Here is a 260254-nt window from a genome sequence, read left to right as displayed (position 1 = left end):
AAGGTGCCTCATTCCTGTGCTGCATGGAAATGTATTCTGGCTGATTTCACTACTTGTATCTGCCTTCTATAAACTAAGGCTGCACCATGTTGCAAAACTGGACACACTAAAGCTGCAAATTATATATATATATATATATATATATATATATATATATATATATATATATATATATATATATATATATAGTGTGTGTGAGTGGCTGTGTTTTGCAGCATACATAAATATTCAATTACTTTTAACCACACTAAGAACATTTAAATGCACTGAAACATTTGTTATAATAGCTATAGCTTTAAAGTTTTCAGAAGAAAACGTGAAAATTAGTTCAATAATCAGCGAGTATAGCTGACTAAAATTGATTCTGCACCTGGTTAACACATTACACTGAGCGGAGTTGTCGACCGCCCCAAGATGGCGCCCCTAAATCTCGTCAGCGCCTATAGGCGAGAGCTGTCGTCTACTCTTTATATACGTCTATGATCAGGCTGGTCCACATGGAGGTCCAGTGGGTCCTGGGCTCCTCCTGGTACCGCTGACGGGCCCAAATCCACCAGAACATCTCTGGGAGCCGGTGTTTTGGTCCGGCACCAGGCTGGTCCACATGGAGGTCCAGCAGGACTTGTTCTGCTGCGCCTCTGAGCAGCGAGTGGCGCCCCCTGCTGTCCACCAGCTGAGTCAACAACACTTAGATAAAACATTTTTATTGAATTCAAGTCATAACAGGCTTCATAGACAGTGCTTCCAAACAGCACACCTGCAGACAGGTGAGTCATGTGAGCAGAGAAGAAGAAGAAGAAGAAACCATGCAGGTGATGAAGATGAACCAGCTGATCAGCAACCAAAAAACCCAGTTAAAATATGTCCTTGGCATGGCGCCTCTTCATGGGACTCAGGTGAGCCGTGACGTCAGGCGGGGGGGAATGCTAACAAAGGAATGTTCTGTTCAGTCCGTGAAAACGCCTCGTTTGTGTCAGGAGTAAACGGCGTGTCCACCTGGCCGTCCTCACGCCGCCACGGGGTGAGCTGCTCCGAGGAAGTCGCTGGAAATAAAACAACAGTCAGAGCGATGCTCCCAGGATCCGATCAGAGCGGCGGCCCAGCAGAGGACGCACCTGAGGATGTTTGGCAGCTCCGGGCTCCTGTAGATGAACTTGTGTTTGTAGCCGAGAGACGCAGGGAACGCCACGAACTGAACCTTGTGACCGCTGAGGCTCTTCGACTGCGACGCCATATTGTAGAGCTGCAGGACGGCAGGACAGTTCAGTCACTGAACGGTTCTTCAGTCACTGCACAGTTCTTCAGTCACTGAACAGTTCTTCAGTCACTGCACAGTTCTTCAGTCACTGCACAGTTCTTCAGTCACTGCACAGTTCTTCAGTCACTCAACAGTTCTTCAGTCACTCAACACTTCTTCAGTCACTCAACAGTTCTTCAGTCACTGCACAGTTCTTCAGTCACTGCACAGTTCTTCAGTCACTGCACAGTTCTTCAGTCACTGCACAGTTCTTCAGTCACTGCACAGTTCTTCAGTCACTGCACAGTTCTTCAGTCACTGCACAGTTCTTCAGTCAGACTGAACAGTTCAGTCACTGAACAGTTCTTCAGTCAGACTGAACTGTTCTTCAGTCACTGCACTGTTCTTCAGTCACTGCACTGTTCTTCAGTCACTCAACAGTTCTTCAGTCACTCAACAGTTCTTCAGTCACTCAACAGTTCTTCAGTCACTCAACAGTTCTTCAGTCACTCAACAGTTCTTCAGTCACTCAACAGTTCTTCGGTCAGACTGAACAGTTCTTCGGTCAGACTGAACAGTTCTTCGGTCAGACTGAACAGTTCTTCGGTCAGACTGAACAGTTCTTCGGTCACTGCACAGTTCTTCAGTCACTCAACAGTTCTTCAGTCACTCAACAGTTCTTCAGTCACTGCACAGTTCTTCAGTCACTGCACAGTTCTTCAGTCACTGCACAGTTCTTCAGTCACTGCACAGTTCTTCAGTCACTGCACAGTTCTTCAGTCAGACTGAACAGTTCAGTCACTGAACAGTTCTTCAGTCAGACTGAACTGTTCTTCAGTCACTGCACTGTTCTTCAGTCACTCAACAGTTCTTCGGTCAGACTGAACAGTTCTTCGGTCAGACTGAACAGTTCTTCGGTCAGACTGAACAGTTCTTCGGTCAGACTGAACAGTTCTTCGGTCAGACTGAACAGTTCTTCGGTCAGACTGAACAGTTCTTCGGTCAGACTGAACAGTTCTTCGGTCAGACTGAACAGTTCTTCGGTCACTGCACAGTTCTTCAGTCACTCAACAGTTCTTCAGTCACTCAACAGTTCTTCAGTCACTGCACAGTTCTTCAGTCACTGCACAGTTCTTCAGTCAGACTGAACAGTTCAGTCACTGAACAGTTCTTCAGTCAGACTGAACAGTTCAGTCACTGAACAGTTCTTCAGTCAGACTGAACAGTTCAGTCACTGAACAGTTCTTCAGTCAGACTGAACTGTTCTTCAGTCACTCAACAGTTCTTCAGTCACTCAACAGTTCTTCAGTCACTCAACAGTTCTTCAGTCACTCAACAGTTCTTCAGTCACTCAACAGTTCTTCAGTCACTCAACAGTTCTTCAGTCACTCAACAGTTCTTCAGTCACTCAACAGTTCTTCAGTCACTCAACAGTTCTTCAGTCACTCAACAGTTCTTCAGTCACTCAACAGTTCTTCAGTCAGACTGAACAGTTCTTCAGTCAGACTGAACTGTTCTTCAGTCACTGCACTGTTCTTCAGTCACTGAACAGTTCTTCAGTCACTCAACAGTTCTTCAGTCACTGCACAGTTCTTCAGTCACTGCACAGTTCTTCAGTCACTGAACAGTTCTTCAGTCACTAAACAGTTCAGTCACTGAACAGTTCTTCAGTCAGACTGAACTGTTCTTCAGTCACTGCACTGTTCTTCAGTCACTCAACAGTTCTTCAGTCACTCAACAGTTCTTCAGTCACTCAACAGTTCTTCAGTCACTCAACAGTTCTTCAGTCACTCAACAGTTCTTCAGTCACTCAACAGTTCTTCAGTCACTCAACAGTTCTTCAGTCACTCAACAGTTCTTCAGTCACTCAACAGTTCTTCAGTCACTCAACAGTTCTTCAGTCACTAAACAGTTCTTCAGTCACTAAACAGTTCTTCAGTCAGACTGAACAGTTCTTCAGTCAGACTGAACTGTTCTTCAGTCAGACTGAACAGTTCTTCAGTCAGACTGAACAGTTCTTCGGTCAGACTGAACAGTTCTTCGGTCACTGCACAGTTCTTCAGTCACTCAACAGTTCTTCAGTCACTCAACAGTTCTTCAGTCACTCAACAGTTCTTCAGTCAGGCTGAACAGTTCTTCAGTCAGACTGAACAGTTCTTCAGTCACTGCACAGTTCTTCGGTCACTCAACAGTTCTTCAGTCAGACTGAACAGTTCTTCGGTCAGACTGAACAGTTCTTCGGTCACTGCACAGTTCTTCAGTCACTCAACAGTTCTTCAGTCACTCAACAGTTCTTCAGTCACTCAACAGTTCTTCAGTCACTCAACAGTTCTTCAGTCAGGCTGAACAGTTCTTCAGTCAGACTGAACAGTTCTTCAGTCACTGCACAGTTCTTCGGTCACTCAACAGTTCTTCAGTCAGACTGAACGATTCTTTAGTCACTAAACAGTTCTTCAGTCACTCAACAGTTCTTCAGTCACTCAACAGTTCTTCAGTCACTCAACAGTTCTTCAGTCAGGCTGAACAGTTCTTCAGTCAGGCTGAACAGTTCAGTCACTAAAAAGTTTTTCCAGTCACAGTTCTTTAGTCACTAAACAGTTCTTTAGAAACTAAACAGTTCTTTAAAAACTACAAAACACAAGTTTTTGGAAAACGGTCCAGAGTTCTAGAAAATTTACATTTTCATTTAAACTAAATAATTTTAGATCATATTAGAGCCTAAGTAGTTCAAGGTTTATCAGATCTCGCTGTTTCCTAAAGTTCTGACCCGTTAAGCCTGGTACCTTTTTCCCGAGCTGGAACGGAACCACGCTGTCGTCCTCGGCGTGCAGGATCAGAACCGGACAGGAGATGTGGTGAACGCTGGAAACGACAGAGAGCGTTAAGACCTGCAGCTCCTCTGACAACCACAGAGATTACACTCACAAAGGTTCTGAACCCTCAGAACCAGTAAACTGGATCAGAACCAGCCACGCTACAGAAAACTCTAACCTGTTCTGGAACAGGAACAAAAGTTCCTGATTAAAACCCAAACTTAATCCCTGAACCTGTAAAGTTCTGGGAAATTCTGCTCTCCTGATCACCGTCCTTCGATTCCTTTAGCTGAAACGGGTCAAAGGTTCTGCTGTAACAGAACCTGAAGTGGTTCTGAAGCAGGTAGTGAATGAAAGTTTTAGATAAAGTTCCGGATTCTGGGGATCCAACCCAGATTCTGGAGCTAAACAGGCCACAGTCAGGCGGTTCTGGAGGTTCTGACCCATCCTGACCCGGTTCTGAACGTACTTCTCATCGCTGGCGAAGCGGATGTTGTTGGCAGAGATGGAGTCCAGGAAGAACCAGTCGAAGCCGGGCAGGAGGCGGTACACCTGGAACACAGAGACCACTGAGGAACACCTGAGTGGGCGGGGTCAGAAAGTGGGCAGGGCCTGTGGTTACCATGGAGAAGGGGTGACTCCTGGCCTCCTCCCGGATGTTGGTGAAGGGCGACTCCAGGATGAGGGCGTGAGGAGGCGTTCCTGGCCAGAAGCAGAGAACATGGAGACACGGTGAGGTTCTGAGGCTTCAGCCTGAGGCTGCGTCTCTGTGTGAGTCTCACCTCGCTCACAAAGCCGCCGCACCAGGTTGGTGGCCACTCTGCAACAGAAACATTATTTACCACAGAGGTCCGTGAAACCAGGGGGTTACCTGTCCTGTCAGCGTGAGGACTTACTGGCATCATAACCACATTTCTATAATGTCCACAAAGCTCTGCAATAATTTAGAATAAATAATTAAATCTCATCAGACCAGAACCAGTGGAACCAGCAGCAGGTTGGTAAATGTACCAGACATGAACTGGGCTGCTGTACCACTGGCTCCCAGCAGGGGGCGACAGCTTTGGGAAGAAGCTGTTTTTAAGTCTGTTAGCTTATAATGAGGGGGGGGGGGCAGATCTGGTAGATGGTATCCCACAATCCCCTGTGCTGACATCACCACCTGCTACGTCCTTTGAAGCCAAGGGTTGGACGTGATGCAAGGTCCTCAGTAAGTATGTAAAACCAGCATGTGTGTGTACCCGGTCCCCAGAGAGTGGCCCCAGATGTAAAGCGGCACAGACTCCGCCCTTCTCTGCCTCAGCCAATCATAGATGAAGAGCGCGTCTGATGTCATCCCTCGCTCTGATGGCGATCCGTCTGAATCCCCCCAGCCTGCACACACACACACACACACACACACACACACACACACACACACACACACACACACACACACACAGGTCAGACGCTGCAGCCTCTCTGGGTCATGGCGGTCCTCATAGATGACATCAGACCTCTGTAATCAAACGTCACCACGTGGTTTCCCAACAGACTGAGGACCTGCAGGAGGACAGAGACAGGACAAAAGTCAGGTGGTGCTGACAGCCAATCAGAAGACGGGAACGTACAGCCGGGCCAATACACCTGACCCAGGTAAATGATGGCGTTCACCTTGTAAAGCTGCACCCGGTGGTCGCCGCCTCTGGTCCCTGCGTTTCCATGGAGATAGAGGACGATGGGGTGGGCGGAGTTAAGCGTGGATTCGTACCAGCGGCCATCTTTCCCCTGAGCTTCCCTCCACATGCGGGCCGGCACCGTGTGCCTGAGAACACGGACAGGACAGGTGAGCGCTGAGGGTCAGGTAACGTCTCCACAGGTAGCGAGGGTCCGACGGGCTCGGTACCAGACGCCGATCTTCAGGCCCGCCTCCGGCTCCAGGTAGAAGTTGTGTGTGTGGTTCAGGCCCTGATCCAGCGGCCGCTTCAGGTCGATGAAGTACGGCATCCTCACTGGGACAGAAAGCACACGGGTCACATGACCTACCAGCCAGACTGCTATTGGTCCGTCAGTTTCTGTCAAACTCTGAACGCGTTTCACACGACCCAGTAATGGTTCTGTCAGAGGTTCTGATCCGTTCTGTGAGGATTAAAGGAACGGTGGAACAGGAGGTTTAAACATAAAGAGGTTCTGCTCAGTCAGAGCTCTAAAGTCCCATTTCTGAGCGGCACACTGAACGCAGCACAGGAAGCAGAGCTGCAGGTTCTGAACCGAGTCACCGTTAGCTCTGTTTTCATCAGTCCGTTCCCCTAAACCCGGTCAGAACCGCCACACAGAACCAGGACTGGAGAACCGGATCAGACAGAGACTCACCAAAGTTGAGGAAGACGAGTTTGGCCTGGATGGAGGGGAAGAGTTTGATGATGATGGGGATGGTGATGTAGACCACGAGCAGCACCATCATGATCCGCTTCATCTTCCCCAGCAGGCCCAGTCTGAGGAGAACCAACAGGCCGGGTCAGAACATCGTTCACCTTAAAACCCGCTGCAGTCAGAGTGAAGCATCTTCACTCAGAGACAATCTCTGCCTCAGCCGTAAACCCAGCAGACAGCGAAGGAGCTCTGTCTGTTCATTCCTCCATCAGAACCGCCTGCCATGGTTCTGATGGACCTGGGTCCCGCCGGTCTGAGCGCGCTCAGTCCGCAGCTCAATAATTCATGCAGGAGGAGAGAATCTGCAGGGATCAGTTCCTGAGTGGATCCGGACGGCACCAGGAAGTGCTCAGTTAACCTCTGACCCAGGAACCTAATGCGTAACCACGGTAACGTGCTTCAGCACATTACCGTGGTTAATTCAGTAACGACGTATAACCATCCTGAGACGTGCCTTAGAAAATAAGGGTCAACAAAAGTTCAATAGAACAGTTTTCCTTCCTTTAGCATTTTAGCCAATCATGTAGGTTAATGTTCATTAATCCTCCCAGCCAATCACAACGCAGACCCAGGAGCGCTGCGTCACTAAGCTCCGCCCCCTTCACACAGAGCACCTTTTCTTTTTAATCTTTTAAAACTTTTGTTGAATAAAGGATTGAGTTTGAATTCAGTGTTTGTTCTTTATCTAGAAATAGGTCACTAAGCAACAGTAAAACAGTTTTGAATTTCTTGATAATTATTGCTAATCAATATGATTTCTATTTTATCAATATGCTTTTTTTCTATAACATTCAGCCCTGATTAGACAAGATTTAAAAAGAAGAAACTGAAACTGGACCTGAGTTCACTGCAAAAACGGACCTAAAAATAAGTCATATTTTCTATTTGTAATTGATTTGAGCAGGTAAATAAGATTATCTGCCAATGGAATGAGTATGTTGACCCCTAAAATAAGATATTTAGATATTCTGCCCTCTAGATAAGATGATGGAGATGAGTTGTTCCTATTTGAAGTGCAACAATCGTATTCCATTGGCAGATCATCTTATTTAGCTGCTCAAATCAATTACAAATAGAAAATATGACTTATTTGTAGTTCCGTTTTTGCAGTGTTGTACAGGTGAGAGTTGTGTGGGTTTTACAGTACAGTGTGAGACATGGACCGCGGAACGCATTTCACATTGGTCGGGCCGAGCGGGGGGGGGGGGGGGGGGGGGTGGTTGTAGGACAATCGCGGCCGAGCGGGGGGGGGGGGGGGGGGGGGGGGCGCTGCGGGGAGAGACACGCTTTTCGCGGAGTGGGGGGTGAAGAGACAAGCGCGGCCGACAAGCGCGGGGGAAGACTTGATCATCAAAATTAGGTAGGGCCGCGGCCCTAACGGTTCCGCGGTCCATGGTGTGAGAAACAGGAGGCTTCAGGGTTTATTTTAGGAAAGAGCAGAAGACAAATTAATGACATGGAGACAGAGAGCAGCTGGAAATGTGCTGAAACTGGAGAACTTCCTGCAGAACATCAGGAGAGTCTGAACATCCAGGGTCTGAGCAGAACCTGCTCCATCCTTCAGCTGCTCGGCCACTCATGGTCCAGTTTTCAGCTCTGAGGAACCACGCTGTAGGAGATAAAACCCACTTTTCTGTCTGGAAAACACGTTTACAGATCAGAATAAGTCGTAGGATCTCGCCACACATTCACTGTCAGTTTACTTTGGTGTCCATTGTTAAAACCGGTAGTTATTTATTGTTGTATGAATAGTTTATTAATATAATTAACAATAATATCCACAGTAAAATTAATTTGTTGCACCTTAGCCTAAAGTTTTTGGGCTCTACAAGTCAAAGATCGCAAAGTAGAACTGCCTAAGCTAATGCTAACAGAGCAACATTAGCCCACCAGAAGTCTGAAACGGGACCAGACATTAACGTCACACCTACGTACCATACAGGAGAAACCTCCTCAGATCACTGAACGAAAAACCAGCTAAATTAAACCCAACCGCCTATAATCAGATCTCAGAATAACTCCAGCTAAATTAAACCCAACCGCCTATAATCAGATCTCAGAATAACTCCAGATAAATTAAACCCAACCACCTATTATCAGATCTCAGAATAACTCCAGCTAAATTAAACCCAACCGCCTATAATCAGATCTCAGAATAACTCCAGCTAAATTAAACCCAACCGCCTGTAATCAGATCTCAGAATAACTCCAGCTAAATTAAACCCAACCGCCTGTAATCAGATCTCAGAATAAGTCCAGCTAAATTAAACCCAACCGCCTATAATCAGATCTCAGAATAACTCCAGCTAAATTAAACCCAACCACCCATAATCAGATCTCAGAATAATTCCAGCTAAATTAAACCCAACCGCCTATAATCAGATCTCAGAATAACTCCAGCTAAATTAAACCCAACCACCTATAATCAGATCTCAGAATAACTCCAGCTAAATTAAACCCAACCGCCTATAATCAGATCTCAGAATAACTCCAGCTAAATTAAACCCAATCGCCTGTAATCAGATCTCAGAATAAGTCCAGCTAAATTAAACCCAACCGCCTATAATCAGATCTCAGAATAACTCCAGCTAAATTAAACCCAACCGCCTGTAATCAGATCTCAGAATAAGTCCAGCTAAATTAAACCCAACCGCCTATAATCAGATCTCAGAATAACTCCAGCTAAATTAAACCCAACCGCCTATAATCAGATCTCAGAATAACTCCAGCTAAATTAAACCCAACCACCTATAATCAGATCTCAGAATAACTCCAGATAAATTAAACCCAACCGCCTATAATCAGATCTCAGAATAACTCCAGCTAAATTAAACCCAACCGCCTATAATCAGATCTCAGAATAACTCCAGCTAAATTAAACCCAACCGCCTATAATCAGATCTCAGAATAACTCCAGCTAAATTAAACCCAACCACCTATAATCAGATCTCAGAATAACTCCAGCTAAATTAAACCCAACCACCTATAATCAGATCTCAGAATAACTCCAGCTAAATTAAACCCAACCACCCATAATCAGATCTCAGAATAACTCCAGCTAAATTAAACCCAACCACCCATAATCAGATCTCAGAATAACTCCAGCTAAATTAAACCCAACCACCCATAATCAGATCTCAGAATAACTCCAGATAAATTAAACCCAACCGCCTATAATCAGATCTCAGAATAACTCCAGCTAAATTAAACCCAACCACCCATAATCAGATCTCAGAATAACTCCAGCTAAATTAAACCCAACCGCCTATAATCAGATCTCAGAATAACTCCAGCTAAATTACACCCAACCACCCATAATCAGATCTCAGAATAACTCCAGCTAAATTACACCCAACCACCTATAATCAGATCTCAGAATAACTCCAGCTAAATTAAACCCAACCACCTATAATCAGATCTCAGAATAACTCCAGCTAAATTAAACCCAACCGCCTATAATCAGATCTCAGAATAACTCCAGCTAAATTAAACCCAACCGCCTATAATCAGATCTCAGAATAACTCCAGCTAAATTAAACCCAACCGCCTATAATCAGATCTCAGAATAACTCCAGCTAAATTAAACCCAACCACCCATAATCAGATCTCAGAATAACTCCAGCTAAATTAAACCCAACCGCCTATAATCAGATCTCAGAATAAGTCCAGCTAAATTAAACCCAACCACCTATAATCAGATCTCAGAATAACTCCAGCTAAATTAAACCCAACCACCCATAATCAGATCTCAGAATAACTCCAGTCTAAAGCAACCTGAGACTGAAGAACCGTCTACCACCCAATTAGAAGGTCATCATCAGCTAAAATCACCTGGTTCATCACTGAGCATAATATGGATGTTATGTTTCTAATTAGAACACGGTTGGATTACAAGAACCAATAACCTGGATTGAATTACTTCAAGTTTAGAAGTTAAAATAGAAAAGATAATAAAGGCAGAGGATAACACACATCCAGTCTGGACTTGATTAGATTTCCACTGTCTCTGTACCTGATACCGTCCTGCTGGATCATTCCTGTTATCTTTAAAAGTACGATCTGCGTCGGCTCACTTAGTAAAACAGATATTAGAACAAGACGTTACTTTACAGACAGCAGAGCTGAAACCTTTAATCAGATCTACTCCTCATTTTGATGAGTCAGGAGATAATTTCCTTTCAAAGATTTCAGACATTATTGATTCCTCTGCTCCTGTTAAAGTTGTTAAAGTGAAGGTCGTCTCTGGGAGGAAGTCTCCATGGAGAACGCCTCACTAATGAGACGTTCTCCATGGAGAACGCCTCATTAGTGAGGCGTGGAAGAAAACTGCTGTAGGGCGGAACGTAAGACCAGAACCAATACGTTAGAAAGACTAAGAACGTAGAGAACATGGACCCGGTTCTGAAGTCCTTCCACTAAGACTAAGAACGTAGAGAACATGGACCCGGTTCTGAAGTCCTTCCACTAAGACTAAGAACGTAGAGAACATGGACCCGGTTCTGAAGTCCTCACTAAGACTAAGAACGTAGAGAACATGGACCCGGTTCTGAAGTCCTTCCACTAAGACTAAGAACGTAGAGAACATGGACCCGGTTCTGAAGTCCTCACTAAGACTAAGAACGTAGAGAACATGGACCCGGTTCTGAAGTCCTCACTAAGACTAAGAACGTAGAGAACATGGACCCGGTTCTGAAGTCCTTCCACTAAGACTAAGAACGTAGAGAACATGGACCCGGTTCTGAAGTCCTTCCACTAAGACTAAGAACGTAGAGAACATGGACCCGGTTCTGAAGTCCTTCCACTAAGACTAAGAACGTAGAGAACATGGACCCGGTTCTGAAGTCCTCACTAAGACTAAGAACGTAGAGAACATGGACCCGGTTCTGAAGTCCTTCCACTAAGACTAAGAACGTAGAGAACATGGACCCGGTTCTGAAGTCCTTCCACTAAGACTAAGAACGTAGAGAACATGGACCCGGTTCTGAAGTCCTCACTAAGACTAAGAACGTAGAGAACATGGACCCGGTTCTGAAGTCCTTCCACTAACACTAAGAACGTAGAGAACATGGACCCGGTTCTGAAGTCCTCATTAAGACTAAGAACGTAGAGAACATGGACCCGGTTCTGAAGTCCTCACTAAGACTAAGAACATAAAGAACATGGACCCGGTTCTGAAGTCCTCACTAAGACTAAGAACGTAGAGAACATGGACCCGGTTCTGAAGTCCTCACTAAGACTAAGAACATAAAGAACATGGACCCGGTTCTGAAGTCCTCACTAAGACTAAGAACGTAGAGAACATGGACCCGGTTCTGAAGTCCTCACTAAGACTAAGAACGTAGAGAACATGGACCCGGTTCTGAAGTCCTCACTAAGACTAAGAACGTAGAGAACATGGACCCGGTTCTGAAGTCCTCACTAAGACTAAGAACGTAGAGAACATGGACCCGGTTCTGAAGTCCTCACTAAGACTAAGAACGTAGAGAACATGGACCCGGTTCTGAAGTCCTTCCACTAAGACTAAGAACGTAGAGAACATGGACCCGGTTCTGAAGTCCTCACTAAGACTAAGAACGTAGAGAACATGGACCCGGTTCTGAAGTCCTTCCACTAAGACTAAGAACGTAGAGAACATGGACCCGGTTCTGAAGTCCTCATTAAGACTAAGAACGTAGAGAACATGGACCCGGTTCTGAAGTCCTCACTAAGACTAAGAACATAAAGAACATGGACCCGGTTCTGAAGTCCTCACTAAGACTAAGAACGTAGAGAACATGGACCCGGTTCTGAAGTCCTCACTAAGACTAAGAACATAAAGAACATGGACCCGGTTCTGAAGTCCTCACTAAGACTAAGAACGTAGAGAACATGGACCCGGTTCTGAAGTCCTCACTAAGACTAAGAACGTAGAGAACATGGACCCGGTTCTGAAGTCCTCACTAAGACTAAGAACGTAGAGAACATGGACCCGGTTCTGAAGTCCTCACTAAGACTAAGAACGTAGAGAACATGGACCCGGTTCTGAAGTCCTCACTAAGACTAAGAACGTAGAGAACATGGACCCGGTTCTGAAGTCCTCACTAAGACTAAGAACGTAGAGAACATGGACCCGGTTCTGAAGTCCTCACTAAGACTAAGAATGTAGAGAACATGGACCCGGTTCTGAAGTCCTTCCACTAAGACTAAGAACGTAGAGAACATGGACCCGGTTCTGAAGTCATCACTAAGACTAAGAACGTAGAGAACATGGACCCGGTTCTGAAGTCCTTCCTCTAAGACTAAGAACGTAGAGAACATGGACCCGGTTCTGAAGTCCTTCCTCTAAGACTAAGAACGTAGAGAACATGGACCCGGTTCTGAAGTCCTTCCTCTAAGACTAAGAACGTAGAGAACATGGACCCGGTTCTGAAGTCCTCACTAAGACTAAGAACGTAGAGAACATGGACCCGGTTCTGAAGTCCTCACTAAGACTAAGAACGTAGAGAACATGGACCCGGTTCTGAAGTCCTTCCACTAAGACTAAGAACGTAGAGAACATGGACCCGGTTCTGAAGTCCTTCCACTAAGACTAAGAACGTAGAGAACATGGACCCGGTTCTGAAGTCATCACTAAGACTAAGAACGTAGAGAACATGGACCCGGTTCTGAAGTCCTTCCTCTAAGACTAAGAACGTAGAGAACATGGACCCGGTTCTGAAGTCCTTCCTCTAAGACTAAGAACGTAGAGAACATGGACCCGGTTCTGAAGTCCTTCCTCTAAGACTAAGAACGTAGAGAACATGGACCCGGTTCTGAAGTCCTTCCACTAAGACTAAGAACGTAGAGAACATGGACCCGGTTCTGAAGTCCTTCCACTAAGACTAAGAACGTAGAGAACATGGACCCGGTTCTGAAGTCCTCACTAAGACTAAGAACGTAGAGAACATGGACCCGGTTCTGAAGTCCTTCCACTAAGACTAAGAACGTAGAGAACATGGACCCGGTTCTGAAGTCCTTCCACTAAGACTAAGAACGTAGAGAACATGGACCCGGTTCTGAAGTCCTCACTAAGACTAAGAACGTAGAGAACATGGACCCGGTTCTGAAGTCCTCACTAAGACTAAGAACGTAGAGAACATGGACCCGGTTCTGAAGTCCTTCCACTAAGACTAAGAACGTAGAGAACATGGACCCGGTTCTGAAGTCCTTCCACTAAGACTAAGAACGTAGAGAACATGGACCCGGTTCTGAAGTCCTCACTAAGACTAAGAACGTAGAGAACATGGACCCGGTTCTGAAGTCCTCACTAAGACTAAGAACGTAGAGAACATGGACCCGGTTCTGAAGTCCTTCCACTAAGACTAAGAACGTAGAGAACATGGACCCGGTTCTGAAGTCCTTCCACTAAGACTAAGAACGTAGAGAACATGGACCCGGTTCTGAAGTCCTTCCACTAAGACTAAGAACGTAGAGAACATGGACCCGGTTCTGAAGTCCTCACTAAGACTAAGAACGTAGAGAACATGGACCCGGTTCTGAAGTCCTTCCACTAAGACTAAGAACGTAGAGAACATGGACCCGGTTCTGAAGTCCTTCCACTAAGACTAAGAACGTAGAGAACATGGACCCGGTTCTGAAGTCCTCACTAAGACTAAGAACGTAGAGAACATGGACCCGGTTCTGAAGTCCTTCCACTAACACTAAGAACGTAGAGAACATGGACCCGGTTCTGAAGTCCTCATTAAGACTAAGAACGTAGAGAACATGGACCCGGTTCTGAAGTCCTCACTAAGACTAAGAACATAAAGAACATGGACCCGGTTCTGAAGTCCTCACTAAGACTAAGAACGTAGAGAACATGGACCCGGTTCTGAAGTCCTCACTAAGACTAAGAACATAAAGAACATGGACCCGGTTCTGAAGTCCTCACTAAGACTAAGAACGTAGAGAACATGGACCCGGTTCTGAAGTCCTCACTAAGACTAAGAACGTAGAGAACATGGACCCGGTTCTGAAGTCCTCACTAAGACTAAGAACGTAGAGAACATGGACCCGGTTCTGAAGTCCTCACTAAGACTAAGAACGTAGAGAACATGGACCCGGTTCTGAAGTCCTCACTAAGACTAAGAACGTAGAGAACATGGACCCGGTTCTGAAGTCCTTCCACTAAGACTAAGAACGTAGAGAACATGGACCCGGTTCTGAAGTCCTCACTAAGACTAAGAACGTAGAGAACATGGACCCGGTTCTGAAGTCCTTCCACTAACACTAAGAACGTAGAGAACATGGACCCGGTTCTGAAGTCCTCATTAAGACTAAGAACGTAGAGAACATGGACCCGGTTCTGAAGTCCTCACTAAGACTAAGAACATAAAGAACATGGACCCGGTTCTGAAGTCCTCACTAAGACTAAGAACGTAGAGAACATGGACCCGGTTCTGAAGTCCTCACTAAGACTAAGAACATAAAGAACATGGACCCGGTTCTGAAGTCCTCACTAAGACTAAGAACGTAGAGAACATGGACCCGGTTCTGAAGTCCTCACTAAGACTAAGAACGTAGAGAACATGGACCCGGTTCTGAAGTCCTCACTAAGACTAAGAACGTAGAGAACATGGACCCGGTTCTGAAGTCCTCACTAAGACTAAGAACGTAGAGAACATGGACCCGGTTCTGAAGTCCTCACTAAGACTAAGAACGTAGAGAACATGGACCCGGTTCTGAAGTCCTCACTAAGACTAAGAACGTAGAGAACATGGACCCGGTTCTGAAGTCCTCACTAAGACTAAGAATGTAGAGAACATGGACCCGGTTCTGAAGTCCTTCCACTAAGACTAAGAACGTAGAGAACATGGACCCGGTTCTGAAGTCATCACTAAGACTAAGAACGTAGAGAACATGGACCCGGTTCTGAAGTCCTTCCTCTAAGACTAAGAACGTAGAGAACATGGACCCGGTTCTGAAGTCCTTCCTCTAAGACTAAGAACGTAGAGAACATGGACCCGGTTCTGAAGTCCTTCCTCTAAGACTAAGAACGTAGAGAACATGGACCCGGTTCTGAAGTCCTCACTAAGACTAAGAACGTAGAGAACATGGACCCGGTTCTGAAGTCCTCACTAAGACTAAGAACGTAGAGAACATGGACCCGGTTCTGAAGTCCTTCCACTAAGACTAAGAACGTAGAGAACATGGACCCGGTTCTGAAGTCCTTCCACTAAGACTAAGAACGTAGAGAACATGGACCCGGTTCTGAAGTCATCACTAAGACTAAGAACGTAGAGAACATGGACCCGGTTCTGAAGTCCTTCCTCTAAGACTAAGAACGTAGAGAACATGGACCCGGTTCTGAAGTCCTTCCTCTAAGACTAAGAACGTAGAGAACATGGACCCGGTTCTGAAGTCCTTCCTCTAAGACTAAGAACGTAGAGAACATGGACCCGGTTCTGAAGTCCTTCCACTAAGACTAAGAACGTAGAGAACATGGACCCGGTTCTGAAGTCCTTCCACTAAGACTAAGAACGTAGAGAACATGGACCCGGTTCTGAAGTCCTCACTAAGACTAAGAACGTAGAGAACATGGACCCGGTTCTGAAGTCCTTCCACTAAGACTAAGAACGTAGAGAACATGGACCCGGTTCTGAAGTCCTTCCACTAAGACTAAGAACGTAGAGAACATGGACCCGGTTCTGAAGTCCTCACTAAGACTAAGAACGTAGAGAACATGGACCCGGTTCTGAAGTCCTCACTAAGACTAAGAACGTAGAGAACATGGACCCGGTTCTGAAGTCCTTCCACTAAGACTAAGAACGTAGAGAACATGGACCCGGTTCTGAAGTCCTTCCACTAAGACTAAGAACGTAGAGAACATGGACCCGGTTCTGAAGTCCTTCCACTAAGACTAAGAACGTAGAGAACATGGACCCGGTTCTGAAGTCCTCACTAAGACTAAGAACGTAGAGAACATGGACCCGGTTCTGAAGTCCTTCCACTAAGACTAAGAACCTAGAGAACATGGACCCGGTTCTGAAGTCCTTCCACTAAGACTAAGAACGTAGAGAACATGGACCCGGTTCTGAAGTCCTCACTAAGACTAAGAACGTAGAGAACATGGACCCGGTTCTGAAGTCCTCACTAAGACTAAGAACGTAGAGAACATGGACCCGGTTCTGAAGTCCTTCCACTAAGACTAAGAACGTAGAGAACATGGACCCGGTTCTGAAGTCCTTCCACTAAGACTAAGAACGTAGAGAACATGGACCCGGTTCTGAAGTCCTTCCACTAAGACTAAGAACGTAGAGAACATGGACCCGGTTCTGAAGTCCTCACTAAGACTAAGAACGTAGAGAACATGGACCAGGTTCTGAAGTCCTTCCATGGCTCCCTGGATCTCAGAGAATAGATGTTAAAATCCTTCTGTTAGTCTATAAATCCCTGAATTAGCACCTAAATCCATCACAGACTTGTTATCAGGGCATCAACCCTCCAGACCACTCAGGTCTTCTGGCTCCAGCCTGCTCTGCAGAACCAGAACCAGAACCAGAACCAGAACCAGAACCAGACATGGAGATCCAGCATTTAGTTCCTATGCTCCACTGATCTGGAACAAACACCCAGAAAACTGTAAAAGTGCTGAAAGCCTGAGTTCCTTTAGATCAGACTGAGAACCTGTTCAGAGCAGCTTTCAGCCTTAATAACAGCAACACTGACCAGCATGTTGATGTTCATTGATGTTTTCACCTGATATCATTTAATGTTTGTTATGGGTCCCGTTCTTCATACGTCGCTTAAAACATCCAAGATGATTTCATCCGGCTAATCATGATCTGGCTAATTGGGTTCTTCCAACACACCTGTTGTTTATGATTAGTATGGCTGGATTGAGTTATCTGAGACAACTGCGCGTTCATGCCTTTGTTTAAAAGGGGAAATGTATCGATAGTAGAAACAATGATCAGCAGCGCTGCTATTGGCTGTTCAGCATGGCCAAAGAACGCCCACAGTTTTTCTCCCAGCAGAACACGAGCTTTTAATGGAAGGTTATGCTGAATTTAAGTCATTAATTAAAACAACAGGGAACACCTCAAAGTCTGCTAAAGCCAGGAGAGAGGGCTGGCAAAAAGCAGCAGACAAATTAATGTGTAAATACTGTCCATGGTAGATGTTTCTATCACTTTCTACAGTATGTATTTTTGCATTTTAATAATTTCATATTTACTTTGTTCTTTTGTCAGAGAATAATATTTGTTGTAGTGGCTCCACGGGACCCACTACAACATGGGAACAAGTAAAAGTGAAATACAAGAATATTCTACAAAATGGTAGCCTTTAATTATTGTACTGTATTTTAAAAAGCAACTTCTTCCTCTTTTTTAAAAGCCACTGTTGAATGATGTGTTTGTTTATAACAGCCACCAATAATAAGGCTGGAAAAATAACGGGTTATTTTTACTTTTGTTGCATGAGGCATGTTTCACCCTTTCTTTTTTTTTTTTTTTTTTTTTTACAAAATGACACATAGTGCCATCCGTTCCCTATATAAACAGCTTCTTCAACAAAAAAATTAGTATTTTGACCTGAAAAAACACAAATTAAGAGGAGAAATTGAACTATTCAACTTGAAAAAGAGAAACATTGCACTAGAGATGGAGTTGCTTCAAAAGGACGTTCACAGTAAGTTCTAATACACCATCTGACAGTAGTATTGTTGACTTTACATAACTATCTCTTATTGCAGGCAAAAGATGACTTGCTGGCTTTTCTTTATAAATAATTGTTTCAATAAAATGACAGGAACTAAGCATTATTTGTTTCGTCTTTTATTAAACATTAAAAAATGTTGTTCCACAATTCTGTCCCGTTCTCTGCCACTAGGTGGTGCAAGTGCGCTGGCTGGACAGACTTCACTATCACCTCCGCTTATAAAGCTGCGATCTAATCCTGTTTACATGAAATAAGCCTGAGAGCGAGCAGGTTTAAGCTGGAGCACATGTTGCTATGACAACAAGTCCAGGATGAGTTTTGAAGAACCAAGATCATGCCAAACCGTCAACAATCAAATCCAGCTAACTGAGTTAGCGACGTATGAAGAACGGACCCCTGGTCTAAGCCTAATGTTTGTTCTGGTCTCACAACCAGAGGCTGATGTGTTTATGATGGTTTTATGTTTTCATGATGTAAAGCTCTTTAAACAGCCCTGCTGTTTAAATGTGCTAAGAAACTCGACTTAATGGTAACGTTGGATTACGTTAAGGTTTTAATCTTTGACTCAACAAAAACAAAGTGTTAATGTGGTGTTAGCATCAGAGTCTATTGCTCATGTTAACTACTGCTAACCTTTAGCATCAATGAAATAACTTTATATAAAAAAAAATTTAATTTTACTTTGTAAAATATCATCTTCCTAATCAGTGTTTGGGTTTGGGTTTGCTACATCTAACACTCACACTGTAAATACTAGTGAGCTAAACTTAACTTTAGAGTTGTATTATAGGAGTTAATTCTCCAACTTTGATTATCCCCAAACTTCAATCTGCTACTTCTTTAAATTAGCTCTATAACTGATTGCTACTACCCATTAGCTCATGTAAACAGCAGAGTTAAAGCTAGCTGGCTAATATTACAGTGGCAATGTTAGCCCGCTAATGTTAGCATTAGCGCTATGAGGTCGGAGCCTTTTGTTAGCATTAAAAAACTTATTCACCACAGCTATAACATTAGCATGCTAATGCGGTTCTGTTCTGTTCTGTGTGCACATAAACCCGCCTACAGACCCAGAACGGTTCTGTTCTGTGTGCACATAAACCCGACCCAGAACGGTTCTGTTCTGTTCTGTGTGCACATAAACCCGCCTACAGACCCAGAACGGTTCTGTTCTGTGTGCACATAAACCCGAACCAGAACGGTTCTGTTCTGTGTGCACATAAACCCGACACAGAACGGTTCTGTTCTGCGTGCACATAAACCCGACCCAGAACGGTTCTGTTCTGTTCTGCGTGCACATAAACCCACCTACAGACCCAGAACGGTTCTGTTCTGTTCTGTGTGCACATAAACCCGCCTACAGACCCAGAACGGTTCTGTTCTGCGTGCATCCCTCCGGTTTAGAAGTCTTTTGTACGTGAATGATTTATGGGTCAGCGTACAGTTTCCTGATCTGGTGTCAGCCAGAGCTGAGCAGGAATGGGTCTCCATCAGAACTCGGGTCGGACCCGACCCGTCGGCTACAGCGGTTCTGATCTCTGGGCGCAGAAGCAGAAACTGGATCTGCAGAGAAAAGGTAAGCCGACACACTGAGATCCTGAATAAGTCATGTTTATGGGCTGCAGACACGGAGCCAGTGCTCTAATGTGCTGCAGAACCGGGTCTGCTGCTGTCAGAACCGGGTCTGCTGCTGCAGAACCGGGTCTGCTGCTGACAGAACCGCTGACAGAACAGAACAATGACGAGGATTTATGGGCTAATCCCTGACTGGAGCCCAGAGGGACCATTCCGGTTCTGGTTGGATGGAAACTGCTGGATCACTGGAACCCAGATGTAGTTCACTGAGGTTAAAGGAAAACTGGGCCCGCCTCATGAGCCCGGCAAACAGAACCACCAACAGAACCACCAACAGAACCGGCCCGCTTCATGAGCCCGGCAAACAGAACCACCAACAGAACCGGCCCGCCTCATGAGCCCGGCAAACAGAACCACCAACAGAACCACCAACAGAACCGGCCCGCTTCATGAGCCCGGCAAACAGAACCACCAACAGAACCACCAACAGAACCGGCCCGCTTCATGAGCCCGGCAAACAGAACCACCAACAGAACCGGCCCGCCTCATGAGCCCGGCAAACAGAACCACCAACAGAACCACCAACAGAACCGGCCCGCTTCATGAGCCCGGCAAACAGAACCACCAACAGAACCACCAACAGAACCACCAACAGAACCACCAACAGAACCGGCGCGCTTCATGAGCCCGGCAAACAGAACCACCAACAAGAATTTAAGCCCAAAATAAACAAGGCTTTGTAAAAACTAGATTATAGAAAATATTCTGAAGCGTGAGAATCAGAACCTTGTGGTGGACTCACGAGGTTCTGGGTCTACAATGTTTCCTGTAGCAGATCTGACGGGTTAAACAGAACCTTCAGGTCCAGTTTCTACAGAACCATTCAGAAGTAAAATCAGAATGGTAACTGGGTCAGGTAAGGTTTCTGTGACCCAGTTAAGCTTTAAGGAATGGTTCTGATTCTATGGAGGTCCAAACAGGACTGGGTTTACCACCAGAATCCTGTGAAGTTCTTCAATAACAACATGTGGGTCAGTGATGTTCTGGTACCTTTAATAGAGCAATCTGAAGCTCCTGCTGAGCTGAGCTGGGTCTTTGCAGGTTCTGAAAGGGTTCTGGTCACATGTTAAACCTGCAGGTTCTGCTGAGGAAGCAGAACTGATGATCATTCCTGACAGAAACGAGTCTTCATGAGCGGCGCTGAAGTGGTACTGTACTGTCTGCATGGACCAGAACCGGACCCACAGCTGGACCAGAACCCGAGAGTCAGCTGGACCAAAACCGGACCCACAGCTGGACCAGAACCTGAGAGTCAGCTGGACCAAAACCGGACCCACAGCTGGACCAGAACCTGAGAGTCAGCTGGACCAGAACCGGACCCACAGCTGGACCCTCAGTGTGTCACCTGGAGTCCGGCTCAGGTAATGAAACGGAACTTTAACCCCAGAACATCAGTGGATCTCTGGAGCAGGTGGTGGTTCAGAGGAGCAGGTAAAGTTGCTGCCGCTGTCAGATTGACAGGAAGTCATGTGACAGTAACAGGAAGTCATGTGACAGTAACAGGAAGTCATGTGACAGTAACAGGAAGAGAGAGATGGGGTTAAATGGGAGCAGCGGGGTTAAATGGGAGAGATGGGGTTAAGTGGGAGCGGTGGGGTTAAGTGGGAGGAGTGGGGTTAAGTGGGAGGAGTGGGGTTAAATGGGAGAGGCGGGGTTAAGTGGGAGGAGTGGGGTTAAGTGGGAGGAGTGGGGTTATGATGAGCGCCTCCACATGTTGAATCAGTGACCGGCACATGACCAGCTGCATTCTCTGTCACATGATGTGATCCCAGACGCTGAGTCTATACTATTAGATCTGGTTCAGGAATCAAACCCGTGACCTCCTGCTCTGCTCTGAGGTCACTTCCTGCCACAGTGATGCTGGAAACCATCTGCTCTCAGTTTCACTTCCTCTGCTGGGTCAGTAAATTTAGACCTGAGGTGTCAGTGAAGAACCAGAAGTACGTCACCCACAGAGTAAAGCTCTACAGAACCCACAGAACTCCTGACCAGCATCACTGATCCGGATCACGAAAGAAGAACTGGATCAGCTGGTTCCCTGGCATAGTGCAGCATCTGATCTGAGGTCAGGCTGACCTCCGGTCAAACCTCTCTGAGACATTAATGAGGATCAGAGGAGGCGCTGAGCAGGAAGCTGCAGATTATCTGATCTCCTGAGCTGGTTACCTCACGCACATGGGTCAGAACCACCCTGCTCACACCTGGTCCGGTTCTGCTCTCTAAACATGTCCCTCTCCAGATGTTCTGACCCAGAACCAGAGTCTGAGCTGCTGCTGGGCCTCCTCAGCACCAGAACCGAGACGTTTCAAGCAATCAGAACCAACTTTTCTCCTTCAGACACACAGGAAGAGTCACGGTGCGTTCACGGAACCTCAGAGATCAGAGCCGCTGGTTTTATCAGCAGTAATAAATCCTGCAGCTGTGAAGGCGTCTTGGTCCATTAGCCCTCATTAAGGAGCAGCAGAACATCTGCTTCAACTGGACCCGACTCCTCCAGAATCAGCAGCTGGACTCTTCAGGTGTTACTGAGCATGCGCAGAGCAGCAGACCCGTCAGTCCTCCCTGAAGCTCCAGGTCCGACCAGCCCCGCGTCTCCCCGGAACCAGTCCGACCCGCTGGGCCGGACACGCCGCTTCCTGCGGGTCACACCTGGAGACACACCTGTCCCTGTCCCCAGCTACCTGTCCCCACAGGTCCTCACCTTCTGAACGGTTTCTTCCCCATGCTCGGCTCCTCCGCCGGGCCCTGCCGGCCGCCAGACGCCGCCCTGCCGGGTCGCTGCTTCAGCTCCGGGTCGCTGTCCTTCTCGGCGGTCAGGGAGCTCCGCCTTCGCATCACTGAAGCGTCCGAACACGCCGCTCGTTAGCCGGAGGTGGGGCCGAGACACGGGGCCTGTCCGCCGGGAGGAGGCCGCCGTCAGGCCGGGGCCGGAGCGCTGAGAGGCGGCGAGGCTGAGCGCGAGTCCCCGCTGAAGCGGCACTGACATCCGCAGAGAACAGCTGATCGCTACTAGGCCGCCGCAGCCAATCACGGCGCGGGGCCGGACCACGTGGTCACAGCCGCGCCGCTTCACGGTCTCAGGGGAGCGTGGGAGCAACGAGTTCCACAACAAAACAGGCGCTGCGTTCACGAGCAGCCCGGAAACTTCAGCGGTAACCATTAAAAGACATTAATACAGAACTATAGGTGTAATTTAACATGATTAAAACTAACTTTAAAGTTGTCCATGCAGTTTATCCACAGTGAGAAAGTTTAATGTTCCTGAAAGAGTGAAAGGTCACACAAGAACAAATAAAGCTCAGACTGGTTCTGATCCGTGATTTTACTCTGAAACAACTAAAAGCCCAACAACAGTCTGCAAAATATATCCGTTAGTTTTTATTAGAAACAGGAGAACTCAGCAGAAACAGGAGAATAAACGCTGGAACCAGACAACCAGAAACAACCAGAAACAACAGGAACCAAACGCAGCAGCTGAATGAGATCAGCCAGGAGGTCACCAGGAGGTCACCAGGAGGTCAGCCACGCTTCCTGGGCACAGCCTGGGTGGAGCAGGACTCACCTGTCCACAGGACTCACCTGTCCACAGGACTCATGTCCACAGGACTCACCTGTCCACAGGACTCACCTGTCCACAGGACTCATGTCCACAGGACTCACCTGTCCACAGGACTCATGTCCACAGGACTCACCTGTCCACAGGACTCACCTGTCCACAGGACTCACCTGTCCACTGAGACCTGCTGAAGCTGAGGACAGACGTAGCAGCAGCGTCTCCTTCCTGGTTCTGCAGCTCCTACAGCAGCTTCTCCCTGGGATGAAGAAGCTGAAACATCCTCATCCTCTCATGAAGCTCACCTTCACCTGACAGATTGCACCAATCAGAGCGCAGATCAGACGGCAGGTGTTCTGGTGTCACCTGCACGGCCGACAGGCTGCTTCTTTTTCACATTAAACTGACGCGTTCACAGATTTTATCCTCCAGCTCCAACACTGCCTTGCAGCAAGAAGGTCCTGGGTTCTATTCCCGGCCCGGGGTCTTTCTGCATGTTCTGCCTGTTCTCCGTGTGGGTTCTCTCTGGGTACTCCAGCTTCCTGTCACAGACTGAAGCGTGTCCGTCAGGTCGGCTGGTGTCAGGAGGACCTGACCCGCTGGGTCCTGCTCCCTCTAAAACACCTGGATCAGGAGATCCGGTCCCTCAGAACCACTGAGAGCGGTGCTGGACCCAACGACCCAGGTCCAGACGGGTTCATGTGGAGATCAGAACCTCTGAGGAGGCTGAGAACCAGGCGGCTCCCTGAGGGACGCTCAGCGCAGAGGACATTTCACTGGAATTACAATTCAATTCACTTTTCAATTCAGTTTTATTCGAATAGCACTAATTCACATCACATCATCTCAAGGCTCTTTCCAAAGTCAGCTTCCATCAGATCCTCCAGGTTGGTGAGAAAGTTTCCTCTCTAAGGAAACCCAGCAGGTTGCATCAAGTCTCTCCAAGCAGCATTCACTCCTCCTGAAAGAGCGTAGAGCCACAGTGGACAGTCGTCTGCATTGTTGATGGCTTTGCAGCAATCCCTCATACTGAGCATGCATGAAGCGACAGTGGAGAGGAAAACTCCCCTTTAACAGGGAGGAGAACCTCCAGCAGAACCACAACCAGGCTCAGTGTGAACGCTCATCTGCCTCCACCCACTGGGGCTTAGAGAAGACAGAGCAGAGACACAGAAAGCTCAGAAGCTCACATTGACCCAGGAGTACTTTCTATGTTAGAGAAGACAGAGCAGAGACACAGAAAGCTCAGAAGCTCACATTGACCCAGGAGTACTTTCTATGTTAGAGAAGACAGAGCAGAGACACAGAAAGCTCAGAAGCTCACATTGACCCAGGAGTACTTTCTATGTTAGAGAAGACAGAGCAGAGACACAGAAAGCTCAGAAGCTCACATTGACCCAGGAGTACTTTCTATGTTAGAGAAGACAGAGCAGAGACACAGAAAGCTCAGAAGCTCACATTGACCCAGGAGTACTTTCTATGTTAGAGAAGACAGAGCAGAGACACAGAAAGCACAGAAGCTCACATTGACCCAGGAGTACTTTCTATGTTAGAGAAGACAGAGCAGAGACACAGAAAGCACAGAAGCTCACATTGACCCAGGAGTACTTTCTATGTTAGAGAAGACAGAGCAGAGACACAGAAAGCTCAGAAGCTCACATTGACCCAGGAGTACTTTCTATGTTAGAGAAGACAGAGCAGAGACACAGAAAGCACAGAAGCTCACATTGACCTAGGAGTACTTTCTATGTTACAGAAGACAGAGCAGAGACACAGAAAGCACAGAAGCTCACATTGACCCAGGAGTACTTTCTATGTTAGAGAAGACAGAGCAGAGACACAGAAAGCTCAGAAGCTCACATTGACCCAGGAGTACTTTCTATGTTACAGAAGACAGAGCAGAGACACAGAAAGCACAGAAGCTCACATTGACCCAGGAGTACTTTCTATGTTAGAGAAGACAGAGCAGAGACACAGAAAGCTCAGAAGCTCACATTGACCCAGGAGTACTTTCTATGTTAGATGGTAATAGAGGATGATCTGCCTCCCCTGATGATGTCACAGCTAACAGAACACCAGACCAGGTGTACCTTCTATGAACAGAACAATGACAGAGAACAAAAAGTTAAAAGCTGAAATAACAACAAACAATGTAGATTGGAGAGCAGTAGGAGAACTCAGCAGAGAGAGAGAAATAGACCCTGATGTCCTCCAGCAGCCTAAGCCTATAGCAGCATAACTATAGAGGTAGCTCAGGGTAACATGAGCCACTCTGACTAGAAGCTTTGTCACAAAGGAAAGTTTTAAGATTAGTCTTAAAAGTAGACGGGGTGTCTGCCTCACGGACCAAAACTGGGAGTTGGTTCCACAGGAGAGGAGCCTGATAGCTAAAGGATCTGCCTCCCATTCAGATAAACATTCTTCTTCTTCTTCTTTTTTTACCAAACATCGAACCGAAAAAGAATTGATGTAATTTATGTACAAGAAGCTCATAGTGATGATGTAACTGAAGCAGACTGGGGTAGAGAGTGGGGGGGGGGGGGTATTTTCTTTTTAAGCCGCAGAACCTCCCAGAGTGCAGGGGTGGGCTTCCTGTTCTCTAAAGCTTTCACCCCAAACTCTACAGAAGAACACGTTATTCAGGGGAGGTGTCAAAGCAAAGTTTGATCATTTTAGCATAGTTTTTATTAATATTTATGCTCCCATCACCAATGCAGAGAAAAGGTGTTTTTTAACAAATTGGGTAAAGGTTGGGTGATTGTGGGTCTGATGATTGTTTTTATAGGGGGGGATTTTAATTGTTTTTAGATGTAATGATGCAGAGCCACACCAGCGGCCCAACATGCTCTGCAGCAGCTGGTCTCTCACGGCCTGCAGGACGTATGGAGGAGGATTCATGCTGCAGGCAGTACACGGTCCCACTTTAAGGAAAACACAATCTCTTTAGCTCATCGTTTTTATTGTTTTAAACACCATTTTAACATGTTTAAAACCTGCCAGATTCTACAGATCACTCGTTGCTTTTAGGGAATGTTTTTATTAGAAACATTTTAACTAGAAGCGCTTACTGGCATTTTAACTCAGCTTTAACTTATGATCAGGGTTTTAGAAAAGTTTTAAGTTATTTTTAAACTGTTTTTAGACAGAGAAAGTCTGATTTTACCTGTCTGAGACAGTGGTGGGACCATGGAAAAGTTCAAATAAACCTGCTGAGTCAGCAGCACACTCTCAATGTTACTCATGACATTACTGGGTCTATCAGAGATCTGGAGATGAATATCGTGGAATTAGAACAACGTAGTGAATCCACAGGAAATCGAGCACATTGAAGCTCTAAGATCTAAAAGGCTAATTTTAGTCTAAAGGAGTCTAAAGTCCAAGGCGTGTGGTCAGGTCCCGGATCCAGAACATCACGGAGAAGGATGCTCCTCTGGCTTCTTCTTCAGCTTGGAGAGGAAGCACGGGCAGAGGAAGGTGATCCATTCCTTACTATCTGACACAGGGCAGATCAGGAGGAGGGCGGTGGAGTTTTACCGTTCTCTGTTCCACAGCGAATATAAAGAGAACGAGGAACTGTTTAGAAGGTTCTGTAATGAACTACCTCAGGTCTCTGAGGAGATAAATACTGAGCTGGAGCTTCAGGAGCTCAGCCCTCCTCAGCATGCAGGGCCAGAGGTCCCCGGGTCACAGTAGAGTTCTACAAGGCCTACTGGGACCTTCTGGCCCAAGACCTGCTAGATGTCTACAACGAGAGTCTGCTCACTGGTTCACTCCCCTTGTCCTGCTGCAGGGCGGTCCTCACCCTGCTGCCAAACAAGGGGAACCTGCAGGACATCAAGAACTGGCGCCCTGTGTCCCTCCTCTGCACCGACTACAAGATCCTCTCCAAGGTCCTGGCTACTCTGCTGGGAAGGGCTATGGAGCAGGTCATCCACCGGGACCAGACCTACTGCGTCCCCAGCAGGTCCATGGTAGATAAAAAAGCCATGTTATCTACCATGGCTTTTAGTCCATGGTAGATAACATCTACCATGGACCTGCTGCGTCTGGACCTGCTGCGTCCCCAGCAGGTCTGGGGACGCAGCAGGTCCAGACGCAGCAGGTCCATGGTAGATGTTATCTACCTAATTCTGGATGTTTTGGAGGTCTCGGGTTCATTGGGTTTACAGACTGGATTGATCTCATTAGATCAAGAAAAGCCGTTTGACCGCGTTGAACACGGCTTCCTCTGGGAAACCTGGAGAAGGTTTGGGTTCAGCGATCCAGGTGCTGTATGGTGGCGTTGTCCTGAAGATCAACGGTAGCCTGTGTGCTCCTTTAGGGTGTAGAGGCGTCCAGCAGGGCTGCGTCTCTCCCTGGATCCTCTCCTTCAGAAACTACGCTCTGGTTTTACCTGGTTTTAGGAACAATATGGTTTTATCTGCCTACGCTGACGATGTTGTTGGTTTTATAAAAGATCAGCATGATGTCACTGTTTTAACTAAGATCACAGAAAAGTTTTCTGTATTGTCTGCTGTGAGGGTGAACTGGGAAAAAGTGAAGCCCTGCTGCGGTGAGTGGTCTGCTGGTTAGGGTTAGGTCCATTAAAGACCTGGAGGGTCTTTAATGGAAGAAAGATAGTTTTAAATATCTTGGTGTGTTTTTAGGCAGTAAAGATATTGTGAGCAAGAACTGGGAGAACATTGAGGAAAAAATGAAAAACAAGTTGTCAAAATGTAATTGGCTTCACTCCCAGATGTCCTATAGGGGCAGAGTGCTGGTTTAAATAATCTTATCGCCTCACAGCTGTGGCACAAGTTGTCAGTTTTAGATCCACCATCTGGTTTATTAGTGAGAATATAATCAGAGATGGTCAACTTTTTCTGGAACGGTCGACATTGGGTGCCCCAGTCTGTCTTGTTTTTATCTAGAGAGGAGGGGGGCAGGGCCTTGTCCACCTGGCCAGGTGATATATTAAAGAATTATTGTTGCTCTTTGACAATGTCATTTGGAAAAAACTGCTCAGTTATATAACTTGATTAGCTTGTTTTTGCCACTTATATAACTTATATTATGGGAAGAACTGGTACTTGTTTTTTGAGTTCACATAAACTAAGAGCAACATATATGCATATATGAGTTTTGCCTGTTATTTTGTTTCTTACATAAAACTAAGAACTTGTATAATTTTGTTAAAACTTGTTTTAACGTGTGGTGGGAACTTATGACAATGTGTTGTGGAAAGGACCGATTTCATGTGAAACTAGAGTTATATTGTGCTTCACACACTGATTTGTGCTCTGAGTTCATGATGTTATTTTATTTCTCACATCGATTGCGCTCATGTTGTTTTGCTTCACACACTGCTGAGATGCTGGGAACGGTTTCTGTTTTGGAAAAATTTTTTGGGAAATGGATCGGCTGAGAAAATGGCCATTATTTCTCCACACCTGGCCCTTTGTTTATAAGTATATAAAGAGGAGACCGCCCTCAGCGCGGTGAAGTCTGCTGTGGGAGGACGCCCGGCCGCGTTGATGTCGCTCTAACCGGACTGACTGACTTCCCAGCTCTGTGCCATAGTGAGAGACCTGTTGAACATCATGCCTGTTTGAAAGCTTGTCGGCTTTGATGCTCGCTACTTTGCTATATTCTGTGGGGAATAATGAAGAACATAGTTATTCTAGCAGAAACAGTGCTTGCTGTTTGTGTTGCTGTATTCTGTGGGGAATAATAAATATGGGCACTATTATCCTAACAGAAACAGTGTTTGTGTTTTCATTTGTGTTTTTGCCGATCTCTTCCGAACCTGAATAAAGATTTCATAAAACACCAGTAGAACAACAACATTTCGTTTACAGTTTATTCAGAGTTCCTAACAGGATCACCTGTATGGAGGGACGTGGCCAGCTAATTTTCTGGGCCTGGATCTGTTTTTAACTGATTTTAGTCGTTTAAAGTTAAAAGGGTTGCCTCAGTTTTATCAAAGCGTTTTTAAATCCTGTGCTTTTTTTAAACAGCGCAGATCAAGAACGCATAATTCTCTGCATTGGCTTTTAGAAGAACCGCTAGTGTGTGGAGCGAGACTGGACATCAGTGACGGCACCGTGCCGGGCCTTTCTGAGGACTTGTCCAGGTCCGGTACGGTGAACCTGCTGCGGCTGGTGGAGGTGGCTGGACCAGGTTTTTGTAGCGTCCAGGAGGTCCATCAGACTGGACCGGGTTTTTGTAGCGTCCAGGAGGTCCGGTCCATCAGGCTGGACCAGGTTTTTGTAGCGTCCAGGAGGTCCGGTCCATCAGACTGGACCGGGTTTTTGTAGCGTCCAGGAGGTCCGGTCCATCAGACTGGACCAGGTTTTTGTAGCATCCAGGAGGTCCGGTCCATCAGACTGGACCGGGTTTTTGTAGCATCCAGGAGGTCCAGTCCATCAGACTGGACCAGGTTTTTGTAGCGTCCAGGAGGTCCGGTCCATCAGACTGGACCGGGTTTTTGTAGCGTCCAGGAGGTCCGGTCCATCAGACTGGACCGGGTTTTTGTAGCGTCCAGGAGGTCCGGTCCATCAGACTGGACCAGGTTTTTGTAGCGTCCAGGAGGTCCGGTCCATCAGACTGGACCGGGTTTTTGTAGCGTCCAGGAGGTCCGGTCCATCAGACTGGACCAGGTTTTTGTAGCATCCAGGAGGTCCGGTCCATCAGACTGGACCGGGTTTTTGTAGCATCCAGGAGGTCCGGTCCATCAGACTGGACCGGGTTTTTGTAGCGTCCAGGAGGTCCGGTCCATCAGACTGGACCGGGTTTTTGTAGCGTCCAGGAGGTCCGGTCCATCAGACTGGACCGGGTTTTTGTAGCGTCCAGGAGGTCCGGTCCATCAGACTGGACCGGGTTTTTGTAGCGTCCAGGAGGTCCGGTCCATCAGACTGGACCGGGTTTTTGTAGCGTCCAGGAGGTCCGGTCCATCAGACTGGACCGGGTTTTTGTAGCGTCCAGGAGGTCCGGTCCATCAGACTGGACCGGGTTTTTGTAGCGTCCAGGAGGTCCGGTCCATCAGACTGGACCAGGTTTTTGTAGCGTCCAGGAGGTCCGGTCCATCAGACTGGACCAGGTTTTTGTAACGTCCAGGAGGTCCATCAGACTGGACCGGGTTTTTGTAGCGTCCAGGAGGTCCGGTCCATCAGACTGGTGGAGCGATTCCTGGAGCGGGTGAAGGAGCAGATGACAGCTGGGGAGAGGCGGCTCCAGCAGCTGAGTGCCAGCCTGACCCAAACGACCCGTTCCCAGACGTGTTCCTGGACCCGGATGTGGAGGAGGACAGTGGACTGTCCACTGTGGACTGTCCACAGTGGACTGTCCACTGTGGACTGTCCACTGTGGACCCCTGCTGCAGAGTCCAGACTCAGAGATGGAATTAAATAAAACAAACCCAAAGGTGCTGTACAAATATGGCATAAAAGTCCTAAACAAGAGAACTCAGTGTGTGGAGTGACAGACTCTGAGAACAAAAACCTCAATGGAGAACTTTATATAAATAAAAGGACTGGAGAACTTTATATAAATAAAAGGACTGGAGAACTTTATATAAATAAAAGGACTGGAGAACTTTATATAAATAAAAGGACTGGAGAACTTTATATAAATAAAAGGACTGGAGAACTTTATGTAAATAAAAGGACTGGAGAACTTTATGTAAATAAAAGGACTGGAGAACTTTATATAAATAAAAGGACTGGAGAACTTTATATAAATAAAAGGACTGGAGAACTTTATGTAAATAAAAGGACTGGAGAACTTTATATAAATAAAAGGACTGGAGAACTTTATATAAATAAAAGGACTGGAGAACTTTATGTAAATAAAAGGACTGGAGAACTTTATGTAAATAAAAGGACTGGAGAACTTTATATAAATAAAAGGACTGGAGAACTTTATATAAATAAAAGGACTGGAGAACTTTATGTAAATAAAAGGACTGGAGAACTTTATGTAAATAAAAGGACTGGAGAACTTTATATAAATAAAAGGACTGGAGAACTTTATATAAATAAAAGGACTGGAGAACTTTATATAAATAAAAGGACTGGAGAACTTTATGTAAATAAAAGGACTGGAGAACTTTATATAAATAAAAGGACTGGAGAACTTTATATAAATAAAAGGACTGGAGAACTTTATGTAAATAAAAGGACTGGAGAACTTTATGTAAATAAAAGGACTGGAGAACTTTATGTAAATAAAAGGACTGGAGAACTTTATGTAAATAAAAGGACTGGAGAACTTTATATAAATAAAAGGACTGGAGAACTTTATGTAAATAAAAGGACTGGAGAACTTTATATAAATAAAAGGACTGGAGAACTTTATGTAAATAAAAGGACTGGAGAACTTTATATAAATAAAAGGACTGGAGAACTTTATGTAAATAAAAGGACTGGAGAACTTTATATAAATAAAAGGACTGGAGAACTTTATGTAAATAAAAGGACTGGAGAACTTTATATAAATAAAAGGACTGGAGAACTTTATATAAATAAAAGGATTGGAGAACTTTATATAAGCCTCCAATAAATAAAAAGACTGGAGAACTTTATATAAGCCTCCAATAAATAAAAAGACTGGAGAACTTTATATAAATAAAAGGACTGGAGAACTGCAGTGGAGGATTCTGCCATCGCCACAAACTCGTTTTTATCCGTCATCAGTCCTGGGGTTTTAAACCTTTTTCTAGTTTGTCTGAGAATGTTTTTCATGTTTTTATGGATTGTGTACGGTTAACTAGTTTCTTTAATTTTTAACAGGCATTTTCAGCCTCTTTGCCGTGGTTTTTAGTAATTGTGTTTTTATTTATGGTGTACATCACAGACGAACCAGTAGTGTTAAAACCCAGATTTTAAACGTTTTTAATAGCGGAAGCTAAAATGGCTGTTTATGTAACACGACGGGACAAAATGCAGGCTGGACCTCAGCTTGATGCCGTGACTCTGGAGAAGCTTGGAGGTTTGTTTCCACAGAAACACCGGGGATTTAAAGGGTTTTAATAATGTGTGATGGATCATCTCTGATCAGGGAGCACTAACTTATAACAAGCTGGTGTTGTAAATATTTATTGTGTTTTTTAGTATCCTTGATCTGATTCTGTAACGGATTTATGTTAAATTATTGTATAATAAATGTTTTGTTAAAAATCATCATCATCATCTTCATCTTCATCATCCAGCTGTGGGATCGATTCCCTCAGAGACAGCAGGTCAGAGCTGATGGAGCTGAACCAGAACCATCCAGCAGGAGAACCTCCCTGAACATCAAGCCTGAGATATTATGGGATGGTGCAGATCAGATTCATGGGTTAAACGGCCTAGTCAAAGTCCAGACCTGGTCAAATTAGTAAAGAAGAAAACATCTCCAGAACTGTGGAATATAATCTTCTCTAAGGCCCTCAGCTGTAGAACCACAGGAGGTTCTACAGAGTATTCACTCTGAGGCCTGAACACTGGAGCACGCCACACTTTTAAGATTTATATTAGTCAACCTGTTGAAGCTGCTCACCATGAATCAGTTTCCTCTCTCTCACACAAACCGGTTCTGGACTGGACCGGACCAGAACAGGCCCAAATGAAAGGGGCGTGGCCACACAAGCCTGTAAGCCTGGACTCTGGGCAAAGTTTGACCAGAACACCTTCCAGGTGATGACAGGAACCCGCAGAACCAGAACAACCAGCGTTCCTCGTGCTTTCTGAGAAACTTCATCACTGCTCTGGATCTGGTTCCCATACGGTTCTGATCCGGTTCTGTCTGGATCCGGTTCTGTCTGGAGCTGGTTCTGTCTGGATCAGGTTCCCATACGGTTCTGATCTGGTTCTGTCTGGATCCGGTTCTGTCTGAATACAGTTCCCATACTGTTCTGATCCGGTTCTTTCTGAATCCGGTTCTGTCTGGATCCAGTTCTGTCTGGATCAGGTTCCCATACGGTTCTGATCTGGTTCTGTCTGGATCCGGTTCTGTCTGGATCTGGTTATCATACGGTTCTGATCCGGTTCCTGTTGGTTCCGTTCAGGATGACGTCAGGCTGAAGGTTTAACTAAGAAACTTTCTCTCATCATCATCATCATCATCATCATCATCATCATCATCATCATCATCATCACTAAGCCTCTATGGCAAGCCGTTTTAACATAAATTCGGTTTTACCGCCCTTACGTTCGAGATATCTCAAATTGTTTTATGACTAGACGTTTTAGCAATTTAAGATATCTCTAATTGTATTTTGACTAGTCAAAATACAATTTAAGATATCTCTAATTGTATTTTGACTAGTCAAAATACCTATTCGAGATATCTCTAATTACATTCTGACTAGTCGAAATGACATCAGATTTTCCATTGAGTTGTATGGAGACGTCAATTCAAGATATCTCGAATGAATTACTGACTATCTGAAATACCCATTTCAGATATCTACAATTAAATTACGACTAGTCAAAATTACAATTCAAGATATCTTAAATTGAGTTTTGACTAGTCATAATTCTAATTAAAGATATCTCAAATGCTACCATAATTCAAGATATCTTAAATGTATTTTTGGATAGGCGAAATGCAGTTTTGACTAGTAAAAAATAAATTTAAGATATCTTGAATTGTAATTTTGACTAGTCAAAATTCCTTTTAAGATATCTTGAATTATAATTTTGACTAGTCAAAATTCCTTTTAAGATATCTTGAATTGTAATTTTGACTAGTCAAAATTCCTTTTAAGATATCTCTAAATGAATTAGAGATATCTTGAATTATTCAGCTTTTCCATTTAAGATATCTTAAATTGACATTCTGACTAGTCAAAATGACGTTACTGATATCTTGAATTACGAAACGGCTTGCCATATCTCATCACACAGGAACCGGAGGCGTGCGCTTTTGTTTTCAGAGAAGCTAAAGGAGGGTGCTGTAATGCTTTGTGCCGTCTCGCATGTGAAAATCAAGAGCTAGCTGGCTTTACCATAATTCCCAAGAGGCAGATGCTTTACCACAGTATAAAAACTGCATCTGGTTATTAACAGAACTGGCCCGAGCTGAAGAATATTCCTTATTTCCAGCTTGGACATGAGTCGACAGTAGCGCTTTCAGCTAGCCGTTTTTCAGTGCATTGTGTGCGTCGGCAGCAAGTAAATCCGAAATTCTTTGCAAATTTCTTAAGCATTCTTCAAGTATACTATTTTCGCCCTCTCTGCATATCCCATACTGAAATAGCTCTTTCTATATTGTGGCATTTTCTTACAATTTTGTCGAAAACAGCCAGCGCCATTGAATGTTCAGGCAGCTTTGGGCAGCTTACAGCCAATAAGGGGCTTACACGCAATGTCTTATTTCAGATATCTTAAATTGTAATTCTGACTAGTCATAATTACGTTCGAGATATCTTAAATTACATCTACGGATGTGTGACGCTTTCAATGACGAATCCGGTGACGTAATTTGAGATATCTTGAAAGGAATTTTGACTAGTCAAAATGTAATTGAAGATATCTTGAATTATTATTCTTCCTAGTCAGAATGTAAATAAAGATATCTTAAATTACCATTCCGGATAGTCAAAATGTAGTTTTGTCTAGTCAAAATGCATTTTAAGATATCTGGAATGTAATTACGGATAGTCAGACGAAACCGAATTTATGTTAAAACGGCTTGCCATAAAGCCTCCACCCTGATCCGGTTCACCGCGTCACTGCTGCTGTTTGTCCCTCCGCGGCTTCCAAAGTGACGTCACAGAGTCACATGATCACAACACAGGATTTTACCGCGAAACCGTTCCCTGGCTCAGCGGATTTATTGCCGGTGGTTTAGCGGTTCCGTTGGGTTCTGTTGGGTTCTGTTGGGCGTGTCGGTGGACCTCGGCTCCAGGATGTTCTGTGAGAAAGCCGTGGAACTCATCCGGGAGCTGCACCGGATGACCGACGGCCAGCTGCCCGCCTTTAACGTGAGTAACCGGGAGGCCAGAGTCCGGGCGGAAACCTGCCGGTTTACGGTTGATCCGCTGTTTCCTGCCGGTAACGGAGAATCCCGGACACCGACTTCACGGTTTCCGTTAAAGTCACGTGTGTTAAACATGTCGGCTCAGATCAAAGTGTTTAAATCTGTTTAATGTCAATGTTTGATCAAAGGGTTCCGCGGCTTTGTTGGCCGGAAGCTGTAAGCCGGTTTGTTAACTACCGGAAAGTTAACGGAACCGCTTTGGGTTCGGTCCAGAACCCGCTCATGGTCCGGTTCCGGTTCTGTGTGTTTCAGGAGGACGGTGTGAGGCAGGTTCTGCAGGAAATGGAGGCTCTGTACGAACAGAACCAGGCTGACGTGTGAGTACTGACTCCGTTCTGCAGCTTCCAGGAGGTTCTGGTTCCTGTTGGACCCAGCTGGGCCCAGATGGGTTCAGAACAAACCCATTAGAAGCTGATCCGTTTGTTATCTAATCCATTCTAGAACAATTAGTTCTAGAATTGATGATTCCTAAACGGCAGAAACTGAAATCTGTATCAGGCTCCGCCGTCTAACCCCGTCCCCCCAGAACCGGACCAGAACTGGACCAGAACCTGCCCAGAACCGAGAGGAGCAGAGACCTGCTCACCTTGGAGAAGGAGAACCTGGATGTGTAGCAGAGGTTCTGCTGATGGAGCAGAACTTCAGGCTGTGGATGTGGTGTCGTCCGGTTCTGGTTCTGGTTGGATCGCTGAAGTCCTTCACATGTTCTGATTTAGTTATTAATATTTATTTATTTATTAATATTTATTTTTATTTATTAATTAAAATGTATTCATTAATATTTATTTATTTAGTTATTAACATTTTATTCATATTTAATCTGTGGATCCAAACACTGTCTGGTTCTATAAACTGTGACCCGGTTCTCCAGCTGAATGCAGCCTTTCTAAGACGTTCTCCACTGATACTGAAGCTCTTATTGGGAAGTTAAAATCACTCCTTTGAAAACTTATAAAGTTTTAAATGGCTTAGCTCTGCTGATCTTTTATAATTCAGTCTGAGTCCAGAACCTTTCCATCAAACAATCAGCTGCTGCAGACTTCAGAGGAAAGGAGATCAGGTTTTTTTCTGTTGTTGCTCCTGTTCTATGGAACAGTTTACCGTTCTACATTAGATAATTTTAAATCGCTTCTTAAAACTCATTTTTATTCTTTGGCATTTATGTGAAGTGTTTTGATTCTCTGTTTTTATCTATTTGTGTTATTGTTGTTAGGGTTATTGTTAGTTAGCACTTTGGTCTCTGTCCTGCAGGAACGAAGCGAAGAGCGTCGGCCGCGCTGACCTCATCCCCTCCATCAAGCTGCGCCACTGCTGCCTGCTGAGGAACCAGCGCTGCGTCGTGGCCTACCTGTAACTCCGCCCACAGTCATGTGACGGCCTGGCCTGCGGTCAGGTGACCTGTGATGCTCACCTGTCGCCCTCTGTCTCCAGGTACGACCGGCTGCTGAGGATCCGAGCGCTGCGCTGGGAGTACGGCAGCGTGCTGCCCGCCAACATCCGCTTCCACATGTCTGCAGAGGAGGTGAGTGACATCACTTCCTGTGGAGGGGCTTGTGCTGGGTGAGCTGAACAGGAGTTCTCACCTGAGCGTGTTTTGTTCAGGTGCAGTGGTTCGGTCAGTATAAAAAGTCTCTGGCCTCCTTCATGCGCTCCATCGGGGGAGAAGAAGGCCTGGACATCACGCAGGACATGAAGCCTCCTAAGAGCCTGTACATCCAGGTGAGCCACACCTGTCTGACCTTTGACCTGCACCTGCCTCTGGCCTGCACCGCTGACCTCACTGTGTGCTTCCAGGTGAGGTGCCTGAAGGACCACGGAGAGTTCGAGATTGACGACGGGACGGTGATCCTGCTGAAGAAGAACAGCCAGGTGAGACCAGGAAGTTCTCACTGTCATCTGATTGGCTCAGGAACCAGGAAGTTCTCATTCTCATCTGATTGGCTCAGGAACCAGGAAGTTCTCAGTCTCATCTGATTGGCTCAGGAACCAGGAAGTAAACACGGGCTGCACTCTGAACACAGTCGTTCTGTTAGCCGCCGCTAAAGCTATGCTAGCACGAGAACCGCGACTTCCTGCCGCCAGAGATCAGCCCACCAAGGCACCTGTCCTCCCGGCCTCCCAGCATGCATTGCAGCCGTTGTTCCTCTGCAGGTGGGGGGTCCTCATGGCGGGGCCATCCTGTAGCTTTGTGGGGCTCAGAGCCAGGCGACTGAATTGAGCTCCTTCTGTGAAACCGGTTATTTTCTATGGCCGCTGTCAAAGCTCAGCGTGTGGCCAGTAGGCGCTGGGTCAGCCAGACAGACCAGGACAATAGAGAATTGCCTGAACTGTATAATTTAATGGAGCAATAAGTGAGACATTTACCTAAATCATTCTCATTTCTCCCCCAGGATATTAGAAATGTTCCTTAGAAACAATCATCTCCATCAACAACGTCACGTTTTCCTCCTTTCAGACCTGCAGCTACGGTCCAGAACTACTGCAGTTCAGTGTAGTCTGTCTTTACTTCCTGGTTCCTGAGCCAATCAGATGAGAGGTCCCAGCACACAGCGCAGCATTTGGTGTTTAATGTTAGTTAAAGCAGCCTGCAGACATGGAAGCCAGTAAGAGAAGCGGAACCAGAACCAGAATAAAACATAGACCTGTCCTGAGGAGGTAAAGATTCCCAACAGCAACAGTCCGTTTGAAGACGGCAGATTAGATTGTTGTCAGTGGCAGGCTGTTGTACCGCTTTCAGCGCCTTTAAGATTTTATCGCCATGAAAACGGAGCTCTTCAACGAGCTGATCCCTGGACCTGAAGGATTCATGACCCACAGCCTCCTCTTCCCTGCTGCTTCCTAACTAGCAACGCTAGCGCTAGCTCCTTAGTGCTAGCTCCTTAGCAGCACTTGCTCCTTAGTGCTAGCTCCTTAGCAGCACTTGCTCCTTAGTGCTAGCTCCTTAGTGCTAGCTCCCTAGTGCTAGCTCCTTAGCAGTGCTAGCTCCTTAGTGCTAGCTCCTTAGTAGGGCTAGCTCCTTAGTAGCGCTAGCTCCTTAGTGCTAGCTCCTTAGTGCTAGCTCCTTAGCAGCGCTAGCTCCTTAGCACTAGCTCCTTAGCAGCGGTAGCTCCTTAGTGCTAGCTCCATAGCAGCGCTAGCTCCTTAGTGCTAGCTCCATAGCAGCGCTAGGTCTTTAGCACTAGCTCCTTAGCAGTGCTAGCTCCCTAGTTCTAGCTCCTTAGCAGCGCTAGCTCCTTAGTGTCCAGGTTGTCCCAGGTTCTTGCAGCTGTTGTGCATGAATGATGACGCTGATGCAGGAAGTGAGGAGATCGTGAGCGTATGGTCTGGACTGTAGCGGGCTAGCAGCCATGTCTCATGTAGCGAAACTGACCGGTACCTGTTAGCGCTCAGCGTCCTGACAGGAAGTTGTTTGTGTCCCCAGCACTTCCTGCCGCGGTGGAAATGTGAGCAGCTGATTCGCCAGGGCGTTCTGGAGCATGTGATGTCCTGATGTCCAGCAGAGAAGTTGTCCCTGAACGCCTCGTGGCCTTGTTGTCCACCTTTGTACAAATAAAGTTTGCTTTTTCTAACCTCTGAGTCGTCACTGAGTGGGTGAGCATCGAGCAGCCGTTACAGTGAGCTGCTGCGGCGCCATCGCTGCTTCTGTGTGTGTGTGTGGGGGGGGGGGGGGGGTTAAATGGGTCAAATGAGCAGAACTGGAAAGCATCAAGCAGGTGAGAACAGGTCTTAATGAGGGACCAGAGAGAACGGCCGGTCTACCCTCAGTGGTTCTAGCTCACTGTCAGACTCAGTTTATGGGTCAGGACAGGTGAGATCAGCCAGGTAACTAAACGCAGCGTCTGATCCAGCCTGGTCTGGTCTGATCAGTAGTAGATTGATCTACCAAGATTCAACACGGTAACTGCAGGAAATAAGCAGCTGGAAGTGCCGTTGAGAGAAATTAGGAATCTTTAATGAAGGCAGAGGAAGAATATTAAACCATTAATTAACAAAAAGTGAGTTAGAGGCAGAGAATTACTGAAACACTGAATGCATGAGTGATATAAGAGTTATTTGATAGACAATTAAATCTCACACTTCACTCATTCAACACAAAGGAGGGGGGGGGGCATTGATTAGGAGTGTTTAATTAGCTAAACCAGGGAGTCAAACTCATTATTATACAGTTTCACTTTGGCATCAAGAAGTCATTTAAAGGCCGGTTGAACATTTATAGATTATACTTTTATTTCACATAAATAATAAATGTACAGTAACAAAAGTAGTACTGTAGGTCCAGTTTATACAGTTTAACTGAAAAAAAACTTTTGGTATTGGGTGAGTTACAGTTTAAACTCATTCTGCATCTCTTCTCTTTCTGGACATTTCTGGGTTGTTTTAATGTGTTGTGGAAAGACTGACACCTAGTGGCAGGATGTTGTTACTACACCGTTTTAGCCACTTTAAAAGGATTTATGCCTCTACTTTATGACATGTCTCTTTAGCTCTGGAGGGCCGGATAAACTGCCTTGAGGGGCCAGTTTTGGCCCGCGGGCCTTGAGTTTGACATGGAGTAAAGCTTTAATTGGCTATAATCTACATATGTAATTAATGATGGGATGGTAGTTAGTTTATGGCGATTGTACTGAAACAACAATTTCCCTCTGGGATTATTAAAGTAGTTCTGATCCTGATTATTGAAATGACTGATATGTTCATCTTTTGCCAGCATTGTTCACCCATCCTTCTAAGAAATTAGTTACACTGATTGTCTTATAGGTGTTTAATTTGTGCCAACCTCACTTTATATTAACATTACAGGCTATATTTAGATTTTCAGCTGAAGTAAAGGTGCGTTATTTTAGTGAAGATATTTGCTGTAGCTCTAACAGTGTTGGGGGGAAAATATCTGAATGGAAACTAAAATATCTGAATGGAAAATCAGAGTGAAACACTTAATCTATAACAGCAGCAGTAACATTCCTGACATCCAGCTGCCTCTGAAAGACTTTCTGTCTCCTCCGTTAATAAAAAGCTGTTGCTGGCATAAAGACAAAGAGTAGCACAGAGTTAGTTTAGAGCTGAGCGTCTCCTTATTGTGTTAGAAAAGCGACGTGCTGCTGAGAATATAGAGATCAATCATTGACTGGTGGAAAACTGTAATGCTTTAAAATATAGTAACCCAGAAATCAGACATGTAATCGTGATCAGCCTCATGACAGATCCTCTGCAGCATCTCCAGGTTCCTCCAGAGACAGACATGCCTGTCCTGATGCTTCCTTAGCAGATCTCAGCTAAAGATCTAAGCTAAATGCTCAGCATTTAGCTTAGATCTGAGCTACGTCTGAACAGCAGCAGCGCTAACGTCTGAGCAGCAGCAGCGCTAACGTCTGAGCAGCAGCTCTAACGTCTGAGCAGCAGCAGCGCTAACATCTGAGCCGCAGCAGCGCTAACGTCTGAGCCGCAGCAGCGCTAACGTCTGAGCTGCAGCAGCGCTAACGTCTGAGCAGCAGCAGCGCTAACGTCTGAACAGCAGCGCTAACATCTGAGCCGCAGCAGCGCTAACGTCTGAGCCGCAGCAGCGCTAACGTCTGAGCTGCAGCAGCGCTAACGTCTGAGCAGCAGCAGCGCTAACGTCTGAACAGCAGCGCTAACGTCTCAGCAGCAGCGCTAACGTCTGAACAGCAGCACTAACGTCTCAGCAGCAGCGCTAACGTCTGAACAGCAGCGCTAACGTCTCAGCAGCAGCGCTAACGTCTGAACAGCAGCGCTAACGTCTGAACAGCAGCACTAACGTCTCAGCAGCAGCGCTAACGTCTGAACAGCAGCGCTAACGTCTCAGCAGCAGCGCTAACGTCTGAACAGCAGCGCTAACGTCTGAACAGCAGCGCTAACGTCTGAACAGCAGCGCTAACGTCTCAGCAGCAGCGCTAACGTCTGAGCAGCAGCAGCGCTAACGTCTGAACAGCAGCGCTAACGTCTCAGCAGCAGCAGCGCTAACGTCTGAGCAGCAGCGCTAACGTCTGAGCAGCAGCGCTAACGTCTCAGCAGCAGCGCTAACGTCTCAGCAGCAGCGCTAACGTCTGAACAGCGCTAACGTCTCAGCAGCGCTAACGTCTCAGCAGCGCTAACGTCTCAGCAGCACTAACGTCTCAGCAGCAGCAGCGCTAACGTCTGAACAGCAGCGCTAACGTCTGAACAGCAGCGCTAACGTCTGAACAGCAGCACTAACGTCTCAGCAGCAGCGCTAACGTCTGAACAGCAGCGCTAACGTCTCAGCAGCAGCACTAACATCTCAGCAGCAGCGCTAACGTCTGAACAGCAGCGCTAACGTCTGAACAGCAGCACTAACGTCTCAGCAGCAGCGCTAACGTCTGAACAGCAGCGCTAACGTCTCAGCAGCAGCGCTAACGTCTGAACAGCAGCGCTAACGTCTGAACAGCAGCGCTAACGTCTGAACAGCAGCGCTAACGTCTCAGCAGCAGCAGCGCTAACGTCTGAGCAGCAGCGCTAACGTCTGAGCAGCAGCGCTAACGTCTCAGCAGCAGCAGCGCTAACGTCTGAGCAGCGCTAACGTCTCAGCAGCGCTAACGTCTCAGCAGCGCTAACGTCTCAGCAGCACTAACGTCTCAGCAGCAGCAGCGCTTCAGAGAAGTCTGTCAGAATTTAACTCCTGAGCTTTCTGAGGCAGAAAAGTCTGGATTTGCAGGAATTTACCCAGAAACCACTGAAAGCCAAGGACCAGGAGGTCTCACTCTGAGGTGAAAGCAGCCTGTCCAGGTGAGGAGGCCACGCCCACGGGCTGCTGCTCACCTGGGAGCGTCACGGTGATGGATCTTTTAAGGATATTCTGACTTTACACCTGAAGGACTTCAATGTTTCTGTTTCTAACATCTCAGACGGCAACGTTTATTTTCCTGAGAACTAAAAACAGTTTCAGCTGCAGCTCTGTGACAGAGACTCTGCAGGGAACCAGTTCCTGAACCGGTTCCTGAACCAGTTCCACCAGCAGCGTGTTCAGGTATGAATCTGGTTTCAGGTCTTAGAAGAATCACGCGAGTCTGAAACACGTAGAAAACTTTTATTAGAAACATTTCTCTGTAAAATGGGCCGACCCAGTGAAGGTTCTGGTAGAACGTTCCGCTCTGAGGCTCAGACGTCACCACCTCCTCCTCAGGTGGCGAGCACGGTGGCCACCACCTGCCTCAGCAGCTCGTTCAGAGCGCCGACCTTCTCCTCCAGCTGGAGGTTCTTGTTCTCGGCCCGTTTCTGGCGCTGCTCGGTGACCTGCAGCGCCGCCAGCAGCTGCCCGTTCTCCAGGTACAGCTCCTTCAGCGCGCCGCTCGTCTGCACGCCGCGCTCCATCTGCGGGACGCCACACGTCACAGGAGGCCCGGAGGGAGGCGGCGGCCATGTTGGCGCCGGCCGACCCAAACTCACCTGCTGCTTCAGCTGCTGGACCCGATCCTGCAGAACCGAGCGCAGAGCCTTCAGCTGGACCTCCAGCTCCTCCACCCGCCGCTGCAGCGCCGCCGCCTGCTGCTCCCACTGCTCCTGGAACAGAGCGGGGCGGGTCAGAACCAGAACCTGGAGGCTGGACAGGTGAGTGGTTCTGAACCCACCTGCTTGATGCGCAGCAGAGATCTGCTCTGCTGCTCCTGCTGCTGGCTCCTCCTCACCTCCTCCTGGCTCCTCCTCACCTCCTCCTGCCGCTCCTTCAGCACGCCGAGGGCGCCGTCAGACCGCAGCGCCTGGAACAGGAGCGGGTTCTGATCAGTTCTGAGCCGGCCCAGAGCACACTGGACTCTGGATCACGGTTCTGATCCGGTTCCTGACCTGGTCCTGAGCCTGCGTCCGGGCCCTCTGCTCCTCCTCCAACCTGGACCTCAGGTTCTGCAGCTGCTGCCTCAGGTTCTGGACCTGAACATCCTGGACCTGCAGCTCAGACAGCTGACCCAAACACCAGCGGTTAAGTTCTGGTTACCTGAAGCCCCGCCCACCCAGCCATCACCTGTCCATGGTACCTGCTGAAGCCCCGCCCACCCAGCCATCACCTGTCCATGGTACCTGCTGAAGCCCCACCCACCCACCTACCACCTGTCCATGGTACCTGCTGAAGCCCCGCCCACCCAGCCATCACCTGTCCATGGTACCTGCTGAAGCCCCGCCCACCCAGCCATCACCTGTCCATGGTACCTGCTGAAGCCCCGCCCACCCAGCCAACACCTGTCCATGGTACCTGCTAAAGCCCCGCCCACCCAGCCATCACCTGTCCATGGTACCTGCTGAAGCCCCGCCCACCCAGCCAACACCTGTCCATGGTACCTGCTAAAGCCCCGCCCACCCACCCATCACCTGTCCATGGTACCTGCTGAAGCCCCGCCCACCCAGCCATCACCTGTCCATGGTACCTGCTGCTGCAGCTCCTGGTTCTGGTCCCTCAGGCGGCGGTTCTCCTGCTGCAGGTTCTGCTGAAGCTGCTCCTGCTCCTCCACCTGCAGCGCAGGCAGAACCCATCAGAACCGGGTCACAGACAGGAAGTGTGTGGCGGGCGGTGGCGGCCTCACCTTGCTGAGCGCCTCCTGCAGCTTCCTGCGGAGCTCCGCCCCTTCCTGGGCGTGGCCCAGACGCTCCTGCGTGGCGGCGAGCAGCTGAGCGCGCAGCAGCTCGGCCTCCGCCTGCAGGGCGCCGTTCTGTTGCTGCAGCCGCTCCACCTGACGGAGAACCAGCAGAGGGCGGTGAGTACGCGCTTCACCTGGTTCTGGTTCTGACCCGGCTCTGGGTCTGCTCAGGAGACACACCTGGTGGCGCCGGCTCTCTGCGTCTCTCTGCAGCTCCTCCTTCTGCTCCTCCACCTCCTGCAGCTTCCTGCTCAGCCCGCTAAGCTCCGCCTCCAGCCGTGATTGGCTGCCCAGCTGAGGAAGAGCCAGCGTCAGTCATCAGAATGCAGCAGCTCACCTGTGCAGCAGCACACCTGTGTGACGGCGCCTTTACCTGTGAGGCGCGCAGCTCCTCCTGCAGCCGCCGCACCTGAAACGACACACCTGTCAGCTCTGACCTCTGACCCCTGACCTCTGACCAAATCAGCCCGACTCACAGCAGCGGCGTCCTCCTCTCGTTGCCTGGCGACCGTTGCTAGGCGATCCCGCAGCGTGGCCACAGACGCCTCCTCGCCACGGAGACGGCTGCTGAGGTCACCGTTGGCGCCGCTGAGCTGCAGGTTCCTGCTGCTCAGGTCCAGAACCTCCTCACGGTACCTGCAGTTCTGAGGGCACAAACAAAGACCCGGAGCCTGGAGGACGCTTCTGGACCGCCAGAACCAGAACCACCTGAAGCCTCCTGGGAGCTACACGGGGGGCGCCACACTGAGGGACCAACCTGGGCTCCATCACCCAGAGTGACTGACAGTTTTGAACCAGCAACCTCTGAGGCCTCCACCCTGTATGTTCCTAACAGAGCACTTTGCTCATGGTCTGCAGGTCTGCTGGTGGTTCCTAGAGTCTCTAAAAGTAGAATGGGAGGCAGATCCTTTCCAGTCTGACTTTGGAAAGAGGCTTAAGATGACATGATGTTAATTGGTGCTATAGAAATAAATTAAAACTTAATTGTTCATTACTTCATCTTGATTGTGTTTAGTAGTTCTAGCGTCTCTAACCTAGTAAAGAGTTGATTAAAGCGTTTGAAGCATTATATGACAGTAGACCCCACACTGACTGTAGCGCCGCAGGAATTACGGCGGCCATCTTGGGGCGGTCAACCTGCTACCCTAACCTGCTGGTTCCAGCTGAACACACTAATGATACCTCAGCACTGTTGACATCAGGGCTCGAAGGATAACTTTTCACAATTAAGATTTATATAAACAGATATTGTTTGTATTTTTGATTGGAATGTAATATTTCTGTGTTTCTTTTCACCAACAAAATTAAAGCTTGCTGTAGGAGCTATTTCTCTATTTTGGATACGTTTTAGAATTTTGATTATTTAGTTCATTTTCATTTATTTGCTTATTTGTTGTATAAATATTTTTGTTTAAATTTTGTTGTTTAGAATACAAGTATTTGTTAGTAACTTGTGTAATTAATTAATTGATTTTGTTTGAGTCTTGGGTGTGTTACATATATACATAGACTTTAGGGATGAACGTGGGGGGGGGGGGGGGGGGTTTACCAGTCCTTCAGTCCTCAGGAACCAGCAGTCAGTCACCATTAGTCAATCAGTGAGTGAATGTAGGAACCAGAGCAGGATGAGGTTTATACCACGTTGTTTGCCTGCAGAGACCTGCAGTAAACCAACACAGAACTGCATTTTGACCTGTTTCTGGATTTGTTGTACTGCCTAAACCAGAAGTCCACACTTCATCAACTGATTATTAGAGTTACATTCACTTTTATATGTATATATATATATATATATCTATACAAATGTGTTTGTGTATATAGTAATAAAAAAAATATATAAAAATGTATCGGTGGCTGTGTTTTGCAACATACATACATCCTGTCAGAATATTCTATTAATTTTAACCACACTTACATTATTTAAATGCACTGAACCATTTGTTATAATAGCTATAGTCTTAACGTTTTCAGCAAAAAAACGTGGAAATTAGTTCAATATTCAGCGAGTTATAGTTGATTAAAATTGATAATGCGCCTGGTCAACACATTACACTGAGCTGAGCTGTCGACCTCCCCAAGATGGCGCCCCTAAATCCCGTCAGCGCCCCTAGGTGGTCGATGTGGGGTCTGCTCTGTCTACGGTCTGACCTGCAGCTGGATTATTGCTGTCAACCTTCACCTGCCGTCACGCCACAGGCTGGATTAAACAGGCAGCGATTTAAAGGCACCTGATTGGTTAATTGGTTAACGAGGTTCTTCATGTGGCCATGGTTGGGTGATGAAGATTCAGACCTCTGTGTGCAGCCGCTCCTCCTCCTCCCTGCTCCTCTGGTGCTCCCTCTCCACCTCCTGCAGCCTCCTCCTGCCGGGGGAACACCAAAGGCCCGGTTCAGCCGGCTCCACAGAACCGGCGGTCCGGACCTGCTGACCAGAACCCACCTTCTCTTCTGGGCCTCGTCCTCCAGGTTCTGGACCTGCTGCTGCAGAACCTTCAGCCGCTCCTGTAGAGCCGCGTTCTCCGACCGGACCTCCTCCAGCTGCGTCCTGCGGGACAGAACCCACACAGAACCCATTGAGGCCCAGAACCGCGGTTCTAAGGAACAGAGCAGGGTTAGCGGTCGGCATGCAGAGGTTCTGACGGAGCTACGCTGGTTCTGGTTCTGCGTCATGCGGTTAGCTCGTTAGGCGGCGGGTTAGAGGTGCAGCCGTGCGTTCTGATTGGTTCCGCTTCCGGGTCGGACTCTGGATCACAAACCTGGGAGGACCGGCCGCCTCCAGAACCAGAACCAGGTTCTCCAGCTCCATCAGCTGCTGGGCCAGCCTCCTCTTCTCCTCCTCAAAGTCCTCCTGGGAGCGGGTCAGCCGGTTCTGGGAGTCCAGCAGGGCCCGCTGCAGGAGGCCCTCCCGCTCCGAGGGCCCGTCCGGCGCCTCCTGCCGGGTTCTGGCGTTGAGCTGGCGCCGCAGGTCCAGAACCAGGTCTGCGGTTCCGTTGAGCTGGGAGCTGAGGCCTCGGAGGTGCTCCCTCAGGGAGGAGATCTCCTCCTCCATCTCCACGATCTGGGAGGAGAGCTGCTCCACCAGCCGCATGTAGGTTCTGTTCTCCTGGCCCAGACGGCTCGCCTCCTGCTGCGCCTCCTGCAGCGCCTCCTGCAGCGCCTCCTGCAGCGCCTCCTGCTGCGCCTCCTGCAGCGCCTCCTGCAGCGCCTCCTCCTGCAGCGCCTCCTCCTGCTGCGCCGCCTCCCTGCTCCTCCTCTGGCCCAGACGGCTCGCCTCCTGCTGCGCCTCCTGCAGCGCCGCCTCCTGCAGCGCCGCCTCCCTGCTCCTCCTCTGGCCCAGACGGCTCGCCTCCTGCTGCGCCTCCTGCTGCGCCTCCTGCAGCGCCTCCTGCAGCGCCTCCTCCCTGCTCCTCCTCTGGCCCAGACGGCTCGCCTCCTGCAGCGCCTCCGCCAGCGCCTCCTGCAGCGCCGCCTCCCTGCTCCTCCTCTGGTCCAAACGGTTCCCCTCCGTATTCAGGGGGTCCAGTTCCTCTCCGGTTCTGCTCCGGAGCACCTCCTGCGGCGTGGGGGAGGAGCTACAAGCGCTAAGCTCCGCCTCCTTCCTCCTCACCTGCTGGCAGCTCCTCTCTGGTACCAGCCGTGTGATCAGAACCTCCTGCGCCTCCAGCCGGGCCTCTGATTGGCCGCGCCTCCAAGCCGCCTCCTGCAGGTTCTGCTGCTCCTCCTCCTCCTGCAGGAGGCGGCGCCCAGCCTCTGTGTGCCGGGCCTGGGTCTCCAGGAGACACAGAGCTGGTTCTGGTTCTGGTTCTGACGCCACCCACCTGACCCGGGCCACCTCCTGGTCCATCTGCAGCTTCAGCTCCGCCTCCTGCTGCTCCTTCTCGGCGCTCAGCCTCCGCACCAGGTTCCCCATCTCTCTGGCGTAGTTCTGCTCCAGCTCCGCCTGCTCCCGCTGCATCCTGGGAGCAGAACACACGTCAGAACCCGCAGGGAGAACGGCGCCGCCTCCGCTCGGGCCGGTCCGGACCTGCGCTCCTCCTCGGCGCTCCTCGCTCCTCCGCCCTGCTGGACCTGGTTCTGCAGCCTGAGCACCGCCTCCTTCAGCTGCTTCACCTGCTGCTCCGCCTCAGCCTTCTGCTCCTCCAGCTCGCTGATCTCCAGCTGAGGAGGAACCACACGCAGAACCGGGTCAGTAGAACCCACAGGGCAGGAGAACCACACGCAGAACCGGGTCAGGAGAACCCACAGGGCAGAAGAACCACACGCAGAACCGGGTCAGGAGAACCCACAGGGCAGGAGAACCATGTCGATAGAACCTGTATGTCACTAGAACCGCACATTGGTAGAACCGCATGTCACAAGAACTATCTAAGTAGAACCCACATGTCAGAACCAGGTCAGGAGAACCTCACGTCGGTAGAAGACTCTCAGTCTTCACTACATCTTCTTCCCTGGATTCCTCGATGAGGAGGGGGAGGGGGGGGGGGGGGGGGCACCAGCCAGCCCAGGGGAGAGAACCCTGTTCTCCTGGAGAACCTGACCGGGTAATCAGAGCTAAGGAACCGCTCAGTTTATTTCTCCTCGGCTGTTAGAGGATCGCCTCCTTCACCCACTCCCCCCGCTGACAGAGGGAGGAGCTGGAACCCCCCCCCCCACGTTTTAGCTAGCTCATAGCCGCAGAGCTGCACGTCTGCTGCTGACATGACGTTCTCCCTTTTCTTTCCCCTGGATGGCCAAAGTGGAACGCTCCACGCTGAGAACGTTGGTAAAGGGAAATGTTTGTGTAACGCTCACACACGAGCTAACGGTCGTAGCTCCTGCTAGCATTGTGATATCAGGTCACCGGCGATATCATTAAAGTGTTTAATGGTTATAACAAACGTTATCTCCACAGTTTCATACGGTTTCATACGCTGATGGTATCAATAAACGGCTAAAAATAAAGCTGAAGTATTTAAAGTTAGCACTTAAAGTCCGCTAGCCAAAATGCTAGTTAGCTTCTGGTAACTTCCGTCGTTTTAAAGCATAAAGCTTGTTTGTTTCACTCCACCATCATTCTATAGAGCTATGAGCCTTATTACTGCATTAATATGAAATATTGTCGATTTAAAGGCGTTTTGGTAACTTTAGGAGTAAAGCCTTAGCGTCCGGAGGTAGAATCGCATGGATAAAATTGAGCGTTTATAAACTTTCGAGGTTCTTACCAAGATTCTTTAAAATGTTATTTCATCAAATAATGTTTTGTTTAACTCAGGATTTGCATTGTGAATAGACTGAAAACATGCCAAATGTTCTAAATTAGTTAAGCTAATTTAACTCCTTTCCATGCTTTTTCAATTCAAAAGTTTATTTCAAACCTGCACACATTTTACAATACATATACTGATAAACAATACAGATGCATGGCTTGAAAGGGGGATGGAAGAAGCAAAAGCTTATACATGTCCAATCCCCTCCCGCTCATCCCAGGGACACTCCCAAGACCTGCAAACGACAAGACAAAGACAAGACAAACGACACATCCACACTCATGCATACAAGACAACACACTGGCCCAACGCTCCCCTCCCTACACCACACCACCCTCATAGAACATCACTCACTCTCTTCCAGATATATTCTCAGGACATCCCGCTTAAATATTTTTTTAAAAAGATTTATGTTTTCACAACACTTTTGTTCCTCCGCTAAACTATTCCAGAGGGTGACACCACGACTTGAGATGCACATTGATTTCAATGTAGTTCTTACTTTTGGTTGGTATAATCGATTTTCGCCTCTAAGATTATAAGTGCGAAGTGCCTCCCGCTCCTGAAAGAGTTTTAAGACATTATCTGAAAGAGAGCCAGTTGACGCTCTAAACATTATTTGCGCAGTCCTTAAATTTACAAGATCAAACAATTTTAAATTGGAAGATTTTAGGAACAATAAATTAGTGGGATGTAAATAATTTACTTTATGAACGATTCGAATAGCTCTTTTTTGTAGTGTAACCAGGGGCTGAAGATTGGTCTTAAAGTTGTTTCCCCAAACTTCAATACAATAATTCAGATATGACATAACAAGTGAATGATACACGAGGAACAATGCATTTTGACTGAGGAAGTAACGTACTCTGTTCATCACTCCCACACATTTTGCAACTTTTGTGCGCAAATAATTAATGTGATCTTTCCAGGACAATGTCTCATCTATAATCTTTATAGCCTTTAAAACTATCCTAGATTCAATTGGTTTTGCTCAAAATGTGCATGAACCGACGCACTCTCGGCTCCATACTTTAGATCTTGTGCTGACATATGGCATTGATTGTGAAGAATTAACAGTGTTTACTCACAACCCTGTCCTGTCTGATCATTTTTTAATAACATTTGAGTTTAATCTAACTGAGTTCTCCACCCACAAAAGAGGGTTCCATTATAGTAGATCTTTATCAGATAATGCTGTATCAAAACTTAAAGAGTCTGTCCCCTTTTTAATATCCTCAGTATCACAGAAATCCCCTGCAGATAGCAGCAACGTTGTTTCTTCCAATTCACAAATAGATGTCTTTGTTAACGGTGTGACTTCCTCATTGCGTTCTGCATTAGACAATGTAGCTCCCTTGAAAAAGAAGGTGATTATTCACAGGAAGCTGGCTCCTTGGTTTAATTCAGAGCTGCGTTCCTTGAAGCACAATGTTAGGAAATTGGAGAGAAAACGGCGCTCTACACACCAAGAGGAATCCTACTTAATCTGGAGGGACAGTCTATTGTTGTATAACAAGACCCTTCGCAGAGTTAGAGCAGCATATTTTTCATCATTAATTGAAGAGAATAAAAATAATCCTAGATTTCTCTTTAGTACAGTTGCCAAACTTACTCAGAGCCACAGCTCTGTTGATCCATCCATTCCCTTAGCTCTTAGCAGTAATGATTTTATGGGATTCTTCATAAATAAAATTGATGCCATTAAAAATAAAATAATTGGCATCCTCCCAAACATGATTACCTCGTCCTCAGTAAGTGAGGCAGCATTGGAGGAATCTTTAGAATCTGCGCAGTGTTTGAACTGTTTAAAAGCAGTAGAGCTTTCTGAGCTATCTAAAATTTTAGCTTCATCTAAACCTTCTACCTGTATGTTAGACCCAATCCCAACCAAGTTGTTTAAGGAGATATTCCCTTTGATCAGTGGCACTATTTTAGACATGATTAATCTATCCTTAGTAAATGGATATGTACCACAGGCTTTTAAAGTAGCTGTTATTAAACCTTTACTTAAGAAACCTTCTCTTGATCAAGATGAGTTAGTAAATTACAGACCTATATCTAATCTTCTTTTCTTATCTAAAATTCTTGAGAGAGTAGTTGCTAATCAACTTTGTGAACATTTACAAAGTAATGACCTACTTGAGGAGTTTCAGTCAGGCTTCAGAGCTCATCATAGCACTGAAACAGCTCTGGTGAAGGTCACTAATGATATTCTCATGGCCTCAGATAATGGACTTGTGTCTATACTTGTCCTGTTAGATCTCAGTGCTGCGTTTGATACAGTTGATCACAATATTCTCCTACAAAGACTTGAACATACTGTAGGGATTAAGGGGAAAGCATTAGGCTGGTTTAAATCTTATCTGTCGGACAGATTCCAGTTTGTTCATGTTAATAATAAATCTTCCTCAAACTCTAGGGTCACTTGTGGAGTACCACAGGGTTCAGTCCTTGGACCAATTCTATTTACTATATATATGCTTCCGATAGGCAAAATTATCAGACAGCATGGGATTAATTTCCACTGTTATGCTGATGATACTCAGCTATATTTATCCATAAATCCTGATGAATCCAATCAATTACTTCGACTGCAGTCATGTCTTGATGACATCAAAAGCTGGATGACTTTAAATTTCCTGCTTCTAAATTCTGACAAGACCGAAGTTTTAATCTTTGGGCCAGAGTCCTCAAAAAATAAACTTCTTAACCAATCACTTAATCTGGGTGGCATTAACCTGGCCTCTGGTAATAAAGTAAAAAATCTTGGTGTTATTTTTGACCAAGACATGTCATTTAAATCCCATATTAAACAGGTTTCCAGAGTTTCCTTTTTTCACCTCAGGAATATCGCCAAAATTAGAAACATTCTGTCCAGGAGTGATGCTGAAAAACTGGTCCATGCATTTGTTACTTCAAGGCTGGACTATTGTAATTCTTTACTATCAGGAAGTCCACAAAATGCAGTTCAAAGCCTTCAGCTGATCCAAAATGCTGCAGCAAGAGTTCTGATGAAAATCAACAAGAGGGATCATATTTCTCCAATTTTAGCTTCCCTTCATCGGCTTCCTGTTAAATCAAGAATAGAATTTAAAATTCTCCTTCTAACGTATAAAGCCCTTAATAATCAAGCTCCATCATATATCAGAGCTCTGATTACCCCGTATGTTCCTAACAGAGCACTTCGCTCTCAGACTGCAGGTCTGCTGGTGGTTCCTAGAGTCTCTAAAAGTAGAATGGGAGGCAGATCCTTTAGCTATCAGGCTCCTCTCCTGTGGAACCAACTCCCAGTTTTGGTCCGTGAGGCAGACACCCCGTCTACTTTTAAGACTAGGCTTAAAACTTTTCTTTTTGACAAAAATTATAACTAGTGGCTCATGTTACTCTCAGCTACCTTTATAGTTTTACTGCTATAGGCTTAGGTTACTGGAGTATATCAGGATCTAATTTTCTCACTCTATTGAGTTCTACTGTTCTTCAATTATGCATTATGTGTTGTCATTTCTGCTTTAACTTTCTGTTCTCTCTCTTTTCTCTTCATAGTAGGTACACCTGGTCTGGCGTTCTGTTAACTGTGACATCATCCAGAGAAGACGGCTCACCCGCTACTACCATCTAATGTAGAACAGATTACTAGATCAATGTGTGCTTCTGTGCTTTTTTGTTTCTCTTGTTGTGTCTCTGTTCTGTCTTCTGTAACCCCAGTCGGTCGAGGCAGATGACCGTTCATACTGAGCCCGGTTCTGCTGGAGGTTTTTCCTTCCCGCTAATGGGTGGTTTTTCTTCCCACCATCGCTTCATGCTTGCTCAGTATGAGGGATTGCAGCAAAGCCATGTACAATGCAGACGACTCTTCCTGTGGCTCTACGCTTCCCCAGGAGTGAATGCTGCTTGTCGGGACTTTGATGCAATCAACTGGTTTCCTTATATAGGACATTTTTGACCAATCTGTATAATCTGACCCAATCTGTATAATATGATTGAACTTGACTTTGTAAAGTGCCTTGAGATGACATGTTTCATGATTTGGCGCTATATAAATAAAATTGAATTGAATTGAATTGAATTAATCACACCCAAAAAAGTATTTTTTTAACCCTCTCTATGCTTACATTATCAATAATAATTTCAATTGGTACATTAGTTTTCCGTTTGCCAAATAACATTAGTTTAGTCTTTTTCAAATTTAGTGATAATTTATTGTTGTTGAACCATTTCTTTAACTTGTTCATTTCGATTGTTGCTTGCGCCAAAAGTTGCTCCAAGTTGTCTCCAGTGCATACAATACTAGTATCATCCGCAAAAAGTACAAACTTCATAACGGAAGACACATTGCAAATATCGTTTATATACATAATAAATAAAGTTGGACCCAAAATGGAGCCCTGTAGTACTCCACATGTTATGCCCCTGAGCCCAGATTTATGTTTTCCAAACTGTAAAATTTGCTTTCTATCCTCCAAATAGCTCTGCAACCACTTGTTAGGTAACCCTCTGATGCCATACCTTTCCAGCTTTTTTAATAGTAAACTGTGATCAATAGTGTCAAATGCCTTCTGTAAATCAATAAAAATTCCCAAAACAAATTTACGTTTATCAATGCCATCTGTAATGCTTTCAATTAAATCAATTAATGCAAGTGATGTGGACCTATTTTGTCTGAACCCATACTGGCTTTCGGTTAACAATTTATTTTGTTCTATGAAACTGCGAAGCCGACAATCAAATAATTTTTCTAAGATTTTAGAAAACTGTGGCAAGAGTGAAACCGGACGAAAGTTGGTGAAAGTATTCTTATTTCCAGATTTGAAGAGTGGGATTACTTTAGCAGTTTTCATTCTATTGGGAAAGAGTCCATTTTGGAAGGATAGATTGCAAATGTGTGTAAATGGTTTGATGATTTCTTCCGCCACCCCTCGAACCAATCTCATGTCTAAGTCATCTATGTCACGTGACTTTTTGTTTTTACATTTTTAAAATACACTCAAAACCTCTTGTTCATTTGTAGGGGCCAAAAACATTGAATTGAAATTGTTATTTATTAATTTACTACAGCAATCGTCTTCAATTGGAATTTTCCTAGCAAGCTCTGGTCCTACATTAAGAAAAAAATCATTAAACCCATTTGCAATTTCTTCTTTGTTTATTATAACTGTATTGTTCTCCACAATATATTCCGGGTGATATGGTCCACTAGATCCACGTCCAATGACAGTGTTAATAACATTCCAAATTCCCTTTATATCATTTTTTTTCCTATTAAGTTGATCAGAATAATATTGTTTCCTACATTCTCTTTTTATACATGTTAACTTATTCTTATATCTTTTATATTTAAAGTCCGCTTCTATTGTTCTTCTTTTCAGGAACTGTTTGTATAAATAGTTTTTCTTTTTACATGCATTTAATAGCCCCTTAGTCATCCATGGTGTTTTTGTATCACATTTAATCCTAATACTTCTAAAGGGACAGTTTTTTTCGTAAATTGAAAGAAACGTATTAAGAAAATAATCATAAGCTGCATTTACATCAGTCTCCTCATAAATAGATTCCCAGTTGTGACAGGCAAGATCATTTTTTAAAGAAACTATAGATTGCTCCTTTACAGTTCTTTTATAAGAAACATAATCCAGTTCTTTGTTTTTATTATACTCAATATCATATGCCATAAAGACTGGTAAATGATCGCTAATGTCATTAACTAATATTCCTCCAATTACTTTGGTTCTCAGAATATTACAAAAAATATTGTCGATTAATGTTGCACTATAAGTTGTAATTCTGGTAGGTTTGGTGATCAGCGGATGCAAACCCAGAGTAAACATTGTGTTAATAAATTCATCTGTCAAGCCATGTTTTGTGGGATTTAAAATATTAATATTTAGTCACCGCAAAGTATCAGATCTTTTGTGTCTTTATTGCTAAATAATTTATCCATCCACTCCGTAAATAGTTTCATATCAGATCCAGGGACTCTATACATACAGCTTATGATAAGGTTTTTACTTTTTGGATGTGAAATTTTTACTGTTACACATTCAAAAAGTTCCTCAACTGACATTGACATATCTTCTATAATACTGCAGTTCATATTTTTGTCGATATATAAAGCTACTCCTCCTCCTCTCTTATGTTTTCGGTTCATACAAAACATTTCATAACCATCTAAGTGAAACTGAAACTCTTCATCTCCCCTTAACCAGGTCTCTGAGATGGCCACCATGCTGAATGGTGTTTCAAATTGATTTAAATAATCTTTAATGTTTTCAAAATTTGAGTGTAGACTCCTACTATTAAAGTGCACCAAAGACATTTTTTGATTGAGTGTATCTTTAAGAGTATTTTCTGTGTAGTATAAACAATTGTCACCTTCCTTTTGGTAAACGTACATATCAGGATCAAGGCTGTTCATATAATTTTGGAACTTGTAATCAATACTATCGGAAAAGTTTTTCTGTGTATTTAAACCATGGCAGATCACACTCAAATCTTCAGAACTTGAGGAGTCATCACTATCATCACTCAGCATGATTCTTGTAAAAAAAATGGAAGGAAGTGTATAGTTTCAGAGACACTGGGCCACATTCACATACAAAAACACATAAACCTTCCATACAAACATAAAAGCACCTTTCACTCTTCACACCAGTCCCCATTTTTAAACATCTACACCAGTGGCAATTCACCCACCCCCACTCATACCCAATCATATGCAGAAATACACACACACAAAAGTACACACACACATTTTACACACTTATTGCAGGCAAGCACAACAACATCAGAAAATAGTAAGGTAAAGAAATTAAAGAGGATGCCAAAGGCACTGACTAGTATTTATTTATTTATTTGTTATTATAATTATTATTTTTTTTACTTTATTTTTCTTTTATATATATATATATATATATATATATATATATATATATATATATATATATATATATATATATATACATACATACATACATACACACACATATATATACACACACATTTATTTTTTAATTGCTGCATGTGCACTATATTCCACACTCTAAGTGAAAAGGCCGAAAGTATATTTTTCTTTTTAAGGAAAAAAGAAAGAGATGAAGGTAGGAAAGTAAAGAAAAACGATAAACGAAAGAAAGTAAGAACGAATGAAGATACACGTTTACATGTTGCGCCGAATGATCGACCTTTGCGACAGTTTTCAGCAGTCCAATAATTTATAATTTTTATAAATTATTGGACTTGAAAAGAATTTGTCTCTCCTTTATTCTATGTGTGTGCAGGTTCTGCTGTTAAAGATCGCTAGAACTGGAATTATTCCTTTCAGCCGTTGATATCAGCTGTTAGGCTGATATTCACCAGGTAATACCTGACAGAGAGTTATTAATTAACATTAAATAACCCTAAACAGTGAATAACTGCACAACACACGTCAGTAGAACCCATGTGTCAGTAGAACCCACACGTCAGTAGAACCACGCGTCAGTAGAACCCTAACCCTAGAACCCCGGTCCTCACCTTGAAGGCCTGGCAGATGTCCTTGCGCTCCACCTCCATGTTGCTCCTCATCAGCTCCAGCTGCCGCTCGTAGTAGTTGGTCTGAGGAAGAGGAGGAGGTCAGCGCTGTGATGAAGCAGCGGCTCAGAACCACAGGACGACTCAGCCGACTCACCTGGCCGCCTCACCTGGACGACTCACCTGGACGACTCAGCCGCCTCACCTGGACGACTCACCTGTGTCTCCAGCTGCACCTGAAGCTGCTGCAGCTCCATCTCCTGGTTCTGCTTCAGCTGCTGCAGCGCCAGCTCCGTCTGGATGCTGACGGAGGGACCGGACACGTCCAGCGAGGACAGAGCTGGGGACACAGGTGGACAGGTCACCTGACAACACCTGGACTCACCTTTGACCTCTGGACCACACCTCTGGGTGTCTCACCTGCCCCATCGGCCGGCTGCAGCCGCTTCCTCACCGCTGGAGACGAGCTGCTCCTCATGTCTGGATCATCTGAAGGAGACAGGAGGTCAGCAGGTGGACTTACAGGTGAACTTACAGGTGGACTTACAGGTGAACACATACAGGTGTCACCTGTATGTGTTCACCTGCAGGTGTTTAGAGGAGAACACGCAGGAACTCACGCAGAGACATGTCCAGAACCAGGCACGCCGACACTGACCTGCCACAGGTGTGTGTGGGCGGGGCCTGGCTCACCTGTACTGCTCACACCTGAAGGTCCGGTTCCAGCAGGCTCTGACTCAGCCGCTCCGTTTAACCCGTTCTGCCGGTTCCAGACGCTCCCTTAAGGTTCCCCGTCACCCTCAGCTGCAGGTTCTGGAGAACCAGGCCTGTGGCGCCCCCTCCTGTCAGAACCAGGCTGCTGCAGCACCAGAACCCAGGCCCGTTTTCACCCAGACCAGGAGTTCTGGAGCAGAGGGAACCGGAGCAGCAGAACCTCCAGGTCAGAGTCAGAACCGGAGAAACGCTAAACAGCAGCTCCTGCCTGGAGGTCCAGCAGCAGGAGGTTCTGATTCTGCAGCGACCCAAAGCTGCTGGGCTCAGAGTGTGGGTGTGGCTCTGCAGTCTGGGCTCTGATTGGACAGAAAACAGGAAGTCCTCCAGCTGCAAGGAGCCAGAAGAACCTACTGGACCTGTGGAACAGAACCAGGGGGTGGGTTCTCCAGCCAGAACCCCATGACTGTAAAACTGATCCGGACCTTCAGGTGGTTCTGTAGATCAGGGAGGAGCATCGGACCTACAGGCCCAGCAGAACCTGAGAAGTTCTGCACGTGGAGAAGCAACAGGTCCAACCCAGCAGCTGCAGGTGAGACACCTGGAGAAGCAGCCAATCAGAGAGCAGAAGAGGTTCTGCAGTTCCTGTTCTGAACCTGAGCTTCTTTGGTCCATCAGAACCGGTGATGTTCCACAGCCAGAGTTAAACAGAACTTGCTGGTTCTGACCCAGATCGGCGGTCCGGTCTTACCAGAGTCTGGCTGCTGCTGACTCCAGCTCAGCTCGGCGCCTCCTGCTGGCCGGGGGGACCTCCTGCAGCTCCTGCAGCTCCTCAGCAGCTCCAGCTCATCGTTCCTGTCCTGCAGCTCCTGAACGCAGCACACACACAGGATGACATCACCATGACATCACGCTGCCATCAGCCAATCACAGGCCTCCTCTGAGAGGAGCAGCTCCTGCAGCAGAACCTCCAGCAGAGCCTCAGGTCCACACAGAGGTTCTGGTTCTGGAGGATTACGGTCAGATCTGATTACTAGCCTTAGAACGGAACGGGTTCTGCTCCAGGTTCTGGATCAGGGTCTGAACTGGATCAGAACCGGAGCAGAACCAAACTTACCCGGCGCTGCCGCTCGTACTCTGCTAGGAGCTCCGAGAAGCGTTCCTCGTGGCTCAGGGCGGCGCCGGACGGGTCCAAACTGCCAAGCTGTCAGAGCACAGAGCATCTGGGTCAGCGGTTCTGATGGGGTTCTGGTGGGGTTCTGGTGGGGTTCTGGTGGGGTTCTGGTGGGGTTCTGGTGGAGTTGTGAGCGGAGCGAGCCGGCAGTCACAGCGTTCATCAAACATTCATCAGCAACACGAGTCCCTGAACAACCGGACCCGGCTGGCTCAGGTATCAGCGCCCCAGCGGATCAGAACCGGGTCAGGTATCAGCGCCACAGCGGATCAGAACCGGGTCAGCTCACCTTGTGCAGCAGCAGCTGGTCCAGGTCCGCCTGCAGTCTGCGACCAGAACTCTGCGCCTCCTTCAGCTCCTCCTGCAGGCCCTCCAGCTCCTCCTCCACGCGCCGCCTCTCCTGAGAACACAGCAGAACCTGAGTCCAGAACCCGTCTGGGCCCGACGCGCCCCGCCGGCCCGGACTCACCTGCACGGCGCCGGCCAGCTCCTCCTGCAGCCGGGCCTCCCGGGCCCGGACCTGCTGCAGCTCCTCCTGCAGGGCCAGGCGCTCCTGCTCCGCCTGCTGCAGCAGCGCCTCGCCGTCCTGCTCCGCCCGGCAGCGCAGAGACGCCAGCCGCTCCCTGAAGTCCTGCTCCAGCTCCCTGCGGGTCAGAACCACCGCGGGTCAGAACCACCGCGGGTCAGAACCTCCCACAGGTATTCACACCAGAGGCTCCTCCACAGCTCACAACCACAAGAAGGAGGCCAGGGAGGCCCGTCTGGGTTCTACAGACAGTGCGGCGTGCCCCTGGGCCAGAACCCTGCAGAACCAGCCCTCTCTGCAGGTCCAGTTGCTTCTGGGCTTCTCTTCACCAGAACCGGCTGGATGGAGAACACCTGAGAACATCAGTTTTCCTGGATCCTAGGGTCTGGACTTTGACTAGGCCGATTGTAGGCAGTGTAACTTCCTGATTGGTTGATGTAAAAATCAATCGGCCAAAATATTAATCCTCACCAGAACTCAACCTTTACCAAAAATTAAGAGTGAGATTATGTTAATTTTGGGGGGCGTGGCTAACTGGACCCTGGAGGAGAAATCTTTGTTTCCTGACTTTGATAAGAAAATATTAAGTTTATTATAAAGGCCACAATATGAATGATCAGATTCCCATCCAGGCAATAAAACACTGCAGATTATCGTTATTTTATCCATGTGGGTCTCATTAGTGAATGATTTTCATCAAGCGGTCCAACATTTCCCCTCAGCTGCAACATTTACAGCACGCAGGTAAACGGCTCCTTTAGAGGAGAGAGGAGGAATAATGGGTCTGAGCTGAAGCCCCTGATGTTACAAGTTCCTCAAAATCACCCTTAAAAGTCCACACCTAAATTACCTGTAAGGTAATGTTGTGCACCTGAAGGCAGCGGCCCACTGAGGCACCGCTGGTTCTGTGTCGTTAAAAACTAAAGATCATTAAACAGCTACTGACTCTACTACTGACTTTAACTGGGACATTTTGGTACCAGTGGAAGGACTTTAAACGCAGTGATTCACGCTTTGAAGGCTGGCTGCTGATAAAAGCAGCTCGCTCTGGGGGGGGGGGGACACAGAGACACAGCACATGTAGTTAAAACATGCAGAATAAATAAGAATAAAACTTATAAACAGACTAATGAGCCTTTTAGACTGAATCTGGTTAGCAGAACTGTTTCTGATCCAGTAGGCAGCCATTCTGGTTCTGATTGGCTGGTTCTGATTGGCTGGTTCTGAATGAAGGCTTTATCTGGGAGCCCCCCCCCCCCCTGCCTCCTGCTCTGCACTTTAACCTCTGCAGCAGAAACAAAGCAGCTGAAGCAGCTCAGCAGAAGGTCCAGACTGAGCTGTGAACGGATCATCTGCTGCCCAGATGGGCTTCATTATTTTATTTATTTATTTTATTTCATTATTTTATTTATTTTATTATTTATTTCATTATTTTATTTATTTTTACTCTCCATGTGGCAGCTAACCCTCTGAGATTCACTCTCATTTGGCCACTGGTGAGTGTTAATTCCGGCCCCTGGTTGCAGGTGTGGCTGTGGAGCAAAGCATTGTGGGAAACGCGGTCCCTACCTGACGCGGCTCTCGCTGAGCGTCTCCATGCAGGCGTGACGCTCGTCGGCCTCCCGCACCAGCTGCAGGTTCCTCTGCTCGGCCCGGTCCAGGTCCGCCCGCAGCTTGTCCCGCTCCCTGCCGGCCTGCTCCGCCTGCTCCCTGGAAGAAAGCCGGGTCAGAACCCTCCGGACCGGACCGGGCCGGGCCGCGGCGCCGCTCAACCTACTGCAGGTGCTGGATCTGGTTCCTGTAGGACACCAGCGCCGCCTGGTGGATGCCGTTCCCCCCCGCCAGCAGCTCGTTGTCCAGCGCCAGCGTCAGCTCGGCCAGGCCCAGACGCTCCTCCGGCCCGAAGTCCAGGGTCTGGGTCAGGAGACAAGAGGTGAGCCGGGCCCGTCCAGAACCAGAACCCTGCAGCAGCAGCAGCAGCAGCAGCAGCAGCAGCAGCAGCAGCGCCCCCTGCTGACGGGACACTGCTGCCGTGCTCCACGTCAGGTGCACCGCTTCAAAGGTTCTGACCCGGCCGGGCCCGGTTCTGAACCCACCTGCAGAATCTCCCAGCTGTTGCCGATGCCCTCCTCGGTCCACAGCGCCACCACCCGCTCCGGGCTGGTGAAGCCGGACCCGTCGTCCAGCCGGCCCAGGAGGCGCTGACCCACGGTGGCCGTCAGCAGGGAGGGCGGCGCCGAGCGGGCCGGGCCCTCCTCCTTCAGCTGCTGGTTCTGGTGGAGGAGCGGGTCGGGTCAGAGCCGGAGGATTAATCAGGATTATACCAGAACCGCCTGCAGTCACTGTGTGAAACCCAGCGGGCTGATGTGGACATTCTGGTGCCGTGGTTCTGCTTCAGGCCCGGTTCTGTTAACGCTACATTTTAGAACCTGCTTGTTATTTTAAACGTCAGAGTCACAGCGCCTTAGGGCCGGGAATAAAAGAGAGTTTAATTTAGAACCTTTAAAGTTCTGTAGAGCTGCAGACGGGCCAGAGAGGTCCGGTTAACGGCTCTATAGAGAACAACAGCGACGAAGAAAGGCTGAGGAAGAGGAGTTAAACCGGCGCTGAGGAAGAGGAGTTAAACCGGCTCTGAGGAAGAGGAGTTAAACCAGCACAGAGGAAGAGGAGATAAACCAACGCTGAGGAAGAGGAGTTAAACCAGCGCTGAGGAAGAGGAGTTAAACCAGCACAGAGGAAGAGGAGTTAAACCGGCACAGAGGAAGAGGAGATAAACCAACGCTGAGGAAGAGGAGTTAAACCAGCGCTGAGGAAGAGGAGTTAAACCAGCAAAGAGGAAGAGGAGTTAAACCGGCACTGAGGAAGAGGAGTTAAACCAGCGCTGAGGAAGAGGAGTTAAACCAGCGCTGAGGAAGAGGAGTTAAACCAACGCTGAGGAAGAGGAGTTAAACCAGCGCTGAGGAAGAGGAGTTAAACCAGCACCGAGGAAGAGGAGTTAAACCAGCGCTGAGGAAGAGGAGTTAAACCAGCACCGAGGAAGAGGAGTTAAACCGGCGCTGAGGAAGAAGAGTTAAACCGGCGCTGAGGAAGAGGAGTTAAACCGGCGCTGAGGAAGAGGAGTTAAACCGGCGCTGAGGAAGAGGAGTTAAACCAGCGCTGAGGAATAGGAGATAAACCAATGCTGAGGAAGAGGAGTTAAACCGGCGCTGAGGAAGAGGAGTTAAACCGGCGCTGAGGAAGAGGAGTTAAACCAATGCTGAGGAAGAGGAGTTAAACCGGCGCTGAGGAAGAGGAGTTAAACCGGCGCTGAGGAAGAGGAGTTAAACCGGCGCTGAGGAAGAGGAGTTAAACCGGCGCTGAGGAAGAGGAGTTAAACCAATGCTGAGGAAGAGGAGTTAAACCGGCGCTGAGGAAGAGGAGTTAAACCAATGCTGAGGAAGAGGAGTTAAACCGGCGCCGAGGAAGAGGAGTTAAACCGGCGCTGAGGAAGAGGCGTTAAACAGTTAAACAGGACCAGCGTGGCCTGAGTCCATGAGGAGAACCAGGAGAACCAGTAGAACCAGAAGGTCCAGTAGAACCTGTAGGTCCAGTAGAACCAGGAGGTCCAGTAGAACCAGGAGGTCCAATAGAACCTGTAGGTCCAGGAGGTCCAGTAGAACCAGGAGGTCCAGTAGAACCTGTAGGTCCAGTAGAACCAGTAGAACCAGAAGGTCCAGTAGAACCTGTAGGTCCAGTAGGTCCAGTAGAACCAGGAGATCCAGTAGAACCAGGAGGTCCAATAGAACCTGTAGGTCCAGGAGGTCCAGTAGAACCAGGAGGTCCAGGAGAACCAGTAGGTCCAATAGAACCTGTAGGTCCAGGAGGTCCAGTAGAACCAGGAGGTCCAGTAGAACCAGTAGAACCAGTAGAACCAGGAGGTCCAGTAGAACCTGTAGGTCCAGTAGGTCCAGTAGAACCAGGAGATCCAGTAGAACCAGGAGGTCCAGGAGAACCAGTAGGTCCAATAGAACCTGTAGGTCCAGGAGGTCCAGTAAACCCTGTAGGTCCAGGAGGTCCAGTAGAACCTGTAGGTCCAGTAGAACCAGTAGAACCAGTAGAACCAGGAGGTCCAGTAGAACCAGTAGAACCAGTAGAACCAGGAGGTCCAGTAGAACCAGTAGAACCAGACACAGGCTGCACTGAGTTTAAACATCTAGTCAATAACGTCTGAAAGCTCCTGGCGGCTCCTCTGGACCACAGGTGTGAACATTAAGATCAGAGACTAATCCATCATATTGAGGCAGGTAAACCAGCAGCAGACAGGCTGACTCAGCAGTATTCAGCTGGTTAAGAGGCTGACTCAGTAGTATTCAGCTGGTTAAGAGGCTGACTCAGCAGTATTCAGCTGGTTAAGAGGCTGACTCAGCAGTATTCAGCTGGTTAAGAGGCTGACTCAGCAGTATTCAGCTGGTTAAGAGGCTGACTCAGCAGTATTCAGCTGGTTAAGAGGCTGAATCAGCAGTATTCAGCTGGTTAAGAGACTGACTCAGCAGTATTCAGCTGGTTATGAGGCTGACTCAGCAGTATTCAGCTGGTTATGAGGCTGACTCAGCAGTATTCAGCTGGTTATGAGGCTGACTCAGCAGTATTCAGCCCGTTAAGAGGCTGACTCAGCAGAATTCAGCTGGTTAAGAGGCTGACTCAGCAGTATTCAGCTGGTTAAGAGGCTGACTCAGCAGTATTCAGCTGGTTATGAGGCTGACTCAGCAGTATTCAGCATTTTGAGGGGCTGACTCAGCAGAATTCAGCTGGTTAAGAGGCTGACTCAGCAGTATTCAGCTGGTTAAGAGGCTGACTCAGCAGTATTCAGCTGGTTATGAGGCTGACTCAGCAGTATTCAGCTGGTTAAAAGGCTGACTCAGCAGTATTCAGCTGGTTAAGAGGCTGACTCAGCAGTATTCAGCTGGTTATGAGGCTGACTCAGCAGTATTCAGCTGGTTATGAGGCTGACTCAGCAGTATTCAGCTGGTTAAAAGGCTGACTCAGCAGTATTCAGCTCGTTAAGAGGCTGACTCAGCAGTATTCAGCTGGTTATGAGGCTGACTCAGCAGTATTCAGTCGCGTCTCCGTCACACAGAGGAAACCAGAAGTTTATCTGCTAGCAATCTGAGGGAGGAGGAACCTGCTGAGGTTCTGCAGGTTCCTCCTGACAGCAGTTACCTGATGGCTGTGTGTGAACGATGGAACCGCTTCCATCTGAGGTCCCATGGTGAGGATCACCTGAGTCTGGCAGGAAGTGACCGAGCTGCAGCTCACCTGCTCCATCCTGACACCAGCTCTGGTCTGCAGAAGGTCCCAGCCTCCACCTGCCTGAGGGAGCACACACCTGGTGCACCTGGGCTGGCCCCGCCCACCTGGCCCCGCCCACCCGATCCTCACACCTGGCCCCGCCCACCTGGGCTGACCCCGCCCACCTGGGCTGACCCCGCCCACCTGGCCCCGCCCCACCCACCCGATCACACTGACAGCTGCTGATTGGTCAGCTCAGACCCAGCAGGTTGACCTCTGGAGGTGGTCTGAATAAACTGATCAGGAAACATCTGCAGGTCCTGATCCAGACCAGAGAGGTTCTGTCATCAGAGTTTAGGTCCGATGTCGGTTCTGATCTCTGGTTCCAGAAAATTAACCAGCTGAGGAGCTTCTACATCTTCAGGTCCACAGGGAACAAGGAACCTGGTTCTGATCCGTTTTAATTTCCATTTATGGAAACAGGAAAAGAGCATAAATCAGATAAATTAATAAATCTGATAAATCAGATAAATTAATAAATTAATAAATCAGATAAATTAATAAATGAATAAATCAGATAAATTAAATCAGTTAAATGAATAAATCAAATAAATTAATAAATCAGATAAATGAATAAATCAGTTAAATTAATAAATCAAATAAATGAATAAATCAGATAAATGAATAAATCAGTTAAATTAATAAATCAAATAAATGAATAAATCAATTAAATCTGATAAATGAATAAATCAGTTAAATCAGATAAATTAATAAATCAAATAAATAAATAAATCAAATAAATTAATAAATCAGATAAATTAATAAATGAATAAATCAGTCAGATCTGCTCATAGAAGAAAACAAGACGTTTCATCATCTAGAGAAAAAAGCTGCAACAGAATTAATAAATAAGAATACATTTATTATACATGTTCTGGGGTTTAAATTATAAATGGACCATGACAGATGTTCTGGGTCGGGTCGCTACAGAAAACCTTCAGCGCCACAGGGTCATCGTTTCCAGGCCCTGGTGACAGCTGCCCGACCAGAACCAGAACAGAACCCAAGAAGATCTGCAGGAACCAGCGAGGTTTACAATCAGTTCTGTGGAGCAGAAACGGATCCCACTGAAATACGTTCTCCATCTGAGACCTTCTGCTTCCCTGGGTTCTGCTGTGGTTCTGATATCAGACTGAACTGGTTCTGAACTGGTTCTGAACTGGTTCTGAACTGGTTCTGAACGTTAAAGGTACAGTGGACGGTTAGAATAAGCGCGTTACAGCGTTCTACTGCTCCTCAGGGGAGCCGCGTGGAAAACAAAAGAATGTCTTTATTGTTATTCAGACACAGTTACACACAATTATTAGCGATGAAAGAGAAGAAGAGAAAGAACAAACTGGTCTGATCTAAAGTTAGTTCTAAAGAAATAGAAGAATAAAAGATAGAAAAGTAAAGTAAATCACTCTGGGCTCACTTCTTCCTTCTCAGAAACATGAACGCGGTTCCCTTCTTGCGACTCTCAGCAGAGCTACAATGAACGGCTAAAGCCAGAACTAACCGCTAAGCTAACCGCTAAGCTAACCGCTAAGCTAACTGCTAAGCTAACTACTAAGCTAACTGCTAAGCTAACTGCTAAGCCAGGTCACCAACCTTTTTTAAAGAGCTACTGGCGTGTCAGATCTACCAGTACTGACCTCTGAGCTGGAAGAGTCAGAGTTCACCTTCATCTTTTGTAAAATGAACACGTTTTCATGCTTTCTCATAGATGTTGTTATTTATAAATCCATTTTAAAGCAAATGTGAATAAACAGGAAGAGTAACGGAATAAAATAGTTTTAGGTGCAGCTCACTGGTGGGTTGTGCTGTTTTTTAGAACCTCAGAGGAAAGTGAAACCACACACTGGCGTTAGGTTTCTGGTGTGGGACGAGAAAGAAGATCGTCTGCTGCAGCTTTAATAAACTGATTTAATTGGTGGATCAGATCGAGGTCGCCTGCTGCTATTGGCTCAATCATCAGGAGGCGGGGCTTTGCTTGGCCAATGAAGTGGCTGCATTTAACACGTTCTATCTGCATTAATGTGATGTTAGTAGCTAAGGAGAAATGGGGCTTACCCTGAGTGGCGCCCTCTGCAGGTCAGCTGGCCGCACAGGGGTGGAGCTTAGCATGGGGGCGGAGCTCCACAGGGCCTTCCTGAACTCCCTGACTGTGACGCCGGGCTCCAGGTCCACTTCCTGCTCCCTGAACAGCTCGTCCCCGTCCTGCAGACAGAGCGAGATCATCAGAACCCCCCAGCATCAGAACCGGGTCCCATGGTTCTGAAGGCTTACCTGCACAACCAGGTGATCACACCTTGCTGCCAGAACTCCAGGGCCTCCTCCGTCCTCCTGCTGCTGATCTGCAGAAACACCACAGAGTCACATGTCTCTGCAGCCCGGATCAGAACCGGGCCTCCGTCTCACTGAACCGCCAGCGGACGCCAGCTCTGATCTGGAACGTCCTGGAGAACCAAGCAGAGGAACCCTGAGGTTCTCAGCGTTGGTGCTGAACCGGTACCTTTATTCTGAAGGAGCGGTGGGTCCATCTTGGCACTTCCTGCTTCTTCATCAGACTTCAGGCTCTGCAGAGAAAACCAGAGGAACAAATCTGAAACGGTGAAAGGAACCGGTACCGGTACCGCCAAAATTAGAAACATTCTGTCCAGGAGTGATGCTGAAAAACTAGTCCATGCATTTGTTACTTCAAGGCTGGACTATTGTAATTCTTTACTATCAGGAATTCCACAAAATGCAGTTCAAAGCCTTCAGCTGATCCAAAATGCTGCAGCAAGAGTTCTGATGAAAATCAACCAGAGGGATCATATTTCTCCAATTTTAGCTTCCCTTCATTGGCTTCCTGTTAAATCAAGAATAGAATTTAAAATTCTCCTTCTAACGTATAAAGCCCTTAATAATCAAGCTCCATCATATATCAGAGCTCTGATTACCCCGTATGTTCCTAACAGAGCACTTTGCTCTCAGACTGCAGGTCTGCTGGTGGTTCCTAGAGTCTCTAAAAGTAGAATGGGAGGCAGATCCTTTAGCTATCAGGCTCCTCTCCTGTGGAACCAACTCCCAGTTTTGGTCCGTGAGGCAGACACCCCGTCTACTTTTAAGACTAATCTTAAAACTTTCCTTTGTGACAAAGCTTCTAGTCAGAGTGTCTCATGTTACCCTGAGCTACCTCTATAGTTATGCTGCTATAGGCTTAGGCTACTGGAGTATATCAGGATCTATTTCTCTCACTCTGCTGAGTTCTCCTACTGCTCTCCAATCTGCATTGTTTGTTGTTATTTCAACTTTTAACTTTTTATTCTCTGTCATTTTTCTCTTCATAGAAGGTACACCTGGTCTGGTGTTCTGTTAGCTGTGACATCATCAGGGGAGGCAGATCATCCTCTATTACCATCTAACATAGAAAGTACTCCTGGGTCAATGTGAGCAGGTGACATGTTTCATTCATTGGCGCTTTATAAATAAAATTTTATTTAATTTAATTAAAGGAGGATTCTGAGGACTAAAACCCAGTGAACCAGAACCGCATAGTTCTGGTTCCTTCAGCTCCACCTGGACCACCCAGATTTCTCAGCAGCAGGAAGCAGAGGAACACGTCCAGGAGCCAGAACCCTCAGAACCACCAGAACCCTCAGAACCACCAGAACCACCAGAACCACAGGCTGGCAGACCTGCTCCCAGGAGGCCCTCCTCAGATCCACTTCCCAACCAGCCTCTCCTACATTCTGCTTCCAGCCGGTTCTGATCCGATCTATCTGCTGGGTTCTAACTCCGGCCCGGTCCAGAGGTTCTGTCTTACCTCCACGCTCTCCAGAGAAGTGGACCGTCTCAGCTTGGCCCTGCGGACGCCGGGCGGCGACGGGTCCGCGGCGCCGGTTCTGTTAGCGGCGTCTTCCGGGTCGCAGGTGGGGCCGGTGTGGGTCGGCGGTTCTGGTCGGGACCGGCGGCCGTAGCGCTTGGCTCCCCTCACCAGCTTGGGCTGCACCTCCTGGGGGACGGCTGCAGGGAGACGTGGGTCAGTGCGGTCTGGACCGGAACCAGAACCGGAACCAGAACCGAGCGGACCCTGCGGCGCCTCACCTGGCTGCAGGTAGCTGCTGTCGTCCTCTGAGGCGCCGAGGTCCAAAGAACCGGACAGAACCGCCACCAGCCCGTCCTTGAAGTCCTCAAAGTTCACCTGGAACCAGACACAGAACCCACCTGAAGCCGCCGGTTCTGCCGGCCCACCAGAACCGGGCGGCGGGCCTCACCTTGGCGGACGGCGCCGCCCCCAGCAGCGTGTCCAGCAGCAGCGGCAGGTGGTGGTCCAGCTGCAGGGTCCCGCTCAGCGCCGTCAGTCCGGCCCGGTCCAGTTGGCCCGTGGCGCCGGCGCCGCAGCACCGCTCGAACTCAGCCTTCAGCTGGGCCAGGTAGCCGCTAGGCTCCGCCCCCTCCATCAGGACGCCGTGATGTCACACCTGAGGGAGGAGCAGCGCGTCATCACGACCCACAGAACCAAAGAACCAGAACCACAGACCCACAGAACCACTGACCCACTGAACCACAGAACCACTGACCCAAAGAACCACAGACCCACTGAACCACAGAACCACTGACCCACAGACCCACAGAACCACTGAACCACTGACCCAAAGAACCACAGACCCACTGACCCACAGAACCACAGAACCACTGACCCACAGACCCACAGACCCACTGAACCACAGAACCACTGACCCACAGAACCACTGAACCACTGACCCACAGACCCACAGAACCACAGAACCACAGACCCACTGAACCACAGAACCACTGACCCACAGAACCACCGACCCACAGAACCACTGAACCACTGACCCACAGAACCAGAACCACAGACCCACAGAACCACAGACCCAAAGAACCACAGACCCACTGAACCACAGAACCACTGACCCAAAGAACCACAGACCCACTGAACCACAGAACCACTGACCCACTGACCCACAGAACCACTGACCCAAAGAACCACAGACCCACTGACCCAAAGAACCACAGAACCACAGACCCACAGAACCACTGAACCACAGACCCAGACCCACAGAACCACTGAACCACTGACCCACAGACCCACTGACCCACAGAACCACTGACCCACAGAACCACCGACCCACAGAACCACTGACCCACTGACCCAAAGAACCACAGACCCACTGAACCACAGAACCACTGACCCAAAGAACCACAGACCCACAGACCCACTGAACCACTGACCCACAGAACTACTGACCCACTGACCCACAGAACCACAGAACCACTGACCCACAGACCCAGTGACCCACTGACCCAAAGAACCACAGAACCACTGAACCACAGAACCACTGAACCACAGACCCAAAGACCCACTGACCCACAGAACCACAGACCCACTGACCCACTGACGCACAGAACCACAGAACCACTGACCCAAAGAACCACCGACCCACAGACCCACTGACCCACTGACGCACAGAACCACTGACCCACAGAACCACAGAACCACTGACCCACAGACCCACAGAACCACAGAACCACTGAACCACTGACCCACAGAACCACAGAACCACTGACCCACAGACCCACTGACCCAAAGAACCACAGACCCACAGAACCACTGACCCACAGAACCACAGACCCACTGACCCACAGAACCACCGACCCACAGAACCACTGAACCACTGACCCACTGAACCACTGACCCACAGAACCACTGACCCACAGAACCACAGACCCACTGAACCACTGACCCACAGAACCACTGACCCACAGAACCACTGAACCACAGACCCAAAGACCCACTGACCCACTGACGCACAGAACCACAGAACCACTGACCCAAAGAACCACGGACCCACTGAACCACAGAACCACTGACCCACAGAACCACAGACCCACAGAACCACCGACCCACAGACCCACTGACCCACTGACGCACAGAACCACTGACCCACAGAACCACTGACCCACAGAACCACAGACCCACTGAACCACAGAAACACTGACACACAGAACCACAGAACCACTGACCCACAGAACCACAGAACCACTGACCCAAAGAACCACTGACCCACAGAACCACTGACCCACAGAACCACCGACCCACAGAACCACTGACCCACTGAACCACAGACCCACAGAACCACTGACCCACAGAACCAAAGAACCACTGACCCAAAGACCCAAAGACCCACAGAACCACTGACCCACAGAACCACAGACCCACAGAACCACTGACCCACAGAACCACTGACCCAAAGAACCACTGACCCACAGAACCACAGAACTACTGACCCACAGACCCACTGACCCACAGAACCACAGACCCACTGAACCACAGAACCACTGACCCACAGAACCACAGAACCACTGACCCACAGAACCACAGACCCACTGAACCACAGAACCACTGACCCACAGAACCACAGACCCACTGACCCACAGAACCACAGAACCACTGACCCAAAGAACCACTGACCCAAAGAACCACTGAACCACAGAACAACTGACCCACAGAACCACTGACCCACAGAACCACAGAACCACTGACCCACAGAACCACTGACCCACTGACGCACAGAACCACTGACCCACAGAACCACTGACCCACAGAACCACAGAACCACAGAACCACTGACCCACAGAACCACAGAACCACAGACCCACTGACCCAAAGAACCACTGACCCAAAGAACCACTGAACCACAGAACCACTGACCCACAGAACCACTGACCCACAGAACCACTGACCCACAGAACCAAAGAACCACTGACCCAAAGACCCACAGGACCACTGACCCACAGAACCACTGAACCACTGACCCACAGACCCACTGACCCACAGAACCACAGACCCACAGAACCACAGAACCACTGACCCACAGACCCACAGAACCACAGAACCACAGAACCACTGACCCACAGAACCACCGACCCACAGAACCACCGACCCACAGAACCACTGACCCACAGACCCACAGAACCACAGAACCACAGAACCACCGACCCACAGAACCACTGACCCACAGAACCACCGACCCACAGAACCACTGACCCACAGACCCACAGAACCACTGACCCACAGAACCACTGACCCACAGACCCACAGAACCACAGAACCACAGAACCACTGACCCACAGAACCACAGAACCACAGAACCACAGAACCACTGACCCACAGAACCACCGACCCACAGAACCACCGACCCACAGAACCACTGACCCACAGACCCACAGAACCACAGAACCACAGAACCACCGACCCACAGAACCACTGACCCACAGAACCACCGACCCACAGAACCACTGACCCACAGACCCACAGAACCACTGACCCACAGAACCACCGACCCACAGAACCACTGAACCACAGAACCACAGAACCACAGAACCACTGACCCACAGAACCACTGACCCACAGAACCCGACCGTGAAGCCGGCTGGTCGTTACGGAACCGGACTGGCGCCACCAGAAGTCCATTAAACAGACTTTAGAACCTGGACATCAGAACCGGGTCCGACCCAACAGGTTCTGATCATGAAGGTTCTCCACAAACCGTCCTGACCAAGAGATGAAGAGGAGGAAGAGGAACGTTCTTCCTCCTCTTCATCTTCCTCTGTCTGCAATGTTACATGAGTAACCTGACCCTCCTCTTCCTCACCTCCCTCCTCTTTCTCACCTCCCTTCTCTTTCTCACCCCCCTCCTCTTCCTCACCTCCATCCTCTTCCTCACCCCCCTCCTCTTTCTCCTCATCCTCACTTTCCTCCTCATCCTCACCTCCCTCCTCTTTCTCACCCCCCTCCTCTTCCTCACCTCCATCCTCTTCCTCACCTCCCTCCTCTTTCTCCTCATCCTCACTTTCCTCCTCTTCCTCACCTCCATCCTCTTCCTCACCTCCATCCTCTTCCTCACCCCCCTCCTCTTTCTCCTCATCCTCACTTTCCTCCTCTTCCTCACCTCCCTCCTCTTCCTCCATCCTCTTCCTCACCTCCCTCCTCTTCCTCACCTCCATCCTCTTCCTCACCTTCTTCCTCTTAAACTCCATCAGAACCACCCCTCTCTGGGTTGGATCCTGCTGCAGAACCTCTCCTGAACCGGGTCACACCTGGTGGTTCCGGCTGCAGGTCAGAGGTTTCAGAGGTTCTGCTGGATCAGAACCACGTTCTGCACAGAACAGTAAAGCTTCTGGGTTTCCGGTTCGGTCCAAAGGTGGTGGTGGTTCTGTGGACCGCTACTCAGAACAGTTCTGGCGGTTCTGACGTCTACAGTCGGAACTTAAACCCGTTTCGGACCTCGTTTCTCTGGAGTCAGCGGTCCAGGACGCTCGTGTGTTTCCGGAAGCTCTCGGCTCTGCTCGGAGGCCTCGCGGGCCGGAGAAGCTTCACCATGGGAACGGAGGCGCGAGCCGCAGGAACAAAGGCTCGCGGCCACAAAACCACGCAGAAAGTTTCAAAGTTTGCGGCATTAGCTGCGCCGGTCCAGCACCGGAGCCGGTCCGCTAACTGCGGCTCCGACTGGGAGCACACTCACCGACACAAGTTCTGGTCCGGTCCGGTCCAGACCTCACGGTTCCTCCATGAAACGGCGCTGAAACGGCGGCCAGAACCGAGCCCTGGGCAGAGTCACCGGAGCTGCTGACCCACGAGAACCGAGACCCGAACTGACCGGAGGAAAGGCAAGCGCCGGCATTACGCACACACTGACTTCCGGTCTGATTTCAAAATAAAGCCCGTAGCTGCGCTGCTGTTCAGCTGCGTTCACGTTTTCATGGCGTTCAACTTTTCTTCCAAAGACTTTTTTATTTTTTGCATAATTATTGAGCAGAAAATATTGTATATATAGTATTTTATTGACATAAAATATTATATTTAATGTTTGTACTGATATCACTTTATAACCATATTACATACACTTACATCTTTTACTTATCCAAGCAGGGTTACAGCCAGGGGGACATTCACATTTCATTAAGTCAGAAGTATAATAATGTTTGATTTATGGTATGTTGCCTTTAAAAGCCACAAAAAACAAGTATTGGTTAGTATTAGTACTGTGATGGTTTTTAAGAGAACCTGATTACCCCGTATGTTCCTAACAGAGCACTTCGCTCTCAGACTGCAGGTCTGCTGGTGGTTCCTAGAGTCTCTAAAAGTAGAATGGGAGGCAGATCCTTTAGCTATCAGGCTCCTCTCCTGTGGAACCAACTCCCAGTTTTGGTCCGTGAGGCCGACACCCCGTCTACTTTTCAGACTAGGTTTACTAATATAATCCCTGCTGCTCCCATCAGACTCAGTAACTGTTTACATCATGATGACGGTGGCTCAGGTTCTGATCCGATCAGGAATGGGTCACACCGTCGGCCAGTGCTGATGTCCATTAAACACGTTTTAGCTCCTCTGGTGGTTCTACAGTAATGCATATTACAGCATTCTGTAGATGATGCTCTTCTGCTGATTTTCCAACTTGAACATTTCATATTTTACCAGCATTATATCCTATTATATACTGACTCTTCTGCTTTACATTTAAACCTTAAAATGTTCTTCTTGCATTATTCAGCCTGATCTGTAAAGCTGGTGTTTATATTTATTCTGCCATGGCTGAATTTCCCCCTGTGGGACAATAAAGGGATGACTGATCACCCGGATCTGTTGTTCCTGCCCGGAACGACGGAACCACTGCGAGGCTTTGATTTTGTGTGAAGCAGCCGGTTCCGGTGCCGGTACCGTTTGGTCGCCACCGTGGATGCAGAGCGCGGTTCTGCCGCTGGGAGGCGCTGAAACACAGCAGCTTCTACCTGCAGGAGAACAGGGAACCATAGACCACGCATCGACGCTTTCGCCTATTGGCGCTGACGGGATTTAGGGGCGCCATCTTGGGGAGGTCAACAGCTCAGCTCAGTGTAATGCGTTGACCAGGCGCAGAATCAATTTTAATAAACTATAACTCGCTGAATATTGAACTAATGTTCACGTTTTTTTTTTGCTTAAAACTTTAGCTATTGTAACAAATGGTCCAATGCATTTAAATAATCTTAGTGGGGTTAAAAGTAATAGAATATTCTGACAGGATGTATGTATGTTGCAAAACACAATCACTCATACATTTTTATAATTCCTTTATTACTATATAGACAAACACATTTGTATATATATATATATATATATATATATATAGATATGCAATTTTGGACAGACTAAGTCACAAAGAGTTCGGACGTGTAGACCCGTATCTCTCTACCTAATATTAGAAAAATCGCATCCTAATCAATAATATAGACAATATCTGTTCATCTTAATTGTGAAAAATTATCCCTCGAGCCCTGACTTAAATACTCTTTCGATTTAAACTAAAATACGCCGCACACTGCTGAGGCATCATTAGTGTGTTCAGCTGGAATCAGCAGGTTAGGTTAGCAGGTCGACCGCCCCAAGATGGCCGCCGTAATTCCTGCGCTGCAACAGTCAATGCGGGGTCTACTCTTATATTATGTCTATGCAGGGAACAGGCCAGGTACCGGAACCAGAGATCCAGAGCGGGATGCTGCTTCTGGACCCATCCCTGCTCTGGGTCCTGGTACCACTCCAGTCTGGGCCACCTAGTCACCGCTTAACCATGAAGCCAGAGAACCGCAGAGTACCCAGCATGCACAGGGAGAACATGCAGACAGAACCCAGCCTGGTTCTGAACCCAGGTCCGTTTGTGGTTCTGATCCCAAGTCCATCTGTGGTTCTGAACCAGGACCGTCTGCTTCTGAACCCAGGTCCATTTGTGGTTCTGAACCAGGACCGTCTGTGGTTCTGGTTCCTGGCAGCATTCTTCTCCTGCAGAGATTGAAGCTGAGCCAGCGAGGAAGCAGCCAGTCATTCCTCTGTCCTTGTTTCAACCCGTCTGATTAGAACATGCAGCAGAACCGGTCCAGCGGGTCCGGTCAGGTTCTGCTGCTCAAGCTGCAGAGGTCTGTGAGACAGAGGGAGGAACAGAGGATGAGGATTGTTACCGTGGATGAAGATTAGTTCTGCTTTTAAACAAGCCGGGTTCAGACGGGTCTTCAGGTGGGTGAAGTGAGAGCAGAACCGTTCTGGGTTCTGCTACCCAGAATGCACCAGCTGTAACAGCAGCATGGGCCTCGGCCTAAGAGCTGACGGCCTGTTCCCACAACCTCCTGCAGCAGAACCTCCCGCAGTAGAACCTCCTGCAGCAGAACTTCCCACAGTAGAACCTCCCGCAGCAGAACCTCTCGCAGTAGAACCTCCCGCAGCAGAACCTCCTGCAGCAGAACTTCCCGCAGTAGAACCCCCTGCAGCAGAACCTCATGCAGCAGAACCCCCTGCAGCAGAACCTCATGCAACAGAACTTCCCGCAGTAGAACCTCCCACAACAGAACCTCCCGCAGCAGAACCTCCTGCAGCAGAACCTCCTGCAGCAGAACCTCCTGCAGCTTTCCTGGACCCTCCTCTGCGGTCCTGATAATAATCCCTTATTGTTCTCCAGAGGTAAAGTGGGACGTGGAACATGGTCCAGAGGATGGCGGCTGGCTGCAGAACCGGTGCTGGAACCATGTTCTCCTGGTTATGGAGCAACGCTCTGGATTTACAGCCTGGGAGAGTTTAGAGATGAAACGTTTCTGTGAGTCAGGCGTGTCTGTAGCTCATTTCAGCAGTAAGGCGCTTTAAAGTGCTTTACATCTAGTTTTAGTTTTCAGTTCTCAGGAAAACGCTGTTAGAGAACAGGAACATGATGGAGAAGAACCTCCTGATTCCAGCTGATCAGCAGAAGCTACCTTCACCACAGAGGACTTCTACAGAGGATAGATGTTATGGAACAGAAAATATGTCGACTGGAAGTAAATTATGATATAAAAGAACCCTGCCTGTGATTCTGAATGGGGACCACCAGCCCAGGAACCCAGAGAACAAACAGATCCCTGAGGAAAATGAGAATCCCTGGATCACTCTGGGTGCTAGACCAAAGGATCAACGAACCCCACGCCTAGACAAAGAAAACTGGCCCAGACTACAGAGAGATGTCCCAGGACAAGTGAAACAACAGCGGGCTGTTCTCACAACAAATGATAGGAGTAAACCTGCTGGAAATGCTGGAATTCCTTTACGAAACAGATTTGCTCCGCTCCAAAATGTGACCCAGGAGAATCATGACAACACTCAGAGGTACGTCAACGACTTTCGCTCTAAAACATCAGAGAAAAGACATGCCACGGGGCCAAGGACCCTGATTTTATGCAATGGGTCTGTATGTGGGATTAAACATTTCTGTAACAAGAAAAACACAGAGGTGTTAATTTATAACAATTCGAACTATGGCCTGGTGTCTGATTTATTAGACATCCTTCCAAGGATCTTGAAAGAACGCCCGACCTTGGAAAAACTCATAATACAAGCTGAAGCCCTGGGCGACGTCACCCGGATAAGAAAATCAGAAGTATTGAAAGAGGATTACATTCGTCTGTTGAACCTAGTTCATGGCCTTAATGTCAAGGTGTTTCTCAGCGGCCCTCATGCGCCCGTTACTTGTGAAGACGAGATTTTTTCCAGAATTCTGATGCTAAACAAATGGCTGAAAAAACATGCAAAGAAACAACTGTAACCTTCATAGACAACTTTAACATCTTCTGGGAAAGAAGACATCTGTTCAACAGAGATGGTTTCTCTCTAAATAGGTCAGGTGCAAAACGATTTCAAACATCTTCTATTCTGTGAACCATTTGTCATCAGCTTTGTCCCAAAACAAAGAACATCCAGTGCCAAAACAAATGATAAGCCCAGTGCAGCCCGAACAAGCCAAGATAAAGATGGCCAGAAAGATGACACAGAAAGAGGCTACATCAGAGCTACAGGAGGATTCATCCCAGATCTCAGCAGGACAACGAGAGGACCAAGAACCTCCATCGTCACGAACACCGGTCCAGACTGGACCCTCTCCACATTCTGCTGTGACTAAAGCAGGATCTTCTGAAGGCCTCAGAGATCCTCCTCTCTGTGAGACACACCACTTCTCCATGTCTGGTTCTGGTTCTGGTTCTGGTTCTGCATAGCAGGCTGGAGCCAGAAGACCTGAGTGGTCTGGAGGGTTGATGCCCTGATAACAAGTCTGTGATGGATTTAGGTGCTAATTCAGAACCGGGTCCATGTTCTCTACGTTCTTAGTCTTAGTGAGGACTTCAGAACCGTGTCCTTGTTCTCTACGTTCTTAGTCTTAGTGGAAGAACTTCAGAACCGGGTCCATGTTCTCTACGTTCTTAGTCTTAGTGAGGACTTCAGAACCGGGTCCATGTTCTCTACGTTCTTAGTCTTAGTGGAAGGACTTCAGAACCGGGTCCATGTTCTCTACGTTCTTAGTCTTAGTGAGGACTTCAGAACCGGGTCCATGTTCTCTACGTTCTTAGTCTTAGTGGAAGGACTTCAGAACCGGGTCCATGTTCTCTACGTTCTTAGTCTTAGTGAGGACTTCAGAACCGGGTCCATGTTCTCTACGTTCTTAGTCTTAGTGAGGACTTCAGAACCGGGTCCATGTTCTCTACGTTCTTAGTCTTAGTGGAAGGACTTCAGAACCGGGTCCATGTTCTCTACGTTCTTAGTCTTAGTGAGGACTTCAGAACCGGGTCCATGTTCTCTACGTTCTTAGTCTTAGTGGAAGGACTTCAGAACCGGGTCCATGTTCTCTACGTTCTTAGTCTTAGTGGAAGGATTTCAGAACCGGGTCCATGTTCTCTACGTTCTTAGTCTTAGTAAGGACTTCAGAACCGGGTCCATGTTCTCTGCGTTCTTAGTCTTAGTGAGGACTTCAGAACCGGGTCCATGTTCTCTACGTTCTTAGTCTTAGTGAGGACTTCAGAACCGGGTCCATGTTCTCTACGTTCTTAGTCTTAGTGAGGACTTCAGAACCGGGTCCATGTTCTCTACGTTCTTAGTCTTAGTGAGGACTTCAGAACCGTGTCCTTGTTCTCTACGTTCTTAGTCTTAGTGGAAGAACTTCAGAACCGGGTCCATGTTCTCTACGTTCTTAGTCTTAGTGAGGACTTCAGAACCGGGTCCATGTTCTCTACGTTCTTAGTCTTAGTGGAAGGACTTCAGAACCGGGTCCATGTTCTCTACGTTCTTAGTCTTAGTGAGGACTTCAGAACCGGGTCCATGTTCTCTACGTTCTTAGTCTTAGTGGAAGGACTTCAGAACCGGGTCCATGTTCTCTACGTTCTTAGTCTTAGTGAGGACTTCAGAACCGGGTCCATGTTCTCTACGTTCTTAGTCTTAGTGAGGACTTCAGAACCGGGTCCATGTTCTCTACGTTCTTAGTCTTAGTGAGGACTTCAGAACCGGGTCCATGTTCTCTACGTTCTTAGTCTTAGTGGAAGGACTTCAGAACCGGGTCCATGTTCTCTACGTTCTTAGTCTTAGTGGAAGGATTTCAGAACCGGGTCCATGTTCTCTACGTTCTTAGTCTTAGTAAGGACTTCAGAACCGGGTCCATGTTCTCTGCGTTCTTAGTCTTAGTGAGGACTTCAGAACCGGGTCCATGTTCTCTACGTTCTTAGTCTTAGTGAGGACTTCAGAACCGGGTCCATGTTCTCTACGTTCTTAGTCTTAGTGGAAGGAGTTCAGAACCGGGTCCATGTTCTCTACGTTCTTATTCTTAGTGGAAGGACTTCAGAACCGGGTCCATGTTCTCTACGTTCTTAGTCTTAGTAAGGACTTCAGAACCGGGTCCTTGTTCTCTACGTTCTTAGTCTTAGTGGAAGGACTTCAGAACCGGGTCCATGTTCTCTACGTTCTTAGTCTTAGTGGAAGGACTTCAGAACCGGGTCCATGTTCTCTACGTTCTTAGTCTTAGTGAGGACTCCAGAACCGGGTCCATGTTCTCTACGTTCTTAGTCTCAGTGAGGACTTCAGAACCGGGTCCATGTTCTCTACGTTCTTAGTCTTAGTGAGGACTTCAGAACCGGGTCCATGTTCTCTACGTTCTTAGTCTTAGTGAGGACTTCAGAACCGGGTCCATGTTTTCTACGTTCTTAGTCTTAGTGAGGACTTCAGAACCGGGTCCATGTTCTCTACGTTCTTAGTCTTAGTAAGGACTTCAGAACCGGGTCCATGTTCTCTACGTTCTTAGTCTTAGTGAGGACTTCAGAACCGGGTCCATGTTCTCTACGTTCTTAGTCTTAGTGAGGACTTCAGAACCGGGGTCCATGTTCTCTACGTTCTTAGTCTTAGTGGAAGGAGTTCAGAACCGGGTCCATGTTCTCTACGTTCTTAGTCTTAGTGAGGACTTCAGAACCGGGTCCATGTTCTCTACGTTCTTAGTCTTAGTGAGGACTTCAGAACCGGGTCCATGTTCTCTACGTTCTTAGTCTTAGTGAGGACTTCAGAACCGGGTCCATGTTCTCTACGTTCTTAGTCTTAGTGAGGACTTCAGAACCGGGTCCATGTTCTCTACGTTCTTAGTCTTAGTGAGGACTTCAGAACCGGGTCCATGTTCTCTACGTTCTTAGTCTTAGTGGAAGGACTTCAGAACCGGGTCCATGTTCTCTACGTTCTTAGTCTCAGTGAGGACTTCAGAACCGGGTCCATGTTCTCTACGTTCTTATTCTTAGTGGAAGGACTTCAGAACCGGGTCCATGTTCTCTACGTTCTTAGTCTTAGTAAGGACTTCAGAACCGGGTCCATGTTCTCTACGTTCTTAGTCTCAGTGAGGACTTCAGAACCGGGTCCATGTTCTCTACGTTCTTAGTCTTATTGAGGACTTCAGAACCGGGTCCATGTTCTCTACGTTCTTAGTCTCAGTGAGGACTTCAGAACCGGGTCCATGTTCTCTACGTTCTTAGTCTTATTGAGGACTTCAGAACCGGGTCCATGTTCTCTAGGTTCTTAGTCTTATTGAGGACTTCAGAACCGGGTCCATGTTCTCTAGGTTCTTAGTCTTAGTGAGGACGCAGGCAGCAGCGTTCTGGATCAGGTCGTTGTCAGATGAGCATCATGTTGATCTCAGACGTTCTCGGCTCAGACTGCGGTGGTTCTGGGCCGGTTCTGCGGTTCTGTCCAGACTGGACCTGAACCGTCCTGTTGGGTTCTAGGTTAGCAGAATTTAAACAGATTTTAATCGGCTTTCATTCCAGCGCCGTTCTGCTCAGATTCTGATCTCAGGTTTAGCTGCATGGTCCGGTTTGGCAGGTTCCTCTCAGCGATGCAGAACCTTTTGTTTGCACGGGTTCTAGATGCAGAAGATACAGAACTGTTTTCAGCCTGACTGAAAGCTCAGCTCTGCTGACCCGATTCACGGTCCTGCTGCTGGTCCATAAAGTCAGGTCCACTGGATCAGAACCAGAACCAGAACCAGTACAGGTCAGGGTGCTGGTCCTGGATCAGATTCTGAAATCTTTCAACATTTGGACCGGCACCAACCTGTCGGAGCTACGGTGTAAACAGAACCAGTCACAATGGACCAGAACCCTCTGCAGCTGGAAAGGCTCAGGTTTCCGGTTCTGGACTGTGGTTCTGGACTGTTCTGGACTGTGGTTCTGGGCTGTTCTGGCCCGTGGTTCTGATCCGTGGTTCTCCGTGTCTCTGCGTATAAAGACATTATGGGATGTTTGATCTTTACCCTGCCAGCCTGGAGCAGCAGACGCTCTGATGAAACTCCTTTACTGGGTCAGAACCTGCCCTCTTGCTCCAGTTAAGCCAGTGGACCAGAACCACACCAGCACCGTGAGCTCGGTTCTTGGACCTGGTCAGAACCCACAGCGGCGCTCTGATGGGTCAAAGGGGCTACAAGCTTCATTATGACACAGAACTGCTGTGTGATAACAGCGACTCAGCGGAAATTAATGCTGAGTCAGCAGGAGACCCAGCAGCTGGGCTGATCAGAACCAAGCAGAACTGACCCAGAACCAAGCAGAACTGACCCAGAACCAAGCAGAACTGAATGCTGTGAGATCTGCTGCACTCACAGCATTCAGAAACTTTCCTGCAGAACATCTGGGTTCTGATCCAGAAATCTGACCCGGTTCTAACCGATACATTCTGCTGCAGACTGCCGGCCCGGATTGGTCCCTGAGGGACGGGTTCGGTTCGGGAGACCCATCAGTGGGAATTACAGATTTCCTTCCTGAAATCCAGCGTTTCCTGCGAAGGTTGGTTTCCCTACAGTCCCTGAAGGCACCACGGGCTGCGCTCTGATTGGTGCAGAGCTGCCTCCTCCTCGGAAGGAGGGCGGGGCTAAAGTAGGAAAACGCCGCCGCGGACCCGCTGGGTGGAAACTGGACCCGAACTTCCAACCTGCACCAGGTGAGTTCACGACAAGTCCATCCTGCGTGACGTCAGAAGGTGAGTTCTCTGTCAGTGCTGTGTGACGTCACGGGCGTGTAAAATCACCGGACGGGGTTCTCCGGTCTCCCCGGAGATGGTTTCATAACGCGCTGGGTGGGACGGCGGTTCTGAGCTGTTACTGGGTCAGAACCGAACTCTTCTCCTTCTTTGTTCAGAGCGAGGAGCCCGTCCTGGTCCAGCAGAACCAGCAGAACCGGCAGAACCAGCAGCAGTGCCGGATTAAACCTGTGTGGGTCCAAACCGAATAGCACACCGTCTATTTCCCTGCATTGTTTACATTGTTTACATTGTTTTTCATCTCAGCTGTTTACATAAATAACTGCTGCATCTTTATCCTGAAGATTACTGCAGTTTACTGGGATTTATAGACTGATTCTTTTCAAGCTGTATGCAAACGACATTTAGTTCTTTACGCACTGATAATAAAGATATCTATCTATCCTCCGTTGTTCTGCAGAACTCGCCAACAGAACCGGTCCAGGCAGGAACTTCTCTCGGCTCCAGGTAGAACCACTGCAGCAGAACCTCCACAGTGACTGTGTGTGTGTGTGTGCAGGAGTCCAGATGGGGGGCCAGGTGTCGGTACCGGACGGGGTCCATGTGGTGGTGGTGGGCGGAGGCTTCGGGGGCATCGGCGCCGCCCAGCAGCTGCGGTCCGCGGGCCTCAGCTTCACCCTACTGGACCAGCGGGACGCCTTCCACCACAACGTGGCGGCGCTGAGAGCCTCGGTTCAGCCCGGTACCAAACGCCCAGCAGCTGTCTCCATGACGCTGACCTCTGACCTCTGACCCTGACCTCTGACCCTGACCTCTGTCCAGGCTTCGCCAGGAGGACCTTCATCCCGTACGCCGACACGTTCGGAACCAGCTTCGTCCAGGGCCGGGTGGAGCGAGTGGACCCGGACAGGCAGGTGGTGGTTCTGCAGGGAGGCAGGGTGAGGATTCTGGTTCTTCTTCTGCTGTCCGCATGGACCGGAACCCGGTTCTGCTGCCTCCTGCTGTCCAGGTGCTGTACTTCAGGTGTTGTGTTGCGCTGCAGGAAGTCCAGTACTCCCACCTGATCCTGTGTACCGGTACCGACGGGCCGTTCCCGGGGAAGTTCACCAGGGAGGCGTCGCTGCAGGCCGCCGTCCAGATGTACGAGGACTTCATCCAACAGGTGGGACACCTGCAACACCTGCAACACCTGGAACACCTGCCAGGTGCGCTCAGCGTGCTGACGGTTCTGCTCATTCTGTGTGCTCAGGTCCAGCTGGCCGACTCGGTTCTGGTGGTCGGCGGCGGGGGAACGGGTGTAGAGATGGCTGCTGAGATCAAGACCGAGTATCCAGACAAGAAGGTGACTCCAGGTCCGGTTCAGCTGGTCCGGTCCAGTAGGTCCAGTCCAGCCGGTCCGGTTCAGCTGGTCCAGTCGATCCGGTCCAGATGGGTCCAGATGGTCCGGTCCAGATGGTCCGGTCCAGCTGGGTCCGGTCCAGCTGGGTCCGGTCCAGCCGGCTCCGGTCCAGCCGGGTCCGGTTCAGCTGCTCCAGGAACTGTCGGTTCTGCTCTGTGGTTCGTCTGAGGTCCGGTGTGGGTCAGTGCCGCCTTTCTGAGCTGCAGAACCGCAGCAAGTTCCTGCAGAACCCGGTTATTCCCTTCTGAACCCAAACTGGACCTTTCTGGACCCGAGTAAAAGCAGGAAGCAGAATTTAATGGTTCCTTCCCTCAGTGCTTCTCATTGCTGTGCAGGAACTGCAGGTACAGGAGCAGCCAGCAGCGCCCCCTGCTGGCTGCTCCTGTACCTGCAGTTCTATAATAATAACTCCTAAAATAGGCCAAACCTAATGGAACTGAAGTTTATCTTTAACATATTATTAATATTATTATATATATCATATGAGGTTCATAGGGAGATTAAAGTTGACGGCAGGTACAGTTTATATTGTTAATATAGTTAAAAAGTGCTGAATCATTCTAGTTCTAGACTCCAAAGGGATTCTGGGTAATCTTCAGAACGATTAAATAAGTTTTGATCCATTTTGTTGGGATTCTCCAGACCACCGTGGACCCAACCGGTACCGTCAGGGTCAAAGGTCACGATTCAACAATAAGAGCCAGAACCTGACTGTAGAGCTTTGGTTCTGGGTTCTCCTGGGTTCTCCTGGGTTCTCCAGGGCGGCTCTTCCAGAACCTGGACCCGTTTGTGGCCAGTAACACTGGGTTCCGGTGAGTTCCTGGCTTAACGAGCTGATGTGGCCTTCCCAGCCACCGTACCCGCTGTGTTCTGCCGGTTCTCGGCTCCATCTGGAACGTGGACCACCAGAACATTCCAGCTCACCAAGCTCGGCGCCGCTGGACCACGTTTCTGTTCTACACGCTTTAAAAAGCACCATGAATGCTGACATGGAGCCCTGGTAGAACCGCCCTGTTCTTAGTTTGGTTCCTCTGACAGAGCCCAGAACCTCCGGGTTCCACAGACGGGTCTGTGGAACCCGGAGGTTCTGGGCTCTAACCCGCAGCACAGCCGTTATGCTGAAGAACTGCAGGATGGTCCCGACCCGAAGGATCGCTGTGGTTCTGGTGAGAACGTGGAGCGGACTGCTTTGGGTTCCTTCCAGCATTCAGGGAGGTTCTGTCAGAGCTCCAGAACCTGTGGAACATCCAGAAATAGATGAAAGCAACAGATTCTACTTCACGGTTAAACATAAAGAACGTTTCCAGCGTTTTTCTTCTTCACGCAGAACCCTGGTTCTGATCCACTGTTGGATCCTCTGCACGTCCTCAGAGAACCTGCAGCACCACGGTTCTGGATGGTTTCTCACTGATGTTCTGCTTCCACCCAGGTGGTTCTGATCCACTCTAAAGTGGGCCTGGCCGACCCGCAGCTGGTCCACAGCGTCAGGCAGCAGGCCAAGGAGGTTCTGCTGGAGAAAGGAGTGGAGCTGCTGCTGGGTACGGAGCGCTGCTGTGTGCCGGTTCTGTCCGGTTCTGTCCGGTTCTGTCCGGTTCTGAAGAACCCGCCGCTGTGTTTCAGGCCAGAAGGTGTCCAACCTGTCGGACCTGCAGCTCAACGTGACCCAGAAGAACTTGGAGGTCAGAACCGATAAAGGAGAAACTCTGACCACCGACCTGATCGTCTGCTGCACCGGCCTCAGAGTCAACGCTGCCGCCTACCGAGACGCCTTCTGTGAGCGCACCCCTCCTCCCTCACCCCTCCTCCTTCATCCCTTCATCCTTCATCCCTTCATCCCTTCATCCCTCATCCCTTCATACGTTCATACGTTCATCCCTTCATACGTTCACTCATCTGTCTGTTCATCCATCCATCCATACATTCATCTGTTCATCCATCTACGGAGACGCCTTCTGTGAGCGCACACCTCCTCCCTTCATCCCTTCATCCCTTCATCCTTCATCCCTTCATCCCTTCATACGTTCATACGTTCATCCCTTCATACGTTCACTCATCTGTCTGTTCATCCATCCATCCATACATTCATCTGTTCATCCATCTACGGAGACGCCTTCTGTGAGCGCACACCTCCACCCCTCCTCCTTCATCCCTTCATCCTTCATCCTTCATCCCTTCATCCCTTCATCCCTTCATCCTTCATCCCTTCATATGTTCATACGTTCATCCCTTCATCCTTCATCCCTTCATCCTTCATCCCTTCATCCTTTCATCCTTCATCCCTTCATCCTTTCATCCTTCATCCCTTCATCCTTCATCCCTTCATCCCTTCATCCTTCATCCCTTCATCCCTTCATCCCTTCATCCCTTCATACGTTCATCCCTTCATCCCTTCATACGTTCATCCCTTCATCCCTTCATACGTTCATCCATTCATCCCTTCATACGTTCATCCATTCATCCCTTCATCCCTTCATACGTTCATCCCTTCATCCGTTCATCCTTCATCCCTTCACCCCTTCATCCGTTCATCCTTCATCCCTTCATACGTTCATCCCTTCATCCGTTCATCCTTCATACGTTCATTCATCCATCCATCCATACATCCATACATCTGTTCATCCATCTACAGAGACGCCTTCTGTGAGCGCACACCTCCACCCCTCATCCCTTCATCCCTTCACCCCTTCATCCGTTCATCCTTCATCCCTTCATACGTTCATCCCTTCATCCGTTCATCCTTCATACGTTCATTCATCCATCCATCCATACATCCATACATCTGTTCATCCATCTACAGAGACGCCTTCTGTGAGCGCACACCTCCTCCCTTCATCCCTTCATCCTTCATCCCTTCATCCCTTCATACGTTCATACGTTCATCCCTTCATACGTTCACTCATCTGTCTGTTCATCCATCCATCCATACATACATCTGTTCATCCATCTACGGAGACGCCTTCTGTGAGCGCACACCTCCTCCCTTCATCCCTTCATACTTCATCCTTCATCCTTCATACGTTCACTCATCTGTCTGTTCATCCATCCATCCTCCGTTTATCCATCCATCCATACATCTCTTCCTCCATCTACGGAGACGCCTTCTGTGAGCGCACACCTCCCTTCATCCGTTTATCCATCTGCTCATCCTTCTGTTCATCCACCCTTCCTCCCTTCATACGTTCATTCATCTGTTCATCCATCCACCCTTCCTCCCTTCATCCATCCATCCATCTTTACATCCATCTTTACATCCATCCTCCCTTCATACATCCATCTGTTCATCCTTCTATCTGTTCATCCATCTGTTCATCCACCCTTCCTCCCTTCATCCGTTCATTCATATATCCATACACCTTCCTCCCTTCATACATTTATCCATCTGTTCATCCATCCATCCTCCGTTCATCCTTCTGTACATCCACCCTTCCTCCCTTCATACATTTATCTATCTGTTCATCCATCCATCTGTTCATCCATCCATCCTCCGTTCATCCTTCTGTACATCCACCCTTCCTCCCTTCATACATTTATCCATCTGTTCATCCATCCATCCTCCGTTCATCCATCTTTCCATCCACCCTTACATCCATCCACCCATCTTTACATCCATCCATCCAGCAAGCCTTAGAGCCAGCCGCGGACAGACGGACAGCAGCGGGCCAGCCAGGGGGCCAGCCACCCAGCGGGCAAGCCGGACAGCGAGCCAGCAGGCCAGGGGCAGCAGCCAGCGGGCCAGCCAGACGGCCAGCCAGCGGGCCAGCCGGACAGCCAGCGGGCCACCCATCCATCGGGCCACCCCAGCCACCGGGAAGCAGCCATCAGCAGCCAGCGGGACAGCCAGCCAGACATCCGAGAGCCAGCCAGCGGCCATCCACCCAGCGGGCCAGCCGGAAAGCAGCCAGCAGGCCAGCGGGACAGCAGCCAGCCGACAGCCAGCCGCCAGAAGCCAGCCAGCTTTCCATCCAGCCGGAGAGCCAGCCAGCCAGCCAACCATCGGGAACATCCACCCAGCGGGCCAGCAGGACAGCCAGCCAGCAGGCCAGCGGACAGCAGCCAGCGGGACAGCCACCGGGCCAGCCAGCCGGAAGCCAGCCAGCCAGCAAGCCACCCAGCGGGACAGCCAGCGGGACAGCCATCCAGCCACAGCAAGCCACCCAGCGGACAGCCAGCGGGACAGCCAGCCAGCAGCCATCCATCCACCCACCCATCGGACACCATCCATCATCCATCCAGCCTTACATCCAGCCACCATGGTGCCATCCAGCGGGCCATCCAGCAGGCCAGCCAGCCACCCTTACAGCCACCCGGACATCCACCCATCGGGCCAGCCATCTTTCCAGCCAGCGGGCCAGCCAGCGGGCCAGCCGGACAGCCAGCCAGCCGGGAGAGCCAGCCACCAGCCAGAGGGACAGCCAGCCACCAGCCATCGGGACAGCCAGCCAGCCAGCCGGAGAGCCAGCCACCCACCCAGCGGCCATCCGGACATCCACCCAGCGGGCCAGCCAGCGGGCCCCAGCGGGCCAGCGGGACAGCCAGCCACCAGCCAGCGGGACAGCCAGCAAGCTGAGAGCCACCACCCACCCATCTTTCCATCCAGCGGGACATCCACCCATCTTTCCATCCTTACATCCATCCATCAGTCCATCTTTCCATCCATCCATCTTTCCATCCACCCATCTTTCCATCCTTACATCTATCCACCAGTCCATCTTTCCATCCTTACATCCATCTTTACACCCATCCATCTTTACATCCATCCAGACAGCCGGAGATCCAGCCATCGGGCCATCCAGCGGGCCAGCCACCCAGCGGGCCAGCATGACAGCAGCCAGCAGCAGGCGGGACAGCAGCCAGCGGGACAGCAGCGGGACAGCCGGACAGCCAGCCAGTCAGGCCAGCGGGACAGCAGCCAGCGGGACAGCCACCGGGCAGCCAGCCGACAAGCCAGCCAGCAAGCCACCCAGCGGGACAGCCAGCCAGCAGCCAGCCACCCACCCAGCGCGACAGCCAGCCGCCAGCCAGCGGGCCAGCCACCCGGACAGCCACCCAGCGGGCCAGCCGGACAGCCAGCCAGCCGGAGAGCCAGCCACCCAGCCAGCGGGCCAGCCAGCCACCAGCCAGCGGGACAGCCAGCCGGAGAGCCAGCAGCGGGACAGCCAGCCAAGCCGGAGAGCCAGACACCCACCCAGCGGGCCAGCCAGCGGGACAGCCACCCAGCGGGGCCAGCCGGACAGCCAGCCAGCAGGCCAGCGGGCCAGCCAGCGGGCCAGCATGGCAGCGGGCCAGCCGGACAGCGAGCCACCAGGCCAGACGGGCCCAGCCGGACAGCCAGCGTGACACCCAGCCAGCGGACAGCCAGCCAACAGCCGGAGAGCCAGCCAGGGGCCAGCCAGCGGGCCAGCCACCCAGCGGGCCAGCAGGACAGCCAGCCAGCAGGCCAGCGGGACAGCAGCCAGCGGGACAGCCAGCGGGACAGCCGGACAGCCAGCCAGCAGGCCAGCTGGACAGCAGCCAGCGGGACAGCCACCGGGCCAGCCAGGCGGACAGCAGCCAGCAAGCCACCCAGCGGGACAGCAAGCCAGCAGCCGCCACCCACCCAGCGCGACAGCCGCCGCCAGCCAGCGGGCCAGCCACCCGGACAGCCACCCAGCGGCCAGCTCGACAGTCCAGCCAGCCGGAGAGCCAGCCAGCCACCCAGCCAGCCAGCCAGCCACCAGCCAGCGGGACAGCCCAGCGGGACAGCCAGCCGTGAGAGCCAGCCAGGTGGACAAGCCATCCACCCACCCAGCGGGACATCCAGCTTTACAGCGGACATCCATCCAGCAGGCCATCTTTCCAGCCACCCAGCGGCCATCAGGCATCTTTCCAGCCATATTCCATCCAGCCAGCCTGACCGCCAGCGGGACAACCAGCCATACAGCCTTATATCCATCCAGCGTTCCAGCCACCATAGGTCCATCATAACCTCAGCCATCAGTCCAGTCCATCGTTACATCATCTTGACATCCTGACATCGAGCCATCAGGCCAGCGTTCCATCCACCGTTCCAGCCAGCCGGCCAGCCAGCAGCAAGCCACCCAGCGGGCCAGCCATCCGGACAGCCAGCCAGCCACCCAGCGGGACAGCCACCCAGCGGGACAGCAGGACAGCCAGCCAGCAGGCCAGCGGGACAGCAGCCAGCGGGACAGCAGCCAGCGGGACAGCCACCGGGCCAGCCAGCCGGACACCCACCCAGCAATCCACCCAGCGGGACGGCCAGGGGACAGCCATCGAGCAGCCAGCCAGCAACCCACCCAGCGGTACAGCCACCCAGCGGGCCAGCCACCCAGCGGGCCAGCCGGACATGCCAGCCAGCCGGAGAGCCAGCCAACCCATCCAGCGGGCCAGCCAGCCAACCAAGCCAGCGGGCCAGCCAGCCACCCCAGCCAGCGGTCCCAGTCCACACAGCCAGCGGGCCAGCCAGCCACCAGCCAGCGGGACAGCAGCCACCCAACCCCACCCATCTTTCCATCCATCTTTACATCCACCCATCTTTCCATCATTACATCCATCCATCAGTCCATCCATCTTTCCATCCATACTTCCACCCATCCATCCACCAATCTTTACATCCTTACAGCCATCCATCCTTACATCCATCCATCCTTACATCCATCCACCCATCCATCCATCCATCCATCCATCCATCAGGTGGAACCTCACTGTTCTGCCTGGTTCTGCAGCCAGCATGGTGACAGGCTGCTGATCAGCCTCCATCCACCCATCTTTCCATCCATCTTTACATCCATCCATCCATCCTTACATCCATCCATCTTTACATCCATCCATCCATCCATCCATCCATCCATCCACCCATCTTTCCATCCATCCTTACATCCACCCATCTCATGTATCGGTTGCTGTGTTTGTGCTTCCAGCTGCCAGCATGGCTGAGAACGGCGCTCTGAAGGTCAACGACCACCTGCAGGTCCAAGGTTTCTCCAACGTCTTCGCTGTGGGGGACTGTGCCGACCTGCAGGAACCCAAGCTGGCGTACCACGCCGGCCTCCACGCCTCCGTCGCCGTCACCAACATCATCAACAGCGTGAGCGGGAAGCAGCTGACCACGTACCAACCAGGTACGGCCTCACCTGCGCGTGTCAGGCAGCGGGTTCCCTGAGCGTTCCCTGGCTGAGCGCCTCCTGTCTGCAGGTAGCGTCACCATGCTGCTGGCCATGGGCCGGGACGACGGCGTGGGCCAGTTCAACGGCTTCAGGCTTCCTCGCTGGCTGGTGGCTCTGGGGAAGAGCCGCGACCTGCTGCTGTGGAAGAGCTGGAGGGAGATGCAGCAGACGCAGCCGCTGTGATGAACACCGGCCGCAGTGATCATCATCAGCAGCCGCAGTGATCATCATCATCTCCAGCCGCAGTGATCTCTGATGCTGGAGCTCCACATCATCACCAAGCGCCTCGCTCCATCACTAAGCCAACTCTGACTATTAAACCTCCACATAGAAACTGACTAAAACAAGAACATGAAACTATTTGCACAGAACTAAATGCCAGCTGTAGTTTTACTGTTACCTTTGAGACCAGTTTGATCCAGCTGGGAGGTTCTGCATGTTCTAGATGAACGTCTTCTAGAACATGCAGAACCTCATAAACGTTGGTAAAGCTGCTGAGAGCGCCCCCTGTCTGTTTGGGAGACACCTGAAGGAGAACCAGGTTCCCTCCACAGATCAGGAAGCTCTGAGTTTTATCTTTGTCTCTGGTGAACAGAACCTCCAGAACCTGCAGGTTCCACGTGAACCTCTGATGCATTTAACTCCTGCGTTTGTATTCTGCTGCCATAATGAGCTCTGAACATAGAAAGTGCTTTGTAAGATTTCTTATGAATAAATTGAACATATAAAAGGTGAAATGTTTTTCCATTATGAAACAAGGATGATTATTAACTTTTGAGTCCTTCTTATTCAAAGTGTTAAAAAACATTCTAATTAAGTGACCTTATAATAAATAATGTTAAGGCCTTTTATAACAATCCAGCTTCCAGAATAAGGCTAAAGGGTCACCTGACAGACTTTCTACCAGAGAGGAACGTACCTGGAACCTTTGGACCTGCAACCATTGGTGCAACATAAAGACTATTAGAGGAACTACAATGAATGAAATGGAACACAACTGACATTATTTTATATTTAAAAGAACCGGAAACGTCAATTCCAGAACTGATGCATCATTTAGAAAATATTGACTTGATATCTGGCAACAAATTAAATATTAGTAAAACATAATCTACTGGAACCCATCCAAAAGCTTTTGAAATCTTTAAAATACTTCGGAGTAATACTCAGAGGCGTGTCTGGCATCATGAGTTAAGTGGGACACAAAAACTCAAGACCTATTATCAGCAAATTATTTTTAACCTGACTTTGATTAAAGGTAAATTAACAGATACATTAGCATAAACCAACGAACTAGAAAATCATTTTTATAGAAGCTAAATGTAATTTGATTTTATACATGAAATTATAAATAAATACTAGTTCATAATGTTGATTTATTGACCAGAAAAGATTCACATCAATCCTTCAATGATCCATCAAGGACAACCATCACTAGATTACACACTGTATATACCTGATGCACCTTGTTCTACTTTAGAACCTTCTTCTTCTGATTACTGGGCCGATGCGACATGTGAATTTAAACAGATGTTGGTGGACCAACATCCAGGCTCCTCAGGAGGATTTATCTGCTGAGCTGTTAGTTTCCTGGAAGCCTCACATATAAAGACACGATCTTTATAGAGAACTTTATTGGTAAATTAATCTGTGTTTACAGGATTATTCTATAAAGAACAGAGATGCCAGAGGAACATATTTAGAAAGTGGATCACACAGAAGGCTCCGACTGACTTTGCTCAGATAGTTGCTGACGTTCACAAGAAGGAACAAGGAACCTTCACAGTTCATTTAGAGAAACATGTCCCACGGTCCCACGGTCCGGGTGGGTCCTCTGAGGACCCACCCGGACCGTGGGACGACCAAACCCAGATGGACACTAGATCTAAAGGATCCAGAGGACACATCAGCTGCCCTGGGAAAAGAGTTCAGATCTTAGAACCGGCAGCAGGACTGACCAGCTGAACGTTCATTTGATGCAGTTAAGCATAATAAAGATAAATGACGCAGTAAAAACATCAGTTTCTCTGGCAGAACCCCACAGGGTCCAAACGCCACACTGAGACCGTTCCTGCAGCATTTAGACCTGGATCAGTTCTGCAGCTGCACCCGATGGCCACCAGGGGGCACTCAGCTCCTTCAGAGTCACTAAAACTGGATTTTTACACTTTAGAAAACTGCTAAAATGTTCTAAACAAGTCAAAGATTAGTAGAATTTATGAGAATAAAGCAGTTTTACAGGAATCAAATCAATTCAATTTTATTTATATAGCGCCAATTCATGAAACATGTCATCTCGAGGCACTTTACAAAGTCAAAATCAATCATATTATACAGATTGGTCAAAATATTTCCTATATAAGGAAACCAGTTGATTGCTTCAAAGTCCCGACAAGCAGCATTCACTCCTGGGGAACCGTAGAGCCACAGGAAGAGTCATCTGCATTGTACATGGCTTTGCTGCAATCCCTCATACTGAGCAAGCATGAAGCGACAGTGGGAAGAAAAACCACCCATTAACGGGAAAAAAAACCTCCGGCAGAACCGGGCTCAGTATGAACGGTCATCTGCCTCGACCGACTGGGGGTTACAGAAGACAGAACAGAGACACAACAAGAGAAACAAAAAAGCACAGAAGCACACATTGATCTAGTAATCTGTTCTACATTAGATGGTAGTAGCGGGTGAGCCGTCTTCTCTGGATGATGTCACAGTTAACAGAACGCCAGACCAGGTGTACCTACTATGAAGAGAAAAGAGAGAGCAAAAAGTTAAAAGCTGAAATGACGACAGTCATTTCAATGTAATACAATGCAAAACTGGAGAACAGTAGAACTCAGCAGAGAGAGAGAAATAGACCCTGATGTCCTCCAGCAGCCTAGGCCTATAGCAGCACAACTATAGAGATAGCTCAGGGTAACATGAGCCACTCTAACTATAAGCTTTGTCAAAAAGGAAAGTTTTAAGATTAGTCTTAAAAGTAGACGGGGTGTCTGCCTCACGGACCAAAACTGGGAGTTGGTTCCACAGGAGAGGAGCCTGATAGCTAAAGGATCTGCCTCCCATTCTACTTTTAGAGACTCTAGGAACCACCAGCAGACCTGCAGTCTGAGAGCGAAGTGCTCTGTTAGGAACATACGGGGTAATCAGAGCTCTGATATATGATGGAGTTTGATTATTAAGGGCTTTATACGTTAGAAGGAGAATTTTAAATTCTATTCTTGATTTAACAGGAAGCCAATGAAGGGAAGCTAAAATTGGAGAAATATGATCCCTCTTGTTGATTTTCATCAGAACTCTTGCTGCAGCATTTTGGATCAGCTGAAGGCTTTGAACTGCATTTTGTGGACTTCCTGATAGTAAAGAATTACAATAGTCCAGCCTTGAAGTAACAAATGCATGGACCAGTTTTTCAGCATCACTCCTGGACAGAATGTTTCTAATTTTGGCGATATTCCGGAGGTGAAAAAAGGAAACTCTGGAATTTAAATTACATGTCTTGGTCGAAAACAACACCAAGATTTTTTACTTTATTACCAGAGGCCAAGTTAATGCCACCCAGATTAAGTGATTGGTTAAGAACTTTATTTTTTGAAGACTCTGGCCCAAAGATTACAACTTCTGTCTTGTCAGAATTTAAATGCAGGAAATTTAAAGTCATCCAGCTTTTGATGTCATCAAGACATGACTGCAGTCGAAGTAACTGATTGGATTCATCAGGATTTATGGATAAATATAGCGGAGTGTCATCAGCATAACAGTGGAAATTAATCCCATGCTGTCTGATAATTTTGCCTATCGGAAGCATATATATAGTAAATAGAATTGGTCCAAGGACTGAACCCTGTGGTACTCCACAGGTGACCCTAGAGTTTGAGGAAGATTTATTATTAACATGAACATATTGGAATCTGTCTGACAGATCAGATTTAAACCAGCCTAATGCTTTCCCCTTAATCCCTACAGTATGCTTCAAGTCTTTGTAGGAGAATATTGTGATCAACTGTATCAAACGCAGCACTGAGATCTAACAGGACAAGTATAGACACAAGTCCATTATCTGAGGCCATGAGAATATCATTAGTGACCTTCACCAGAGCTGTTTCAGTGCTATGATGAGCTCTGAAGCCTGACTGAAACTCCTCAAGTAGGTCATTACTTTGTAAATGTTCACATAGTTGATTAGCAACTACTTTCTCAAGAATTTTAGATAAGAAAAGAAGATTAGATATAGGTCTGTAATTTACTAACTCATCTTGATCAAGAGATGGTTTCTTAAGTAAATGTTTAATAACAGCTACTTTCAAAAGCCTGTGGTACATATCCATTTACTAAGGATAGATTAATCATGTCTAAAATAGTGACCACTGATCAAAGGGAATATGTCCTTAAACAACTTGGTTGGGATTGGGTCTAACATACAGGTAGAAGGTTTAGATGAAGCTAAAATTTTAGATAGCTCAGAAAGCTCTACTGCTTTTAAACAGTTCAGACACTGCGCAGGTTCTAAAGATTCCTCCAATGCTGCCTCACTTACTGAGGACGAGGTAATCATGTTTGGGAGGATGCCAATTATTTTATTTTTAATGGAATCAATTTTATTTATGAAGAATCCCATAAAATCATTACTGCTAAGAGCTAAGGGAATGGATGGATCAACGGAGCTGTGGCTCTGGGTAAGTTTGGCAACTGTACTAAAGAGAAATCTAGGATTATTTTTATTCTCTTCAATTAATGATGAAAAATATGCTGCTCTAACTCTGCGGAGGGTCTTGTTATACAACAATAGTCTGTCCCTCCAGATTAAATAGGATTCCTCTTGGTGTGTAGAGAGCCATTTTCTCTCCAATTTCCTAACATTGTGCTTCAAGGAACGCAGCTCTGAATTAAACCAGGGAGCCAGCTTCCTGTGAATAATCACCTTCTTTTTCAAGGGAGCTACATTGTCTAATGCAGAACGCAATGAGGAAGTCACGTCGTTAGCAAAGACATCTATTTGTGAATGGGAAGAAACAGCAATGCTGCCATCTACAGGGCATTTCTGCAATACGGAGGATATTAAAAAGGGGGACAGACTCTTTAAGTTTGATACAGCATTATCCGATAAAGATCCACTATAATGGAACCCTCTTTTGGGGGTGGAACCGTTAAAGTTTAGAAGCAAAAAGTCTTTGAAGCGAGTTAAAACTACTTAAATGAAGGAAACTAATTTTAATCTGCTGCTTCTTAGAATCTGCTCTAATGTTTGACATCTGAAGCTGTTTCTACAGATAAAACCCACCTGACCCGGTTCTGGTGACCCACAGCACCAGAACACACCTGTCTGACTATCTGGACCTCCTGACACAGCAAAGACGATCTTCAGAACCGGTTTGGCTTTAGATGAATCTTCATCCCAGGGAACAGAACAGGTTCTGCTCAGCTCGGATCCATCCAGACAGTTTTAGCCCAAGGTTTGGACCTGCAGTTCTTTGAACTATCAGAACCTGATCCGGTTCTGAAGGAAAAGATCATTTCCAGAACAGAACTGTGCTGATTTAAAACCCATTTCAATAATTTGGACCCATAACTTATAAATAAAAAGTGTTTTATTACATATTTATACAATAAATAACCAGAACTCTGTTTTCCTAACGGGTCGGGTCCAACAGAACCGCCAGTGTGATCCTACAGTGGAGGTAGTCTTCATCTTCATCACGGCACCAGCTGATCACTGCTGGCCTCCTTCAGAACCTCAGACTCATCCCCACAATCGCACACTGGGCCAGACAGAACCACACAGCCAGAACAGAAGGTTCTGAAGACGCCTCCAGAACCAGGAGGTCCAAACGGTGAGTTTAAGGAATGGTGAAGTGGAACAAGAGAGCTTCAGCAACCAGGTGCCTTCATGGCTCAGAACATGAGAACCAGGCGGACCGGGCCGGTTCCGAGTGGGACAGTGACAACATTTACAGAAATAAAAGCTTTAAAGCCGAACTTTCTCCATGTGACCCAGGTTCTAAAAGCCAGAACCTTCAGAACTTCATCCAGCGATACGGACCCATCATGTGAAGGAACTTCTGAGCTCAGCAGAACCACCGGCTGAAGGTTCTGGTTCTGTAGCACATCAGCGGGCAGACTTTATATCTGGACCTCCAGTCCTGTTGGACCCGACCTCCAGTCGGTTCTGCAGGAACCGGACCTCCACCGGCTGAGGGGTTCCTGCTTCAGTTCTGAGACATAAAAACACGTAAAGTCCATTTCCCGGGTTCTGCTGCGGCCCGGGTTCTGCTGCGGCCCGGTTCCCTTCTTCTTCTTTTAGCGGCAGCAGCGTCAGGCCGGGCCGGGCCTCCGGTTCCGGTCCTACTGGGCCTTGAGCTTGTCGGGGCGGCGCAGGTAGGTGCGGTAGAAGAAGCGGGAGAAGAGCAGCAGGTAGCTGAGGTACATGAGCGTGGCCCAGGTGACGTTGTCCAGGCGGGACGGACAGTCGCCCTGCGGCAGCCAGCGGTACACCAGAGCGCTCACCGTCAGCCCCATGGCCATCTGCAGGATCTGAGCGCTGGTCACCAGAACCGCCAGCGGGCGCGGAACCCGCAGCCCGGCGGCGCGCGCCGCGTAGTAGCTGTACATGAGCGCGTGCACGCCGTAGTTCATGGTCATGAACCAGCCGCCGCCCGCCACCATGTCCTTGTAGGAGTACCAGGAGTACAGCAGAACCGTGATGTGGTGGTACCAGTGGAGGAAGATGAGCTTCTGCTTCCTCAGAACCACGAAGGCCGTGTCTCCTGGGGGGGGACAGAACCGTTAGAACCGGGACAGAGCAGTTAGAACCGGGACAGAGCCGTTAGAACCGGGACAGAGCCGTTAGAACCGGGACAGAGCAGTTAGAACCGGGACACAACGGGGACAGAGCAGTTAGAACCGGGTTAGAACCGGGACAGAACCGTTAGAACCGGGACAGAGCCGTTAGAACCAGGACAGAGCTGGGACAGAGCCGTTAGAACCGGGACAGAGCTGGGACAGAACAGTTAGAACCGGGACAGAGCCGTTAGAACCGGGACAGAGCCGGGACAGAGCAGTTAGAACCGGGACAGAGCAGTTAGAACCGGGACACAACGGGGACAGAGCAGTTAGAACCGGGACACAACGGGGACAGAGCAGTTAGAACCGGGACACAACGGGGACAGAGCAGTTAGAACCGGGTTAGAACCGGGTTAGAACCGGGACAGAACCGTTAGAACCGGGACAGAGCCGTTAGAACCGGGACAGAGCAGTTAGAACCGGGACAGAGCCGTTAGAACCGGGACAGAACCGTTAGAACCGGGACAGAACTGGGACAGAACCGGGACAGAGCCAGGACAGAGCAGTTAGAACCGGGACAGAACCGGGACAGAGCAGTTAGAACCGGGACACAGCCGTTAGAACCGGGACACAGCCGTTAGAACCGGGACACAGCCGTTAGAACCGGGACACAGCCGTTAGAACCGGGACACAGCCGTTAGAACCGGGACACAACCGGGACAGAGCAGTTAGAACCGGGACAGAGCAGTTAGAACCGGGACAGAGCAGTTAGAACCGGGACAGAGCCGGGACAGAGCAGTTAGAACCGGGACAGAGCCGGGACAGAGCAGTTAGAACCGGGACAGAGCAGTTAGAACCGGGACAGAGCAGTTAGAACCGGGACAGAGCAGTTAGAACCGGGACAGAGCAGTTAGAACCGGGACAGAGCAGTTAGAACCGGGACAGAGCCGGGACAGAGCAGTTAGAACCGGGACAGAGCAGTTAGAACCGGGACAGAGCAGTTAGAACCGGGACAGAGCCGTTAGAACCGGGACAGAACAGGTTCTGAAAGAGAGAGCGACTGACCGAGTTCTGGAGCCTTGCTGAGGACGAAGGCGTAGGCCCAGAACTTGCTGACGGGTCCGTTGTAGAAGCTCTGGTCACAGATGGAACACCTGAAGCCGCTGGACCTTAGGATGTGGAGCATGTAGGACCCGGTCCGGACCGCTCCGATGATGCTGCAAACAGAACCACAACTGGGTCAGAACCTGAGCAGAACCCGGTGTGAGCATCCACAGACACCAGAGTCAAAGGGTTCAGAGAAACCTGTTGCTTCTCTGGACTCCATCCAAGACCAGAACCAGTTAGACAGCCGGTCCGGGCCCGCCCACCGGATCCTGGAACCGGTTTACCTGCAACCGTGGTGCGGACGAGGCGGTTCCAGTTCTGTGAGCAACAGAACTCTGAATCACTCTGGGAGGAACCCGTCCAGACTCAGGAGCCGGCCGTGGGTCAACAGAACCAGCAGAACTCAGGAGGTTCTGAAGGAGATGGAAGCAGGTTCTGTCTGCGTGGTTCTGTCCGACCCAGCAGAACCTGCTTCCTCACAGGTTCTCATTGTTCCTCCACAGGTGAGCCGACACACCTGAGCTGCGGGTGAGGCCGGTTGCCATGGACACAGGAATCTGGGCGGGGCCGGAAATGGGCACGGCGTCACCACGGAGACGGGCGTAGACCGGGGTTCTGCCGGTTCTGGCCAGATGGACTCTATGCTTTCCGGGCCGGAGCGGACCTGGCGGTACCGGGCTTACCTGAAGACGGCCAGGCTGAGCGACCAGAGGACCAGCGGCAGCCGCAGGTTGAGTCTGGGCCGCGGCTTCATGTAGTGCTGGCCTCCGAACACCAGGGCGGCGTAGAGCGCGCAGAACATGAACGACTTGCTCCTGTGGACACAAAGACACGCGTTCAGAGACCCAGACGACCCGTTCACAGGCGACCCGTTCACAGACACAGACGACCCGTTCACAGACACAGACGACCCGTTCAGAGACACAGACGACCCGTTCAGAGAGTCAGAGACACAGACGACCCGTTCAGAGAGACAGATGATCCGTTCAGAGAGTCACAGACACAGACGATCCGCTCACAGACACAGGCGACCCGTTCAGAGACCCAGACGACCCGTTCAGAGACACAGGCGACCCGTTCAGAGACACAGGCGACCCGTTCAGAGACACAGGCGACCCGTTCAGAGAGTCAGAGACACAGACGATCCGTTCAGAGACACAGACGATCCGTTCAGAGACACAGACGATCCGTTCAGAGAGTCAGAGACCCAGGCGACCCGTTCACAGGCGACCCGTTCACAGGCACAGATGATCCGTTCAGAGAGTCAGACGACCCGTTCACAGACACAGACGACCCGTTCACAGACACAGATGATCCGTTCAGAGAGTCAGAGACCCAGACGACCCGTTCACAGACACAGATGATCCGTTCAGAGAGTCAGAGACCCAGACGACCCGTTCACAGACACAGACGAACCGTTCACAGAGTCAGAGACCCAGGCGACCCGTTTACAGAGTCAGAGACCCAGGCGTTCCGGAGACCCAGGCGCTCCAGAGACCCAGGCGCTCCAGAGACCCAGGTGCTCCAGAGACCCAGGTGTTCCAGAGACCCAGGTGTTCCAGAGACCCAGGTGTTCCAGAGACCCAGGTGTTCCAGAGACCCAGGTGTTCCAGAGACCCAGGTGTTCCAGAGACCCAGGTGTTCAGAGATGTTTTTGTGGATCATCACCAACACTGGAAACGCTTCATGGGTTCTGAGAAGGTCCACCTGGGGTACCTGAACCCTGACGTTGACTTGGTTCTGATCAGTACACGTTACATAACATCTGATCCACCCTGTAACCGCATGACGTCACTGGCCACGCCTTGATGACGTCAGACGCAGAATTAAAGTCTCATTAAGGCATTTTTGTTGTATAGACCTCAGAGCTGGGTGGGACCTCCAGAACATTTCCTCCAGGTTTCATCACTCCGGGCAGGAACCGGACTGACCGGATCCACGAATCCGCACATACCTGTCTGTGACGTCACCGCGCCTCACCTGCACTCCACCTGCAGCCTAAGACTACACGTGTTTACATAAACCCTCAGGCTGACTCAGTCCCAATCTCAGCGGGTTAATCCGCGCCACACCAAAGTCCCTTCACGATTCGGTACATTTCCAGATACCCAGCGGCTCCGCGTTCAGACTTAAGTTTAACTAAAAGTTTTCATCTGTGTCTGAATGAGTGACGTCAGCGCCTCTACTCGGCGTCACCAACCCGCGTCTAAAGAGTCCTGTACGTCCGGAACCAGTAAAAGATGTGACTGGACCGGAGGATCTGTGCTGCCGCAGCGGCTGCCTCCCCGGGGCCGTTCCTACTGAAACAGGCCGGTTTCAGCGAAACTGTGCCTTAAACGGGACTCCGTGGTGCTGGGTGTGTCCGCCGAAACCAAGACCGGACCGGGTGGTTCCGAGAAATACCAGAATCACGTTAGACAGGTGGACCTTTCTAAGTCACGTCGGTATAATCTTTAAATTCCGGGTTTTCTATACGGAGTCTGGGAAGCTGTTCAGCGCTTCGTCGGTAGAACGAGCGGGGTTGGGTTTGCTGCGTTCCGGAGCGTTTTACACCCTGACTGTCGGTACCGGAGACGGTTCTGCTGAGTGGGTAGAAGGTGGGCAGCTCACCAGTTCTCCTGCATCCACTGGATCGCTCCGCGCTCATCGAAGCGCCGCTCGAAGCTGAAGGCAGACAGCCGCAGGTCCGACTCGTTCATCTCCAGCATCTTCTTCTCACAGCCTCTGCAGAAACACCAATGTGGCGCCTCACCTGTCCGCCTGATTATAAAGCCTGGGGGCGGGGCCTGCAGGTGAGCTCTGCAGCGGCTCGGCCATTCTTACCTGATGAGGTCACGGCTCTGTTTCAGCTCCCACTGGATAAATAAACACAGGAGAGTTTCATCAAACTTCTCCTAAGTTTTAAATTAAAACATTTCTGCTGGTTCTTCTGCTCCACGGTGGGTTCTGGTTCTAACGGGAACCTGAAGGAACCCAGAGAACCTGAAGGGTTTTAATCTTTTTCATCCAGGGGGAAAATGTTCAGATTTTTACTAATTAAACGGAGATTCCCTGGCTCCAGGTATTTACCTGTAGAAGGTGACAAGGTGGAGACTGGGTCTGGAACAGAACCGGATCTGTTCTCCATGGATCCTGTCAGTGTTTTAAAAGGTTAAACTGTGATGTCTGATGTTCCTCTGGTGTCCAACATGGGGGGCCGGGGCCTGGGAGGGTCCACAGGACAAAACAAGGGGTCTTCAGGTAATCCCAGGGAGATCTGCTGACTGTGCAACATTTCCCTCAGCTAAACATTTATTATCAGAAATGTTGCAACAAAACAGCAGTTAATGCAGTTGTTGCTGTCTAGTTGTGCTGAAACGTGCCAAAAGCTGCTTTAGAAGTAGGTCAGAGCTGTTTGACAGAATGTGCAGAATGTTGGACAGGTATGCCCACCACACCTGCAGGGGGGAACCAGGCAGGTGGAACCAGTCAGAACCAAACAGGAAGCAGCCCAGAGCTGTTCAGGGAAACTGTGACATCATCAGCTGCTAGGAGACAAACCGGAGGAGCAGGCTGAGGAACCTGGAGCAGCATGTCCAGACCCAGGGAGGAGCTCAGAACCGCATTCCCACCTGGAACGCTGCGTTCTCCACAGCGTCTCTGAGGGCCTCGAGCATCCGACACGTTCTCCTCGTTCCTCCCTGAAGAACAACAGCTGCCCAGGTGAGGAGGAGCTGCCCAGGTGAGCGGGAGCTGCCCAGGTGAGCAGGAGCTGCCCAGGTGAGGAGGAGCTGCCCAGGTGAGGAGGAGCTGCCCAGGTGAGCAGGAGCTGCCCAGGTGAGGAGGAGCTGCCCAGGTGAGGAGGAGCTGCCCAGGTGAGGAGGGGCTGGCCAGGTGAGGAGGGGCTGGCCAGGTAAGGAGGAGCTGCGCAGGTGAGCGGGAGCTGCCCAGGTGAGCGGGAGCTGGTCAAGAGAGGAGGAGCTGCTGGGAGCTGTGGTCACCACGGGCCCTGTGAACTGGGCTCTCAGAACCGGACCTCTCAGAACCGGACCTGTCAGAACCGGACCTGTCAGAACCAGGCTCTCAGAACCGGGCTCTCAGAACCGGACCTCTCAGAACCGGACCTGTCAGAACCAGGCACTGGGCGGTTCTGTCCAGCAGGACGACACGTTTTGGGTCATCTGTGGATCCTGAGTGGAATCAGCAGAGAAGCTTCAGCAGAACAATCCACAGCTGGACCTGCTCAGCCAGAGAGAAACACCTGGAAGGAGGTTTAACGGTTAAACTGAGCAAAAATAAAAATGTAAACACAATATATGAATAATTTGTCTGTAGAATCTATATTCTTTCTAACTGATGACGACGCTTTAAAGACACAAAAGGAACGTTTCTGGGTTTGATGTCCAGGCTTGGCTCTTCAGGTCCAGAGAGAAGAACTCTGAACGCTTCAGCTGGGAATGTGATTCTTTTTACTGACCCGAGTCTTTATCAGTCATTCACCAATGTGAGTCTTTGACTCACTGAGTCAGTTACCCACCATTTAATGTCGTCCTAGGAGATTAAAAAAGAAATCACTCCAGTCAGTTTTAAAAGGTTTCACATTTTAAGAGTCACTGTTTTTAATTATTTCCTGCAATAATCACATAACATAAATAAAGGTTTTAGTTTGGAAAATCCTTCTTTATTTCCCTACCTAGTGTTTTGTCTAACTCTGTTTTATGGACTATATAAATGAATCAGTTACATCATGCTCAACATCTGCTGATCTAAAGGAGTCATTCCAGATACCCTCCATAGGGTAACAGTTTAACTTTGCTGGGTGTGGATATCAGTCTCTGACACTCAACCACAGCTGGAAAGACTCAGGCAGCCAACAGTTAGCAGGATGCTAATTTGCATTGAAATTCCCATAGGGACGCTAGTGTAGTTCTGGCATGTTTATGTCCCTCTGGGGCTGCCGTAGTGAGGAAGGCAGCAGCTGCTGTGGTTGGTGAGGAGTGTGATTATAGACATAAAACATTTATGTCTTTATTTATATGTATATATTTATGTCTTTATTTATGTTTATATGTTTATATTTATGTCTTTATTTATATGTTTATATTTATGTCTTTATTTATGTTTATATGTTTATATTTATGTCTTTATTTATGTTTATGAGTGTGATAACATGATGACGGCTGCTCAGCTCAGATCTGACTCCAGTCTCCTTTTATTAGCGTCTTATTTTTTACTCTTCTGACCTAAAACAACCAAAATGCCCCCAAATAGAAGTTTCTGACACTTTATAAAGTATAACACTCACAGGCAGATGTTTCCAGGCAGTTGACAAGACAGGATAGTTTAACACTGCAGAAACTTGGCCTGTTTCATTAAAAATTAAATAAATAAGTAACCTACGGTCATTAATAATGTATCAATAAATATTACATGAAATAAAACATAATCTAGATTTAAATAATCTATTTGTTGCAGATTTTGTCATTTTTTTACTTTAAGGTTTATTCATCTATTCAAGATGCATTTATTTTTATATTTATTTTATTAATTTAATTTGAGATTTATTGATTTTAAAATGTATTTATCTAAAGAAAAAAGTGAAAATATAATGTCCTGTTATGTCTGTGTGTTTTATCCATTTAGATCCTGAGTCGGTGTCTCAGAAAAGTTTAACTATGGTAACACAGGGTGACAATGAAGATTGTTGATTTATTTATTTCATAATGAATTTTGTTTTGTTACTCTTTTATTTAAAGCTACTTTATGTATTTCAGGCTCTTTTTATTTCATGTTGTTATATTCAAATGACGGGGGGGGGGGGGGGGGGGGGGTGTTCTGGTCTGGTCACAGCGTTGTGGAGGAGTCTGAAGGAACGGTAGCCTAGCCGCTAACTAGCGCCAGCTAACACGCTACATACGGCTAAGAGGCACACTTTTCTAATACGACTGTTAAATATTTAGATTTATTTAGCTACGCTGCTCACGTTTACCCTGCCGCTGTCACACAGCATGGCCATAACGCTTCAGACCAAACAGCAGCGTCTGGTAGTCATGCAAAGTCTGCGCTGGACCTGCGTCTCCAGGTGTGGAAACTCGTCTGTTGCACCGCGTTTTGATGCTTTTTCTGCGTCGCAACGGGTTTTGACACATGAAGCATCTGACATAACTTTGTGACACAGTGACGTATTTAATTCACCGATCCCTGAAGGCCTCTGACATAAAGTAGCTTTGCTAAACAAAAGTGTCACAAAACAAAATTCCATTGTGAAATAAGTCAATAAATCTTAAAAATCTTAAATGAAGAAATCTCAAATAAATGACAAAAGTAAAGAGTAATTTAAATATTTTGTTTTGTTTTAGTGGGACATTAATTTCATGGAATATTGATGAATAATTAACTGATAACAGTTTTTATTAATTTATCTAATTTTGAATGTAACGACTCTCCATAGATTGAGCGTAGCTCTGGAACTACGGCAGCCCTGCGGGGACAAGCGGCAGACTTTCCATCCAGGAATAGATGCTGGTGGTGCAGGAGGCTCCACTTGCTCTGCTTCTGGACCTGACTCGGGTCAGAGGTGTTCTCATGTACCATTCTGCGTCTGTTTATGAATGCAGTGGGAGCGTAAACTTTGAGTCACCGCATAAACAGCTTATTTGCATAAAAGTGACATAAAAGCAGCTCGCTCTGAAAGGAGCTCAAAACGGGTGAACTGGGGATTTGAAATCTTATAACCTGAGAAAGGTTCAGTGCAAAGAATTTAATGAACATATTTTGCATATCGTCTGTTTAAAGGGAAGCATAATGAGTCACCTTTAACTTCATCTGCTACTTCTTTCCAAGTCTAACAGTTAAACTCTTTTACATTAAAAGTTCATAAATCTGTTAAATCTAAATTATTTCATTATTAGGAATCCAAGCAGGTTGGTGGAAATATTAAATAAATCAATAAAAGGTTTCTCTCGCTTTGATCCCATTTATCACAGCTTTAATAAACCAAATTCGTTCTCTTTTCGAAACATTTTGCTGCTGTCTGATTGGTAGCTCCAGCCTGACGTGGGGTGACGTCATGCTCACGATGCGGAAATGGAAGTCACCGTGGAGAAGGTAAACTAAAGTGCAGCAGCTGCCTGGAAAATATTCACTAAATTGAATTAAACATTAAATTCCGTGGAGCGAAGAAGCAGCGGAGCAGCGACCGGAACCAGCGGCCCGCCGGTCCGGACCCAGCCGGGTTTCTGCGCTTTCTGCCCGCGGCGTAACGCAGACTAGCCTCAGTGGTCCAACTGTTCCCTGTGCGCGGTACCGGGACCAGAACCGTGGATGGACCGGCAGGGCGAGTCCACGTCTCTTCCTCTGCGGGCTTCCAGGGGCCGCTGAGAGCCGCCGAGAGCCGCCGAGAGCCGCCGAGCCCTGCTTCAGCCCGCTGCTATAGGTAAGAGACAGCTGCGCGGAACTCGCTTTAAAAACAGCAGGATTTCTGCTTATTCTCATTTTTACACAATAAAACCTGGTGCCGGACCCCAGTTAGAGTCTGGGCCGGCATAAGAGAGGTTCCGGAGGGATTCGGCCCTGATTTGGCTGCAGTAAAGAGCTTTGTGTTGCAGTAATGTTCCCACTTTCTCTTAAAGTGGCGTTGTTTATGAGGCGGTCCACCCTGCTGAGCGCCTCCTGCAGCGAGCGCAGGATCCTGGACCAATCTCCCTCTAAGCCGCATATTTCCACCTCATATAGCAGCCGAACCATAAAACTCTGGTATAGAACCCGGATTGCTGCTACATTGGCTGCAGAGCGCAGCTCCGGCCTGAATAATCTAGAAAACATTAAAATAAGAAGTTTCTTAATTAAGATCTTTAGTCCAGAATCCAGCCGAAAGGCGACAGAAACGGCTGTTTTATGGAGCAAACAGATTAATTCTAGTTTTAATAATGAATATAGACATGCTAGAGATGGGAGGAACCAGAACATGCCGAACTGGGCCGGCTCCATCCGTGGGGATGCAGAAGTGACCTTTAGAGGACAGGACCAGTAGGAGTCAGCACGGCTCAGCCAATCACAGACAGGCTGCTCATGAAAACAGGAAGTGCATTGAAGAGGGTATTAATAATAATGGAGCTAATGATGCTGGAGCCGCTGGTTTACTGGGTCTGGTTCGGGTTTCAGTAGACGGGTCAGAACCTCATGACCCGGTTGATGAGTCTGACCCAGAATTCCTGAATTTGGTATTCACTAACGGTTCATAATGACGTCATTTCCTCCTGACATGCCGCGCCTCTGGTGAACAGTTCTAAACCCGGTGCTGTCTGGACCCGTTCCTGTTGCCGTCTGTTCCACCAGAACCGTCATCTGAGGTTTAAACGGGTCACAGCCAGTTGGACCCAGTTACGGTTCTGATCATTTTCCAGTTTTTCTGCCATCACAGTTCAGCTTTGAGGATTTCCTCCCCAGAATGTTCATCTTAGAGTGTGCTGGTTCTGACCCGGTGAAATATGCAGAACCTGCAGCTCCTAGGCGCATCCCTGATCCGCCCGACCCGGATCAAACGACTGACCCGTTACCGGGCCTCTACAGAACCTCATGAGTCTCTGAGGAGGAGGTTCAGACAGAGGGTCACATCTAGATCTCGTAGAGCGTGGTTCTGGAGGACTGGACCCGGACACCCTGGGTCAGCGTGACCCGTAGAGCCACAGCTGGGTTCTGGTGGCCCGTTTCCTAATGGAGAGTGACTCTGGGTGGAGTGAGACGCGGAGGAGTGAGGGTTCTGGAAGCAGAACCGGCACCAGCTGGCTGGAGAGACGAGGAGAACCGGACCAAGGCGTGAGAACCGGAGCTCTGGGCCGGGTGAGTAGAACGTTTCGGTTGTTCCGTCGTGTCTGGATGTCAGCAGCTCTCTGGGTCACCACCATGATGTTTGCTTTCACTTCCAGGTCAGCTGGAGGCCCTGTGTGACCTTTGACCTCAGGTGTCTCAGGTAAGCGTGATGCTGCTGGGTCTCTCCTGCTGTCCTGTGTGTTTGTGGTTCTATGAGATGGGCCAGAGAAGGTTTCTGGTACCATCAGAACCAGCAGAGCCTGTCATGTGGTCACGTTACCTGGGAGACGCCGTCAGCCAATCAGACGGCAGCTCGGTGACATCACAGGCCTCATTCATTGATCACACTCTAACCTCTGCTTCCTGATCAGGTCTGGAGCCCCGCCCCCTCGGCGCTGTCCTCCCTGCCGTCTCGTCAGCGATTGGCTGCAGGAGCCGGCCCCTGATTGGCCGGAGGGGAGGAGGGAGGAGCTATGCAGCGATTGATCAGGATCAGGACAGAGAGGAGGAGCCGAGTGCGTAAATCCACGATGAGCCGGTTCTGCTGCAGACAACAAGTGTTCAGAGAGGAAGAGGAGGACAAACAGGACGAGGAAGACGAGGAAGACGAGTGACACGCAGAGGAAAGAGGAAGGGGTTACCACGGCAACACAGGAGCCGCCGCAGCGGCAGGACAGAGGACACTCAGGTAAGGTTACAGCTGCACGTGTCTGCATGTGTAGGTGTGTGTTGGAGAGCTGAGTGATGCATGCTGGGAGATGGGGGGGGGGGGGAATCCTATTAGCAGAGTCCAAGAAAAGTAGGGCTGAGTGCTTATCAGTCCACAGACACGTACACACAGGGACGTTAAGTTTGTTTTTAGTTTTAATCTCAGAGGATCAGACCCTTACACTGGGAAATCACCCCCCCCCCCATCCTCCTCCTGGTCATAATGGGTTAAAATGGTCTGGATCAGCGGTTCTCCTGGATCTCTGAAGCTCCTTTTAGTGGCTACAGTCCGGTTCTGTACCAGAACATTTCCAGAGGAACCCGACTCTGACCCCTGAATGATTCTGGATCCAGACTCAGCGTGCAGTGGAAGGATAACGTGTCACTCAGATCCTTCCTGGAAGCTTTTCCTGGTTCTTCAAGACATGAATCTAAACTCTAATAAGATTCCGAATCAATTCCCAACCCTGAACAGATTCTTAACCCTGAACAGATTCCTCACTCTGAACACATTCACAACTCTGAACAGATTCTTAACCCTGAACAGGTTTCTAACTCTGATTCCGAACTGATTCCTAACTGAACAGATTCCCGACTGAACAGAATCCTGAATATGAACAAATTCTTAACTCCAAACTGGTTCCTGACTGAACAGATTCCTCACTCTGAACACATTCACAACTCTGAACAGATTCCTCACTCTGAACACATTCACAACTCTGAACAGATTCTTAACTCTGAACAGAATCATCACTCTGAACAGAATCATAACTCTGAACTTAATCCTGACTCTGAACTGATTCCTGACTGAACTGATTCCTAAATTTGAACAGATTCTTAACTCTGAACTGAATCCTGACCCTGAACTGGTTTCCGACTCTGAACTGAATCCTGACTCTGACCTGATTCCTAACTCTGAACAGATTCTTAACCCTGAACTGGTTCCTGACTCTGAACAGATACCTAACTTTGAATAGATTCTTAACTCTGAACTTAATCCTGACTCTGAACTGATTCCTGACTGAACTGATTCCTAAATTTGAACAGATTCTTAACTCTGAACTGAATCCTGACCCTGAACTGGTTTCCGACTCTGAACTGAATCCTGACTCTGACCTGATTCCTAACTCTGAACAGATTCTTAACCCTGAACTGGTTCCTGACTCTGAACAGATACCTAACTTTGAATAGATTCTTAACTCTGAACTTAATCCTGACTCTGAACTGATTCCTGACTGAACTGATTCCTAAATTTGAACAGATTCTTAACTCTGAACTGAATCCTGACCCTGAACTGGTTTCCGACTCTGAACTGAATCCTGACTCTGACCTGATTCCTAACTCTGAACAGATTCTTAACCCTGAACTGGTTCCTGACTCTGAACAGATACCTAACTTTGAATAGATTCTTAACTCTGAACTTAATCCTGACTCTGAACTGTTTCCTGACTCTGAACGGATTCCTAACTCTGTACTGGTTCCTGTTCCTGATTCTGATTCTGAACAGAATCTGACTGAACAGATTCCTGACTCTGAACAGAATCATAACTCTGAACAGAATCATAACTCTGAACAGGTTTCTAACTCTGATTCTGAACTGTTTCCTGACTCTGAACGGATTCCTAACTCTGAACTGGTTCCTGATTCTGATTCTGAACAGAATCTGACTGAACAGATTCCTGACTCTGAACACATTCTTAACTCTGAACAAATTCCTAACTCCGAACTGGTTCCTGACTCTGAACAGATACCTAAATTTGAACAGATTCTTAACTCTGAACTGAATCCTGACCCCGAACTGGGTTCCGACTCTGAACTGAATCCTGACTCTGAACTGATTCCTAACTCTGAACAGATTCCTAAATTTGAACAGATTCTTAACTATGAACTGAATCCTGACTCTGAACTGATTCCTAACTCTGAACAGATTCCTAAATTTGAACAGATTCTTGACTCTAAACTGAATCCTGACCCTGAACTGGTTCCTGACCCTGAACTGGTTCCTGACTCTGAACTGAATCCTGACTCTGAACTGATTCCTAACTCTGAACGGATTCCTACATTTGAACAGATTCTTAACTGTAAACTGGTTCCTGACTCTGAACTGAATCCTGACTCTGAACTGAATCCTGACTCTGAACTGATTCCTAACTCTGAACAGATTCTTGAATCTAAACTGAATCCTGACCCTGAACTGGTTCCTGACTCTGAACTGGTTCCTGACTCTGAACTGAATCCTGACTCTGAACTGAATCCTGACTCTGAACTGAATCCTGACTCTGAACTGAATCCTGACTCTGAACTGATTCCTAACTCTGAACAGATTCTTAACTCCACTGATCTGGATCATCATGATGATGAGGTTCCTGCAGCTCCTCTGGAGCTAAAACCGGCCGCTGCTCTGAACCAGGAAGGAGCTTCATGGCGCGTCTGTCTGCCTTAGACATCTGCTTTGTTCCTTTTCAATCTGGACCTTAAGGTTCTGAATTTAGTTTAGTAATTACCACCTTTACAACACAACTGTCCAGAACCGGGACGGTAAAGCGGGCCGCTTCAGAACCAGCAGCCTCGCTGGTCCATGATTCTGAGTCGGTCTGACTCTCCAGAGGTTCTGCAGTCGCTGAATCGGGTCTCATGAATGAACCATGAGGTTCTTTGGGTTCTGACCCAGTTAGTCTGAGCACCTCACTGAATCTGGAGAACCAGAGGAAGCAGCCTGGGGGGTTCTGTTTAGTTGGGTAGAAAACCCGTATTAGCCCACACTTTAACGACTCAAGGTTCTTCCTCTGCTTTGTTTCTGGCTGCAGGTCTCAGAACCGTAGAACCCATGGAGGACCGACCCGGCGCTCTAACCGACAACCTCCAGAAAGCTCAGAGTTCTGCTGGTGAGACGGAGGCCCGGCGGACCTCTGCGTGCTGCACATAAGCTCAGGTTCTGAAAGGGGCGGCCATGTCTCAGCCAGGTAAAGTTCTGCACCTCATCGTGGAGGTCCGGTCTGTTTCCGAGGAGGACGAGAAGGTTCTGGGCGGAGGGACCGGCCCGTTGATGCTGCAGTGTCCAGAGACGGCCTCCCACAGGAGCTCCGCCCAGTCCAGTCCGACCCGGAGTCCAGAACTGTCCCCGGTACCGCCTCGCTCAGCCGGCGGAAGCCACGGCTCGCTCTCCTCCAGGTCTCCTTCCCGGCATTCAGTCAGCTTCCAGCTCCAACACCCTCAGTCCTCCCGGCCCGCGACCCGGTTCCAGCACCAGGAGGCCCGGTTCCAGCAGCAGGAGGCCCGGTTCCAGCAGCAGGAGGCCCGGTTCCAGCAGCCGGAGGCCCGGTTCCAGCAGCAGGAGGCCCGGTTCCAGCAGCAGGAGGCCCGGTTCCAGCAGCAGGAGGCCCGGTTCCAGCACCCGGAGGCCCGGTTCCAGCAGCAGGAGACTTCAGAGGACGGCTTTGGCCACCTGCTGGCGCTGCTAGCACCCCCCAAAGCCAGCACCGGCCCCCCCGGCCCCCCTGGCTGCAGCCCTGACCCGGGTCCCTGCTGGGGGAAGGGGGCCCCCCGGTCGCCTCCGTCCCCCCACTGGCTGACGGTGCCCCCCCCCTGCAGCAGCCACCCCAGGTCCTGGGAGGTCCCAGAGACGGTGGAGGACGACGGACGGACGTCTCTGGTGTCCTTCGGGTTCATAGAGAAAGGCAGCGTGGCACTGCCGGCCGGCGGCGTCCACCGCCCTGACGGCTACCTCGGCGGGGCGGGGAGAAGGATGAGCGATGCGGCGTGGTGCGGCGCCAGCACCCCAGGCCCCCCCCGGTCCTCGTGGGGGGGGCCGTACTTGTCCAAGGCAGCCACGGACACGGTTGCCAGGCACGCCACCCACAGGGCTTTGGAGGAGTTTGGATCTCCAGAACTGAGGCGCCGGTTTGCAGGTCCGTCAGAGAACCACAGTCCGTCTCTGCCGCGGGGTTCTCCGGCTCCTCGCTGCCGGTCCTGGGGCGGCTCGCCCGTCCTGCCCCGCAGTACTCGCACCCTGCCGTCCAGAACCGAGCTCCTGGACCTGGACAGGAGGTGTTGCCACGGATCAGTGAACGGATTACCCAGAAGCCCTGCATCAAACCGCCTGTGTGCCGCTGACCCGTTCTCCTCGGCGGCGCCGGCCTCGGCACCCGGACCCCCCCGTCCTGCTCAAAGCCCCCCGAGGGCCTGGGCCCCCGACGGTCACCAGGGGTCCAGTCCGTTTCAGCCGCCTCTCCCTGCAGGAAGACCCACAGACATTCAGCACGACGTCCCAAAGACCGGGCCCCCGACCGGCACCGCCCTCCATGGCGTTAATACCAGGTGGTCCGGTAAGACCCCCGGCGCCGGGCACCGTGCAACAGAACCCGGGAGCTTCAGTGAGTTCTCAGACAGCCGGAGTCCGTACCATGCGGGCCGCTGCGGCAGCAGAACCAGTGAGGCCAACAGTCCCCTGAGCGACCGGAGGAGCATCTCCCCGTACTCCATCGCTGATCTGGACTCTAAGGCAGAATCTGACAGAACCTCAGCCGGTTCTGCTGACAGACGGTACAAGTGGACTCCGTCTCCAACTCCCTCTGAAGTCGACTCGCTGAGGTCCGAGAGTCCCAAATATTCAGGGACCAAAGAGTCTGTCTGGCGCCCCATGTGTGAGGCGGAGAACCAGAACCAGAACCGGAGAACAGAACCCCTGGGCCCGCAGACTAAACCAGGACGCATTTCTCCTGCGGGGACTTCTGCCTCCGGGTCACCGGTGCTGGATCCCAGACTGAACCGGACCTCCTCACCGTCTGGAGACGGGTCCAGTTTCCACGGCTCCCAGCCGGCCCGGCGCCACCAGGCGGCGGTTCTGGACCAGAGGCAGAGGCGCTCCCCCCCTGTGGACGGACAGGAACCCGTCCTCCAGGCACCTGCTGGAGGTCCGGGTCAGAACCGCCGGCGCTGCAGCAGGAAGGAGGTCCAAGGAGTCCAGAAGCAGCTGGCCCAGGAGTGCCAGTCGCTGGTTCTGGGGCGGTCCAGGTCTCCCACAGGGGCCCGGGGCCCCAGCGGGGGGGCAGGGTCCTCCAGCTCCAGCGGGGTCACAGGCAGCCTGGGGGACGGCTGGTCCCCCGAGGCCTCGACCCGGTCCAGCCACGGCGCCGGTTCTGGGACGCAGGTGGGCTGGACGGGGCGGGCCTTAATAAACCTTATTAGGAAGCAGGCGTACGTAGATCCGTCATGGACCACGGTTCTGCTCGGTTCTGACCCGTAGGCCAGGAGGGAAGCTCAGGCCTTCCTGTTCCTGCTTCATTCAGAACCAGAACCATCGGACCCGAGAAGAACAGGAACCAGCAGGTTCTGAAGCTCTCAGGTTCCAGAGCACAGAAACTGCTGGTTGGTTCTGGTTCTGAGACACTGGGTCAGCACTGAGACCCGGCGGTTCTACATGGTTCCTACCTGACCCGGAACTCAGAACTAGATTTGGACCAGAATTTTTAATATATCAACAAACTGGAAATCTGTAATTTAGGAGCTGGTTCTGATCTGGTCCGTGTTCCTGGTGTGGGTCAGAACCCTGGCAGTACTTTGATTGGGCTTTAATCGGAAAGGAAGTCCATAGTAAGACTTTATGTGGTTCTGAACATTTGGATCCGGGTCCAAACCTGCCGGCCCGGTTCCTCCCGTGTTCTGTGGTGTTCTGGCCCGTTGGGTCCAGCGATGGGTTCTGTTGTTTCTGCTCCTTCAGAACTGGAGGAAGTTCTGACCCGGCTACCGATAAAAGAACCGGTTTGTTTCAAAGCTGGAGAACCCAACAGAACCACGTGGTTCTGGTTTTTAACGGATCAGTGCCTCAGTACCACCCATCAACGTTCAGAACCAGAATCTACTTAAAGTTTATGTCAGAGACCAGAGATGTTCTGTTTTCTGTGGTTCTTTTGGGTCTACCAGAACCCCTGAAACCTGATTCTGGTTCCGTTCCTCTTTGGGTCCCTGGTTCTGGTGCCAGCATGACCCGGTTTATCTAACCACATACGACCCAAAACCGTTTCAGAACGTAAGTTCTGCGTGAACCGGGCTTTGTTCCAGCACCAACAGCTGTCTTCTCTCCTCCTGCAGCCGGACCGGGCCTCACCGGACCGGGCCTCACCAGACCGGGCCTCACCGGACCGGGCCTCTCTGGACCGGGCCTCACCGTCCGACCCGTCTTCTCGCTCGCAGAAGATCGCCCGAGCAAAGTGGGAGTTCCTGTTCGGAGGCCCGGCGGACCCGGGTCATCGCAGCGCAGGTAGACGTTCCTGTTCAGAACCGCAGACCCACAGGTCCAAACGCTGAGCTGCCGGCGCCGTAAACAGGCGGCTTCCAGTAAACCAATTAGCAGCAGCTTAGCCGCTGTAGGAGCCCCCCCCCCCTCGCATCACTTCCTGTTCTGCCTCCATCAGCTGACCCGGTCCGCTTCAGGGTTCTAACCAACGGCCTTTGGACCCACTGAACCTTGACCCGTAGCTCAGAGGTCCGGTTCTATCAGAACCAGCTGGTTTAATGCTGCTTCATTCTTTGGAGCAGGGACTGGGTTTTATAACGGAGCTGCAGAAGGTTCTGGTGAAGGTTCTGGTGGAGGTTCTGGTGGAGGTTCTGGTGGAGGTTTACAACATAAGTGAAGTGATAAAAGTTCACCTCAGTGTTTGGGTCGGGCCTCAGGGGTTCTGCAGGCCGCCTTTATTGGACCTTGGTCACCGTTTCCCTCAGCTTGGACCACATGTCAGAACCCGACCAGAACAGCACGCAGCGATGTCTAAGGAGACGGTACCGGACCTGAGAACAGCGGGTCTTTAGGAACCGGGAAGGTTCTGGTCAAAGTTCTGAATGCTGTTCAGTCCAGAGATGTCGGACCCATTAGGCCCGCAGAACAGACTACATGTCCCATGATGCACTGCTACGTGGCTCAGGGCAGAGCTTATAGAACCCCTAAGAACCAGCAGAATCAGGCTCGGTTCTGTGCTGTTCTGCCTCTAGACGGGCCGGGCTGCCTGGTTCTGGTTGGGTTCTGGTTGGGTTCTGTGTGGGTCAGGTTGGGTCAGTTTTCTCTGTTTGGAACAATTATGTCCGGATTTGCTGCGGAGTTGCAGAACGGGTCCTGAAAGGTTCTGGACTTTTTCTGCAGGAGAACCGTGGGGCTCGGACCAAAGGTTCTGATCCAGTTTAGACGGACCAGAACTGGAGGATTTCAGTGTGGAAAGGGTTCAAATACAGGATCTGTGCCCTTTAGCAAACCTATAAGAGCGTTAACGGCACCGTTCCTCCGGGTTCAGCTGCTGTCCCCTGGCCCGGGTCAGAACCCGGCCCAGAACCCGGGTCAGAACCCAGCGCCTCCTGCCGGGCCCGGGTCAGAACCGCGGGGCTCCCGCTGTCGTCTCCGGGTCTCACGGTGTCCTCTGTCTTCACGCAGACGCCTCGTCCACAACGCCGCCGACCAGCTGCTCGCCCAGCCCCACCCCTCCCCCTTCCCTGCGCCTGCAGCCGTCCAATCAGAGGAGGGGGCGGGGCCACCGGGACCAGAGGCTCTCGCATCACGAGGTGCGGCAGGTGGAGGTGGAGCTGGTCGCCCCGCGCCCCAGAGGCCCCGCCCCCAGCACTGGTGTCATCCGGCGCTCCATCAAGTACTCTGAGACGGACCTGGACGCCGTGCCGCTGCGCTGCTACAGGGAGACGGACCTGGACGAGGTGAGCCGCTCCTGACGGTTCTGATGGTTCTGATGGTTCTGCCGGGCTGAAGGTGCGCGGCGCCGACCCGATGGCTGACGGTGTTGCTGTCGTCCAGGTGATGCGAGCGGAGGCGGAGGCCGGCGAGGAGGACTCAGCCTTCAGCAGCCAGCGCAGCGCTCTGGGGAAGTCCTGCTTCAGCCCCGAGGACGTCTGCAGGCCCGGTTCTGGAGGACGGAGAGAGGAGAATGGACGGGAGGAGGAAGAGGAGGAGGAGGAAGAGGAGGAGGAGCAGGAGGAGGTGGCCAGCTGGGCCAGCGTCAGGATGCAGGGGGACCGGCAGAGACAGAGAGCCGCCAAGGAGGAAGAGGAGGTGTTCAGTCTGCTGCTGAAGGGGTGAGACCCGGTTCTGTTCCTCTGACCCGGTTCTGCTCCACATAAACCCGCAGGTTCCGCCTTTTGGTTCTGGTGGAGCAGAACTTTATTCAGAACAAACCTCTCTGGTCCAGTTAGGAGACAGAACCTGATGGACCAGAACCCGACTCACCCGGCTCTCTGCCGGTTCTCCTGGATCAGGTCGGGTCCGTCGGGTTCTGGTGGGTTAGTGTTGCAGTCACAGGAGGAGAACCGGACCTCAGAGCGGCAGGTCCAGTGTTCTGTTTCCTCCTCCAACCTGAGCTGCTCATGAGCTTCCTGGTCCGGTTGGTTCTGGTCGGGCCGGCCCATCAACCCAGAACCTGTTGGTTCTGACCAAGGGGACGGGTCAGGAGTGGACCTCTCTAGTCTCCACCAGGTGTTCTGAAGCGCTGATTGTGTTTTAGCTGCAGTAAAGAGCAGATAAAGTTAAAGGAATAATAATAATAATGATAATAATAATAATAATAATAATAATAATAACAATGATAATAATAATGATAATAATAATAATAATAGTGATAATAATGATAATAATAGTAATAAGAATAATAATATAATGTGATCAACAGTATCATATAACCATCCTGCTGATTCTGCTGATCCTGCTCCTAATATGATGATGCTAATCATCATACAGTCCCCTCGTGACTATCATGCTCCCCTAGCTCCTCCTCCTGCTAATCCTCGTGCTCTCTCCGTGCTCATCCTCCTCGTCCTCCTCCTCCTCCCTGCTACTCATGCTGCTGCTGCTCCTCGTCCTCCTCGTGCTACTACTGCTCCTCCTCCTCGTGCTCCTCCTGCTCCTCCCCGTCCTCCTCGTCCTCCTCCTCCTCCTGCTCCTCCTCCTCCTCGTGCTCCTCTGCTCCTCGTCCTCCTCCTCCTGCTGCTGCTGCTCCTCCTCCTGCTCCTCCTGCTGCTGCTGCTCCTCCTCCTCGTGCTCCTCTGCTCCTCCTTCTGCTGCTGCTGCTCCTCCTACTCGTGCTCCTCCTGCTCCTCCTCGTCCTCCTCCTCCTCCTCGTCCTGCTGCTGCTGCTCCTCCTGCTCTTCCTCCTGCTGCTCCTCCTCCTCCTCCTCGTGCTCCTCCTCGTCCTGCTCCTTCTTCTTCTCCTCCTCGTGCTCTTCCTGCTCCTCCTCGTCCTCCTCCTCCTCCTCGTGCTCCTCCTGCTCCTACCCGTCCTCCTCCTCCTGCTCACTCCTCGTCCTGCTCCTCCTCCTCCTGCTCCTCGTGCTCCTCCTGCTCCTCCTCGTCCTCCTCCTCCTCCTCCTTTTCTCCTCGTGCTCCTCCTGCTCCTCCTCGTCCTCCTCCTCCTGCTGCTCCTCCTCCTCCTGCTCCTCCTGCTGCTGCTCCTCCTGCTCCTCCTCGTCCTCCTCCTCGTCCTCCTGCTGCTGCTGCTGCTGCTCCTGCCGCTGCTCCTCCTCCTGCTGCTGCTCCTGCTCCTCCTCCTCCTCGTGCTCCTCCTCCTCCTCGTCCTCCTCCTCCTCCTCCTCCTCCTGCTCCTCCTCCTGCTCCTCCTCCTCGTGCTCCTGCTGCTGCTGCTGCTGCTGCTCCTCCTCGTGCTCCTCCTGCTCCTCCTCGTCCTCCTCCTCGTCCTGCTGCTGCTCCTCCTGCTCTTCCTCCTGCTGCTCCTCCTCCTCCTCGTGCTCCTCCTCGTCCTCCTCCTTCTTCTTCTCCTCCTCGTGCTCTTCCTGCTCCTCCTCGTCCTCCTCCTCCCTCCTCCTCGTGCTCCTCCTGCTCCTCGTGCTCCTCCTGCTCCTCCTCGTCCTCCTCCTCCTCCTCCTTTTTCTCCTCGTGCTCCTCCTGCTCCTCGTCCTCCTCCTCCTGCTGCTCCTCCTCCTCCTCCTCCTCCTGCTCCTCCTGCTGCTGCTCCTCCTGCTCCTCCTCGTCCTCCTGCTGCTGCTGCTCCTGCTGCCGCTGCTCCTCCTCCTGCTGCTGCTCATGCTCCCTCCTCTCTCGTGCTCCTCCTCCTCCTCGTCCCCCTCCTCCTCCTCCTCCTGCTCCTCCTCCTCGTGCTCCTCCTCCTCCTCCTCGTCCTCCTCCTCCTCCTCCTCCTGCTCCTCCTGCTCCTCGTGCTCCTCCTGCTCCTCCTCCTGCTGCTCTCCTCCTCCTGCTGCTGCTCCTCGTGCTCCTCCTGCTCCTCCTCGTCCTCCTCCTGCTGCTGCTCCTCGTGCTCCTCCTCGTGCTGCTCCTGCTGCTCCTCCTGCTGCTGCTGCTGCTGCTGCTCCTGCTGCTCCTCCTCCTCCTCGTGCTCCTCCTGCTCCTCCTCGTCCTCTCCTCCTCCTCCTGCTCCTCCTCCTCGTGCTCCTGCTCTCCCCCTCGTGCTCCTCCTGCTCCTCCCCGTCCTCCTCCTCCTCCTCCTCTCCTCTCCTCTGCTGCTGCTGCTGCTCCTCCTCCTCGTGCTCCTCCTGCTCCTCCTGTCCTCCTCCTTCTCCTCCTGCTCCTGCTGCTGCTGCTCCTGCTCCTGCTCCTCCTCGTCCTCCTGCTCCTCGTGCTCCTCCTGCTCCTCCTGCTGCTGCTGCTGCTGCTCCTCCTCCTCCTGCTCCTCCTCCTGCTGCTGCTGCTCCTCCTCCTGCTGCTGCTGCTGCCTCCTCCTCCTGCTGCTGCTGCTGCTGCTGCTCCTCCTCGTGCTCCTCCTGCTCCTCCTGTCCTCCTCCTTCTCCTCCTGCTCCTGCTGCTGCTGCTCCTGCTCCTGCTCCTCTCGTCCTCCTGCTTCTGCTCACTCCTGCTCCGCCTTGCTGCTGCTGCTGCTGCTCCTCCTCCGGCTCTCCTCCTCCTCTGCTGCTGCTGCCTCCTCTGCTGCTGCTGCTGCTGCTCCTGCTCTGCGTGACGCTGCTGCTGCTGCTCCTCCTGTCCTACACTGCTAGCTGCTGCTCTGCTGCGCCTCCTGCCTCCTACTTCTGCTGCTGCTGCATGCTCCTCCTGCTCCTCCTCCACCTCTGCTCCCCTCCTCCTCTCCTCCTCCTCTCTCCTGTCCCTCCTCTTGCTTTTCCCCCTTGCTCTGATCCACCCTTTCAATTTTTATACCCGTACTGATGCGATCCGTCATCTTCACTAACGCTGACTCCCATCCCGTGGGATTCCTGAAAAAAAGCTTGTGTTTCTGACCCGTATAGCCTGATACTGTCGGCTCTGGACCATAAAGCCTGTCAGTTCCAGCCTGTAAAGTCGGAACCCGTTGGGTCGTAAAACTTGGTCTGGTCCGACCCATCGAACCAGAACCTGTCTGTTCTGACCCATAAAGTGTGGCGTGTTCTCCTCCACCAGAACCTTGGACCCGGCCCACGGCGGGCTGAAGTCTCCGGTACCGGTGGGCGGGCCGCGGCGGCCGTCTGAGAGCCAGCTGGACTCGTTCAGCCGGCACTTTGAGAGCATCATGGAGTCTCACCGGGCCAAGGGGACGTCCTACAGCAGCCTGGACAGCGTGGACCTGCTCACCTCCGGCTCCACCTCCGTCTTCACCTTTGATCTGCCCACCCTCACCCCGGAGATCCAGGTAGGGCCCGACCCGCCGGTGCCGCCCGCCCCCCGGACCCGGCGCTGACCCGGCGCTGACCCGGCGCTGACCCGGCGCTGACCCGGCGCTGACCGTGACCGTCTCTCTCCTCAGAGCCAGATCTGCGAGAGCGCCAAGCAGATCCTGGAGCTCAGCTTCGCGCCGCTGGCCCGGTCCGACTCCTGCGGCCGGCCCGAGACGACCCGGTCCGAGACGGCCCTCGGCGCCGCGGGGGCCGGGCCCCGCCAGGGGTCCCGGGACGACTGCGGGCCCCCGGGCCGGTCCCGGTCCGAGAAGGAGTCGTGGCGGCGCCCCGTCGTCACGGACGGTTTCCGAAAGGCGAGCTCGGTGCCGGCGCTGCACAGCAGGTGAGTCGGACCCGAAGGTTCTGATCCAGACACGAGGAGAAACTGAGAAACTGACCCGATGGTTCTGTGAGGTTCCACTGGGTTCTGTTTGAGACCCGGATCCGACTAACGTCCACCTGCTTCCTGCTCTCATTCAGACCGGACCTGCTGGTTCTGAGGGCCTGCAGGCTTGTCTTCTCTGCTGGGTTATGTTCTGGGCTGGGCTGGGTTCTGTTTCTGTTCTGCTCTGGGCTGGGTTCTGTTTCGGTTCTGGGCTGGGCTCGGTTCTGTTTCTGTTCTCTGCTGGGCTCGGCTCTGTTTCGGTTCTGGGCTCGGCTCGGCTCTGTTTCGGTTCTGGGCTGGGCTCGGTTCTGTTTCTGTTCTGGGCTGGGCTCGGTTCTGTTTCTGTTCTGGGCTGGGCTCGGTTCTGTTTGTCCTCAGCAACAGGACCTGTGAGCATTGTCTGAACGTTTCTGGACCCTAAACCAGAACCTGCTGCAGTATCACTGGTGGCCACAGGGTGGCAGCACAGTCCTGTTGGTTCTGTTTGGGCTCAGCTTTAGAAAATTCTGAGCCCAAACAGAACGTTCTGTTCTGACAGTATTTCTGCTGTGGACTGAACCAGAACCTGCAGAACCCCATAAAAGTTCTGCTGCCTTTTATCAGAACCGACCATGAAAAACAGTAATTCAGACAAACAGCAACTTTATTATTATTATTATTATTATTATTATTATTATTATTATTATTATTATTATTATTATTATCATCACAGTATAGAAGCTAATAAATAAAGATGTAAAGGTTTAGAGTTCTGCTGTCAGACACACCTGGAGTCTGTTACCATGGCGATCACAGGCATCTCTGAAGGATCAAAGGAAAATATGCTGATTCATCCTTTCATCCATCATCCATCCATCCTTCATCCACCCATTCATTCATCCATTCATCCGTCCATTCGTCCATTCATGCATCCATTTATCATCCAACCTCCATCCATCTTTCATCCATCCATCATCCTTACATCCATCCATCATCCTTACATCCATCATCCATCCATCCTTCATCCACCCATTCATCCATTCATCCGTCCATTCGTCCATTCATCCATCCATTTATCATCCAACCTCCGTCCATTTATCCATCCATTTATCATCCAACCGCCATCCATCCTTCATCCATCCATCATCCTTCCATCATCCATCCATCCATCCTTCATCCACCCATTCATCCATTTATCCACCCATTCATCCATTTATCCATCCATTCATCCATCCATCCATTGATCATCCAACCTCCATCCATCCTTCATCCATCCATCATCCTTCCATCCTTCATCCACCCATTCATCCATTCATCCATCCATCCTTCATCCACCCATTCATCCATTCATCCATCCTTCATCCACCCATCCATCCATTCATCCATCCATTCATTGATCATCCAACCTCCATCCATCCTTTATCCATTCATCCATCCATTCATCCATCCATTGATCATCCAACCTACATCCATCCTTCATCCATTCATCCATCCATTCATCCATCCTTTGATCATCCAGCCTCTATCCATTCATCCATCCATCGATCATCTAACCTCATCCACCCTTCATTCATTCATCCATCCATTCATCCAACCTCCATCCACCCTTCATTCATCCATTCATCCACCCTTCATCCATTCATCCATCCATCATCCAACCTTCATCCGTCATCCATCCATTCATCCAACCTCCATCCACCCTTCATTCATCCATTCATCCACCCTTCATCCATTCATCCATCCATCATCCAACCATTCATCCATCCTTCATCCATCCACCCATCATCCATTCATTCATCATCCATCCATCCTTCATCCACCCATCATCCATCCATTCATCCATCCTTCATCCATCCATTAATCCTGTCATTCATCCATCCTTCATCCATCTATCCATCCTTCATCCATCCATCCTTCATCCATCCATCCATCCTTCATCCATCCATCCATCCTTCATCCATCCATTCATCCATCCATCCTTCATCCATCCATCCATCCTTCATCCACCATCCATCCATCCATCCTTCATCCACCATCCATCCATCCTTCATCCATCCATCCTTCATCCATCCATTCATCCATCCATCCTTCATCCATCCATCCATCCTTCATCCACCATCCATCCATCCATCCTTCATCCACCATCCATCCATCCTTCATCCACCCATACTTCATCAATCTATCCATCATTCATCCATCCACCCATCCATCCTTCATCCATCCATCCTTCATCCATCCATCCATCCTTCATCCATCCATCCATCCACCATCCATCCATCCTTCATCCATCCATCCATTCATCCATCCACCATCCATCCTTCATCCATCCATCCATTCATCCATCCATTCAGCATCCATCCATCCTTCATCCATCCATCCATTTTTAGTCTTTCTTCATTATCTTGTGATTAGATCTAATATATTTATTCAGTTTATGGCTAAATATTAATGAATGATGCTGACAGAAGCTTCTTGTTATAATTGGTTATAACTCGTTAGAACTCGTTAGTCTCCCTAAATGTTCTCATGGATCTCATGGACTGTGTGGTTCTGCACTCTCCATGAAAGTCAGTGATGAGGTTCTGCAGGAACTTCTCAGGAACCCAGCGATCGTTTCCAGCTGCGTGTTGAGGCTTCCTCCTTCCTCCTTCCTGCTTCCTGCTTCCTGCTTCCTGCTTCCTCCTTCCTCCTTCCTGCTTCCTGCTTCCTGCTTCCTCCTTCCTGCGGCTCTTCACCACATTCAGGCCGTCGAGGAACCAGAGCTGCAGGGAGGGTTCAGGTTCTCCGCCTTCCTCCTGGCCTGGTTCCGCTGCTCCGCTGGGCGTGGACCCACAGAACTCCGGTCCAAACACCGCCGAGCTTTATTGTCTGCAGAAGGAAACGGGTCGGAGCCGCAGCGCAGGAATTCAGGCCTGGAAATGAAAAACAGGATCCCACCCAAACAACAACAGCTGCTGCTGCTGCAGGCTGAGCCTTACGTCACTTTAAAGTTTATATTTATACATTTATAAACAGCATAAATATGTTTATATTTATACATTTATAAACAGCATAAATATGTTTATATTTATACATTTATAAACAGCATAAATATGTTTATATTTATACATTTATAAACGGCCCTGACCTAAAGTCCTGAAGCTAGGCCTAGCCCAGAATAACAGTGAGGAGCACAGAAAGTCCTTCAGCAGTAGAACCAGCCAGGAAGGTTCTCCCTCAGCTGCTAGTACAGCAACACACCCAGCTCTGGTTTCCTGGGAATGTGAATAAATTCAATCCAGATTTAGTCTTTGAAGCTCTTAAAAACGTCTGAAACTGCAGCTCAGTCCCTGCAGACACACACACACACACTCACACACACACACACACACACACACACACACACACACACACACACACACACACACACACACACACACTCACACACACACACACACACACACACACACACACACACACACACTCACACACACACACACACACATGCAGGTCCTCAGCGTCTGGAGGGAAATTCCTCATGGCTTCATCCAGACAGCGCCTCGCAGAGGAAGACCTCCTCCTCCTCTTCCTCCTCCTCCTCCTCATTCATGTGGATCTCCACCATCTGCTCTGCGGCTCCGCTGACCTCTGACCCCTTTCTCTGTTTAGGCGTGGAGCTTCTAGATTTATAAACGTCATGATTTCACCATGTGAGCTTCTCCAGCCGCTCGGCTCTGAGGTCTGAACGTCACAAACGGACCAATCAGAACCAGACTAAACATCCTCAGAGGAGAGGATCTGTGCAGCACAGCTGGGTTCTGGTTCTGGTTCTGGTTCTGGTTCTGGTTTCCCTCCTGGCCTCAGGGCCCGGTCCGCTCTGGGATCTATTTTTAGCAAACTGAAGGAGACGCAGTGAAGTCCAGTGAGCTGCAGATAGAAACTTCCAGGAAGGTAAGATGAGACAAAGAGAGGAAGAGGGAAAGGAGAGGACAGAGGGGGCAGGGAGGAGGAGGAGGAGGAGGAGGAGGAGGAGGAGGAGCGTCCCGGGTCAGCCGGGGGAGGAAGCACATACCTCCGTCCCCTCAGAGGAGGGAAACCAGACCAGAGGCTCCGACTGGGAGACGGCCGAGGCTCCACGGCGCTTTGGAGGCTTTTAGGCCGGGAGCAGCGAAGGAGACGAAGAGGAGACGAAGAGGAGATGAAGAGGAGATGATGTCATCATGCTAACACCAGGACCTTCTCCGCTCAGCCACGCCTCCCGCCTCAGAGGCGTCGATGTCGTTTGATTGGCCGCCGCGTTCAGCCCCTGACATCAAGCGGCGGGCTGGGATTGTGGGCGGGGCCTGGTCGTCATGGCGAGCTACCTGCTGTGCTGGGGGGGCGGGGCTCTGGAGGACAGGTACCAGTACGCCTCCCCCTACCCAGCCGTGTACAGGTGAGTGGTCCGCCTCACCGTCAGCCAATGGGAGCTCTGATGCTCCACAGAACATTGACCGGGTCGGTGAGGAGGTTCTGGTGCGGTGGATCAGAACCAGGGTTTGGGTTTCATCTACTCTGGTTCCGGCCAGGTGTCTGAACCACGCCTCAGAGGTTCTGGTCCAAAATGTGATGGCAGCTGCTGCAGATCATCAGCTGAACATCCACGAGGAGATCTTCCTCTTCCTCACATCCCTAAGATGTTCTGTTGGACCGGGACCGAGGGGCCTGTTGGAGTCTGATGGTCCAGAACCCAGTTAGAGAGGTTCTGGAGGACAGGTTCCTCCAGGATGTTCTGAAGAACATTTTCTAGGTGGATCAGACAGGAGGAGAGTGGAGCTGCCCAACATCTCCAGCCCAGATCTTCATCATCAGAACCTGGTGGTTCTGTCTCACGGTCCACACAGGACCGCTGGGACGCCATGTTGGGTCCAAAGTCCTCCTCCATGGTTCCTGCAGACCACACCAGGGTCTCCAGAGCTTTGGGACGATGGTTGGAGGAGCAGAACTGGAAGAAGGATTCCTGTGGTCTCCTGGTCTCCTGGTCACCTTCAGCTGCTCCTCTCTCAGGTCTCCAGAGCAGACCTCCTCCTGCCTCCATCTCACCCAGTTCTCCTCCTCCTCCTCCTCCTCCTCCTCCTCCTGCCTCCTCCTCCTGCCTCCTCCTCCTCCTGCCTCCATCTCACCCAGTTCTCCTCCTCCTCCTCCTCCTCCTCCTGCCTCCTCCTCCTGCCTCCTCCTCCTCCTGCCTCCATCACACCATGTCCTCCTCCTCCTCCTCCTCCTCCTCCTCCTCCTCCTCCTCCTCCTCTTCCTCCTCCTCCTCTTCCTCCTCCTCTTCCTCCTCCTCCTCCTCCCTCCACAGATGTCCTCAGCAGACCTCCTGTGGTCCACACCGTCCAGCGGTCTCTGGTCCAGCTGCTGGATGTTCTCCAGAACCTGAGGAGCGTGTGAGGAGAACGTGGGAGTCTGGAATGTTCTGGTTGCTGCAGTGAGTCAGCGCGAGGCGGCGGTTCTGTTGTGGTCCAGTTGGACCGGCACGCCCTGGAGAAGAACCGCTGACTGCTTCATCTCCACTTCCTGTGCTCTCTGGCGTCTCAGCCTGCCGGTCTGCTTCATCTGCAGATGGTTGTCCTGCTGCTGGCAGCGTGGGCTCCCCCTGCTGGTGGCACTGATGTGGTGCAGCTCTGCTCTCCATGTCCTGTTAGAACTTCTGGACCTGCAGACGGACTTCCTGCTGCTGGAGCTTCAGCTCCTTTAGTCAGCGCTGGTTCTGGTTCTGGCCGGGATCTGAGGTTCTGGTTCTGGTTTCCCTCCTGGCCTCAGGGCCCGGTCCACTCTGGGATCTATTTAGTAAACTGAAGGAGAAGCTCAGATGGGTTCACCTCTGGCTCGCTACGTCTGACATCTGCAAGCGGGCCGGGTCGCCCCCAAACCGGGTCGCCCCCAAACCGGGTCACCCCCAAACCGGGTCACCCCCAGACCGGGTCGCCCCCAAACCGGGTCGCCCCCAAAACCGGGTCACCCCCAAACCGGGTCGCCCCCAAACCGGGTCGCCCCCAAACCGGGTCGCCCCCAAACCGGGTCGCCCCCAAACCGGGTCACACACAAACCGGATCACCCCAGAATCCTGCAGCTCGGTGGCTGGAAGCCGGCTCTGCAGAAAGAAGCCGACTGTAAATAAGCAGCGGAGCTTCCTGCCGCCGTTATTACAGCGTTTCTGGTTCTGTTGGTTATTTCTGGTAACCTGACGCCGCCAGATAGATTTGCTCCGCATATCCATCTGGAAACCTTCCGTTGAAGTAATTTTGGGAAGGGGCAAAAATACTGGTTAGCTGATTGGCCTATGTTGGTGATAGACGGGCCAAATGAACCAATCAGATTCGTCCTCGCTCTGTTACGAGCGACGACGAAAACACAACCACAAGCCAAGCTACTCTTGCTGCTGCAGGTAAAGGCTCGTTAGCTCAGCAAAGAAATACTCTCTAATTCTGATAAAACTTGCTCGATAGCCACGCTAATGCTAGTTTCATCGGCTGAAGCCGCCATGTTGTTTAGACTGAACTGACGCGCTTCTCGTTGCGTCACACCTCAACCCGCCTCAAAGCCAACGCTGATTGGACGTTCGTTTGGTGAACGGCTCCAAATTTTCTTCAACGGAGAGTAGCCAGACTGATCTGCGGGTGAAACCTTGAAAGCTCGCGAGATCAGGATGGTCTCACGAGGCTATATTTCTGGTTCTGTTGGTTATTTCTTGTTCCGCTGGTTATTTCTGGTTCTGTTGGTTATTTCTGGTTCTGTTGGTTATTTTTGGTTCTGTTGGTTATTTATGGTTCTGCTGGTTATTTATGGTTCTGTTGGTTATTTATGGTTCTGCTGGTTATTTATGGTTCTGCTGGTTATTTCTGGTTCTGTTGGTTATTTCTGGTTCTGTTGGTTATTTCTGGTTCTGTTGGTTATTTATGGTTCTGCTGGTTATTTATGGTTCCGCTGGTTATTTCTGGTTCCGCTGGTTATTTCTTGTTCCGCTGGTTATTTCTGGTTCTGTTGGTTATTTCTGGTTCTGTTGGTTATTTTTGGTTCTGTTGGTTATTTATGGTTCTGCTGGTTATTTATGGTTCTGTTGGTTATTTATGGTTCTGCTGGTTATTTATGGTTCTGCTGGTTATTTTTGGTTCCGCTGGTTATTTCTTGTTCCGCTGGTTATTTCTGGTTCTGTTGGTTATTTCTGGTTCTGTTGGTTATTTCTTGTTCTGCTGGTTATTTATGGTTCTGTTGGTTATTTCTGGTTCTGCTGGTTATTTATGGTTCTGTTGGTTTTTTCTGGTTCTGTTGGTTATTTCTGGTTCCGCTGGTTATTTATGGTTCTGTTGTTTTTTTCTGGTTCTGTTGGTTATTTCTGGTTCTGTTGGTTATTTCTTGTTCTGCTGGTTATTTCTGGTTCTGTTGGTTATTTCTGGTTCCGCTGGTTATTTATGGTTCTGTTGTTTTTTTCTGGTTCTGTTGGTTATTTATGGTTCTGCTGGTTATTTCTGGTTCCGCTGGTTATTTCTTGTTCCGCTGGTTATTTCTGGTTCTGTTGGTTATTTCTGGTTCTGTTGGTTATTTCTTGTTCTGCTGGTTATTTCTGGTTCTGTTGGTTATTTCTGGTTCTGTTGGTTATTTATGGTTTTGCTGGTTATTTATGGTTCCGTTGGTTATTTATGGTTCTGCTGGTTATTTCTGGTTCTGTTGGTTATTTCTGGTTCTGTTGGTCATTTATGGTTTTGCTGGTTATTTATGGTTCCGTTGGTTATTTCTGGTTCTGCTGGTTATTTATGGTTCTGTTGGTTATTTATGGTTCTGCTGGTTATTTCTGGTTCTGTTGGTTATTTCTGGTTCTGCTGGTTATTTATGGTTCTGTTGGTTATTTCTGGTTCTGTTGGTTATTTCTGGTTCTGTTGGTTATTTATTGTTCCGCTGGTTATTTATTGTTCCGCTGGTTATTTCTGGTTCCGCCGGTTATTTCTGGTTCCGTTGGTTATTTCTGGTTCTGTTGGTTATTTCTGGTTCCGCTGGCCGACCCGCAGACAGAAACATCCGGGTTTACGTTCCTCCTGTTCCCCTCCAGGAAACGCGTCTGCTGAGAGTGAAGGTCCGTTTTCCCCTGATGCAGCCGTGTTCTGCAGAACCTCCTCCGGGTCGGGTCGGGTCGGGCCGGGTCGGGTCGGGTCGGGCCGTCTCAGTAAATCGTGTTTCTGAGGAGAAGTGACATATTCCAGGAGACGTTTGGTGTTCAGAGAGCGGTTGCCATGGTGACGCAGCGGTTCTGCTGACCGCAGCGACCCAGTGAGGGGAAGCTGGACTTCAGTACAGGAAGTGGGTCCGGTCCACGCTGTGGCAGAACCACTTCCCACTTTCTGACTTTGATTCAGCGCCGCAGCAGGAAGTTCTGCTCACAGCCCGGGAGGAGCGGCCCATGGAGGCAGCAGATCGCTGCGCTGAGCCCGGTTCTGATCAAGCCCGGTTCTGGTTACCGGTCCTGAAATGTCAGGAAGAAGGTCCGGCACCTGATGAAGTTCTGAGGAGGTTTGCAACGCTGCAGGGATGGACTCTTTAGGAACCGGGTGTGTTCTGGAAGGCTGAGCTCAGTATACTCCGTCATAACGCTGGTTTCTGTTTGCTGCTGCAGGTTCTGGGAGCAGGTTCTGGGAGCAGGTTCTGGTTCTGGGAGCAGGTTCTGGGAGCAGGTTCTGGTTCTGGGAGCAGGTTGTGGTTCTGGGTGCAGGTTCTGGGAGCAGGTTCTGGTTCTGGGAGCAGGTTCTGGGGACAGGTTCTGGTTCTGGGAGCAGGTTCTGGGAGCAGGTTCTGGTTCTGGGAGCAGGTTCTGGGAGCAGGTTCTGGTTCTGGGAGCAGGTTGTGGTTCTGGGTGCAGGTTCTGGGAGCAGGTTCTGGTTCTGGGAGCAGGTTCTGGGGACAGGTTCTGGTTCTGGGAGCAGGTTCTGGTTCTGGGAACAGGTTCTGGTTCTGGGGATAGAAACAGTCAGAATGGGAACTGAAACTTTTATTATATTTAAATGTTAGAAGTTTTCAGACTGATGTTACCGTGGTGATGTGGGCCGGTTCTGATTGGGCCGGTTCTGCCTGATTGATCCGCAGAGGTTCTGATAAACCAATCTGGGCTGATCCTGTTCACCACAAACCCAAACATGGTTCTGACTGCACTGCAGAACTAGATGCATTTTACCAATAAAAGCAGCAGAACCATTTTGGGTCGGATCAGAACCTTCTCCATCTGGCATGATGGGCTTTCCTTCCCTCTGTGGTCCGACCCAAACCATCAGAACCGGGTTTGGGTCGGTGAATGCAGCCCTCCATCACAGTGTTTGTCCAGTTAGGTTCTGACCCGGTTGGACCTCTTTTACAGTAAATTACAGCTTTTGTCGTTGAATGGTTTCATCTTTTTAAAACAGCTGCATGTGGACCTGCTAACGGACCCGTTTGGACAGAACCACAGGATGTTTAACGGGTCACAGAGAACCTCTGTTCTAGCTCAACATCTGACCCGGTTCTAGAGAGGTCCCGCTGGTCCGGTTCCTAAACAGAACCGGATTAGATTCAGATGTGTGACGTGCTGAATGGGTCGGGTCGGCCTTTCAGAACCCAGAACCCGTTAAACGTCGTCCGTCTGCTGCAGAGGAAACTGGGTCGGCACCAGATGACGGGTCAGAAACACCCTGAGGTTCTGTTCAGGGACCAGAACAGGACCAGAACTCTGTCAGATAAAGACTCAGCGGGTCTGTGTGTTCTCAGGGAGCGTCCTGGGAACCGGCCTCCTGACCCGCAGCCCGACGTCGCAGAACGTCTGGCGCCGGCCGGCAGCGCCGAGGTTCTGACCAACGGCCTGAAACCGGACCTGCAGGCCGCCAAGCGCCTCGCCAAGCGCCTCTACAACCTGGACGGCTTCAGGAAGTCAGACGTGGCTCGGCACCTGAGCAAGAAGTCAGTTTGTGGCGTCCAGAACTCACCTGGGTCACCTGCCTTCACACGTTCTCCGCGTTTATCGTCGGAGAACGTCTGTGAGGAAATAACTGCTCTGTTTTTATTCTGCAGTAACGACTTCAGCCAGATGGTGGCGCAGGAATATCTCGACTGTTTTAACTTCAGCGGTATGAACCTCGACCAGGCACTAAGGTCAGTTCTGACTCAGGTACCGGACCCGGTGGCTGATCACACAGGTTCTACAGCAGGGTTTTAGGTTCTACAGCAGGGTTTTAGGTTCTACAGCAGAGGTCTTCAGGTCCAGCACACCTGAGTCAAACGGCTGAATGATCTCAGCATGCTGTCAGGTTCTCCAGAGTCCTGCTGATCACCGGATCATTTGACTCAGGTGTGCTGGACCAGAGACAAGTCTGTAGGACAACGGACCTCCAGGACCAGAATTGATCCCTGCTCTAGAGTTTATTAATGAACAGTTCATCTTCCGTCTCTGTATCTCTCCTCATCTTTAGTTTGTAAATTAGAACTTACCCTGAAACTGATTATCTCAGAAATCCTACCTTTTATGTTGACGAGGCTAGCTGCTGTGAACCAGTGAACCACTGGCTCAGTGAACCAGTTAGCCATTGACTCACTGAACCAGTTAACCATTGACTCACTGAACCATTGAAGCAGTGAACATTGAAGCTCTGAACAAATAAACTGACTCACTGAACAGTGAACCTGTGAACAACTGACTCACTGAACCACAGGACACTAACCCATTGAACTACTGTAGCGATGAATCACTGAACAACTGAATTATTAAACAAGTGACTACTGAATCAGTATTATTGAACCAGTACTACTGAATCAGTATTATTGAACCAGTATTATTGAACTAGTGACTACTGAACCAGTATTATTGAACCAGTACTATTGAACTAGTGACTACTGAATCAGTATTATTGAACCAGTACTACTGAACCAGTACTACTGAATCAGTATTATTGAACCAGTACTATTGAACTAGTGACTACTGAATCAGTATTATTGAACCAGTACTATTGAACTAGTGACTACTGAATCAGTATTATTGAACCAGTATTATTGAACTAGTGACTACTGAATCAGTATTATTGAACCAGTACTATTGAACTAGTGACTACTGAATCAGTATTATTGAACCAGTACTATTAAACTAGTGACTACTGAATCATTATTATTGAACCAGTACTATTGAACTAGTGACTACTGAACCAGTATTATTGAACCAGTACTACTGAACCAGTACTACTGAATCAGTATTATTGAACCAGTACTATTGAACTAGTGACTACTGAATCAGTATTATTGAACCAGTACTATTGAACTAGTGACTACTGAATCAGTATTATTGAACCAGTACTACTGAACCAGTACTACTGAATCAGTATTATTGAACCAGTACTATTGAACTAGTGACTACTGAACCAGTATTATTGAACCAGTACTATTGAACTAGTGACTACTGAATCAGTATTATTGAACCAGTATTATTGAACTAGTGACTACTGAATCAGTATTATTGAACCAGTACTATTGAACTAGTGACTACTGAATCAGTACGATTGAACCAGTACTATTGAACTAGTGACTACTGAATCAGTATTATTGAACCAGTACTATTGAACTAGTAACTACTGAATCAGTATTATTGAACCAGTGCATGGTTTGCATTCACCCCCAGTGTCTAACATCCCAAACAAAGGTTTTTAGGCTCTGATCCGGTGTCTGTGATTGATCTGTGGTGTTAAATTATGATTCTTCTTCAGGATGTTTCTGACCCAGTTTGCTCTGATGGGAGAAACTCAAGAGAGAGAGAGAGTCCTCGCTCATTTCTCCAGGAGATACCGACAGTGTAATCCTGAGAGTCTGTCTACTGAAGGTAGTTTACCTGTCTGTCGCTTACCTGTCTATTCTCACCTGTGTTTTGCCTAGATGTAGCTCACCTGTCTCTTCCTGTCTCTCAGACAGCGTCCACACCCTGACCTGCGCCGTCATGCTGCTCAACACAGACCTTCATGGAAATGTGAGTCTTAGTTCTTATTCACTCCTTGAGTTTAGTGATGTGGTCACATGACTTCCTTCTTAACAGGAACTCCATATTTGGCCAAATGAAGTCAGTTGGATCATTTTGTCTTGTTCCGCATCAGGTTCCTTTAAATTGGTAGAAGCTCCATTAATGTTTCCTCAAAACAATCTGTTAAAAATCTTTAAAGGCAGACTAAATTGTTAAATGTTTTATAAATGTTTGTTTAATTAATAACCATTTCTACATTATTCCATACAAACATTATTAAATATTTCAGGAATATTACAAGTTCTGACAAATTCTATCAGCATTTATGGAAAGGCACTTGTAATATTTCTCATATGAGACGTTTTAGGAAGAACAAACTGAAAACATGATTGTGATGAAGCCAGCGTCTGTAGCAAAGCTTCGCCTCAGATAATTCATGTTGTTTAAGGAAGTGAGTCACATCGCCATGGCAGCGGCCACAGGCGCCACAGAGAGCAGCTGGTCTGAGCGTTTTTCTCTGAGCGAGAGCAGAGGTGCTGTTCCTGTAAACCAGCGGTTCTCACATGCTTTCTGTTGGCTCCTCTTTTAAGAACCAAACATTTCAGGCCCAACAAAATGGCTAAAAAATTTAACTTTTAGTGTTTTCGCTCTTAATGCATTGAAGCCATCTGTCTGAAGATTACCCAGAATCCCTTTGCTTTGTATAACAGTTAAATACATACTGCAAATTTTCAACATTGCCACATTTTATAAACTAATATTAATATTATAAAATGTTTTTAGCCTGACACATCGCTAAAGGTAAAACAAAAGATGTTTAGCTAGTCATCACATTCATCAACAATAAAATACAGACGAGCTAAAATAGACGAGCTGAAAATAATATTAACCCATTAATGCTAAAGAAAACATCAGTTACATTAAGCTTTATAGTTTTTCGGGAGTTAATTAATATTTGTCCATAGACGAATAATATCATAGCTATCTTCCCTCAGTGCAGTGAAGCCATTGCTCTGAGGATTACCCAGAATCCCTTGGTACTCATACTACTGACTGCAGTTCCAGACCAAACAGCAGATGGTGCTGTTGCCCCATTTAGCATCATTTATCTATAAGGTCTCCTCAAACCTTTTAAACTACAACATCTGATTGAATTTGACTTTGGAAAGTGCATTGAGATGACATGTTTCATGAATTGGTGCTATATAAATAAAATTGAATTGAACAGCTGCACCTGATTTCCTGGACAAAAAAGGCGAGGCTGCTCTTGACCCCCATCACCACCACCTTCATTCTTTCACGCATTTAACATCCCCACCCCCAGCTGGTGCATCTCACTATTAGAGAACCACTGCAGTAAACCCTGACATTTCACTGTGAATGCTGAATACTCAGAGAGGTCTGCAAGAAATTAACCACAATCTGGCGACTGCTGAAGTGATGCAAACACAACTTTCTCTGTGCAGAATGTGGGGAAGAGGATGTCCTGCAGTCAGTTCATCTCCAACCTGGAGGGACTCAATGATGGAAAAGACTTCCCTAAAGATCTGCTCAAGGTAGGACTCTGTCACAGAAACAAACCTACAAACGTCTTCATAATCCAGAAATGTCCTCATAATCCAGAAATGTCCTCATAATCCAGAAATGTCCCCACCAAACTGAAGGAATCCCACAGCCCAAGTCCCTGGAAGAGCTTCTCAGTCATTTTAACTTCATCTCTGGGGCTTTTAACAGTACCTCGGAGGGAAATGTGTGTTCATCATGCAAAGTTTCCATATTTTACTCTTGTTCTATTTGATCTGTATAGTTAATTTTAAACCCTACTGAGAAAACGTTGATCACAGCAGTTTCCAAATTCAAAAACATAACAGGAAAGTTTTCATAGTGCCGAAATTTCCTCATAATCTATAAATTATTTCATGTTAAATTTCACATAAAACTATAAAATGTCTCTAAAATTAAAAATTCATCATTATTCGGAATTATTTTTCCAAAAAGGTTAAAATATAACTACAAGATATCCTCAGAATTTGAAAAATCCTCCTGATTAAAAATGTTTATTCTGAAATATTACCATAACGTTTGTTTTTATTAAAATCCAGAAAACATAATTTTAAAGATTCTCCTCCATAATACCAGAATACTAAGATAATACAGAGAATTTATAGCTAAATTCCTTCACAATTCATGTTTTAATATCATCATTGTTCTAAAAGAAACTCTATAGTAGAAATTGCTCTCATTTTCAATAAATGTCATTAAAATGCGTCCTAATAGATGGTTTGTCTTAGAATTAAGACAAATGTCCAGAATTGGACAGCAATCTAAAAAATGTCATTAAAATGCTGTCAGATGCTTAAAAATGTCCTTATTATGGAAATGTCAACAAATTACTAATCATTTTATTTAAGAAAATCCTTGAAATTTCAAAATCCTAAAAAGTTATAATGACAGAAAATTGTAATACTTTAGAAATGTCTTCTTAATCTACAAATGTAACCATAATGATGAAAGGGTTGGAGCATTTGGAAATGTTCTCATAATACAGAAATGCCTAAAATGTCCTCCTAATGCGGAAATGTCACCAAAATCTGGAAGGTTTCTCTTAGTCCCAAATTGTCCTCATAAACTTGAATCATCCTAAAATGTCCATCTATATTATTGCTATTAAAATTGTTTCCACAGCATAGAAGTATCTTAATAATTTTGACATTTTATTAGTTTTCAAAACTGTCCAAATAATATGTATTCTGTACCATAATGGAGATGAAAAACAGTATTAAGAATTTGGAAATGCCAATATAATACAAAATTTTCTTCACAATCCATAAATTACATTATAAAGGTAAAGTTTTCTGAGCACCATAAGATCATTTTTATGTTTAGAAGTGTCCTGCTAATCTGGAAATGTCCTCAAGATACACTAATGTTTAAATGTCCCCATAGTACATGTAAATAACTTATAAATGTCTGATAATTTATAAATGTGCTGATAATTTATAAATGTGCTGATAATTCACAAATAGCATCATGGTCCTAAAGAGTGTCCTCAGATATTTGGGTGGTTCAGGTTCTGATGACCCAGAAACATCACACACACACACACACACACACACACACACACACACACACACACACACACACACACACACACACACACACACACACACACACACACACACACAGACCCGTCTTCAGCGCTCTACGGACCGTCAGATCCACTCTGGCCATTTTTCCGGGGACACAAACTTTTAGCGGGTCCCATCCTTGGATCTAATGGACGGGGACGTTTGGTCCTCAGCGCGTTGCACACAGTGATGCTGTCGTGTCCTCGCAGCACAGTTGACACACAGACCACGGCTGTTGATGCATGACTGTCGGACCGGCATTAATTTCACTTCTCATGGCTGCTGTGGGTAGCTGTGTCTGTCTGAGTGTCTGAGTGGGTCGGCGTCCATCGCAGCCTTCCCACCTCAGCCTCGGAGCGATCAACATGAATGTGCGTCACCTCTTCACCTCCATCACGCTCATCCCCATGGCTGCTGGTGAATGTGTGCGGCGCGTTTGTTGCCTGGAGCTTGGCGCTGGTTGGACGGCCGCGGGTTGATGCAGCAGAGAGTGTGTGGGCAGCAGCTCAGACAGACTGAGAGGCAGAAAAACAGAACAAATCTGAAGGTTTACACCAGAAAAACAGGAATAATTTGCTCTCATCAGTGTTTGCATGAGGAAAGCAGGAGTTTGTTCTCCTGGCTGTAAATGGGTTTATGTTGTGGGGAATTTGGTGAAAATGGAGATCAGATGAATTAAGATTACCTTTAAAATCCTTTTACAGTTCCACAGGAACATTTAGACCTTCAATGCAGGATGGAGACACAAGGTGGATGGTCTTCATGAGGCTATTTCAGGACTTTAAAGGCAGCAGACTCTATTATTCTTGATTCATGAATGGCATCAAAGAGGCCAGAGGATCTTCCCAACCAGAGCACCAGCCTGCCTACAGACACATGTTTGGTTTATTTGTTGTTCTCTCTGAGCTGGTTGGCTGTTCCAAAGCTGAGAAGATCCCGTCCCCTCAGCCTTTCAGCTTGGACCCATGAGTCTGCAGAAGTACCTGATGTCATGACCTCCAGAGGACGGCTTTGAAGGCTTTTGTTGGTGGAAACGATGGTTTTGGTTTGGATGTGAGTGGTTGAAGGTTGGCCTGGAATCATTGGGGTCAGACGACCGGAGCTGCTCAGAGGAGTTGTTTGGATGAAGAGGAGCAGATTTCTTGTCTCTGACTGCAGCGATGCAGAAGGAAGATTTTATGCTTTAATATTCAATAATCAGCTCATTTAATTCAACCGAACTGCTGACTCTGCACTTTTTGGTCAACTCTTGCTTTAATTACTGTAATGGACCCCAGCATCAGTCAGTCTCCCTGGTTTTTATCGAGTCATTTCAAAAGGCTGCAGCTAAATTCATTACTGGGATTAAAACTCACAGAAGCATTTTCTCTGGGCCGCCTTCCTTCTGTCTAAAGCTCAAAAGAACGAGATGAAACGAGCGGAGAGCCGTAGGTCTGGTTTCATCCAGAAAAACAACCTGATGGTGTTGATGGAGACACTGGACACTGCCTCTCTCCCCCGTTCAGGACCTACAAGCTTCTGCGTTACTTAAACGCACAGTTTACTGACTGTATACAGCAGGTGATTGGCTGCAGAGGGAGGAAATGTGGGGCTGTGTGTGGAGGTCAGGGGCAGAACCAGGTGAGGTAGGAGCAACAGGTGAGCAAAGGTTTTAAACCAGACTCTGTTGGACTGTGTGCTCGACATAATTAGCAGTGCATGCTACTTGGTTTACCGTCCGACTTTAAAAAGCCTCCACACGTCTGAACCGTTCGGCTTTTCTTGTTGTTCGCTGTGTTTTCCGTCTTTCGTCTTTTGGGACACATTTTTTCCCCTGATGTCCAACATGTTAGCTGAAGCAACAGGCTGCAGCTGCACAAACGTTAGCGTAACCTGACTCTATCCCAGCCACGTGATTGGTCCAGCACGGAGCAACTCTTACTCTCATTGGCTGTTCAGCTCATCTGGATAAGGAAGGTCTATACGGACCCTTTCTCATAAATACATAGAGGAACAATTATTACAACATGTTGCTTTTGTTTTATTCATAGCTTTACATTTAAATACTTTAGTTTAAAACAAATTATTAAAGCTGGAACAAAGACAAAATATTTAAAATGTTCAAATTAGGTACAAAACACAAAAATGAAATGCTAGAAAGGTTTAAAAATGAAAAGAATAAAGCAGACATGGTGTCATCTTCAGTCATGAAATATAAACAATGCAGGATTTGTCATCTCCTGATTAGTCAGAGAATAAATGTGATCACAGGTGTTGTTTCTGCTGCCCTTCGTCGCTCATCTTCATCTACATTCAGCTCATGACTGACAGCCCCCAGGAAGGCCGGGGGCGGGCCTTAGCACCCGTCGCTGCGCTCTGATTGGCTGCTGCAGCTCAGAGAAATGCGCATTGCGAGTGAGAGAGAAGAGAGGGAGGAGGAGGAGGAGGAGGAGGAGGAGGATGATGAACAGACCTCAACAGTCTGAGGAAGAGGAGGAGGGGAGGACTGAGCTCACCTGGTCCAGACGGATCTCCTGCAGGAGGAAGAGGAGATCAGTCAGAGGAGATCAACAGCTGAGGAAGAGGAGGGAGGGGTTCTGTGTGATTTAGGGCGGATCAGGAGAAACTTTCCTCCTCTGCCCCCCCCCCCCCCTCTCTCTCTCTCTGTCTGTGTGGGTGTGCTCGCTCGCCCCAGCCTCCTGCTCGCCTCTTCTTCTTCTCCTCCTTGTGGAGGCTGCTGATGCGTCTCCTTCGTCACAGATTTATTTGCGGTCCAGGGATCCTCGGCGCTGCGTCAGGAGCAGCGGCGGCCCACAGCGGTCCGTTTGGGACGGTTCTGTCTGGAAGCATCGGGGGAACCGACTGAACCGCAGCGCCGCGACCGTTTGGACCCTGGGTTTGTTTAATGAGACGTGAGGAAGAGGAGGAAGAGGAGGAGGCGACGTCGATCGGTCTCCTTCAGAAAGTCTGATCAAAGCTTCGATACGTCACCGATCAGAAAAGATCCTGGAATCAGACGTCTTCATCTTCAGTCGTTTCTGCAGGAATTAATCATTTAATCCATATTTCTGCTGCTAAATTAAATTATTCAAATCTATTTATTACAAAACCTTTGATGGATGGTTCAAAGTTTAATTTAGTACATTAATCAAAGATGTTGCTGTAAATTCTTTTAAACGTTTAGAGTTTTTATTTGATTTAATGTCGTCCTGGACGGATCTCCTCCAGAACCCAACAGAACTTTAGGAACGTTTCTCTGCTGAAGGATGCCGGGTTCTCTGCTGGGATCTAAGCCGTACTAAAGCCAAGTGGACCGGGCCCAGATCCTCTCAGGACATCAGGAACCGGTTCTGTCGCCGTTCGGATCAGAACCGCTCTTCCTCCGTCACATCGGACCTTCAGCCTCGGACCTTCAGCCGGACTCCTGGAGAACCACAGTCGCCATGATCGGCGTCAACAGCATCAACTCGTCGGGTCGGAACCGCTCGCGCTCGCTCTGCTCGGTCCGCAGCGGCCGGGACTCCAGGGAGTCGGACTTCCGGTACCCCCGCGCTCCCAGATCCCGCTCCCTGAAGCCGCTCGCCTTCCCCGACCTCCTGGGCAAGAGCCAGGACCGGCAGCAGCCGCCGCACGGCCGCAAGAAGAAGGTAGCACTGGTGGCCGGTTCCTCAGGTTCCTCAGGGTTCCTCAGGTTCCTCAGGGTTCCTCAGGGTTCATCAGGTTCCTTCAGGGTTCCTCACTGGTTCATCAGACCAGTAGCACTGGTGGCCGGTTCCTCAGGGTTCCTCACTGGTTCCTCACCGGTTCCTCAGGGTTCCTCAGGGTTCCTCACCGGTTCGTCAGGGTTCCTCACCGGTTCATCAATCCACGGTTCCTCACCAGTTCCTCACCGGTTCCTCACCGGTTCCTCACTGGTTCCTCACCGGTTCCTCACCGGTTCCTCACTGGTTCCTCAGGGTTCTCCAGTTTACTGCTGGAGAACCTCAGGCAGTCCAGCTAGAGGAATCGCTCAGATTTAACGTAAATCTCGTAGTGATGTGACTGAAAATGTCTGGAAAGGGAAAATGTTTAAAATCAACGAGCGTCTGGCAGTAATCAGTTAAACTTTAAACTTTAGGGAATCTGCTGCTGGAATCGGTTCCTGATCATTTTAAGGCTCGGTGTGAGTTTCCAGCAGCCAGCAGGGGGCGCTGTCCCGCCTTCCTGCTCCTGACCAGCAGGCGCTCACCTGTCCTCACCTGTGGAGCAGAACCTCTCAGTCTCTGACTCCCGTCTCTCTGGGTTCTTCTGAGCTTTGACCTCCAGATGATTCTGGGTGTTTCCTCCTGGGCTGGAGAGGAGCGGACCTCCAGAATCTGGCCGGTACCGAAGCCTGTGAGCCGTCAGAACCGGCCCAGTTGATCCCGGACCGGCGCTGGTCTCAGTCGGCTGCGTTCCTGCTGATGGGTGGTTGTAGTGGAGATGGTGGAGGTGGAGGTGGAGGTGGAGGTGGTGGAGGTCCAGCTGTGGTCCACAGACCAGCAGCTCCTCCACCCAGGCTCCCTGCTGCGTGGTGCAGGTTCTAATCAGAACGTTCTGGGATTGGCTGATCAAACAGGTGGAGGTAGCATTAAAGGTCCACGTCTGTCCTGAAGCTGCTGGTCTTCATCAGACTCTTAACCTCCATCTGTGGTGGCAGCAGAGAACCTGGACGTCTGTTCCTGACCCTCAGGTGATGCTGTCCTCCTAGCTTCTCCTCACCAGGTGCTCTAAGTGCTCCTGCTGGATCCTCCTCTAACTCTGCGCCTCAGTTCACCTGTTCCTCACCTGTTCCTCACCTGTTCCTCACCTGACTCACCAGGTCATCTTCTCAGCCCTGGAGACTTTAACCTTCTCAGGGAGTTACCTTCTCACTCACTTTGTCACCATGTCCTGGAAACGGCCAATCAGAGCAGCTCCTGGTTGTCCTGGGCGTGGAGGAGGTGGAGAGGAGGTGGAGAGGAGGAGGAGTAAAGCAGGAGTTGTTGTCAGAGCGTAGAGTTAGAGCAGTTAGAGCTGCTGACAGTAATTATCTTCTGAGATTATTACTGCTGCCATCTTCTACGACCATCAAACTACGCAGACTGCTTCTAATGAGCCGTTAATAACCAGACCAACTAACCTAACTAACCCTCACTAGTCTAGAGACCTTTGGGTTTAACTACCAGACCACATGGTTCCACATGGTTCCACATGGTTCCTCCTTTTCCACTCTGGTCCTTTTATTTTTAATTAATAGCAGTCTGACATCAGAGGTGGTACCAAAGGACTGAAACATGCGGATCTTCATCCTCTGCTGAGAAACCTGATTTAGACCAAGATGCCTTCTCTCATCCAGCTGGTCTAGTGGTCTAGTGTTTCTAGTGTTTCTAGTGTTCTAGTGGTTCTAGTGGTTCTAGTGTTCTAGTGGTTCTAACGGCACTGCTTAGCCACGGACTGGAGACGAGGTACCGTTGGTACCGTTGGTACCGTTGGTACCGCTGGTACTGATGGTACTGAAGGATCTCAGCCCTGCCTTTGACACCGTAGACCAAGGCACTTTCTCTGATGCAGCTGTTCTAGTGTTCTAGTGTTCTAGTGGTTCTAGTGTTCTAGTGGTTCTAGTGTTCTAGTGGTTCTAGTGCTCTAGTGGTTCTAACGCCACTGCTTGCTCTGCCAGGACTGGTCTCTGGGGACTCCTCCTGGTCCTGGGCCGGCCTGCCATGGGGTACCACAAGGCTCTGTTCTTGGCCCATTAGTTCCTGGTACCTTTTCCCACCAGGAACTATTTGCCAGGATTGTAGGACTCTTTAAATCTCTCCCTCTCAGTAGCCTGATGCTCCCTGTGGTCAGCCTGAGTCAGGGACGGCCCTTCAGCTGTTGAACATTAATGAAGATTGATGGTGGTGCAGGGATGGAGCACGCACCCTCAGGCCTGGATGCTTCTGTCCCGGGTACAACCCCCCCCCCCCCCCCCCCCCCCCCGTTTCCTGCTGTCAAATAAGGCAGGTTCTCCATGCAGCAGGTTCTCCATGCAGACCAGGTTCTCCGTGCAGCAGGTTCTCCTTTCAGCAGGTTCTCCATGCAGCAGGTTCTCCCCGCAGCAGGTTCTCCATGCAGCAGGTTCTCCCTGCAGCAGGTTCTCCATGCAGCAGGTTCTCCATGCAGCAGGTTCTCCCTGCAGCAGGTTCTCCATGCAGCAGGTTCTCCCTGCAGCAGGTTCTCCTTTCAGCAGGTTCTCCCTGCAGCAGGTTCTCCTTTCAGCAGGTTCTCCCTGCAGCAGGTTCTCCCTGCAGCAGGTTCTCCTTTCAGCAGGTTCTCCTTTCAGCAGGTTCTCCATGCAGCAGGTTCTCCCCGCAGCAGGTTCTCCCCGCAGCAGGTTCTCCCCGCAGCAGGTTCTCCCTGCAGCAGGTTCTCCGTGCAGCAGGTTCTCCATGCAGCAGGTTCTCCATGCAGCAGGTTCTCCATGCAGCAGGTTCTCCATGCAGCAGGTTCTCCCTGCAGCAGGTTCTCCTTTCAGCAGGTTCTCCCTGCAGCAGGTTCTCCTTTCAGCAGGTTCTCCCTGCAGCAGGTTCTCCATGCAGCCGGTTTTCCCTGCAGCAGGTTCTCCATGCAGCAGGTTCTCCCTGCAGCAGGTTCTCCTTTCAGCAGGTTCTCCCTGCAGCAGGTTCTCCATGCAGCAGGTTCTCTCTGCAGCAGGTTCTCCGTGCAGCAGGTTCTCCCTGCAGCAGGTTCTCCCTGCAGCAGGTTCTCCATGCAGCAGGTTCTCCCTGCAGCAGGTTCTCCCTGCAGCAGGTTCTCCCTGCAGCAGGTTCTCCTGTTTCCTCTGAAGGTGTTGATGTTCCCTCTGCTGTTTCTCTGCAGACCCTGTACAGCTCCATCAAGAACGAGAAGCTGCAGTGGACCATGTGAGTGTTGAACACGCGTGTAACATGTCAGCTGTGTGTCCTCGTTATCCCCTCCCTGTTATTAAGCCTCTGTTGCCGTGGTAACGTCCTGCTCTGCTGGCTGAAATTATGGGTCAGCATCCCAGCGTGTGCAGCCTAGTCGTTCCTCTCCTAATAACAGCTTAACCAGCTTCAAGAGCTGCAGGAGCTCCCAGAGAACCGAGAACTTCATCAGGAGAACCAAGAACCGGTTCATGGATGATGGATGATGGATGATGGATGGAGGGATGGATGGATGATGGATGATGGATGGATGGATGGATCTGGTTCCTAGTTCCAGGTTCTGGTTCCTGATCTAACCGTAGAACATGCAGGAACACAGTTCTGCTGAGTCATGATGATATTAGCTGAGGCGGCAGAACGTCTCAGAGGATCATTAGAACTTCTGCTGACTCCTCCTGTTCCTCCTCCTGTTCCTCCTCCTGTTCCTCCACCTGTTCCTCACCTGTTCCTCACCTGTTCCTCCTCCTGTTCCTCCTCCTGTTCCTCCTCCTGTTCCTCACCTGTTCCTCACCTGTTCCTCACCTGTTCCTCACCTGTTCCTCCTCCTGTTCCTCCTCCTGTTCCTCCTCCTGTTCCTCACCTGTTCCTCCACCTGTTCCTCACCTGTTCCTCCACCTGTTCCTCACCTGTTCCTCACCTGTTCCTCCTCCTGTTCCTCACCTGTTCCTCCTCCTGTTCCTCACCTGTTCCTCCTCCTGTTCCTCACCTGTTCCTCCTCCTGTTCCTCACCTGTTCCTCCTCCTGTTCCTCACCTGTTCCTCCACCTGTTCCTCACCTGTTCCTCACCTGTTCCTCACCTGTTCCTCCTCCTGTTCCTCACCTGTTCCTCCTCCTGTTCCTCACCTGTTCCTCCTCCTGTTCCTCACCTGTTCCTCCTCCTGTTCCTCCACCTGTTCCTCACCTGTTCCTCACCTGTTCCTCACCTGTTCCTCCTCCTGTTCCTCACCTGTTCCTCCTCCTGTTCCTCACCTGTTCCTCCTCCTGTTCCTCACCTGTTCCTCCTCCTGTTCCTCCACCTGTTCCTCACCTGTTCCTCACCTGTTCCTCACCTGTTCCTCCTCCTGTTCCTCACCTGTTCCTCCTCCTGTTCCTCACCTGTTCCTCCTCCTGTTCCTCACCTGTTCCTCCACCTGTTCCTCCTCCTGTTCCTCACCTGTTCCTCCTCCTGTTCCTCCTCCTGTTCCTCCTCCTGTTCCTCCTCCTGTTCCTCCACCTGTTCCTCACCTGTTCCTCCACCTGTTCCTCACCTGTTCCTCACCTGTTCCTCACCTGTTCCTCCTCCTGTTCCTCCCCTGTTCCTCCTCCTGTTCCTCACCTGTTCCTCCTTCCATTTCCTGCAACCCTGTTCCTCCTCCTTTTCCTCCACCTTTTCCTCACCTGTTCCTCCTCCTGTTCCTCACCTGTTCCTCCTCCTGTTCCTCCTCCTGTTCCTCCACCTGTTCCTCCTCCTGTTCCTCACCTGTTCCTCCACCTGTTCCTCCTCCCTGTTCCTCAACCTGTTTCCTCCTCCTGTTCCTCCTACCTGTTCCTCCTCCTGTTCCTCACCTGTTCCTCACCTGTTCCTCCACCTGTTCCTCACCTGTTCCTCCACCTGTTCCTCCTCCTGTTCCTCACCTGTTCCTCACCTGTTCCTCCACCTGTTCCTCACCTGTTCCTCCACCTGTTCCTCCTCCTGTTCCTCACCTGTTCCTCACCTGTTCCTCACCTGTTCTCCGCAGTGATGAAGAGGAGCTGAGGAAGTCGGTGTCGGAGCTGGCCGACGTGCGCACAGACTCCGCCTCCCACACCATGCGGCGCGTCGCCAGTGGTCAGAACCCGCTGGTGGGCGTGGCCCAGCAGGCCGACGGCGAGCCGTATAAGAGCGGCTTCCTGGTGCGGAAGGTCCACGCCGACCCCGACGGGAAGAGAAGTACGGCCTCCTCCTCCTCCTCCTCCTCCTCCTCCTCCTCCTCCTCCTCGCTGCATGGTTTAAGCGACGTAGAGAAGAAGAACTGACGCCTGCTTCTGTTTCAGCTCCACGGGGGAAGAGGGGCTGGAAGACCTTCTACGCCCTGCTGAAGGGCCTGGTCCTCTACCTGCAGAAGGTAAAGCTGCTGCACTACATTTCCCATCAGCCCCTGGGAGGCACACTCTGGAACTGTCCTCTTTAAACCTACTCATCCACTCGGGTTCTGCTCCGGTTCTCCAGGTTCTCTGAAGGTCCTCCTCAGTTCTCCGGCTGCTGTTTGTGGCGCAGCGCTGCCTCTAGTGGTGAAACTGCAGATTACAAGCAGCTGAACCTGTTTTATTTTAACCCAGAGAGATAAATGGGTTCTGCATATATTTCCTCACTGGTGGTGCTGATGATCCAAACAGTCACCGCAGTTCTCCAGAACCACATGCTGGTTCTGATGTTCCGTGTCCTAACATGATGGGGTGAGGAGGTCTCACCCTTAGCAGCAAACGTTAGATGAGCCTCAGCAGGATTGTTCCTCAGCAGTGGACTGCGGTGCTGGAGGAACCAGGTCCGGTTGGTGGGGGGGGGGGGGGGGCATTAGGTCCGCAGGTCTTTCTGGACTAGGAGCTCCTGGTTCTGGCTTGTTCATCTTGGAATGATCTTATGGTCCCAACAGTTCTCTGTGGAACATCCAGAACGTCTCAAATGTTCTGCATCAGTGAGGCCGAGGAGGTCCTTTACCCATGATGCAGTGCTTCCGGTGCCACACCTTGGTAACGGGACTAAAGCAGCAGATACCAGCTGCCACAGCTAGGGGGCAGTAGCTGTGTTCTTGGCTTCCTGCTTCAGCGTCAGGAGACTTTAGGGCCGTCTGGGTTCTCACTGGGGAACCTCCTGACAAACAGACGTAGTTAGTGTGTTCTGGTTCTGCTGGGTCGGCGTCAGCAGAACCAGAACCTGATCTGTGGTGCTCCTGACTGAAAGCTGCGTTTGGCCCACAGGACGAGTACCGGGCGGAGCGGGAGCTGACGGAGGAGGACGTGAAGAACGCCGTGTCCATCCATCACTCCCTGGCCATGAGGGCGGCGGACTACAGCAAGAGGCCCAACGTGTTCTACCTGAGGACGGCCGACTGGAGGGTCTTCCTCTTCCAGGCGCAGTAAGAACCCTCTGCTGCTTAGCGCCCCCTGTGGCTCTGCAGAGTAACTGCATCAGGTGCTGGAGAACATGGCTCCATCCCTGCACCCTCATGGGGTCAGGACTGGAGGAAGAGCGTCAGCGGGCGACATGGTCAGAGCGTCTGAATAGTTCTGAATCTTTAGTTCAGTTCAGTTTTATTTATGTATCAGCAGTTCATGATTCATCTCAAGGCTGAAAGTCAGATTAACTCTGTTAACTGAGTTAAAGTCTGGAATCAGCTCAGCAGCTGAAGCTCCTTTCCTCCCTGATGGAGTTCTGCTGACCCAGGAAAGGTCAGGGAGCAGGAGATAGGAGGTAGGAGCTAGGACCTAGGAGATAGGAGCTAGGAGCAGGAGATAGGAGCTATATGCTAGGAACAGGAGCTAGAAGCAGGAGCTACGAGGTTCCAAGCTAGGGACCTCCTAGCTCCTACCTCCTAGCTTCTAGCTCTGAGCTAGGAGCTAGGAACAGGAGCTAGAAGCTAGGAACAGGAGCTAGAAGTTAGGAGCTAGGAACAGGAGCTATTAGCTAGGAGCAGGAGCTAGAAGCTAGGAACAGGAGCTAGAAGTTAGGAGCTAGGAACAGGAGCTATTGGCTAGGAGCTAGGAGGAGGAGCTAGAAGCTAGGAGCAAGAAGCTAGGAACAGGAGCTATTAGCTAGAGGCTAGGAGCAGGAGCTAGGAGAAAGGAGCTAGGATAAGGAGCTATTAGCTAGAAGCTAGGAGGAGGAGCTAGAAGCTAGGAGCAAGAAGCTAGGAACAGGAGCTATTAGCTAGAGGCTAGAAGCAGGAGCTAAGAGCTCCTGCTTCTAGGCTAGGAGAAAGGCTAGGAGAAAGGAGCTAGGATAAGGAGCTATTAGCTAGAGGCTAGGAGCAGGGGCTAAGAGCTAGGAGCAGGAGCTTGGAGAAAGGAGCCAGGATAAGGAGCTATTAGCTAGAGGCTAGGAGCAGGGGCTAAGAGCTAGGAGCAGGAGCTTGGAGAAAGGAGCCAGGATAAGGAGCTATTAGCTAGAAGCTAGGAGCAGGAGCTAGAAGCTAGGAGCTAATAGCAAGGAGCAGGAGAAAGAAGCTAGGAACAGGACCTAGAAGTTAGGAGCAAGGAGCTAAGAGCAGGAGCTAGAAGCTAGGAGTTAGGAACAGGAGCTATTAGCTAAAAGCTAGGAGTTAGGAGTTAGAAGCTAGGAGTTAGGAGTTAGAAGCTAGGAACAGGAGCTATTAGCTAGGAGCAGGAGCTAGAAGCTAGGAACAGGAGCTAGAAGTTAGGAGCTAGAAGTTAGGAGCTAGGAACAGGAGCTATTGGCTAGGAGCTAGGAGGAGGAGCTAGAAGCTAGGAGCAAGAAGCTAGGAACAGGAGCTATTAGCTAGAGGCTAGGAGCAGGAGCTAGGAGAAAGGAGCTAGGATAAGGAGCTATTAGCTAGAAGCTAGGAGGAGGAGCTAGAAGCTAGGAGCAAGAAGCTAGGAACAGGAGCTATTAGCTAGAGGCTAGAAGCAGGAGCTAAGAGCTCCTGCTTCTAGGCTAGGAGAAAGGCTAGGAGAAAGGAGCTAGGATAAGGAGCTATTAGCTAGAGGCTAGGAGCAGGGGCTAAGAGCTAGGAGCAGGAGCTTGGAGAAAGGAGCCAGGATAAGGAGCTATTAGCTAGAAGCTAGGAGCAGGAGCTAGAAGCTAGGAGCTAATAGCAAGGAGCAGGAGCAAGAAGCTAGGAACAGGACCTAGAAGTTAGGAGCAAGGAGCTAAGAGCAGGAGCTAGAAGCTAGGAGTTAGGAACAGGAGCTATTAGCTAAAAGCTAGGAGTTAGGAGTTAGAAGCTAGGAGTTAGGAGTTAGAAGCTAGTAGCAAGGAACAGGAGTTATTAGCTAGAAGCTAGGAGCAGAAGCTAAGAACTAGAAGCTAGGAGCAAGAAGCTGGGAGCAGGAGCTATTAGCTAGAAGCTAGGAGCAGGAGCTAGGAGAAAAGAGCTAGGATAAGGAGCTATTAGCTAGAAGCTAGGAGCAGGAGTTAGAAGCTAGGAGCTAAAAGCAAGGAGCAGGAGCAAGAAGCTAGGAATAGGACCTAGAAGTTAGGAGCAAGGAGCTAAGAGCAGGAGCTAGAAGCTAGGAGTTAGGAACAGGAGCTATTAGCTAAAAGCTAGGAGCTATTAGCTAAAAGCAAGGAGTTAGGAGTTAGAAGCTAGGAGTTAGGAGTTAGAAGCTAGGAGTTAGGAGTTAGAAGCTAGGAGCAAGGAACAGGAGTTATTAGCTAGAAGCTAGGAGCAGAAGCTAAGAACTAGAAGCTAGGAGCAAGAAGCTGGGAGCAGGAGCTATTAGCTAGAAGCTAGGAGCAGGAGCTAGGAGAAAAGAGCTAGGATAAGGAGCTATTAGCTAGAAGCTAGGAGCAGGAGCTAAAAGCAAGGAGCAGGAGCAAGAAGCTAGGAACAGGACCTAGAAGTTAGGAGCAAGGAGCTAAGAGCAGGAGCTAGAAGCTAGGAGTTAGGAACAGGAGCTATTAGCTAAAAGCTAGGAGTTAGGAGTTAGAAGCTAGGAGTTAGAAGCTAGGAGTTAGGAGTTAGAAGCTAGGAGCAAGGAACAGGAGTTATTAGCTAGAAGCTAGGAGCAGAAGCTAAGAACTAGAAGCTAGGAGCAAGAAACTGGGAGCAGGAGCTATTAGCTAGAAGCTAGGAGCAGGAGCTAGGAGAAAAGAGCTAGGATAAGGAGCTATTAGCTAGAAGCTAGGAGCAGGAGCTAGAAGCTAGGAGCTAAAAGCAAGGAGCAGGAGCAAGAAGCTAGGAACAGGACCTAGAAGTTAGGAGCAAGGAGCTAAGAGCAGGAGCTAGAAGCTAGGAGCAAGGAACAGGAGCTATTAGCTAGAAGCTAGGAGCAGGAGCTAGGAACAGGAGTTAGGTGCTCTGATTAAGGGTATTCTGGTGGAGCCCGGTTCTGTGTTGGTTCTGCAGCCTCCGGTTCTGTCCTGCAGGAACAGCGAGCAGATGCAGTCCTGGATCACTCGCATCAACGTGGTGGCGGCCATGTTGTCGGCGCCTCCGTTCCCAGCGGCCATCGGCTCCCAGAAGCGCTTCAGTCGGCCTCTGCTGCCGGGTTCCGGGACCAAGCTGACTCAGGTAGGAGCTCAGAGCGCCGTGTTCCACCGCGGCCCGTCAGAACCGGGCCTGACCCGTCTCTCCCGTCCGTCTCAACAGGAGGAGCAGCTCAAATCCCACGAGAACCGCTTCCGGGCGGTTTCCTCCGAGCTGGCCGAGCTCACGGCCGCCACGCCCGACCGGAAGGTCAAAGGTCGCGAGCTGGAGGAGCAGAAGCTGCGCAAAGAGTACCTGGAGTTTGAGGTAAGCGGGACCGCACCGGGGGTTGTTTAGGTCCAGAACCCTCCACACCAGTGGCCTGATGGGCCGTCGTCGCTAAGGTCCGTCTCTGCTGCAACCAACCGGACCCTCCATGAGCAGCGCCGCGTGACGTGAGCTAGTTTAGCCAGGGCAGGGAACACCGGACCTCTGTGGTTTGAGTCAGAACCACCTCCCCACACGGTAGGGGCAGTGGTTCTGACTCAACTCCTCCGGGTTGGGGAGGATGTCCTGCCCCTAGTGGAGGAGTTCAGGTATCTTGGGGTCTTGTTCAGGAATGAGGGGAGGATGGAGCGGGAGATGGACAGGCGGATTGGTGCAGCGTCTGCTGTGAAGCGGGCGCTGTACCGATCCGTTGTGGTGAAGAGAGAGCTGAGCCAAAAGGCCAAGCTCTAGATTTACCGGTCGATCTACGTTCCTACCCTCATCTATGGAAAAGTATTCACATCCATTCAGATTTCTGCTCCTCGTCCTTTGAGGATCCAGATCAGTGCAGAACTCAGCAGAACTCCAGAACCGCTGCTGGGTCAGCTGGAGGCTGGTAACCAACCTGGAGCCGGAACCATACGGTTATGAAACCCGTAGAATCAGGATCTTATCTAGAACCAGACAGCAGAACATCGTTCTCAGACTTCAAGAACCGAAGACAAACCAAGTCCCTGACGTCCATCAGTCTGGAAAAGGTTACAGAACTTTGTGTGTCCACAGAACCTCAGTCAGAACCTTTATCCACACGTAGAACGCTTGGAACAGTGGAGAACCCAACAAAGAGCTCATCCTGGAGGTCTAAGAAGAACCAGAACATCTGAAGCTCTGCAGGAAGGTGGGCGACCCGTTACATCTGGACTAGAACCGTATTTCAGAACCAGAACATCATTCCTGCCGTCACACATGGTGGTGGTGATCTGCATGGCCGCTGCAGAACCTTCAGAACCTGCAGAACCTGCTGGAACCTAAAGCTCAGATGGGTTCTGCAGCGGGACGCTGATCTAGAACGCAGCAGCGCCTAGACAAGGAACGGCCTAGTCAAAGTCTGGAGCTGATTGATGCTGCGCTCACACCTCAGAGCCGCCGTTCCGTCGAGGAAGAGGAGGAAATCACCTCCTTCCTCTTCCTCCTCTCTCCTTCCTCTTTCTCCTCCTCCTCCTCTCTCCTTCCTCTTCCTCCTATTCCTCTTCCTCCTCCTCCTCCTCCTCCCTCCTTCCTCTTCCTCCTCTTCCTCTTCCTCCTCCTCCTCCCTCCTTCCTCTTCCTCATCCCCCCCTCTCTCCTCCTCCTCACTAACCGCCTCCTCTCTCCTCCTCCTCCTCCCCCCCCTCTCTCCTCCTCCTCACTAACCGCCTCCTCTCTCCTCCCTCCTTCCTCTTCCTCCTCCACTCTCTCCTCCTCACTAACCGCCTCCTCCCTCCCCCCCTCTCTCCTCCCCCTCTCTCCTCTCTTCCTCCCCTCGCTCCACATCTCTCCCTCCTCCTCACTAACCGCCTCCTCTCTCCTCCCTCCTTCCTCTTCCTCCTCCTCCTCCTTCCTCCCCCCCCCCCTCTCTCTTCCTCCTCACTAACCGCCTCCTCTCTCCTCTCCCCTGCAGAAGACGCGCTACGGGACCTACGCCATGCTGCTTCGGGCCAAGATGGCGGACGGAGACGAGGACCTGGCGGCCTTCGAGGCGCGGCTGTACAGCGACGGCGGCCTGCAGAGGGCGCACTCCAGCCCCTCGCTGCCTCTGGACGCCGCCGGCAAGGAGAAGAGCCGCGGCGCCAAGACCTCCAAGAGCCTGAAGGTCACGTCCTCCTCTTCCTCTGCGCCGAAGAGCGGCGTGAAGGAGGCGGCGGGGAGCAGGAGCGGCGGCGGGAACGGCCAGAGGGCGGAGCTTCAGAAGCAGAGCAGCCGGCAGGAGGAGGCGGCGTAACGTTCAAACGCCATCAGAGAAAACGCCGAGGCGCTTTCCCTGCAGATGAGGCGTTCAAGGTCAGCGGGAAAGGAGACGCTCAGCCGGGAGCCGTCACCATCAAAGCTTCATTTCCTGTTTCAGGGCCAGACGTGCAACGTTCAGGGTCCCAAACGCATCGTAGGAATTTTCATTTCCATCCTCTGAGACGCACAAAGTGAGACAAACAGGAAGCAAAGCTCCCCGGCGCCGCCTGGCGGTTCTGATGGAACCTGATGGAGGTACGGAGGCCCGCTGGGGACAAAAAGCATTCTTAGGTTCTGCAGGTCAGTCAAACTGCTGCAGAACCACAGACTCCTTGGTTCTGGATCAGATCCGGACTCTTCAGTTTGGACCAAATAACAGAACCTGGTTCTGCATCTCCAGGTTCCACATTTCCTCTAAATCCATTCAGGAGAGAATCTGGAGTTCTGACGGACCCTCAAAGATCCTCTCTGCTGCCAGACGTGTCACTCTGTCCTTTTTTCCTGTAGACTTTGTGTAACGTGTTTGATCGGATCGGGTCGCAGGCGGTTCTGGAAACCAGAATCTTTACTCCCGTCTGGGTTCCTCCTGCTGCCGCTGGGGCCCCTCGGGTCGTCTGACTGAACCAGAACCAGAACCAGAACTCTTTTGAACCGGATCAGCTGCAGATCCACTCAGATGAAGCGGATCCCACATTCTTAATGAAAGAACCAGAACCGTTCACAGATCTGGTTCTGTTCTGGTTCCAGACAAAAAAACCAAACCTGAAGGAAGATGTTCTGACCCGGTTCCTCGCTTCATATGCTGGACAGAACCCAGAATCTGAGGAACCATCAGAGGAACTCATCGCCTGCTCCTCCTGGACACCAGAACCCTGATTTTACGGAGCTGGCGGTTTGGACCTGGGTTCTGTGGTTCTGACACCATCATCAGAACACCTTTAAACAGAACAATCGGTCCAATCAAACGGACGAGCAGGACCCGGGCCTCAGCGCCACCAGGTGGCAGCAGAGACCCGGTCCAGTTTGTGTTTACAGCCCAGCGGGACCAGAACCAGGCTCCTCGTCAGTGGACTGGGTTCTGCTGGTACCTCTGTCTGATGGGTCACAGAGGTACCAGCAGAACCGAACTGGGTCGGTCACCATAAAGTCCGAAGAGTCACTCCAGCAGCCTTCATCCTGGCCAGCTCGTCTTCATCAGGACACTACAGAACCTCCACAGAACTCTGCAGGTTCTGGTTCCCTGTAAATTGTAAATAAGCGGGTCAGAACCCCTCATATTGGACCTCAGTACTGTCTGTGTGCTGTTTGTGTTGTAAATAAAGTTGGACCTGCAGAACCAGAAGCCATACAGCCGCACTTTGCTTTCAGACGGAACCAGAACCCCGGTTCTGGTCGTGTGTTCGGGTTCGTGGCGGCCCGATGTCCGTCCGGCGCTGTACATACGTCACGTTCTGTGAGGATCCGATTTGTGACTCGGAACCGGGTTTTGTTGCTGAAGCTTAGAGGCAAAAATAAAAATCTGAACCTGAAGCAAACATCTGGGTCGGTTCTGTTCTTTCTGGGTTCTGGACAGAACCCATCAGTTCTGTTCAGGTGGGTCCAAACTCTGCTAGAACTTCTTCAGGAGAAGAACCGGTCCATCCACAGGGATATGCAGGATGTGCATATATATCTATATCTATACATCTATATCTATAGATATATCTATATATATATCTATAGATATATCTATAGATATATCTATATATATATATCTATATATATCTCTCTCTCTCTCTCTCTCTCTCTGTGTGTGTGTGTATATATATATATCTATATATATATCTATATATATATATCTATATCTATATATATATCTATATCTATATATATATCTATATCTATATATATACACACACAGAGAGAGAGAGAGAGAGAGAGAGAGAGAAGAGAGAGAGAGAGAGAGAGAGAGAGAGAGAGAGAGGAGAGAGAGAGAGAGAGAGAGAGAGAGAGAGAGAGAGAGAGAGAGAGAGAGAGACACATAATTGGTGTTGGCATGCCGGTTTATTAGAATCGTCTGGTCGGGACCGCCGGGTTTCTGTTCTCCTCAGAACCCGTCTGGCGCCTTCGGACCTCCAACATCAGCACCAGTGACCCGGACCATGTTTTACAGCTGCGGTACCACCGCCTTCTCGTCCCTCTGATGGGATCTGATCCCAGTACCATCCGGGTCAGAACCGCATACCATCCGGGTCAGAACCAGGCAGGACTGGACCCTGGTTCAAGAAATCCTTATTATCGCAGTAGCTGTCTGTTAGTCCTGCATTCAGGCAGGAAGCTACCATCCAGGGGGTGGTTCTGGTCCCGTAGGCCCGTTTGTTGAGGTTCTGGTCCCGTAGGCCCGTTTGTTGAGGTTCTGGTCCAGCAGGCCTGTTTGCTGAGGTTCTGGTCCCGTAGGCCCGTTAAGGTTCTCATACGTGTGGCCCTGGCATTCAGAGGTGGAAGAACGCAGCTCTGAGGTGTTCCAGAGGAGATGAACCCAGTAACCCTCACAGGTTCTGGTCCGGTCCGGCTGGTAGAACCTGATGGCCTCCTGGACGCGGATCGGTTTGATGTTCCGCCATCCCGGACCGTCTCACCGCCGGCCCGGTAAGACGCTGACGGCTCAGAACTTCTCCACATCACCAAAGCGGTTTAACAGCATTTATTCTGCTTTAAGGAAACATTTTATTCGTTTTTACAACATTTAACAATATTTTGGGCTTCGCTACTCTTCCTCGCCTCACAGGTGAGGAAGAGCAGCGCTGCATTCAAACACCTGACAGAAAGCAGGAAATTCCAGTTTAGTCTCTCAGATCATTGGTGTGAAGATGGCTGAGTCCAACAGGCAATAAAATATAAATAAAAGTCAAAGTTTATTATGGCTGGTTCATCATCACGATGAAGACGATGATGATGATGATGATGAAGATGGGTCCAAAGAGCTGCAGGCTCGGCGCTCCGACCCGTTTTCTCCTGCAGCAGAACAATCCCATCAGATGATCACATGACACCTCCTGCTCCTCACTGATTGGCCATCTCCTCCTCCTGCTGCTCCTCCATTGGCTGGCTGCTGAAGCCACTGTCCACCGTGGCATCTGATTGGACAGAAAGCAGGAAAAGTTTAGAAACAGGTTTGGACCACAGACACGTTTGCTGCTGTTCTTCGAGTTTTTTTATTATTATTATTAATATTATTATTATTATTATTATTATTATTATTATTATTTATAATATAATTTATTATCGTCTCAAGGAGAAAAACACAAAATCCGTTTATTTCCAGAAAAATTACAGAAATGCGTTTAGAGCTGGGCGGCCAGCAGGTGGCGTGAGGTTCTACGGATGACTGTGAGGTTCTACGGATGACTGTGAGGTTCTACGGCTGACTGTGAGGTTCTATAGATGACTGTGAGGTTCTATAGCTGACTGAGGTTCTACAGATGACTGTGAGGTTCTACAGATGACTGAGGTTCTATAGATGACTGAGGTTCTACAGATGACTGTGAGGTTCTATAGCTGACTGTGAGGTTCTACAGCTGACTGTGATGTTCTATAGCTGACTGTGAGGTTCTACGGATGACTGTGAGGTTCTACGGATGACTGTGAGGTTCTATAGCTGACTGAGGTTCTACAGATGACTGTGAGGTTCTACAGATGACTGAGGTTCTATAGATGACTGAGGTTCTACAGATGACTGTGAGGTTCTATAGCTGACTGTGAGGTTCTATAGCTGACTGAGGTTCTATAGCTGACTGTGAGGTTCTACAGCTGACTGAGGTTCTATAGCTGACCGTGAGGTTCTATAGCTGACTGTGAGGTTATACAGCTGACCAAAGGGCCGCCGGATCAGAACATTTCCAGGCAGAACCCTGACCAGAACCAGGCAGACGAGGAACCAGCAGCTCAGGCCGGAGCCACAGGGAGGCGATCTCTGAGCGACCAATCAGAGACGCTGAATCGTTTTAAGGCTCTTAGTCAGAAGTGGAGGAAAAACGGGTTCTGTAACGTTTTTAACCGCTTTTCATTCTCAGCTTGTTCTGTCTTGTTCTGCAGGAGGCAGGAACGTCTGAGGCGGCTCCACCTGGACATAATCTCAGCTAAAGCTTCTTAGTGTGGACCTTTGCTGCCTCTGCAGGACGCTGCTGCAGCTTTCTACTTGATCACAAAATGTAAACAACTGATCCTTAAAGGTGAATTCTTCATTAAATCTAGCATGCTAATGCTAACATCATACAGTCATACATCAGGTATTACCAGGTAGTAAACATAACTCATTAAACCCACATTCCAAATGTTTTCTATTGGTCTGATGTAATAATCTGAGTTTAAATGTTTCCATTCACTGTTACCAGAAGTAACAGAAATGTCAGAACAGCTTTTATGTGTTTATCAAAGTGATGGAGTCACTGTGATAAATTAACTTTTCATTAACATTCCCATTTATTGAACATATAGTCATTTTATATAATCAGAGCTTGCTAATATTAATATGCTAACAGCAGTAACATTAGCTTGCTAACCCTAAACAGTCTTGGATTCCAATGCTTATCATGCTAACATTAGCATGTTTATGCTAACGCCCGTGCATCGTTAATATTAATATGCTAACAGTAGTAACATTAGCATGTTTATGCTAACGCCCGTGCATTGTTAATATTAATGAGCTAACAGTAGTAACATTAGCATGTTTATGCTAACGTCCATGCATTGTTAATATTAATGAGCTAACAGTAGTAACATTAGCATGTTTATGCTAACGTCCATGCATCGTTAAAATTAATATGCTAACAGTAGTAACATTAGCATGTTTATGCTAACGTCCGTGCATCGTTAATATTAATATGCTAACAGCAGTAACATTAGCATGTTTATGCTAACGCCTGTGCATCGTTAATATTAATATGCTAACAGCAGTAACATTAGCTTGCTAACACTACACAGTCTTGGATTCTAATGCTTATCATGCTAACATTAGCGCAGTCAGCTCAGGATGCAGGTATTTAAGGTGTAATCTGAACGCTGTAGTGTGACTAATGTATCACACGATGATGGGATTTGTAGTTCTCCAAACAGGGGAGCAAAACTACAGATCCCAGCACACTGTTGGTGACTAGTGTTAACACAAGGTGTTGTTTTGGTGAGTTCTGTTTGGTACCGGCTGAGTCTGAGCTAATGTGGTTCTCCTGCTCCTTACTGGGAACTGGATCAGGTGTTTAACAGGAACCAGGAGTTTATAGCCGAGAACATGGAGCTGCACTGGTGTATGGATACCCAGAACATTGTTCTGGACCTTCTGGACCTTCAGGTCTACCGTTCAGGTAGCTCTACCCACCTGAGCTGTGTTTGTCGTCTTGTAGCTCGCTGTTCCTCAGCAGTCGCACTCCTTCTGTCAGACCCAGAGCCTGCAGAGCTTCCACCAAACCTTCAACAGGACCTCCGCCCAGCTGGAAGCACAGAGACAGGTGAGTGGGATCACAGGTGCGGGCAGGAACTCACCCAGGTGTGGGCCGGTGAGCATGCCGTTACCTTGTAGTGCTGCAGCAGGTGCTGGCAGGGCGTGGGGCTGTCCAGGTACAGGTGGGTCAGGGTCATCATTCCCAGCTTCTCCGCCAGCTTTATCCAGGGAATGTCTCCCACGGTCAGAACCTCCACCAGCCGGGTCAGCGTGTCCTCGTCCAGCCCAGAACGCTCAGCGTCTGCAGCAGCGTCACGTTAGACCGGATCATGCACCACAAACTACCTGAACAGGTAGGAGGGGAACGCACCTTCACTGCTGCTCGTCCTGATCTTCTTATCCACGTGCCGGCTCACCTTTGGACTCTGTCTGGAGTTCAGCAGGTTCTTCACCTGGTTGGACCATGAGAACAGGTGAGAACAGGTAAGGACAGGTGAGGACAGGTGAGAACGGGTGAAGACATATGAGAACAGGTGAGGACAGGTGAGAACAGGTGAGAACAGGTGAGAACGGGTGAAGACAGGTGAGAACGGGTGAAGACATATGAGAACAGGTGAGGACAGGTGAAGACATATGAGAACAGGTAAGAACAGGTGAGGACAAGAGAAGACAGGTGAGGGCAGGTGAAGACAGATGAGAACAGGAGAAGACAGGTGAGGACAGGTGAAGACATATGAGAACAGGTAAGAACAGGTGAGGACAAGAGAAGACAGGTGAGGGCAGGTGAGGACAGTTGAGAACAGGTGGGGACAGGTAAGGATAGGAGAAGACAGATGAGAACAGGTAAAAACAGGTGAGAACGGGTGAAGACAGGTGAGGACAGGTGAGAACAGGTGAGAACAGGTGAGAACGGGTGAAGACAGGTGAGAACGGGTGAAGACATATGAGAACAGGTGAGAACAGGTGAAGACATATGAGAACAGGTAAGAACAGGTGAGGACAAGAGAAGACAGGTAAGGGCAGGTAAGGACAGGTGAGAACAGGTGAAGACAGATGAGAAAAGGAGAAGACAGGTGAGGACAGTTGAGAACAGGTGAGGACAAGAGAAGACAGGTGAGAACAGGAGAAGATAGATGAGAACAGGAGAAGACAGGTGAGGACAGTTGAGAACAGGTGAGGACAAGAGAAGACAGGTGAGAACAGGAGAAGACAGGTGAGAACAGGAGAAGACAGGTGAGAACAGGTAAGGACAGGTGAGGACAGATGAGAACAGGTGGGGAGAACACGTCGAGACCCAGAAATGCTTCGGTGGTTCCTGTTGCTACTGCTTTTACCTTCTGACTGGTAGCCAGGTCCAGAGGGGTGTGGCCTCCTGCTGGTCTCTTGCGATTGCTGATTGGCTGCGTGTTGTCTCCTCGCTCCCTGATTGGTTCGTCTTGTTCCTCGTCTGAGGAGGAGCTGAAGAAGAGCGGCTCATCGTTTTCCATTTTCTTATCAGCACCTGAGGAGCGGAGCACGGTTAGCAGCAGCCAACGGGACATGGTTCCGCTCACCTGTCGGCCAGGTGTGCCTCTCACCTGCAGCGATCAGCATGGAGCAGAGCGTGGGCGAGCCCAGGCTGGCCGCCAGGTGGAGCGGCGTGTTTCCTCCGAACGTGCAGGCGTTGACGTCGGCCTTCAGCTGCAGGTGACACGTCGCGTTAGGAGGTGGATCCCAGGTGACAACAAGCCCCGCCCCCTCCGTGTGCCATTTACCTCTGTGATGAGCGTGCACGCCACCTTGAACAGGTTCTCTCTGACGGCCAGGTGCAGCGCCGTGTTCCCGCTCTTCTGCTCGGGGGCGTTTATCTTGGCCCCGCCCTCCACCAGCAGGCGGAGGCAGCGCTCGCCGTCCCTCCTGACGGCCAGGTGCAGCGGCTGCAGGCCTGAGGAGCACAAACAGGTGAGCGACTTCACCTCCACGCCTCAGGGTCAGCGTCAGGCTCCGCCCCTCACCGTGGTAGTCGGACATGTTCACCAGGTGGGCGTGGCGTTCTCCCAGGTGAGTGAGCAGTAGGCGGAGCGCGGCGGTGTCCCCGGTCAGCGCCGCCAGGTGAAGCGGGCTGCGGCCATCTTTGTCCACCAGGCTGGGGTCGGCTCCCGCCCTCAGCAGCGCCTCCGTCACCTTCAGCTGCCGCGTGATGACGGCCAGGTGTAGCGGGGTCTGGGGAGTGGGCGGAGTTAGAACCCGGGGTCACCTGACCGTGGGTTTGAAGCGGGCGCGCCACGGCGGCCTACCTGCTGCAGGTGGTTGGCGGTGTTGAGGACGGCGTGCTGCTGGCTGCTCAGCAGCGTCTGGACCAGCTGCTGGATGACCGACGTCTGCTGGTGGATGATGGCCAGGTGCAGCGGCCTGCGGGCGACACACCTGTTAACACCTGCGCCTCAGCACAGGTGGAGCGGCGCGGGGCGACTGGACTCACGTGTCTCCGTTGGCGTCCTGGATGCCACACAGGTGTCTCTGCAGGGCGAGGAGGACGCGGGGGTCCCCGGTGCTGCAGTACTGCAGCAGGGCGGCGGCGGTCTGCCGGGCGCTCTGACCGACCCGGTTACTGAGGGAGGCGGCTGGGGAGACACGGAGCGGGTCAGAACCGGGCCTGGAAGGCCAGCGACGCGGCCGGTGCTGCACAGACTCACCGATCCGAAGCAGCTGCTGCTGCAGAACCGAGCCGGACTGGGCCTCGCCCTGCTGGGGGGCGGAGCCTGACATCTGAGCCCCGCCCCCTGAGGCAAAGCCTGTAAAGCCTCCTGTGAAGAAAGCTCCGCCTCCACCGCCACCGTTCATCTGCTGGAACTGGAAACCTGCAGGGAGAGCAGGTGGTGAGCGGAACCAGAACCAGAACCAGAACAGAAACAGAACAGAAACAGAACAGAAACAGAACCAGAACAGAACCAGAACTAGACCAGAACAGAACAGAAACAGAACCAGAACAGAACCAGAACTAGAAACAGAACCAGAACAGAAACAGAACCAGAATAGAAACAGAACCAGAAACAGAACTAGAACCAGAACCAAACCAGAACCAGAACTAGACCAGAACAGAAACAGAACCAGAACCAGAACAGAACCAGAACTAGAATAGAACCAGAAACAGAACCAGAACCAGAAACAGAACAGAGCAGAACCAGAACAGAACCAGAACAGAAACGGAACCAGAAACAGAAGAGAAGCAGAACGGAAACAGCACCAGAACCGAAACAGAACCAGAACAGAACCAGAACTAGAATAGAACCAGAAACAGAACCAGAACCAGAAACAGAACAGAGCAGAACCAGAACAGAACCAGAACAGAAACAGAACCAGAAACAGAAGAGAACCAGAACGGAAACAGCACCAGAACCGAAACAGAACCAGAACAGAACCAGAAACAGAGCAGAACTAGAACCAGAACCAAAACAATACCAGAACAGAAACAGAACCAGAACCAAAACAGAACAGAACCAGAACAGAACTAGAACCAGAACCAAAACAATACCAGAACAGAACCAAAACAGAACAGAACCAGAACCAAAACAGAACCAGAACTAGAACCAGATCAGAACCAGAAACTAGAACAGAAACAGAACCAGAACAGAACCAGAAACAGAACAGAACTAGAACCAGATCAGAACCAGAAACTAGAACAGAAACAGAACCAGAACAGAAACAAAACAGACCCAGAACAGAACCACAACAGAACCAGAACCGAAACAGAACCAGAACAGAACCAGAATAGAAACAGAACCAGAACAGAAAAGAAACAGAACCGAACCAGAACCAGAAACAGAACCAGAACCAGAACCGAACCAGAACCAGAAACAGAACCAGAACCAGGTGGCGTCGGGTCACACCGCCCGACACCTTCATCAGCAGGACGTGAACGGATCTCTGGATCCTGGAGGTTCTGGACCCGCTTCAGAACCATCTAAGGCAAGTAGCTCCGCCTCTCTGATGACCAGAACCACTTCAAACAGAACCTGAACTGTTCCAGGCTAACCGGGTCTGGTCCATACCTGCTCCTCCTGCAGCTCCTCCTGCAGCTCCTCCAAAGCCACCGGTTCCTGCTCCTCCGTCTCTTCCTCTTCCTCCTCCTCCTCCTCCTCGCCAGTCGTAGTGAGGAAGAGGCTTCTGCTTCTTCCTCAGAACCTCTTCTTTGTCTGAAAGAGAGCAGAGGCTGTAGAACTGCCGTGTGGGGAACCCTGCGGTGGCGGGGAACCCTGTGGTGGGGAACCCTGCGGCGGCGGGGGAACCCTGCGGCGGCGGGGAACCCTGCGGTGTCGGGGAACCCTGCGGTGTCGGGGAACCCTGCGGTGGGGAACCCTGCGGTGGGGAACCCTGCGGTGGTGGTGGGGAACCCTGCAGTGGGGAACCCTGCGGTGGGGAACCCTGCGGCGGCGGGGGAAGCCTGCAGCGGTGGGGAACCCTGCGGTGGTGGTGGGGAACCCTGCGGTGGTGGTGGGGAACCCTGCGGTGGGGAACCCTGCGGTGGGGAACCCTGCAGTGGGGAACCCTGCAGTGGGGAACCCTGCGGTGGTGGGGAACCCTGCAGTGGTGTGGAACCCTGCAGTGGTGTGGAACCCTGCGGTGGCGGTGGGGAACCCTGCGTGGCGGGGACCCTGCGGTGGGGAACCCTGCGGTGGGGAACCCTGCGGTGGGGGACCCTGCGGTGGCGGGGACCCTGTGGTGGGGAACCCTGCGGTGGTGAACCCTGCGGTGGTGAACCCTGCGGGGGGGAACCCTGCGGGGGGGAACCCTGCGGTGGCGGGGACCCTGCGGTGGGGGACCCTGCGGTGGGGGACCCTGCGGTGGCGGGGACCCTGTGGTGGGGAACCCTGCGGTGGTGGTGGGGAACCCTGCGGTGGTGAACCCTGCGGGGGGGAACCCTGCGGGGGGGAACCCTGCGGTGGGGAACCCTGCGGCGGACTCACCTTGCACCTGGGGGATGTAGGTGAACTGCTTGGGGTCGCTGCTGTCGCCGGCCTTCTTCCTCCTCAGCTGCAGGAAGACGGTGACGGGCCGGTCGATCTCGGCGCTGTGGTAGGGCGGCGTTTTGAACACGATGGCGTACTGAGGAGAGACGAGAACGTGAGGAGGTGGAACCCACATCCTTCCTCCTCCCTGCTTCGGTTCTGAACCGCCACAAACTTCTGGTTTGGACTTTTCCTCCTCCGCCTTTCATCAGCGGCTCGTCCCACAGAGAGAAAACCCGCAGAACTCCATCAGAGCAGCGTGTTAGAGCTGCCCCACAGACAGTGAGGCATTCTGGGAAAACCCAGTTCTGCTCAAACGGGTCACAGGAAGTTGGACTTTACCTGACGAGTTTAACTTTCTACCAGAACTTACAGCTTAGGGAGCTGGTGGCTCTGACCCGGTAAAATAATCAGAACCGTTTGGGTTTGAATTGTGTGTTCTTCCAGCCAGTGTGCCCCCACTGAGCTATATTATACACTGGGTTGCTAATAGCCGCTGTTAGAACGAGTCGCTTTGAAGCCACCAGCCGCCATATTGGTACTCCCTATTTCCCTCCAGTAACTAGGGAATATGTGCGCTACAGCATCGAATAACGAGGATTTTCCCATGTTCAGGGGGCTTAAAACTTTTAAAATGTCAAATGCCATATACTTTATGTTATGTTCTAAAAATATCAAGTAATGAGAAAGTCATGTGCTGAAATATTTAGCATTTTATTTAATTAAATATATATATATATATATATATATATATATATATATATCTCCACTAACTGTAGAATTACCTGTGAAACGTTTTCACACAGCCAGAAAACTGCTTGTTGTTGCAGCCAAATCCTGTGGGATTCTGGGAGAGTAGGGAGGAGCAAGATGGCCGCCAGTGACTTCAGTTTTTCGGCTAAATCAGCACTCCAGTGAATAAATAGAGATCAGTGGAGAGACCCCACTGCTGGAGGACTTCCTGTTTTCTGTCCAATCAGAGCGCAGCATGCAGAAAGACACGCCCACACTCATCCAGTCCCTGTGGGTGGTTCTGGAGAAACTGGACCTGTGGGTGCTGCTTATAAGCAGCAAGGTTCTGGTGTCAATGGACTGAAACGCCTACGGGGCAAACAGGAAGTGGATCCAGCTTGGATTTTCAAAATAAAGGTAGGTTATTACCACTGTCTGTCGGCATAGAAGTAGAGGGTTTGTGAAGATTGGGCTAAATGAACGGAAATCTCTCAGAGTGAGAGGTCGCGTGACGCAGAGGATCTCCGGCTGCTCCGGCACCGACCTGTTTGTGAACGTCGGTGGGAGAGAAGTCCCCGAACGCCTCCCAGCAGCCCTCCTCGTCCTCCTCGTAGAAGCGGATCTCGATGTCGTCTGAGGAGGAGGTGTGACGGACAGGTGAGGCGTGACGGACAGGTGAGACACAGAGAGACGGTGACGGACAGGTGAGACACAGAGAGACGGGGACGGACGTCCCAAAGGGACACCTGCTCACCTTTCTGCACCTTGTCACACAGCAGGAAGATCTCGTCGCCGCCGAGCACAGAACCGCACGTCCTGTCCATGCGGGAGATCTTCAGGTTGGAGGCGTTGGGCGACTCTGCAGGTGAGACGGTTTGATCAGAAGCAGCAGACAGAGCAGGTGAGACGTTCAGGAGGACAGAACGAGGCCTTCAGGCGTCCTGCTGATGGCAGGAAACCACCCCTTTACCGCCCAGCCGCAGCTTCCTACTGTTCCTGAACGCAACACCAGGCGATCCAACTTCCCTGGCATCAGAGCGGTCTGTGAGGCGTTCACTGAAGCTCAGAAATTATGCTTTCAGAGCAAAAGTCCTGACTTTCTGAAGGTCAGTGAATGCAGCAGCAAAGATTTAGCATAAAAAACCAAAACAACAGCAGCAGTTTTAATTTCCTCCTCTAAACTAAACAATAGATTTAGTCTAATTTTCAGGTATAAATGAGACTAAAAGTCAATTAAAAGGAGATTAAAATCCAGCTTTAGTCGTGTATAGCAGCTGAACAGGTGTTCCTCCCTAAAATCAGGTTAATGGGTAGTCAGTGCTGGCTGTGCTCTAATTGGCTCGTTAGAGTCAGGACCTCCTCCTGCAGTAACCTGAGTCTGTCTCTGGAACACCTGCCAGCTTCTGCTACTACTAAACTTCATTAAATTATTTAGTTAATGAGACATTATTAAGTTAATGAAACATTATTTAGTTAATGAGACATTATTAAGTCAATGAGACATTATTAAGTCAATGAGACATTATTTAGTTAATGAAACATCATTTAGTTAATGAAACATCATTTAGTTAATGAGACATTATTTAGTTAATGAGACATTATTTAGTTAATGAGACATCATTTAGTTAATGAAACATCATTTAGTTAATGAGACATTATTTAGTTAATGAGACATTATTAAGTTAATGAGACATTATTTAGTTAATGAAACATTATTTAGTTAATGAAACATTATTTAGTTAATGAAACATCATTTAGTTAATGAATCATCATTTAGTTAATGAGACATTATTTAGTTAATGAGACATTATTTAGTTAATGAGACATTATTTAGTTAATGAGACATCATTTAGTTAATGAAACATCATTTAGTTAATGAGACATTATTTAGTTAATGAGACATTATTAAGTTAATGAGACATTATTTAGTTAATGAAACATTATTTAGTTAATGAAACATTATTTAGTTAATGAAACATCATTTAGTTAATGAAACATCATTTAGTTAATGAATCATCATTTAGTTAATGAGACATTATTTAGTTAATGAAACATTATTAAGTTAATGAGACATTATTTAGTTAATGAAACATTATTTAGTTAATGAAACATCATTTAGTTAATGAATCATCATTTAGTTAATGAGACATTATTTAGTTAATGAAACATTTAGTTAATGAGACATCATTTAGTTAATGAGACATTATTTAGTTAATGAAACATTATTTAGTTAATGAGACATTATTTAGTTAATGAGACATTATTTAGTTAATGAAACATTATTTAGTTAATGAGACATTACTTAGTTAATGAGACATTATTTAGTTAATGAACCATTATTTAGTTAATGAAACATTATTTAGTTAATGAGACATCATTTAGTTAAGCCATTATTTAGTTAATGAAACATTATTTAGTTAATGAAACATTATTTAGTTAATGAGACATTATTTAGTTAATGAAACATTATTTAGTTAATGAGACATTATTTAGTTAATGAAACATTACTTAGTTAATGAGACATTATTTAGTTAATGAACCATTATTTAGTTAATGAAACATTATTTAGTTAATGAAACATTATTTAGTTAATGAGACATCATTTAGTTAAGCCATTATTTAGCTAATGAAACATTATTTAGTTAATGAGACATTATTTAGTTAATGAGACATTATTTAGTTAATGAGACATTATTTAGTTAATGAAACATTATTTAGTTAATGTGACATCATTTAGTTAATGAAACATTATTAAGTTAATGAAACATTATTTAGTTAATGAGACATTATTTAGTTAATGTGACATCATTTAGTTAATGAAACATTATTAAGTTAATGAAACATTATTTAGTTAATGAGACATTTAGTTAATGAGACATTATTAAGTTAATGAAACATTATTTAGTTAATGAAACATTATTTAGTTAATGAGACATTATTTAGTTAATGAGACATTATTTATTTAATGAGACATTCAGCCAGTCTGAGGCTTATTTCTCAGAAAGTGGTGGTCTATCCCCTGGTTGTGCAGCAGGTGGCGCTGCCACCGTGTCTGTGTTCAGACTCACTGCTGTCATAGATGGGGTTGGACACGACGGGCTTGAGCGCTCGGGTGAAGCCTCCGTTGCTGTCCTGCAGGTAGGCGGTGAAGCGCAGACGCACGATGTTCAGGTCCATGACCTTCCCCAGCTCCTTGGCCTCCTTCAGGATGGACGACTCCTCCGAGTCTGCAGGGACACAGGCTGGGTTCAACGAGCTGCGCGTCCTTAACGAGCTCAGGGTCGTTAATGAAGCTGGGGGTCGTTAAGAAGCTGAGGGTCATTAACGAGCTGAGGGTTGTTAATGAAGCTGAGGGTCATTAACGAGCTCAGGATTGTTAATGAAGCTGGGGGTCGTTAAGATGCTGAGCGTCGTTAACAAAGTTCAGGGTCGTTAATGAAGCTGAGCGTCGTTAACAAAGCTCAGGGTCGTTAATGAAGCTCAGGGTAGCAGGGTCGTTAAGAAGCTGAGTGTCGTTAAGAAGCTGAGGGTCGTTAACGAGCTGAGTGTCGTTAACAAAGTTCAGGGTCGTTAATGAAGCTCAGGGTCGTTAACGAGCTCAGGGTAGCAGGGTCGTTAATGAAGCTCAGGGTAGCAGGGTCGTTAAGAAGCTGAGTGTCGTTAAGAAGCTGAGGGTCGTTAATAAGCTCAGGGTTGTTAATGAAGCTGGGGGTCGTTAACGAGCTCAGGGTTGTTAATGAAGCTCAGGGTCGTTAATGAAGCTCAGGGTCGTTAATGAAGCTCAGGGTAGCAGGGTCATTAACGAGTTGACCTCAGAGGCCACACGCTGAGCCAGGTGTGTTTACCTGTCAGAGGACAGTGGGCTCCTTTCTGTCTCCTCCTCTCCTCCCTCAGCCTTCTGGCCAACACCTCCACCACGCCCTTCTTGGTCACATGGAGGATGCCCAGGTTACTGAACCTACAGGAAGTGACATCAGAGGGCGCCATTACTACAGCCATCACACAGTTCTCCAGATACATCATCATCATCATCATCATCATCAGAGCTGAATCTTCCTCACTTCCTGGTCTTAAAGGCACAGGTCATGCTAATTGCACCTCTTTAGCCCTAAAATCCAGCTACGCGTCTTTGGAGCAGAAAGGAGCTTAGCTTTAGGTTCAAAGGTCACATCTTCAACTCGTTCAGTTTTCTCTCTTTCTCAGTGTTATAAAGTTCATCAATCCGCCATTTTTATTTCCTGCAGCTACTCTGTAGTCCAAGCTGATAGAAGCTGAAGCTACAAGGGGATCCGTGAAAATGGAAACTACAAAAATGGCTGATTGGGGCCTGGAGGGGGGGGGTGAGAAGGGCCTCCTTTAGATTTAAAGCGATGGCGCCAAAACGAGTCGTTCTCAGACTCAGATCGGGGGGGGGGGTGTGTGTAAAATAACGAGGAACTCAGACTGTTCTACGTTAGATCGACCAGAACTGGAGAACTTCAGTGAGAACAGGGAGAACCTAAAAGCAGGACGTGTCCCCTTTAAATGTCTCATCGTGTCCATCCAGACATCCTGAGCTGAGACACCTGCCAGTAACCCAACAATCGGTCCTGTTTGGACCAGCAGTCAGAACCTTTGAGTAGAACATTAACTTTCTGGTTCTGACTGGGTTTAAGGAGAACTTTCTGGTTCTGACTGGGTTTAAGGAGAACATTGTGGTTCTGACTGGGTTTAAGGAGAACTTTCTGGTTCTGGTCGGGTTCTGAGGCGTGTGTACTGACGAGGCGGTGAGGTCGTTGGGTCCGATGTCCAGCATGCAGGTGCCGTTCTCGTTGCAGTGGCGTCCCACCAGGCTGTGCGCGTGGACCCGGGCCGGGTCGGTGTGGGTCACCAGCTGGACCTCCACCCGGGCGTGGCCCACGTAGTTGTTGATCTGAGGACCGAGACGGAACGTCGTCAGAACATAAAGAACACCAGCACCACTGGATCAGTGGTTCTGATGGGCTGCTCACCTTCACGGTGGGATACGTTCTCCGGTTCTTCTCGCTGGAGGCCCCTGGGAGCCCGCCATGGGATGGACCCTCACACTCGTAACGGAACCGGAACCCCCTCTGGAACAAGAAGCACAGCGAGGCTTAGGTCTCAGAACCTTTGTGAACAGGTCCGGTTCCACCAGGTGAGATCCAGGCGGACTGAGCACGCTCAGTAGCCACTCAGGTGCTGCTGACTATGAGCAGGCTGAGTCATGTGACTTCCTGTCAGCGAATGACTGTCAGGAAACTCCTGGATAACAGGAAGTGACACGTGAACGTCTCAGGGGGAATCCCCCCCCCCCAGGAGTCATCTCGTGTTTACGCTTCATCAGAACCGGTTTTCCCAGGCTGTGACTCACCGGCCTTCACTGTTAAATATATATAAATATATATATATATATATTTTTTTTTTATATATATATATATATATATATATATATATATATATATATATATATATATATATATATATATATATATATATATATATATATATATATATATATATATATATATATATAAACATGTTTCTGCTATATGAAGTCTAACACCTTTATCGTCTTAGTGGCCAAATAAACATGATCCTGATCTGTTTATAATTAACTTAAAGCTGCTGTTGGACCACGTTCTGTAAGGAAGGCTGTAGTTTTATCTCATTTAAATCATTTATTTTGTGATTTTGTAGATTATCATAAAACATAAACTGACTGAGTCTAAAGTCTGTGAGCTCAGACAGAAATAGCAGCAGGCTGAGGTGAGGAGCAGGTGACATTGGTCCCTGCAGGACACCGTACCAACCACCACAGCTGAGCCAATGACGGCATTCTATTATAATTATTCATAAAAGTTCATAATTAACTTTATTATCACTTTAATTATAATTATTCATAAAAGTTCATAATTAACTTTATTATCGCTTTAATTATAATTATTCATAAAAGTTCATAATTAACTTTATTATCGCTTTAATTATAATTATTCATAAAAGTTCATTATTAACTTTATTATCACTTTAATTATAATTATTCATAAAAGTTCATAATTAACTTTATTATCACTTTAATTATTGGTTAACAAACGTTTTTGGTTTCTAGACTTTTGATGCTGTCAGGCTGCTGAAGGTTCAGAGGTCAAAGGTCAGACGAACAGTTTATTCTCTGTTTTTCATGACCCAAAGCTCACGTTAAAGTTCTGAAACTGGACCCGGGTTCTGATCACTGGAAGACATTTTCAGTTGTCCAACAGTAAAGCCTCCTGTCAGAACCAGCCAGGCCCGGTTATATCTGAGGTTCTGAAGGTTAACGGGTCGGGCTCACCTGTTTGGGCTCCTCAATGATCTGGATATACGGACCATGAGCTGCAACACAAACACAGAACCGGGTCAGAAACATGGACTCGGACCAGAACAGCTGAAAGTCAACATTGACTAATCGGGTTTTCCTCTGAGTAAAGCCCAGAAAGTTCTGGACTCCCCGGCGCCGCTACCATCATCGGACCCCTGAGCTTTCTGGTAAGAGGGACGGGTTCTGGTTTTGGACAGACCAGGTAGAGACACGGCGAGTACCGGGGCGTCCCCGTGGAGGCAGCGGTTCTGACCCGGTAGAACCTATCACACAGGGCGGGAACTGGCCAAAAGAACCAGAACTCTATGAGACCGGGTTCTACAGGGAGTCAAAGGATCCAGACAAAGCCCAACCAGTTTTATCTCAGAACGTGTGGAACCAGTTCCAGAACCTTCTGGTTCTGATCTGACTTTTAGACTGAGCAGAATCCATTTAACACACGTGATGTTCTGCTCCTCAGGGTTCTATCAGAACCACAAAATGTCCTCCTTCTGCTTAAAACATGACTGTTCTGGACCTCTGGGTTGGCCCATCGGACCTGCAGCTGAAGATCGGTTCTGTGGCTGAACACCAGAACCCGTGTCCAGAACCCGTCTCCGTGGAACACCAGAACCCGTCCCTCTAAAACACCAGAACCCGTCACTCTAGAACACCAGAACCGGTCTTGAGGAGGTGAATGGGATTCGGCTCAGTCTAATTTAAGCTGCTGCGTTCTGATTGGACAGCAGGAAGCAGGGGCTTCAGTGGGCGGGGCTTAAAGCAGCAGGCGGCGGCTCACCTGTCTCAGGTATGTAGAGCTCGGTCTTTATCTCCATCGGAGGAATGAAGTCATAGTGCAGGAAGTTTGGTAACGGCTGGAGAAGAGAGAGAGACATCAGAACCAGGCTGTGGGTCAGAACCGGACCGTCAGTAACAGGCGGTACCAGACTGTGTGTAAGCCGGGCCCTGTCAGAACATCTGAGGGGTTCTGGTCCCCTCAGGACGGACCTGTTCTAGAAACCTGGATGAGCTTCATGTGGAAACGAGAACAAAGATCAGCCTGAATATCTGAACCTGACCCACAAGTTCTGGTTCTGACCCGCTTTGTTGTCATTCAGCCCAACACTGTGGAGCTGCTCCATCTTTAATGTAGCCTGAAGCAATTAATCAATTATGGAAAAACTCGTTAACTAATCAGACAGTCCGTACCTGGAGAGTCCAGAACCGGACAGGAGAACCCGCTCAGAACAGGAACTCAACAATTTAACATAAAGCTTTAGTCTGTAAATCGTTTAACCTTAAGGTCCAGAACCAGGTCCAGAACCAGGTGCAGAACCATTCAGGTCCAGAACCAGGTCCAGAACCCTTCAGGTCCAGAACCAGGTCCAGAACCAGGTCCAGAACCCTTCAGGTCCAGAACCAGGTGCAGAACCATTCAGGTCCAGAACCAGGTGCAGAACCCTTCAGGTCCAGAACCAGGTGCAGAACCAGGTCCAGAACCCTTCAGGTCCAGAACCAGGTCCAGGGTCAACATGTTGTGGCGCTGATTAAAGCAGTAAACCGTGTGATGAACTCTGGTTAATTGAGGTTCTTCCTCAGATCGTCTCTCTTTAATGGATTAAGGCATGACTAATCGATAACTGCATCCCTGATCCTACGGCTGACCCACCTGCCACCTGCGGCCGGTTCTGCCAGCAGGTAAGCGGTTCTGTGACGGAACGCGTTCTTCTCAGAGCAGAAAACATTAAAACCTGCCAGCAGGAACCATCTCTGCTTAAAAGGCCTGAACTGCCTGAAGGTTCTGATCCAGAACCTGAAGTTTCTCCTGAGGAACATCTGGACCCGCTGTGGGTCCATTAGGCCGGTTCTGAAGCGTGAGACTAAAGCAGATGTGCTGTGGAGAGACTCACCACGTCGTTCTCGTAGTTCATGAACTGAGGCTCCGTCATCCTGCAGCAGAAACAGAACAGACACGGGTCAGAACCTGCACTGCCGGGTCAGAACCTGCACTGCCGGGTCAGAACCTGCACTGCCGGGTCAGAACCTGCCCTGCCGGGTCGGCTCAGAACTTTAACTGTGCCGGGCCGTGTGAGGTCCGGATAAAAACCAGCACGCAGCACCAGCAGTCCCCCTCCCCCTCCTGCTCTCAGTCACTTCCTGGAAGCAGCCGCTGCAGGAAAACCCCCAGAATCCCGAGCAGCGCAGGGGGCGGAGCCTCCAGCTGATGATGTCATCGCCCGCTGCTGTGGCAACCGGAGTGGTGGAGTGGAAACAGGAAGATAGCAGAACGCTGCAGAGGAGTCCGGGTCTGCAGAACCGGTCCTGCTGGAGGTTCTGCAGGTCTAGATGTTCTGCAGCGAGATCCTAACGTGGTTCTGACCCGACCCGGCTGTATCGGGTCGGTTCTGTGGGGCATTTCCACAAGGTTCTGATCCAGAACATCAATGTTCTTCATCTCCGGTTCTGTTCAGCTCCTCGGTCCAGAACCCCCTCAGTTCTAACATGATGGGAAACATTTCCAGAATAAAGTCTCCAGACTCTTCCCCACAGAACGGACCCCGAGCAGAACCAGAACCAGAACCAGAACCAGAACCAGCAGCTGAACTCGCTCAAAGTGAAACAATCTAAACAAAACCAAGAAGCTCCACATGTTCAGAAAACCCAGAAAAGAACCAACCTGTCAGAACCAGAACCTCCTGTGGCAGCTCTCCCTCAGACAGAACCAGAACCTCCTGTGGCAGCTCTCCCTCAGACAGAACCAGAACCAGAACCAGAACCTCCTGTGGCAGCTCTCCCTCAGACAGAACCAGAACCAGAACCAGAACCCGGCGCGCTGCGCTCAGCCTCTGCACTTCCTCTCAGTCTCTGGTGGTTTCTGGGCTTCCTGTCTGCCGGCGCTGACAGAAAAACCCGCCTCGACCCGCTCGCTCTGACTCAGAACCGTCCCGGCCCGTTTCCCCGCGGCGCCGGGACGGCCCCCTCAGCACGGCGGCCAATGGGAGCGCGGCGGCGCCGGCACAGAAAGCCCGGCGGGGAAGTCAGCAGGAATCCACGGCGGTGATTTTACTTCTTGGTTTCTGTGAATCGGACCGGCGTCACGCCACAGAACACGACCCGCCGACCCGGTTCTGAGAACCCAAACTGCTCCACCACTCGCCATCATGGGGCCCAGCAGGCGGGTCAGCCAGAACCACACCTGGACCTCTGAGGTTCTGGTAACCTGGACTGAGCTGAGACAGAGGTCCGCTGGTTCTGGTTCTGCTGTCCCTCCCGGGTCAGAACCTTTCCAGGTGTTAGGGACTAAAAGTCCAAACGGGGCTCGGATCAGCAGAGGTTCTGAGGTTCTGCAGCGGATCGGATCAGACGGTCCATGTTCCTGATCCATGGAGGCTCCACGGAGAACCTGCTGGTTAGAATCAGCACCAGAACCTGCTGAGGTTCTGGTGTCAGTCAGGTGTCGGTTCTGTTGGTTGGATGGAGAAGGTTCTGCAGCCTGGTGCTGCTGTGGAGAACGTAGTGAAGATGTTCTGAAGGTCCGACAGTAGAACCTCATGATTCTGAGCCCTCAGACGGAACCAGCTGGTTCTCCGGGGCTCAGATTCGGACCATCAGGAACCATCAGGAACCATCAGGAACCATCCTGGGACCGGTCCAAAGCGGTTCTGCCCCCCCGGCCCGGCCCGGCCCGTTGGTGACGTACCTCAGAGCTCCAGCCATCTCTGGACGATGATGAGGAGGACGATGAAGAGGACTCTGGTCCTGCCGGTTCTCCTGCAGAACACAAACACACGGAACATCAGGGTCCGATCGGACCGGACCTCAGAGACTGACTGCAGCTTCAGAACCGCTCCAGGGTTAATGAAGAACCAGCAGAACCTAGAGGGTCCAGGTCAGAACCAGCCTGGAGGTTCTGAAACGCCTCCATCTATCTGGTCAGGGTTCTGGTTCTCCTGGGAAGAGACTAGAACTCTCTGGAGGGACCGGATGTTCTCTGACCCGTTAACGCTGGAGAACCTCCTGGAGAACATCCTGGAGAACATCCTGGAGAACATCCTGGAGAACCTGGACCTCTAGTCCGCTGGTCGGGTTTAACTGGACAGCTGAAATCAGTAAATAGGATCCAGAACCCGTCCCTGTGGAACACCAGAACCCTAGAACACCAGAACCCGTCCCTGTGGAACACCAGAACCCTGGAACACCAGAACCCGTCCCCCTGGAACATCAGAACCTGGCTGAGCTGCTAGAGGAACATATAGAACATCAAACTAAACACAAAGAACGCTGATTCTAAAAGTGTTTACTTGGTTCTTCTGGGCCTGAACAGAACTTTGTTCCGGCCGCGATCAGCTGACCTGGCGACCCAGATTGATCTGTGTAGAACTCTACGTTCTGCACACCCATTCGGTTCTGCTCCCATAGAGTCCATTGGGGGAACGGAGGGACGTTCAGCTCTCTGAGCTGATTGGACGAAGGGGAACCTAGGGCCCGCCCACCAAAGGTTTTAGCCAATCAGGGCATCAGTGAGAATCAACAAGCTAAGCTGGTCAAAGCTCTTCCTGATGCTCTGCTATCAAAAGTCGTGATTCTGACCAATCAGAGAGCAGCTGCGTCCTCGTTGGCCCGGCTGCTTTCATCACAGCCGTATGTCCCGCCTTAAACCTCAATACTGCCACGTGATTGGCCAGAACCGTTCTGGGTCGGGCTCCAACAGTTGAGACTATAGACATAATGTAAGAGTAGACCCCGCATCCACGCTGTCGCCTATGGGCGCTGATGAGATTTAGGGGCGCCATCTTGGGGAGGTCGACAGCTCAGCTCAGTGTCATGTTGACCAGGCGCAGAATCACAAATATATAATTATAATAATTTAACTTTATTGATCTCACAATAGAGAAATTCTCTTCTGCTTTTAACCATCCCCTTGGGGAGCAGTGGGCTGCCATGTGCGGCGTCCGGGGAGCAATCTGGGGTTAAGGGTCTTGCTCAGGGACCCAGAATGGCAGCTTGTGGAAGTTGAACTCAGAACCTCTGGGACCGAAGCTCTGTGCTCTAACCACTAGGCCACCTCCATATATATATAAATATATGGAGGTGGCCGTATAGACTAAGTCACAGACCCGTGGACTCTGTTTATAGCATCCAGGTGTAGACCTCTGTCTCTCTACCTAATGTGTAGCAGGTCCACCTGGTTCTGGTTCTGGTTCTCCTGGAACCGGACCGAAGCTTGGAGGAGATCCAGCTTCTTCAGATCTGTCTCCCTCCAACGATGGACGGGATTCTGGACTTCCCTGAGTTCTGCTGGCGGTCTGACCCGGTCCGACTCGGTTCAGGGTGTTATTGTTCTGTGACCCGGTCCGACTCGTCTCTGTGACACCAAGCCCAGCGCTGAAGTCTCCAGGAGGTTCTGACTCCACGTCTCCACACCGGGCCGGATCAGAACCGGGCTGGAGCTGCTGGACTGGACCTTCTACTAGAACTCTGGATGTTCTGCTGCTCTAACCCGACTTCAGCTGTCAGGAGTACCAGAACCAACGGTACCAACACCGGGTCGCTAGAGTTACCCAGGTGACCCAGGTGTGACGCAGGTGTGACCGGGTCACCTGGGTCACCTGGAAACACCTGGAAGGTGAACAAAGCAGGAGATTCTGAGTCCGGGTCGGAACAGCGGACAGCAGGGAGAGAACCTGTGACCCAAACGGTGGAACCGGGCCGCAGAAAACCATCGGAACCACCTGGTGGTGAAAATCTCTGCAACGAGGCTCCAGGATTTGGACCCTTAGACTAATTTCCCCTTAAAGTACCGAGTTCTGTTGGGTTCAATGACACTTTAAATGGGTTTAGTTTCCTACCGGTTCTGTTGGTTCCGACAGGAGAACCCAGATGAAAACAGTTTCTTGCGAACCCTTTGGGTTAATTCTGATTTTTCCAGAACAAAGAGAAAAACTACAAGAACCAGGATGAGCGGCACCGAACCCAGCTGCCTCAGCTCCTCACAGTAAACTATCAGTTCTTCGGAACCAGCGGTACCTTCAGCCCAGCTAAAGGTACCGCAGCCCAGAACTTTAAAGCTTAACGTTCCGGGCTGACCCAGTCTCCTGGCAGCCGGTTCCGATGGCACCATTTAACAATAAAAAGAGTTTTTACCTGTTTTCTTCCTCGGCTCTGACTCTGTCCGCCTCTGGTTCCGACAAAAACTCCCTAACTGGACCCAGAAGCGTCAAACCCCCACAGACCTAAGGCAGGGGACTTCCGGTTCCGGATTTTCAAAATCAAGCCTGGGTTCTTTTTCTGGTGTCGCTCCCACCAGTGGACGTGGGCTCCTGAAGGGTGGGTGTCGTCCGGCACCGGACTGGGTCACCTCCTCAGCAGGTGGTCGAGTTCTGCAAAGTTCTGCTGAAGAACTCAGGGGAGTTGGACCGGGGCGACATTACAGCACGTCCCGGTCCGGTTCTGGAGAACCCCGGACTCCGGCCTGTTGTGGTTCTGGTTCTGCTCCAGATCGAGGTCCAGCTGAGTTCATTCAGAACACCACCTGGTTCTGGACTCCGCCGCCTTCATGGGAACCAAACGGTCCATTTCGTCTTCCTGACGTTCGGCAGGTTCTGCTGCTTTTATTTTGAAGCGTCCCCGGAAACGCTTCCCGCGCTCCCGCCTCAGCTTGACGCAGATCGGGGCTGTTGTCATGGAGATCTCGGGCTGCCAGCAGAGTCGGAAAGCCCCGAAGCTGCGGGGGAATTCCGGAGCCCGACGGGAACACGGCCAGCTGATTGGTGGACGCGGCGGCCGAGGACACGCCCACCGGCAGGAACAACAACACAGCAGTTTGTTCTTTTTAGCCGTTTTTATTCATGAGTTCTGGCTCCAGAACACAAAATGTTGATTAGGGAGTGAATACATATAACTTAAAACAGCATTTATGTTACATTACTATTAAATTAGTTGATTTATAGTAAATCATCCAGACTTAAATACTTTAAATACTTCAAGTATTGGGTCAAAATGAGCCTAAGATGAAAAGCACAGCTGATGCATTTAAACCATTTATCTCGTCCTGATGAGAATCCAGGATTTTACAGCAATAAAAGCTGCAGCAACAGCTTTTACTGACGCAACAAAACGACACAAAACAACAGGAGAGGCTTTATTTGTGCTTTATTTCACTTAAACTTCCTCTAAAAAACAAAGACAGATCAAAGCAGCTTCAACCAAAGCAGACAGATAATAAACGTAAAAAATAGCCCCCACCCTGAGAGGAGGCCCTGCTTCAGCAGACTGGCTCCATGAAGCGCTGCAGTCTGCAGGCCGCAGACAGGGGGCGCTGTGACGGCCGGCCGCAGCACGACCTCCTGGGTTTGCATAGATTATCAGAGAAACTGTTCAGAATCAGAACAACTACAGGTCCAGATCCCGGAAATAATAAACTGGAGGATTTTATACTTTAAACGACAAATTAATTATTCCGTCTCTAGGAGGAAAATCACAATATAAACGTTTGAAAAGTTCGGTTTATTAAAGCTTCTTATTTAATAACAATGTTGGGATGTTTACTGGCCTCCATTATTAACCCAAATAAAACTAAATACTTTATTATAATGAGATTATTCTGAACATTTAATCTAGAACTGATTAACAGAAATTTGTGTTTTATTCCTACATTCATTCACTTTGGGGTTTATTTATTTACAATAAACATTTTATAAATAGATTTATAATAAGAGTGCAAGTTCCCGTTGGTGTTTTAGACGTTTACAGGTTTTATGTAGGCGGTGAAACTAAAAAGTTTAAATCAGAAACATTTTAATGGAGGAAAACCTGAAAGTTTTCATATTTTGGTTTTCTGGGCGGTTCTCTTTGGTTTCAGAGACGATCCAGTTCAGAGCTCGGTTCTGGTTCTGGGTCGTGTTCTGGTGGGGTTTTAGGTCTTCTCCTCCTGTACTGGTAACAGAACCGTTAAGACTTTTTGGACTTCCAGTCTCAGAGGAGTCAGACTTAAATGTGTAACAGAACCGGTCCTCGGGTCTTGAATTGGATCTGAACAGCAGAACTTAAAGCAGAGAAAGGAACAAAGGAACCCAGTCTTTGCTCCAACATCAGAACCAGAACCAGCTGCTTTGACCGGGTCTCTGTGGATCAGGCACATGGTACCATGTGGCCAGAACCACGTGGAGACCCAGAAGGACCGGTCGTTAATTCTGTGCCGGAGAACTTCAGTAGGTTCCACCCTGGGTTTAAGGTTCTGATCCACATTGGGTTCATCACCATCAGAATAAATGGAAACATGGACAAACCGGACCGTCAGAACCAGAACCCAACGGTGTGGTGCTGGAGTTCTGATCTGAGCAGCTGGACCTGGTCCACCTGGTTCTGGCCCGGTTTCATTCTAAGGCCTCTGAGTGCAGAAAGCAGCAGCAGCAGTGGTGAGGAAGAGGAGCAGCGAAGGAGCGGCGCCGCCGATGAAGGCAGGACCGGCGGGCCCAGACGGGTCGCCTCAGGCGGGAGAACCAGAACTTTATGTAAAGATGAGACCCGAGTCGCTGTAGACCTTGAAGATCTTCTCGATGGCGTTGACGTAGGCGGCGGTGCGCAGGTCCAGGCCCAGCTGGTACTTGTTGGCCGTCCGCATGATTTGCTGCAGTGACAGGAAGAGGAAACGCTGACTGTCAAAATAAAAGCCCCACAGATCACAGTACAGGAAACCAGAACATGTTCAGGATCAGAACGACCAGAACCGTCTGTAGAGCTTCCACTGGATGTGGAGGGAGAACCAAACTGCAGTTCTGGTCCAGAACCACCAAACGTGTGGAGGCATCAGAACCGACCCAGTAACGACCCGCTTTCCCTGACACCTACAACAGCTTCTTCAGGGAGTCTGAACATCTCCTCCACCAGAGGAGAACCACCAGCCTCTCCTCCTGCAGCTCCACCAGGTGACCTCCTCCCTGAAGGTCACCACCAACCAGGCTGCAGGTCCAGACATGGAGTCAGTCTTAGATCATCAGCTAGCAGGACATCTGGACATCTTCATCCTGCAGCTCCACCAGGTGACCTCCTCCCTGAAGGTCACCACCAACCAGGCTGCAGGTCCAGACATGGAGTCGGTCTTAGATCACCAGCTAGCAGCTAGCAGGACATCTGGACATCTTCATCCTGCAGCTCCACCAGGTGACCTCCTCCCAGAAGGTCACCACCAACCAGGCTGCAGGTCCAGACATGGAGTCAGTCTTAGATCACCAGCTAGCAGGACATCTGGACATCTTCAGCCTCTCCACGCCTACTGCCTGTCTGAAATCCTCCGTTATCCTTCCTGTTCCCCATAAACCATCCTGTCCATCGCTCTGACCCCCGTCACCATGAAGAACTTCTAGAGGATCCTCATGAAGTCCATCAAGGACGCCGTTCCTTCCCAGACATGCTGGCTCTGAAGCTCCACAGCATGGATTCTCCTCTCTGCTCCTGGATCAGTGACCTCCTCACCATCAGACCCAGGAGGTGAGGATGGAGAACATCTGCTCCACTGATCCTCAGGAACACCACAGGGCTGTGTCCTCAGCCCAGATCTCTATTCACCCAGGACTGTCCTGCTGCCCCCCCACAGACACAGTGGAGAAGTTTGTGGATTGGTGGAGATCAGACCCACTGTAGTGGGTCTGATCTCCACCAATGATGAGTCCCTCTACAGGGAGGAGGTCAGCAGTCTGACACAGTGGAGCTCCAGGAACAACCTGATCCTGAACACCAGTCAGACCAAGGAGGTGATGATGGACTACAGCAGGTCCAGGAGAACTGAACACCTCCTCTCTACATACAGGAGGAGGTGGTGGAGGTTCCTGGACATCCACATCTCCACTGACCTCTCCTGGACTGAGAACACCTACCACCTGGTGATGAAGGCCCAACAACGGCTCCTCTTCCTCAGGAACCTGAGAAGGTCTGGACTTCCCTCTGAGCTGCTAAAGAACTTCTACAGAGCTACAATAGAAAGCATTTCTGTCTCAGCATCACTGTGTGGTCTGGGAGCTGCTCAGTCCAGGAGAGGACAGAGCAGGGGATTGTGGGATGTCCTCTGCAGGATCTAGACTTAGTTTAAGCAGAACAAGTCCAAAGGTGGTCCAGACTCATCTCCACTGAACATGGTGCTGGTTCCACTGGTTCCACTGGTTCTGATCCGATGAGGTTTATCTACACCGTCTCTCACCTCCTGATGACCATCTGCACACTTCAGCTTCTCAGGGACACTTTGATTCAGCTCCATAAGAAGGATAAACTGTGAAAAGATTCTGGAAGGCTACCCAACACCTGAACAACCACCAGAACCTGAAATCAGCGGCGGGGAGAAGAGCTCAAAGGTTCTGGTTCTCTTTCCAGAACCGCCTCAGAGGTTCTGCAGGGTTGGTGAGGCTGTGTGTGCGTTACCCTGGCAGAGCGCTCCATGGTGTAGGCCAGACCCGAGTGGACGATGTCCTTCTCAGACGCTCCCTGCAGGGACAGAACCGTTAGAGGAGGAGGAGGAGGAGCAGAGGAAGAGGAGGAGGAAGAGGAGGGACACTCACGGCGATGCGGGCCTGGAACTCAGAGGTGGGAACCACAGGAATGGCGCCGCCGTGTTTTCCAAACTTCCTCTCCAGACTCTCCTGGACGGACACTGAGGAGGAAGCGTGTGGTTAGAACCAGAACGGGCAGCAGGAGGTTCTGCTGGAGGTTCTGGTGGGGGTTCTGCTGGAGGTTCTGCTGGAAGTTCTGCTGGAGGTTCTGCTGGAGGTTCTGGCGGCCCGACTCACTCAGCAGGTGGTAGTTGGAGTCCCGCTCGTACTTGAAGGTGAGGCGGCCGTAGCTGACGTGGTTCAGGTTCTTCAGCCACTCGAAGAAGGACACGGTGACGCCGCCGGCGTTCAGGTACATGTCCTGCAGCGGGAGAGGAGACCTTTACAGAACCGACCGGACCGGCGCCGGCCCGCAGAACTCACGGTAGCGCCCACTGACCGGGATCACCAGGACGTTCCTCTCCAGGAAGATGCGGTCGGCCTCGGGCGTGGTCGGACCGTTGGCGCCTTCTGCAATGATCTGACAGGACCACAGAGTTCTGGTCAGGTTAACGGCTCTGGGCCCGGTGCCGGTCCGCTAGCCGGTCAGAACCGGTACCTTGGCTTTGATCCGGTGAGCGTTGCTCTTGGTCAGCTGCTTCTCGCTGGCGGCGGGGATCAGGATGTCACAGTCGGCCTCCAGGAGGCTCCCTTCGTAGGGCGAGGAGTCCGGGAAGCCCACGATGCTGCCGTTGGCCTGCAGACAGGAAGTGAAGAGGTCGGTACCGGCGCCGCTAACGCCAGAAACCCACGAAGAAGAGCAGAGCCAATTAGAGCTGCAGTGTTCCAGTGGTCGTTAACAGACCAGCTTGTATTCCTCCAGCTCCTTGGGGTCCATCCCTTTAGGGTTCCAGATGCTGCCGTCCATCTCGGCCACGCCCACACACCTGGCTCCGTAGCGGTGCAGGTAGCGCATGGTGTGGAGACCCACGTTCCCGAAGCCCTGCAGACACAGCGGAGGAGCGCTGACCATCAGCTGACCATCAGCTGACAGAGGGGGGGGGGGGGGGGACTAAAGGTGGCTACAGAGGAGCTGATCAGGAGGAGATTCAGAGTAAAACAGAGAATCATCAGCATATAGAGTGACTGGAAGGATCCCGACGGCTGATCTACACAACAGGACTAACACTGGTTCCACCAATGGTTCCTTAAATGTTTCCCCCTTTGAAGAACAACATAAGTGTCTGACCCAACATAACATAACCCCCCCCCCCCCCCCCCAACATAATGGGTCAGAAACTTTTATGGTTTTCACTCTTAATGGACTGAAAAAGTCGCTCTGAAAATGACCCAGACTCCCTTTTACATTTTATAACAGCTACATACGTTCTATAACAACCATTTCTAACAACTAGAACTTTTTTATAGACCTTCTAGTTGTTTTATAAACTACATGATATTAACAATCTAAGATTTTTAGCCTGACGTCCCAGCAGTCAGAACTAATGACACTAAACAGGAGAGTCCTGTTAGTTTTAGCTAAGCATGAACTTTATCAATAAAACACAGAAAACGGCTGAAAATCTTAATATTAAAGACAAATTACTATTACAGGAAGTTTTATGCTCTCAGCAGTTTATTAATATTATTCATCACCATATTTTCACAGCTACATTAATGCAGTGAAGCTGTTCTGTGAATAATATAAACCAGTTCTGGTTGTTCTCACGGTTTATCGCCCAGTGATGTCACACGTCTTCAATCGATTTAATAAACCGCAATAAACCTTCACAGTAAATCATATAAACACATAATCACAGTTATACTGGATTTAAATCAGACATTTTAACCACAAATGCTTTATTTCTTAAAAAACAGCCCTTAGTAAAACGTACTTTATTAAAGTGTACTGCGAGTAAACTTGTTGTATACTTAAAATGAGGCAGAGTACTTGAAGTTTACTCTTTATAAACTATATTTCATATAATTAATTTTACTCTTTATAAACTATATTTCATATAATTAATTTTACTCTTTATAAACTATATCTATGTCTGGGGAACCCTGAGGAACCCTGAGGAACCCCATGAGAAGCAGGAGGCTGAGAAGCTGCTGGAGACTCCAGGACCTTCAAAGGTATGAAGCTCTCAGCTGATCCACGGTGGGTGGTGAGGAAGAGGAGGACCTACCTGGATGACGAAGGTCTTGTCCTTGAAGCCGGGACACATCCCGATCTGGCTCATGAAGGACGCATCGTTGATGAAGTTCTCGATGCCGTGGAAGACGCCGCGGCCGGTGGCGGAGATCCGGCCGTGGATCCCTCCCTGGCTGATGGGCTTCCCGGTGACACAGGCGTGAGCGTTGATGTCCTGACGAAGAAGAGGAGGAAGAGGAGACGTTCAGACCGTCTAGTGTGGAAATATGTACCCATAAATAGACCTTTAGTTATAGTCAGTTTTTATTTATTCACACGTTCCTTTCCCCTGTAGATGGTTCCCTGTTTGCTTCCACAAACTCCTTCAGTCCACGTTTAGCTGCACTCAGGTTTAATCCCTCTGCAGTGCAACAGCGCCCCCTGGTGACCAGACCAGCCTACACGCATTTCCTTTGTTTGCATGTAAAGCTGCTCATGTTCTGGTGCTGATCCAGAACAATCTGCTATAAAGGTTCTGGTCTCTGTGGACCAAAGGTTTCTGGACTGATTTCAGAAGTTCTACCTCTTCTGGAAACTCCTGCCTGGAGATAAAAGCACCAATCAGACCGCAGCCTGATGTCTGACCCAATCCCTCATACTGAGCATGCATGAGGCGACAGTGGAGAGGAAAACCACAGAGGTAGCCACTCTGACTAGAAGCTTTGTCACAAAGGAAAGTTTTAAGATTAGTCTTAAAAGTAGACGGGGTGTCTGCCTCACGGACCAAAACTGGGAGGAGCCTGATAGCTAAAGGATCTGCCTCCCATTCTACTTTCAGAGACTGAATTCTGGTCCAGAACATCTTTTCCTGAGGTTCTAAGCCCGGCAGGAACGTGAGGAACATGTTCTGGATCAGGGTTCCTGAGGGTGCGGAGGTCCGACTCACGTTGTGTCCCATGGTGGTGGCGAAGGTGTCGGCGATCCACGACATCTCCCGTTCTCCGGTGCCCATGTCGGGTGCAGGAACGTCGATGCCGGGTCCTGGAGGACAGAACAAACATTACAGAACCATAAGGAGGAGCTGAGACGGGTCCACAAGAACCAAAGTCATAATCATGAGGTTCTGCTCCAGCAGCAGGACGATGGAGGTCCTGATGCTGCTCCATGTTCACCAGCAGATTCACAGCCAATTCTGGACGGAACGCTAAACGAGGTTCTGCTGGGTGGACAGAACCAGGTATAACCGGGCCAGAGTTCTGAGTTCTGATGGTCTAGGGTTCATGAAGCAACGACCCAGCCTGAACGTTCGGGTTCCGTCTGTGTTACTGGACCTGAGTTCTGACCCGACTGGAATAATGCTGCTCAGGGGGACTAAAGGACACACAGCACCAAGGAACCAGAAGTTCTGGTACCAGAACCACAAGTCCAGTTACTGGATCAGCTTCAAAACTATCAGAATAAAAGCCGTTTCCTGTCCAGACAGGAAACAGAACAACTACTTCCTGTCTTTCCTAGTCCCCAGCCTCCTAGTCTCCTAGTCCACAGACTCATACTCCCTAGTTTCCTAGTCCCCTAGTACCTGGCCTTCTAGTCCCCTAGCCTCCAAGTACCCTAGTTGCTTGACTCCTAATCCCTTGACTCCTAGCCTCCTAGCCTTCTAGTCCTGATCCGGTTCCTTCCTTCAGCTCAGGATCTCCAGCTGCTCTCTACTGGGTGAGAAGCGGGTTTGTGTCATTTCTGGGTTCTGGTTCCTGTGGACCTCTCCTCTGACCAGCCGGGTTCTGTGAAGCCAGAACCGACCCGGCCCGGGTTCTGTGAAGCCAGAACCGACCCGGCCCGGGTTCTGTGAAGCCAGAACCGACACGGCCCGGGTTCTGTGAAGCCAGAACCGACCCGGTTCTCTCACCGATGAATCCTTTCTTGGCGAGCTCGATGGTGAACCTCCGGGTGATTTTCTCCAGCTCGGCGTCCTGGAAACACAAACACGGGTCAGAGGACGGTTCTGATCCGACTTCAACCCGACCTGAACAGAACTTACACGCAGCCGCCTGCTGTTTGGGTCAAACCCGTTTATCTACAGAATAACCCAGGGAACCCGGGTTAACAGAACCAGAACCACGGCAGACACTAAAGGTGCTGGCACTGACTGAACCAAGCGACCCGCCGGGTTCAGAACCAGCCGGATCCGACTGTGTTCCTCAGAGAATCAGATGGTTTCAACTGGACCGGGACCGTCGGGTCAGAGTGAGCAGAACCACTGAGCAGAACCACTCCGGTACCACTGACCAAAAGACCAGAACCCCTTAAGAAGCTCAGGTCCAGTTCCTCCTCCTCAGGAGGTCCAGTAGATCTTCCCTGTGGAGCTGCTGCAGAGGAGACTTCAGAACCAGAAAGTGGGTTTATGGCTGGTTCTGGTTCTGACCCAGATCAGTCGGTCCCATCAGGTGTTCTTGGTAAGCTGTGATCAGCTGGTTCCTCTGCAGTTCTGTTCTGACCCGTTTCCCTCACAGCCGCCTCTATGACCTGATGGTTCCGGTCCAGTTTCTGGCCTGGTCGCTGTTCCAGAACCGACCCAACATTCTGCTGATCATCCTGTTGTGGGTTTAGTAACATCCCTATGACCCGGTACCGGTACCGGCGTGGTTCTGTTCAGTCCGGGTTAATGTGAAGCAGCTTACCGTGTAGTTCTTGGTGTTGATCTTCACTCCAGCTTTGGCTCCACCGAACGGTACATCTGGAACGGCAGGTTCTGGTTAGTCTGGGTTCTGATTAGTCTGGGTTCTGGTTAGTCTGGGTTCTGATTAGTCTGGGTTCTGGTTAGTCTGGGTTCTGGTTAGTCTGGGTTCTGATTAGTCTGGGTTCTGGTTAGTCTGGGTTCTGGTTAGTCTGGGTTCTGATTAGTCTGGGTTCTGGTTAGTCTGGGTTCTGGTTAGTCTGGGTTCTGGTCAGTCTGGGTTCTGGTCAGTCTGGGTTCTGGTTATGACTACGGTTCTGGTTATGAATACGGTTCTGGTTAGTCTGGGTTCCCGTTGGTCAGAGTTCTGGTCGGTCTGGGTTCTGGTCGGTTCTGGTTCCGGTGCTGGTTCTGGTGGGCGGGTCACTGACCTACGATGGCGCACTTGTAGGTCATCAGGGAGGCGAGCGCCTTCACTTCGTCCATCGACACGTCGGTGCTGAACCGGATCCCTGAAACACACACATCAGTGAACAGAGGTCCAGAACCGGTTCTGGTCCCTCTGGACCGGACCTCTACAGAACCAAAGTCTTTCAGCTGATCCTCCAGTGGAGGTTTTAGCCGGGCTCTGGACCCAGAACCAACCACTGGATCAAAGCAAAAATCAACAGCTATTAACAGAACCAGGCCCGATCCGACTTCAGAACCGGTACTGGACCTCCTGGTCAGTCAAAGTTCTGGTTAAGGACCGGTTCACTCCGACCCATGAAGATTTTCTGGAACAGAACCTTTTCTGGACCGGGCTTCCCGCGCCGGTTCTGAGCTAAAGGCCGAACATTTAACCAGGAAAAAATTTAAACTCATTAGAACCAACAGAACCGGGCCTTCATCAGAACCAGCCTGTGCCGGGGAAAACAAACAGAACCGAAAATAAAATAAAATAAAAACAGCAAAATCAATTTAAAGAATAAAAGACCAGAACCAGAACCACTACCGGTTCTGCTGTAATGGGCCGCCTCACTGCTGGTGAGACAGAACCAGAACGATCAGAACCTGCAGGTCCGAATTCTGCTCCAATCAGAACCTGCAGGACTGAATTCTACTGCAATCAGAACCTGCAGGTCCGTATTCTGCTGCAATCAGAACCTGCAGGTCCGAATTCTGCTGCAATCAGAACCTGCAGGTCCGAATTCTGCTGCAATCAGAACCTGCAGAACTGAATTCTGCTCCAATCAGAACCTGCAGGTCCGAATTCTGCTGCAATCAGAACCTGCAGGACTGAATTCTACTGCAATCAGAACCTGCAGGTCCGTATTCTGCTGCAATCAGAACCTGCAGGTCCAAATCCTGCTGCAATCAGAACCTGCAGGTCCGTATTCTGCTGTAATCAGAACCTGCAGGTCCGTATTCTGCTGTAATCAGAACCTGCAGGTCCGTATTCTGCTGCAATCAGAACCTGCAGGTCCAAATCCTGCTGCAATCAGAACCTGCAGGTCCGTATTCTGCTGCAATCAGAACCTGCAGGTCCGTATTCTGCTGTAATCAGAACCTGCAGGTCCGTATTCTGCTGTAATCAGAACCTGCAGGTCCGTATTCTGCTGCAATCAGAACCTGCAGGTCCGTATTCTGCTGCAATCAGAACCTGCAGGTCCGAATTCTGCTCCAATCAGAACCTGCAGGTCCGAATTCTGCTCCAATCAGAACCTGCAGGACCGAATTCTGCTGCAATCAGAACCTGCAGGTCCGTATTCTGCTCCAATCAGAACCTGGAGACAAAGACTCTACAGGAAGGCGGGTGTGCCGACCCAAACGGGCCCGTTTAAAGGAACAGTACACCGGGCTGACTCAGAACAAACACCTCTGACCCGTTCTGCCTGTCGGCCCGGTTGGACCGACTGGAAAAGTACTGAGAGGTGGAACCAGCCGGGCCGGTTCCAGCCGACCCGGCCCGCTTCAGATCCGGTCCCAGAATCAATAGAGGTTCAGGTCCAAACACGTGTGCAGCCGGGATCAAACCGGGTCGCCAAACAAAGCAGTAAAAACCGGTTCTGATGGTTCTGACACCTCAGCTTCTGCTCAGAACCAGGATTTCTGCATGTTCCGGTTCTGCAGAACTTCCGGAACACGCCAGGACCGACCCAAACCAGAACCGTCCCGGGTCGCAGCAGGAAGCGGTTCTGCCGACTGAACCGGACTTTGTCCTCACAAACACAGCAGAGGGAAACGGGTCAGAACACCTCAGCTGGACCTTTGAGCTCTACCTTCAGAACCCAAACCCGGCCCAGATCACCGGCACCACACCCTGTTCCCCCGTGGATCAGAACCGGGCCTCTTCCTGCTGGGAGCGCCGCAGGCTGAGGGATTCAACCCGGGCCCAGAAGCAGAACCGAGCCAGAGGTTCTAACAAAACCTCAGACAGACAGAACTAAAACATGTAGGAGTCGGTTCTGGTCCTGGTTCTGCTCCCGGGTTTGGACCAGAAGGAACCAGCGAACCCAAGACCCGTTCAAGACCAGAACAACTAGGATGTTGTGGTTGAATTTACATCTGAGTGGACCAGAACTGGTTCTGGTTCCTGAGTTTAGGTCCACTTCAGGACCATCTGGATCTTTTCAGAACCGTTCTGCAGAATACAGAACTCAGTGAGGCGCTGGTGCTGCAGAGGTTCTGCAGAGGAACATGCGCCGACCCGAATGCCAGCATTCCTGACAGGGGAGGGAACCGGCGCCGACGGACCGCCCAGAACACGCCTGCAGCGGCAGGCCGACCCGGACATGAAGCAACAGAACCGGGCCTCAGAACAACCAGATCACCGCTCCAGGCAGAACCGCTCCAGGTTCTGCTAAGCATGAAGAGAAGTTCTGCTCCATCAGAACTTCAGAGGTAGAACCAGCTGCTGGTTCCCCAGCTTCATTTAGAACAGCAAAGATTAACAGTGGTTCCCAGAGCAAAGCGCCGCTGCTGCAGAACCAGAACCAACGACCCGGAACCGGCCCAGAACCGGGCTCTCTGTTAAACCTCACTGTGAGAAAGTTTGCTGCGGTTCTGTTGATGCTGAAAAGTCTCTGCAGGAACTTCTCTGCTGTTCCACTATCGCTGCCAGGTTCTAAAGGTTCTAATGGTTACAATGATTCTAGAGGTTCTAACAGTTCTAATGGTTCTAACAGTTACAAAGGTTCCCATGGTTCTATAGGTTCCAATTGTTCTAAAGGTTCTAATTGCTCCAATGTTCTAGAGGTTCTAATTGTTCCAATGGTTCTAGAGGTTCTAACAGTTACAAAAGTTCCAATGTTTCTAGAGGTTCTAAGAGTTCTAGGTTCTAACAGTTCTAATGGTTCTAGAGGTTGTAATAGTTCTAATGGTTCTAACAGTTACAAAGGTTCCAATGGTCATAGAGGTTCTAACGGTTTAAATTGTTCCAAAGATTCTAGAGGTTCTAACAGTTCCAATGGTTCTAGAGGTTCTAACAGTTCTAATGGTTCCAATGGTTCTAGATGTTGTAATGGTTACAAAGGTTCTAAGAGTTCAAACGGGTGTAGAGGTTCTAATGTTCCACCGGTTCTAGAAGTCCTAACAGTCATAATGGTTCCAGAGGTTCCAATGGTTCTAATAGTTCTAATGGCTCCACCAGGCTCCACCAGGGTGTGTGTGTGTGTGGGGGGGGGGGGGGGTTCTCCTGGAGTCTAGAACCGGGTCCTTTGTTTTTCCTCTTCATGTGTTGTTCATCACAGAACTTCTCAGAGCAGGTCCAGGTTGACTAGAACCGGGTCACCTGAAACCCGATGGTGTTCCTGTTCTAATCCGCAGTGAGAAGTAGAACCAAATATTTTATACTGCAGTCTGCAAAGCGAGAGAACCATGAGGGGAACCAGGAGAACCCTGTCACCCGCAGGTAAGATGGGAACCGGTGCCGCTCAGAACAGACCTGGCTGCGGTTCTCCAGGAGAACCAAATGAAAGGTAAACCTGGAGGAGGAGGAACTAGAGAACCTGGATAAACATGGAGGTCAAAATAAAATCATTTAACTTTTTATAATAAACAGACGCATGGTTCTATGATTTATCAGCGATAATCCTGGTTCCTCCGTAGCTTCACCTGGACGAGCTGATCTCCTCCCACTCAGGTGAAATCACAGGTGAGACTACAGGTGAGACCACAGGTGAAGCTACAGGTGAGACCACAGGTGAAGCTACAGGTGAGACTACAGGTGAAGCTACAGGTGAGACCACAGGTGAGACCACAGGTGAAGCTACAGGTGAGACCACAGGTGAAGCTACAAGTGAGGCTACAGCTGAAGCTACAGGTGAGACCACAGGTGAGACCACAGGTGAAGCTACAGGTGAGACCACAGGTGAAGCTACAAGTGAGGCTACAGCTGAAGCTACAGGTGAGACCACAGCTGAAGCTACAGGTGAGACCACAGCTGAAGCTACAGGTGAGACCACAGGTGAGACCACAGGTGAAGCTACAGGTGAGACCACATGTGAAGCTACAGGTGAGACCACAGGTGAAGCTACAGGTGAGACCACAGGTGAAGCTACAGGTGAGACCACAGGTGAGACCACAGGTGAGACCACAGGTGAGACCACAGGTGAAGCTACAGGTGAGACCACAGGTGAAGCTACAAGTGAGGCTACAGGTGAAGCTACAAGTGAGACCACAGGTTAAGCTACAGGTGAGACCACAGGTGAGACCACAGGTGAAGCTACAGGTGAAGCTACAGGTGAGACCACAGGTGAAGCTACAGGTGAGACCACAGGTGAAGCTACAGGTGAGACCACAGGTGAAGCTACAGGTGAGACCACAGGTGAAGCTACAGGTGAGACCACAGGTAAGACCACAGGTGAGACCACAGGTGAAGCTACAGGTGAAGCTACAGGTGAGACTACAGGTGAAGCTACAGGTGAGACTACAGGTGAAGCTACAGGTGAGACCACAGGTGAAGCTACAGGTGAGACCACAGGTGAGACCACAGGTGAGACCACAGGTGAGACCACAGGTGAAGCTACAGGTGAGACCACAGGTGAAGCTACAGGTGAGACCACAGGTAAGACCACAGGTGAGACCACAGGTGAAGCTACAGGTGAAGCTACAGGTGAGACTACAGGTGAAGCTACAGGTGAGACTACAGGTGAAGCTACAGGTGAGACTACAGGTGAAGCTACAGGTGAGACCACAGGTGAAGCTACAGGTGAGACCACAGGTGAGACCACAGGTGAAGCTACAGGTGAGACCACAGGTGAAGCTACAGGTGAGACCACAGGTGAGACCACAGGTGAGACCACAGGTGAAGCTACAGGTGAGACTACAGGTGAGACCACAGGTGAGACCACAGGTGAGACCACAGGTGAAGCTACAGGTGAGACTACAGGTGAGACTACAGGTGAGACTACAGGTGAGACCACAGGTGAAGCTACAGGTGAGACTACAGGTGAGACCACAGGTGAAGCTACAGGTGAGACTACAGGTGAAGCTACAGGTGAGACCACAGGTGAGACCACAGGTGAGACCACAGGTGAGACCACAGGTGAGACCAGGGGCTCTCACCTCCCTTGCAGGGCGTCCGGTGCTGGCTGTGCTGCGCGCGGTACGCCTCGATCACCTCCCACTCGCCGCTGTCCCTGCGGATCGGGAAGCTGAGGCTCAGGACGTGGTTGCAGGGCTTGATGATCCGCAGGATGCCGCGGACCCGCTTCCTCTTCTGCTCCAGCGTCTCCCGGGTCTTCAGGTCCTCCACCAGCTGCTCCTCCACGATGGCGGCTCCGCGGTCGAAGAAGCCCTCCACCATGGAGAAAAAGTTCGGGTCGTCGTCCCGGTCCGCGGCCTGGCTGTAGCCGCGGCGCCGCAGCAGGGAGGCGGACACGGGGAGCGCCGACTCGGCGGTGGGGGCCAGGAGCCCGCTCGCTCCCCGGGCCACTAGTCCTCCGAGGTACCGGTACATTCTGCGGGTGTTCGGGCGGGGAGCTGCTGGACGGAGGACCAGGAAATGAGCGGCTGAGCCCGGAGTCTGAAGCCGCCGCCGCTGCGGCTCCTCCTCCCTCCTCCCTCCTCCCTCCTCCTCCTTCTGCTCCTCCTCCTCCTCCTCCTCCTCCTGCCTGCAGCCGCTGCGTGCCACAGCAGGTAGGTCACGTGCCCATGCCGAGCCCCTTTATTCAAACCGGAGCTGGCACGAGGCCGTTTAGGGAGCGGCGCGCGGTGGCTGCTACGGTTAGCCGTTAGCTTAGCTCAACACAAACAGCAGAAACACAGGAGAAAACGAGTAATAACGCTTTAAATAGAGGCGCTGCTTCACGGGTAGAGCGAACACGAGTCTGACAAGAAGGGTTTAATTATCTTTGGCTACTTTACGTTCTTCTAACAGCGTAAAATAGCGTTAAAACAAGCTAGCTAGCATATACCGGGCATACCTTCAAAATAAGTGTCCATGAAATGTATTCAGATGCTTTTAAACTGCTGTATATTTGAGCATTTAACATGATAAACTGTTGTTTTCTGTCCTTTGACCAGTGGTGGGATTTAACAGGAAAGTGGCTCATTGCTCAGGGCGGCACTGCCTTAGGGTCAACCCAGGTTTTTATAAAAAAGTAGGCCTTACTATGGAGGAAGTGCCTTAAAAGGTATATAGCCACATTATATGCCTATAAAAAAAAGACCAAAAACTGTTTGGTCATGATAAGGTTATATAGACCAAGTGTCCACCCTGACAGTGTATCGATAATCCTTTTTGAGCCTAAGCATAACCCCATCACCAGGAGAGATGATCAGATATAAACAGACGTGGCCCCGTCTACCGGCAGTACCTGAGAACTATCAGAAAGCATAATAATAACATAAAAAATTATAAATCACTATTAATAATAAAGCCAAACCAAACCTGACCCTCTGAATAGCTTGTGGCAAAGCAACCGCTAGACCAGCCGTTATTAATTAAAGTAAATAAATAAAAAATAAATTGAACTTTATTGATCTCACAATGGAGAAATTCACTTCTGCATCTTAACCCATCCCCTTGGGGAGCAGTGGGCTGCCATGTGCGGCGCCTGGGGAGCAATCTGGGGTTAAGGGTCTTGCTCAGGGACCCAGAGTGCAGGCAGTGGGGATAGAACCGGGAACTTGCATCCTTCTCTGAGTGCAAGCACGCTACTCTAACCACTAGGCCACCATCCCCCAATAAACCGACGTACAGCAACTATAAGAGCCTCATATCAGAACATCATGGAGAAATTAATTTCCTGTTCATAAACGGAAACAAGGACACAGCTCCAAGGTAAGAACCAATCAATCAATTGATCTATTTATAATGTTATTACTTCAGACTGTAGAGGCCAATAAGAGCGTTATTACTAAAATCACAGTATAAATCATTTATTCACGTCAATCAACTCTGCAGTCACATCCCAGCAGATTAGTATCGGCTTCAGTGAACAATGAATATATATATATATATATATATATATATATATATATATATATATATATATATATATATATATATATATTAGCTTTTTTCCCTCAGGATCATGGACTATTATTTCCATGTCTTTGCTGGGAGATGCTAATAGCCGTTAGCTGCTTCCTGGTTTATCCCCTCCTCTGCACGCGCAAAGTCATGCTTCCATTGCTATTATAAAAAAACACGAATGGCTTTATTTACTAACAAATTGAGCAAAAACAAAGCGTAAAACGGCCAAAATAATAACTAATACGCCAGCAGGATGTGAAAATCAGAAACGTTGAAACTGAACTGGGATTAATTTAATTTAAAATACTTTATTACTCAAAGGGAAATTAAATGTAACTTGTATTGTCTTTTATATTACAGTACGCATAATTAAAGGAAAATCTACTTTAAATATAAGTAGTCTAGTCTGGGATGTCTTTATCATTATGCAGCCATAATGACATTTTAGTGAGACGTCGGCTCTGAATCAGAGACAAAAACTTCCATAGAAAAACAAAGTGACCATTTCTAGATATTCCTAAATTCAGTCCAGATTCTGCTTCCTGTCGACCATCTAACATGCGCTGCATTTTACCATACGAGTACCCAGAATGCACTGCGGTGTGACACTCTTGATCTCCCAGTTCTTATTTGCATGTCGCGTCATTAAGGAGTAGCTAAACTGGTCAAACCTTTATAAAACCTTTCATCCGTATGCAAAAATACCCAAAAGGTTCTTCACGTATGCAAACCTTTAGAAAGAACCCGTCCAGAGCAGCGTTCAGGCAGGAACCTCCAGTTTAAGGAACCTTTAACTGTGGAGTTTCACTGGCTCTTTCAAATTAAATCTAAAAATAAATCCAGATAAAAACCCAGCAGTGTAATGGCAGAGACTAAATGTCTCCTTCACTAAATTTAGAGCCGATGTCTCCTGCAAGTGATATTCCACATGTTGGTCCACCTAAATATTCCCTCTGGCTCTGGGCTGCGGTACGATGTTAGAGGCTGAAATTATAACCTGTTCATGACCTCTGACCTCATGCTACCGTTGTTGGAAACACACCAAACTGAGCTGCTGGTAATTGGTTCAGAGTCCATATGTTTAATTTATGTATTTTTATATCGGTGGATATGAAGTGGACCTGTTTGTCTTTTAAAGTGTCTTGAGATAAAAAGTGAATATAGAATCCATAAACTAAATAATTATTATTATCCTTGTTACAAATTCATTATTGTGATTTTCTGTATTATTCACAATTATTACTCCTATAAAGCAATAAAATAAGAACTGATTCTGCAGCTCTGGTCGTCTTTCTGAATCCTGAACTGCCTCTACTGCCTTGCTCATGGGTTGCAGTGATCATTCAGCACTGCCCCCATCAGGCAGAGATGTGAATTACAGCCATCCCAGTTACAGAGTGCATGGATGGATTTGTTCTCACTTAGACTTAGACAACTTTATTTTCATTTTTATGCACAGAGTGCGTACAGAACGACATTTTGTTTGCATACAGCTTGAAAATTACAGTAAATTACAGGATAAAAGATAAAGTGCAGCAGTGATTTAACAGTAAACAATTGAAATGTAAACAATGCAGAGACAGTGGGCAATCACAGTGTACAGAAAATATACAAAAAGAACCCCCTGCCTCGAAAAAATACAAAAGAATAAAAAACTAAATATTGCCTACCGAAGGTTATTCTGTTCGTGAAAATCAGCTGATGGTACGGATCAGGTAGTGACAGGCCCGTCCCACCCATAGACATCATATACGTAGACGCCTCATTGGTCGCTGCCGGCCGCTAGGCTGACGTGCCTACAGGGCGGCCATCTTGGGTCAGACCACAGATCAGACATCTGCTGTCAAAATGAATAGGAGGCAGCTCAGATCTCATTTAATCATATGATCACAGTGATCGTGACCTTTCAGACAGATTACACATATTTATTCAGAACTAAAACTATTTAAACTGAAGTCAAACTGGATGAAAAATGTACATGCACTTACATATTTTACAGTTACATATTAATCTAATATACACACACATTATACACACATAAATCTCTCTCTCTCATATATATATATATATATATATATATATACCCATAAAATCTTCCTTATGGAAGGTAATTCCCCACCATCTGGTTCCTAGTGTTCTTTTATTTGCACCAATAAGCGGAGTTAAAGTCGGGCTTCCTGGGACGGAGCTCTGGAAGTTTGCTTACTTTCAATACAAAATCGAAATTATTTATTAAGTTAGACATCATTTAATTCAATCAGTTGGTCCCATGTAGCCCCTAAAGGGTGACGTTTTCAGTCAGTTGATTTATCTGGAAATCAGGTGAGAATTCACCGGATTCAGAGTGTCTGACCAGATGATGTCACTGATGTTTGTCTCACTGCAGTAAACTGGGTGTAACTCTGTCTGCTGCTGTCTCACCTGAACCTCTCCACCGTGGGACTATAAAGAATTTACCTTCAGAAAACCAGACCTCAGCTTTCCTCTGAGGAAACGCCACCTCCCCCAGCATCCGGCCTCTGATTGGTTAAGCTCATGAAGGCGTGTTAATGGCCTCTGTTATTGCTGCCTTATGTGGAAGCGGTCAGAGTCTGCAGCTGGGTCCAGGTTCTGCTTTCTGCTCAGTCATGGTTGTTTAACAGAAGAGGTAGAAACACCTCAGTCACACATCTCCATGAGTTCCAGGCACAACCGTCTGGGTTCTGGACCGTCTGGGTTCTGGACCGTCTGGGTTCTAAACCGTCTGGGTTCTGAACCGTCTGGGTCAGTGTTACTGATGTTTTACCTGACGAGTTACTTGTTTTCTGTTTGACAGTTATGTGAATGAAATCATGTGCCAGTTCAGATAAAACGGCTCTGATTGGACCGGTTCTGTTCAGTTCAGTTTTATTCATATAGCACCAATTCATGAATCATCTCATCAAGGCTCTTTCCAAAGTCAGACTCCATCAGATCCTCCAGGTTGGTGAGAAAGTTTCCTCTCTAAGGAAACCCAGCAGGTTGCATCAAGTCTCTCCAAGCAGCATTCACTCCTCCTGAAAGAGCGTAGAGCCACAGTGGACAGTCGTCTGCATTGTTGATGGCTTTGCAGCAATCCCTCATACTGAGCATGCATGAAGCGACAGTGGAGAGGAAAACTCCCCTTTGACAGGGAGGAGAACCTCCAGCAGAACCAGAACCAGGCTCAGTGGATATGACACCTATTTTACTTTATTACCAGAGGAAGAGTTAATGCCATCCAGATTAAGACGTTTATATTTCAGGTTCTGAGCTCTAACAGGTCGATACGTTCTGTTGTGTTCGTCTGCAGACATCATGGATCAGCGGCCAAAGATCCACGTCTTCCTGGGGGCGCCTCCTCCGGCCTCCGTCTGTGGATCAGAACCTGGAGCCGGACTGGAGGAGCGTCCCTCTGCAGGGTGGAGACACCTGGAGCTCACCTGGAGGGAGGGCCGCCTCACACCTGCAGCAGGTGAGACATCAGTTCAGGTTCTGTTCAGCAGGTAGAACTCTCTGATGCTGTGTGCAGGTAAGACCGTCTAAACCCTCAGAGATCCAGACAGAACCAGAACAACGTGGCTGGTTCTGCAGCAGAACCTGCTTTTAGATCTATGCTGTCTAAATGTTTTCTGCTCTTTATGCTCAGGTTTTGTTTTATTAGTAGTTTTATTCAGATTTATTTCAGATTTTCTTCTTTAGCTTTTTGTTTTCTCTCCCTGATTTCTTGTTTTTTTCTGTCCTGTGACATATTTAACGGCTCTGCCAGTTTTTCTGTTTACTGATAATATTTAACCTCTTTAGTTTAGATCTTGTCAGCATTTTTATCTGTTATATTTAATTTTTCAAAGGTGCTATATCATGATTTTTAAGCCTTCCAATATCAACTATTGAAATATTGTGTTTGGCCCAACAGAACATTCATTTCTTGGTATTATATCAGTTTTCTGGAGCTATTTTTGTGATGCGGGGCGCCTTAGAGCCGCAGCAGCTTCCATCCCTAACCTGCTAATCCCTCGTCCTGCGGTTCTGGACGGGTTCTGGACGGGTCCAGGATCCCTTTGGACCTGGTTCTGATGAAGGAACAGAGTCAGAGCTTAAAGTTGTTTTGTTAGTTTTCCTGCACCGTTTGCTGTTTCTGTCTGAATCAAAGGGTTCCTCTGACGCTGGTTCTGGTCCGTCGGGTCGACCCGGTCCTGGTTCCCCTCAGACGGACCGGCTGCTGGTTCCTCCATGTTCTGTAGCGTTAACCGTTTCTCTTCCCGTCCTCTCAGGGATCCCTGGGAACGGAGCCAGAACCTCTAGGATGGACTCTGTGGGTGACGGGCCAGAACCATCCAGTCAGGGCTTAGAAAGCAGCGGGAACCCAACAGAACCAGAATCTGACCGGACCACAGAGGCAGCGAGAGGCCGACCCGACAGAACCGGACCAGCAGCTCTGGGGACCCAGAGAGACTCAGACGGCGCTGAAGAAGATCCGTGTTCTGCTTCAGTGCTGGAGTACCTGGACAGCTGCTTCCCTGCAGCCCAACCAGACCCAGAACCAGACCCAGAACCAGAACCAGGACCAGAACCAGACCCAGAACCAGACCCAGAACCAGAACCAGGACCAGAACCAGGACCAGAACCCATCCCTGGTCCTTCCACCAGCACCCAGTACCTCAGCACCTGGACTCTGAGTCAGGCCCTCATCATGAGAGGCAGACGCAGCGTCCAATCAGCTTCCAGCCCTCAGAAACCCCCCCACACCCCCACCTCCTCCTCCTCCACCCCGGAGCTCCTCAGCCCCGCTGCTTCGCCTCCTGCAGCCTCCCTGGAGCTCTTCAGTCACACCTGTCCCAGTCCCAGGGCGGAGCAGGGCGGCGTCGTCATGGAGACCACCGAGGACGGCGTCCTCTGCTCTCAGGGCTCAGACCCCCAGGACCCCCCCACTAAGCCCCCCTGCAGCAAGAAACCCAGAACCTGTGAAGGAGCAGAGGCTGCAGGAAGCTCCTCCACCTCCACCACCACCACCACCACCCTGGACAGGTGTGACCAGGTGGGACACAGGTACTCCATCCTGGTGGTGGTGGTCCACCCATGCCACCTGAAGGAGGTCCAGGTAGGTCCACATGTCTCCTTAACACCAGACTGAGAAGCATCAGCAGATTAATAATAAACTAATATAATATAATTAATAATAAACTAATATAATATAATTAATAATAAACTAATATAATATAATTAATAATAAACTAATATATTATAATTAATAATAAACGAATATATTATAATTAATAATAAACTAATATAATATAATTAATAATAAACTAATATAATATAATTAATAATAAACAAATATATTATAATTAATAATAAATGAATATATTATAATTAATAATAAACGAATATATTATAATTAATAATAAACTAATATAATATAATTAATAATAAACGAATATATTACAATTAATAATAAACAAATATAATATAATTAATAATAAACTAATATCATATAATTAATAATAAACTAATATAATTAATTAATAATAAACGAATATAATTAATTAATAATAAACGAATATATTATAATTAATAATAAACAAATATATTATAATTAATAATAAACTAATATAATATAATTAATAATAAACTAATATAATATAATTAATAATAAACGAATATATTATAATTAATAATAAACGAATATATTATAATTAATAATAAACTAATATAATATAATTAATAATAAACTAATATAATGTAATTAATAATAAACGAATATATTATAATTAATAATAAATGAATATATTATAATTAATAATAAACTAATATAATATAATTAATAATAAACGAATATATTATAATTAATAATAAACGAATATATTATAATTAATAATAAACGAATATATTATAATTAATAATAAACTAATATAATATAATTAATAATAAACGAATATATTACAATTAATAATAAACGAATATATTATAATTAATAATAAACGAATATAATATAATTAATAATAAACTAATATAATATAATTAATAATAAACTAATATCATATAATTAATAATAAACTAATATCATATAATGAATAATAAACTAATATAATATAATTAATAATAAACTAATATAATGAATAATAAACTAATATAATATAATTAATAATAAACTATTATAATTAGTAATAAACTTTTAGCTCGATGTGGTCAGAGGAGCCCAGCTGGGCGCTTGTTTGATAGTTTTTAGATTATTGTCATAATTATTTATGTCAGCGCTGTAGGAGTGGTCACAGTTCAGCCTGAAGCACAGAACGTGGTTTTAGAACCCCCCCCCCCCCCCCTTAACTCCTTTCTGCAGCAGCAGAACCGCCTGCTGACCCGATCACAGGACATGACACCAGATCTGATCTGAGGAGCTCAGAGAACCTAAGACTGTCCCTGAGGTTCTGATCCGTTTACTCAAAGGTCAAGTCGGGCCCGTCGGCAGGAGCGGCGGTTCCTCTGGCGTCCGTGGTGGTGACGGACCAATCAGGAGCTGAGATGAAGGTGGTGCTGTGGAGGAGAGCGGCGTTCTGGGTCCTGACGGTGAACCCAGGAGACGTTCTGCTCATCTCAGGTGCACACAGCGCTGTTGGACCTTACAGAACCGGGTTCTGCTGAGGTCCTGCTGAGGTTCTGCTGAGGTTGTGTAAGGTCTGTGTTCTAAGGTTCTGTGTGTGTTCAGGGCTGCAGGTGAGGGAGGACAGGTGGAGAGGAGAGACGGTGCTGCAGTCCACCTTTTCCAGCAAGCTGCTGAACCTGGGCCACGCCTCCTCCTCACAGCCAGGTAAGCAGCAGCCAATCAGCAGCCTGCTCCGCTCAGGTGTGTCTGCCTCACCCAGCCTGTGTCTCCAGGTAGCGGGCTCGTTAGCCCCGCCTCCCTGGGCGCTCTGCGGAGCTTCATTGTGGAGCGGCGCCCCCTGCTGGTGTCGGTGGCCCGGCGGGCCCAGCAGGACCTGCGGCGCCTGCCGTACGTCACCCTGACGACGCTGCGGGTCAACACCCTGGTCCACGCCCTGCTGCGCGTCACACACTCACACGTCAGCTCAGGTGAGCCGGTCAGGGTGGGCGGGGCCAGGCAGGTGGGCTCACTCTTCAGGGCTTCTCATAGCACCATGTAACGTTATTTATTTGCTTTGTGTGATCTAACAAACATTTTAAATAACGCTGCGTTGTAATTTCTGACCTCCACACTGCAAAAACTGAACGAAAAATAAATAATATAAACGAGTGTATCTGTCCTAGATTTGAGCAGGTAAATAAAATGATCTGCCAATGGACTTAAAATAGGAACAACTCATCTCCATCGTCTGGTTTCAAGTGCAGCATGTCTAATTATCTTATTTTAGGGGTCAGAATACTCGTTCCGTTAGCAGATAATATTATTTACCTGCTCGAATCTCGGACAAAAACACTAATTCTAAGAACATTTTACTTATTTTTAGATCCGTTTTTTGCAGTGAAGTCGTAACTTTCCACAGGATGACCCCTGACCTCTGATGGCTGCTACTGACGTCATATTTGACTCTTTTCAGCGGCTCTCTGTTATTTCTGTAACGTTTAGTCGGTCAGGTTCCACCGTTTAGGGTTCATCAGCGGGACGTTTCAGATCTTTATCTGCCCAGAGCAGCGTTAATGTTCCTGTTTTACCAGCAGTCTCCATAGAGGCTGAACCAGCAGCGAAGAGTCGCCTCCTGCTGGTAAACTCTCCATGTTCAGTCCAGCAGCTCAGCGCGGCTTAAATAACACACTGATTTTAAAATAAACGTGATTTTAAAACACGTTCTGAGGTTTGCTGTAATAGTCATTTTAATAAAGGCTTTAAAGCCAGCGTCCATGTTTTTTCCATCAAGAGGGAAACTGGAACGCCTAAAGGCGGACATGATGTCATAATTAGATCTTAATCATACGATGTGTAAGCGCTCCCAAAGGTTTTTTGTCTGCTTCAGATTAAAGCCACGCTCCAACTGATGTTTGACCAGCTTTTATTTTCTTAGTCACACAGCAAATCTTCTTTTTTGCCAGCAAACACAGTGAAAAACTATAATGAATGAATATTATAACACAGATGTTAGCTTAAAAGCATTTACAACAAAACAAACCTTACAGAATAAAATACATAAACATACTGTGTGCGCCTTCTAACCAAACATTTAGAAGTTTTCCAACCATATGTCCGTGTTTTGAATCAAAAATGTCCAGCTACCCGTCTCTGTCTTCTGTCTGTATGCAGGAAGCCTCTTAATGGAACATGTTCTCCAGAGCTGAACTGACGTTCTCCGTACCAGTTCAGCTCTGCCCGCAGTACTCAAATTCACCAGTAGGTGTCAGTAACATGACAAACCTTAGTCTTAGTAAACACACACAAAAAATAATAAAATAAAACGCCCTTTTTCTGCGTCAGCCACACAATGAATTTACAGACAGAACTCAGATGTTTTTAATATTAAGTTTGTTAAATCAGCTGTAAGTGATACTGACACCTAGTGGCTCAGATCGGAACAACAGGCTGCCACTGACTGCTGCTGTTGGGAATGTTTACCTCCACAGGACGGGTCCATGAGGATGTGATCTGGTCTGTTCTGGTTCTGGTTCTGGTTCTGGTTCTGGTCCGCTTCTCTTCCTGGCTTCCATGTCTGCAGCAAAACAGCTAAACTGTTTAGTGAGATTTTTACAGTGAATATCTTACTTATCGCTCCTTTAATATGTCAGAAAACAGATGCAGGGTTTCACAGCTGAAGGTCCTCAGACCTGCAGAAGCAGATGAACAGTTTTCAGCCTCCATGTTCTGAGTTGATGGAGACTAACGTCTCCACCAGGGTCTGTGATGAAGACGTGGATGAAGACGTTGACTTACCTGCAGCAGGTGGTGACGCTCACCTGTCTCTCTGTGTCAGAGTGGAGGAACGAGGCGGAGGCCGGCAGCCGCTCTGCCCTTCAGCAGCAGGCGGTTCTGACCGTGGAGCAGCCGGGCGGCCAGCGGGGGGCGCTGCTGCTGTGGGGGGGGGCCATGGCCTGGCAGCCGCGCTTCAGCAAACACAGAGGTATGAGAACGCTTCCTGTAGTCCTGTTTCTGCCTGAAGGGGTCAAAGGTCAATGTTAACGCAGTGGAGTCAGGAGGAGAACCGCTGAGCCGGACCAGGAGGAACCGGATCAGGACTTTTAGTTCCTCTGTCTGTGTCCTCAGATGCTGTTTGGGACTTCAGAGTCCTCCTGGTGAGGGAAGGGTTGACCTCTGACCTCCTGGAGCTGCACTCGACCCCATGGAGCTCAGTCGGACCTCTGGACCCCACGGACCGGCGGGCGCTGGACTTCCAGCGGGCGTGGCGCCGCCAGAGGGGACGCAGCGCTCCTCTGGAGCTGGACGTGGACACGCTGCTGTCCCAGAAGTACAGCGGTGAGTGGGTGACCAGAACCAGAACCAGAACCAGAACCTGCATGTAGAGCTGGATCAGAACCTGCAGGTAGAGCTGGGTCAGAACCTGCAGGTAGAGCTGAACCAGAACCTGCATGTAGAGCTGGATCAGAACCTGCAGGTAGAGCTGGACCAGAACCTGCAGGTAGAGCTGAACCAGAACCTGCAGGTAGAGCTGGATCAGAACCTGCAGGTAGAGCTGGGTCAGAACCTGCAGGTAGAGCTGGATCAGAACCTGCAGGTAGAGCTGGATCAGAACCTGCATGTAGAGCTGGACCAGAACCTGCAGGTAGAGCTGGACCAGAACCTGCATGTAGAGCTGGACCAGAACCTGCAGGTAGAGCTGGATCAGAACCTGCAGCATGTAGAGCTGGATCAGAACCTGCAGCATGTAGAGCTGGATCAGAACCTGCAGGTAGAGCTGGATCAGAACCTGCAGCATGTAGAGCTGGACCAGAACCTGCAGGTAGAGCTGGACCAGAACCTGCATGTAGAGCTGGACCAGAACCTGCAGGTAGAGCTGGGTCAGAACCTGCAGGTAGAGCTGAACCAGAACCTGCAGGTAGAGCTGGATCAGAACCTGCAGGTAGAGCTGGATCAGAACCTGCAGGTAGAGCTGAACCAGAACCTGCAGGTAGAGCTGGATCAGAACCTGCAGGTAGAGCTGAACCAGAACCTGCAGGTAGAGCTGGACCAGAACCTGCATGTAGAGCTGGACCAGAACCTGCAGGTAGAGCTGGATCAGAACCTGCAGCATGTAGAGCTGGATCAGAACCTGCAGCATGTAGAGCTGGATCAGAACCTGCAGGTAGAGCTGGATCAGAACCTGCAGCATGTAGAGCTGGACCAGAACCTGCAGGTAGAGCTGGACCAGAACCTGCATGTAGAGCTGGACCAGAACCTGCAGGTAGAGCTGGGTCAGAACCTGCAGGTAGAGCTGAACCAGAACCTGCAGGTAGAGCTGGATCAGAACCTGCAGGTAGAGCTGGATCAGAACCTGCAGGTAGAGCTGAACCAGAACCTGCAGGTAGAGCTGGATCAGAACCTGCAGGTAGAGCTGAACCAGAACCTGCAGGTAGAGCTGAACCAGAACCTGCAGGTAGAGCTGGATCAGAACCTGCAGGTAGAGCTGGATCAGAACCTGCAGGTAGAGCTGGACCAGAACCTGCAGGTAGAGCTGGACCAGAACCTGCAGGTAGAGCTGGATCAGAACCTGCAGGTAGAGCTGGATCAGAACCTGCTGCATGTAGAGCTGGATCAGAACCTGCATGTAGAGCTGAACCAGAACCTGCAGGTAGAGCTGAACCAGAACCTGCAGGTAGAGCTGGATCAGAACCTGCAGGTAGAGCTGGATCAGAACCACTAAGCAGGGTAAAGCAGAGCTGAGCAGATCCTAACAGGACATGAAGGCGTTCCTCTCTGCTCCAGGTGAGGTGGAGCTCAGAGTCCAGGTCCTCACCTTCCAGTTCCAGGAGGCTCCGCCCTCCCAGAACCCGCCCCAGCCGGTCCTGGGCGCCTCCACGCCATTGGACGGCATCGTGGCGGCGCTGAGCGGTGATGTCACCTACACGGGCTGCGCTCGCTGCTCCGTGGAGCTGGACACGGACCAGAACGGGATCTACGGGCCCTGCTACCCCTGCCTGCCCCACACCGCCGTGCGCCGCTTCTACAGGTGCTGCCCACGTCACCGATGACATCACCACCGAGAATTACAGGTGTTCTGATCATGTCATGGCTGGGTTTCAGGCCAGGTGTGCTGACGGTCGGTGGGCGGGGCTGCAATCACCTGTGTGTCCAGGTTCCTCCGGTTCCTCTGCAGAAGATCCTGGAAGCTCCACCGGACCGACTCCAGCGCAGCTCAGGTGAGATGGTCAGGTGAGGTGGTCAGGTGAGATGCTCAGGTGAGAAGGTCAGGTGAGATGGTCAGGTGAGATGGTCAGGTGACTGCGGGTCTCAGGTCAGGTGAGATGGTCAGGTCAGGTAAGGTGGTCAGGTGAGATGGTCAGGTGAGATGCTCAGGTGAGATGGTCAGGTGAGATGGTCAGGTGACTGCGGGTCTCAGGTCAGGTGAGATGGTCAGGTCAGGTAAGGTGGTCAGGTGAGATGGTCAGGTGAGATGGTCAGGTGAGATGCTCAGGTGAGATGCTCAGGTGAGATGGTCAGGTGACTGCGGGTCTCAGGTCAGGTGAGATGGTCAGGTCAGGTAAGGTGGTCAGGTGAGATGGTCAGGTGAGAAGGTCAGGTGACTGCGGGTCTCAGGTCAGGTGAGGTGGTCAGGTGAGGTGGTCAGGTGAGGTGGTCAGGTGACCTCAGGTCAGGTGACCAGATGTTCTGATCCCTCTGCTGTCGCTCCGTCAGCTCCAGGTTCCCAGGTGAGACACATCCAGGTGGTGGCGGAGAAGATCCAGAGCCTGCTGTCTCTGCCCAGGAAGACCTTCGTCATCACGGTGCGGAGCCACTTCCTGGTTGATGAGAACAGCGTTCCCATTGGTCAGGACTTCACTCTGCTGGACCTTCAGGTCCCAGGTCCATGAAGGCTCCAACAGGACCAGAACCCACCTGGTGGGCGGAGCCTAGCTTGATTCTCCATGGAGGATGGAGGCCTACAGCCTTCTGGGCATCAGCTACAAAGCTAGCAGTTAGCTGGATGTGGATGGAAAGCTAACAATAAATAATTAGTTTAATTTCCAAGGTTACTGTATGTACACATTATGTTTTATTGCTCCATCTGAGTTAAAACTGGTGTTCTGACGGTTCACCATCACCATCAGGCTCAGGTTTTAAATGATCACCTCCATGATGTGACCACAGCATTAATGCTGGGAGATGGGCTAACGAGGAGCCTAACAAGGAGCCTAACGAGGAGGCTAACGAGGAGCCTAACGAGGAGCCTAACGAGGAGCCTAACGAGGAGCCTAACGAGGAGGCTAACGAGGAGCCTAACGAGGAGGCTAACGAGGAGTCTACCGACTCTCCATTGATGGGGCGACCAGTTGCAGGTGAATCTCCAGGTGAATCTTAGGAGGCCTGCTGGTCCATAAAGCTGGAACTCCTCACTACTGCAGACATTTAGAACTGAGAAAACTTCCTGGATGGAAGAGAAACGTCTTCAGCTTCAGAATAAAAGTCCAGTTGTTTTATTTTTAACCTGTTGTGGATTCATCAGAACGGCGTTGACTGTGGTTTGTTGCTCAGCCACTAGATGGCAGCACATGACCAGTGCTGCTCAGTGTTGTGCAGCTGATAAGTTAAATTCTCCAAAACAATAAATTTAGTTCCACAGTAGAACAGTGACACTGTGGCCCTAAAACATACATATGTTCTCTATGAATTTGGCCTTTAGTCTGTAATATATTGCTACCGTAGAAACCGTGTCCATATTTAGATTATACCAGCGGTTCTCAAATATTTCTGTTGCCTTTTCTCTCTGAATGCGCTGAAAAAGTCGCTCTGAAGGTGACCCAGAATTTACATTTTATAACAGCTACATACGTTCTATAACAACGATTTCAGACAAATTCAGACAAATACAACGATTTCTATCCAAACAAATAGAACTTTTTTATAGACCTTCTAGTTGTTTAATAAACTACATGATATTAACAGTCTAAAGTATTTGTAGCCTGACGTCCCAGCAGTCAGAACTAATGATGAAACTAAACAGGAGAGACGTGTTAGTTTTAGCTAAGCTATCACCCCCCATGTGCTGATGGTAAAGGGTTTGGATCATTTTCTATGGGTTTGTACCGTCCTCAGAGGACTAGCCATGAGATGAGACCATTCACTGGACACATGGTTAATAGTAACTTTCTACATATTGGACAAAAACCTTTATATTTCAAACATATAACGTCCTTCCTTAGATGTTACTGTAAATCATATTTTTTTAACCTGTTGGCTCTTCCACCATAAAAGGACTGAGAGGAAATGCCAGCAGTGGTCGACAGGGGGGGCTGTTTGTTGGCCATCTTGGATTCAGAAGAAATTTACCTGCAGTTCCAATGACTGACCACTGAACCGACCCACTGAGCTATATGATACACTGGAGTGCTGATTTGCTGAAAAACTGATGTCACTGGCCGCCATCTTGCTACTCCCTACTCTCCCAGAATTCCACAGGATTTGGTTGCAACAACAAGCAGTTTTCTGGCTGAGTGAAAACGTTTCACAGGTAATTCTACAGTCAGTGGATGTACTAAAACTATCAACTACTAGGAAATTAGGTGCTGAAATATTTTACATTATTCATATTAAATATATATGTATATATAAATATGTGTAAATATATATATATATGTATACATATATGTAAATACTGTATATGTTTTTGTATTTTATGTATATATTTCTTTAAATGTTTATATATATATATAAATAAATAAAATGCTAAATATTTCAGCACATGACTTTCTCAGTACTTGATAGTTTTAGAACATAACATAAAAGTATATGGCATTTGACATTTTAAAAGTCTTAAGCCCCCCCTGAACATGAGAAAATCCTCGTTATTCGATGCTGTAGCGCACATATTCCCTAGTTACTGGGGGGAAATAGGGAGTACCAATATGGCGGCTGGTGGCTTCACAGCGACTCGTTCTAACAGCGGCTATTAGCAACCCAGTGGATATTATAGATCAGTGAACCGACCTCGATGGTGTGTGGCAGCAGAGAGCATTTAGACACCAATATGAAACCATAGAATTAAAGAGTTATTTACTTTTTAGTAGCTGGCCACTGCTACTGCTATGCACCATCTATCAGGTCTGTTCTCTCTGCAGTGAAGCTGTTCTGTGAATAATATAAACCAGTTCTGGTTGTTCTCATGGTTTATCGCCCAGTGATGTCACACGTCTTCAATCGATTTAATAAACCGCAATAAACCTTCACAGTAAATCATATAAACACATAATCACAGTTATACTGGATTTAAATCAGACATTTTAACCACAAATGCTTTATTTCTTGAATACAGCCCTTAGTAAAAAGTACTTTATTAAAGTGTACTGCGAGTAAACTTGTATACTTAAAATGAGGCAGAGTACTTGAAGTTTATTTTTTATAAACTATATTTTATATAAAGTATAGTGGAGTAAACCTAACTTACGCTGAAAAGTATAAACAGAAGTCTAAGACTAAGTACATTAATACTAAGACTTAAGCTTGTACTTAATAAAATTAACTTCCGGTATTCTACATTTTGCAAAGCGTAGACTATAACAGTTTCACAGTGTTAAACCCAGCTAGCATAATGCTAACTAGCTGCTAATGTACAGAATAACCAGGAAACCACAGAATGTTTCTAAGCTGTTAACAATGTACAAAATCACCTCATCATGTTGGGCAATGTGTCAAAATGTCAGTAAGAAGTAATCTGATGGATTTAGATTTAGTTACAAAGGTCACGTCTGTTTCTGCCGATACGCCTGAATAAATATGATGTAACAAATATAATTATATTATTTAATAATAAATGTTAAGAATTTAACATATCGTAAAGCCCCTTAGTGTTGGGAAAGGAGGGAATCCTGCAGGCTGCTCTGAGGATGACTGCAGGTCCAGACCAAAGAGCAGGGCTATTGTTGCCCCCCCCCCCATCATTAACCCTACCAGGTGAGGGCAGCTATGGATGAAATGATCTGTGGGGAAACTGATCCTCAGAGCTTAACGAGGATTATTGGGTCATTGGTTTATGAAAGCAGGCCGGTTAATTTGACTAATATGTAAAAAAAAAATGCTAAAATTAAAGATTGGACTTGATTCAGAGTTAATTTTATTACACTAAAACATTATTTCTTTATTATAAATAAATTTCCAAGCCTTTGACACAGATTCAGGAAGAACGACAGAAAAACATGAAGTTCTGACAGATTTCATCCGGATGAAGGTTCCAGGTCCAGGAGGCCTCAGTTCTTAGATGTTTCTTCAGCCACGTCCATCAGATCATCAAACAGGTCTGGGAATAAGAAGAAGTGTTATTTCTGATGGTGAGAAGAACGCAGAGTAAAGTTATTTATCATTTATTGTTTATCAGCTAAAACTGGGTTTAACAGCCAGAAAAGGTTTTATTGGTTCTACATGTTCAGAGCTGCCCTCAGTTCACACGGCTGGTAGAGTCAGACAACATCGGGTCACTAAGAGGGTTCTGAGTCACTAAGAGGGTTCTGGTTCACTAAGATGGTTCTGGTTCACTAAGATGGTTCTGAGTCACTAAGATGGTTCTGGGTCACTGAGAGGGTTCTGGGTCACTAAGAGGGTTCTGGGTCACTAAGATCGTTCTGAATCACTAAGAGGGTTCTGGGTCACTAAGAGGGTTCTGGGTCACTAAGAGGGTTCTGAGTCACAAAGATGGTTCTGAGTCACTAAGATGGTTCTGAGTCACTAAGATGGTTCTGGGTCACTAAGAGGGTTCTGGGTCACTAAGAGGGTTCTGAGTCACTAAGAGGGTTCTGAGTCACTAAGATCGTTCTGGGTCACTAAGAGGGTTCTGAGTCACTAAGAGGGTTCTGGGTCACTAAGATGGTTCTGAGTCACTAAGATGGTTCTGGGTCACTAAGAGGGTTCTGGGTCACAAAGATGGTTCTGAGTCACTAAGATGGTTCTGAGTCACTAAGATGGTTCTGGGTCACTAAGAGGGTTCTGAATCACTAAGAGGGTTCTGGGTCACTAAGATGGTTCTGAGTCACTAAGAGGGTTCTGGGTCACTGAGAGGGTTCTGGGTCACTAAGAGGGTTCTGGGTCACTAAGATCGTTCTGAATCACTAAGAGGGTTCTGGGTCACTAAGAGGGTTCTGAGTCACAAAGATGGTTCTGAGTCACTAAGATGGTTCTGAGTCACTAAGATGGTTCTGGGTCACTAAGAGGGTTCTGAGTCACTAAGAGGGTTCTGAGTCACTAAGATCGTTCTGGGTCACTAAGAGGGTTCTGAGTCACTAAGAGGGTTCTGGGTCACTAAGATGGTTCTGAGTCACTAAGATGGTTCTGGGTCACTAAGAGGGTTCTGGGTCACAAAGATGGTTCTGAGTCACTAAGATGGTTCTGAGTCACTAAGATGGTTCTGGGTCACTAAGAGGGTTCTGAGTCACTAAGAGGGTTCTGAATCACTAAGAGGGTTCTGGGTCACAAAGAGGGTTCTGGGTCACAAAGAGGGTTCTGGGTCACAAAGATGGTTCTGAGTCACTAAAAGGGTTCTGGGTCGCTAAGATGGTTCTGAGTCACAAAGATGGTTCTGGGTCACAAAGATGGTTCTGAGTCACAAAGAGGGTTCTGAGTCACTAAGATGGTTCTGAGTCACTAAGAGGGTTCTGAGTCACTAAGATGGTTCTGAGTCACAAAGAGGGTTCTGGGTCACAAAGATGGTTCTGAGTCACTAAAAGGGTTCTGGGTCGCTAAGATGGTTCTGAGTCACAAAGATGGTTCTAGGTCACAAAGATGGTTCTGAGTCGCTAAGATGGTTCTGAGTCGCTAAGATGGTTCCGAGTCACAAAGATGGTTCTGAGTCACAAAGATGGTTCTGGGTCACAAAGATGGTTCTGAGTCGCTAAGATGGTTCCGAGTCGCTAAGATGGTTCCGAGTCGCTAAGATGGTTCCGAGTCACAAAGATGGTTCTGAGTCACAAAGATGGTTCTGAGTCACTAAGAGGGTTCTGAGTCACTAAGAGGGTTCTGGGTCGCTAAGATGGTTCTGGGCCAAGAAAATCCAGACTGAGCCCGGTCCTCCAAAACTCCCCCCCCCCCCAAGCTAATGGGAGAAGACATGGAGAACGTTCTCAGAGATGTTCCTCATACATACCTCTGTCAGACACAGCGACGGTCCGGTCTGGGAGTCCTCCTGCCTCCTCACCACCTCCTGCCTCCTCACCACCTCCTGGTCCTCCCATCCCTCCTGGTCCTTCCATGCCTCCTGGTCCCTCAGCAAAGAGGCCATCAAACCCTTTTTTCTGCTGCGTCCCCTTATCTTCATCATCATCTTTGTGAAAGATCTTGGAGAAGAACCCTTTATCTTCCTCTTTGTCTTTCTTCTTCTTATCATCGTGTCCGAATGAGAAGAACCCTCCCTTCTCCTCCTTTTTCTCGTCTTTGTCCCCTTTAAATTTTGACCTGAAGCCTCCTTTCTTCTCCTCCTTCTTGTCCTTCACGCCCAGAGCGTTCTTCACCGCTCCCTCCACCATGTCTCCTGCAAAACAGACAGAAACCAGAAATCTTTTATTGTCACTATAGTAACATTTTCCAGGACACGAACACCGTCTTAAGCCCAATAAACATGAAGCAATGAACAACGGCAACAGGACAGCCGGTTGAGACCGGTTCTGGTTCTGATGGAGGTTTTCCTTCCCGTTAATGGGGAGTTTTCCTCTCCACTGTCGCTTCATGCTTGCTCAGTATGAGGGATTGCTGCAAAGCCATCAACAATGCAGACGACATGTTTCATGAATTGGCGCTATATAAATAAAATTAAATTGACAGCTTAGCATGTGTAGAGATTAAAGGATGCAAAACAAACAACATGAACAGAGCAGTCTATGCGGTCTGTTAGGACTCACACCGACTTCTGAAAGTGCAATTTAACCAATGTAGATATTTAAATAAGAACATTTCCTGATAGTTAGGAGTGGGTAAAAAATCTGCGTACACATGGATGTGGTAGCATGAACAGTCGATCTCTATCAGGGGGCGATTGCCCTCACAGCTCTGGGGAAGAAGCTGATTTTGAGTTTATTAGTTCTGGATTTGAGTGTGAGGGTGATATCATGGCGTCTTCGTGATATCACCACATTTGTTTTTCTCAATACGAGTCAAACCACTCACACGGTCACCTTATATCTTTTTTATCAAACTGTTTAAAAAACTTTTTCTAAGTGCCAACCTAATTGCCACTACTGGCTGCCGCTGCCACAAACCGAACCTGCTGTCTCTCTAAACTGAGTCCAGATCCTGCAGACGGCATCCCACAATCCCCTGCTCTGTCCTCACCAACTTCTAAGTCCTTCCTCTCCTGGACTGAGCAGCTCCCAGACCACATAGTAATGCTGAGACATAAACGCTTTCTACTGTAGCTCTGTAGAAATTCTTTAGCAGCTTAGTGGCAAGTCCAGACTTTCTCAGGTTCCTGAGGAAGAGGAGCCATTGTTGGGCCTTCTTCACCAGGTGGGAGGTGTTCTCAGTCCAGGAGGTCAGAGGAGATGTGGATGTCTAGGAACCTGATGCTGTCCACACCTCCACCACCTCCTGCTGTATGTAGAGAGGACGTGTTCAGTCAGGGCCAGCCCAAGCCTCTTGGCAGAATTTGATTAGGGGGCCCCCCTCCCACCATGCAGAATCACCTATGCTAGAAGATGATTGATACAAATGTCACGCTATAATGTTATAGGGAATATTATAATAATGATCAATTTGTTTTTATTGATTTTTCATATTGAAACAAAAGACATCCCATTCAAAACATACAGAACAAAAGAGTAGGACTCAGAATTTACATCACAAAACAGCTCAAAAAACACAGACAAACTAACGACAAGACAGATCCTACTACCATACACACCACCCGTGTTCCAGTTAAAACTAGATACATATAATTATTATCATTGTGGTTGTTACTGCCATTCAAACCTGAGGGAAAAGGGGGGGGGGTGAGGCTGCTAGTTATGCTGAAGCAGATGAAAATTCAGATTCAAAATAGGAAATAAAAGGTTGCCAGATCTTGAAATATCTCTTAGTGTTGCCCTGTAAAGTTATTCTAAGAGTTGGCGGTGCTGCTTTTATCCAATTAAATAAAATCAATCTCCTGGCCAACTTTGCTTTCCTTTGACAGTCGCTAATTCTGTTTCCCCCGGTGCCACACCAAAAATGGCTACCAGAGGATCGGGTTCAATAATTTTCTTGTAAATGGATGAAAAGGTTTTGAAGATTCTGATCCAGAATTCTTTGACCCTGGGGAGAGACCAGAACATCTGAGATGTGTTGGCTGGAACATGTTTACATGTTGGGCAGGTCTCATCAGCTCCCTGGTAAATTCTTGCCAGTTTGTCCCTCGTGAAATGAAGTCTATGTTCCACTTTAAACTGTGTTAGTCCATGTCTAACACATACAGACAAAGAATGTGTTCTACTGCCCACCTCCATTCATTATTTGATATGTCCAGCTCTAATTCTTCCTCCTGTTTCCTTTTTATGTGGTCAAGGGATGGGGAAGCCACCCTCTGGATATTTACATAGAGCATAGAAACCGACCCCTTAGTAGTCAGACTCATATCCAATAGCCGTCTATCCACCCACTCTGCGGTGATTAAAGTGATGAGAATGTCTTTTCACAAAGTCACGCATCTGAAAGTATCTGAAGTAATTAGTTTTTAAGGGGATTCCATATCCCTTTTCCAGCTGAGCAGCAGACATAAGTACACCATCTTTAACCAGATTTTTAACAGATTCCACCCCAGCTCTATACCATTCCTTAAACGCTGTTCCCCCCAGAGCCGGAGAGAACAAGAAGAACAAAAGAAAAGGTGAAAGAAAGAGGAGATAAAAAGGAAGAGAATGATAAAACTATTATTGGAAAAAACATGTACTCCATCAAGGACCTTTCATCTCAGCGCTGTGTGTCCCGTAACATCATCAGAGACCCCTCACACCCCCACCAAGAACTGTTCTCCCTGCTGCCTTCTGGGAAGAGGTTCCACAGCATCCGCTGCAGGTCCTCCAGGTTCTGTAAAAACTTTATTCCTGCTGCCATGAGACTGTTGAACTGCTAGTGACTCTGAACTGCTGAAGCCACAAATGGACTCTGTACCACATTCGTAAATTACACAGTTTTAATAATACTCTCCTGGATACCGTAAATAGCACACTGTCCATTTCCCCTGCACTGTTTACATTGTTTTACATCGTTTACATTTCAATTGTTTACATAAATTGCTGCTGCATCTTTATCCTGAAATTTACTGCAATTTACTGTGATTTTTCAAGCTGTATGCAAACGAAATGTCGATCTGTACGCACTTTGTGCATACAAAGTGACAATAGGGTAGTTCACACGTGACGTCCCGCGTGACGTCAGCGCTACATCCGGGTCCGGCGTGTAGGCAAAAAACAGTACTGTTCTCGTCTACTACATGACAAAACGGGTGATTTAGAGCGTACTTTTAGTTAGTTTATTTTTGGAATCTAAACAATGTCTACGACTTGTTGTGCTCCCGGTTGCACAGAGAGGCATTCCAAATTGTTGGCTGTACGTTTCTGTCGTTTTCCAAAGGAGGAAGAAAGAAGAAAGAAATGGATAATTTCAATGAAAAGAGCGCAGGCAGACACTCCCAATGGACTGGGGGGGCGATCATACTACGAGAGAATTTGCAGTCTACACTTCATCTCCGGTAAATACAACTTAATTCTGCACTAGTCATTGTTCTACTTAAATAGCGGCGGAGGGGAGGTAGCGATCGCTACACGGCCCGGAGTAGCGGTAGCGGCAGCAGCAGCAGCTGCCATTACGCCCCGGTTCACGGGCGCTAGTACTTCTGTGTTTACGCTGCAATGTCGCCGACACCGCCACCCATTTTAACAAGACAAAAACACCAAAATAATCCGTAGTAAACAATGTTTTTTTTTAACCTACCGGGCGGGTCTTCCTCTCTGCTGAGACGCAGCCTGTGTCCGACGCCGCTTTGTGCTGTTGCACAAACATGTGTGAACAACATCCATCCATCCATCCATTTTCTGACCGCTTAATCCCTCATGGCGTTGCTGGAGCCTTTTTCCGATATAAAATAATTGTAGCCGTCCAGTGGTTTCATGGCTTTCATGCTCTCTGTCTGTACTGGCCTGCGTGTTTATAAAGCAGCTGTATATGTTGCCATAAGGAACACTTGGCCAGCATTTCACAGACTCGCTCCGTCCCTTAAGGCTTTTGCTGTGTGGATCTGGCAATCGGATACCATCAACCATCAACTTACTCTTAAAACGATCTTGTAGTACGTTATCTAAAGAAGAAAAATATGTGGAGAACTCGTCAGTTTCTCTGTTTGCGTTCGCCATTGTGTCCGCCTTTTGCCTACCAGTCCGGCGCGCATGCGCGAAAAACCCGCATCAAAACAATAACAATGAACTACCCTATAAAGTTGTCTAAAGTCTAATTGAAACTCTGCAGTTCCTATATTGATTGCGCTGTGTTTTAATCAGTAGATGGTAGCACTGAGCTTCAGATGTGGAAAATTGATTTTAAATAATTTCTTAAATCTGTTTGTATTTTGTCATGCAGGACAGTGTTTTTAAGTTCCAAAAAATGTGAATAAATGTTTTTCAACATTGTACAATCACTGTGATCAGTTCCAAAAAAAGTAAAAAACAAAAGCAACTGGACTTGTTTTCCGTAGTTGAAATAGTTCCGTAGTTGGATAAAGCTCGGTACTGCCACTGATCTCTATTATACACTGGAGTGCTAATAGCCGCTGTTAGAACGAGTCGCTGTGAAGCCACCAGCCGCCATATTGGTACTCCCTATTTTCCTCCAGTAACTAGGGAATATGTGCGCTACAGCATCGAATAACGAGGATCTCTCATGTTCAGGGGGGGCTTAAGACTTTTAAAATGTCAAATGCCATATAGTTTTATGTTATGTCCTAAAACTATCAAGTACTGAGAAAGTCATGTGCTGAAATATTTTGCGTTTTATTAATTCAAATATACATATATAACATTTATAAATATATAAATATACAAAAACATATATTTACATATATGTATACATATACACATACTTATATATACATATATATACATTTAATATGAGTAACATGTAAAATATTTCAGCACCTAATTTCCTAGTAGTTGATAGTGTTAGTACATCCACTGACTGTAGAATTACCTGTGAAACGTTTTCACTCAGCCAGAAAACTGCTTGTTGTTGCAACCAAATCCGGGTAGGGAGTAGCAAGATGGCGGCCAGTGACTTCAGTTTTTTGCCAAAATCAGCACTCCAGTGTATTATATAGCTCAGTGGGTACTCATCATTACTTCAGACTTTTTTAATTGAGAAAGCTTCCTGGAGAGGAAGCGAAACGTCTTCAACTACGGAAAACAAGTCCAGTTGCTTTGTTTTTTTTTTTTTTACTTTTTTTGGAATATCCATGACCTGATGACTGAGAATCTTCACCAGCACTGTGATCAGTTCTTATGCATAATGCACAAGTAAATGTTTAACTGAGTAAAAGTATTGTTGAAATTGCACATACTTTTCTTAAAAACGCTGAGGTTATTTATAATATATTGTGTAAACGTGAAATTCATTTAATATAAAAATCAACAAGTCCACTTTTATTAGTTCTATTTAATCTTGCAATGAGTTTCCTCCTGTGGCCCTCTTGAGATCAGATTAAGCTGAATGCGGCCCCTAAACCAAAATGAGTTTGACACCCCTGGTCTAACTGAACCTGCTGCAGTACAAACGCCTCGCTGAGATCAGGGTTGGAGCTAGCCTTATAGGGCCCTGAGCACAAATACTGCATGGTGCCCCCATGTGGAAATTAACATAAATACAGAATTTATCAGTGTGTTTCTCTTTTTTACCAAAATAACTGTCAAATATTAAGCTTTTGAGAACAATTGCAACAAGAGAAGAAATTAAAATCCTGAAAAAACATTAAGATTACCTAAAAACGACCATTGACACCCTGACAAGGAGGACAAGGTGTGTGTCTGTTCACAGGGCTGTCATCATGAATTATACCAAATGGAAAAGATAACATACATGTTAAGATTTCAAAAAGACACTTTCAGCCAACTCTGGGGTCCTGTGGAAGATTTATTCAAGTAAACAGGTCTTACAACTTAATTTATTTTTTCTGGACAAGGTCTCATAGACCTACCATTCACGGTGAATTCTTGTGCTAGGTTGTGTTTGGTGAAGCTGAGGCCGCAAATATGATGCTGAAACTGTAAAATGTCATGCTGGGACGGTTAATCTATGGGAAAATTTCACACTGTAAAAAACTTAATTGTCATTGTATGCTGTGTATTTGCTGTTTTAAAAATCAATAAAATGTAACTTCTAAAAAGAAAAAAAGAGCTGTCATCATGAAGAAGTGCCGTAAAACTGCAGAACTTGGTCCATTTTCTCAGAGCTGCAGCTTAGAGCAGCTTTCAGATCAATCATCGGCTCAAAAAGGAGCATAAAGCAGCTGAAACATCCGTTAGTTCCATTTAAAGGCTGTGATTGATTACCTGCTGTTGACTCCGCCCCTTTTACCTGAAAAATTCAGATCCTGAGATTTTAAAATCCAGACTGTCACTGAAGCGTGTTGAAGCACAAAGCCTGAGACGTCTGTTCATGCAGCATCTGGACCCAATTTGGTTCTGGTTTGAATAAACACAGAACCACCTGTTCCAGGTGTGTAAACCTGTCCAGGGCTAGAAGTCACCTCCTCAGACCAGATTCCAGTGAACACAGAGCTGGACTGGTTTCAGCTACACCTGGACTCTACCTGCCAACAGGTGAGTCCTCCAGAACCAGAACTCACCCACTTTGCCTGCGATGATGCCACCAAACTTGTCCATCTCTGTGTCTTCAGCGGCTGATCTGATTGACTGAGGGTGAGGACTCAGGTGGCTCACCTGTCAGCTGTCGAGGAATCAGGTGTGTCTCCAGACCAGCCCGACCTGTTCCACCTGCTGCTGCAGTCTGAGCATGCTCAGTGGAGTCAAACCTGACAGGTGAGGGTTCTGGCTGCAGGTGAACGTCAGACCACTAACCTGATGAGTGGCGTTCCTCAGAGAGAACGCTGAACGTTGGTCCTACAGGCCCTGGGAGGACTTTGCATTGACTGCCATTCATTTCTATGGTCTAAAGCAGAGTTTTGGGCACAAGGGCCAAAACTGCAGAGTCAAAAGAACTCAGGGGCTAAAAAAATAACTTTTTTTTTATAACTAAAACAATAATGTTCATTTTTTTGAGTCCTCTACAACACATGCTCATTTTAAATAAGTCAGATTTTTTTGTAGGAAATGAATGTGTAAATCAATGTAGATCCAAAGTTTAAAAAAGGGTTTTGACTCTTTAACAATAATAAACTTTCCCCCTTTTGGTTTAGCAATATAAGAAAAGTATTTGGGTGAGTTATTTAAAAACACTTTCTGCATTCAGCCAATTTTAGTAATTTTATTCAAAGCAGATGCACCAAAGTCTGCTTTTTAGTAATTAAATATCACTGGATAGACATTACTATGAAATTAAAGAGAATGTCCAAAGTGTGTTTATTAAAAGATAAATGCTTTGTGTTGAACTTAACATTTTCAATTGTGAGATTTAAACTTTTCTGTAATAATTTTGCCCAAAGTGAAAACTAAAATCTTCCATCAGCCACCTGTGCTGGCGGACCAGATCTTTCCTGAGATACATTTGGGGGGCCACCCAGAATCAGCCCAGGGGCCACAAATGGCCCCCGGGCCGCGCTTCGGACACACCTGGTCTAAATCAAAGCAGTAGTGGGTCATCACACAGAGAGAGAGAAAAAAGGCTGCAGAGATTACAGGAAACAGCTGAAAATCACTTTTTAAATCAGAAATCTGAGTCTGGTGCTGATCATAACTTCTGAGATGTTTTCATTTATTGTTTACGGTAGACAACCTAAAATTCAAACATTTTGTTCCAGTTAAGCCTCCCAGGTGGAAAAATGTAGCAGCTCCACCCTCTTCTTCAGGTTGCTTTTCTTTCTTCTCCACCTGTCAGGAAACGCCCAGAAACACAAAAGACTTTTCGTGGAATCAAAGTCCGATTTTAGGGTTCTGATCGTTTCCTGGAACCAAGGCGCTGCTTTAAACGTACGTTTAATGAGATAAAACCTTCCTGTAACCTGTTAAAGTGGTCTGGACCAGCAGTTCACAGGATCGACCGGTTACACTCCGTCATGGATTAATGTACTATGGACTGCTAATGTCGATGTTTGACTTTAAAAGGAATAAGGTCCTAGTGTGTGGCAGATAAAGAGATGCATCCTTACGGAGCTGAAGCATAAGGCCTGTTTGTCTCAATGTCATCGTTTGTATGTGACTCGTCTGTGTGAAGTAATTTGGTTTAAATTATAAATATCATGGTTTCAAAAATGGTTATTTGTGTTGGGAGACTGCAGCTCCAAACACAACATTAAGCCATTAGCATGGCTTGACTGAAAATATTTCAGCTTTGGAAAAGTTGGAAGTGACAATAAGCCGTACATAAAGCTCGTTTGTAATGTTCTACAAATTTAGGCAGAGATCCTGTCACTTGTTTTTTAGCCCTAAGTAATATAACAATTACTGACATTATTATATTGCTTATAACAATAATGATTCATCACAAACCAGTCTATTTGGAAGAAGGTTTTAAATATACATGATCTTTGATTTTGTGGTAGATATACCGACATGTGTTAACATTTATGGTTAACGCCTCTAGGGGGAGCTACCTACCTATTATAATGCTACACTTATGGGCATAGACATCATATACGTAGACGCGTCATAGGGCGCAGGTCCGTACGTCAACGTCACCGCCATATTGTATGTGGCAGAAAAAAGTTGAGTTCTGTTGTAGTGAACGTGGATCAGAGAATATTCCTCATTCCTGTGCTGCATGGAAATGTATTCTGGCTGATTTCACTACTTGTATCTGCCTTCTATAAACTAAGGCTGCACCATGTTGCAAAACTGGACACACTAAAGCTGCAGAGTGGCAACACAGGCAGGCTATATATATATATATATATAGAGAGAGATAGATAGATAGATCTATCTAGATCTATCTAGATATATATATATATATATATATATATATATATATATATATATATATATATATATATATATATATATATATATATATATATATATGTGTTATGAATATAAGGATCAATTTACTAAATCTAAACATTGTGGTCTTCATTATTTCATAAAACCGTGTCACATGTGAACCTTTAGGAACAGACTTGTTGGGTGAGTATTAAAGAGGTAAAATTAATAATATGAGAAAAAAAAGTCTTAGGTCAATAAAGTAAAAATAAACAAACAAACACAAAAGTGATAATGTTATGAGAAAAACGTCATATTATGAGAATTAAGGGGGAATATTTCCAGAATAATCACAGTTTGCAGAATTATTTCACTCCTGGAGGCCAGGTTAGATTATTTTAAATATTTTTATTCTTTAGGAGAATAAATTCAGGAGAATGAAGCTAAAGGGATACAAAAATAAACTTGTAATATTACAAAAAAATAAAAAATACTAAGAATACAAAGTATATTCAGAGATTAAAGTCCCTCTGATACTGTTTAAGTGACTGAGTAACTGCAGATTTGCCACATTTAAGATGGCGGACGCTCTGACGCATCGCAGCATAGGCAGAACCCGCGCAATGACGCGTCTACTCTTATATTATGTCTATGGGTGGAACGACATACGTCTGGCAAGGGTCAGGTTAGCAGCTTTTGGCAGAAATTACTAAACATAATGGTGGGATTGAAGAAAAAAAGAAAAACAAATTAACAGTTTAATATTTTAGGCTAAAATATTTAGGCTAAAATATTTAAATATTTGAGTTACTAAGAGTTACTAAGTGATGTGTGAAAATACTGTTGTCTCTTTTCCTTCCAGCTTCTGGGCTGTGATGCAATAGTTTCTTCTGATCATGTTCATCATCATTATTTAAAAAGCCCTTTAGATAAGAGATACATCAGATAAGAGATAACATCTAATAAAATGACTTGGCTAAACACTCACAATTTAAAACACCACCTCACCGCCTGGGGAGCAATCGGGGTTAAGGGTCTTGCTCTGGGAACCAGAATGGCAGCTTGTGGGAGTTGAACTCAGAACCTCTGGGACCAAAGCTCTGTGCTCTAACCACTAGGCCACCACTCCCCCTAATAATTATAGTATTTAATAATAATAACACGTCTTCCATTGAGGAAGCAGAGCCTGAGGACTCTGGGTCGGGTTCTCCCATCTCTGGTGCTGAGGTTGCCGAGGTTGTTAAAAAGCTCCTCGGTGGCAAGGCCCCGGGGGTGGATGAGATTCGCCCTGAGTACCTTAAGGCTCTGGATGTTGTGGGGCTGTGTTGGTTAACGCGGCTCTGCAACATTGCGTGGACATCGGGGGCAGTTCCCCTGGATTGGCAGACTGGGGTGGTGGTCCCCCTATTTAAAAAGGGGGGCCGGAGGGTGTGTTCCAACTACAGAGGAATCACACTCTTAAGCCTCCCTGGTAAGGTCTATTCAGGGGTTCTGGAAAGGAGGGTCCGTCGGATAGTCGAATCTCAGATTCAGGAAGAGCAGTGTGGTTTTCGTCCTGGCCGTGGAACACTGGACCAGCTCTATACCCTCAGCAGGATTCTGGAGGGGGCATGGGAGTTTGCCCAACCAGTCTACATGTGCTTTGTGGATCTGGAGAAGGCATTCGACCGTGTCCCCCGGGGGATCCTGTGGGGGGTACTCCGGGAGTATGGAGTACCGGACCCTTTAATAAGGGCTGTCAGGTCTCTGTACGACCGGTGTCAGAGTCTGGTCCGCATTGCCGGCAGTAAGTCGGACTCGTTTCCGGTGAGAGTTGGACTCCGCCAAGGCTGCCCTTAGTCACCGATTCTGTTCATAACTTTTATGGACAGAATTTCTAGGCGCAGCCAAGGTGTTGAGGGGATCCGTTTTGGTGGCCTTAGGATTGCGTCTCTGCTATTCGCGGATGACGTGGTCCTATTGGCTTCATCAGGACGTGATCTACAGCTCTCACTGGAGCGGTTCACAGCCGAGTGCGAAGCGGCCGGGATGAAGATCAGTGCCTCCAAATCCGAGACCATGGTCTTGAACCGGAAAAGGGTAGAGTGCCTTCTCCGGGTTGGGGAGGATGTCCTGCCCCTAGTGGAGGAGTTTAAGTATCTTGGGGTCTTGTTCAGGAATGAGGGGAGGATGGAGCGGGAGATGGACAGGCGGATTGGTGCGGCGTCTGCTGTGAAGCGGGCGCTGTACCGATCCGTTGTGGTGAAGAGAGAGCTGAGCCAAAAGGCGAAGCTCTCGATTTACCGGCCGATCTACGTTCCTACCCTCATCTATAGTCACGAGCTTTGGGTCGTGACCGAAAGAACGAGATCCCGGATACAAGTGGCTGAAATGAGTTTTCTCCGTAGTGTGTCTGGGCTCTCCCTTAGAGATAGGGTGAGGAGCTCAGTCATCCGGGGAGGACTCAGAGTAGAGCCGCTGCTCCTCCACGTCCAGAGGAGCCAGTTGAGGTGGCTCGGGCATCTGGTCAGGATGCCTCCTGGACGCCTCCCTGGTGAGGTGTTCCGGGCACGTCCCACCGGGAGGAGGCCCAGGGGAAGACCCAGAACACGCTGGAGGGACTATGTCTCCCGGCTGGCCTGGGAACGCCTTGGGATTCCTCCTGAGGAGCTGGCCCAGGTGGCTGGAGAGAGGGACGTCTGGGCCTCCCTACTGAAGCTGCTACCCCCGCGACCCGACCCCGGATAAGGAGAAGACAATGGATGGATGGATATTTAATAATAATAATAAATGTTAAGAAATTTAACAAATATCGTAAACCCCCTTAGTGTCATGAAAGGAGAGAATCCTGCAGGCTGCTTTGAGGATTACTGAGGATCTGCTGCTCTTCTCACTGACTGCAGGTCCAGACCAAACAGCAGGGCTATTGTTGCCCCCCCCCCCGTCATTACGTCACGGCCCCTCTTGGGCCCGCGCCCCACAGTTTGAGAACTACTGGATTATACTGACTTGTGCGCACATTTTACCATGATTGTGTATGGGAGCATCTGGGGCGATTTTCAACTGGACTGAGATCACCCAAGGGGGTGGGGCTTCAGGTTGGAAGTGGCTGCTGATTGGACAAAATTATTAAGACTTAGATCTGCAAAATAAAATCCTTGTCTCTGTTTTTTTCATGTGTTTTAGGGAGGGTGGCCCTGTGGGCCGGCTTGGTTTCTCTATCAGGTTTCTTCCCTCTGATATTTTTGTTAATTTCCGTGAGGTGGAAGAGCTTAACAAGGATTATTGGGTCATTGGTTTCTAATAAGAAGACGGATTATTTTTAAAGCTTCCCGATCACAGAAAAATTTACTTCCATTTAAACTCTATTTGACTAATATGTAAAAAAATGCTAAAATGAAACTTTGACTTGATTCAGTTAATTTTATTATACCAAAACATTATTTCTTTAATATAAATACATTTCCAAGCCTTTGACACAGATTCAGGAAGAAGGACAGAAAAACATCAAGTTCTGAGAGTTTTCATCCGGATGAAGGTTCCAGGTCCAGGAGGCCTCAGTTATTAGATGTTTCTTCAGCCACGTCCATCAGATCATCAAACAGGTCTGGGAATAAGAAGAAGTGTTATTTCTGATGGTGAGAAGAACGCAGAGTAAAGTTATTTATCATTTATTGTTTATCAGCTAAAACTGGGTTTACGGCCAGAATAGGTTTTATTGGTTCTACATGTTCAGAGCTGCCCTCAGTTCACACGGCTGGTAGAGTCAGACAACATCGGGTCACTAAGAGGGTTCTGAGTCACTAAGAGGGTTCTGGTTCACTAAGATGGTTCTGAGTCACTAAGATGGTTCTGAGTCACTAAGAGGGTTCTGAATCACTAAGAGGGTTCTGAATCACTAAGAGGGTTCTGAGTCACTAAGATGGTTTTGAGTCACAAAGATGGTTCTGAGTCACTAAGATGGTTTTGAGTCACTAAGATGGTTTTGAGTCACAAAGATGGTTCTGAGTCACAAAGATGGTTCTGAGTCACTAAGAGGGTTCTGAGTCACTAAGAGGGTTCTGAGTCACTAAGATGGTTTTGAGTCACAAAGATGGTTCTGGGTCACTAAGAGGGTTCTGGGTCACTATGATGGTTCTGAGTCACTAAGATGGTTCTGGGTCACAAAGAGGGTTCTGAGTCACTTAGAGCAGCTGTTGGACCTGCCGGTCCTGACCCGTCCCTAAGAACACTGGAGACAACGTCACACATGGACACCTGAAGACATGTTTGCAGGAAGAACACCTGGAAGTCTGAGTGGGTTGGGATCCTCAGTACCAGAACCTCAGTACCAGAACCGAAGGTACTAATGGGAGAAGGCACGGAGAACGTTCTCAGAGATGTTCCTCATACGTACCTCTGTCAGACACAGCAACAGTCCGGTCTGGGAGTCCTCCTGCCTCCTCACCACCTCCTGGTCCTCCCATGCCTCCTGGTCCCTCAGCAAAGAGGCCATGAAAGCCTTTTTTCTTCTGCGTCCCCTTATCTTCATCATCGTCTTTATGAAAGATCTTGGAGAAGAACCCTTTATCTTCCTCCTCATCTTTCTTCTTCTTATCATCGTGTCCGAATGAGAAGAATCCTCCCTTCTCCTCCTTTTCCTCGTCGTTGTCCCCTTTAAATATCGACCTGAAGCCTCCTTTCTTCTCCTCCTTCTTGTCGTCCACGCCCAGAGCGTTCTTCACCGCTCCCTCCACCATGTCTCCTGCAACACAGACAGAAACCTTCTTCTTAACCTTCAGAGACACAGACAGAAACCAGGAATCTTTTATTGTTACTATGGTGACATTTTCCAGGACGTTGTCAGATCTTCGGCTTTGAACTAAAACCCCACTTCCTTCCTATTTTGGGTTAAAGCTCAAACTAGCTGGGGTTCTAAGGACCTCTGAATCTAACGAGTATTACCCTGTTTAGAATTCCTGTGAGACCTTTTCAGCTAGATGAGTAGGATACGACTGACCAGCTAACCACCTTCGTCCTAGGGCCACACCCTTCTGCAGTGGACAGGTCAGGCAACCTAGTAGCCCGAGGCCACCTGTACCCCGACCACCGCCCTAGTTAACGGTGGCTCCTACTCCTATAAATCAGCACTTGTTACACGATCAGTATTTTTTAAAGACTCAAAAGTCCCTAAGGGTGTTGTTTTATAGTTTGGGCTAAAGGCAACCTTTTAAGACCTCCAAAATATTTCTAGAATCATGCACCATGACTATTTTACAATCATAGAAGAACTCGGAAAAATGTTGACTCACAAATTGAATGTCCACAACTTCTAATAAAATTTTATATGCTTCTTTAATTAGTATGCTTTTGCAGGGGATTAGAAACAGCATTAAGCAATTTAACAGATTACAATTTAATATTTAATCAACTTCCTATCTCTTATCTAAGGCTGCTTACTAATACGTTCAGGAGAGGAGTTTGACTTTAGAGGAGCAACTGACCCGAACCTATGATGGAAACTCATAGTGGCTTTGATTGCTGGATGAAGAGCTGTTCGACCGAACAACGCGCCTTCTCTTGATGGCACACCTGACGTCCCGTTGATGCCCCACTCACAAAGACTCACACCACGAGTCTCTGCCTTGATGTCCGTGCCTGAGGTGCTTCTCCTTGGCTCGAGAGGGTGGTTTAACTGCAGAACTGACATCTAGCAGGTGCAACTCGCATCTTCTGGGCATCTAGGTTCAGCTCATCGACCAGGTCAAACCACAGCAGTTCTTCTTGACAGGATTTGCAGATCGTTGGCCCCGATTTGTGGAAAAACACGAAAAATAGATAATCTGACTCAGTCTGGGCGGTTCTCAGAGACACGGGCGCCGTGTTCTTCCTTTGGCTCCACGATCGTCCTTCCGTCTTGGGTCTTCTTCTCTTCTGCTCCGCGCTGCATGTCTTCTGAGATGAGAATCTGAGCCACGAGTACCCAAATCACCCTTCTTTTATGTGCTGAGAGAGCCGTTGGGAGGTTGCAAACCTCAACCCCCCCCCTGTCTCCACCGAACACTTGCACCCAGTACCTTATCACCTCATAAACTTTTCACCCTATGCAGATCTCTGGCCGAGTCAAAAGTTTTCGCTCCTCTTTCTCCGACCCCAGGCAGCAGGTCATTGAACCAAAGCATCTGATTCCACTTCCTCTTTTCTTCTCGGCAGATTTCCTGTAGCCAGCAGCTGCAGTCTCCTTCCAAGCGCTACTTCCTTTTTCCACAAACTATTTTCTCCTTAGCCTGTCTGACACTTGGACTGCACTAAAATAATCATCATTTCAATCATTTAATACATGAATGCTTGATCTTTGTAAGAAAGAAAAACAATCAGTCAAACATGCAGTTTAATAAAAAGAAAACAATTAATTTAAATACACAATTAAAGAGCTCTTTATGTTATCTTTTTTATGTAATACCTTTAATTTCCAAATTATCTCTTAATTTGTGAATGGTAGAGAATATGGTTGAGCTCACCACACCACCGATTTTAGAGGTATTTTGACAACGTACACCGACTTACGCACAATAAACAAGAAGCAATGAACTAGTACAGGACAGGTTTTTCTGTATATAAAGAGATTAAAGGGCGACTGTGCCTTGATGGGTTGAGTAGTCGTCTGGCAATCAGAAGGTTGTGGGTTTGATTCCAGCTTCCCCTTGCCACATGTCGATGTGCCCCTGGGCAAGGCACTTAACCCCAAGTTGCCTACCGAGCTGCGTCTTGGTGTATGAATGCATTAGTGAGCGGGACTGGGTGAATGTGGCTATAGCGTGCAGCGCTTTGGGCGGTCAGTATGACTGGAAATATAAGTTCAGTCCATTTATCATTTTTTATCAAAGGATGTGGAAAAAACATGAACAGAACAGTCTATACGGTCTGCTGGGACTCGCACCGACTTCTGAAAGTCCTATTTAAATATGTAGATATTGAGATATAAAACAGTCCTGATAGTTTAGAGTGTTTAAAAAAAATCAGTGGAGATGGATCTGGACCTTCTTTGGACTCATAAATTGTCTAGATCCTGCAGACGGCATCCCCTGCTCTGTCCTCACTACCTTCTAGGTCCTGCCTCTCCTGGACTGTGCAGCTCCCAGACCTCACAGTGATGCTGAGACATAAACGCTTTCTATTGTAGCTCTGTAGAAGTTCTTTAGCAGCTTAGAGGGAAGTCCAGACCTTTTCAGCTTCCTGAAGAGGAAGAGCTGTTGTTGCCTTCTTCACTGGGTGGAGGTGTTCTCAGTCCAGGAGAGGTCAGTGGAGATGTGATTGTCCAGGAACCTCCACCACCTCCCCCTGTAGAGAGGAGGCATTCAGTCCTCCTGGACCTCCTGTAGTCTATCATTACCTCCTTAGTCTGACTGGTGTTTAGGATCAGGTTGTTCCTGGAGTTCCACTGGGTCAGATTGCTGACTCCTCCCTGTAGTGGGACTCACTTAGTGGGAGATCAGACCCACTACAGTGGAGTCGTCCACAAACTTCTCCACTGTGTCTGTGGGTTATGGTTAGAGAGGAGTGGAGAATCCATGCTGTGGAGCTTCAGAGCCAGCATGTCTGGGAGCACCGTGCTGATGCTGAAGTCCATGAAGAGCATCCTGACAGGTGATGTTCTGCTGCAGGTGAGTCAGAGCTGAGTGCTAACGAGACAGCGTCCTCTGTGGAGACGTTCTAATGAGACAGTGTCCTCTGTGGAGACGTTCTAATGAGACAGCGTCCTCTGTGGAGACGTTCTAATGAGACAGCGTCCTCTGTGGAGACGTTCTGACCAGAGGGCGTCCTCTGTTGAGACGTTCTAACCAGACAGTGTCCTCTGTGGAGACGTTCTAACCAGACAGTGTCCTCTGTGGAGACGTTCTAACCAGACAGTGTCCTCTGTGGAGACGTTCTAACCAGACAGTGTCCTCTGTGGAGACGTTCTAACCAGACAGCGTCCTCTGAGGAGACGTTCTAATGAGACAGTGTCCTCTGAGGAGACGTTCTAACCAGACAGCGTCCTCTGAGGAGACGTTCTAACCAGACGGCGTCCGCTCTGGAGACGTTCTAACCAGACGGCATCCTCTGTGGAGACGTTCTAACCAGACAGCGTCCATTTTGGAGACGTTCTAACCAGACAGCGTCCTCTGTGGAGACGTTCTAACCAGACAGCGTCCGCTGTGGAGACGTTCTAACCAGACAGCGTCCTCTGAGGAGACGTTCTAACCAGACAGCGTCCTCTGAGGAGACGTTCTAATCAGACAGCGTCCATTTTGGAGACGTTCTAACCAGACAGCGTCCGCTGTGGAGACGTTCTAACCAGACAGCGTCCGCTGTGGAGACGTTCTAACCAGACAGCGTCCATTTTGGAGACGTTCTAACCAGACAGCGTCCTCTGTGGAGACGTTCTAACCAGACAGCGTCCTCTGTGGAGACGTTCTAACCAGACAGCGTCCTCTGAGGAGACGTTCTAACCAGACAGCGTCCGCTGTGGAGACGTTCTAACCAGACAGCGTCCATTTTGGAGACGTTCTAACCAGACAGCGTCCTCTGTGGAGACGTTCTAACCAGACAGCGTCCTCTGTGGAGACGTTCTAACTGAACCTGCTGCAGCACAAACACCTCGTTGAGATCAGGGTTGGAGCTAGCCTTATAGGGCCCTGAGCACAAATACTGCATGGTGACCCCATGTGGAAATTAACATAAATACAGAATTTATCAGTGTGTTTCTTTTTAGTTTCAAAATAACTCCTAAATATTAAACTTTTGAGAACAGTTCCAACAAGACAAGACATTAAAATCCTGAAAAAACATTATACTAATTTTGTATCAACAACGGTGCACATACTTCCACACAAGATAATGTTGTTTTACCTATTAATGAGGATTACTAATAAGTACTATTATGATTACTGTGATTATTATTATTATTATTATTAATATTATGAAAAGGTCCAATATTGAAGACACCTGGTGCCAGATTCTAATTAACTAATTAACTCAGAACACCTGTAAAGGCTTTTAAATGGTCTCAGTCTGGTTCTGTAGGCGACGCCATCATGGGGAAGACCTGACAGGTGACCATCAACACCTTGACAAGGTGTGTTTGTTCACAGAGCTGTCAACATGAAGAAATGCCGTAAAACTGCAGAACTTGGTCAATTTTCTCAGAGCTGCAGCTTAGAACAGCTTTCAGATCAATCATCGGCTCAAAAAGGAGCATAAAGCAGCTGAAACATCCGTTAGTTCCATTTAAAGGCTGTGATTGATTACCTGCTGTTGACTCCGCCCCTTCTACCTGAAAAATTCAGATCCTGAGATTTTAAAATCCAGACTGTCACTGAAGCGTGTTGAAGCACAAAGCCTGAGACGTCTGTTCATGCAGCATCTGGACCCAATTTGGTTCTGGTTTGAATAAACACAGAACCACCTGTTCCAGGTGTGTAAACCTGTCCAGGGTTAGAAGTCACCTCCTCAGACCAGATTCCAGGAAACACAGAGCTGGACTGGTTTCATTCACAAGCCTCAACGAACAGCTACACTTTGACTCCACCTGCCAACAGGTGAGTCCTCCAGAACCAGAACCAGAACTCACCCACTTTGTCCGCGATGAGGCCAGCGAACATGTCCATCTCTGTGGCGTCTGTGTCTTCAGCGGCTGATCTGATTGACTGAGGGTGAGGACTCAGGTGGCTCACCTGTCAGCAGTGGAGGAATCAGGTGTGTCTCCAGACCAGACCGACCTGTTCCACCTGCTGCTGCAGTCTGAGCATGCTCAGTGGAGGCAAACCTGACAGGTGAGAGGAGTTCTGGATTCTGGCTGCAGGCGAACGTGAGACCTGATGAGTGCCGTTCCTCCTCAGAGAGAACAGGCTTCAGTCACGCTGTAAGCATGTTGGTCCTACAGGCCCTGGGGGGACTTTGCATTGACTGCCATTCATTTCTTAATCCTTTCTATGTCTAAACCAAAGCAGGTAGTGGGTCATCACACACACAAAGGGCTGCAGAGATTACAGGAAACAGCTGAAAATCACTTTTTAAGTCAGAAATCTGAGTCTGGTGCTGATCATAACTTCTGAGATGTTTTCCATTAATGTTTACGGTACAGAAACTAAACTTCGAACATTTTGTTCCAGTTAAGCCTCCCAGGTGGAAAAATGACACGGCTCCACCCTCTTCGTCATGTTACTTTCCTTTGTTCTCCACCTGTTAGGAAACGCCTAGAAACACAAAAGACTTTCTGTGGAATCAACCGTGGAATCAAAGTCTGATTTTAGGGTTCTGATTATTTCCTGGAACCAAGACGCTGCTTTAAATATATAATTTATGACATGAATCAATCAATCAATCAATCAATCAATAAATTTTATTTGTCAACTGCAATTTGCATTGCAATCGAAAATTCAGGATGCTTCACATTATATGTGGGAACATGTATTGTAAAGCATCTGTCTTTTTTATCTCCCTCCACTCTCCCAATGTAAATCTTTCTTCAACAGATTTCAAGGCAGCGCCTGTGGACTTCGTGTAAAGCAGGTTCTGAGACAGTTTGCAGGAATGCAGCCTTGACGGCTGCGCTATTTAGCAGCGGCTGACTGGCTGCGTTCCTTGGCAACGCAAGGCCTCAGTCAATCGTTCCCCTAAAATGTTTGTAAAGTGTATGTGATGGACGGTTGTACTGGAACAACAAAAAAAACCTTGTTAGCACAAATAGCACAAATAATTCTGAGACACATATATGCAGAAAGGGAAACATTTGAGTGCTGGTCGGGTGACATGTCATCTGTATATGTGAGCATCAGTATGTGTGTCTGAGTGAAAGTTTATATTTCTGTGGAGCTCTCCAGAGGCCATTTGTTCTTGGTCTAATCCAGCAGCCAACAGTTCAGAGAAACCTCCACAGATGTCAGCAGGAAAGGTGGTGGGGGGGGGGGGGGGGGGGGGATTTGTGCGATGTCGCCATAACAACTCAGGGGAGAATTTAATAGTGGAAAGTCTGATTTGAAAAACAGAATTTGTTATGAGAACAAGCTGAAACCAACTTTTCTTTCAGCTTTAGAGTCTTTTTCGTCGCTGTCTCCAGGATCCAATATTCCAATAATCCAATCGATGGGCTAGTTAACGTTCACACTTCCAGGTTTTATCCCATCTCACCTCTGTGTACCACAACCGCAGTCAGCTTATCCAGCCTACAGTTCTGATCATTCATTGCCTTAGTGATCACGTCGACTGCTGCCGACAGTCTCATCAGGGTCATGTTGACCAGCAGCAGCTTCTGAAGGTGCTGATACATTAAATATCCTCCCAGACCAAAAAAGAGGAATCCAAGTATCGTAAATCCGAATAAGTAGACATCTTCTACGTCCTTAACAGAAAGCATTGAGAGGCACACCATGGACCATTTCTGCCACGGGTCCATGATGTATCCTGCAAAAAAAGTTCCGTCTGGACAGGCACTCTCCCCGGTCCTTTGCTTTCCAGTTGAAAAGATTTGATCAATAGCATTGAGAGATCAGCTGACGAGATCCATCATTTCCTTAGAGCTTTTGGTTGCTATGAAGAAATGGCACAAAGACACAAAACGAAGCAAACAGCAGGAGAGAAGGGGGGGGGGGTAATAGCAGATAAGGAGCTCTGGAGAGCTGAAGAAAAACCGACCGACATCGAGGAGACAGAACAGCAAACCTTCCTGTAATCTGTTGCTTCAGGAACATTAGATCAAAAACAGCTTCTTTCCAAAGCTGTAAGGGCTATCGCCCCCTGCTGGGAGGGTTCATGTCTGTTCCAGGTTACAATCCCACTTGAACTGCTGAAGTATAAAAACGGACTGTGTACCACACTCGACCCGCTGATTTGCACATTTGTATGTATCCTTCAATATCGCTGCTGCACTTTTTCCGGAAACGTACTGCAAAACTGTTTACAATGCAACTGTCTATTGTTAAATCACTGCTGCACCTTACTGCATATTTGTTTACATTGCTTACATTGTCTTTACATTTCAATCTGCCTACTGCTCACTGCTGCACTTTATCCGAAAGTTAATTGAAAGTTATCCTGTATTTGACTGTGATTTACCACTGCATTTTTCTTATCCTGTACTGTAAATTCACTGCAAGGTATCCTGTAGAGTTACTGCAATCTTTCTGAGCTGTATGAAAAAAACGAAATTTCGTTCTGTATGCACTCTGTGCTACAAAATGACAATAAAGAAAGTCTAAGTCTAAGTCTAAGTCACTGCTGGTAATGCCTGTTTGAACTCTAGGTTCTCAGGGAACCATCCATGCAGATTGCTCAGGTCTGTAAACTGGAGCTTTAAACTACTGCTCAGCTATGCTTCATGGATGGAGCGCTGGGCGGTTAATCCATGCAGCAACGCAGTAATCTGTGTCGTTGGTAAAGGGACAGCTACTGGACTTTATGGACTTTAGGATGAGTTTTATGAGACCTGGAAGGCTATTTGCACACGTCAAGTTTTTCAGAGTTGGCCAGTGGCATCAACTGATCAACACACAAGTGACTGAATATTTTGTCTTGTAGTGTTTTTTGTAATCTGTGAGCATCCTGAGTCCAGAGTGTCTCATCAAAGACTTCTCTATGGCAACACATGGTGACAATATAGATTCCTGACTGTGATTTATGAATCATTCAGGCAAAGACTCTTAAACTCAACAACAAAACCAGCAACTTAGAAGCAGGTCTGGACTTTGACTAGGCCATTGCAGCACCTTGATTCTTTTCAGCCAACCTGTGGCTGATCTGCTGCTGTGTTTGGGACCTCGGTTCTGTTAACGGCCCGGTTTGGACCGAGCTTCAGCTGTTGGACTGTTGTGGATCCTTCTATCTGCAGAGGAGGTCCTGGTCCACTCAGAGACTGGAAGGTGTCCAGATCCTCCACCACTGTGCTGGACAGGTGCTTTGAGCCGTTTATGCTGATATACTGTTGGGTTTCTGACCGGGTTCTGTAATCTGGTCTCAGCTGTCCAAAGGATGTTAATCCAGAAGTTTTATACTGTAAATATGACAAAATAAGGCGTTTCCTGTCTAAAGAGGAAACAGGACTGCTGCCGGCCTTTATTTTCAGTGAGATCGCTGCAGCAGCGTTTTTACTCTGGAAAAGATCAACCAGACAGCTGCAGCTCATCCAAAGCTCTACCAGAGTCTGGACCAGCACCAGGGACATGGGTCATATCAGAACCAGGCCTTAAATCACTGCACTAGCTCCCTTTTTAACAAAGATTAGAAATTAAAGTTTTCTTTTTTATTTATTTTATGACATTTCTCATGCCTCAGCTTTATGTCTGGTTTAAATGAACATCTGATAATTTCTTCATGCTTAAGTGTTAACGTTGTTCTTTTAATGTGCTCCTTGTGTTGAATGCTGTTTTCCTTGCCTCCAGTCCTTCATGTATAAACAGTGCTCAACAGAAACCCGCCCTGCCTGGTGCTTTGACTAACAAAGTCCTGCTTACATCTTGTTTTCCAGGCGTTCTCCTCCAACCTCCTGCCAAGCCGTGTGATTCCTCTTCCACCTGGGAAGTAGGGTTTTAGTTCATTAAAATGTCAATTTCTCCATTGTGAGATTAATAAAGACTATCTTATCTTAAAACTGATTCAATTCCCCAAGAAAAATCATCTTTTCATGTAAAGAGAAAAAGAGTAAAAAATAAATCAGACTTTATTTGTTCTTACAGACGGCATCAAATCCAGTAGGAGCAGAGTTAGAAACAGCTTGTTGGCTAAAGCTGTGAGGGCCATCGCCCCCTGCAGAGGAGACGGAGTCTGTAGACGTTACAACATCACCGCTGTGAACACAGATTATTTACACACTCTTAACCCTCTGGAGGGTTTCATTGCACAGTTCTGCATATTCAGGTTTATATTGCACAAGATTTACTACAAACTTTACATGTTATCATGTCACTACACTGAAAGCAAACTTCTCTTACACACTCTTAACTATCAGCAATGTTTTATCGCTCAGTTCTGCATATCAGGTTTAAAAACATTGCTCAATATTCTCCAACACCTGAATGTATCATCAAAGAAGCATAAAGTGACTGATTCATCCAACGTGTTAGGTGTTCACACTGAGCAGCGCCTCACATGGAGCTCAAAGCTGCATGATTCATCCAACACAATGGATCGTTTAGGTGGGACGGACTTTCAGAACTTGGGGCGAGTTCTAGCAGACCACAGAGACTAAAGAAAAACACCTGTACGTATTATTCACTATGTTATTACCTGCACCCACTGCCTATTGTTAGTTGTGTGTGTCTTAAGGCGGAGTATGACCTGAAAATATTCACCTCGGCAACACACCGTGACAATCAAAGCTTCTTGATTCTTGGTTGATTCTTGAAGAGGAGGAGGTGGTTCAGCTGGTCCACTGGTGCGGTCAGAACCACCTGGAGCTAAACCCACTAAAGACAGTTGAGATGTTGACAACAGTGTCTGGTAAGGATCACTTCTGGGTCCTGAGAACCACCTGTTCTCAGGACCTGAGATGGTCCTCACACAAACACACGGTTCTGATGGACCAGACTAGACTTCCTGCATTAGATCAACCAATCCACCTTCCCTCGGAGCTGCTGGTCATCTTCTCCACTGCCATCACTGCGCCGCCATCTTGGATGGCGATGGTGGTGCATGTAGCTGCAGTGGCTCAGTGCTCTCTCAGTCAGCGCTATGTTTGGCTGGTCGCGTATTGATTGATGATCCATATTTGCTGTATGGGTTGATGAACATCTACTGCCAAAACAACCTCCTGAAGATCAGAGTCTGCTACGAACAAAGCGTTACAACAGAGTTTTTCATATCCCAGTGGATGTAGCAAGAAGCCTGGGCTACCCGTGGATTACCATCGCAGTAGGGAAGTGCAGACAGAGAAAGCAAAGGTGAGGCTGCAGGGCAGGTGTGCTAGCAAAGCCCCGCCTCCCAGCCTGTTTCTCTGGGGATCTGTTACCAACAAGATGAATGAAATGAGACTACAGAGGATGAAAGATGGCTGCATGTTGCTGGTCACTCAGACCTGGCTTCATTCACTCGTACCAGACTCCATCAAGTTACCAGGCTACACAGCAAAATGTCAAGACTGAATGAAAGAGTCCAGTTAGAGCAGGGGGGGGGGGGGGTTCTCTGTATACATGTGAATGACACCTGGTGTACTAACATAGTGACCGCGACCAGCCATTGCTCCCCAGACTTGGAGTTAAGCTGTTAAATGCAGACCCATATAGCTCCCCACAGAGGTTACCGTAGTCATGGTGACTGCTGTTTACATACCACCGGATGCTAATATCAAATCCGCAATTGGACATTTGCACAACATATGGTACGCACATTATAGGGGGCGACTTTAACTATGCAAACTTGGGGCTCTGCAAATTGCCACTAGAAGAGCTGATACCCTAGACAGTCTACTAGAACATCTAAGCTACAGGGCTAGAACACTTCCTCTTCTGGGTCAGTCCCCCTCAGGAAAACTGCTCCAACCATCATAATGACTGTTAAATGAGGTGAGATGAACCTAGACACAGCAGCCATGAAATGAATAAGATGATGAAATTATGTTGCAGAGAACTTTCAACTGTCAGACATTGAAAGTTGAGACAAACATTGGAGGAATTTGGTCAAGAATTACAGAGAAAAACTGCTGCAGATGAATTTCAACTTTAAGATTTCTACTTGTGTTCTTGACGTACAGACTCTGTTTATATTGTGTTACTGTTTTTTCAGCTTTTCTGTTCCACTGACTTACATGTTTGATTTTCTGTTATGACATCTACACTGTGATGTTGCATTACGTTGATCAGTATGGTTTTATGATAAAGAATGTCTGCTTGAGACCCACACACACAGACCCACAGTTTATGCAGTCTTTTGCTTTGACATAGGAAGGATCAGGATCTGATTGGCACCAAAGATCCTTGAAATACTTGGTAATGATAATTTTCAATACAGGGTCTTCTTGCTCAGATTGGCCGAGAGCGGAATTTCCCAGAGGGTCACATTAGTTTTTACCTTCTCTTAGGTGAGATGGCGTTTTCTGGTGGGGAAAGGCCCAGCCCGCTCTGTGATGCCCCCTACTGTTACTCTGGGATTTGTAAGGTATGAAAGTGATGGATGTTTATCCATGAGAATGGAGAGTGGAGGACCAAGTAAGGGGATTTAAAGGGTGGAGGTAGAGTAGACGGATTTGACCTTGGTCACTGAACAGTCTTAGCTTACCTAGTCTAATGTAAAATTAAAATAATGTGCGCAAAGGAACCTAAAACAGGCCTGACTCAATTAGTGTAACCCTTGAAGACTGTGGTCTTGAGTGATAAATGCTGAATTCTGAATTATTCATGCTGATTGGTGCTAAATGTTTCCTTTGATGTTAGCCCCCCCTGTTGGTGTGCCTACCAGCAGGGGGGGCTAACAGACATTTGGACTGTTTTGTTATGATGTGCCTTTGGGGAATTGTAAGAGATTATGTGACCCCAGAGACTGGACTGCATTATCATTTGCCTTGGAGATCACAGATAAACGGACTGTGGAGGCCAGAGCCTGACATACTTAGACTGGACGGAATGACTGAGTGGATAAACGTGTCGGCTGGAACACGTATGCATTATAATATCCTTTCCACCAATGTGATGAACAGAACACCGTTATCATGCTGTACACGCCCCTGAATGGGTGTAACACATCTGATCCTATAAAAGGTCTGTGGGAAGGACGATCAGGAGGCTCGCTCTCTCTCTGTCTCTCTCTCTCTGTCTCTCTTTCTCTCTGTCTCTCTGTCTCTCTCTCTCGCTCTCTCTCTCTGTCTGTCTGTCTCTCTCTCTCTGTCTCTCTCTCTCTCTCTCTCTCTCTCTCGGCAGTCTGGAAAGGACGTCAGTGTTGTTGTGTAAAAGAACAGTACTGAAATGAAGCCTTTCTCTGCCTTTTAGATTAAATATGGTAAATATAATTCTGGTTCCATGAGTCTTTTTACTCCTACAGTAGAAACACCACATTATTCAGTAAAAGAACCTGGGCTGCCCGCAGCACTTGTGTTGTTGTTTATTTGTGCAGGGTACATATTTGCTGTTGATTACGGTTTCTCACACTGCGGTTTCTTTCCTGCCGTAAATGGCAACAGATCGGAGGTGGACAGGATGTAGGGATGTTTTAAAAAGCAACAAGGACGATTCATTATCATCGTGGAGACAGCCGGCTGTTCCTGTCATGCTGCAGCGACGCAACACTCCAAAACACACCACATCATCTTAAAGCTGGACTTTAGAGACTGTGTTAGCAAAGCATCAATGCAGCCACTTCCTCATCAAGAACACATCAACGAGTTCTAATGCCTCAGCTTCAGCAGAACCTCACTGCAGCACCAAGGCCGATGAGCCGCTATGATCTTAGCTGTAATCCACACAGGGCTTCCCATCAGGCACATATTCAGCTTTCTGGACACCTAGTCAGCATCTTTCATTCACAGTGTAATAATATAATGACGGATTTATAAAGCAACAAGTAAGGCGCTTGAGACGCTTTGATTTTCCTGTTTTGTTGCCTCGACTTGTAGAGGAGAACGCAGTTCCTCTAAATGAGAGAAACTTGTAGATAAGGGAACGGTTTATTGCTTTTACACGGTTCCACTTTAATTTCAGGAGTCTTCCTTCCAGCGTCGACACGAGAATGTTTAATGTCTCTGAGGCTTGACCCTTGGTGCTATCTACTAAGATTTACTCTTCTTAACTTGAGTTTAACTGGAGCTTTTCATTCAACTGCAGTGGTTGTAAATGAATAAATAATTTTATTTATTTATTTATCAAATAAAAAATAAACTGCCTCTTATAACTTGTAGGAGCCTGAAATTATATTTTGTGATTTTCTTGGTATGCATTATGGTTAATGTTTTTCTTGCTAAATTTACTTTTCTTGAAATTATTAGATATTTTTGGTAATATTAATTTTGGGGAATTTGTATATTAAGCTATTGTGGTTATTTTGTTATTATTTTCTTTACTTCTTTGGTTTATGGCTCTATATGTGTCACTTTTTAAGGCTGATGCATCATGGGAGATTGTGGTTGTGTAGCTCAGAGTGAAGCCAAATGGTTTTTGACCTCTGTCGCCCTTATATTTTGTATGTATGTTTGGCACCCTTTTCTTCTATCTACTCACTAAAACGTCTTTAAATGCAATAACGTTTCTGTGGATTTCTTGGACAAATCATCTGGACTTGAAATGTTAAGGGCACAGCGAGTCAGGCCGGCTTCACTTATTTTTGAACCCTACATAACTGTTAGCATATTCTTAATAAACACAAACCTCAGACTTTTAGAGGAGCTTTAAATTCTAGTGACATCAAAATACAAATAAGAATAATAATGTTCTCCTGGTATTTGGGGAAAAAAAGTATTTTAACCTATTTTAACCTGATATAATCTATACTTCTGCTGCTGATGTTACTTACCATGGGCTTAATGTTTGTTCACACTGAAAAAAGGGAACTAAAAGTAAATAAAACATTCTTGATTTGAGCAGGTAAATAAGATGATCTGCCAATGAAATGAGTATTTCATCCCTAAAATAAGATCATTAGATAAACTGCACTTGAAATAAGATGATGGAGATGAATTGTTGCTATTTTAAGTGCAGAAATCTTATTTTATTGGCAGATCATTTAAACTTGTTTGCTCAAATCAAGAACATATACACTAATTTCAGCATCATTTTACTTACGTTTTAGTTCCTTTTTGCAGTGTAGGATTAGGACTCAGCAGCTAATAAGATGCTAACATCCAAACATGATACTGCTAATTAAGCTAGCGCTGATGCTAACGCCGTTCACCATAGGGCAGTAAAAGCAAAGTATTGCACAGTTTAATAACTATAAATTTACAATTTCACTTACCAGGCACAGATTGTGTGTTTCTGATGCTGCTGCTGGAATCTACACTGGCTTGAAAAAGTATTCACACCCCTTAAACATTTCCACCTATTGTCACATTACAACCACAAAGATAAATATATTTTACTGAAATATTATGTGAAAGACAAACACAAAGTGGTTTATAATTCTGAAATAAAGTAGAAAATTATCTAGGATTTTTTTTTTTTTAGAAATAAAACCTGAAACCCCCCCCACTGGACTCTACTTTGCACATTCTTCTCTGCAAAACAGCTCCAGCTCAGTCAGATCAGACGGAGAGCTACAGTGAACAGCAGGTTTCAGACCTTGACATAGATTCTGGATTTGGTTTAGGTCTAGACTTTGACTAGGCCACTCTAACACATAAACCGTTCCATTGTAGCCCTGGCTTTATGTTTAGGGTGGCTCCCCCGCTGTCCCAATCTGTATAATCTGACTGAATTTGACTTTGGAAAGTGCCTTGACATGACATGTTCCATAAATTAGCGCTATATAAATAACATTTAATTGAATGGAAGGTGAACCTCCACCCCAGTCTCAGGTCTTCTGTAGACTCCAGCAGGTTTTCTTCCAGGATCTCCCTGAATTTGGCTCTATCCATCCATCAACTCTGTCTGCTCTGTTCCTGTAATTTCCCTCTAGGATTATTATTGGATGTTTAGCTGCTCTGCTGTGACGCCCCGGCTCACTTTGTTCTTCAATTAAGTTTCTATCTATGCAGTCGGCCCAGAACCCAGAACGGTACCAGGCTGACTGGTACTAACCCAACTATGTCTCCCCTGAAAGCATTTACAAAGAATATCTGCATGTTCTTTTATATTTTAAAATGTATTCTTTTTATATGCTTTAAATGTGGTCATTGATCTTAAAGTGGAGCTCCTTGTTTCATGGAGCTCCCTGGTGATTAAACCTGATTCTGCAGCAATAAGCCAACATTAGACACCAGCTTTATATTTGGAAAGATTTAATTTGTGACACTTTGATTAGCTTTAGAAGACAACAAACCAGTTTATGCCCAATGTAACATTTATTAACCCAATAATGTTTCAGTGCATTAAGATGCTAAAAGCTTTTCTGAACTCTGCTGTTTTAAACATTAATAAAATAAATTATTAAGAGCTGATTCTGCAGTGAGGCCGTCTCAGGAGGACCAAGTCTTCAGGTTCCTACTTGAACAATCCTCCAGCCATGCCCTTCAAATCCAGCCCTGGAAACACAAGCAGAGAACGTCAGCCAGAACCAGAACCTTACAGGAGGAACGTCTGATCATCAGTACCAGGAAACAGAACCAGAACCTTACAGGAGGAACGTCTGATCATCGGTACCAGGAAACAGAACCAGAACCTTACAGGAGGAACGTCTGATCATCAGTACCAGGAAACAGAACCAGAACCTTACAGGAGGAACGTCTGATCATCAGTACCAGGAAACAGAACCAGAACCTTACAGGAGGAACGTCTGATCATCCGCACCAGGAAACAGAACCAGAACCTTACAGGAGGAACGTCTGATCATCGGTACCAGGAAACAGAACCAGAACCTTACAGGAGGAACGTCTGATGAAATTCGTCACAGTGACGTTCTCATGATCTTCCCTCAGAACCAGTCTACTGTTGGACTCTGTGTTCTGTGGACCTCTGGTTCTGTTTTCCCATGTTGCGTCTAACAGTACTTGGAATCGGACCCGGTTCCACTCCCCTGATGTACCGTACGCTGGGCTACTGGGTCAGGTGTCCCGCTGAAACGGTCCGTTCTCCGCTAACTGTTGCCCTTCCTGCTCTACATCTGACAGTTCCTTCTGTTTCTGGGTCGGTGGATCCTTGCAGCCAATAGGAGGCAGCATTCTATCGGATCAGAACCGACCCGGCCCACAGCTGCTGGGAACAGGTGTGTGACACCTGCATGGTTCTCATCAGCTTCTCACCTGTACGTCAGACTAAGGCTAAATGGATCAGCAGGTTAACGGTTCCTGACTTCATGTGGAGCTCACCTCCTCCTCCAGCTCCTCCTTCCTCCTTCTTGCCTCCGACCATGGACAGGGCATCGTCCAACCCAAAGCCGCCTTCTCCTCCTCCCTCCTTCTTGCCTTCTGCACCTCCTGCACCTCCTGCACCCTCCGCCTTCTGCTCTTCTGCTTTATCTTTTCCACTCATGACGCTCTTCACGGTCTGCTCCACCAGTTCACCTGCAGAAGAAGCACCAGGTGAGCGTCTCCTCCTGAGCGAACAGAAACGGCACCTGGCAGCTGATCGCCTGCAAAGACTCGCCTCGTTTTCCCGCTTCCTGCTGGGAAACCAGCCAAAGCTCGTCTTAACGAGCAAACTGAAGGTGTGCTCGTTAAGACGTCACATGACTCGTTAGGGCTAAACGAAGAGCTGCAGGGTTAACGTCTCACTCTGACAGGTGAGAACTTTCAGCCTTTCTGCTCTGGCTTTAGGCTCTTTGTTTCCCCGCCTGTAACGTAAGTTTAATTCAAACTTTTTGTGGTCCTCATGTTTAAAAAAATCTTTTTTCTCGTTAAAGTCAACCCAAATTCTAATGTTTGTATTCTGAAGAGAAGAGAAATGGCGCCCTCCCTGCTGCCCCTCTGACCGGGTTCCTGGGGTTCTGGTTCCTGAGCAGAACCCTGCAGAATGGTTCCTGAACCTAAATCCTCCATGGTGAACCTTTAGTTATGCTTCATGAAGCTCGTCCTGCTCACCTGACCACAGGTAATTAAAATCTATCAAAGCTGGAGGTGGGTGTGGTCAAACCAAATCCTACTGTAGCTCCGCCCACTGACAACCAGTCAGGTTTTACCTGCTGACGTTCTCCTGTGACTTTTACTGTGGCTTTAAACAGATCCTCCTTAATTCAGACTATCTGAGGTATTTAGTGCGATCAGTTCTGATCTACAGCCTCACTGTGAAAAAGGAGGTTTTAAAAGAGAAGAACTTTTAAATCTGACTTCAGAAGTTCTGTCTTCAGAACTTGGTGCCGCAGTAACGAAGCAGGTTCTCCACCCGCAGATCGGCATTGTGGGACAGAAAGGAGAACAAGGCGGGGCGCTCGTTAAAGAGACGCCTGAAGGGGAAACGGATCAGAGCGTTCCAGAGACGCGTTTATGCGTCTCTGGCTAACGGCTCATGGTGAAGCCGGTTTCAACCTGTTGAATCTGAGCTTCAGATCAGGATCTGAGTGGATAAAACAGGAGAGACGATGATAGAAGCAGCCAATGAGACGATTCCACGGGTTCTCCTGAGAACGCCTGCAGGTGAGGAGCAGCGCTCTGCTCTAACGACTCCTCCCTGGATGCAGGTCTCCACCCGAGGTCCTTAGCTGCTGCAGCGCTTCTACAGCAACAGCTTCTCTGTCCGCAGCCGTCAGAACCCCGTCAGAACCCGGTTAGAACCCGGTCAGAACCCCGCTAACATGCAGAACTCCACAGAAGAAGCATCAAACCTCTGGCCCGACAGAGCAGAACCCACCTGAAACATTCAGGGTTCTCCACCTATGAAGGAGCTCCGCACTGAGGAGCAGAACTTGGACAGAACCGGTCCTGATTGATGGAAGACATTAAATGAGGCTGCAGGCGGTCCAGACTCTGTGGTACCGGGCCAGAACCGAGTTAGACTGGTGCCATCAAACCTTCTGGTCAGACATCAGGAGATCCTGTGGACCAGCAGCTTCATGTTTGACCTTTGACCTTCTGGTTAGAGGTTTGCCTCAGACTTAAATCAGAAGCCTGGAGCTTCGAGGCTGAAGAGACTTTAATTATTACTGCTGAAAATACGCAACATTTCTTCAGAGGAGTCAATCTAGATGAGATCTGGTCCTCCAGGAGGAGACCCAGCTGAAACATCTAAACGGTTTGGAAACTCTCCTGAAGCGGCTCAAAAAGATTTTAAAGTTTTCTTCTATTTTTATAAAGTTGATTCTGTCAGGTTGTTAAAATTTTTGTTTATTTTATCGGTTTGGTCATTTATTTCATTTTTAGCTCTAATATTAAGATTTAGGCTTTCTAATGCTTGTTTTCAGATGCAAAAGAAAAAAATAACTAAGAACGAAAGTTGCATACCCGATGGAAACATGTCGTGTAAAGAGTTAAATTAAAGGGACCTTAAGCCGGTTTCTCAAACCTGTACAGAAATATACATATATAATGTTTTCAGCAGCTATTAAAAGGACCACACATAGAAAATCATCTACAAACTATAAACATGAAACTGAAGTGAAATAACAGAGAAAATAATTTTTACAGGACAGGAAAACATATAAAAGTGTGTTAGAACCAGAGGAAGCCTCTGCAGAACGTTAGCGGAGAACACCACAGGTTCCCTCACCTGCTTTCTCGCCGGCCACCTTGGCGACGTCAGTGCCTCCCAGCGCGTTGGAGATGAAATTCATGTCTGCAGCAGCGTGTGATCAGAGTCTGTGGGGACGGGGACGGGTTCTGCTCTTATACCTGCAGCCCCGCCCCCCTCTGCCCCCCCGCCCCGCCCAGGAACCAGGTGAGGAGGGAACCCGTCACACCGGCCCAGCAGCTGCCTACATTCCTGTTCTGACGCCCTGTTCTTTGACGGCAGGTACTCTCACCTGAGATAATTGCAGTGATGCTGGGAGGAATGCAGGCGGCGCCCCCCCGCCCCCCCCGCTCAGAAATGCCACAGAGCCGCTCTAACCAACAGACTCTCCCCTTTTATTCTCCTGAGGAACACAGAGGTGGTTACTGGAATGATGCATCGTCACAGCTTTGTTCTGAAGGAACACGGTTCTGCAGACAGAAACGGGCTGCTTTTATGTAGGAACCCATCAGACCTGCTCCACAGCTTCTCCTTCACAACGTTCCCTCTGTTGACGATCAACAGGTGACCATGCTGCTCTCTGATTGGCTGTAAGGGGCAGGTGTTGCTGCAGGGTAAGGTGTGGGTGTTTAATAACACGCACAGCTAATGTGTCATCTCTCTGCTTCAAACAAACAAACAAGCCTGTGTGAGGCGGGCGTTGCCGTGGTAACAGCCCCCCCCCCCACATAAACACCAGCCTAATTAAAAGGTGAACTTGATCGTTTCTCTCGCTCTGTGGTTCCACTCACACGCGTTTACTTACAGATCTCATCTTTGTCCCGGTCAGGTTTTACAGCATGTTTTAAAATCTTTGTGCTAGAAGCAAAAATAAGAACCGAACAGATCTGGTTCCTGCTTTGATGGAGGAACCAGCGACCCAGGAAGTGATTTCCTGGGAACCGACCTGGGCCTCGTTTCACAAAGTGTCCTTAGATGGTCGTCACTACAGCAGCAACATAAAACCATAAAGCATTGCACAGAATTAATACTTAAATTGTACGTACACCAAGAAGAAGAAGACGGCATATGCCAAAAAGTTCAGATTTATAAACGTATAAACTCCAGTGCCCCGGTTCACAAAGCTGGGTCAGAGGAGATCAGAGTCATTTCTGGGTAAATTCCTGCATTTCCTGCCTTTTCCATTTCAGAAAGCTCAGAAGCTTTGACCCAGAGTCAAACTATGACAGCTAATTACTCCGTGAACCAACCTGCTTTGTGGCAAAGCTTATTTCCTGAGTTTTCCTCCTTTTTACCTCAGACCTGCTAAAGGAAGCGTCGGGGAAGGAGTGTCTGTTTCTGGAGGAGCTGAAGAGCAAACGCTCCAGAGGAATCTCTGTCAGGAGGCTGATGGTGAACATCATGGAGTAATATATTATTGTTCCAGCTTTTATCTTAATATTCTCAGTCCACATCCCCCATATGACAGCGAGGGACTCTCAGCTCTGATTCTCTGAGCTGCTCTTTGTCCTTCTGCCAGCAGCAGCTTTTATTAACCAGGAGAAGCAGAACATCTTCCAGAGGCAGCAGGACGCAGCAATGCTGCATCGGTTCCTGCAGAATTTATGGTGTTCTCCACCTTCCCATCAAGTCTGACCTCTCTGTCCCTGCTGAAGAGAACCCCCCCCCACCCCTCCCAGAGCATGAGGCTGCCACCACCATGTCTGACAGTGAGGATGTTGTGTTCAGGGTTATGTGCAGAGTTAGTTCTCTGCCACACATAGTGTTTTGCATTTTGACCCTAGGAGCTCCACCGCCTGCCAGCAGGGCTTCGACAGAGTCATGGAACCCAGGAGTGAGCCAGCACAGAGAAGAGAACCCAGCCTGGACACCAAGGACCACCAACGCACCAGCAGGTAAAGGCTCCAGCCAAAGGAGGGGATGGGCTCCACATTTAGTGGAGACCTGCGATACCCCAGGAGAGGGGGCCGTCTAAAGCCCAACCTTGCAAAAACATGAGGAACCAAGCCCAGAGGACCCGGACCATATCCAGCCAGAGAGGAGGTCAACACAGTCTGAACGAGCCAGCCAGAGCCCACCCCAGGAGCCCAGAGGTGACTACCCTCAGCTGCAGGTACAAGAACCCACACACGGGGACTAAAGCTACCCCCAGGAGACGTTTTCTTCTTCTAGGCATTTATAGGCCGGTTAAATCACAAACTGCTCAAAGATAAACTGAGTGTGGAAATTGTTCCAAGGACTGAACCCTGTGGTACTCCACAAGTGACCCTAGAGTTTGAGGAAGATTTATTATTAACATGAACAAACTGGAATCTGTCCGACAGATAGGATTTAAACCAGCCTAATGCTTTCCCCTTAATCCCTACAGTATGTTCAAGTCTTTGTAGGAGAATATTGTGATCAACTGTATCAAATGCAGCACTGAGATCTAACAGGACAAGTATAGACACAAGTCCATTATCTGAGGCCATGAGAATATCATTAGTGACCTTCACCAGAGCTGTTTCAGTGCTATGATGAGCTCTGAAGCCTGACTGAAACTCCTCAAGTAGGTCATTACTTTGTAAATGTTCACATAGTTGATTAGCAACTACTTTCTCAAGAATTTTAGATAAGAAAAGAAGATTAGATATAGGTCTGTAATTTACTAACTCATCTTGATCAAGAGATGGTTTCTTAAGTAAAGGTTTAATAACAGCTACTTTAAAAGCCTGTGGTACATATCCATTTACCAAGGATAGATTAATCATGTCTAAAATAGGACCACTGATCAGAGGGAATACCTCCTTAAACAACTTGGTTGGGATTGGGTCTAACATACAGGTAGAAGGTTTAGATGAAGCTAAAATTTTAGATAGCTCAGAAAGCTCTACTGCTTTTAAACAGTTCAGACACTGCGCAGGTTCTAAGGATTCCTCCAATGCTGCCTCACTTACTGAGGACGAGGTAATCATGTTTGGGAGGATGCCAATTATTTTATTTTTAATGGCATCAATTTTATTTATGAAGAATCCCATAAAATCATTACTGCTAAGAGCTAAGGGAATGGATGGATCAACAGAGCTATGACTCTGTAAGTTTGGCAACTTTACTGAAGAGAAATCTAGGATTATTTTTGTTCTCCTCAATTAATGATGAAAAATATGCTGCTCTAACTCTGCGAAGGGTCTTGTTATACAACAATAGACTGTTCTTCCAGATTAGGTAGGATTCCTCTTGGTGTGTAGAGCGCCATTTTCTCTCCAATTTCCTAACATTGTGCTTCAAGGAACGCAGCTCTGAATTAAACCAGGGAGCCAACTTCCTGTGAATAATCACCTTCTTTTTCAAGGGAGCTACATTGTCTAATGCAGAACGCAATGACAAAGACACACTGTTAGCAAAGACATCTATTTGTGAATGGCAAGAAACAGCAATACTGCCATCTACAGGGCATTTCTGTGATACTGAGGATATTAAGAGGGGGACAGACTCTTTTAAGTTTGATGCAGCATTATCTAATAAAGATCTACTATAATGGAACCCTCTTTTACGGGTGGAGAACTCAGATTAAACTCAAAGGTTATTAACAGTCTGCTGTCATTTTCATCACCATGTCCAGCGTGTGGTATCACTCCACTGATAAACACCTTTATTTTCAGACTTATCACTGTGCTTAGAAGATGAATGAAGTCATTTTTTAGAATCTCAGGTTTTTGCTTGGCCAAGTTTAGCTCCAATATGTGTAAAATACTCAATGTTCAGCTGATCGTGGTTAATGAGGGTATTTTCTCTGTTATATCAGACACCGTGTCATTTGGGGAGCCGATTACCTGCAGAGTCGATCGATTCCATTTACTGCTGCATCGCAACAATAGGAATCTGTTTTTCAGAGGAATTCCAGAGAATTTTAGTGGGTTTGCAGTTGGAGACATGACAGGAAGTGTTATGGCTAGAGCTGGCTGAGTCCTTGATACCTGAGTTAAGGAAGATGGAATCATGTCGGTTCCAGCTGCTGGTTGTTTTTTCTTTGGTGCTGGTGTTGGTGAGGGGATGCCTCGGCTCAGTGCGGGCCACACTGTATCAACTAGGTGAGGCGTCCGCCCCCTTAGACGTCTAGTCATGTCCGAACCAGAGAAGAGACAAAGTAATCACACCCTTGGCTAGGCTGCAGTCTGCCCCCTTGTTCTCCTAGCCCTGGTCTCCTCCAAATCTGAGGCCACCGGCTCCTCACACCTTCCTACACCGGCTGCATGAGCAGATGTAGCACAAACACCTCATACTCCAAACATTTACTGGCCCACACAGAAAACACACAAGCGTTGACCTTGGTAAAGCAGGGAAGGGTTAATGCATCTCCTGTCTGAGTGCAGCTGCTCCCAGGTTTCACAGGACGTAGGTCTGAGGTGAATTTAGGAGCCCAAGCTGTTTCCATTCACAGGGCTGAGGTGAAAACATGAGGTGTGTGTGATTGATACATTACTGATGATATTTACCTGAGCTTCAGTTTTAATGCTGCTCAGTTTTAGAAAGTTGGAGGAGAACCAACATGTTCAAAGCAGTTATGTCAATTTCCTTAATGTTGTGGAACAATATAATACAAAGTATGTTAATTCTGGAAAATATGAACTAGGATACCAGCATGAACTCAGTGATAGGAAGTTCAGTGGTCAGTGTTAAAATAGTCCAGGGATTCCCAAAGAGCTGAAAAGTGTAATGGCAGTCTGACAGTGTTTTCTTTCCCCACACCATAACGCCGTGTAAATAAACTTCTCCTTCGTAAAAATTAAAATCAAAACTGTAAATTTAATAACTACAAAATGTATTCACACGAAAATCTATTTATTCAGAAGAAATCTTCTTCTACGCTTCATTTTAAGATGAAATATACGCATTGTGCTGTATATGCGCACTTAGCTTATGACCTCTGCTTCATTGAGAGAGAGAGAGAGAGAGAGAGAGAGAGAGAGAGAGAGAGAGAGAGAGAGAGAGAGAGAGAGAGAGAGAGAGAGAGAGAGAGAGAGAGAGAGAGAGAGAGAGAGAGAGAGAGAGAGAGAGCGATTCAGGATTCTGTTGTGGAAGTTGTGTGTAACTTTACTGCAATTTAATTCAAATTATGTTCTTATTTTATTTCTATAACCTTTGTTATCATGGTTGTGTTGTAACTGCAACTGCAATTTTCCTTTTTCTTTTTTTTGTTGGTCATTGGAGCATGACTAAACACACTGCCTTTAATATGGCTAAAAAAAGGCTTGTTGCATTTTTTCATCATGGTGGGGGGTGCGTCAATCCAACCAGTTTGAGAACCACTGAAATAGTCTATATGAATATTAAAGTCAGGTGCTGGGTCCCAGGTATTAAATGTTCACTTATATACAGTAATCTTATAATTAATTAATTTATTTATGTTCTTTCACTTTCTTTTTTCAAGTATCACATTACACATGTCAGCTTAAATAATAATATATATGATTTAGCAATGGGGCTGTACAGTGGCGCAGTGGGTAGCGCTGTTGCCTTGCAGCAAGAAGGTCCTGGGTTCGAGTACACCCTGGGTCTTTCTGCATGGAGTTTGCATGTTCTCCCTGTGCATGCGTGGGTTCTCTCCGGGTACTCCGGCTTCCTCCCACAGTCCAAAAACATGACTGTTAGGTTAATTGGCTTCTCCAAATTGTCCTTAGGTGTGAGTGTGTGCGTGAATGGTTGTTTGTCCTGTTTGTCCCTCTGTGTTGCCCTGCGACAGACTGGCGACCTGTCCAGGGTGTACCCCGCCTCTCGCCCAGTGAACGCTGGAAATAGGCACCAGCAACCCCCGCGACCCCATGAGGGATAAAGCGGTTTGGAAAATGGATGGATGGATGGATTTAGCAATGGTATCAAGGTGTTATTCGATTGTATCTGTTGCTTTATGTCTGTTGATTGTGCTGTTCTTTTTGTGTCTCTCTTTCCAGGTGACGGAAAAGGTTATATCATTCTCTCCCTTTTATCTCTTCTTTCTTTCACCTCTACTCTTTTTTCTTCTTTTCTTTCACTTCTTGTTTTTCCTTTACTCTCCCATTGTAATGTCCATATAATTTGAAATTCTCCCTGCAGGAATCATAATAAAGCTATTTACAAGCATAAATCAAGTGGAGCACTATGGCGAAAGCTGTTTGCTCCACTTGTGAAAGCAAAATCTGTCGAGCTCTATCTGGCATTGAGACATCAATTCTTATTGCCACATTGCTAGACAGGACACTGGAAAAAAAGAAAAAAAAAAAGAAAAAAAAAAGTCACCCAGGACTATAATGTCTGGAGAGAGAGATGACAGGTGAGGGTTAAAAGCGTCAAAGTCCGTTAAAAGGTCAGGATGTGGGGCGTGCTGGTGGGGCAGCGGGTAGCGTGACCCATGTACGGATCAACAGTCATAAACGCTTGGTGAGGGGCCTGATATTTGTGCCACAGTTGATTCAAACGACGTGACATCAGGCATTCACAGGTGAGCCGGCTGTCCTGGAAGAGTATCACAATGCTGCTGACCCGAGACAGAGCTGGGAGGACAGCTGAGGAAAGTCATTGGGCTGTGGACACGATTCCATCAAGCATAAAACCTGCAGGCATGCCCCTCCATGGAACCAAACACTACAACACTGGTTCTCAAATAAAGACCACTAAAATCATCTTTGCTCAGCTTCCCCACCCAGAGTGGTTTTAGAGGGAGGGACTCCCTCCTCTCTGTCCTCAGGCTGATCCATGCTGCTGAATTCACATCCACATCAGCTCACACACACTTTCTACCTTCACCTGCAGAGGAAACACACATCATTCATCTGATCATCAACTCTGATCATCCTTTACATCATTAGTGCTGGAAAAAGATCAGCTGCTCCTCCTCTGATTGGCTCTTCTTCTCTGCTTCATATCAGCTGAATGCAGTCAGACAGCAGTGAGAGGCAGAGGAAGCTGCCATCAGCTGCTGTACTTCTACCATCAGTCCACTAGATGGAGCCATGGAGAAACATTTCATCCACTGATTCACTCTGACTGAACATCAGCAACTATTTATGTCAGTCTTCCTAAAGGCCTTAGTTTTCATTCATTCATAGAATATTTGGTCTTTGGGTTCAACATGTTGGTTCCAGGAGGAGCAATTATTGCACTAAAAGCCAAAATATTTCTACAGAAACTCAGGAGGGTTTATTCCATCTGTAAACTTCAAATGAACAATCTTTGGCTTTTAGTGGAAATTTGTGGAAATGTGTAGAAATTTGATCCTTAATGTTCAACAGCTTTTCTGGAGAAAAACTTTAGAGATTAATTTAAAGAAGCTGAAAAAGTGTGTAGTTAAATATCTGATTAATGTCAAAACTGGTTGGGTTAAAGTCCCATATGTGGAGTGTTTACTAAAGGTGAGGGGAGAAACATATTTAAATTGTATTGATCACTTTATAATATTTTGATTTATCTGGTATATTAAACTTGATATGAACATTTTCACATTAAATAATATTTCCTGTGGAATTGAGTAAAAGCATTACAGACATAATGCCTTTCTAGCCAGTTTAGTAAAATTATAGATCTGTCATGTAATTTATACCTGCAGTTCCATATCACGGTTTTGTGGGGGCAGAAATTGTGTTTGATTGCAAAACCTGCTGGTGAAATAAAGGACGTTCGTAGAGGAGCTTTTTAGGTCAGAGTCACTGTGGCGACTATCAACCACCTTTTTAGTCACTTCTGGGAGCAGGGAATCCTGGTTCTCATGCGCTGACACAAAGATGTGCAAACTGGGAGACAAGTTGCAGGTGTTCCCATTTAATAATCCATAATTAAACCATTATGGGGAGTAGTGGCTTAGTGGTTAGAGCAGCGCATTTTCACTCTGAGAAGGATGCAAGTACCCTGTTCGATCCCCACTGCCTGCACTCTGGGTCCCTGAGCAAGACCCTTAACCTTGATTGCTCCCCAGGCGCCACACATGGCAGCCCACTGCTCCCCAAGGGGATGGGTTAAGATGCAGAAGAGAATTTCTCCATTGTGAGATCATTATAAACCCAATTGTTAGAGTAACAACAATCCAAAATCCGGAGTGGATTTTGGATTGTTGTTACCTCCTCTTTCAAATGGACAGCAGATTATGGGGAGTGTGGGTATGGTGGAACTTAACCAGTAGGCTGCGCCCTAGAGAGCGCTAAACACTGTATGACCTCCTGTCACCAGAAACCTTTCTGCCCTCACATCTACATTGATTTCTGCTCTACACTGCCTCCAGTGGTAGAGCAAAATATAGGTCAGTGTGTCACCTTACAGGTAAACAAAACACCACCACCCAGATCAAATAAACCAGAATTAATCTATACCCGAAGACAATCCGACACACCGGTACCAACTGTGTAGACAGCACAATTCAACCAACACCAAGACAGGAGCCCCAATAGTGTGTTGCCCCAAACATCTTCTTTTTTCTTCTCCTGCTTCAAAGGGCTTCTTGAAGGAGGAATATTTTGGAGATGGGTCTTTCTAGCTGTCCTGTCTTTGTCTTCAACAGTACAGCATGCACCAGTCTGTGTTTATCTGGGTAAGTATTTGTAACTCTTCCTAGGATCCTGGAACCACGTGGAGCGGTGCGATCCACAACCTCCATGAAGTCAATAATAGCAAAACTTCTCTGAGGTCTGGAACATTTCTGTCTGTCCTGCAGAAAAAGGTTCTCCATCCTTTCCAGAACAGGTCTCACAGGTACTACACATGCCTCCAACATTTTCTGAGGTAAACATAATTTTCTTGAAATTCCTTTGAGCAGCAAAGTGTGATTTGGAGTTAGAGCTTCCAAATAATTTACATGGGGAGACAGTAGCGCAGAGGTTAGGGAATTCATAATGTAATTGGTGGGTTGCCGGTTCATACCCCTGCTCTGACTGTCTCGGTTGATGTGTCCTTGGGCAAGACACTCCACCTGAATTGCCTGCCGGCAGTAGTCAGGTGGTCCAGTGACCCCAATGAATGGCGGACTCGTCATCAAGTCTCTCCAAGCAGCATTCACTCCTCCTGAAAGAGCGTAGAGCCACAGTGGACAGTCGTCTGCATTGTTGATGACTTTGCAGCAATCCCTCATACTGAGCATGCATGAAGCGACAGTGGACAGGAAAACAGAGCAGAGACACAAGAACAGAGACAAAAAAAGCACAGAGATACACATTGATCCTGTAATCTGTTCTACATTAGATGGTAGTAGAGGGTGATCTGTCTTCTCTGGATGATGTCACAGTTAACAGAACGCCAGACCAGGTGTACCTTCTATGAAGAAAAAAGAGAGAGAGCAAAAAGTTAAAAGCTGAAATAACAACAAACAACAACAACTTTTTGAATTGAGAAAGCTTCGGGAATAGGAAGAGAAACGTCTTCAAACTTCGGAAAAAAGTCCAGTTGTTTTGTTTTTTACTTTCTTTGGAATGACCATGACCTGGATGACTGACAATCTTCACCAGCAACCACAACCAATGCATAGTTGAAGAACAGTAGAACTCAGCAGAGAGAGAGAAATAGACCCTGATGTCCTCCAGCAGCCTAAGCCTATAGCAGCATAACTATAGAGGTAGCTCAGGGTAACATGAGCCACTCTGACTAGAAGCTTTGTCACAAAGGAAAGTTTTAAGATTAGTCTTAAAAGTAAACGGGGTGTCTGCCTCACGGACCAAAACTGGGAGTTGGTTCCACAGGAGAGGAGCCTGATAGCTAAACGATCTGCCTCCATAAGACAGAACTTCTGTCTTGTCAGAATTTAAAAGCAAGACATTTAAAGTCATGCAGCTTTTGATGTCATCAAGGCATGACTGCAGTCAAAGTAACTGATTGGATTCATCAGGATTTATGGATAAATATAACTGAGTGTTGTTATTGCTGTCACCGTGCCGCGTCTACGGTGAAACACCCTCGGTGGACCCAGCTCGTTTTACCCAGTCAGGCGACCCCCACTTACTTATTACCTTGAATGTAGGACGCATAAAACAGACAAGTATGCTTTTAGTTATATTTTATCTACGTAAAGACAGAGAAATAGTTACAGTCACACCAGCGCTGATGGGCCCCTGATCGGCAGGAGGCCTCGATTACTCATCACACAAACATTATATAGGGATCTCGGGACACACCCATACAAGGGCGGTACACATCCAAACTGTGACATCAGCAGAGAAACTTTGTCACCTCCGGGGTGGTATCTGATGGACATGTGCCAATCTTTTGGGTCAGTGCCATCTAAGTGTGCCATGCAGTTCTGGGATAAACAGCTCGTTCCACTTGACCTTGTTGATATCCTAACAGACCCCCTGATGATGTGTCATAATGGCACATCACCAAAGATGATCAACCAGTGGAACGACAGCTCTCAGTCTGTCCCTCTCCCAGAACAGTCGGTCATTCCGTCCAGTCCAAGCAATCCACGCACGTCAGCTTCCGGCTTCCAGAGTCCATCCATCTGTGATCTCCATGGCAGTCGATAGTGCGGCTCAGTCTCTGGGGTCACACAATCTCTGCTGGTGTGACTGAAAAGCACTTTGCAAAAAACAGTCCAGTTGTCCATTAGCCCCCCCTGTTGGTGTGCCCCAAAGGCACATCACAACGAAAACTGTTCAAAGGAATGGGCCGGACAAACCACAATGGAAACATCTTAGCATCAATCAGCATGAATACTTCATAATTCAGCATTTTTTACTCAACACCACAGTCCAAGCATTTTATCTACAATTTAGGGTTCTACTAATTGAGCTAGGCCTGTTTTAGGTTCCTATGCGCACATTATTTTAAGTTTACTTTAGACCAGATAAGCTAAAGGTGTACCTTAATCAAGGCCAAATTCGTCTACTCTACCTCCACCCCAAGAAACCTCCTACTCGGTCCTCCACTCTCCATTCCTATGGACAACGATCCATCACCTTCAATCCTCACAAATCCAAGAGTACCAGTAGGGGGCATCAGAGGGCAGGCTGAGCCTTAAGCAGGAAAACCCCATCTCTCTAAGAAATGGTAAAAAACCCAATAGAGCCCAGTCTAGGGCACTCCCACTATGGGCCAATCTGAGCAAGAAGACACCCTGTATTGAATCTAAAAATTAGCCTTACCGAGTAATTTATGAATCTGTGATAGCCATCAGCTCCTGGTTCTCTATATAACAAAGCAAAAAGATTGCAAGAACTGTAGGTCTTGGTGTGTGTGTCTGTAACAGAGAGTTTTCATTCTTAATCATAAACCATAGCGGTCAACTTACGGCAACATCACAGTATAAACGTCATAACACATAAAATCAAACATGGTGATGGAAGTCAGTGGAGAAGAGAAAGGGAAAAGAAAATCAGTTTTGTGATATAAAAAGAGTCTGTACGTCAATAACGCAAGTAAAAAACGTCAGGCCAGTCTGAGCACGTGGCAGACATGAATCTATTCGCGCATAAGTGGTCAGCTCAGAGTTCTCAGGCAACTGCTCCTTCATGGCAAACAGAAAGAAGAAAACATTAAAAAAAATCATAGGTCTCTGGCATGTTACTCTCAAACTTCTTAAGTCCTCTTCTTATTCCTCAGCATGGACAAAAACGATTTAGTTGGATGGTAATGAGTGTTCTGTCCTTTTTCAGGCAATAAGCATTTTATCCCCAGGAAAATCCTCTGTTGAGATGGTTGGCAGACACCAGGCCTTGTTTACTGTTGAATAACAGAAACAAGGTGTAATTAGTGTTCTTATCAAGACTCCCAATCCTTCTGTCATTTACCTTCTTCAAACACTTTCACATCCAGATATTTCCGTTCACAATTATTGTGCTCTTAGCTTAACCTCCTTTACTGTAATCATTAGATCTTCCATTTACTCTTATACTAAAGGAGAAATCTGAAAGTTCAACTTTATCTGCAGCAGCATTTCTCTATAATTCTTTCCCATGTGTGTCTCACCTTACAATGTCCAACAGTTGAAAAATCTCTGCAACAGAAATTTATCACCATATGTTTCATGGCTACTGTGACACGGTTCATCTCAATTTATCTAGCACACAAGGAATTGTATTAAAACCTTTCAGAAACTTCTTGCTGAACCAGCTTTAAAAACACCTCACATTTTTCTAAAAAGACCAAGAGAAAAACCCCTAAGTTTGTAAAAGAAAGCTCAACTATGTATATTTGCAGAATAATATTGTGATATTAATCAGAAGCAGCCCTATGTACTTCTTGTCTTATTTTGAAAAACTCAGCTGAGAGAAAGGAAGTTTGTGCATGCCCCTCGCGCACACGGAGTTGTGATTGGTTGCTATTCAGGAAGTGGGTGTAGCCCAGGGCGGAGACAGGAAGTAGTTCTGTGAATCAGTTTCATCTTGACATGCATTAAACCAAAAGACTCCAAGTTGAATACGTCTTTCCCCCAAAGCGAAGAGCAATTCTAACCCCATTAATTCTTGATTTTTTAATCACTTCTGCTTGTTTTAACAGATAGCTTTTGTAAACAACCCTGGTTGTATTTTATGTCCCCCTGTTTGAATCTTGTTTGAAACAAACCTTTAAACTGTAGTATGCTGTGAGCAGTAACTCATTGTTTTTCTTTTAACAACATCTCCCCCTGAACATTTAACTGCTCCACACTGCTCTAGATAGATTTTTTATCAGACCTTAAACCTGTTTCAGTCATCTAACATTAGTTTAATTGATAATACACTCAAGCATAATTTTAACCCAAAGTAAATCAACCCTTTAACAAGTATCTTGTTCTTGTTCTCATGTGTTTTAAGTGTGAACCTGGTCAGGATAGAAAAAGTCATCTCCGATGCTCCTTTTGGCAATCCCAGCAAACCCAGACATAAAATTGTTCACAGTCAGTGTTAGGTTACAGGTAATCCCTGTGGGAACACGACGTCGTCTCCTCTGTTCAACCTGGTTCCAAGCGCCTGGGTCATCGAAACACTCCACCACCTGCGACAAATCTCTGACATTTTCAAACCACAGCAGCAATTCCTGGGTGTCCACACCCCCTGTCTGTGAAATGTCTCTCGTCGTAAGCCCAGGCTTTCAGTTTATCTCCTCTTTAGTGTCCCCCTTTCGGGCCCATTAACCCCAAGTGGCATATTGTTGAATCCCCATTTTCAAATGTTCTTTTGTTAAGAGTCCAAGAGTGTGTTCTAGGTGCGTTTCCTGAACGCCAACCTCTCCATGTCATGTTCCTGAAACCTTGTAGTTGAATTCCATCACCTGTGAAGCAAAGCAGTCATGCATAGTCCTGTTCAAGATGTTTTGTAGCACAGCAGGAGTTTCACTGTTGGGTGCCATTGCAGCTCTGATGTTCCTCAGAGCCAACCTTCATGCATTGATATCATGTTCAAGCTGTGATCCTCCTATCATCATCTTGTGTCCAGGAGTCACTTCTGCTGTCCTGACCAGATACCAAATGTCCAACTAATCTAATTGACCTCATTTCTTTTCTGCATGTACGCAAGAAGATAATCGTTAGATTATCCAGGTCTAAAATACCTCAAGGGTAATAGATGGCTAAACTATGTTTATGTGGTTTTTTTTTCTTCTGGATGTTTTAACATCTAGTTAAAGGACAACTATTGTGCTATTTTTTGTTCAAACAGAGAGATGTTAAGTCTCCTCAAACCTTTTAGGTAACTGTGTACAATTCCAAACTATTTACACTGGTGCTTTAATCCCTAATTTACCCAAGTTATTTAGTAGAATAAGGCATTATTCTAATCTTGAGGTTTTATCCATTTAAATCCTTAACTTTGTGGTGCTTTATTGATGTCTGCCGGAGTGGCAGATTTTACAGGCATCCTAATTATTATGTTCTTAGTTGCGCCTCTGCTTACTTTAAGATACCCAGTAAATGTTGTGCTCACAATTTCTCCTTCGCTTGAACAAGGTTCAATTCAATTCAATTCAATTTTATTTATATAGCGCCAAATCATGAAACATGTCATCTCAAGGCACTTTACAAAGTCAAGTTCAATCATATTATACAGATTGGGTCAGATTATACAGATTGGTCAAAATGTCCTATATAAGGAAACCAGTTGATTGCATCAAAGTCCCGACAAGCAGCATTCACTCCTGGGGAACCGTAGAGCCACAGGAAGAGTCATCTGCATTGTACATGGCTTTGCTGCAATCCCTCATACTGAGCAAGCATGAAGCGACAGTGGGAAGAAAAACCACCCATTAACGGGAAAAAAACCTCCGGCAGAACCGGGCTCAGTATGAACGGTCATCTGCCTCGACCGACTGGGGTTACAGAAGACAGAACAGAGACACAACAAGAGAAACAAAAAAGCACAGAAGCACACATTGATCTAGTAATCTGTTCTACATTAGATGGTAGTAGCGGGTGAGCCGTCTTCTCTGGATGATGTCACAGTTAACAGAACGCCAGACCAGGTGTACCTACTATGAAGAGAAAAGAGAGAGAACAGAAAGTTAAAGCAGAAATGACAACACATAATGCATAATTGAAGAACAGTAGAACTCAATATAGTGAGAAAATTAGATCCTGATATACTCCAGTAACCTAAGCCTATAGCAGTAAAACTATAAAGGTAGCTGAGAGTAACATGAGTCACTAGTTATAATTTTTGTCAAAAAGAAAAGTTTTAAGCCTAGTCTTAAAAGTAGACAGGGTGTCTGCCTCACGGACCAAAACTGGGAGTTGGTTCCACAGGAGAGGAGCCTGATAGCTAAAGGATCTGCCTCCCATTCTACTTTTAGAGACTCTAGGAACCACCAGCAGACCTGCGGTCTGAGAGCGAAGTGCTCTGTTAGGAACATACGGGGTAATCAGAGCTCTGATATATGATGGAGTTTGATTATGAAGGGCTTTATACGTTAGAAGAAGAATTTTAAATTCTATTCTTGATTTAACAGGAAGCCAATGAAGGGAAGCTAAAATTGGAGAAATATGATCCCTCTTGTGGATTTTCATCAGAACTCTTGCTGCAGCATTTTGGATCAGCTGAAGGCTTTGAACTGCATTTTGTGGAATTCCTGATAGTAAAGAATTACAATAGTCCAGCCTTGAAGTAACAAATGCATGGACCAGTTTTTCAGCATCACTCCTGGACAGAATGTTTCTAATTTTGGCGATATTCCGGAGGTGAAAAAAGGAAACTCTGGAAACCTGTTTAATATGGGATTTAAATGACATGTCTTGGTCAAAAATAACACCAAGATTTTTTACTTTATTACCAGAGGCCAGGTTAATGCCACCCAGATTAAGTGATTGGTTAAGAAGTTTATTTTTTGAGGACTCTGGCCCAAAGATTAAAACTTCGGTCTTGTCAGAATTTAGATGCAGGAAATTTAAAGTCATCCAGCTTTTGATGTCATCAAGACATGACTGCAGTCGAAGTAATTGATTGGATTCATCAGGATTTATGGATAAATATAGCTGAGTATCATCAGCATAACAGTGGAAATTAATCCCATGCTGTCTGATAATTTTGCCTATCGGAAGCATATATATAGTAAAGAGAATTGGTCCAAGGACTGAACCCTGGGGTACTCCACAGGTGACCCTAGAGTTTGAGGAAGATTTATTATTAACATGAACAAATTGGAATCTGTCTGACAAATAAGATTTAAACCAGCTTAATGCTTTCCCCTTAATCCCTACAGTATGTTCAAGTCTTTGTAGGAGAATATTGTGATCAACTGTATCAAACGCAGCACTGAGATCTAACAGGACAAGTATAGACACAAGTCCATTATCTGAGGCCATGAGAATATCATTAGTGACCTTCACCAGAGCTGTTTCAGTGCTATGATGAGCTCTGAAGCCTGACTGAAACTCCTCAAGTAGGTCATTACTTTGTAAATGTTCACAAAGTTGATTAGCAACTACTTTCTCAAGAATTTTAGATAAGAAAAGAAGATTAGATATAGGTCTGTAATTTACTAACTCATCTTGATCAAGAGAAGGTTTCTTAAGTAAAGGTTTAATAACAGCTACTTTCAAAACCTGTGGTACATATCCATTTACTAAGGATAGATGAATCATGTCTAAAATAGTGCCACTGATCAAAGGGAATATCTCCTTAAACAACTTGGTTGGGATTGGGTCTAACATACAGGTAGAAGGTTTAGATGAAGCTAAAATTTTAGATAGCTCAGAAAGCTCTACTGCTTCTAAACAGTTCAAACACTGCGCAGATTCTAAAGATTCCTCCAATGCTGCCTCACTTACTGAGGACGAGGTAATCATGTTTGGGAGGATGCCAATTATTTTATTTTTAATGGCATCAATTTTATTTATGAAGAATCCCATAAAATCATTACTACTGAGAGCTAAGGGAATGGATGGATCAACAGAGCTGTGGCTCTGGGTAAGTTTGGCAACTGTACTAAAGAGAAATCTAGGATTATTTTTATTCTCTTCAATTAATGATGAAAAATATGCTGCTTTAACTCTGCGGAGGGTCTTGTTATACAACAATAGTCTGTCCCTCCAGATTAAGTAGGATTCCTCTTGGTGTGTAGAGCGCCATTTTCTCTCCAATTTCCTAACATTGTGCTTCAAGGAACGCAGCTCAGAATTAAACCAAGGAGCCAGCTTCCTGTGAATAATCACCTTCTTTTTCAAGGGAGCTACATTGTCTAATGCAGAACGCAATGAGGAAGTCACATTGTTAGCAAAGGTATCGATTTGTGAATGGGAAGAAACAGCAATGCTGCCATCTACAGGGCATTTCTGCAATACTGAGGATATTAAGAAGGGGACAGACTCTTTAAGTTTTGATACAGCATTATCCGATAAAAATCTACTATAATGGAACCCTCTTTTGGGGGTGGAGAATTCAGTTAGATTAAACTCAAATGTTATTAAAAAATGATCAGACAGGACAGGGTTGTGAGAAAATACTGTTAATTCTTCACAATCAATGCCATATGTCAGCACAAGGTCTAAAGTATGGAGCCGAGAGTGCGTCGGTTCATGCACATTTTGAGCAAAACCAATTGAATCTAGGATAGTTTTAAAGGCTACACTAAGGTTATCACATTCAGTGTCAACATGGATGTTAAAATCACCCACTATAATAACCTTATCAGTATTTAACACCAAATCAGATAAGAAATCTGACAACTCATCCAAAAACTGAGTGTAAGGGCCTGGTGGACGATACAAAACAACAAACAGAAGAGGTTTTATTGCTTTGCAGTTTGGATGAGGGAAACTGAGGGTTAAATGTTCAAAAGAACTGTAATTATTAGTTGGCCTGGGACTAATTAATAAATCAGACTGAAAGATAGTTGCCACTCCTCCTCCTCTTCCCACAGATCTGGGAATGTGGAAATTTGAATAACTGGAGGGGGTTGACTCATTTATACTAACGTAGTCCTCTTGTAGCCAGGTTTCTGTGAGACAAAACAAATCAATCTGATTATCAGAAATCAATTCATTAACTAACAAAGTCTTTGGAGGGAGAGACCTTATATTTAATAGACCACATTTTATTATTTTATTTTTAGGTTCAAGGTGAACCATATTGATTTTTATTAGGTTTTTAAGATTTGTTCCTTTTAGATCAGTTTTTGATCTGTTAAGTTTTGGCCGTGGGAAAGACACCGTCTCAATAGGATAATGGGTGGGTAACAGTACAGAAGCTGCAGAGAGGTGTGTTAAACTACGGCTCTGCTTCCTGGTCTGGACCCTGGGTTGTCAGCATTTAGGAGGACTAATAAATCCGGCCAGATTTCTAGAAAGAAGAGCTGCACCCTCCAAAGTAGGATGGATGCCGTCTCTCCGGATCAGACCAGGTTTTCCCCAGAAAGTTCTCCAGTTATCAATGTAGCCCACGTCGTTTTCTGGACACCACCTAGACAACCAGCGGTTGAATGATGACATGCGGCTAAACATGTCATCACTGGTCAGATCAGGTTAAAAGGTTTAGAGTTTATTCTGCTTATATTGAAAAATTAGCTTGCTCACTCGTTCGTTCATTGGTTTATGCTATTAACTGTTGCTGTAATGCCTACTTTAACTATTTCGCCCACTAGTTTTTTCAGTGTCATCAGCATAACAGTGGAAATTAATCCCATGCTGTCTGATAATTTTGCCGATCGGAAGCATATATATAGTAAATAGAATTGGTCCAAGGACTGAACCCTGTGGTACTCCACAGGTGACTCTAAGGTTTGAGGAAGATTTATTATTAACATGAACAAACTGGAAACTGTCCGACAGATAAGATTTAAACCAGCCTAATGCTTTCCCCTTAATCCTTACAGTATGCTCAAGTCTTTGTAGGAGAATATTGTGATCAACTGTATCAAATGCAGCACTGAGATCTAACAGGACAAGTACAGACACAAGTCCATTATCTGAGGCCATGAGAATATCATTAGTGACCTTCACCAGAGCTGTTTCAGTGCTATGATGAGCTCTGAAGCCTGACTGAAACTCCTCAAGTAGGTCATTACTTTGTAAATGTTCACAAAGTTGATTAGCAACTACTTTCTCAAGAATTTTAGATAAGAAAAGAAGATTAGATATAGGTTTGTAGTTTACTAACTCATCTTGATCAAGAGATGATTTCTTTAGTAAAGCTTTAATAACAGCTACTTTAAAAGCCTGTGGTACATATTGTTAAAGATTGGGTTTACACGGCCTGCTGTTACATGTCTATTGAAAACCCATCTTACCCCGGTTCCACATTAGGCCGCAAGTGAGAAAACAATAATCAAGAGGTAGAACAGTTTAATATACATATTTAATTCATATAAATTAAATATGGAGACAGAGTTTACATTACCAATCAAGATAATTTCACCGCGCGGTCGCGAAGTCTGTCTGATGTAAGTTTTACCGAGACATTCCTTTTTGCTACAGTATCTGCCCTCCTCTAAGTTAGAGAGGGAGGGGTGATCTATTCGAACAAAGAAACTCTTCTGGCCCACTCCCCCACCTGCCATAAAACTCTATGTTTATCTTACACTGGAGCAGGGAGAGACAGACACCACTCTGCTTGACTAAGATATTTTCTGAACAACTTCCCTCTGTTTTGATCCTAAATAGATCAATCCAAAAACTAGGCTTAACTAAGTCCATGTCTTGAAACCCTTAAACAAAGTGTAAATGGTAAGATGCAATATTGTAACCCACTGTCCCCTCTGTTGGCGACTTATGAAATCAAATTAAGTTCAAATTCACCCCTTTAATGTAAAATAACCCAAGTATAAGCTAATAAGCTACTAAACCTATCTGAATCTCTAACCTACTAAAATTAAGAAAAGTAAACACCTTTATCAAAGAGGTGCAAGGCTAAGATAACTTTGCAACTACCAGAAACTGTTATATGATCTAAATATGACTTTAAGAGTCCTAACCTAGATTAACAAGATGTCTTTTTAGAAATTAATATAACCTATGAAAGCACTACACTCAGATCAAACCACAGAATAAAACCCAGATTATCATGCAATGCAAAACCAAGATTCTAACAGTACTAGCATTTAACATCTTAGGAATATGTAACTTATAAGACAAATACAGTGATTACAATTTTTTTTTACACAATGCATTCAATTGTTGTCATGATGTCTTGCGTCTCAGAGATGTCTTCTCCTCGCCCTTAAAGATGATGGTTTATAGAGTCATTTTTCCAACCACGATCTGCACACAGCTGTATGTGAATTATTTTATTAAAAATAAAAAACAGAAACAAAATAAAAATCCAGCAGCCTTATCCGCGAGTGGCAATCGGCACACCAAATTGTTCCGGTGATCCTTCCTTGAACCCTCTGGCGGCTGATACACACGGCTCTGGAATCCTAATGGGCCCCAGACTTCTGGCCCACCACATCTGTCTGTTGATGATCTTAGCGCGCACTCCTTCGAGGTCGGGGGTCGGTGGACTCCCCCTCCCATTCCTGGACCCTCCTAATTTTATGTCTCCAATACAACTTGAAAATTACACAACAATCTTTTAGATATAAAATGTCGTGTGCTACCTGTAATTCCGGAGGTTGACTTTGGTCCCGAAAAGCTCATTTCAGTCATATGTAATCATATCCTATAATGAAATTAACTAAACACTCCCACAAGAAACACACATCTGAAGCTTTTTACCCCATTTTCAATTTGGACTGTGCACAGATTTTAGCCAATTGTTTTTAGAATCCCCATTAATCCTTACCACCATCCATTGTTCCATCTTCCTCCTATGGGAAACCTATTTTAGAAATGTAATAGTTAATGAGACACTTTATCACAGTTTCACTGTCCTTAGGCTGGGCCTCTGATTGTCCTGTAAGAAAATGCAGCAAGCACACATACTTTAATCTCTGGTGAGGATCGCCTTGTCTGTAAAATTAAAAATGAATTAATGCGATTTTGAAATCAAAGTACATTTATCCTGTAAGAATGTCAGCATGCTTTTTTGTGATTCAAAAAGTTACCAGACATTGCACACAAAACTTCTCAGCATGTCACCACTCCTTTAAACTAAATGCACGGTTAACAAAATCCGTCAAATCAACCGCAATATCCTTTTGCTCACACTAATAACGTACATTTTAACCTTAACTTATAACTTTTTTTAGTTCTGCTTACTCGTGTTTTCCCAGGCCTGCAAATGAGCAAAAGCTGATAGGGTTTACTACTCTCTATTAATCAGC

The 260254-nt window shown here is 48.0% G+C and overlaps 11 protein-coding genes and 1 long non-coding RNA gene across 34 annotated transcripts; 5 read left to right on the top strand and 7 right to left on the bottom strand.

The window, feature by feature from the left end:
- Window positions 1-688: 688 nt before the first annotated feature.
- abhd12 (abhydrolase domain containing 12, lysophospholipase) lies at window positions 689-22788 on the bottom strand. The gene is made up of 12 exons (XM_036126218.1): window positions 22478-22788; window positions 6403-6524; window positions 5936-6041; window positions 5704-5854; window positions 5547-5592; window positions 5292-5424; window positions 4833-4870; window positions 4673-4752; window positions 4520-4602; window positions 4021-4099; window positions 1116-1243; window positions 689-1043 (listed from the first exon to the last, which is right to left on the bottom strand). The coding sequence occupies exons 1-12, from the start codon at window positions 22609-22611 to the stop codon at window positions 1007-1009; spliced, it is 1137 nt and encodes a 378-aa protein (XP_035982111.1). The 5' UTR covers window positions 22612-22788; the 3' UTR covers window positions 689-1006.
- Window positions 22789-35037: 12249 nt separating this feature from the next.
- On the top strand, window positions 35038-38902 carry gins1 (GINS complex subunit 1 (Psf1 homolog)). Its single transcript, XM_012858628.3, has 7 exons — window positions 35038-35273; window positions 35582-35646; window positions 36581-36679; window positions 36761-36851; window positions 36932-37048; window positions 37124-37198; window positions 38751-38902. The coding sequence occupies exons 1-7, from the start codon at window positions 35199-35201 to the stop codon at window positions 38817-38819; spliced, it is 591 nt and encodes a 196-aa protein (XP_012714082.1). The 5' UTR covers window positions 35038-35198; the 3' UTR covers window positions 38820-38902.
- A 3468-nt stretch (window positions 38903-42370) lies between these two features.
- On the bottom strand, window positions 42371-73076 carry ninl (ninein-like). 7 transcript variants are annotated; one of them, XM_036126174.1, is made up of 32 exons: window positions 72936-73076; window positions 68661-68867; window positions 68491-68587; window positions 68210-68409; window positions 66914-66977; window positions 66688-66755; window positions 66472-66618; window positions 61188-61364; window positions 60869-61005; window positions 60661-60801; window positions 59035-59209; window positions 58855-58965; window positions 58509-58595; window positions 58143-58260; window positions 57101-57169; window positions 56899-57020; window positions 56684-56764; window positions 47953-48086; window positions 47395-47884; window positions 47227-47310; window positions 46685-47121; window positions 46369-46473; window positions 46222-46291; window positions 44406-44573; window positions 44303-44338; window positions 44110-44223; window positions 43876-44022; window positions 43720-43803; window positions 43145-43258; window positions 42931-43059; window positions 42749-42862; window positions 42371-42673 (listed from the first exon to the last, which is right to left on the bottom strand). In XM_036126174.1, exons 2-32 carry the CDS (start codon window positions 68844-68846, stop codon window positions 42482-42484), a joined length of 4398 nt encoding a protein of 1465 aa, XP_035982067.1. In that variant the 5' UTR covers window positions 68847-68867; window positions 72936-73076; the 3' UTR covers window positions 42371-42481. The 7 variants fall into 7 exon arrangements, with proteins under 7 accessions (XP_035982067.1, XP_035982068.1, XP_035982063.1 ...); XM_036126175.1 differs by having other exon boundaries at window positions 47227-47313; window positions 47398-47884; XM_036126170.1 differs by having other exon boundaries at window positions 47227-47884.
- An 8521-nt stretch (window positions 73077-81597) lies between these two features.
- On the top strand, window positions 81598-91038 carry aifm2 (apoptosis inducing factor mitochondria associated 2). 4 transcript variants are annotated; one of them, XM_036126222.1, is made up of 11 exons: window positions 81598-81700; window positions 81898-81969; window positions 82200-82246; window positions 82299-82481; window positions 82562-82677; window positions 82782-82901; window positions 82989-83081; window positions 84568-84676; window positions 84759-84911; window positions 90056-90256; window positions 90330-91038. In XM_036126222.1, exons 4-11 carry the CDS (start codon window positions 82307-82309, stop codon window positions 90482-90484), a joined length of 1122 nt encoding a protein of 373 aa, XP_035982115.1. In that variant the 5' UTR covers window positions 81598-81700; window positions 81898-81969; window positions 82200-82246; window positions 82299-82306; the 3' UTR covers window positions 90485-91038. The 4 variants fall into 4 exon arrangements, with proteins under 4 accessions (XP_035982115.1, XP_035982117.1, XP_035982114.1 ...); XM_036126221.1 differs by having other exon boundaries at window positions 81631-81739; XM_036126223.1 differs by lacking the exon at window positions 82200-82246 and having other exon boundaries at window positions 81631-81739.
- A 4833-nt stretch (window positions 91039-95871) lies between these two features.
- On the bottom strand, window positions 95872-100948 carry LOC105925104 (elongation of very long chain fatty acids protein 6). Its single transcript, XM_036126225.1, has 4 exons — window positions 100799-100948; window positions 98872-99003; window positions 98147-98298; window positions 95872-97065 (listed from the first exon to the last, which is right to left on the bottom strand). The coding sequence occupies exons 1-4, from the start codon at window positions 100894-100896 to the stop codon at window positions 96644-96646; spliced, it is 804 nt and encodes a 267-aa protein (XP_035982118.1). The 5' UTR covers window positions 100897-100948; the 3' UTR covers window positions 95872-96643.
- Window positions 100949-105647: 4699 nt separating this feature from the next.
- psda (pleckstrin and Sec7 domain containing a) lies at window positions 105648-151576 on the top strand. Of its 4 annotated transcripts, none has more exons than XM_036126169.1 (21): window positions 105648-107008; window positions 107095-107138; window positions 107350-107666; window positions 110494-112835; window positions 113822-113945; window positions 115107-115381; window positions 115479-115756; window positions 119040-119268; window positions 119383-119636; window positions 129405-129593; window positions 129705-129785; window positions 131384-131496; window positions 131582-131640; window positions 133098-133187; window positions 141600-141643; window positions 143404-143594; window positions 143699-143769; window positions 144623-144780; window positions 147750-147894; window positions 147973-148116; window positions 149716-151576. In XM_036126169.1, the coding sequence occupies exons 4-21, from the start codon at window positions 110637-110639 to the stop codon at window positions 150034-150036; spliced, it is 4965 nt and encodes a 1654-aa protein (XP_035982062.1). In that variant the 5' UTR covers window positions 105648-107008; window positions 107095-107138; window positions 107350-107666; window positions 110494-110636; the 3' UTR covers window positions 150037-151576. The 4 variants fall into 4 exon arrangements, with proteins under 4 accessions (XP_035982062.1, XP_035982059.1, XP_035982060.1 ...); XM_036126166.1 differs by having other exon boundaries at window positions 113777-113945; XM_036126167.1 differs by having other exon boundaries at window positions 105648-107138; window positions 113777-113945.
- Window positions 151577-152709: 1133 nt separating this feature from the next.
- nfkb2 (nuclear factor of kappa light polypeptide gene enhancer in B-cells 2 (p49/p100)) lies at window positions 152710-173769 on the bottom strand. 5 transcript variants are annotated; one of them, XM_036126188.1, is made up of 24 exons: window positions 173656-173769; window positions 171212-171282; window positions 169422-169461; window positions 168311-168386; window positions 167506-167546; window positions 166169-166267; window positions 165938-166089; window positions 165023-165135; window positions 164246-164404; window positions 161932-162036; window positions 161722-161810; window positions 160404-160542; window positions 159489-159632; window positions 158133-158297; window positions 157919-158060; window positions 157734-157848; window positions 157452-157659; window positions 157212-157381; window positions 157035-157137; window positions 156792-156958; window positions 155828-155909; window positions 155589-155758; window positions 155395-155506; window positions 152710-153157 (listed from the first exon to the last, which is right to left on the bottom strand). In XM_036126188.1, the coding sequence occupies exons 2-24, from the start codon at window positions 171226-171228 to the stop codon at window positions 153084-153086; spliced, it is 2682 nt and encodes an 893-aa protein (XP_035982081.1). In that variant the 5' UTR covers window positions 171229-171282; window positions 173656-173769; the 3' UTR covers window positions 152710-153083. The 5 variants fall into 5 exon arrangements, with proteins under 5 accessions (XP_035982081.1, XP_035982082.1, XP_035982084.1 ...); XM_036126189.1 differs by having other exon boundaries at window positions 158133-158301; window positions 159505-159632; XM_036126191.1 differs by lacking the exon at window positions 159489-159632.
- An 877-nt stretch (window positions 173770-174646) lies between these two features.
- Window positions 174647-188805, bottom strand: LOC110366399 (glutamate dehydrogenase, mitochondrial). Its single transcript, XM_036126202.1, has 13 exons — window positions 188387-188805; window positions 183271-183351; window positions 182844-182899; window positions 182072-182135; window positions 181112-181206; window positions 180221-180400; window positions 178897-179034; window positions 178651-178788; window positions 178492-178572; window positions 178290-178413; window positions 178062-178153; window positions 177925-177987; window positions 174647-176140 (listed from the first exon to the last, which is right to left on the bottom strand). Exons 1-13 carry the CDS (start codon window positions 188778-188780, stop codon window positions 176021-176023), a joined length of 1626 nt encoding a protein of 541 aa, XP_035982095.1. The 5' UTR covers window positions 188781-188805; the 3' UTR covers window positions 174647-176020.
- Window positions 188806-188899: 94 nt separating this feature from the next.
- shld2 (shieldin complex subunit 2) lies at window positions 188900-203048 on the top strand. Of its 5 annotated transcripts, none has more exons than XM_021314315.2 (11): window positions 188900-188959; window positions 193612-193773; window positions 194573-195399; window positions 196746-196896; window positions 197005-197106; window positions 197175-197369; window positions 199217-199363; window positions 199507-199716; window positions 201163-201406; window positions 201481-201596; window positions 202093-203048. In XM_021314315.2, exons 2-11 carry the CDS (start codon window positions 193617-193619, stop codon window positions 202266-202268), a joined length of 2325 nt encoding a protein of 774 aa, XP_021169990.2. In that variant the 5' UTR covers window positions 188900-188959; window positions 193612-193616; the 3' UTR covers window positions 202269-203048. The 5 variants fall into 5 exon arrangements, with proteins under 5 accessions (XP_021169990.2, XP_021169991.2, XP_021169992.2 ...); XM_021314316.2 differs by lacking the exon at window positions 188900-188959 and adding an exon at window positions 189902-190106 and having other exon boundaries at window positions 197013-197106; window positions 197179-197369; XM_012858730.3 differs by lacking the exon at window positions 188900-188959 and adding an exon at window positions 189905-190106.
- Window positions 203049-205486: 2438 nt separating this feature from the next.
- LOC118557090 (dr1-associated corepressor homolog) lies at window positions 205487-226195 on the bottom strand. Of its 2 annotated transcripts, XM_036126230.1 has the most exons (4): window positions 226054-226195; window positions 220912-221205; window positions 207524-207577; window positions 205487-205687 (listed from the first exon to the last, which is right to left on the bottom strand). In XM_036126230.1, the coding sequence occupies exons 1-4, from the start codon at window positions 226088-226090 to the stop codon at window positions 205638-205640; spliced, it is 435 nt and encodes a 144-aa protein (XP_035982123.1). In that variant the 5' UTR covers window positions 226091-226195; the 3' UTR covers window positions 205487-205637. The 2 variants fall into 2 exon arrangements, with proteins under 2 accessions (XP_035982123.1, XP_035982122.1); XM_036126229.1 differs by lacking the exons at window positions 205487-205687; window positions 207524-207577 and adding an exon at window positions 219870-220068 and having other exon boundaries at window positions 220858-221205.
- On the top strand, window positions 214027-234281 carry LOC110367782. Of its 2 annotated transcripts, none has more exons than XR_004927593.1 (4): window positions 214027-214211; window positions 214289-214430; window positions 232492-232568; window positions 233587-234281. It is a non-coding gene; the product is annotated as an uncharacterized LOC110367782 (long non-coding RNA). The 2 variants fall into 2 exon arrangements; XR_004927594.1 differs by lacking the exons at window positions 232492-232568; window positions 233587-234281 and adding exons at window positions 229945-229997; window positions 230153-230790.
- Window positions 234282-236317: 2036 nt separating this feature from the next.
- LOC118557091 (acanthoscurrin-2-like) lies at window positions 236318-239812 on the bottom strand. Its single transcript, XM_036126233.1, has 3 exons — window positions 239693-239812; window positions 237361-237555; window positions 236318-236577 (listed from the first exon to the last, which is right to left on the bottom strand). Exons 1-3 carry the CDS (start codon window positions 239754-239756, stop codon window positions 236537-236539), a joined length of 300 nt encoding a protein of 99 aa, XP_035982126.1. The 5' UTR covers window positions 239757-239812; the 3' UTR covers window positions 236318-236536.
- Between the last annotated feature and the right edge of the window lie 20442 nt (window positions 239813-260254).

Source organism: Fundulus heteroclitus, chromosome 22 (genome assembly GCF_011125445.2).
Source record: "Fundulus heteroclitus isolate FHET01 chromosome 22, MU-UCD_Fhet_4.1, whole genome shotgun sequence".
Lineage (NCBI taxonomy): Eukaryota > Metazoa > Chordata > Actinopteri > Cyprinodontiformes > Fundulidae > Fundulus > Fundulus heteroclitus.
Note: the sequence above shows the minus strand (reverse complement) of the source record. Positions and strands in the feature narration are given on the sequence as shown.

Coding starts and splice junctions, on each gene's coding strand:
- LOC105925104 (XM_036126225.1), bottom strand. CDS start 100,896: ATGCTGGAGATGAACGAGTCGGACCTGCGGCTGTCTGCCTTCAGCTTC. Junction 99,004..100,798: donor CAGTGGATGCAGGAGAACTG/GTGAGCTGCCCA, acceptor TTGTGTCCACAG/GAGCAAGTCGTTCATGTTCT. Junction 98,299..98,871: donor CTCAGCCTGGCCGTCTTCAG/GTAAGCCCGGTA, acceptor TTCTGTTTGCAG/CATCATCGGAGCGGTCCGGA.
- abhd12 (XM_036126218.1), bottom strand. CDS start 22,611: ATGCGAAGGCGGAGCTCCCTGACCGCCGAGAAGGACAGCGACCCGGAG. Junction 5,593..5,703: donor ACCGGGTGCAGCTTTACAAG/GTGAACGCCATC, acceptor GTCCTCCTGCAG/GTCCTCAGTCTGTTGGGAAA. Junction 4,753..4,832: donor GCGGCGGCTTTGTGAGCGAG/GTGAGACTCACA, acceptor GCTTCTGGCCAG/GAACGCCTCCTCACGCCCTC.
- gins1 (XM_012858628.3), top strand. CDS start 35,199: ATGTTCTGTGAGAAAGCCGTGGAACTCATCCGGGAGCTGCACCGGATG. Junction 35,274..35,581: donor GCCAGCTGCCCGCCTTTAAC/GTGAGTAACCGG, acceptor TGTGTGTTTCAG/GAGGACGGTGTGAGGCAGGT. Junction 36,680..36,760: donor CGCTGCGTCGTGGCCTACCT/GTAACTCCGCCC, acceptor CTCTGTCTCCAG/GTACGACCGGCTGCTGAGGA.
- ninl (XM_036126170.1), bottom strand. CDS start 68,846: ATGGAGGGGGCGGAGCCTAGCGGCTACCTGGCCCAGCTGAAGGCTGAG. Junction 56,765..56,898: donor AGGTGCAGCTGGAGACACAG/GTGAGTCGTCCA, acceptor CCTCTTCCTCAG/ACCAACTACTACGAGCGGCA. Junction 42,863..42,930: donor CTCTGCTGCGCATCAAGCAG/GTGGGTTCAGAA, acceptor GCTCTGTTCCAG/GAGCAGTGGGAGCAGCAGGC.
- LOC118557091 (XM_036126233.1), bottom strand. CDS start 239,756: ATGAATTTCATCTCCAACGCGCTGGGAGGCACTGACGTCGCCAAGGTG. Junction 237,556..239,692: donor GGTGGCCGGCGAGAAAGCAG/GTGAGGGAACCT, acceptor CTTCTTCTGCAG/GTGAACTGGTGGAGCAGACC. Junction 236,578..237,360: donor AGGAGGAGCTGGAGGAGGAG/GTGAGCTCCACA, acceptor TTGTGTTTCCAG/GGCTGGATTTGAAGGGCATG.
- psda (XM_036126166.1), top strand. CDS start 110,637: ATGTCTCAGCCAGGTAAAGTTCTGCACCTCATCGTGGAGGTCCGGTCT. Junction 113,946..115,106: donor CCCGGGTCATCGCAGCGCAG/GTAGACGTTCCT, acceptor GTCTTCACGCAG/ACGCCTCGTCCACAACGCCG. Junction 133,188..141,599: donor TCCCTAAAGATCTGCTCAAG/GTAGGACTCTGT, acceptor GTTTCTCTGCAG/ACCCTGTACAGCTCCATCAA.
- aifm2 (XM_036126222.1), top strand. CDS start 82,307: ATGGGGGGCCAGGTGTCGGTACCGGACGGGGTCCATGTGGTGGTGGTG. Junction 82,902..82,988: donor ACGAGGACTTCATCCAACAG/GTGGGACACCTG, acceptor CTGTGTGCTCAG/GTCCAGCTGGCCGACTCGGT. Junction 90,257..90,329: donor GCTGACCACGTACCAACCAG/GTACGGCCTCAC, acceptor TCCTGTCTGCAG/GTAGCGTCACCATGCTGCTG.
- LOC110366399 (XM_036126202.1), bottom strand. CDS start 188,780: ATGTACCGGTACCTCGGAGGACTAGTGGCCCGGGGAGCGAGCGGGCTC. Junction 178,154..178,289: donor CTCCAACTACCACCTGCTGA/GTGAGTCGGGCC, acceptor CTTCCTCCTCAG/TGTCCGTCCAGGAGAGTCTG. Junction 176,141..177,924: donor CCATGGAGCGCTCTGCCAGG/GTAACGCACACA, acceptor CTGTCACTGCAG/CAAATCATGCGGACGGCCAA.
- nfkb2 (XM_036126188.1), bottom strand. Junction 165,136..165,937: donor CCCAACGACCTCACCGCCTC/GTCAGTACACAC, acceptor CACTTCCTGTAG/GTTCAGTAACCTGGGCATCC. Junction 155,507..155,588: donor ACCTGCTGCAGCACTACAAG/GTAACGGCATGC, acceptor CTGTGCTTCCAG/CTGGGCGGAGGTCCTGTTGA.
- shld2 (XM_021314315.2), top strand. CDS start 193,617: ATGGATCAGCGGCCAAAGATCCACGTCTTCCTGGGGGCGCCTCCTCCG. Junction 195,400..196,745: donor GCCACCTGAAGGAGGTCCAG/GTAGGTCCACAT, acceptor GTTTACTCAAAG/GTCAAGTCGGGCCCGTCGGC. Junction 201,407..201,480: donor GCCGTGCGCCGCTTCTACAG/GTGCTGCCCACG, acceptor GCTGGGTTTCAG/GCCAGGTGTGCTGACGGTCG.
- LOC118557090 (XM_036126230.1), bottom strand. CDS start 226,090: ATGGACATGTTCGCTGGCCTCATCGCGGACAAAGTGG. Junction 221,206..226,053: donor CCTCATCGCGGACAAAGTGG/GTGAGTTCTGGT, acceptor TCTGTGTTGCAG/GAGACATGGTGGAGGGAGCG. Junction 205,688..207,523: donor CGTCGCTGTGTCTGACAGAG/GTATGTATGAGG, acceptor TCTTATTCCCAG/ACCTGTTTGATGATCTGATG.